We start from the raw sequence: 224,367 nt of genomic DNA, 5'->3' as shown, positions 1-224,367 counted from the left end.
TTACTCTGTGTTGGGCACTGGGCTCGGAGCTTTCAGAAATTGCACTTTATTCAAGGAATCCAGACCCCTGACTTCCAGTTCCAGCACCACTTCACACTCGGAGAGTTGGTTGGCTCAGAGTGATAACACCTTGCCCTGCCTACCTCATGGGATTGCTCTCTGAAGTAAACACATGTATGGTGCAAGTATAAAGCACTCGATAAAGGCAATGATTATATAAGGAAATCTCTGCAAGCCTGCCTCCTTTCCCAGGGTCTGTACTCCATGAATCCCCATTATTTCTATTCACTGCAGAATTCACTGTGGTTGCTGACTCCCACACCTCCTGGACTAAGTGGCTTCTGAACTGATGAAACTAGTTTTGCTACCTTTTCCAGTGTCCAATCTTGCAATTCCTTACACCAGTCAGGGGTCTTATTTAAGTCTTTAAAAAAAAAAAAAAACAACTATGTATGTATACACATACATACATACATACCTGTACACTGTACATATCATCATGAATTTTGCTAATGGTAAATTATAAATATTACAATTTCAAATAGTTAGAGCAAATGACAGTCTCAGCAGAGGTGTCCCTTGATATTGGTTTGGTATCTGGCCTTCCAGACTTTTAAATACATTAATATACATGTATTTTCTTATATAAGTGGATTATACTGTTCTGCCACCTCCTTTGACGTAATGGTACAGATACACGTCCGTCGCATTATATGAAGTTATAGCATACCCTTTTTAATAGCCCAGGGTATTCTATTGTGTGTATGTTTCATAATTTGCATAACTACTGCTGAATCTTTAGATTGTTTCCAATCTTTTTTCATTATAAATAACCCTGCGATAAATATTCTTATTCACACCTCTTGGTGTACATGTCAGATACTTCACTAAGTTTATTTGCTAAGGATGAATTCCTACATGTGAAATTCCTGGAACAAAGGGTTTTTGTATTTAACCCTTTATATCTATTAGTCTACTGCTTTTCAGAAAGGTTATAGCATTTACACTCCTACCTGTATCTCTTAAGACTTTCTCCTCATGGACGGTCACAATGGTGAAATAATAATGAGAATAATAGCTAACATCTATTGAGTGCTTATTGTCCCTGGGGCACTCTGCTAAATATTTTACATGGATTATCTCATGTAATCCTCAAAACTACTCCATGAACTAGGTACCATTATTGTCCCCATTTGCCGAGGAGGAAACAGAGGTTCAGAGAAGTGAATTGACTTGCCCAAATCGCAGAACCTCTGTGTATATTTCATATCTACTACCAAAACAACTTTCAAATCTTGTAAAGATATCCCCCCAAATCCCCCATAATTCCATCACCCTAACACAGTAACAGTTTTTATTTTTTGTATTCCTTCCTTTCCTCTTTTTCCCCTCCTCCTCCCTTCCTCTTCTCTCTTATCGTTGCTTGCTTGCTTTCTTATCAACTCTAATTATAACAGAGATATTAACAGCCATAATCAGCATGTAAATGCAATATTGCATCCTATTTTTCTACACCCAGCATTAGTTTGGGAACACAGTCACATGTCTCTATAAAGCTGTCATGTTTATTGCTAGAAATGGCTGCATAATAGTACACCAATGGGAACATTAACCATCTCTGCTGTTTGCTGTTGAAATTTTAGGTGGATCCCAGCTTCCCCCCTTAAGTATAATGCTACCACAAGATTCTTTGTATGTAGGGTAATTTTTAAAAGTATTTCCTTGTGCTAAAGCCTCAGGGCGAAATTACAAAACCAAGGGATCTGGGACATTCTTCTAGCTCTTAACATGTTTTGCCAAATTGGGACTGAATTGGTTTACACAGCTTGTTTGGATGCTGGATCTCTCAGGATTCAATGTTTACAAAGTCATTGTTACTTTCTCCAGGCATCCTGCCTACAGCATCACGAATTGTTCCAAAAAAAAAAAAAAAACCCAAACCTGTTGCCATCAAGTCAATTTTGACTCCTAACAACCCTATAGGACAGAGTAGAACTGCCCCATAGGGTTTCCAAGGAGTGGCCAGTAGATTTGAACTGCCAACTTTTTTGTTAACAGCTGAGCTCTTAACCACTATACCACCAAGGCTCCTCAAACTGTTCCACTTTAAGAAAATATTTATTTTTAACAATTTTTATAGCAGAAAGTTGCCAACCATTGCATTCTGCTTGGATCAACAATCAATGTCCTAGGAAGCAGCAGTCAAGAAATCGAACAACATATTGCCCTGGGCAAATCTGCTGCAAAGGATTTCTTTAATGTTTTAAATAGCAAAGATGTCACTTTCATGACTAAGATGCATCTGACCCAAGGCTTGGACTTTTCAGTTGCCTCCTATACATGCAAAAATTGGATGATGACAAAGGGAGGTAGAGGAAGAATTGATAAATTGAATTATGGTGCTGGTAAAGTATAGTAAATATACCATTGACTGCCGTAAGAATGAACAAATAAGTCAGAAAAAATACTACCAGAATGCTCCTTAGAAGTAAGGATGGCAAGCCTTTGGCTCGCTTACTTTGGACACATCATCAGGAAAGAACAATTGCTAGAAAAGAACATTATATTTGGTAAAGTAGAGGGTCAGCAAAAACAAGTGAAACCCTCAATGAAATGGATTGACACAATAGCCATAATAAAGGAGGTTCTGGTGGCACAAAGGAAACCCTGGTGGCATAGTGGTTAAGAGCTACAGCTGCTAACCAAAAGTCGGACAGTTCGAATCCACCGGGTACTCCTTGGAAACTCTATGGAGCAATTCTACTTTGTCCATCCAACTGCCTACTTCGCATAGGGTTGCTCTAAGTTGGAATGGACTCCATGGCAATGGGTTTAGGTTATTATTATTTTGGTGGCACAAATAGATAAGTACTTGGTTGCTAACTGAAAGGTAGGAGGTTTGAACCCACCCAGATGCTCAGCTGGAGAAAGACCTCAAGATCTTTAAAAATCACTTGCTTACATAAAGATTACAGCTAAGAAAACCCTACGGGGCAACTCTGTCACATGGGGTCTCTCTGAGTTGAAAATCAACTCGATGGCACCTAACAACAACAATGGTAAAGTTATTAACAATAACTGTAGTTATTAAAACAATAGCCACAATAGCGGACTCAAACATACCAACAATCATGAAGATGGTGCAGGACTGGGCAGTGTTTTACTCTGTTATACATCAGGTTACCATGAGTCTCCTTGATGGCGACTAACAACAACAACCTAGCAGGAAGTTTTTATTATTATTACAAAAGTAATAGACATTCATTGTAGAAAATTTGGAAGAAAAACAGCACAAATAAACTAAAAACCACTGGGAGCTCTTATTTTTCAATTGTAAAATTAAAACACTCATTATTTAAAAAGACAAAAGCCCAAAGCTATGTAAAGGTGAACAACCCACATCCCACCCCATCTCATTTTCCAGAGCCAGCTGCTGTTAAATTCAGTCTATAACCTTCTAGACATTTTCCAAGTGCATGCACACAAACTCCTTTTTTCTTTCCCTGTTCTTTATAACAAAGCTGTAATCCAGAGATACTGTTCTGTGTCTTGATTTTTTCCCTGAGCAATATATCATGAACACTAATGGATCTTATTTCTTCATAGAAACTGAAAAATACCTCATTCGTTATTAAAAGAGATTTTCCAAATGAACAAATCCATTAATCGAATACATTATGTCGCTTGGTCTAGGCATGAGAACCAGTGGAGCATTTGCCATCTCCCTGGAGATTTTGGAGGAAAATAATTTAGCAGCAATCATTGGAATGTGAGTCAGATATAAAGTGACAGCCAGTGGGCAAACTAGAAAGGCTTAGAGGGTGGGTGCAGTCTCCTGGAGTCCCCGGGGGCTTCTAGTCTTGGAGGAAGTGTGCACTTTGTGGAACCCCACCTTCACGCCCCACTCTGCCTGGGATGCCTGCCCACCTTTCAGCTGTCTTTCCAAATTCTAATTGTCCTTCTGACTTCGCCTCATCCAGGGAGCCTTCTCTGATCACTCCAACCTGGAGAGAATGTTCCTGGCAGTTATCTCTATAGTGTGTACCATCAGTTTAAAATGGCTCGGGGGCAGGGGGGAGGAACTTGACCTTTGAAGTCACGTAATCCCTTCACATATTAGTGCTGAGATTTCAGACACACAACCTTCATTTGACTCCGACTCATGGCAACCCCATGTATGATGGAATTGAATTGTGCTCCACAGGGTTTTCAGTGGCTGATTTTCAGAAGTAGATTGCTAGGCCTTTCTTCCAAGGCATCTCTAGGTGGATTCGAACAACCAACCTTTCAGGTAGCAGCCGAGCATGTTCATTGTTTGAATCATCCAGGGACTCCTGCTGTGTTCCGGGCTCTGGACATACTAAGTATCTGTCCTCAAGTTTTGTGGGGGTCCCAGACTAGTAGACAAGCAGTTACAACCCGGTGTGATAAATGTAATAAAGGCCATAAGATAAGGATATTTTAGGATCTCAGAGACACTACCCTGACCAGGCTCCTAGGGCTCAGGAAAGGCTGTTCTGAGAGGAACTGGCATCTAAGCCAAAGTCTTAACTTATTATTAAATAGGGATAAAAATACCTACCTTTTTTCAGAGCTACTATGACAATGAAATGAGATTATCTCCCAAAAGAATGAAAAGCAGGAACAGAAACAGATACTTGGACATCAATGTCCATTGCAGTATTATTCACAATAGCCCACAACAGCCCAAACAGTGGAAACAGCCTAAATGTCCACCAGCAGATGAATGGATTAACAAAACGTGGTGTGTGCATGCAATGGACTCTTCCTCCACCACGAAGAGAAATGTAGGACTGATTCATGCTACAACATGGATGGACCTCGAAAACATCATGCTGAGTGAAGTCAGTCAGTCCAAAAAAAGCACAAATACTCTATGAGCCCACTCATATGAAATAGCTGGAGCAAGCACGTGTGTAGATCAAAGTTGATTAGTGGTTACCAGGGGCAAGCGAGAGGGAGCGGGAAGAGGACTCGATGCTTACGGGAACTGAGTTCCTGAACAACGTGGTGAACATAATTAATGCCACTGAACTGCACGTATGAAGATTGTTGAAACGGCAAATGTTCTGTATGTATTTACCACAATTTTAAAAAATGAGAGTAGGTAATGAAAGTGCTTAGCACAGAATACAGTATTTGGTAGGTGCTCACTGAATGACATGTACTGCTATTCCCTCCCATTGGCAATTTGTCCAGATCATCACCCTATGGAAGCCCTGGTGCCATAGTGGTTTAGAGCTCGGCTGCTGACCAAAAGGTCAGCAGTTCAAATCTACCAGGCGCTCCTTGGAAACCCTATGCGGCAGTTCTACTCTGTCTTATAGGGTAGCTCTGAGTCAGAATCGACTTGATGGCAATGGGTTTTTTTTAGGGGGTATCTCCCTATTGTTTTGAATTACTATTTGCATATTGTAGCATTAATTTAACTCTTCACAAACTGTGTCTTTTATCCCCCAATTAGATTGCAATCCCTTCCAGGATAGAGGCTGCTTTGCATACTTCTTTATGTGTTTGTACCTGGTGAGCACTGAGATGCTGTTGGTTTCGTTTTATTTGATCAGGTCAGTCTGGAATAGGCTGTGAGGCTGTGGTCCTTACAGAGTGGTCTTCAGCCTGGTCTTCTGGGAGTATGGAGAGGGGAGGGCTGGTTAAAAAAGAATTTCTGACTTAGCAGGTCTACGATAGAGCCAGGGACCCTGTATTCTGACAAGCTCCCCAGTGACTGTGAATGACAGTAATGTTGAAAAGGTCTAGGCCAGTGGATGTGGGCAAGAATGGACCAGAAGGCCTCTCCAGGCCCCATTTAACTCCCTTTCCCGTTGATTTCCTTCTGCCCCAGTTTGAACTGTTTTCTCCTTAGTTGCTACTCATACAAGGTCAGTGTCAACAGCAGGATGAGGGTGGTAGGGTAGGGGAAGGATGGCGTTGGCACCAGGACTTCTGACTCAGGTGTGCTCCTTTCTCCTTCGCTGGAGTCTGGAGGGTCTGGTCCTTGTGAGCATCTGACCGGCAGCCTCTCCCACCCCAACCCTGCCTCTTTCATGGTTCACCCTGGAGTTCACCTATTTGTTCAAACATTTATTGAGCATCTTCCAGGAGAGGTAAATGAACTCCGGCTGCCTCTATATCACAGTGAGGTTTTATGGGGCCATTGAGCCAATAAAATAATTATGCCCCAGTGGAGATAAAGAAGGGTCCCAAGGCTAATCCCTCTGGTCCACCTAACTTTCCATGCTGGACTCTGGCTTCCACCTCAAATCAGTCATCATTATACTAAGAGTAACATCCAGGGTGGGGACACAGGTCCTTGACCCCAAGGTGTGAAGGGAAGCTCAGGTTGCCCTTCTGGCCTCCCCATTCCCAGGACCTGGCAGGATCTTGCACCAAGTGGATCCATCAGAGTTATTGATTCCTTGACCAAACCTCCTTCCTTCTTCTTTCCTCATCCAAAAATCTGCAATGCTAATCAGGATTGATCCTAGAATGTCAAGGCTAAATGAGACCCCTTAGGGCAATTTATTCCATGACGATTCCCCTAGCTCTGCTCTCAAGAGGCAGAGGCTAAGAAATTCAGCAATCCCACAGAACGTCCAGTCGGCACTTTTTTTTTATCCACAGTGAGAAATGGAAGAGATAGGGACTCTGGGCCAGACTGCTTGGGTTTGAAGCCCAGCTCTGCCACTCACTGGCTATGCGACCTTGGGCAAGTTATTTATCTTCCTGGAACTCAGTTTTTTCACTCGCAAAATGAGGATAGTAATAGTGCCTACCTTAAAGGATTATTATGAGTATTAAATGAGTTAATTTTTGGAAAGCACTTTTTACAGAGCCTGGCACACAATGTAGAAGAGTGTGTTAAGGAAGTGTGGGCAAGGCAGGTTAGCTGTGCAGCTCCAACACTGCTGTGTCTGATCTCCAGCTTTGTAGTCAGAATCACCTCCCTCATCTCTAAGTGACAAATGCCCTGGGGTTCAGTTGCTGTTCTCATCTTTTCTCTGAGCACTCGCTCCCTTGAAGATCTCATCCAGTCCATGGCTTTAAATATCATCTATATGGAGTCCTTGGGTGGTACAAATAGTTAACATGCTTGGCTGCTAACCAAAAGGCCAGAGGTTGGAGTCTACCCAGAGGTGCCTTGGAAGAAAGACCTGGCATTCTACTTCAGAAAAATCGGTCACTGAAAACCCTGTGGCTCACAGTTCTGCTTTGACACACATGGTATCATCATGACTCAAAATTGGTTCGATGACAACTGGTTTTAATTGCTGATGGCTCACAAATTTGTACCTCCATCCCAGGCTTCTTTTCTGGATTCCTACATCCAACTGCCTACTTCACAGCTCCACTTCATGTCTTCTACCATTTCAAACTTATCATGTCCAAGGCTTCTATTCTTCCAGCCTCAACAAAGCCTGCTCCTTCCATGGACTTCTCTGACTCAGTTGATGGGGAATACTAGCAGGAACATCTATTGAACACTGGCAATATGCCAGACTGTACTAAATGCTTTACTTGAATATCATCCAGTTCTCCCAACCAGCCTGTTAGGTAGGTCCTTGTATTACACCCGTTATGTAGATGAGGAAACTGAGGCTCAGCAATGTCACACTCGGTTGGTAAGTGGAAATGCAAGACTGACCACCCTGACGGTCTGTTCTAAGTCCTGCACTCATGTCCTAACTCAATACAGCAATTTGATTTGGATACAGCCTCCAGAACTGACCAGGCTCTAGGAGACCATTATTGCTCCTACAGTCATTACCGAGTGACCGCAAAGTGCTAGACACTATACTCAGTGCTCAACACATGGCATGGCATCATATTCAACCCACACAAAAACTTCCAAGAGAGCTGTTATTTCCCTATTTATGGAAAAGAAAGTCTAGGCTCAGGAAGGTTAGATGACTCGTTCAAGGTCACACAGCCAATCATTGACGAAGCTTTTGTTGAACTCAGGTCTATTTGACCTGAATTGGTGGTTACCACCACCATGGATCCTGCTGCCTCTCTGATGAAAAGTAGTCTGTTAATTTACAGTGAGAACAATCATTCATTCATTCAAGATACATTCACTGAGCACCAGCCTTTGTGCTGGGGAACAGAGATACATAGCAGAAGGTAAAAGCGTCCCTACTCTGCTGAATGGAGCTTCCAGCCTTTTCCCCAGTTCATTGCAATTAAATTCATCCCTTTTTCCCCAGTTCATTCCCCTATTTTTAGCCTCACTTCTCCTATCCAGCCCATGGGTGCATTACATCCTCTGCTGGGATCCTCCATGTCCTTCAGCTGGATTGGCTTCCCAGGCTCCATCCTTGGGCCATAAAAGCATTTGTCTTCCCACCTACCATCTCTGGGACTGCTGACTGCAGCCAGAAATGATGGCACCGTGGGGGGCTGACACCAACACAAATTCATGATCTTCCCTCAGCAGGACTTTGGGGCAGCTCAGCAGTCCTTCCTCTCATCGCTGGGTGGATCCCATTCCCTATAGCAACTGGTTTGAAATTATCGTCACCTTCTTTTCAAGTCTCCTATATCATTCCCACCATCCCAGCACCCACCCCAGCCCAGCCTTCACTTTTAATGGCCATATAGCAACTCACTGTATGGATATAGAATAATTTATCCAACCAGTCCCCTGCTGTTGGGCAGATAGATTTAGGAAGGGACAATTGCACAAATGAATAGGAAACACCGCAAGATAAGGAAAACAAACAAAGAGTTCATCAAGACTATGTATTAACATGAATAGTGTTTTCGAGCTGATGGGAGAGGAGGTAGAAAGTTCTGCACCCACTGTCTGCAGGGCTGCCTCCTCCCTGGGAACATCATTGCCAGATGGGGAAACCCTTGTTTTCAGCTTCTGTTTTATGTCCCTGTCTGTTTTCCATCACACTTTTGAGCTGATGCCATTTCTCTGACTGCTATAGACAAAATCCTTTGGGTTGTAAGTAAAGAAACCTGTTTAAGCTAGTTTAGGCCAAAAAGGAGATTAGCATACATAATTGATGATATTTGACATTTTTGACCTTTAAAAATTTTTTTCATATAGTTCAACCTGATGCTATAAGGATGCTACAGGGACATCTCAGGAAACCCAAGGCCAGGACATGGAGTCAGGCTTCATGAGGAAGTAGAATTAGGAACCGGAAAGTATCAAGAATTCTATCACTTACTCTCTCTTCTACTGTGTCACATGCTGTGTGCCTACGTCATTCTCTGCAGACTTCCTTTCTCTGCTAATCCATGTATACTCAGACAACACAGCTTCCAGAGTAACCAAGAGAAATTAAGTTAAATGTCCTAGAAGTCTAATCTGACTGGCCTATCATGAGCCACGTGTCCACCTTCTGGTCCAGTCAGCTGTGGGCGGGGAGGTGGAGCTCTGTCAATCAGGGCTTTTAATTGCAAGCAACAGCAATGATTTAAGCAGAAAATATATTTATTGAAAGGACATGGATGAGCTCACAGAATTTTCAGGTTTGGAAAACAGGCAGGACAAGCGGCTAGAACCACAGCCACAATCACGTTACAGAAATGGTCTTGTGAGGACACCACTGCCAGTACAACCAAAAACTACTTCCCAGACAGGAAGTTTGTACCCCCACCACCAGTGGCACTAGACATTGGCAGTACAGCCACCATTGCCACTGGGCACTAGATATGGTGACCACCACGAGAATGGATTCTCTTATCCCTGCTTCTTTGCCTCACAAGCACGCTCATTGCCCAGGAGTGACAGGGCCATGAGTATCTGGCCTTTTCAGTTTTGTCCTGGGAAGTGGACCCTGCCTTCCACCAGAACTCATGCAGCGGGAGTTCTCTAAACACAGAAAGGGGTGCAGATGCTCAACCCCACAAGGGGGTCATGAGCTACCAACTCGGCCCTCAGGACCAATTGCTGTAGGTGGAGAGAGGTGATTGAAGAGGGACTGTGGCCTGGGAAGACGACCAAAAAGTGTCCACTACACTGACCTCTTTCCTGCTCATGTGGCACCCACCACCACCCATGAAGCCTTTTTCTCTCACCAATCTAGCCCAGCCTTGGCTGGCTCTCTTCCTCTTAGAACTGAGCAGTAGGGCACAGAATTCAAGTGCCACCACTCTACTCCCAGACTCCCTGGGCAGTGCAAATTGTTGGCTGCTAACATACTTGGCTGCTAACCAAAAGGTTGGAGGTTCAAATATACCCAGAGTTGTCTGGCAATCTACTTCCAAAAAATCAGCTATTGAAAACCGTGTGGAGCACAGTTCTACTCTGACAAAAGTGAGGTCACCACGAGTTGGAATGTACTTGATGGCAACAGGTTGATTGTTTTGCCACCTAACTGAAAGGCAGGAAGCCTGCCTCACCCTTCTCTGTGACCTATGACCTGTACAGCAGGTAGGGGCGAGCCTCAGAGTAGAGGCTTTACTACAGGTACTTGCTGGTTGGCTTGGAGCCCTGGTGGCACAGTAGTTAAGCATTCAGCTGCTAACCAAAAGGTCAGCGGTTTGAATCCACCAGCTAGCTGCTCCTCAGAAACCCTACGGGGCAGTTCTACTCTGTCCTATGGTGTCACTATGAGTCGGAATCAATGGCAACAGGTTTGGTTTTTTTCTTTTTGCTGGTTGGCTGAGGCCTTACCCGCGCTCCCTCAGATGTAAAAGATACTGACTCTGGAAGGATATGGGATAGCTCATAGAAGCGATGGAAAAGCTGACCCACCAGGAGCGGGAAGGAAGAAACAGACGCCTTGGGGTACTACCACGCTAGGAATCACCTTCAACCATCCTCCATCCTTATATTGGACTCCACTCACAGCTCACATTCTCAGCTCAGCCGATTCCTGGCTGTATCGCCTTAGACAGTTCATTAAGTAACCTGTGCTTAGGATTCCTACTTGGGGCTAACAAACCCGACTCCTAGGGCCCTGAGACGATTCAATAACTTAATACGGTAAAACCTGTGAAAGGCGGAACCTGTGTAAGGTGGAAAACTGTCAGAGAAGGAAAATACAAATATTCTCCACTAACTGAAAAAGTGGTAAGACTGCACCCTGTCAGAGGAGGAAAACTTGTGAGACCTGGAAAAACAAGGCAGTCCCGTTTCTCACAGGTTTCACTGTACGTAGAAGGCACTTTGAAAGGGGACTGGTACAAAGAAAATGTGCAATAAATGCTAGTTATTAAAAAATATGGGAGCAGTGCTGGTTCAGTGGTAGAATTCTTGTCTTTTATGCAAGAGACCCAGGTTCGATTCCCAGCCAATCTGCTCCATGCGTAGCTACCGCATGTCTGTCAGTGGAGGCTTGCATGCAGCTACGATGCTGAACATTTCAGGGAAGCTTTCCAGACTAAGACTGAATAGGAGGGAAGGCCTGGTGATCTACTTCTGAAAATCAACCAATAAAAACCCTATGGAGCGCAACGGAACACTGTTTGATCTGCAACTGATCACGGGATGGTGCAGGACTGTCGACATTTTGTTCCATTGTGTATGGGATCACCATAAGTTGGGGACAACAGGTAACTACAACTGTAACAATTTTAGAATACCAGAAAGGGAAAAATACAGGAGAGAATTGTACCAGTGGAGAATGTTGAAATGCCAAATGAATTGTTACATATATATTCACCACACACACACAAATACCAAGAAGTCCAATCAGCCTATCTAGGGACACGTACCCACTCCCAGGGGTGGTGAGGTGGGTGGAGGTCTTGACTGACAGTCCCACAAATACCCACAGGCAGTTGGGGGAGGTAGCTCTTCAGGCAACTTGGAAGCACTCACTCTTACAGAAGAAGGGGAGATGGACGCTGGGCAGGCAAGAACTACAAGTGCCCGCTATGACCTCTCAGCATCCCAGGATTGTCCGCCCCCACGTTTATAACCCTAGTCCTAACTGGGGCCATAGCCAGAAAGGAGAGGAGAAGTGGGAGGCAAGCCCAACGACATCCAAGCAACCTCATCTCCAAACTTACAACCAAAGCAGCCCGTGACCCTCGAAAAATATTGCTTCAGGCCAAAGTCAGTGGCCAAAAGGTCTGCATCCAGCCTCCCATGCAATTACTCATTCATCCCCCTCCTGCCGCTGGCTAACCATGATTAATCCCTGTGGTGGCCACAGAAATCATTCCTAATGAATTTCTAATGAACTCATTTGGTGTTAATGCAGTGTGTAATTCTGAAGGACACTCATTATAATTTAGCCTTATTAAGTCTCTACTTATTGGGAACTACTATTGCTCTAAGCTCATAAGCAAGAGAAAAGTAATTATCCAGAGCAGGCAGTTAAATTATGGAAAGGACTAGACGTTCTGAGAAAGCCAAGGAGCCGCTACTTCTATTTTTCCCTCCTTAGGGTGCACTGCTCTAGAGAGGGAGCTGAATGGGTAGGTCTTGGAGCCGAAGCAAGAATGCGCTCCCTACACAACAGAGAATCCCTCATGGAGCAGAACAGTGGAATGCAGACCTCAAATTCTAGTAAAAAGGTCAGACTTAATGTCCTGAGACTGAAGGGACCCCAGGGGTCATGGCCCCCAGACATTCTGTCAGCCTAAAACTAAATCCATTCTTGAAGCCAACTCGTCAGACAAAGATTAAACTGGGCTACAAGACATAAAATGATGCTGGTGAGGAGTGTGCTTCTTAGCTCAAGTAGACACATGAGATGACTATGTGGGCATCTCCTGTCTGGAGGTGAGATGAGAAGGCTGGTTGAATGGATATGGGAAATACAGGATGGAGAGAAGAAGTGTGTTGTCACATTCTAGGAGGAGCAACTAGGGTCACATAACAATGTGTGTATAAGTTTTTGTATGAGAAACTAACTTGAATTGTAAACTTTCACCTAAAGCACACACACACACACAAAAGAATGCTCTCCCTGACCTCAACTTCTGGAATGTCAGAGTTGGGCAGGCTATAGCCTGCCTGGTGGGACTGTTAAGGACCAAAGGTGGCCCTACTCCCAGAGAGCCCACCCCATTTGCCCACTGCTTGGTTCTGAATTTCTATCATAGGGATGGATCCCTTTGAGCTTGAAAGTCTGTTCCAGACTGAAGGATGACCTCACCCCCCACCTTTCAGTTCACAAAGCCTTCACAGTTGTGTTTTCTCACCTGATCGTCACTGCATCCCAAGTATTGTAGTTAAACCTCTTTTTTTTTTATTGTGCTGTAGATGAAAGTTTACAGCTCAAGTTAATTTCTTGTACAAAAATTTATACACATATTGTTATGTGATACTAGTTGCAAGTAATTAAACATCTTTGACAGATAAGGAGATTGAGGTTCAGAGAGGTGAAGTGACTTGCCCAAGGCCCCTGGGTGCTAGAACTGGGCAGGAACCCATTTCTTCCAATCCCAGGGTGGTTCTCTTTCCCCATCACCTCTCATTATTGCCTGGTGTTCTTTTCATGTTGTGTGACTCATACCTCCACCTAGATCAGACACTCCTTGAGGTTGGAGCCCTTTCTATGATCCTTTTTTACCTCCTTGACTTGCCTTGGTCTAGAGGACAAGGCCACAGGTGCTTTCAGGTTCCCTGAAGACACCTGGAGGATTCTATGGGGCACGGGTAAATTTCATGTCTCATTTCCTGCTTTTCCTGAAATGTTCTCCTTATTCCCACTTTCTTACAACCAGCTTCATACTTTTGGTTAAAATGCCAGTGAAACATTTATTTGTTATTTGAAATTACTTTCTCTCAATGATAAATGTAACCTTTATGCTTTTTGCATAAAATTCAGAAAAATGCAGAAAAGCTAAAGAAGACAAAGATAATCTGTAATTTCATCACTCAACTATAACTATTGTTTACCAGTTGGTGTATAAATCCTCCCAGACCCCATGAGACTGGAAGGACTGGGTGGTACCTGGTTACCATTACTGCACATTTTGATCAGAGATTCTATAGAAGAAAGCTGATCAAAAGGGGGGAAATGCAGAACAGAATTTTCAGGGAGTCCAGAATTTCCAGAGCTTTGGAGGCTGGATGAACTGAAACTAGTGCCCTGAGTAATCTTTAAACCTTAAACCAAAAATAGCCCCTGTAGTGTTCTTAAAACCAAACAATAGTTTAGCTCAATTAGTGAAACATGACTGCCTTGAGCATTATGCTTTTTTAAGAACTATCTACATGGTATCAAGTTGACGATGGCAATCAAAAGATTAGACAGGAATCTGAGGGGATCAGTGAATGTATTTAGTGGGGAGGAACAGCTCAGAATATACAAGGGTGAGAATGATTGCACAACTCAAAAAACGTGATGTCACTGAATTGTACATATAGAAACTGTTGAATCAATGTATGTTTCGCTGTATATGTTGTCAACAGCAACAAAATAAATAAAATAAAAAAAAATCCTTCCAGACCTTATTACATGTGCATATATATACATGCAAGCATATTATAAAAAATGAGATCATACCATATATACTATTTTGCAAATTGCTTCTTTTTTCTCTTTTAACTTGGAAACATGAAACTTCTGAAAGATGAATTTACATGATCAAATAAGTGAAAACTAATTTAACAACAATATCCGTGGTAACTCCTTTGTGTTATGGGAAGATACAAAAGGGTAGTATTTAGAGAATAAAACCCAAGTGACTTCACACACAAGCCAGAAAGGAAATTTACTTCTTGCTTCCTTGTCTCCCAAAATGCCTTGCCTATCCATTTGATTTGGGAGTTTGCCTTGAGAAGGTCAGTGGCTGGAAGATAAATACCTATGTGCAGAGTGCCCTGGCGCTGGAGTCAGGCTAAGGGGACCATGCATGCTGTGGGAATTCAGGAGTAAACCTGGGGGTCTGATCTGGCCCTTGCCCACCTCTCTAGAGTCATAACCAGTTGTGCCCTCACTCTCTGCTCCAAACTAATCATCACTGGACTTCTCCAACCTCACTATACTGTTCTGCCCCTCCTTGCCTTTGCACACACTTTCTCTTCTACCTAGAATGCCCAATGGCATAAATGGTAAAAATTGACTTTTAGGCAATGCTTAATTCAGTGTTTACCTACAAGGTAACACTGTAGGTAAGCATTCCTTGTAAGGCAGTGTGTTTGGGATCAATATGGAAAAAGGTTCTGGGGCGGGAGAGGGAAAGTTTTCTTTCCCCTTTGAAGATGGAAGCAAGGGTATCACAGCCTACCCCAGTGCCTTGTTAGATACAGCATCTATGACCACGAGGCTTCCATGCATGTCCAAGGCAACCCTGGAATTGACTTCCTCTTGGGCTGTGTTTTGGTCTGCAAGTCTCTCTTTCCTAACTCCCTCCAGAACTTTCTGTCAGTCCTGATGGCTTCTCACCCTGTGCATGACCAAGCAGCCCTAGAGCTATGGCTGTTCAGAGGCTGTTCAGAGGTGAGTAGGAATGAATAAATTCCTGTAGGTATTGAGGTAACCATTATGTGTGTCCATGTGACTCTGTGTACAAATGCACAATGTCCGTGTGCATGCATGTCCATGGTATTGTACATAGGAATTGTGTGCATATATGGGAAATTATGTATGTGTGTCCTTATATCTGAAACCCTGGTGGTGCAATGGTTAAGAGCTCAGCTGCTAACCAAAAGGTTGGCAGTTCAAATCCACTGGCTGCTCTTTGGAAACCCTATGGGGCAGTTCTACTCTGTCCTATTAGATCACTATGCTTCAGAATCAACTCAACAGCAACGGATTTGGTATGGTTTGGTTTGGTCCCTATACCTGTACATACAAGCCAGCCAGTTGCCATCAAGTCGACTCTGTCTCATGGTGACCCCACAAATTCAGAGTAGAACTGTGATCCATAGGGTTTTCAATCTCTGATTTTTTTTTCAGAAGTAGATCACCAAGCCTTTCTTCATCTAAGATGGTGCCTCTAGGTGGACTCAAACCTCCAACCTTTTAGTTAACCAAGCTCATTAACCATTTGTACCACCCAGGGATTCCGTGTATGTAGGAGTATTATGGTTTTCTTTGTGTATAAGATGGGTATCACTGTGCATATATGGTGGGAGTATTATTATGTGCTTGCTCATACATGCAAAAGAGTGTGCGTGTGTACTCAGCTGTGACTTTCTCTGCATATCTCTGGGTCTGTGTAAAGTTTGTGGGTGTGTATATGTGGGAGTATTTGCGTAACTAAGGATGATATCAGTTGGATGCTTTAGGCTGCACGTAAAAAAAAAAAAAACTCAAACAAATAGTTACTATTATCTCACATAACTAGAATTCAGAGGTGGAGGGGCTCTCAAGATAACTGATGGAAATTTTCCAGAAACCCCAAACTGACTTCTCCCATGTCTCATGGGCTAGAACTTGGTCATGTGGCCAAGGCTAAAGCAATCTCTGTCAGAGGGACTGAGACTACCAAGTTTGACTTGCAATTACCAAGACCTGGAGCTGGGAATGAAATTAGTTTCTCAAAGCACAGGACTACTTGGGGTAACGGTGGTCACCTGACGGAGTTCTTTCAGGAAGGAAGATGGGTGGGAAGGAAGTGGTTAGATAGATAACACAGTATGTGCGCCTGTGCAAAAATCAGCCATGTCATGTTGACTCTGACTCATGGCCACCCATGTGTGTGAAACTGTGCTCCACAGGGTTTTCAGTGGCTGATTTTTCAGAGGTAGATTGCCAGGCCTTTCTTGTGAGGTGCCTCTGGGTGGACTTGAATCTCCAAACTTTCAGTTAGCAGCTTTGTTAACCATTTGTGTATGAGTTTATATATACATGAATATAAATGAGTATATAATATGTGTAGGTGTTTCAGCTAACGGTGCATAACAAACAATCCCAAAACAGAGTGACTTAAAACAACAAAGCTTTATTATGCCCCATGAGTCTGTGGATCAGGATTTTGGGGAGGGTGTGGTTGGGTGGTCTTCTGCTTCACGTAGATCAACTGGGGTCACTCGCTAGGCTACATTCAGCTGGCAGATAAGCTAGGCTGAAGAATTCAAGAAAGCTTCACTCATCTGCCTGGTATATCAGTGCTTCTCCACATCTCCCCTCTCTCTTTTCATGGCTAACTTGGGCTTCCTCACAGCATGGTGGCCTCAGGATGGTTGGACTTCTTACAGGGCAGCCAGCCAGCTTCCAAAAATGAGGAAACAAAAACTGCCAGTCCTCATAAAGCCTGGATTTAGAAATCACAGAATGCTACTTCTACCACAGAATTCAAGAGGAGAAATAGAATTCATCTTTTGATGGGTAAAGCAGCATGCAAATACAATAATGGAAGGAATCGAGGGCCATCATCTCTGGAAACTAGCTAGCACAGTGGCAGTATATACTGAACAATAAGGTAGGTGTATGAGTACAGTTGTGTCTGAGTGTATGTTTGTATGTGTGGATTAAGGAGTGTGAGTATGTGTCTGTGGGAATGTGTATGTGAGTGCACATATGTCAGCTTACACATGCATGTCTTTCTATGTGTGTTTATGTACATGAAGGTGGGTAGGTGTGCACAGAAGAATGTGTGTATACATACAAGGAGACGTGTGCATGCGTACAGGTGCATCTGTCCACCTGTATGCTTGTCTAGTGGGGAATCAGAGATGGAGCTGACCCCCCCTAGCTGGGACCTTCCTGGGAAGGCTTGCTGAGATAGCAAATCCTGGTTAAGGCAACAAGCTAATCATTCCTGGAATCTCGTCCCCTTGGCTGGGAGGCCTTGGGCCCCAAGCCAGGCAGAAGACTCAGCCCTTATCGTAACCCCACCAAAACCACTGTGTTGGCAGTAAGGGAGGAGTCTTTAGGTTTGTTTGTTTGTTTGTTTGTTTGTTTGATTCCCTGAGTCTTTGGGGCCTGGATTTTTTTTGATTCCTTGAGAGTCTTCGGGGCCTGGGGTTTTCTACTTGGGGCACCACTGGCCCCAGATAGCCAACGGGAATGCTGAGCTGTTACACCTATGCCCCTCTCCTCTTCTAAAAGGGATGTAAACCCCAGGACTGGGTTTCAGAGAGAGCAGGCAGCCTCAAGCTCAAGGCTGCTAGCGAGGTGAAGCTTCCCATGTCAGGCAGGCCCTGAGCCCTCAGCCTCTCTTTACTCTCTGTAGTGAGTTTCCCAGTAAGGGCAGGGAGTGGGGAAGGGAAAGACCGCTCTTGGCTGAGCTTCCACAGCCAGTGAGTGGGCTCATAGGTGAAATTTCCCTCAGTCTTCACAGTGAGCTTTGTAGTAAGAGCTCCACGATGCCTTTAACAGATGAGGAAAAGGATGTTCAGAGAGGGAGAGCAACTTGCCCACACTCATACCACTTGTAAGCAGCAGAGGCAGGATCCAGTCAGCCTGATTCCAGAGCCCATGCTCTGTCCACATCACCAGAGAGGACAGGCACACAGATGCTGAAACACTTGAAAGAGATAAGTAACTGCTCAGCCTGGCAAATGGTGACTTCTCCCAGACAAAAGCACAGCTCAGGATCAATGAGAGGCCCAGATATTATGCTGGGATTCTTTTCTTTTTTTTTTTTTTTTTACTGCTCTCAGATGGTCTCTCAGTATTGATTACAGCCATTCAGGGGCTACTCATCACTCTGAGAATAAAATTCAAATCCAAGTTCCTTCCTGTGGTTTGTAAGTAAATGGTCTGTCTGCGGCTCTGATCCCTTGTCCTCTTGGCTTCGGCCACGAGAGCCTCCCTTGCTCCTTAGATAGCCTGCACTCCCCCTTCCTCAGGCCATTGCACCTGCTGTTCCCTTTGCTTGGCCTGCTCTCAGCTCCAATGTATTTTCTCTGTTAAGGAAATATTCATTTTGTTTAGGTGGGATCATGGTATTGTGATTTTATTTTTCTTTTTAAAGAGTCCTTACCTTTAAGAGATACATACTGAAGTGTTTACAGATGGACTAATGTGATGTCCAGAATTTGCTTCAAAATAATTGGGTGGGGGTGAAGTGAGGAAGTGGTGGAGGCATACCTGAAACAAGATGGACCATGTGGATAATTGTGGGAGCTGGGTGATAGGTCCATGGGGTTCCTTGTAATGTCCTCTCTACTTTTGTATATGTTTGAATGTTTTTCATAAGAATTTTTTAAAAAGTTGTTCAACAACTAAATGGCAAAAAAAAAAAAAAAAAAGTCACTTCCACAGAAAAGCCTTTCCGACCCTTGAGGCTAGGTCAGGTCCCCGTTTTCTATGCTGCCATGTCACATCTCCTTCATAAATCTTGTACCAATATAATGACGTAAGTGTGTAATTGTGTGTTCAACATGGCTATCTCCCCCATAGATGGCAGAAAGTACAGACTATACTACCTAAATGTCTGTTTCTGTCCCAGAGTATGTTTGTTGAATGACTAAATGAAGAAATGAAGGCTGAGTTCACAGGAGAAAGCTCACTGTGGGCTGGAGAGGACAGCAAGAGAGGGAGGAGGGGAGGAAGGAGAGAGAGGAAAAGGGAGAGGAGAAGGGGGAAGGGAGAAGGAACCTCAGCTGGGTCCTCTCCCAAGACCAATATTATTTTATTCTATTCATTTACTTCATTTTATTTTCCTTTAGCTAACATTTCCTTTTTATTACAAAAAAGGTCTTAAAATTAATTTTTTAAATAGGTAATACTTCCACATGTTTCAATACTCAAGAGTAACAAAAGGGTATATAGAGAAAATCTCTCTCCCATCCCAGCCCTCCAGCCACATGATCCCCCACTGAAGGTAAACAGTTTCTTGTGTATTCTTTCAGAGGCTTTATGGATACACACACCAATGCGTATACATTTATATGTGCGTATAATATAGAAACCCTGGTGGCGTAGTGGTTAGGTGCTATGGCTGCTAACCAAAAGGTCTACAGTTCAAATCAACCAGGCGCTGGTTGGAAACTCTACAGGGCAGTTCTACTCTGTCCTATAGGGTTGCTATGAGTCAGAATTGACTCAATAGCAATGCGTTGGTTGGTTGGTATATAATATGTTTCCTCCCTTTTTCACACTCTGATTTTTTTTTTCTTTACTTAATAGAGCTTGGAAAACGTTCCATGTTGATTCCCAAGATGTCCTCTTTTTTTTTTTTTTTTTGCAACTGCCTAGTATTTCATTCTGTGACTGTACCATAATGTACTTAATCAGTCACCTACTGATGGGGCATTTATGTTATTTCTATCCTTTCGTTAGAACAATGCTGCAGTGGAAAACTTTGTGCTTTATTTTAATTTACATGTGTATGATTATATCTCTAGCATTAAGTCATCTGAAGTACAATGGCTGAGTCAAAGAGTATGTGTATTTGTAGATTGTCCCCCATGAAGGTCATTCCATTTATACTCCCCATAGCAGGAATACACAGGTAACCAGGGACAGTCCTGTGGCATCAGTTGGAAATACAGGCCTCTCCCCAAAATAAGGGCCTATTTTAGTCATCTAGTGCTGCTATAACAGAAATACCACAAGTGGATGGGTTTAACAAAGAGAAATGTATTTCTTCACAGTAAAGTAGGCTAAAAGTCTAAATTCAGGGCATCAGCTCCAGGGGAAGGCTTTCTGTCTCTGTCAGCCTACTCATCAATCTTCCCCCAGACTAGGAGCTTCTCCGCACAGGGACCCTAGGTCCAAAGGACCCACTGTACTCCTGGCAACTACTTTCTTTGTGATATGAGGTCCCCCTCTCTGCTAGCTTTTCCCTTTCCTATTTATCTCTTAAGAGATAAAAAGTGGTGTGGGCCACATGCCAGGGAAACTCCCTTTACATTGGATCAGGGATGTGACCTGACTAAGGGTGTTACAATCCCACCCTAATCCTCTTTAACATAAAATTACAATCACAAAATGGAGAACAACCACACAATACTGGGAATCATGGCCTAACCAAATTGCCAGGTATTTTGGGAGGATACAATTCAATCTACGACAGGGCCCAACTGGAGGTTACATGCTGTGTGCCCTGTGTCCTCTGCCCACCATCTCAGGAAGAGCTGGGGCCTGAGAGTTAGAAGATGGAGACTCTGAACCTAGGTCTACCACTTCTGCTTCACAGGTGGCTTTGGGCAGGCTGCTTTCATAAGCTTAACAGCTAACTCCAGGCTCCTTGCTGGGATAATCCGCCAGGAGCCATAAGAGGCTGGTGTCTGCAGCCTGAGCTCAGAGAGGCTAGGGAACCTGACCAAGATCATACAGCTAATAAGTGGCAGAGCCAGGACTTGAACCCTCACTTCAGGTTTGACTCCAGAGCAAAAGCTTCTATCACTGTTTCACTGCCTTTAAGCCTGAGCCTCAGCGTACCCCTCAGTGAGATAATGCAGTCAGATTCTGACTATACTGTCTCCACCTCAGGAAGCCTGTAATGTGGCCTGTGACTGCACAGTGAGTGGCCTGGTCACAGAGGAGGCTGTGGGTGGACAGGGAGTGGAGCTCATCTCATCTCCAGCTACACTTCTTGCAGGAAGTCCTGACTCCTCACGGTCCTCCAGTCCAGATTCCTCTTTATCACTTCCAGGTTGATTTGGGGTTTAGGGTTAGGCTGTGAGCTCCCTGGTGGACAACCCCGTCGGGATGTCTGTGTTCCTGCCTGAGCCTGACATTGGGACTTACCACAGGATGGGGCCAGTGTGGGTTTGCTAAAGGAGGTGAAGGAGAGAAGTAGGGGTGGGGAGGGGGAAAGACAGGAGAGGGAGAAGGCGGGTAGAGAGAGAGAGACTGAGGAACAGAAAGAGATGTGAGAGAGGAAGAGAGAGAGGCTCCTAGGCAGGGAGGAAAGACAAACAGCCCAGTCCTGCAGGCCTCTGACCACAGAGCTGGGATGCCATGACCTGCAGCGCCCTCTGGTGGACAGCTGGCCTGGTTCAGCAGGATAGGCTTGGGCCCAAGGGCTCTCCCCCTCTCCCCTCCACTGTTATCCCTTCTGGGAGTGTCCTTCCTCTGAGGGAAGCCAATTTAGTAATAGTAACAATGAGTCTCTCACAGATTCACAAAAGGACTGTTGAAAAGAGGAAAGGAACTCTTGAAGCTATAACTGGCAGGTTGTTAGAGTCACAGGGAAAAGTGTAAGAAGCATCTTCCCCACTGCACCGGGGACATCATTTCATTTGCTTCAAATGACTGATTTCTGGCTTCGTGGTGCTGCCTGGGTCAGCATCTGGTTCTTCACCATCCTCATCCTCTGGGCCCTATAGAGCAGACAAAACAAAGCCTCCAGTGAGACGTAGAACCACAGTGCAGAAGGGGCTCCTGAAACCACCTAGTCATTCATTCATTGATTCAATAAATATTTTATTGAGCCTTTACTACAGGCTGAGCCCTGGTGGTACAGTGGTTAAGAGCTTGGCTACTAACCATAAGGTTGGCAGTTCAAATCCACCAGCCACTCCTTGGAAACCCTATAGGGTAGTTCTACTCTGTCCTATGGGGTTGTTATGAGTCAGAATCGACTTGATGGCAATGAGTTTGGTTATTTTGTTTTTTTCTACCGTAGGCCAGACAGATGAGCCATGGGGACAGAGAAATTTAGACAGGCAAGGTCTTTGACCCTGAGGAATTTAGATTCCAGACAAGGGGAGGCAGATAATAAACAAAGAAACAAGATCATTCGTACAGTCCAAAGTGCTATGAAGGCTATGTACAACAGGATGTATTTGACGATGCCATTTTCAGATCAGGTGGGCAAGGAAGTTTTATCTGATATAAAGGAATATTTGGAATATTTGTGTCGATTTAAAGGAATATTTGTGTAGAGGATACAGGATTGAGAATTGTGTGGAGAGGAACTTCAGGCAAAGTTTACAGGGTGTAGAAAAGCTCTGGGTGTGGGGGACAAGCTGGACATATTAAAGGAATAGAAAGGACAAGGAGTGTGGTTGCAGCTTGGTGGTGAGAGAAAGAATGAGAAAAGCTGGGTCAGAGCAGAGGGCCAAGGGGTGACCATGTACGTTTGAAGGCCATGGCCAGGGCTTTGAATTTGCTTCTGAGGGTGGAGGAAGCCATCGGAGGGCTTTGAGCATGAGGATTTGAAGATGGCATGATGCAATTTGCGTGGTTAGTAGGTCATTGCATCTGCTTCCTAGAGACCAAACTCTAGGAAGAGCAAAAGCGTGTATGCAGGGAGACCAGAGAGAAGGTGATTCCACCCAGGTTTCCAGAATCAAAGAGATGGTGGCTTAACCAGGGTGGGGAGAAGGAGTCCCATTTCTGATTAACATTAGAGGCATGGTGAACAGGACTTGCTGATGGATTGTTTGGGGTGCTGGGGAGCAAAAACACGTGACCTGTGGACCAGTCCTTTTGGGTTTCCTTCCCACATCACCCCCTTCTAGCCTCTATACGGGGCCTGCTGTGTCATCTCCCTCAGGTAACTAAGAGGAGGGGGCAAAGGGCCCTAGACTCTGCAAGCAGAGGCCCCCAGGGGTTTTCAGAGACTAGGGATCTGGAGTCTGGCCAAGGCTAGAGGTGCTTTCAGCTTCCTATAGCCCTCCTCTCTCTCCCTCCATCTGCAATCTTTTTCCTTCTCTCTCCTCCCTTCCCTCTCCTGCTTTGCTTTTTACACACACACACACACACACACACACACACAGAGGCAGCTTACACCAGCCTATCAGAAAGAAGCCTCTAGCAGAGACAAGAGATCTCCAGGGACAGAGGAGGAGGCACTGACTGTGGAGTTTTCCCGAGGACAGGGAGGCAGCCACATTCCACTCTTGGCCTTTGGCTCTCTGCAGCATTTCCCGCTAGACCCACAGTTCTCAACTGGGGGCAACTTTGTAGCCTGGGGACACTGGGTAGTCTCTGGAAACATTTTTTGTTGTCATGACTGGAGGAGGGAGGACGCGCTACTGGCATCTTCTAGTGGGTCCAGAGATGCTGATAAACTTCTACAACACACAAGACAGTCACCCACAACAAAGAATGATCCAGCACCAAATGTCAGTAGTGTGAGACTGGGAAACCATGCCCTGGACTCTGCTATCAGAGCTGGAAGGGAATGTCTTCGTCCTCACTGTCCTACTATTATCACACCCCCAATGTCAGGAAGTAGCCGTGTGCTGCACTGTTCCTGCATTGCCTGGTTTAGTCCCTCAGCCACACTGAGGCAGGTATTATTATTTGCCCAAGGTCACACAGTCAATAAAGCCTAGGGTTAACTGCCCCTTCTCTAGTGAAGGGGTATTCATAGTGTGCGTCGTTGTTAGCAATGAAATACTTTGTTCCAAGTAAAGTCTTACTTTGAATGAAGATTGTTGTATAAAAGAGATGAAATAAGATTGCCTAAATTGAAGCAGTGCAAGAGGGTATCAAAATCCTCCCTTCCACCCAGGGAGGGCTGCACAGGTTGCCCACTGCGGAACTTCAGGGGGCGCCATTCCTATGGGCTACCATGTGAAGCTGTTAAGGGAAAAGCAGAGATGCCTTAAAGGTTAACCAAACCAAAAAAAAAAAAAAAAAAAATTCCTTGCCATTTAGTTGATTCTGACCCTGTAGGGTTTCCAAGGAGTGCCTGGTGGATTCGAACTGCCAACCTTTTGTTTGAAGCTGAGCTTTTAACCACTGTGCCGCCAGGGTAGAGTCCGACTCATGGCAGTTCCATGTGTTGTCCGAATAGAACTGTGCTCCATAGGGTTTTCAGTGGCTGATTTTTTGGAAGTAGATCATCAGACCTTTCTTCCCAGTTGCCTCTGGGTGGACACGAACTTCCAACCTTTTGATTAGCAGCTAAGTGCATTAACCATTTGTACTACCCAGGGCTCTGCCTTTAGAGAAGGGGTGGCAAATACATTTCATCTCCAGTCCCCATGTACTGCTTAGCAGACAAGGTACCATGATCAATCAATGAGATCTGAGTGGCAAGGGGAGATGAGAGTGGCTGAGAGTGCCAAGCATCTGTCTATCATCCCTAAGATATGGAAAACAGAAAATTGAATTTGACTAGGAGATAACACATACTCCTGCACTTTTCGTAATTCAGTGGTGAATCAAAAAAAGCAAGGCCTGAGGCTTATGTACCCTCCATTCCCCCAAGAAAAGCCCTTGACATAGGGAACCCCTGTGCCTCTCTTCCCACAGCCCCGTCAGGCTTCCCATTTTGGTCCTCTCGATGTACATTTTAACCTACTATTACTTGGATTCGTGTGTGGACAGAAAACCCAAAACCCATTGCCGTCACATAGTCAAGATAGCCTAGTACTGGTACAACAACAGACACATAAACCAATGGAACGGAATCAAGAACTCAGAAGTAAATCCATCCGTGTACGGACAGCTGATATTAGACAAAGGACTGAAATCCGTTAAATGGGGAAGTGATAATCTCTTTAACGAGTGATGCTGGCAAAACAGAATATCCGTATGCCAAAAAATGAAACAGGATCCATACCTCACACCATATACAAAAACTAACTCAAGATGCATCAAAGTCCTAAATGTAAAACTTAAAACTATAAAGATCATGGAAGAAAAAATAGGGGCAAACCTAGAGGCCCTAATTTATGGCATAAATGGACTATCAAACATAACTAAAACTGCGCAAACAGCAGAAGATAAGCTGGAGAACTGGGACCTTCTAAAAATTAAACACTTATATGCATCAAAAGACTTCTCCAGAAGAGTAAAAAGTTTTTGGCAATAACATACCTAACGAGGGACTGAACTCCAACAACAAGAAGACATGAACCTACACTTCACCAAAGAAAGCATTCAGGTGGCCAACAAATACATGAAGAGATGCTCAAGATCATTAGCCATTAGAGAGATGCAAATGAAAACAACGAGATACCATCTTACCCCAGCAAAAACGGCAATGATAAAACAAAACAGAAAACGACAAATGCTGGTGAGGGTGTGGTGAGATTGGAACTCTCATACCCTGCTGGTGGGACTGTAAAATAGTACAACCATTTTGGGAAAAGGTATGGCACTCCTTAAAAAGTTAGAAATAGAAATACCATATAATCCAGCAATCCCATTACTAGGTATATATCCTAGGGAAATAAGAGCCATGATCCAAGTAGATATATGAACACCCATGTTCACTGCAGCACTATTCACAATAGCAAAAAGATGGAAATAACCTAAGTGCCCACCAATGGATGAATGCATAAACCAACTCTGGTGCATACAGACAATGAAATACTATACAATATTAAAGAATAACAATGAATCCACATAACATTTCACAACATGGATGAACCTGGAGGGCGTTATGCTGAGTAAAATAAGTCAATCACAAAAGGACAAGGATTATATGAGACCACTATTTTAAAAAGTCAAGAAAAGGTTTACACACAGAAAGAAACATTCTTTGATGGTTGCCAGGGGGATGGGGAGGGGAGGGAAGGTAAATCGCTAACTAGATAGGAGACATATATGAACTTGGGTGAAGGGAAAGGCAATGCATGATAAGGGGGATGTCAGCACAACATGACCGAGTCAAAAGAAGGCAATGGAGGTACCAAAGAGTAAAAGGTAACAATGGTAAATACTATTATATACACAATCCTGCAGTAACAGTAAAAACAAACAATAATTTACGAGTGGATACATAGGCAGATATGCAAGCTGAACAGGTGTGGGATGGCGTATGGGAACACACCCATGAGCAAATACAGGTTTGGCAGAGGATATGTCTACATACCTATCTGTACGTGCTGCAAGATATCCATGTATATAGTAGAGCACACAGGGGGCAAAATTATGAAAACTCCTTAGCCATAACCACACATGCTGAGGGACTGAGTCACTGGGCCTGAGGGCTTAGGACCATAGTCTCAGGGGACATCTAGGTCAATTGACATAACACAGTCCACAAAGTCAATGTCCTACATCCTACTTTGCTGAATAGCGACAGGAGTCTTAAAAGCTTGTGAATAGCCATCTGAGATACAACTATTGGTCTCTTACCAGCAGGAGCAAAAAAGAGTAAAAAAAAATCAAAGACTCAAGGAAACAATTAATCCAAAGGACTAATGGACCGCACGAACCACAGCCTCCACTAACCTGAGACCTGAAGAATTAGATGGTGCCAGCTACCACTACTGAACTACTTTGATCTGAATCACAATAAAAGGTCCTGGACAGAGTGGGAGAAAAACGTAGAACAAAACCCAAGTTAATGAAAAGAACAGACTTATTGGTCTGATAGAACCTGATGGAACCCCCCAAGACTACGGCCGTTAGACACCTTTCAAACCTGGAATTGAACCCACTCCTGGAGATCACCTTTCAGCCAAACAATAGACGGGCCTATGAAGTGAAAAATAGTGCCTGTGAGGAATGTGCTCCTCAGATCAACCATACCAGACCAAAAGGGCAGCAATTGCCAAAAAAAGTTCAGAAGGCAGGAAGGGGCAGGGAAGATGGGCTAATGGAAATGGGCAACCCAGGGAGGAAATGGGTAGAGTGCTGTCACATCTATGGGATTGCAACTAATGCACGAAACAAAATGTGTATAAATTGTTGAATGGGAAACTAATTTGCTCTGTAAACTTTCACCCAAACCACAATAAAATGTTAAGGGAAAAAAAAGGCTTATTCTGGAACACTAGCTGTTTTCTCATAAAATAACTAATTGTTTTCTCATAAAAAGCCTAATTAATTTGAATTTCCTAAATTGCCTACACTAGTTTAACAGATTCAATGAGTTATTATTGTTTCAATAAAAGGTTTAAAATTATAAAAATGTAAAAAAAAAAAAAGAAAACGATTGCTGTTGAGTCAGTTCTGACTCATAGCAACCCTTTCGGTTAGCAGCCAAGCGCTTAACCACTTTGTCACCAGGGCTCCTGTTTGGACAGAGAGGTGCTGTAACTGAGATTTTTACCACCTTCCCAGCCCTCCAAAGGAAGATTTGGGGCTAGAACTGACAGAGTGGTCCCAGGTTGGGGATGTCCCTTCTCCAGGTCCCATGCTCTGGCGTAAGATCCTTCTGTGTGCCCTGGCCTCTTGCCATCCTTTGTCAAGCCACTTGGCACCTCTTGTAAAGCAGCCAGGAGGTACATCAGGGACCTTGCAGAGGGGGACAGAAGGCACTGTCTGTTCTCTCTGCAGGGGCTTCTCCAGCTGCCCTGGAACCTGGAATCTTCCACCCCAGGATGCATCATTCCAGCCCATGGACCCTTCTGCCTTTACCCCTCTGTGGCCTCTGCCTCAACCCAGCTACAGAGGAACACGGCTGCTCACCCAGAGCTGACTCTCTCCCCTTCCATCAGAGAGCGGTTCGCATGGCTCAAGAGGCCTGGAAATCCAGGCTGAAGCCTTCCTAGAGTGAATATGCTACAAAGTGGAAAGCAACATGGGGCAGAGGTCATTGTAGCCACCTCTGGGGAGGAGGAGGAAGGAGGAACATCGGTGTATACCTCATGGACCTACTTAAGAAAAAAGAAGACAAAGAATCAGTTTGGGGCTTGGCACTAGAGCTCCTAGATGAGGAGGGGCCAGACCACCTGCAAACCTACAAAGAATGTTCCATGGCTATGCAGACGGGCTGTTCTCATCTGCTTGTCCTGGCCTCAGGTGATTAAGCTGCCTTCCCAGGATATCCTCTGTCCATGTATTTGTCCATTCAGTCAGCAAATATTTCTTGAGCTCTTATGTGTGCTTTGCACTGCACTGGGTGCTGGTCAAGGTCCCTGCTTTCCTGTGACAAGTAGAACTGTGGGGTAGGTCAGGCCAGGAATGGGGAACAGACAGGGAAACAGGCTATAAATGCAGGGTGACAAGTGCTAGGGGAAACCCTGGTGGCATAGTGGTTAAATGCTATGGCTGTTAACCAAAGGGTCGGCAGTTCGAATCCGCCAGGTGCTCCTTGGAAACTCTATGGGGCAGTTCTACTCTGTACTATAGGGTCGCTATGAGTCGGAATCGACTCGACGGCAGTGGGTTTGGTCTTTGGTTTAAGAGCTAGGAGTGGAGTCTGCAAATGGAAGTGCATGAAGATGGGATGTTAGAGTCAAGGAAAGCCTCCAGGAGGAAGTGATATGGACATTGGAGACTGAAAAATGAATTAAAGCCGTGGAGTGAGATGGTTGGGGTGAAGGAGGGGATTCCAGCCAGAGAGGCCTAGCCCTGCACAGAGAGATCTTGGGGCATTCCTCCAGGATTCAGGAGCCATATTGGCTTTAGTCCCAGCTACCATGGGTGGTACAAACAGTTAAAATGCTTGGCTGCTAACCAAAAGGTTGGTAGTTCTAGTCCGGCCAGCAGCACCTTGGAAGAAAGGCCTGGCAATCTACTTCCAAAAAATCAGGCTTTGAAAACCTATGGAACACGGTTCTAGTCCAACACACATGGGGTTGCCATGAGTTGGGGTCAACTTGATGGCATCTGCTTTACCCTTCAAAACCCAGACTGTCTTTCCCCAGAACCTGGGCACACCTACTTTGTTGAGCCTCACTGTGTATGCATGTTGTCTCTGCACAGCTGGCCAGTGGTTCCTCAGCCCAGGACTAAGGCCTATTTTTGGGGGGCTGCCCTGCTACTGACACAGTGCTAGGCACATGGTAGGGCTCAATGTTTGTTGCAAGTTCACAGTAATCTCCCACAGAGGGGATAGAGATGAAAGCATTATGAGTCATTTGCTCATCAGATATGTGGGCCTGGAAACCCTGGTGGTGTAGTGGTTAAGAGCTGTGGGTGCCAACCAAAAGGCTGGCAGTTCAAATCCACCAGGAGTTCCTTGGAAACCCTATGGGGCAGTTCTACCCTGTCCTATAAGGTTGCTATGAGTCAGAATCAACTCGACAGCAATGGTTTGGTTTTATGTGGGCCAGACCCGTGCTAAGCACTGGAGATGGAAGGGAGAATCAGCAAGCAGAGTCCCTGCTGGTATGCAGTTTACATTCCATGGGGAGGACAGACAGTGTGTGAGGAAGAATATCAGATGGTGAAGACTGTTAGGAGACAATAAAACAGGATGTGTACTAAGAGGGCGGGGGTGAGGGTGGTCAGGAAGCCTGCCTAGGGAGGTGTCATTTGGGGCCATCATCCATATGAACACTTGCAGGAGCTGAGGGCTGGGCACCCTGGCAAGCTGTTACAGGAACAGAAACACCCTGAGACAGGAGCCAAGGAAAAGAGGGCCTGAGTTGGGGGACACAGCAGAGAGGTAGGCAGGGGCAAGATGATTCAGTGCTCTGTGGGCAAGGGTAAGACTTTGGGTTTCATTCCAAGTCAACTAGAAAACCTCCCAGGGTTCTACTCAGCCATGTGGCATTTTCTGATTTGCACTTTCAAAAGATCACGTAGCTCCCAAAGCAGAAACACTATGGCTCCCTCCCACCCCCAATAAATAGATTCCCAATATATATTTGAGGATGAATCGAAAGAACTTGCCAATATATTTGGACTTGGAATAAGGGAAGGGAGAAGTCCTAGAGGGCACCTAGGTTTGGGGCCTGTGCAACTGGTTACTCTGAAGCTGTTCTCAGTAGAAAAAGCTTAGGCTCGGGGCCAGATAGGCCAAGGTCTCAATCCTTATTTAACGTCTTCCAGCCTCAATTTTCTCTTCTATAAAATGGGGACAAAAACAAGGTTGATATGAAGGTGAAATAAATGCAAATGACAGCTGCACATGAAACCTGTTGCCGAAGAGTTGATTCCACCTCACAGCAATCCTGTAGGACAGAGTAGAACTGCCCCATAGGGTTTCCAAGGCTGTAAATCTTAAAAAGAAGCAAACTGCTACATCTTTCTCTGGTGAAGTGGCTGGTAGGTTTGAACCACCAACCTTTCAGTTAGCAGCAGAGCATTTAACCACCATGCCACGACGGCTCCTTGTCAGCTGCACATAAAGGTGCTAATTTTTTTCCCTTGACTGAAGATGTTACAGAGGTCCAGAAAAATAGTGTTCTATCCAAGGTCACACAGCTAGACTAAACAACCCCGAGTTTCTTCAAACAGAAGTCTAAGAGGAAGGCAAGGAGGGCCTGCAAGCAGATCTTGGTGCCAAGCCTGAATCTCCTCACAGGTGAAGTGGGAATATGTCATTTCTACCTCCTAGGCCTGAGATGGGAAACCCTGGTGGTGTAGTGGTTAAGTGCTACTATGGCTGCTAACCAAAAGTTCAGCAGTTTGAATCCACTACGTGCTCCTTGGAAACCCTGTGGGGCAGTTCTACTCTGTCCTGTAGGGTCGCTGTAAGTCAGAATTGACTGGACGGCAATGGTTTTATGGGTAGGCCTGAGATGAGGAAATGAGATATTGCACAGTGAGCTCTTAGCACAGTGCCTGTCATACAGTAAGCACTCAAGAAATGTGGGACCTGCAGGGCCCAACAAGATACCATCCTAACCTCTAAGTCCCCATCTTCTGCTGAGGAACACCTACCAGCAGCAACACAAAGAGTAATATCATTTATGTGTTAGTTTCATCCGCTGTCTCATTTCATCCCCACACCCACCCCTAGATATATGTCCCCATTTTACAGATGAGGAAATACCTTCAGAAAGGCAAAGGAACCACCCCGAAATCACACATTACAAACCCTGGGCTGTAAACCAGGGGTTGACAAAAACTACTACCTCTGGCCAATTCGCCTGTTTTTGTTCAGCCTGATAGCTAAGAATCTTTTTCACTTTTTTAAAATAAAACTAAAAACAAAACCAGTTGTCACTAAGTCCACTTTGACAAATAGTGACCACATATGCTTCAGAGTAGAACTGTGCTCCATAGGGTTTTCAATGACTGGAAGCAGATGGACAGACCTTTCTTCTGAGGTAAAAAAAAAAAAAAGTGGGTAAGTTCGAAACTTTCCGTTAGCGGTGGAGGGCGTTAATCATTTGCACTGCCCAGGGACACCTTTACTTTTTTAAACAGGGGGAAAAAAACAAAAGAATAATATTTTGTGGCACTTGAGAATTAGAAGAAATTTAAATTCTGGGGTTGGTAAACAAAGTGTTATTGGAACACAGCCACACTCATTCGTGTACATGTTGTCCAGGGCTGCTGTAACTACGATGGCGATGGCGGAGTGGAGGAGTTGGGACAGAGAAAGTATGGCCCCCAAAGCCTAAAGTATTTAATATCTGGCCTTTTACAGAAAAAGCCTGGCCACCCCTGCTCTAAACCACAGTCGTACAGCAACAGTTGTCCCTCCCCGAGGCCAGACACGCCATCGTTGATAACTCAGGGCCCACCCAACGGCTTTGGGGAGGGAAGAATTTCAAAATACACAGCGAAGGCAGGTCGTTGCAGGGACTCCTCCAACTGAGCGGGCCCTTGGAGAAATCGACTCCAGCTCCCTCTTTTCACAAATGAAGTCCAGAGACAGAAGGCAACTTGCCCGAGGCCACCCTGCCCTTTGCTAACAGTGCAAACAGGCCAGGTCTAGGCGCTGCCGCCTCGGGGTGGGGAGACGCGGGCGGGGGCCCAAGGTCCCAGGCGGGGCGTGCGCCCCGGGGGGCGGAGCCTCGGGCCTCGGGGGCTTCTTTTGTTCTGTGAGCTGAGCTGCCGGCCAGGAGCCCAGAGAGCAGAGCCGGACTGCAGCGGAGGTGGGCGGCGGCCTCGCCCCGGCAGGAAAGGGGCGGTGTCTGTGTTTTGGGTTCCCTCTTTCTCGCTCGCCCCCGGCCCTGCACCCAGAGCTGGCCTCTCCGTGGAGCAGAGCCCTCCTCTCCGCGGCTTATTTGTAAGATGGGTCCCCAGCTCACGCAGCCAGCTACCTGGGCCGGGGGATCTGCCAAAGGCCTTTTTCTTTCCTTCTGTTTTGTAAAGCACAGAAGACACACCCATCTCCCTAGGGCTCCGAAAGCAGCATTTGATCTTCCTGCGGTGGTGGAAACCCGAGCTCCAGGCTGATAAGGAATCGGGAGGGGCAGCTGCCGGGAGCGCTGCAGCCGCCCCACCTCCACCAGGGCTTCCCGCGGGGCTGCAATCCGAGCCCGGCCCCAGACCTGGGTGAACTGAGCCGGGCTGCCCCAGAGGAATTTAGAGGGCTCCCTTCTCTTGTAGCCTACAGAAATAATAATAGTAATATATATATATATCACACATTTATTAAGGGCGTGGCCCAGAATTGGTGCTCTGAGTCTAACTGTAGAACTGTTAAATCCTTCCCAGGTTTCTCACAGAATCCGTGAGGCCTTCGTTCCCACAAGTTTCCTTACAACTCAACCTGACCCAAATTCCCTGACCACCCTTCCATAGTGCCCTCAGGAGCCCACAGCCGATCATCAAAAAATTATGCTGCGTCCTCAGCCTCTTCCCTGGATGTCACCTTCCTGCCCTGAAACTGTTTTCCCCAGGAGCCCGATCTCTTCAGTTCTCTCAAGGGACGTTGTCTTTAATTTTCCTACACCCCCTGTAGTCAGGGCCTGGGGGGTACAGGTACAGGTAGGGGGCTCTCTAGCTTGCTACTCTGGCGTATTTCAACCCATTTCTCCTCCCCTCTGCCAAACACATCACTTCCTGTGGATTTGTTTACCGTCTGCCTTTCCCCACCACAACCCCTCTTGTTGCTGTCTCCTACCAGCTTTGTGGTCTGCGCCCTTGCTCTTCAGCTTGTGCCTCACCAATGTCTCCACCTTTAGTCCTGTCGCCAGCATTTCAGCCTCCACCTGGAGGAGCCCACTAACACCTCAGCCCTTGTGTCTTAACCCCTTTGTGATCTTGCCCTGTGCTCACCGCAGGGACTTCCTCCCAGGGTCATATTCCAGACTCTTATGCCTACATCAGAGCCCTGGTGGTGTAGTGGTTAAGAGCTCGGCTGCTAACCAAAAGGTCAGCAGTTTAAATCCACCAGCTGCTCCTTGGAAACCCTATGGGTCAGTTCTACTCTGACCTGCAGGGTTGCTATGAGTCAGAACCAACTTGACAGCATCTAACAACATGCCAGGGTCACAGCTCTTCCAAGATCCCTATTTCAAGGCTCTCTCTCTCACCCACCCCTCCTCTCCCTTCCAGTCACCATCTTCCCTCCAGCATATCTTCAACTTCAACTTCATCAAAACCTCTTGTCCCTACTAGTCACTTCTGCTTTCGTTCCAGCCCTGTCCCCAGACACCCAGTTCCCCTTCCCAGATGCACCTACTAGTACTAGTTTTGCTTGAAATACTTTCTTGAAAAGTTTTTGTTCTTCCACAAAAATATGCTTGTTTTCCTCCTGCCTCACTGGATGCTTCTTCTCAGACTCCTAAACTGGTTCTTCTTCTTTGTTAGGTGCCCTCGAGTCGATTTCAACTCATAGTGACCCTATGTGACAGAGCAGAGCCGCTCCACAGAGTTTTCTAGGCTTTAATCTTTGCAGAAGCAGATCACCAGGTCTTTTCCCCGTGGACCTGCTGGGTGGGTTCAAATTGCCAAAATTTGGTTAGCAGCCCAGAGCTTAACCAAGCACCATAAAAGTGTAATGCCCCTCCTGCCAGGTGGGATTCTGGAACCCTTTCTTTTGTATGTCAATAGTTCTAAGTGATCTTTTCCTAGGCTGTGGCTTTAAATAGTACATGTGTTGTAGGGGAAAAAGTATCACAAAGTTTAGTAAAGCAAAAAGAAAATTTTATTCGACATATATTCAAAAAGAGAAAAGCTGAGAAGTGGACAAGCATGCTGCCAGAGCTAACGTCTGCTGGAATCTAAGGAAATGTTACAGAATAAACAAGAATGGAAAAACAGACAAGCATACTGCCACAGCCATGTCTGCCTAAGTCCAAGGAAAGTTAGAGTCATCAGTATATAATAACATTACAAATGGGCAAAACCATTGAAAGCTTCATCTTTTTACAGACTGGCTAGAAACTGTGATTTTACATTTGAATTGTCATTCTTAATGATTATTGGTGCAGGTTTCAGTAACAACAGTCAGGAGGGTCTTCATTGGTCCAACAAATTTCTATTCACTGTATGTTAATAGAAAAACATGAGTGGAAAGTCTTTTGTATTCTGGCTTAGGTGAAAGGTTCTCTAAAAGATATTTCCAGGATTATCCTACCTATTGTCTTTATACCTCAGGGCCCAGTCGATGTGTCCTTGTGAGTCCTTGTGAGCCCAGCTCCAGCTGGGTCACATTCTCTATGCTTAAGGACAGGGAATAATGACTCCAATATTATTTCCTAAAGCACATGTAATCCAGTCACTCCCACATGTACACCTTCAGTTCTGACTTCTGTGAACCCCAGACTCCTCTGTGTAACTACTAACTTGACACGTCCACATGAATGTCTAATAATCATCACATGACTCTCTGATGTTTTCATGTTGATAAGATTCTCTCTCCATCTTCCCAATCCTGCTTCCTCACTCTTCCCCACTGCAGAAAATGGTACTCCAACCACAGTTGCTCAAGCCCAAACAAGGTGTCATCCTTGATTCCTCTCCTCCTTCCTCCGCCCACACGAGCCCCTCAAGAGCCCTTGTCAACTCCGAAACACACCCCTAAAGCATTCATTTCCCTTGGTCTCCCACACCTAAGTCTGAACCTCTAACACTGTCCCCTAGACTGTGGTAATACCATCTCCCCTGGTCTCCCTGCCTCTGCACCAGCCCCCTGCAGTCTTCATCTCACAGCAGTCAGAGTGACCCTGTCAGGTCAGGTCATGCCTCTGCGCAAAACTCTGCCATGGCTCCCATTTCCTTCAAAGTCCCTACAAGGGCCAGCAAGTTCCAGTGATCTGGGCCCCATTGTCTCTCTGACTTCATCTCCTGCTAGTCGCTTCAGCCACACTGCCTTCCCCCTGTTCCTCCTCCATGTGAGCTCCCATGATGGGCCATTGCACTGACTGCTCCCCCTGCCTGGCCCTCACCTCCCACATTTTGGCTCAAATGTCACCTTCTCACTGCCCAGATGAGTCACTTTATCTTTTTAACATAAAGGTTCTGTAGGAGCCAAAGGTGATGCTGACCACGATTATGTCGTGTCGTCCTCTGGAACAGTGTCTCTCACAGGAGGCACCTCACAGATATTTTCAGAATAAATGAAATCAAATTCCCTGCAGCCTTTCGGGCCTTTGCTTTAGCAGCTCTATTCCTCCAGCTCTTTGCAGTTTAAAAGTCCAAGCCCCTCCATGGGCAGCAGCCCCCCAGTGTCTGCCACATTTTCCTGATAACATTTATCATTCATCTGATATCCTCTGGTTCCCTGTCAGTTTCTCCTACCTGGTATGTAAAGTTTCATGATAACAGGCACCTGAGTGTTTTGCTTCCCTTGGGAAACAGAATTGGGACATATTGTGTATCTCCAATTAAAAAAAAAAAATTGTTGCCATCTCACAGCAACTCTCTAGACAGGGTAGAACTGCCCCATAGGGTTTCCAAGGAGCACCTGGTGGATTTGAACTGCTGACCTTTTGGTCAGCAGCTGTAGCTCTTAACCACTACACCACCAGGGTTTCTGTATTTCCAATAGGCACACAATATGCTCTCGGTAAATACTGTACTACGTCAGGGTTTTCCCACCTCCGCACAATTGACATTTTGGACTGGAAAAGTCTTTGTTGTAGGGGACTAGCCTGTGCATCCTGAGATGTTTAGCAACATCCCTAGCCTCTACGTGCTAGATGCTAATAGCACTCTCCAAGCCTTGACACCCAAAAATGTTGGACTCAATTCTGAGTCCTACCTTGAGCTCTTTTCTCTAATTCCTGGAATCAAAAGTGCTTTTGTGCAGAAAGATACCAGGACTGTTGAGAGAGAGAGAAGAGAGAGAGTGCACACCACCTTGGCCACCCCTTTCCTCCCAAAACAATGCCCCAAAGCCCCACACCCGAAATACCCAAAATTCCATTACGATCAAGTTGACTCTGACTCATAGGGACCCATAGGACCAAAGTCCTCCAAAACCTCCAAAAGCCCCCTCAGTTACGAAAGGTTTATAGTCATTGTAAGTTTTACCTCTTGGGCTTGTGTGTGTGTATTAGGGGTGGGGATGGAAAATGGCACCACCCCTCTCCAGCTCAATCCTTTCTATGTTTCACTCTTACCCCCAACCCAATCCTGAACAGCAAAGAGGGAGAAACAGACCTCAGGCTTTTAGATCAACTCTTTCTCCCCATATAATTCCTATCAGCAACAGCCTAGAGAACCATCCATTCATGTATTTACTCAACTAACCTTTACTTACGCATTCCCTGTGTGCTAGGTACTATGTTAAGCTCTTTATAGATTCATTATATATTTTATATCTATTTAATTTTCATGACAACTATATGAGGTTGTCTTAGTTGTCTAGTGCTGCTATACCAGAAATACCACAAGTATGTGGCTTTAACAAACAGAAATTTATTTTCTCACAGTCTAGGAAGCTAGAAGTCTGAATTCAGAGAGCTGGCTCCAGAGGAAGGCTTTCTTTCTCTGTCAGTTTTGGACAAAAGTCCTGGTCTCTTCAGTTCTGCTTCCTGGTTTCTTGGAGATCTCCATGTGTTTTGGCATCTATCTCTGCTTCCTTGTTTAATTTCTTTTATATCTTAAAAGAGATTGATTCAAGATACACCCTACACTAATCCTGCATCATTAACATAACAAAGACAGCATATTCCCAAACAGGACTATAACCACAGGTATAGGGGTTATGATTTACAACACTTATTTTGGGGGGACATGATTCAATCCATAACAGGGGTGGTTAATGTTATATGTCCCCCTCCCCATCATTTTACAGATAAAGAAACTGAGAGACACAGAAAAAAGGTCTGGAGTCAGTTTTCTGCAGAATTTTAAGACCACTCTCCTGAAATCCAGGCTAGTGAGTCCAATCCTAGTGTGCAAATGGTTAACACATTCAGCTGCTATCTGAAAGGTTGAAGGTTTGAGTTCACCAAAGGTGCCTCGGAAGAAAGGCCAGGTGATTTACTTCCAAAAAATCAGCCACTGAAAAACCTATGGAGCACAGTTCAACTTTGACACCTGGGTAGCCATGAATTTAGGTGGACCCAAGGCATCTGGTTTGCAGCTGTATCTTCTCATTTTGAGTCATACCACATCAGCAAATGAAGGTCCCCAAACCTTGCTCCATCCACATCATTAAGGTCAACTCTACTTTGAGGAGGCAGCTCTTCTCCAGTCATCTTTTGAGTGCCTTCCAACCTGGAGGGGCTCATCTTCCAGCATTATATCAGACAATGTTCCTCTGCTATTCATAAGGTTTTCACTGGCCAATTCTTTTCAGAAGTAGACTGCCAGGTCCTTCTTCCTAGTCTGTCTTAGTCTGGAAGCTCAGCTGAAACCTGTCTACCATGGGTGACCCTGCTGGTATTTGAATACCAGTGGCATAGCTTCCAGCATCACAGCGACATGCAAACCCACCCCCACAGTGTGACAAACTGACAGATGCAGGGAGGGGGCTTCATTTACTGATGTGGCGTGACTCAAAATGAGAAGAAACAGATGCAAATATCCATTAATATTTGAACTTGGAATGTACAAAGTACGAATCTAGGAAAATTGGAAATTGTCAAAAATGAAGTGGAACGCATAAACATTGATATCCTAGGCATTAGAGAGCTGAAATGGACTAGTATTTTGAACTGGACAGTCATATGGTCTGCTATGCTGGGAATGATGACTTGAAGACGAATGGTGTTGCATTCGTCAAAAAGAACATTTCAAGATCTATCCTGAAGTCCATACTGTTGGCGTATGGATATATACTATCACTGACAGTATGTGAGACAGTCTTGTCATACTGTTATTAAATTATGGTGACATGTGCAAAGACCTGGAGATAAAAAACCAAAAGGGAAGAACACGCTCGGTGTTTCTCAAGCTGAAAGAACTGAAGAAAAAATTCAAACCTCGAGTTGCAATATTGAAGAATTCTACAGGGAAAATATTAAATGACACAGGAAGCATCAAAAGAAGAAGGAAGGAATACAAAGAGTCACTATACCAAAAAGAGTTTGTCAAAGGCCAATCATTGCAGGAGGTAGCTTATGATCAGGAATCGATGGTACTGAAGGAAGAGGTCCAAGCTGCACTGAAGGCATTGGCAAAAACAAGGCTCCAGGAACTGACAAAATACCAATTCAGATGTTTAAACAAATGGATGCAGCACTGGACGTGCTCACTTTTTTATGCCAAGAAAATTTGAAAGACAGCTACCCGGACGACTGACTAGAAGAGATCCATAGTTATGCCTATTCCCAAAAAAGTTGATCCAACCAAATGTGGAAATTATTAAATAACATCAATAATATCACACACAAATAAAATTTTGCTGAAGATCATTCAAAAGTGGCTGCAACAGTACATCAACAGGGAACTGCCAGAAATTCAAGCCGGATTCAGAAGAGGACATGGAACAGGGGATATCACTGCTGATGTCAGATGGATCCTGGCTAAAAGCAGAGAAAACCAGAAAGATGTTTACCTGTGTTTTATTGACTATGCAAAGGCATTGGACTGTGTGGATCATAACAAATTATGGATAACACTGCAAAGAATGGGAATCCCAGAAGACTTCATTTGTACTCATGAGGAACCTGGACAGAGATTAAGAGGCAGTCATTCAAACAGAACAAGAAGATACTACATGGTTTAAAGTCAGGAAAGGTGTGCATCAGGGTTGTATCCTTTCACCATACTTCCCCAATCTGTATGCTGAGCAAAATAATTCTAGAAGCTGGACTGTATGAAGAAGAATGGGGCATCAAGATTGGAGGAAGATGCATTAACAACCTGAGTTATGTGGATGACACATCCTTGCTTGCCCAAGTGAAGAGGACTTGAAGAGCTTACTGATGAAGATCAAAGACCACAGCCTTCTTCGGTATGGATTACACCTCAACATAAAGAAAACAAAAACCCTCACAACTGGACCAGTAAGCAGCATCATGATAAATGGAGAAAATAGTGAAGTTGTAAAGAATTTCATTCTACTTGATTCCATAATCAACAGCCATGGAAGCAGCAGTCAAGAAATCAAAAGATGCACTGCGTTGGGCAAATCTGCTGAAAAAAGTCCTCTCTATAGTGTTAAAAAGCAAAGATGTCACCTTGAAGACTAAGGTGCGCCCGACACAAGCCATGGTGTTTTCAATTGCCTCATATACATGCAAAAGTTGGACAATGAATAAGGAAGATGGAAGAAGAATTGACACCTTTGAATTGTGGTGTTGGTAAAGAATATTGAATATACCCTAGACTGCCAAAAGAACGAACAAATCTCTTTTGGAAGAAATACAGCCAGAATGCTCCTTAGAAGCAAGGATGGCAAAACTATATCTCACATACTTTGGACGTGTTATCAGAAGGGATCAGTCCCTGGAGAAGGACATCATGCTTGGTAGAGGGTCAGCAAAAAAGAGGAAGATCCTCAAGGAGATGGATTGACACATCAGCTGCAACAATGGGCTCAAGCATAGCAACAATTGTGAGAATGGCACAGGACGGGGCAATGTTTCCTTCTGCTGTACACAGGGTCACTATGAGTTGGAACTGACTCGAGGGCACCTAACAAGAACAGCAACAACAAGGCACCTGGTTTAAGTCCAGCCAGGCCCTGAACAGAGCGCCCTGAAAGCCCTTCAGGCATCTCACACCTGTCGGGTCAGGAATGGAACTTGTCTCTCCTCCCCACACTTCTCTTCAGCGGTTCCTGTGGTGGGATGGACTGCTTTTGTGTGGCCTTTCTTGCCATTGACTTGTAACTCACTTGGGTGGGACTGTGCAAATAAAATAACCGTGGCCCACCAAAGGGGTTGGTCAGTTTTGCCATCTCACTAGGCTTAAAAGAGAGCCAATTTCAGAGTAGACAGAGGATCTCACCACCACCAAGGAAGAAGGGCCAAGAGCGGGGCACATCTTTGGACCCAGGATCCCTGAGCTGAGAAGCTCCTGGAACCAGGAGACCAAGAACAGAGAGAGAGAGAGTTGTAACACTGAAGGCAGTAAAAGGCAGTGGCAGAGAAACTGGCAGGAGAGGGTGCAGTGGGCTTCTCAGCCCACAGATCAAGAAAGCTGAGTGCCTTCTGGCAGGAGGCTTGCTGGCAGAGTGGGGTGCCTCAGGACACTTATCAGCAGAGCTAAAAGAGCTTTGTAACGCTTGCCTGAACACAGCAGAGGCCTGGCTGAGGGGCCAGAGAGAGACCGCCTGTGGGAAAGCTAAGAAGAGGCTGTCCTGATTGAAGACCTGTATCTTAGGCGTTCCTGAACCTGAATTATAACCTGTCACTTCCTTACTAAAACCCATAATTGTGAGTATGGTATGTGACTTCTGTGTAGCCATTGCAACGAATTATTGAACCCAGCAGGGGAAGTACAAAGTGCTGTGGGAGAGATGGTTGGTGTCAGAATTGGTAAGGGTGGCTGAGGGAGGAGGCATGCTTGACCTCCACCTTATAGGGATCACCCTTGGGCTCTTGATCTTGATTCTCCTTCCCCCTTGTGAAGTTAGAGGTCAGCCACACCATTTTTTACAGTTCCTCATGCCTCTGCCCCCGCCCTGCCATTTGCCTATCATTTTCAGTCAGAAAATAGGCCTGTCCCCTGTTCCTCACTCCCAAACCTAATCAATCCTTATCTCCTGAAAACTCCACCAAAACATATCCCACTGAATAATTCCTCCAGACCCCAGCTTTCTAAATGCAAATCAACAGGCCTGATACTCTGCCGTGGTTCCAGGATAAAGTCCAAACTCCGACTACTTGTTCCACCTCTCTCATCCAACCCTGCCCCACCAGAACTAAAGCTCTGGCCCCTGCTGTTATGGAATTGGAGCTGTCGCAGAGCTCTGAGCCTCTGCCTGCTGGGCCCTCCCTCTTTGCCTGGACAAGGCTTAAAAAACCCGTTACCTCTGAGTAGGTGCTGACTCATGGCAACCTCACGTGTGCCAGAGTGGAACTGCTCCACAGGGCTTTCAATGGCTGGTTTTTCAGAAGTCGATCACCAGGTCTTTCTTCTGAGGCCCCTCTGGGTAGGCTTGAACTGCCAAGCTTTTGGCTAGCAGCTGAGCATGTTAACTATTTACACTACCCAGGAACTTCCGACAGTGCTTACTTGGCCTTTAAGACTCAGTTTGGCCTTCTCTGGCTCCTAGGACTGGATCAGGCAACCTCTGCTGGCGTGCCATAACACCCAGTGCTCACCCCTACCATTCCTGTTTCGTACTGGAATTGATTGGCATCTGTCCTGTCCCTCAAGTGGAATGCAAACTGCAGGGGCACTGGGATCTCTTTGGTCTTGTAAGCAAGAGCCTGGCACACAGCAGGCACTCAATATTATATTTGTTGAATGAGTGGATCAGTTAATGAACCGGTAGCTGCATCAGTCCCCGGTGCCCAGCACTGAGCTAAGCACGTAGCGTATGTCGTCACAAGCATGTGAGGTCTTCACATTCGTACCCTGGAGTGGCAGAGAGCCTTGGCTTTGGAGCAAGATAAACAGGTTTGCGTTCTGTTTCTAACACGATTTCTGCTACATTAAGCAAGTTACATGGTCTCACTGTGCCTTAGATTTTCCAATTATAAAATAGGATAAAACTATCTTCTTCAAGTGGTTGTGATAGAAAGCATGGCCTGTGTGAAGGGCTCAGCAGACAGCACTTACTAAACGGTAGTTGTGTCTATTTCTGCTCCTCAGCAGGATGGCAAAGATGTGGCCTTGAGGGTCAGGTTGCCTGGATCCAAATCTTGGCTGTACCACGTATTAGCTGTGTGACTTTGAGCAAATTATTCAACCATTGTGCACCTGAGTTTCGCCACATGTAAACTGAGGTAATAGTACCCATCTCACAGAGTTGCTGTGAGAATGAGACAATGCATGTAAGAACTTAGCACCAAAACTCAAACCGAGCTCGTTGCTGTCAATTTGATTCCAACTCACAGCAGCCCTATAGGACAGAGTAGAATTGCCCCATAGAGTTTTCAGGAAGCAGCTGGTGGATTCAAACTGCAGACCTTTTTTGGTTAGCAGTGGAACCCTTAACCACCACACTACCAGGGTCCTGCAGTTAGCACCAAACCAAAACCAAACCCCTTGCCGTCGAGTCGATTCCCACTCCAAATGACCCTATAGGACAGAGTAGAACTGCCTCATAGGGTTTCCAAGGAGCACCTGGCAGATCTGAGCTGCCAGCCTTTTGGTTAGCAGTGGTAGCACTTAACCACTACACCACCAGGGTTTCCCACTAGGCCACTAGGGTTTCCACTAGAGCACAGTGCCCCAATAATGGTTGGTTGTATTTTTAGCTATAATTTCTATAGCATACTTAAGTCCTGTAACGTAGTGTGATGGGCAGGAACCCTGGTTCTCTGTGATTTCGGCTCTCTGCTGCTCAGTTTTCACATCTGGACAGTGGGTCAGCTCAGTGGGCTCCCTCCAACTCTAAAATGCCATGATTCTGAACCCTGCCTCCTCTTTGTCATCCCTGGCACCCTCTCACTGCTTCTGAGCCCACTTTCAGGACTCCTTCCAAGGAAACAAGAAAGACCCCTTCTCCCTCTCTCCAACCCAGCTCCCTTGGCCTCATCCAAGTAGACTTACTCTGTGCCTCATCCACTCTGGGGTCCCTGTGCTTCCTGTCTTTCCACCAGTCTACTTTCAGCGAGTGTTAATGGGTTAATCAGAGACGCTAATGGAACCAACAGGAACCCAGTGTTAGCTGCTAATGGGTTGCCCCATCTGCCCTCCCTGTAACACAATGCCTCCACCCTGGTAAAAGGCACTCAGGGATTTCCTGTTGTCTCCAATCTGCTGATTTCTGACATCTTGAAAGGCAGAGGGCTGGAGGGGCAGGAGGTGGATTGATTGACCTGGGGACAGGTTAGAGAGGCTTTGAGCCAGCAGTCAGGACATCTGGGGTCGCAACCAAGCTCAGTCACTGACTGCCTGTGTGAGTTTATACAAACCCACTCCCTGCTGTGCGCCTCAGTTTCCTCATTTGTCAAATCAGGTAGGTTGGGCTGTTAAGGCCTTGCTAGAGCTAATATTCTGGAATGATCAAATCCTGTCCTGTTTGTAGCTGCGAGGTAAATGTCTTTTCACTGCCATTTAATGTTCAGAAACTATTCGGTATCTGCTATGTGCCAGCCAATGCCAGGTGCCATGGAGCGGAGTGGATGAGGCCCAGTTCCTCCCCCAGAAGCCCCAGTCTCCATGCCATCCTGCTACCGTTTTCTCTGTTGTTGTTGTTAGTTGCCATCCAGTTCATTCCAACTCATGGAGACCCCATATGTGTAGGGTTTCAGATTGCCAGGCCTTTCTTCTGAGGTGCCTCTGGGAGGGTTTGAACCACCAACCTCTCAGATAGTAGTCAACTGCTTAACCATTTGTGCTACTCAGGGACTCCTCTGCTATTGTTTTCTCTTCACAAAATGAAGGTGGGAGAGAAGGGAAGCCTCCACACTTACTGAAGACCTTCTGTGTGCCAGGCCCAGGAATGATAAGGACAGTTTCAGATCATTCATTCCTTTCCATTCTTGGACAAGACAATGCTCTCTTGCTTCCTGGCCTTTCCACAAGCCAATCCCTATGCCCAGAATAGTCATTTCTCTCCCTTCTCTTTGCCTGGCTAACTTGATTTATTCTTCAGGCCTTGCCTTCATTAATTCATTGAACCTATACTTACTGAGCACTTACCATGAGCCACACTGTACCAGTGATCCAGGAATGAAAAGACACACTTGGTCTCTCTCTTCTCGGAGCTTCCAGATTCTTATGAGAGGAGACAGTCTATTAAACAATTTCACAAATGGATAAAATAATTTACTTTGGGATTAACATATGAAAGACTGATACAAGGGCTGAGACAGAAGGTGGGGTGGGGCACTCTTGGGAGAGGCAACAGCAGTGCACAGCTCACAGGCAGGAAGAGGAAAGAAAACGGCTTGTTAGAAGAATGGAAAGCCCAGTGTGGCCTGAGCAGCAAGGGAGGAAAAGAGAGGAGAGAGGCAGGAACAGATGAGCCTGGAGGCCCTTCCTAGGGAAGCCACATCTCCGTCCTCCCTCACTCAGGTTGGCATCCAGCCCCCTTCCCTTCCCTATCATAGCACCTGCCACACTGTATTGCCACAGCCTGCTCATTTCTCTGACTCCTTAACTAGCTCGTGAGTTCTTAAGGCTGCCTCCTGTGAGTGCTGTATCCTCTACTCTTAACTCACTGCAAAAAGCGAAGTACTTACTATTGGGAAGAGCTCCGAATACACTCCCTCCCTTCTGTGCCATCTGTCAACAGCAGCACCATTCATCTGGCAGGGACTCAATAAAAAACCCAGGACTCATCCTGGACATCAGCAAGACCTGTCCCCTCTACCTCTCAGACCATCCAGGTCCACCCTCTTCTCGTCTCACCAGCCCACCACCCTAGCCCAAACCACCATGATGGCTGCTCAGCTGCTCTGTCTTCTACCTCTGTCGTATCACTCCTGCTCAAAATGTTGGCAACCACGTCTTTCTTCTTTTTCTTTTAACTGTGCAGACTGGAAAACAAAACAAAACCAAAAGCACAGTCGCTTCTCATTGTGCTTAAAATAAAATCTTTATCCCAGCCTCCAAGTCCTTGCTCATCTGTCCTTCCTCCATATGTCTCCCATCTCATCTCCTACATGCTCCTCTTTGCTCTTCTAGCCACACCAAGAGCACTCCCTCTCTCTTGTTTTTCTTTTTCAGAACCTTACATATTTCAATGCTTATTCCTGCCTCGGTGTCTTTACAGGGACTGGTCCCTCCACCTAGAATGTTCCTTCTGCATATTTCCACACGGCTGCCCCCTGCTCACTCAAACTCAACTCAAATGTCACCTCCTTGAAGGGAGCTTTGAGACTACCCACCCCTCCCCATTATTGCTTGCCATCCTATGCTCTCTTAGCTCTACCAATATTTCCTCTCTTATTTATTTAGTTGTTTATGCTTTTTTTTTTTTTGCTCACTGTCAGCCTTCTGTCTCACAAAGGTAAACTGCAGGAGAGCAGGAAACACATCAGGCTTTTACACGGCTGTAGAACCTGGCATATCATAAGCCAAAAACCAGTTGCCATCAAGTCTACTCCAACTCATGGCGACCCTATGTGTGTCACAGTAGAACTGCGCGCGCCATAGGATTTTCAATGGCTGATATTTTGGAAGCAGATCGCCAGGCCTTTCTTCTGAGGTGCCTTTGGGAGGGCTTGAACCTCCAACCTTTTTGTTAGTGGCTGAGGGACTCCTGGCACGTCATCATAGACCCTCAGCTATTGTTTGTTGGATGCATGAAAGAATTTATTGATCTCTTTTATAATGACAGGCTCAGTTCTAAGCACCTCAAGTACATTATCTGGCTGAATCTTGAAGCAACCCTGAGAGAGATACTGCGGCTTAAAGAATTGAAGTGACTTGTCTAAGGTCACGTGATGCCGCCTGGGTTCAAACCAGCCTATCCCCCAAGACCACAGCAATCATAACCAGGAGCTCATCAAACGCTGAACATATACATGTTACATGAATGAATCAGTGAATGAGTGAGCAAACAAAGTGTAAACACCTGAATTGAGTGTTCAGTGCCTGTATGACAGGCATGCCCAGCTTTAAGAAGCTCACCATCTTCATCCTCTTTGGTCTCTGTTTCTAGTGGGGAGAGGTGGCAGTACTCTCATTAACTGAGGGACCATGGGGTGCCCAGCACTGTACCCCTGTACCCGACGAACCCTGTAGTTATCTGCTCTGCCCAGAGCAGCGGCTGCCAGCGCGGGAACCCCAGGGAGCCTCCCGGTAGCTGCGGGCTGTCCTCCGGGCGGGCGGGAGGCCCTGCTATCTCGTGAGAGCCGTCTTCCTGGCTAACTGCCCGCCCCCCCTGCCAGCCGGAGCGCCTTAGCTCATCAATCACGCCGCTGCACTCTGCCAGGCCTTATCTCCGAGGAAGACAAGTCGACTAAGATGGGAATGGGCCGCAGGCTCAGGAGAGAATCGAAGTCACCGCGAGGGGGGAGAAGAAGAGGCCCAGAAGACAGCCAAGGAGCTTGATCGATCCCCCTTGGCTAAGGAGGGTCGATTTGGGGGGAGGGCAGGGGCAGGGTTTTCACTGGTAAAGAAGTGGGGTGAGGAGGAGAGGTGGGGAAAACGCTGGGGTGGGCGGGGTGGTTTCCCACTGTAACGGAAATGCAGCCTCGCCTGGTGCCCTGCCAGCTGCCGCAGCCCCGCGGAGCAGCCTGACAGCTCTGGGAAGGTGGGCAGGTTATGGCGGATGACGTATTGCAGGCCGCAGCGGTGCTCCCGCCCTGCTTGGGATCCGTGTGGCCTTGATTCTCAGCACCCCTGCTTCTCCAACGCTGCGGAAGAGGGGTGGCAGGGAGAGGCTGGGGCCTTTCTGTCTTCACCACTGCCGCCTCCTTTCTCAGATCTGAGCCTCCTGGGACTGGAATTTACACTTGCTCCCCAGAGAGGTTTTTTTTTTTTTTCCCCCAGAGAGGTTCAGCGGCAAGTCAGAATGTCTGAGCCTAAAGGCCCCTTAGAGATCTAGTTCAGACAGGCAAATTGGCAACCCTTGGCTTTTGTTTCTTGTTTTGCTTTTCTTTCTGCACAGTTAAAAAAAAAAAGTTGCTAACATTTGAACCGGAAGAGAATGTGCGCATAAAAATGTGGATTCCTGGTTTCTCTGGAAAATCTGAAAGTGTGGCAACTCTGGGCTGCCTTCCCAGAGCTGAGTTGTGGCTGCTCCAGACAGAGCCCACCACGCCTACCGTTATGGACTGAATTGTCTCCCCCCAAAATGTGTTGTAAATCCTAACCCCTATCCCCCCAGCACCTAACCCCTATACATGTGGATATAATCCCATTTGGAAATCGGGTTTTCTTTGTTAGGTTAATGGGGCTATGATCAGGGTAGGGTGTGTCTTAAGTCAATCACTTTTGAGATACAAAAGGAGCAGTTTAGACACAGAAGCAAGCAAGGACAAACTAAGGAACACTGATGCCACCAAGGGACAGAAAAGCAGACGGTGAAAAGAGACAAGGACCTTCCCCCAGAGCTGACAGAGAGAAAGCCTTCCCCTAGAGCTGGTACCCTGAGTTTGGATTTCTAGCCCCCTGACTGTGAGAAGGGAAACCTTGGTGGCGTAGTGGTTAAGTGCTACAGCTGTTAACCAAAGGGTCGGCACTTCGAATCCCCCAGGTGCTCCTTGGAAACTCTATGGGGCAGTTCTACTCTGTCCTATAGGGTCGCTATGAGTCGGAATCGACTCGACGGCACTGGGGTTGGGTTAACTGTGAGAAAATAAATTTCTGTCTGTTAAAGCTGCCCATTGTGGTATTTCTGGTATACAAAAAACCAAACCCGTTGCCATTGAGTTGATTCTGACTCATAGCAACTTTATAGGACAAAGTAGGACTGCCCCATAGGGTTTCCAAGGAGCCCCTGGTGGGTTCGAACTGCTGACCTTTTGGTTAGCAGCCGTAGCTCTTCACCACTACATCACCAGGGTTTCCGTTTCTGGTATAGCAGCACTAAAGGAAAAAAAAAAAAAGAAAAGACCTACATCACCCCTTTGTTACTGACCAGGCCCCTGAGGGCTTTGAATTTTCCACCCTCACCCATTCCAACCCTCTCACTGGGGAAACTGAGGCTCACCATGGGAAACGGACGTGATCAGGGTCTCCCGAGTGGCAGTGAGCCCTGGAGCAGAAAAGTCTCCAGGTTTATATCTCAGAGCTGCCTCTTATGGGCTGTATGACCTTGGGCAAATAACTGAACACCTTTAAGCTTCGGTTTTTTCATCTATGAAATGGAGATAATGGCAGTACCTTGTGAGGAATAAATTAGAAACTGCATATTTAACATTTAGCCTGATGCCTTATATGTTTACACAGAAGGTATTCTTACTTTTGAGTAAATAATACATACAGTAATATGTGTTCCAGTTTCTATGGCTACAAAATGTACAAGTTAAAACAACAATTTATTATTGTCTCTCGTGGTTCTGTGGGTTGACTTGGTTCAGAGGGGTGGTTTTCACCTGGGTCTCATGTTCCTGTGGTCACATGGCTGCTGGGGTGCCATCATCTGAATCCTTGGCTGGAGCAGAGTTTCCAAGATGGCTTCCTCACATAGTCAGCTGGGAGCTCAGATGGGGCTATTGACCACAGTGCCTACCTTTGGCCACTCCACATAGCTTAGGCTTCTAGCATGCTGGCTGGAGTCAGAAAGTCCCAGGAGCCAGCAATCCAAGAGAACCAGGCAGAAGCTGCATGACTGATAATGATCCAGCCTTAGAAGTCACATGGTATAACTTCCACAATTTTCTACTGGTCTAAGCAGTAGCAAACCAACTTACATTCAACAGGAGGGGACCTAGTCCAATTCTCAAAGAATTTGGGGGCCATGTTTTAAAACTACTCCTTCTCCCCAGGGCTGAATTACCCTCCCTAGCTGCAACCACTTGTTGTTGACTGTAGTTGAGCCATTTTCGACTCCTAACAACCCCATGTTACAGAGTAGAACTGTCCCATAGGGTGTTCTGGGCTGTAATCTTTAGGAAGCAGATTGCCAAGTCTTTTCCTTTGCGCAGCCACTGGGTGGGTTCAAACCACCAACCTTTCAGTTAGCAGCGAGAGTATGTCTTCTCAGAGAGTCCACACGTACATAGGCATGAGAGTTAATCGTATACAGAAATCCCTTAGTATCCACTCTGGTTATCCAAGTACTCACTATTCCAACTCAGGAACCAAATGGATTCAGAAAACCTCATGGCATCAGAAGCAAGAGAGAATGAAGAAAACTAAAGACACAAGGGAAAGGTTAGTACAAAGGACTAATGGACCACAACTACCACAGCCTCCACCAGACTGAGTCCAGTACAACGAGATGGTGCCTGGCTACCACCACTGACTGCTCTGACAGGGATAACAATAGAAAAGGTTCTGGACAGAGCTGGAGAAAAATGTAGAACAAAATTCTAACTCACAAAAGAAGACCAGACTTACTGGCCTGACAGAGACTGGAGAAACCCTGAGAGTATGGCCCCAGACACCCTTCTGGCTGAGTAATGAAGTCATTCCTGAGGTTTACCCTTCAGCCAAAGGTTAGATGGGCCCATAAGAGAAGATGAGACTAAATGGGCACACCAGCCCAGGGGCAAGGACTAGAAGGCAGAAGGAGACAGGAAACTGGCAATAGGGATCCCAAGGTCGAGAAGGGAGAGTGTTGACATGCAGTGGGGTTGGTAACTGGTGTCACAAAGCAATATGTGTACTAACCATTTAATGAGAAGCTAGTTTGCTCTATAAACCTTCATATAAAGTATAATTCAAAAAAGAAAGAAAGAAAACCTCATGGATGAAGTACTTGCTGTCATGTTCTTGCTCTTTGCTATCAGAAAGGAAATGCAGGAGTCAAAGATTCCAGTAATGTGGCATCCCTTACTATTCAAACCCTCATTACATGAATTCAGAAACCAAATAGATTTGGATAGTAAGGGATGCTTGTATAGACACACCCAAAATCACCTCTTTTCCCCTTACAAATGTGACTATACTAGACAAACTGTTCTGTACCTTGTGTTTTTCATGTAATGATTTATCTCAGAGATCAGCCTGTTTCGGCACAAGTAGATAAACCTCCTTTTTTGTAAAAGCACAGAGCATTCCATTGTTCAAATGCACCATAATGTGTTTAATTAAATCACCTTCTCTCGGGCACTTGGTTTTTTTTCCTCCCATAAGCCATGCTGCAGTGAATAGCTTTGTCCAGGAGTCTTTGTGCATGTGTGCAAGATTATCTGTGCGATAAATTCCCAGAGGTAGAACGCTGGGTCAGAGAGGAGGGTTCCTGTAATCATCTCTATTTTATCCTGCAGGGTAGGCTCAGACCCCACATCTTCTCCTGGGTTCTGTTCCAGCCCTTTTGCTTGCACAGTGAGGATTCTCCGAAATCAGCTGCCGTTTCCCACGCTGTCACCTCTGGGATCCTGCCTTTTTTCAGGGCAGCAGGTGGCAGCTGTCTCTCAACCATCAATGAGGTCACACTGATGTCTGCAGAGGTGAGGGGAACGAGGGGACTCAGAAGGGAGAGAAATAATGGCCTTTGCAAAAGGAGGACGTGGGGAGCTGGGAGGTGCCTCACCCTTGGCTTGTTTGCCTCCCATTTTCGGCAACTGCTGTTTATCTCTTTCTCTCAAACCCCAGAGCAGTCGCTGAGGGTGATTCAGGCTGTTCTTACTCACTAAAGGGGGAAGCAAGAGCTTGCTTCTTGCCACAGGATGCAGATCCAGCTGAGCAGAGCTGTCTGTAGAAGCTTCCAGAAATGAAAAGGCCAAGGAAAGGAAGCACTGTTTGGGGGCCCAGTAGCCCCTTCCCTGCTTTTCAGGTATCACAGGATACACCATAACTGTCTGTGCTGGGCACGACATTGGACCAGGGGTCAGAGTCCTAAATTCATGTCCCACCCTCTGTGTCCCTAGCTCCCGTCTATTGCACACTCACCCTAACATGCCCTACATGTTGATAAGGCTGTATGGCATAGTGGGTGTGCTGGCCATTTATCGTTGGCCTTTAGATCCATTCCCCACCCTGCCCCTGCTGTGCACAGCATCATACCAGGCTGACATTTCCTGGCACCCCTGCTACCTGGCTACAGGGAGACACACAGCAGAGGGTGAAGAATTCTGGGTGTATGTCCTATTTCCCTCTTTCTCTGCTTCAGGTGGAGTCTCTGGCAGTGGCTGCGTCTCCTCTGTGGCTCCAGGGTGTGGCTTCTTCCTCCAGTGTCCTCACTCCCACCAAATGGCCATGGCTTCTGAGCTCCAGCAACGCTAATCCTCTCCATTTGACGCTCCAGCCCTGGGGTAATAGTGATCCCCTATAGTTGTTAATTGCTGGGTTGCCTCACTTTTCCTTAATTTTTTAGCTCTTGCCCTCATGACGCAGTGGTTAAGAGTTTGGCTGCTAAACAAAATGTCAGCTGTTTGAATCCACCAGCTGTTCTTTGGAAACTCTGCGAGACAGTTCTACTCTGTCCTGTAGGGTGGCTGTGAGTCGGAATTGACTCAACAGCAATGGGTTTTTTTTGTAGTTGTTCAGCTGCTCTCTGGAGTCCCTGTGGGTACAAAGGGTTAAGACACTTGGCTGCTAACCAAAAGATTGGAGGTTTGAGTCTACCTGGGAAGAAAGGCCTGATGAAGTATTTCCAAAAAAATCAGCCATGGAAAACCCTATGGAGCGCAGTCCTACTCTAGCACACATGGGGTAGCCAAGAGTTATCAACTCCACGGCAACTGGTTAACCCCTCTCTAACTAGTTGCCTGAGGAGCCCTGGTTGTACAGTGGTTAAAGTGTTTGGTTGCTCACCAAGGGGTTGGTGGCTTGAACCCACCAGCTGCTCCAGGGGAGAAAGATGTGGTGGTCTGTTTTCATAAAGATAACAGCCTTAGAAAGCCTCTGGGGCAGTTCTACTCTGTGCTATAGGGTCTCTGTGAGTCAGAATCAACTCAGCGGAAATGGGTTTGTTTTTGGTTTTATTTTGTTTTAACTAGTTGCCCATATTAAATTCCTTCTCTTCAACTCTCTGGCTTTGGTTTTGATTTCCTGCCTCAGTCACCACTGACACAGTGGGTGAGCTCACGGACTCAGATCGGAATGCCTGGATTCCAATCCCAGCTCTGCCATTCACGAGATGTGAGACGTAGAGTAAATTATTTTAGCTCTTTGGGCCTTAATTTCTTCATGTGTAAAGTGGGGATCATATCCATGTCTACCTCAGGGTTGTTGTGAAGGTTAATTGAATTAATAGTTTACAAAGTGCTTAGAACAATGCTTGGAATAAAAAAAAAAAGAAATTCATCGCCATCAAGTTGATTTTGACTCATAGAGACCCTATGCGACAGAATAGAACTGCCCCATAGGGTTTCCAAGAAGCCGCTGGTGGATTCGAATTGCCAGCCTTTTAGTTAGCAGCCATAGCTCTTAACCATTAAGCCACCACAAACATAATATTAATATTAGTTTTGGGTTTTTTTTTCTCATTTAATTCACACAACTTCTCTGAGAGATAGCAGCTATTATTGTCCTGATTTTATAGACGAGGAAACAGAAGCCTGGGAAGATAAAATAACCTTCCGAGGTCACATGGCTGTAGCTGGGATTCAAAGTAGGTCGGTGCGACTTGAGCTTATTTCCACTCTATTGTGCAGCCAACCCAGCTCATATTCTGGCAACTGCCTGGGGACCTCAGCAGGGTGCTGAAGCTCCCAGAGGTGTGGCCCTGCCTATCACCATATCCCTCACCTCTTCCCCATTCTTGCAAAGGGGAAGCCTTCGCAGTGTCAGCTCTTTCTGCAGGCCAGAAGGGAAAGAGATGGTGGTGAAGGGGCCTTACTTATCTAGTGCTGCCTTAGTTATCTAGTGCTGCTGTAATAAAAAATACAAGTGAGTGGCTTTACTGAACAGAAATTTATTTTCTCACAATGCGGAGAGCTAGAAGTCCAAATTCAGGGGAAGGCTCTAGGGGGAGGGTACTTCTTTGTCTATTTCTGCTTCTAGTAAACTGCCAGCAATCCTTGGCATTCCTCTGCTGTGTGTGTTTGTCTTCATATAGTGTCTTCCCCCACAGTGTGTGTGTGTCTCTGTGTCTATTCTGCTCTTTTTATAACTCAGAAGCGGTTAGGTTTAGGACCTATCCTACTTGGGCATGACTTCATTAACATAACAAAGAAACATCTCTTTCCAAACAGGGTCATATTTATGGGTAGAGGGATCAGGACTTTAATGCACATTTTGGGGAGACACAATTTAGTCCATAACAGGGCCTAAGATCTTTTTTCACCCTCCTCGTCATTGTAACCATTCATTGAGATTTTCTTACATGCCAGATACCGCGCTTGGGCTTTACATGCCAAACTATTTAGGATCCTTGTGACTGCAACTGAAGGAAACCCAACTAAATTGGCTTAAGGGAAATGCTGATGGATTGGCTCCTGGAACTGGAAAGTCCAGGAGTGGATTTGGCTTTGAGCAATGCACAAGGATGTCAACATCATCATCATCCTCTTGGTGCCGTTTCCTTCTACAAAGTGACTTCATCCAGAGATGGATTTTCTCCAGACTCACATTCTTTCAGCTCAGCAAGCCCAGGGAAGAGAGATTCTTTCCCAAGGCAGGCACCGCCTGGCCTGCTTGAGGTTTGAGGTCACCCCAGGGACTAATTGCTGTTGCCAAGAAGAGGGTACCATGATTGGTTGGACGTGGTCATTACCCTATCCCTGTGGCCAGGAAGCAGCCAAGGCTTTGTGACGAAATGCCTCAGGAATGGTGTGGGTCTCAAAGGAAGGCATTCTTTCATCTTTTTTTTTTTTTCATTGTACTTTGGATGAAGGTTTACAGAACAAACCAGCTTCTCATTAAACAGTTAGTACACATACTGTTTTCTGACAATGGTTAACAACCCCATGACATGACACTCTCCCTTTTCAGCTTTGGGTTTGCTGTTACCACCTTTCCTGTCCCCTCCTGCCTTTTAGTCCTTGCCTCAGGGCTAGTACACTCCTTTAGTCTCTTTTTTTTTTTTTTTATGAGCCTGTTCAATCCTTGGCTGAAGGGTGAACCTCAGGAGTGAATTCATTACTGAGCTGAAAGGGTGTTTGGGGACCATACTCTTGGGGTTTCTCCAGTCTCTGTCAGCCAGTAAGTCTGATCTTTCTTTTTTGAGTTAGAATTTTGTTCTACATTTTTCTCCAGCTCTGTCCGGAACCCTCTATTGTGATCCCTGTCAGAGCAATCAGTGGTGGTAGCCGGGCACCATCTACTTGTACTGGACTCAATCTGGTGGAGGCCCTGGTAGTTGTGTTCCATTAGTCCTGTGGCCTAATCTTTCCCTTATGTCTTTAGTGTTCTTCATTCTTCCCTGCTCCCGAAGGGGTAAGACCAGTGGAATATCCTAGATGGCTGCTCACAGGCTTTTAAGATCTCAGACGTTACTCACCATAGTAGAACATTTTCTTTATAAGCTATGTTATGTCAAAGAAAGGCATTCTACACAAACAATATAAAAATCTATTGAGCAAAATAATTCATAACTGCTTCACTATATAAGCATTACTCTATTTAATCTGTACTATTATTATCTTCTGAAGGCATTGTTGGTTCAGTGGTGAAATTCTTGTTTTCCATGCAGGAGACCCAGGTTCAATTCCAAACACTCAAGTGTAGCCACCACCAGTCTGTCATTGAAAGCTTGTGAATTGCTATGATGCTGAACAGGTTTCAGCAGAGCCTTCCAGACTAAGATGGACTCGAAAGAAAGGCCTGGAGATCTACTACTGAAAATCAGCCAATTTAAACTCTGTGGATCACAACGGTCCAATTCATTGAGAATGGGGTTGCCATGAGTCAGGGGCTGGTTCAACAGCAGCTAACAATAATCACATTGTTATCTTGTTTTACAGGGATAGACACAGAGAGGATGGGAAGGAGACCACACACTTAATAAATGGTCCATCCAGGGCTGTTGTTGTTGTTTTGTGCCTTCAGGTCAATTCCAACTCACAGTGACCCTATAGGACAGAAGTAGAATTATCCCATGGGGTTTCCAAGGCTGTAAGTCTTGGCGAGAGCAGACTGACACAGCCAATCATCTGGTGGGATCAAACCACAGACCTCTCAGCCTAGCCACTGTGCCAACAGGGAACCTAGGATGTTCTGAGTCCAAAAGCACCTGCTTTTACCCATGGTAGTTTACTTTAGGACAGCGTGGGGAAGAGGAGAATCTAGGAAGAATTGGGGAGTAGGAGAGAAGATTGAGATCTTTGCAAAGTACAACTGGGCCCTACTCTCATTGGCCTACATTAATATCCAATAGGGAAAGGTCCAGGCTTTCTGTGGGCAAGGAGCTCACCAATATTTGTGCTCAAGGACTCCGTTGTGCTGCCTTGGCCTGGGAATCTGACAGCTTGTTTTCTCTTCTCTAGGCATAAGTCAGGCTTTATTTTGGGCTGGGGTTTGGAACTGAGTTGTGTTGCTTGATAGCTGTATAAAATACGAATATTTCTCAAATAAACCCTAAGCGTTATCTACTATCTGTGTGTTCATACATGCAGGACGCAGTGCTCATCAAGGACGGCTTGTTAAACATCACCCCTTTGCCTCACGGGATCCCCTGCCCTGGTTGGGGCTGTGGTACTTGGTTTCTTTTCCAGAAATCTCACTACCTGGCCCTACCTTGGCCTAGAGTCCCACCTCTCTCCACTCTCCATTCAACCCTAGTCAGTTCCCACCCGCTGCAAATCCTGCTGCTGCTTCTGCCTGAAAAGCACCCTCTCTCCTTGTTGCCTCCTCCTCATCCCTTGGGAATCATCTCAGGGGCCACATCCTTCCGGATGTTTCTATGACACGTCTGCAGCCGTTTATCCCTAGCTCCCTCCATCTGTGCTTATTTCTAGCATAGCACTAATCACATTCTAATGAAAATCTTTTTACTGTTCTGCTTTCCTCACCAAATCCTAGCATCTCTGAGGATAAGAACTTCTTTTTTAAATAAATGCTTGTTAAATTAACAAATGAGTGAATAAAGGCACTACTAGGGCCTCTGAGGTGGCCTAGTGCTTAAGTGCTACAGCTGCTAACCAAAATGTCGGCAGTTGGAATCCACCAGGTGCTCCTTGGAAACTCTATGGGCCCTATAGGGCCTCTATGAGTCGGAATCCACTCGAGACAATGGGTTTGGTTTGGTTTTGTAGGGTCTGTGACATCTCCCTTATAGATCTAGGCAGAGACCAGGCTGCCTGTGGTGTATGTTGGAGTGGGGGCAGGGTAGGAATGCAGGGCTGGACTATTGAAGCTTCCTGGGCAAATCCCTGGGATTCCAGGCAACCAGGGCAGGTTTTGGGGGCCCAGATCACTGCTGGCTTTTTCCCCGCAAAAATAAAGTAGAATTCACTCCTTGGATAAATCATAGCATAAATCACAGATATGTGTGGAATGCTAGAGTCATGGAGGATTACAACAGAGTATGGGAATCACAGCATATAAGAATCAGAGTGCAAGAACTGAAGAATGTGAGGGTAAGAACTTCTGGTTACAAATGCCAGAAATCCAACTCAAACTGGTTTAAGAAAAAGAAGGGGAAGAGGGGAATTTTTTGCACATGCAAATCCAAAGTCCAGGGATTTGAAACTGCTTCAGTTAAAGCTTGATCCAGGGGCTTACACCACTTCATCAAGTCTCAGGTCTCCTCTCTCCTAGACACATCAATGAATCAATCACTCTGTTCCCCTCTCCCTTTTCCTCCAGCTCCTTCTCCCTCCATGCTGTCTTCCTCTGTGACTGCTTCATTCTCAGGCAAGCTCCTCCCAGATGTTTCCAGCACCTCAAGAGTACATCAAGCCAGTTACTGGCAAACTTACATTTCCCGGTAGTTTCAGCAAAATTCCTGGGGTTGGGTCTCATTGGACCCAGTCGAGGAGGAAATCTGCTGATTGGCCAGTACTGGCTCATGTGGCTACCTTGGATAGAAAAGCAAGATCGGCTTCACCCAAACCATACAGACTGAGAGTGGAGGAGGAATGGTTCCCAAAGGGTAACTAGGGTGCTGGTAACAGAAGCAGAATGGATGCTGGGCAAGGGAAAATCACAGATGTCTTCTATATAGAAAGTATCATACTATGTGAGAAAAGTTGAATCAGAGTCCAGGAATGACAGAGTTCCGGTAGTCTGGAGCTGAAAGACCCCTTAAAAGTGAGCTCATCCAATGCTTTATGTGACAGCTGCTTGCCTGATGCTCCAGGGAGCCTCATCCTGCCCTGGCTGATACGTGAGTCCTGGGCAGCCTGGGGGACCGGGCATAAGGATGGGGACTCCTGATGTTCCCCCTCCCTTCTCACCGCTGTTCCACTGGACAATTCTGGGTCACAGCTGCCCACCAGGGGCCTTGTTTACGTTCCTTCCCAGTGAGCTCTGGGCTCTGGCCATTTGCCAGCTTGGCGGTCAGGCAGCCAACCGGTCAGGCATGCCGACCATGGCTGCATGCTTGCTCCCTTTCTGACCCAGAGGCCCAGTCGGAAAGATAATCAGGGCTCCTTCAGAGCTAGAAGTAGGCCAGGGAGCAGGGTGTAGCCCCGCCTGAGGCCGAGGCCTAGGGCCACCTCTGGTCTGGGATGCTGTGTCTCCCCTCCCCACCCTCTGTCAGCCCTGGAAGCCACAGCCCCGCCTCTCTACCCACAAACTGGAGCGTCCTGTTCAGACCTGCTCAGACACTCTGAGGCCTAGGGCCATTACATTTCTCCCAAGAGAGAAAGAACAAAGGGCAAGAGCAAAGGAAGGGTTAACCTAAACAAAGCTTTATGGAATGAAAAAGTCTTCCTGCCCCTCTACAGCTGCTGAACTAGCCTTCAGGTACCAGAGAGATTCCCCAGTCCTTCCTTCCGTCTTCACTTCTTCCACAGAACATTCAAGCAGAGAGCTTTAAAAACACCTAATCCAGAGATGGCAGACTTGTGTCTCACAATCCAGGACATATTGTATTTGGCCCTCCCATTGTTTAAGAAAAATTTGAGCTAGTGTTTAAAAATTGGGAGAGTTCACGTGAAAAATGCATGTGCCCAGCTTCTCTAGAAAACCCCTGAGATCTGATAACCCTGGGTCCAATGAGCCGATGCTGAGTCAGCACCCCAGTAGACAGGATGTGGGCAACCAGCTGGCCATGGTCCCCGTCTCTCGCTGATGCCAGGACCAGGTGCCACTTTTCTTCATGTTTTCATTTTTATTACTTTAGATATTTTGTTTACTCTCATGACTGCAGCAGAAACGGGAAACGCAAGACTGAGAAATGAAATGCTCCAAGAAAACTGGAAGAGAACCTACCTCTTTGTTGAGGAAAGGAACATTCCTAGATGTTTCATTTGAAAACACCCAGCTCTTCCACTTGTTCCTAGCATATTCCTGGCCTCTGTATTTGGGTTTGCAATCCCATTTTAATTGTCATTGCTGTTGTTGGCTGCCATCAAGTCGATTCCAACTCATGGTGATCCCATGTGTTTAAACTCTTCTGATTTTGCAGAATCATAACAATCGGATCTATAACCAATCATGGGGGTGGTGAAGGATGGGGCAGCGATTTGTACCGTTGCACTTGGGGTCGCCATGAGTTGGGGGCTGACTCCACGGCAGCTAACAACAGTTAATGTTGCAGAAGAACTAATATGGGCCCAGAGAGCTGCAGTCTCTTGGCCAAGGTTGCACAGCGAGCCAGTGGAAAGGCTCACACCAGCGGCTAGGCATCTACACCTGCCCTTCCTGGATAGTCAGGGAGCTTTCAGTTCCCCTACATCCACCCCTGCTTTGAGCAGGAAAGGGGACATCTTTCCCGAAGCTGCATCGCCCTCATCTCTGCAGCTGTCACTTTGAGAGGAAGCCTTTGCAGAGGAGACAAACAGCAGAATGAGGGCTTGTGAGGGAGGAGAGGCGGGAGGGACCGAGAGTCACCATAAAAGGGCTCTCTGCGTGCCTGGGAGGGTAGCAGGGGAGCCGACTTGTGCTTGAACCAGGGCGTTGGTCTCAGGGAAGCAATCTCCTCTCATCAGAGAGACATTTCTACTGAATCTTGCTGTTGGAAGAATGAGCTGACCGGGGCATGAGTTCCCTCCTCTCGGAGATATTCGAGCCAAGGCTGAAAGCCACGGATGAGAGTGTTGTAGGGAGACATAGGTAGAGGGTTTGAGTTGAGATGAAGTTATTTTTTGTTTTTGGAGGCTCTCTGATAAATATCAGAGGCTTTGGCAATCCCCAAAAATGTGTCTGAGGAGAGGTTTTATGGCTTTTTTTCAGATTCATGAAGGGCCACCTAAGTCTAAAACAAGGTTATAGAATCACAGAGTAGATAGTCTGCCAAGAGGCAGGACAAAAAAGTTAGGAACACAATATTGCCTGTGGTCTGGGTTTAGCTCCCATCACTCCAGGGCCATTTACTTAACCTCTCTGTGCTTCTGTTTCTGCATCTGGAAGACAAGGATAATCAGAGGACCGATATAGTACCTACTTGTAGTTTTGGTTTTAAGGCTTAAATGAACTTACAGCAACACTTGGTCCAGTATTAGCTATTATTGTTGCTAATGTCCCTTTCAACTTTGAGATTCTACAATGAACAGATTCACGCATCTCGAATGTGTGCGTAACTGGCAAGGCTTAATATAAACTATTTGCTGTAGCGTCAACTCCAAGTCATGGAGACCCCATGTGTGTCAGAGTAGAGCTGTGCTCCATAGTTTTTTTTTTTTTTTCTCCATTAGACAAACAGCTTTATTTGAGAGATGAGGAGAGCCGACCCTCCCTCCCCCTGCAGGCAGGCTCGGGCATCAGTGTCCTTACCAGGGAGGTAGGGTCAGATGCTGAACCATGTGGAGGTGCACCGGAGCATAGGGTCAGCAGTGCCTGTTGGGGCCTGGGTTTCAGCTACCCATACAGAGGCAGTCGGCGGTGAGGTGAGGCCCCTGGTGGCGCTGGGTGCAGAATCTCACCCGCAGCCACAGGCGAAACTGCAGGTAATTTTCAACCAGTGCCAGGCTCCATAAGTATCTTAGTTATCAAGTGCTACTATAACGATAACAGAAATAGCATAAATAGGTGGCTTTAACAAGCAGAAATTTGTTGCTCTAGGGGAAGGCTTTCTCTCTCTCTCGGCTCTGGAGGAAGGGCCTAGTCTCTTTGAGCTTCTGCTCCTGGGTAATCTTCCTGTGGCTTAGCCTCTCTCTTCCCCCATCTTTGCTTCTCTCACTTGCTTGTTTAATTTCTTTTATACCTCAAAAAAGATTGATTTAAGACATGCCCTATACTAATCCTGTCTTATTAACATAGCAAAGACAACCATTCCCAAGTGGGATTATAACCACAGGCATAGAGGTTAGGATTTACAAGACATATTTTGGGGGTACACAAGTCAGTCCATAACAACAGGATTTTCAATGGCTGACTTTTTGGAAATAAATAGTGTGGCATTTCTCCCAAGCCACCTCTGGGTGGGCTTAATCTTCCAACCTTTCATTTAGCAGCCCAGCATGTTAAACGTTTGCACCACCTATGAACTCTTCGAGTTTTTGCAGGGGGCAGTGCTATGATCCAAAGGCAGAGCTCTCTTATGGTGGAGTTCAGGGCTCAGTTTAGAGCTTCCTTAGTTTTATGGCTTTCAATTTGTTACTTAACCTTCTTATAGCCTTATGTTTCCAAATGCATAAAATGGGAGTCATAATAGCTCCTACTTTCCAGTGTTGCTTTGAAGATTAAATAAGGTAATTTATCTAAAGCACTTAACCAGCGTCTTGCACATAATAAGTACTCAGTAAATTATATTCATCACCATCATTCTGGGCATGAGGAGGGTGTCTTACTTTCTGGAGATCCTAAAAATCACAAGGCCCAGGCCTATTCTACCACACACGCTGAGTCTCAATTTTATCCCTGTATGTTTCTGAGATTTACTTTTTACATAGCCAGACTCCCCTTTTAGACCCTTGGGAATAAGAAATGGCATCTGCTTCATACAGTGGAAAGAGAATGAACTCAGGAGCCCCGGATTTCAGCCTAGGCTCTGCAGCTAACTGGCAGCCATGTCTTCATGTTGGATCCCAGTGCGTCATTTGGACGAAAATATAATATATATGGACTTATTCAGTCACTCCCTTGTGCCAAGCACTGTGCTGACCTTTGCATGCCTGATCTCATTTAACCATGGCATAACTTTGTAAAGGAGATGTACTATTAGCCCATTTTACAGATGAAGAAATTGAGGCCCAGGGTGGGAATAAACCTGACTCCAGATGACACAGCAAGTAAGGGATGGAACTAGTTTTGGACTCAGAGCCCATTTACTTCATCACTAAGTTACCCTGGTTCAACACATGATTTTTAAGGACCCAACACACCAACATACTAGGCCAGGAGTCGAATCCTAGAAAAGCCAATCCAGCTATATTTTCCTCTACTCTGTCTCTCTGTCTTATCCACCTGACATCCATCTTCTTCTGACCCCTATTCCCAGGACCCAATATTTCTCCTGATTTAGTCAGGTACTGGCTTCCAGCAAAGGAGATACTAGTACAAAAAGCCTTCATTTTATTTGCTGTTCTTTTCCAGGGCCTGCATGTATGACCTGTTCCTTTGTCCATGTAGCTAAATATATCTCTTAAGCTGATAGCTTCTCAATGTTACTGAAATAATTTACCTAAACTGTCCAACATGAACAGTTGTGTGATTTGAATAAATAAGGCTTGATCTCATCCCTGAGAAGCCTTGAGTGATCCAGAAGTGCCATTTATTCCACATTTTTTGAATGCCAATAACTGTCTTAGGTGCTGGGTCTGAGTTTTACTTTCTAGTGGAGAAAGGCGTGAGAATGAAACCAACGAGTAACCACAAACAGTTTCAGATAGCAAAAAAAGTCAAGAAGACAGTAACACCAGGTCGAATGGTAGGAGGGCATAAAGAGGGCTGTTTGAGGAGGTGTTGAGCTTCCCTACTGCCAGCTGCCAGCGAGCTTAAGCTCTATGATGGTGTTCATTACTCAGAAGATCCCCAAGAGACAGAATGAAGAAAACTAAAGACACAAGGAAAGATTAGCCCAAAGAACTAATGGACCACTTCTACCAAGGCCTCCACCAAACTGAGTCCAGCCCGGCTACTATCACTGACTGCTCTGTCAGGGATCACAATAGAGGGTCTTGGACGGAGCTGGAGAAAAATGTAGAACAAAATTCTAACTCACAAAAAAAGACCAGACTTGCTGGCCTGACAGAGACTGGAGAAACCTTGAGAGTATGGGCCCTGGACACCCTTTTAGCTCAGTAATGAAGTCGCTCCTGAGATTCACCTTTCATCCAAAAATTAGACAGACCTATAAAACAAAATGAGACTAAATGGGCACACCAGCCCAGGGGCAAGGACTAGAAGGCAGAAGGGGACAGGAAAGCTGGTAATAAGGAACCCAAGGTCTAGAACAAAAGAGTGTTAACATGTCATAGGGTTGTTAATCAATGTCATAAAACTCTATGTGTACTAATTGTTTAATGAGAAGCTAGTTGGTTCTGTAAACCTTCACCTAAAGTCCAGTAAAAATAAATAAATAAATACATATAAAAAATATACAAAGGTGACCTGACGGCAGCTAAAACCCCTGAGAGCGGGTGTTCTATTTTCTCTCTACACAAGGAATCAAATACTAAATATGAGGGACAGTTTTCTTATTTTCTTTCTGCCCACTGGGTTTTAGAGAAAGCATATCAGTGGTTTAGCAGCTGCAAGAATACCTCAGTAGTCAAGATACCAAATGCAAATGTCTCAGACCCTGAAATTCCTGCCTTGTAAAAACAAAGGACTGGACCACAGGCAGTCTTGTCCAGGAAGGACTCACCCAGGTGAACCACCTGTAACTGGATGCTAAGGGTGTGGGAAGCTTCTAGATATTTACAGTCAGGGGGTTTCAGGCTCACTGGAGATGCAGCTTTTGCCTTCCAGAACTTCCCCCCAACAACTCTGCAGCAAAATCTCCCGCCAACAGCCCTGTGTCCCTGACCCAGACCCCAGGCAGAGTTAGTCAGGCCACTTGCTTCTGTCCGCTTAGCTCTTGGTTTTTTCCTTTATTAGAACACGTTCAGGAAAAAAGTGATAATAATCACTATTGGGTCCTGTCCTAAGGGGCCTTATATGGATTGTTTCATTTAACCTTATTATTTAGTTAAGAAGGAAGGTACTGGTATTATCTGCATACTGGTTTATTGTTGCCTAAAACCTCATGGGCAGGAAGTGGATTAAAAGGTATGTTGTGCACCTCGAGGATCCAAAGCTTTTCTGCAACCAGATGGATTTATTCCCTTTGTGGCTGCCTCTCCTCTCTGGTTTCCATCTCAGTGAATGGCAGCACTGCCCAAAGTCCAGGACCACTTATTCATTCAGTAAACACTGCTTTGTGCCAGGCACTGAGCAATGCTGGAGACATGGCCTTCTTAGAGCTTACAGTCTAGCATGGGAGAAGAAAGACATTAAGAGCTAATTATACAAAAAGCTGTTCAATCACCGTTAGGAGAAATGCTAGGTCTTCCCCGTCCTATCCCAGCTGATCGCCAAGCCCCATAGCTGCCCCGTAGCTCTCATCTACCTTCTTTGCTGCATCTCCGTGGCCACAACCACCAGCGGCCTCCCGAGTGGTCTCCCAGGCTCTGCACCCTCCATCCCATTTCTCACTCAGCAACCAGAGAGGTCTTTCCAAAATGCATATCCAATCCAGTCATTGAGTCCGTTTAAATTCTTCTTGTTTTATTATTGTGATTTAAGTGAAAGTTTACAGAGCAAATTACTTTCTCATTAAACAATGGATACACAAATTATTTTGCGACATTGATTGCCAACCCTTAGATGTGTCAATATGCTCCCCTTCTCAAACTTGGGTTCCCCATTTCCATTCGTCCAGCTTTCCTCTCCTCTCCTGCCTTCTCATTCTTGTCCCTGGGCTGATGTGCCCATTTAGTTTGGTATATATGACTAAGCTCGTGTATTATTGTTTGTTTTATGAGTCTATCTAATCTTTGGCTGAAGGGTGAACCTCAGGAGTGTCTTCAGTACTGAGTTAAAAGGGTGTCCGACGGCCATACTCTTGGGGTTTCTCCAGTCCATCAGACCAGTAAGTCTGGTCTTTTTTTGTGAGTTGGTCTTTTTCTGCATTTTTCTCCAGCTCTGTCCAAGACCCTCTATTGTGATCCCTGTCAGAGCAGCTGGTGGTGGTAGCCAGGACCCATCTACTTATGCTGAACTCAGTCTGGTAAAGGCTGTGTTAGTTGTGTTCTAGTAGTCCTTTGGACTAATCCTTCCCTTGTGTCTTTGGTTTTCTTCATTCTTCCTTGCTCCAGATGGGGTGGGACCAGTAGATGTATCTTGGATGGCTGGTTTCCATTTAAATTCTTCAATGTCTTCCTGAGGACCTCCAGGAAAAGTCTAAACTGACTTGTCAGTTCCTTTATGGTCCTTCTTACCTTTCCCTCCCTGTGACAGCTGGATGGGAGCCCATACTTACAGATTCCCAGTGCAGCCCCAGCCCGGGTTTTCCCAATCTCAGCACTATTGGCATTTTTTACCAGATAATTCTTTGTTGTGAGGGGACTGTCCTGTGCACTGTAGGATGTTTTGCAGCATCTCTGGCTTCTGCCCACTAGAACTTACTGGTAGTGCTCCCTTCTTGAGTTGTGAGAACTGAAAATGTCTCCAGGCATTGCCAAATGTCTCCTGGGTGGCAAAATCACTCTTCACCTATTCATTCCTGTCCTTTGTGGCTACAGGACCATTTAACCTGAGTGGCCTAGAAAAATCACACACATTCTTCAGGTTTCCCTTCTGGATGCTCCCATTGCTCTGTACCTTGTGTCTCCCCTACTAGACTGTGAACATCCTGAGGTCAAAGGAAATGTCTAGTTCATCTTAGTAGCCCCAGTGCCTTGCTCAGTGCCTGGCTCTAAACTAAACCTAACAAATATTTGTTGAGTGAATGAAATAGGAACTCTTTATCTCTCTTTGCAAATAGTGACTTCCTCTTGAGGAGAATACTCCTACTCATTTGCAAACCACTTCATATTCCTTATCATAATTCACATCATAATAATCCACCATGTGATGGTAGGGCAGGGCTATATTCTCCTGTCTGCTGAGGTGCAGGCCCAATGAGTGGTTGGGTCACACAGCCAGGAAAGGGCAGAGTCAGAGAACCCTTGTGGGTTTTCTGTCTCTAAGTCCCGAGTAATTGGCCCTCCATGTGCAGTCAGTGCCCCAGGATTCTGATGGTGAGGTTGACAGAGGGGTTGCTAAGGGAAACAAAGGTGTTTGGGAGGATGCCATAACTTTTGAAGCTGAGGACAAAGGAGCAGCATGGGGTAATGGGACCAGAGTAGCACTGTTCAGTAGGACTTTCTGAGATGATGGAAATGTTGTCTGACCTGCGTTGTTCAGTATAGTAACCACTAGCTACATGTGGCTATTGAGCACTTGAAATGTGGCAAGTGCAACTGAAGAATTAAAGTTTTCATTTTATTTACTCTTAATTAATTTAAATTTAAAACTGGATAGGTCTAGAGCATCAGGTTCAGAGTTAGGGGACTTGGATTCTAGTCCTGCCTCCACTTTTAATTCATCTGTGTGGCCTTGGGCAAATGTCTTTCCTTCTCTGAATCTCCATTTCTGACTCTATAAAATGAGGGGTTAAGATTAGAAGAGAGATGAAAAATATTTTTCCTACAGCATGCGCACCCTTGGGGGTTGTTTCCTGATGGCTGCCTAGAACAGTTTTGAGAAGAATTCTGAAGCCCAGTGTTGGCTGGGAGGAAGAATACTGCAATTGATTAATATTGTTTGCATGAGCATATGAAGTGCCACTGGCTTTTCACTCCAGGACTGAGGTGTTCATTCCCCCAGCTGAAAGTTCTGTTGGGAGCAACTCAGCTGAGACCTTCTCTAGTACTTGTCCTCGGCTAAAGAGAGCCACCCCACTGGTCAGTGTGGAGGGTTAAAGGCCCAGCCTCCCTGCCCTAGTGGGGACAACTAGGCACAGATTATCCCAGCTCCAGCACTCCCTGTAGGATGACCGAGGTCTTTGTTTTACCTATGTCATAATTAACCTCTTTCTGCCCCATCCTGCTTCCTTTCCTCTCCACAGCTATCGTTCCTGAAAGCATACACAGTAAAATTTTTGCATGCTAATCTCTGTCTCAGAGCCCACTTCCCCAGAAACCCTGCCTTGAGACAGCATGGGGGACAGGTAGCTACACTTGGGCCGCAAATTTGCCATCTTGGCCTAGAGACATTCTAAATCAAGTTTTCCCTGCAATGGCCCCTGGTATCTATACTGAGAGACAAAAAAAAAAAAAAAAAAAAAAAAACAGGACAGCTACAGCCTTAGTTTTTGAGAACTGTACTCCCAATTGCATCCAACATCCAGTGCCTGCTGTCATTAAGCAGAGGCCAAGCCTGAAAACCAGGGGGAAAGTCCACAGTTTTGGTAATCTCTGGTGGTTCTCTGGAGCTGCTGCCTTGCTCCAAAGACTGCCACGCTCCTCTGAGTTCCCTGATATGCCAGCAGGTTCCAGGGAGCTTTGGAAGGGCAGAGACCAATCTGACCTTGAAAGAAGAGACAGCCCAGGGAGCAGGGGACTCCAGGCAGCACAAGTCAAAAGCTTCTTTTCAGGGCTTCTCTGCTGTATGAAAGGGAGAGGTTGGCACCACTAGATAGAAGACAAGTCTCTTCGTGTATACTTTTGTTGATGTGTCTGTTTATGTTCCATTTATGTAAAAACAAGTGAAATTCTCAATGAAATGGATTGAGACACAATAGATGGAAAAATTGACTCAAACAGTTATGAAGGTGGCACAGGACCTGGAGACATTTCATTCTATTATAAATTGGGTTGCCATGAGTTGGAGTTGACTCAACAGCAACTAATAATAACAACTCTGTGCAAGCAAAAGATACATTACAAGCAACCATTTGATTTAATCCCTACAACTCCTTATGTGTTAGGATCTCTGATCCCATTTTATTGAGAACACTAAACTAAGGTTAGAAGAGAAGTAACTCACCCAAAATGGCACAACCAGTAAGTGGCACTATTAGAATTCAAACCCAGGACTTTTTGATCCGAACGCCCAAGTTTATACTCTCTCATGCCCCTCCTGCTATGGTCACAAACCTAGGAGCTTAATTCAAGATCAGTCATGAAGTACAACCTTGTCAGTGATAGGTTAATATCCATATGTCTCCAGGGAAGAACAGTTAATATGAATATTATTAAAATTTATGCACCAACCACTAACACCAAAGATGAAGAAATTGAATTTTTATTGAATTTTGAATATTTAGTTAGAGGAAGAACTGGGGGTAAACACTAAAACTTGAGAGGGGGTGGCTATGAAGTAAATGCTAGGAACAGCACCTGGTCTCCAATTCCTGGCTCAGAATTTACACTGGGTAAACTGAGTGACCACCACACCCCCACTTAGGCCTCCAGATCCTTGGGAGAGAGAAAAAGAATAGTCACTGGCTTGCATGCATTTAATGTCCCCTTCACAGAAACTATTTGAGATAAAGATGATTTTATTATCATTCCCACATTATAGACAAGAGGGAATTTTTCTGTGATAACTACTAATGCTAAAGATGAAGAAATTGAAGATTTTTACCAACTTCTGCAGTCTGAAATTGATCAAACATGCAACTGAGATGCATCAATAATTACTGGTGATTGGGATGTGAAAGTTGGAAACAAAGAAGAAGGATCAGTAGATGAAAAATATGGCCCCGGTGATAGAAATGACTCTGGGGATCACATGATAGAATGTTGCAAGATCAACCACTTATTCATTACAAATACCTTTTTTTCACACTATAAATGGCGACCATACACATGTACCTCGATGAATGGAATACAGAGGAACCAAATTGGCTACATCTTTTAGTGGAAAAAGATGATGGAAAAACTCAATATAATCAGTCAGAACAAGGCCAAGGGTCAACTGTGGAACACACCACCAAATTGCGCATATGCAAGTTCAAGTGGAATCTGAAGAAAATTAAAACAGGTCGACAATAGCCAAAGTACAGCCTTGAGTACATCCCACCTGAACTTAGAGACCATCTCAAGAACAGATTTGACAAGGTGAATACTAACGACCAAAGACCAGACAAGTTGTGGGATGACATCAAGGACATCATACACGAAGAAAGGAAAAGATGATTAAAAAGACAGGAAAGAAAGAAAAGACCAAAATGGATGTCAGAAGAGACTGAAACTTGCTCTTAAGTACTTAAGTAGTAAAGTGAATGGAAGAAATGATGAACAGCTGAACAGAAAATTTCAAAGGGTGGCTCAAGAAGACAAAGTAAAGTATTATTATGAAATGTGCAAAGACCTGGAGTTAGAACACCAAAAGGGAAGAACATGCTCTGCATTTCTCAAGTTGAAAGAACTGAAGAAAAGTTCAAGCCTCGAGATGTAATATTGAAGGATTCTAAGGGAAAAATGTTGAATGATACAGGAAGCATCAAAAGAAAGGAACGGTACCAAAAAGAATTGGTCAATGTTCAGCCATTTCAGGAGGTAGCATATGGTCAAAAATCAATGGTATTAAAGGAAGAAGTCCAAGCTGCACAGAAGGCACTGGCAAAAAATAAGGCTCCAGGAATTGATGGAATTCCAATTGAGATGTTTCAACAAATGGATGGAACCCTGGAAGCACTCACTTGTCTATAGCAAGAAATCTGGAAAACATCAACCTGGCCAATAGACTGGAAGAGATCCACGTTTGTACCCATTCCAAAGAAAGGTGATCCAACATAATGCGGAAATTATCCAAAAAATCATTAATATCGTAAGTAAAATTTTGCTGACGATATTCAAAGCGGTTACAGCAGCAGCATATGGACAGGAAAATTACCAGAAATTCAAGCCAGATTCAGATCAGAAGAGGACATGGAATGAAGGATATCATGGCTGTTGTCAGATGGATCTTGGCTAAAAGCAGAGAATATCAAAAACATGTTTACCTGTGTTTTATTGACTACGCAAAGTCATTCAACTGTGTGGATCATAACAAATTATGGATAACATTGTGAAGAATGGGAATTCCAGAACACATAATTGTGCTTCTGTGGAACCTGTACGTAGACGAAGAGGCAATTGTTTGAACACAGCAAGGGGATACTGCATAGTTTAAAATCAGGAAAGTTGTGCGTCAGTGTTGTATCCTTTTACCATACTTATTCAATCTGTATGCTGAGCAAATAATTTGAGAAACTGGACTATAGGAAGAAGAACGCGGCATCAGGATTGGAAGAAGACTTATTAACAGTGATATGCAGCTGACATAACCTTGCTTGCTGAAAGTGAAGAGGACTTGAAGCACCTACTGATGAAGATCAAGGACTACAGCCTTCAGTACGGATTATATCTCAACATAAAGAAGACAAAAATCCTCACAAATGGACCAATAAGCAACATCATGATAAATGGAGAAAATGTTGAGGTTGTCAAGGGTTTAGTTTTACTTGGATCCACTGTCAAAGCCCATGGAAGCAGCAGTCAAGAAATTGAATGATGTATTGCGTTGGGCAAATCTGCTGCAAAAGACCTTGTTGAAGTGTTAAAAAGCAAAGATGTCGCTTTGAGGACTAAGGTGCACCTGACCCAAGCCATGATGTTTTCAGTTGCCTCATATGCATGCAAAAGCTGGACAATGAATAAGGAAGACTGAAGAGGAATTGATGCCTTTCAATTACGGTGTTGGCAAAGAATATTGAATATACCATGGATGACCAGAAGAACAAAGAAATCTGTCTTGGAAGAAGTACAGCCAGAGTACTCCTTGGAAGTGAGGATGGCTTCATCTCATACACTTTGGACATGTTATCAGGAGGGACCAGTCCCTGAAGGACATCATGCTTAGTAAAGTAGAGGATCAGCGAAAAAGAGGAAGACCTTTAATGGATGAATTGACACAGTGGCTGCAACAATGGGCTCATACACAGCAAAGATGGTGAGGATGGTGCAGGATTGGGCAGTGTTTTGTCCTCTTTTACATAGGGTCACTGTGAATTGTAACTGGCTCGGCACCTAAAAACATGTCCTTCCTGCTTTGATCGCAAACATAGAAGCTAAAATTAAGCAGAGTAGCAAAGCTGAGTGGGACTTAGAAATGCCAGTTCTGATCCACTGTTGGTAGCTGATTAGAGCACTGTGTTGAGAAGGATTCTGAGGCTGAATACCATGGGTGCTGTATTAGTTTCCTAGTGCTGCCATAACAGAATACCACAAAGTTGGCTGCTTGTAAGAATAGAAATTTATTCTCTCACAGTTCTGGAGACTGAGAGTCTAAGACCAGGGTGTCCACCTGGTTGATTTCTCCTAAGGGCTCAGAGAAAGAAATTGTTCCATGCCTTTCTCCTAGCATATCATAGCTCCAGGCCTTCTTTGGTATACAACTGCAGTGTCACGTGACATCCTCTGTCTCCCTGTCTTTGTGTATCTTTTTTTTTTCTTTTTAATTTTTTAATTGTACTTTAGATAAAGGTTTACAGAGCAAACAAGTATCTCATTAAAAAATTAATATCCATATTGTTTTGTGACATAGGTTGCCAACCCCATTACATGTCAACACGGATGTCCCCTTCTAGACCTTGGGTTTCCCGTTATCAGCTTTCCTTTCCCCTTCTGCTTTCTTGTCCTTGCCCCTGGGCTGGTGTGCGCATTTAGTCTCCTTTCTTTTTATGGGCTTATCTAATCTTTGGCTGAAGGATGAACCTCAGGAGTGACTTCATTGCTCAGCTATAAGTGTGTCTGGGGGCCATACTCTTGGGTTTTCTTCAGTATCTGTCAGACCAGTAAGCCTGGTCTTTTTTTTTTGAGTTAGAATTTTGTTCTACATTTTTCTCCAGCTCTGTCCAGGACCCTCTATTGTGATCCCTGTCAGAGCAGTCAGTGGTGGTAGCCAGGCACCACCTAGTTATGCTGGACACAATCTGGTGGAGGCTATGGTAGTTGTGGTTGTTAGCCCTTTGGACTTAATCTTTCCCTTGTGTCTTTGGTTTTCTTCTTTCTCCTTTCCTCCAGACAAGGTGAAACCATTGAAATATCTTAAATGGCCATTCACCTGTCTGTGTATATCTTGTCCTCTTATAGTAACATAAGATTAGGATCCGACCTATTCCAGTATAACTTCATGTTAACCTAACGGATAACATCTTCAGAGACTCAATTTAATAAATATTTGCTGACCAACTGACTTAATGAAAGACTGAGTCCTGAGAAGCCATGTGGTAACACAGGATTTACTATTTTTTTATAGAACATTTATTGAGATATAATTCATATACCATGTAATTCACCAATTTAAGGTGTACAACCCAATGGTATTTAGTATATTTACAGAGTTGTGCAACCATCAGTGTTATGGATTGAATTGTGTCCCCCAAAAATGTCTGTCAACTTGGCTAGGCCATGATTCCCAATGGTGTGTGGTCGTCCACTTTATGATCTGATGTGACTTTCCCATGTGTTGTAAATCCTACCTCTGTGATGTTAATAAAGCAGAATTAGAAGCAGTTATGTTAATGGGGCAGGACAAAATCTACTGGATTAGGTTGTATCTTGATTAAGTCTCCTTTGAGATATGAAAGAGAGAAGAAAACAGAAAGGAAAGGATCTCATGCCACCAGGAAAGAAGTGTGCCTTTTGGACCCTGGGGTCCCTGTGCTAAGATGCTCCTAGACCAGTGGAAGGTTGATAACAAGGACTTTTCCTGGTGCTGACAGAGAGAGAAAGACTTCCCCTGGAGCTAGTGCCCTGAATTCAGCCTCCTAGACTGTCAGAGGATAAATTTATGTTTATTAAAGTCATCCACTTGTGGTATTTCTGTTATAGCAGCACTAGATAACTAAGATAATCACCAAAATCAATATTTGAACATTTTCATTACTCTGTTACTCCAAAAGAACACTTCATCCATTAGAAGTCACTACCCATTTCTCCCCTGGGATCCTTGGGTAGTACAAGCTGTTAAGTACTCAAATATTAGCTGAAAGGTTGGAGGTTTAAAGCCACCCAGAGGCACTGCAGGAGGTAGGCCTAGTGATCTGCTTCCAAAAGGTCACAGCCTTGAAAACTCTATGGAGCAGTTTGACTTTGCACACATGGGGTCGCCATGAGTCGGAATCAACTCCTCGGCAACTGACAACACCCATTTCCTCCCAGCTCTTCCAACCTTCCAACCTTAGACAACCACTAATCTACTTTCTCTATAGATTTCCCTGTTCTGGACATTTTTTATTAATGGAATCATATAATTTGTAGACTTCTATGACTGGTCTTTTATACTTGGCATGCTTTTAAAGTTCATCCAAGTTGCTGCATGTATCAGTAGGAGGTATTCCTTTTTTTGAGCAAATATTTCATTGTATGGACATATCATTTTATTTATCCTTTTGTCAGTTGATAGACATTTGGATTGTCTCCATCTTTTGGCTATTATGAATAATGCTGCTATAAACATTCACGTGCAAGTTTTCATATGGACATATGTTTTACGTTCTCTTATAGAAATACCTATGAGCAGAATTGTTGAGTCATGTAGTAACTTATATTTCACATTTTGAGGAACTCTCAGACTGTTTTCCATAGTAACTGCACCATTTTACATTTCCACCAGCAGTGTATAAGTGTTCTAGTCTCATCACATCATCACCACAACCTGTTATTATTTGTCTTTTTAATTGTAGTCAGTCACTTATTTATACCGGGTGTGAAGTAGTATCTCATTGTGGTTTTGGTTTGCATTTCCCTGATGACTAATGATGCTGATCATTTTTTCCTGTGCTTATTGGCCATTTATATATTCTCTGGAGAAATGTCTATTCAGATCCTTTTCCCACTTTTTAATTGGATAATTTTTTGTGATAAGATTAGTTCAGTGATGGTTCAGCAGTAGAATTCTCACCTTCAGTGAGGGAGACCTGGGCTTGATTTCCAGCCAATGTACCTCATGGGTTGTCACTATCCATCTGTCACTGAAGAATTACACATTACAGTGATGATGAACAGGTTTCAGTGGAGCTCCAGACTAAGATGGACTGGAAATAAAGACTGAAAATCAGACAGGGCAGCATTTTGCTTCATTGGGAATGGGATGACCATGTGTAGGGGGCCAACTGGAAGGCAGCTAGTAACAACATTTATCTTCTTCTTATTGAGTTGTAAGACTTCTTTATATATTCTAGATATAAGTCCTTTATCAGATATATGATTTGCAAGAAATTTCCCCTGGTCTGTGTGTTGTCTTTTCACTTTCAGCAAAGGCTTAAAATCATAAGTATTTGGTTCACTTACCTATTGGTGGTGAGGACACAAAATGGTACAGCCATTGTGGAAAACAGTATGGCAGTTCCTAAAAAAACTAAAAATAAAACTACCGTAAGACCCAGCAATTCCATTCGAAGGTGTATACCCAAAAGACTTGAAAGCAGAGACTTGTACACCAATGTTCATTGCAGCACTACTTACAATAGCCAAAAGGTAGAAACTACCTAAAAGTCCATGATCAACAGATGAATGGATAAACAAAATGTGGTACACACATACAATGGAATGGAATACTACTCAGCCAGTAGAAGAAATGAAATCTTGATACATGCTACAATATGGATGGGGCTGGAAGACATTATGCTGAGTGAAATAAGTCAATCACAGAAGGATAAATATTGTATGGTCTCACTTACATAAGAAGACACGAAAAGGCAAAGGTATAGAGAACAAAGTTTATTTTATTAGTAGTTACCAGGAGTGGGAAGGAGGGGGAAAAGGGGGTTATGGAAATATTGCATTGCTTAAGGGTGGGGTTGCACAGTCAATTATAATTACTGTCAATAAATTGTACACCTATAAAAAGTTGAATTGGCAAAAGTTGTATGATAGATAAATTTACAGTGACAAAAAAAAAAAAAGAGTAGCTACTAAGGCTGCTTATGTACAACCAAACACCTCACGGGATTTGGTTTCTTGGCTTGGAGGTTTAGGGTCATGATTTCGTGAGCCATCCCAGTTAATTAGCCTAATAATATGTTTAGTGTTTCTGTTCTACTTCCTCAGATCCTAAAACATTGCAAGTGATCATCCAAGGCACAATTGGTCTCTAGTCACCTGGAACAACAGAGGAATAGAAAGAGAGTCAGGAATAGAAAGAGGATATGGAATATGTGGTTAATTGCCTCCATGAACAACTGCCTTCTTTGCCATGAGACTGGAAGACCTAGATGGTGCCCTGCTACCATTATTGAACATTTTGATCAAAGATTGTACAGAAGAATCTTTGATAAAAATGGGGAAAATGCAGAACAGAATTTCAAATTCTCATGGACCCCAGCCTTCCCGGAGCCGTGAAGGTTGAATGAATCCCTGAAACTATTGCCCTGAGATGATCTTTAAACCTTAAACCAAAAAAATCCCCTAAAGTCATCTCAAAGCCAAATAGTTTAGCTTAACTAATAAAAAATATCTGCCTTGAGCATTATGCTCTTTTCAGATCTATCAATATGGGATCAAAGTGACAGGATCAACTCAAAAGATTAGATAGGAATCTTAGGGGGCAGTGAATTTATGTCAATGGGGAAGAAAAACTCCTAAAAGGAGGGCGAGAATGGTTGCACAACTCAAAGAGTGTGGTCAATGTCACTATAAGGTACATGTAGAAACCTGAACTGGTGTATGTTCTGCTGTGTATATTCTCAAAAAAAGGTGGGGGCCACTTTATTCTCAATAGAGACAGGCTGAAAACAATCCCCCTGAGAACAGAAACAACACAAGGATGCCCTTCATCACCATTCCTACTTAAATTGTGCTGCAAGTCCTAGCTAGAGCAATAGGGCAAGAAAAAAATAAAGGGCATCCAAATTGGAAAGGAAGGAGTAAAACTCCCCATTCCCAGATGATATGATACAATACATAGAGAACCCCACTGATTCCACAAGAAAACTACTGGAACTAGTAGAAAGATTCAGCAGAGTAACAGGATACAAGATCATCATACAAAAATCAGTTGGATTCCTATATACCAACAAAGAGAACTTCAAAAAGGAAATCAGGAAAACAATGCCATTTATAATAGCCCCTAAAAAGACAAAGTACTTATGAGTAAATCTAACCAGGGATGTAAAAGACCTATACAAACAAAACTACAAAACACTACTAAAAGAAACCAAAAGAGAACTACATAAATGAAAAAACATACCATGCTCATGGATAGGGAGACTCAACATTGTGAAAATGTCAATTCTACTCAATGGGACCTATAAATATAGTGCAATCCTGATTCAAATACCAACAGCATTCTTTAAAGAGATGGAAAAACTAATCACCAACTTTACATGGAAAGGAAAGAGGCCCCATTAAGTAAAGCATTATTGAAGAAAAAGAACAAAGTAGGAGGCCCCACACTACCTAATCTCAGAACCTACTGTACAGCTACAGTAGTCAAAACAGCCTGGTACTGGTAGCATGACAGACACATAGACCAATGGAACAGACTTGAAAACCCAGTTGTAAATCCATCCACCTATGGTCAGCTGATGTTTGACGAAGGACCAAAGTCCATTAAATCTGGGAAAAGGCCGTCTTTTTAACAAATGGTGCTGGCAAAACTGGATGTCCACTTGTAAAAAAATTAAACAGGGCTATTATGGATTGTATCCCTCAAAATGTGCGTCAACTTGGCTAGGCCATGATTTCCAGTATTGTATGATTGCCCACCACTTTGTGTTCTGATGTGATTTTCCTATGTATTGTAAATCCTACCTCTATGATGTTAATGAGACAGGATTAGAGGCTGTTATGTTAATGAGGCAGGACTCAATCTATAAGATTAGGTTGTGTTTTAAGTCACTCTCTTTTGAGATATAAAAGAGAGAAGTGAGCAGAGACAGGGAGACCTCACATCACCAAGAAACAAGAACCAGGAGAATTGTGCATCCTTTGGAGCAAGGATCCCTGTGCTGAGAAGCTGCTCACCTGGGGAAGATTAATGACAAGGACCTTCCACCAGAGCTGACAGAGAGAGAAAGCCTTCCTGTGGAGCTGGCACCCTGAATTCAGACTTCTAGCCTCCTAGATTGTGAGAGAATAAATTTCTCTTTATTAAAGCCAACCACTTACGGTATTTCTGCTATAGCAGCACTAGATAACTAAGACAGAAGGAAACAAAATACCCAGAGAAGAAAGTATTCTACAAGGCTAATAGTCAATAAGAACCATGGCCTCATCTAACCTGAGACCAGAAGAGCTAGATGGTGCCCAGCTACCATTACCTACAATTCTGATCAGGGCCACAGTAGATGGATCCTTGTAGAATGGGAGAGAAATATGAGACAGAATTAAAATTCTTAAAAAGGCCAGACTTTCTGGCCTGGTTGAGAATAGAGGGCTTCCTGAGACTGTCACCCTGAAATTATCCCTTGAGGTCATCTTTTAGCTAAATAACAATTGGTTTATAAAATAAAGAATATCATCTTCTTTTTTTTTTTGGTAATTTTTATTGTGCTTTAAGTGAAAGTTTACAAATCAAGTCAGTCTCTCATACAAAAATTTATATACACCTTGCTATGTACTCCTAGTTGCTCTCCCCCTAATGAGACAGCACGCTCCTTCTCTCCACCCTGATTTTTGTGTCCATTCAGCCAGCTTCTGACCCCCTCTGCCTTCTCATCTCCCCTCAGGACAGGAGTTGCCCACATAGTCTCATGTGTCTACTTGAGCCAAGAAGCTCACTCCTCACCAGTATCATTTTCTATCCTATAGTCCAGACCAATCCCTGTCTGAAGAGATGGTTTTGGGAATGGTTCTTGTCTCAGGCTAACAGAAGGTCTGGGGACCATGACCTACAGGGTCCTTCTAGTCTCAGTCAGACCATTAAGTCTGATCTTTTTACCAGAATTTGAGATCTGCATCCCACTGCTTTCCTGCTCCATCAGGGGTTCTCTGTTGTGTTCCCTGTCAGGGCAGTCATTGGTTGTAGCCAGACACCATCTAGTTCTTCTGGTCTCAGGCTGATGTAGTCTCTAGTTTATGTGTCCCTTTCTGTCTCTTGGGCTCATAATCACCTTGTGTCTTTGGTGTTCTTCATTCTCCTTTGCTCCAGGTGGGTTGAGAACAATTGAGGTATTTTTAATGGCTGTTTGCTAGTATTTAAGACCACAGATGCCACTCTCCAAAGTGGATGCAGAATGTTTTCTTAATAGATTTTATTATACCAATTGACCTAAAAAATATTATACCAATTGACCTAGATGTCCCCAAATCCCCACCCCTGCTACACTGGCCTTCAAAGCGTACAGTTTATTTAGGAAACTTCTTTGCTTTTGGTTTAGTCCAGTTGTGCTGACCTCTCCTGTATTGTGTGTTGCCTTTCCCTTCACCTAAAAGAGTTCTTATCTACTATCTAATTAGTGAATACCCCTCTCCTTCCCTTCCTCCTCACTCTCGTAACCAAGTAATGATCTTCTTTAAGAAAAATCATCTATAGAAGACCAAATAGTCAAAAATTACTCTAAAGTGAAGATGAGAAGGTAAAGGGACAGGGAAACTAGAGTACAGGCAGTCCCTGACTTAAGACAGGGTTCCTTTCTGATGACTCTGTCATAAGTCGGCTTTGATATAATTTGAATACCTCACTTTTTTTTTCTTTAGTTTTCATTATTATTGCCTTTTGTTATCAGTATCTTTATAAATCTGATCTCTATTTGTCTTTGAGGTTTGGAAACTTTACTTACAAACTTACATATGTATTTTAATGCATACATTAAAAATGCACAAATAATAATAAAAGGTCACTCAGAGGATGAAGAAGAGTCGAACTATGTTGGCATTTTGTCAGTTGCAGTAAAGCTCCACTTGTGGAAGGTTCTGGATCATCTGGCTTATCCCTGGGAATGGAGATGGCTTTTCCAGTCAGAAAATTGTGAGAGTTATCTGTATGGCCCTTTGCTTTTTTTCTTTATGTATTTCACAGCAACATCTCACTGCTTTCTGAATCTGCCTATGGACTTCAGCAAAGCAGTCAGTCTTTGGGTCCATGTTTTCAAGCAACTGAAGCCCCTGATTTAGTTTAGAAAAAACTCCAGCTAATCCTTTCACTGTGAAATTTTTTGACAACTTCTCTCCTTCCTCTTCCTCATCATTTCTTTTTTAGCATCTCTTTCCTCTTCAAAATCCATTAAGTCCTGATCTGTCAGTTTGCCTTCTTCATGATCTATGAGCTGTTCCACATCTGTGATACCAAGTTCTAAATTCAGCATTCTTGCCATATGGACAATTTTTCTACCAATCTTTTCCATCACATTAGCCTGATCAGATGCTTGGAGTGTGTTCATATAACTCAGAAGTTTTTTCCATATCCTTTGCATGCATTTTCCCATAATTTCATCCCAGGAAGATGCAATGCTCCAGGTACACTGATGGTCATTAACTGTGGTTCATCATAACTTGAGTACATCTTAAGTCAGGGACTACCTGTACTGGAAATGGTACAACCAGAATGGAATAAATGAGATTAATTACACGTTGTGAAAAATGTAACCAATATCTCAGGATAATTGGTATAGACATTGTTAAAAGGAAACTCAATTTGCTCTGTAAACTTTTACCTTAAACGTAATAAAATATTAAAAAAAAACCCAATGAGATATCACTACACATCTATCAGAATAGCTAAATAAAAAATAGCTGAAATGCCAAATGCTGCTGAAGACGTGGAGAAACGGAACCACTCATATGTTTCTGTCAGAAATATAAATTGGTACAGCCACTCTAGAAAACATTTGGGCAGTTTAAAAAAAAACCTAAATATCTACGGTGGTTAAAGTTGTGTGTCAACTTGGCTGGGCCATGATCCTTAGTGGTTTGGCAGTTATGATGTAGTCTGGCAGCTTTTTAACAATGTAAACACCTCCATAATGAGATCTGATGTAATGTGATCATTTCCATGATGAGATCTGTTGTGGGCAGCCAGTCAGTTGAAAGAGAGTCTCCTTAGGGGTGCGGTCTGCATCCAATACAGGTGGACTTTCTGGCAAGGCTTGCTAACTTTTGCTAGCTCTGGATCCTGCAGCTGGCTCCTATTCATCTGACTTCCGGTTCTTGGGATTGAGCTAGGAGCTTATCCATCATCTTACCTGTCGATCTTGGAATTGGTAGGCCTTCACAGCCTTTGAGCCAGAGGCCTCCTATCTGACCTTCCAATCTTGGATTCACCAGCACCACCAACTATGTGAGTCAGGAGAAACCTCCAGCCTAACCCACCAACTTGGGACTTTCCAGCCTCTACAACTGTGTGAGCCATTTTCTTTATATAAATCTCTCTCTCTCTCTCTCTCTATTTACACGCTGCACTGGTTTTACTTCTCTAGAGAACCCAGCCTAAGATAATATGCAACTACTATGTGACCCAGTTGCCCAGCAAATGCACCCCTGGGCATTTATGCCAGAGAAATGAAGACTTATGTTCATACAAAAACCTGTACGCGAATGCTTACAGCAGCTTTATTTGTTATAGCACAAACCCAGAGCCAACTCAGATGTCTTTCATCAGTGAATGGTTAAACAAACTGTACACCATGTCATGGAATACTACTCAGCAATGAAAAGGAGTGAACTATTGGTACATGCAACAACTTGGAAGAACCTTCAGGGAATTATGCTGAGTGAAAATGCCAATCCCAAAAGATTACATACTGTATGATTCCATTTATGTAACAATCTTAAAATAACAAAACATAGAAATGAAGAACCAATTAGTGGTTGCCAGGGGTGAAGAATGAAGGAGGGAGGGCAGGCAGGAAGGCGATATGTCATAAAAGGGAAACACGAGGGAATCTTTTGGTGATGGAAATGTTCTGTATCTTGACTGTGGTGGTGGACACAAAACTAAACAGGTGATAAAACTGTACAGAACTTAACACACACACATGCACAAATACATACAAGTAAAACTGGGGAAATGTAAATAAGATTACAGGATTATATCAATGCCTATGTCCTGGTTGCAATATTGAACTACAGTTTTGCAACATGTTACCACTGGGGGAATTTGGCAAAGCGTACAAAGAATCTTTTCATATTACCAACCATATTTTCCCCAAATAAGGTGCCCATGTGAATAAGGCGCTCACACATATAATGCATGACACAGCTTGCTTATGAAAATAGCAAGGGGGGTTGGACAGTTGGCAAAAAAACGTAACCAGTGCATTGTTTGCACAAAAAATATGGTGTTTCTTACAACTGCATGTGAGTTCTACAATTACCTCATTAAAAATTTCAGTTAAAAAAAATCTAGCATTCCTGGAGCCATGAAGGTAAGATGAATCCCTGGAACTATTGCCCTGAGATAATCTTTAAACATTAAACCAAAAATATCCTATGGAGCCCTCTTAAAACCAGTCAATAGCTTAACTAGTAAAAAATGTCTGCCCTGAGCATTATGGTGTTTTAAGAACTATCTATATGAGATCAAAGTGACAACAGCAACTTGAAAGGTTAGATAGGAACCTTAGAGGGCAGTGAATTTATATCAATGGGGAAGAACAACTCAGAGAAAGAGGGTGAGAATGGTTGCCCAACTTGAAGAATGTAGCCACCGTCACTAAATGGTACCTGTAGAAACTGTTGAATTGCTGTATGTTTTGCTATGTATATTCTCAACAACCACAAAATCAAGCAAACCTGTTCTGTTAGCCCCTCCTCTTCAAGGTTACAACATCTTTGCACTGCCTTGAGATTATGTATGAGGAACTTAAGCCTGGGAGAAGTAATCGGTTTTCTCAAGGACACACATTAACGTCTGATTGCAAAGCCCCACTCCTATTCCCAACCTGGTGAGGTCTTCTGTCCTGGCTCCTAAACTACCTAAGTGCTGTTCTGCTTATCTGGCTCTAATTCCATGATACACTTAGCTTTCACTTTATTTTTCTGTATTTTCTTTTTTCAAGTAACTTTTGGAAGGTCTTTGATTCCCCCAAAGCACTTGGCACAGGGCCTTGTTACAGAGAAGACTCTGGAAACATTTGGGCTCCCTGCTGGCATTTCCACATCCCTGCAGGAGCAGTCTCTGCTTGCCTTTGAACCTCACCTCAAGCTTCCCTCTCTGTCTATGGAGCTGCACCAGCCTTCTCTCAGCCCCTCTGGCCAAGTGCTTACCCTCCACGGTGTTATGTATGTGCTGCTCCCTCTAGCAGGAAAACTGTTTACCCCTCATTTTATTAAATCCTACTCATCTCTCAGAGCCCCGGGTGGTGCAAGCAGTTAATGTGCTCGGCTGCATAAACGTTGGAGATTCGAGTCCACTTAGATGCACCTCAGAAGAAAGGTCTCGCGATCTACTTCCAAACAATTAACTACTGAAAACTCTACAGAGCACAGTTCTACTCTGATACACTCGGCCCCTCTATGAGTTGGAGTCAATTTGATGGCAACTGGTGTGTGTGTATGTGTGTGTATAACTCATCCTGCAGGGAGAGGCTTAAAGATATTTCCTTGTCCAGGGATATCAGTATGCCTGTAAGACATTGTTACGGTCCCCTGTATTTTTCCTTTAAGGCACTTTTCACAATTATAGTTAAATTACTATGCATATGCAATTATTTATTGATTCTCTCCTTCACTGGATTGTAGGTTCCCTGAGGCCAGGGATTGTGTCTCTTTTATGTTTAACATTGTATCTCCGGTGTTTTGCCTACTGCCTGCTCCATAGAAGGGACTCAATAAATACTTAGTGATTGAAATAATTTATAGGCAGGAAAATCCTTGAATGAGGAGAGCTGAGGTTACGTGATGTGTTGGGGAAACAAAACGAGAGGACTAGGATGGGAAGAAAGCTTACTTTTCACTCTACCTTCTGAGTGGGCTGAGTCATATATTGTGTGCGAGTAGTAGTTCTTCAAAACATTTTGAACAGGAAAGAAGTTTTAATCATGATGAAAAAAAGGGAAAAAATTAGGAGGCCTGCCTAAGGAAGGGGACTGTGTGTTTAGATATTTGCCTAGGCTTTCTCCATGTGCCCATTTGTCCATTCTCACTGTGGCTGGGGAGACTGACTTCAGACATCAAGCAGTTCATTGGCCTAGGAGGTGAGAGAGAGTCTGCTGGTTGCTTGTATTGCCAAGCAGGAAGCTCGCGTGTTCCTAAAGACCCGTGGGAAAGTCCTTTATATTCTACTTTGTCCTTATGTTCAAATATGCTACCATAGACTGCCCCTACCAGACCCTGTCCTTCCTAGTTTGTCATGGGTGCTAGTCAATATTCAGGTCTCAGATCATTCAGTCCTTTAAAAAATACTGACCCTTACCTAGAAAGAGAGAAGAGAGAGAAAGCAGGAAAGGCTAATCCCTCGGCCCCCACTCCAGCTTTGCTCTTGGGGGCAGCGGAACTGCTAATTCCCTGTTGCTGTTTACCTGGCTCTCTCTCCTGGGATTTGGTTCCAGCTCTCCAGCCTGGCTGGCTCATCTTCTGCTGCTGAGCTACTTTCAGAGGGAGAAGGCTGTCCTTTTCAGCTTCCCCAGGCACCCATCTGCCCAAGGCCCCGCTTTGGCCACATCAAGGAATTCAGGGCCAAGCTTAATAAGCCCATATCCTAGCTACCTCAGAGAAGGGGTGACGTTTAGTGAAAGACGAGCTAGAAATAGACAGGGGAAGTGTTGGTGAGTGTTATGAATTGACTTGTGTCCCCCCAAAATATGTGTTGTAAATCCTAACCTCTACGCAAAAGGGGTTATAACCCCTTTTGGGAATGGGTTGTCTTTGCTATGTTTATGAGACAGGATTAGTGTAGCGTGTGTTTTAAATCAATCTCTTTTGAGATATTAGAGATTAAATAAGGAAGTTAAAGAAGAGATGGGGGAAGATCGATGCCAAGATCTCCAAAGAACCAGGAATTCATCTGAAGAGACAAGAACCTTCCTCCAGAGCCGACAGAGAAAAAAAGGCTTCCTCTAGAGGTGGCGCTCCGAACTTCAACGTCTAGCCTCCTAAATTGTAAGAAAATAAATTTCTATTTGTTAAGGCCACCCACTTGTGGTATTTTTGTTATAACAGCACTAGGTAACTTAGAGAGTGAGGGAGCAGGCAGATGTGAGCAGAGGCCACAGCTGCCTTTGTACCTGTGCTGGAGCATGTTTAGTGGAAAAAGTTACAAAGAGTCTTATTAGAACAGTCTTTAAAGTGAGGCAATATCGAGAGGGAGAGGGAGAAGGAGAGAGGGAGGGAGAGGGAAAGGGAGGGAGAGATATTAAAGAAACAAATGCTTTGAACATCTGCTGCCTGGTACAAAGCATGGTGAGAGGTTGTTTAGCATTCATTAGGTCGTCTATTCCTCATAGCAATTCCAAGGGTATGAATTATTAACCCACATAGTGGATGGAAAAACTAAGAAGCAGGGAGATATGATGGAGCCAGGATGCAATTTCAAGGCTGGCTCCAAAGCCCATCCTTTCCCAGGGTATCCTGCCGTCTTTCTGATAGGTGGTACTCTTCCGAGTTACCTAGATACTCCAATTGGCCTCGTCATGTCAAGCATTAGCTCTATTCTGTGACAGGTGAATTGGCTACTCCACAGGCCATCAATTAAACCACCAATCAACCACCCTAGTATGAATTAATCATGAGTTTCAACTTTGGAGTTGTACTGCCTGGGTTTGAACCTGGGCTGTCATTTTACTAACTTGGAGAATTTGAGCCTTTTAATCACTTAAGTGACCAGCCTTCCTATGCTTCAATTTTTTTTTTTTTTTTTTTAATCTATGAAATTGGGGTAAGGTTGTTGTAAGAAGTAAGTGAGATCAAATATTTGAAGTACTCAGCACAGCCCCTGGCACATAGTAGGAGGTCTAGAAAGGCTAACGACTATTTCTTGAATGGCTACTATGTGCTAGGCAAGGGGCAAGTGTTTGGAGATGAGGAAAACTAGTCACGGTCCTTGCTGTCTTTGGGTTAGTATAGGAGGAGTCAACAAGCAAATAATCACAGAAATTAAGAGAAAAAGCTATGAGGGGAGGTACATAGTTCATATGACTAGATTAAGGAAACTGTGATCTGAAAGATGGGCAGGAAGATACTAGGTCATTTCAGTTTTTGAGAGCCTTTCCCTTAGAAACATCTGTGCCTATGTGCTAGTTTCCATTACTCCAAAGTCTTGAAAGCTAATCATTGGACCAAATCCTTCACAAAGGCCATCAGTGGTTTTACCAAACAAAGAATCTTGTGGGGCAGTAAGAAAATAAGACTAGTACTGGTCCAAGGCAAATAAGTGGCTAAAGGGGTAAGTTTGGTGATAAGTCTGAACTAGGCCTAGGCCTTCAACCTTTGGTAGGCATCAAGTCAACTTTGGAGACTTTTCAACCATCTCAGGCCCACACCCTGGAGATCATGAGGTGGTGTCTTTAGATGGGGTCTGGTAATCCACATTTTTTCATGCTTAGTCAGGAAGAAAACTGCAGGGTTCTTATCTTGAATCCCAGTTCCACCACCTACCATGTGGGTGACCTTGGGCAGGTTATTTAACCTCTCTGAGTCAGTTTCTTCCTGCACAAGGTGAGAATATTAGTGTTACCCACAGGGCTACCATGAAGAAGAAATGATATTAATACACCAAAAATGCTATTAACACAGTCCCTGACATTCCCAACATCCAAAAACCCAGTGCCTATTTTTATTACCATTTTTGTCTAACAATGAAATGTTCTATTTAGGTGTGGTTAGCAATGGAAATGATTTATTCTGGGAATACTGACCTAATCATTGCAGGCTGCCAAATGGTTCTTATCCCAGGTGTCAGGTAGAAAAGAGATATTTTGAAATTAAATTCCTGTCCTGCCCTTCTCAGATTATCTCCTTTGAACTACTGACTTTAAGAGAACATAACAGCATTGTGCCCTTAGGAGAATGTCAGAGTAAGAGTGAGTTCATTCCTTTCTCCAATCTTTATTGAGCCTTACTGAGTGCCAGGGACTGCTCTAGATCCTGGGGGTACAGTGGAGAGCAAGACAGAAAGGGCTCTTGGCTCCCTAGAGCCGATATTCTAGAAGAGGGAGAGACAACAAATAAATAAGTTGTTAGCTGCCGTCAAGTAAGCCCCTTACTCATGGTGACCCCATGTGTTAGAGTAGAACTGCTCCATAGGGTTTTCTTGGCTGTAATCTTTATGGAAGGAGCCCTGGTGGTGCAGTGGCTAAGTGCTAGGCTGTTAACTGAAAGGTCAGCCACTCGAACGTGACAGCGGCTCCTCTGGAAGAAGATGTGGCAGTCTACTTCCATAAAGATTACAGCCTTGGCAACCCTATGGGGCAGTTCTGCTCTGTCCTATAGGGTCACTATGAGTTGGAACCGACTCACTGGTAATGAAGTTTTTAATCTTTATGAAAGCAGATCACTACGCCTTTCTTCCATGGAGCCACTGGATGTTTTCGAACTCCCAACCTTTAGGTTAGCTGTCAATTGCAAACCTCTTGTGCCACCCAGGCTCCTAAGTATGTAAGTAAATAAGATTAATCATTTCAAATAGTGATCAATAATGAGAATAAAACACATAATAGCCAAAAGGTGGAAACAAATGAAATGTTCATCAACAGTGCATTGATAAACAAAATGTGGTCTATTCATACAATGAAATATTATTTGAACAAGAAAAGGGATGAAATACTGATACATGCTACAACACGGATGAACCTTGAAGACATTATGCTCAGTGAAAGAGCCCAGTCACGAAAGTGTACATGTTATATGATTCCATTCATATGAAAGTCCAGAGTGGGAAAATCTTTAGAGACAGAAAGTAGGTTGTGGGCGGGGCAGGGGTGATAGTTAAAGGGTATGGGGTTTCTTTTTGAGGTGATGAAAATATTCTACAATTGGCTGCGGTGACAGTTGCACATATCTGTGAACATACTAAAAACCATTGAATTGTACACTTTAAATGAGTGAATTTGTGGTATGTGAATTTTACCTCAATAAAGCTGTTTTAAGAAAAGAGAAAAGAAAACAGCAACTAATGTCACAAAACAGTATGTGTATAAATTTCTGTATGAGAAACTAACTTGAACTGTAAATTTTCACCTAAAGCACGATAAAAAAAGAAAACAGATAAAGGGTTAGAAAGAAGTGGGGTGTGGTAGAGCTGTTATATTAGGTAAAAATGACTGAGTTGTTTTTTTTTAACCCAAAATATCTAAGTTTTGGTAAATTTTCATGTCGCCTTCAGGTTACTCACTTTGAGCTGCTTTTGCTTATTCCAAAAATGTTGGCATTATTCAATATGATTTTTCTTTTCTTGGGATAGCTTTCAGAGACTGAAACACATGTTTTTGGAGATTCTTAATGGTGATCAATATTTACCCACTAAGGGACAGACTGTGAACTAAAAAAGAAAATCTGTTGTCGAGTTGATTCCGACTTGCAGTGACCCTATAGGACAGAGTAGAACTGCCCCAGAGGGTTTCCAAGGAGCACTTGGTGAATTTGAACTGCTGACTTTTGGTTAGCAGCCGTAGTAGCACTTAACCACTACACCACCAGGGTTTCCAGAACTGTGAACTAGTGTAGATAAATATCATTATGGACATTTTTAATCATGCAGAAAAACAGAAGAAAAATTTAAATGACTCCCATTTCTGCTATTCAAACATGACCATATTTTAGAATATTTATTTCCATTTTTTTATGCATAGTTCTTTTTTCTTTTCTTTTTAAACATTTTTGTAAATCATACCTTTAGCCTTATACCACAAACATCTTTATACTAGTGCAAATACTCACAAATACAACTTTTAAAAGTTACATGGTATACCACTGAGTGGCTGTACTGGAACTTATTAACTGGGCCCTATTGGTGATGTTGTGTGATTGGTGAAATTTAGGCTGTTCCTTTTTTTTTTTCCTTATATAAAGTAGGTTGCAATAACACATAATCTCCCCTTTGGATTACTGCTGTAAAAGTAAAATTGATAAATTAAGGCCCTTGTAAACCAAAAAAACCAAACCCGGTGCCGTCGAGTTGATTCCAACTCAAAGGCTCTCGTATATATAATCAAATTGCTTTTCAAAAGGGAAATGTCAAATTGTAGAGGCCTGAGTACCTGAGAAAATGCTTATCCTACCTCACCTTGAACTGCATTGGGTATTATCATTTTTTATAATCTCTCCAAGTTTGCCAGGGAAGGCAGGATCTCTCAAATTTGTTTTAATTGGAATTTTGGTCCTATCACTTGCTAGATACACTGTGACCTTGAGCAAACTAGTTCTCAGTTCTAAGCTAGGTTTAGGGTCCTGGCTCAGTCATTACCAGCTGTGTGACCTTGGGCAAGTCCCTTCACTTTTCTTAACCTCAGTTTTCTCATTTGTGTGATAAATAAGACCAACCCTGCAGGTTAGCATAAGAACTGAATGAGACAGTGTCTGTAAAATACCTGACGAATAATAATTAGTATGACCACAAACCCACTGAATAAAAAAAAGGAAAAAACACAAACCCGTTGCCATTGAGTTGATTCCAACTCATAGTGACCCTACAGTGCCTGGTAGGTTTGAACTAGCCAAACCTTTTGGTTAGCAGCAGTAGCACATAACCACTACACCACCAGGGTTTCCAACTGACTGAAAGGCATTATTATCATGGTCTTCCCTGATAGTTGTAGTTGTAAAATACCAGCTCTCCTGTGCCCTGACCCTGCAAACAGGCAACATCAGGATTTTGGCCTAGAGAAGCGGCAATGCTGACCAAGTTTCCCTGAGCTTCAGAAGTCAGGTGGCAATCTCTCTGTGGGCTGGGCTTCAGGAAGCTGGGAGGTGTACAAGTCAAAAATCAATTGTAACTCGGGCATGTCGCCTGTCAGGTGGGAGCGGGGCTTAAGTAGAGTAGTAACCACCCTGGCACCCTCGTGTCACAGGGCCTCAGGCATCTCCTGGAAGGATGAGGAAGAGGCCTTGGGTGTGAGGAGCAGAGTATCCCAACTATAGCCCAGTCAGCCACTGAAGAGGGCAGGGGGGCATCTGGGCTTTCTCAGTGTGCTCAGTTTGGCGGCCAGAGATTCCAGAAATTTCCCATCAGAGGAAAAAGGAGAAGGGGCTGGTGAGATGGAAATCCCTCTTCCATATGTGTGCAGGATGAAGACAGATGTATTGATTTCCTTTTAAGTACACGTGTCACTTCAACTGTAATTACCTTTTCCCAAGTTCAAGTACGGGCCAAGGGGGGGTGACAAAAGGATATGAATCTATAATGGGATTCTTAAAAAGAGACAGGAAAAAAGGTTCATCAAATTTATAGCCAAATGCAAACTGCAATCACTTCCCAGGACGATTATGGGAATGCAGAACTGATGGAGGAAAATAGACTTCAGACTTCAACCTGTTGCTGTTGAGTCGATTCCAACCCGTGGGGTCCCATGTGTGTCAGAGTAGAGCTATGATACATAATGTTTTCAATGGCTGGTTTTGGGGGTGTTTTCAGGGAAAAAAATCACAAAGTTTAGTAAAGCAAAAAGAAAGTTCCATCTGGTATATATTCAAAAAGACAGAAGTTGAGAAGCAGACAAACCTGCTGCCAGAGCTCATGTCTACCGGAATCCGAGGAAGGTTACAGAATGGACAAGAATGGGAAAACGGACAAGAATGGGAAAACGGACAAGAATGGGAAAACGGACAAGAATGGGAAAACGGACAAGCATTCTACCACAGACTCGTCTGCCGGAGTCCAAGGACGGTTACAGAGTCATCAGTATATATTAACATTACAGATGGGCAAAACCACTGAAAGCCTCACTTTTCACAGATTGGCTAGAAACTGCGATCCTGCATTTTGAATTGTCCCTCTCAACGATCATTGGTACAGGTTTCAATAAGCACAGTCAGGAGGGTCTTCACTGGTCCAACAAATTTCTATTCACTATATGTTAATAAGAAAAAGATAAGAGTGGAAAATCTTTTGTGTTCTGGCTTAGGTGAAAGGTTCCCTAAAAAGATATTTTCCAAGATTATTCTACTTATTATCTTTATACCTCAGGGCCTAGTTGATGTGTCCTTGTGAGCCCTTGGAAACCCTGGTAGCATAGTGGTTAAGAGCTACGGCTGCTAACCAAAAGGTCGGCAATTCGAATCCAACAGGAGCTCCTTGGAAACCGAATGGGGCAGTTCTACTCTGTCCTGTGGCGCTGCTGTGAGTCGGAATCGCCTTGACGGCAATGGGTTTTTTGGTTTGTGAGCCCTTGTGAGCCCAGCTCCAGGTGGGTCACATTCTCTATGCTCAAGGACAGGGAATAATGACTCCAATATTATTTCCTAAATCAGGGGAGTAGATCACCAGGCCTTTCTTGTGAGGTGCCTCTGGATGGACTTGAGCCTCCAACCTTTTGGTTAGCAGCCAAGTATAAGCACATTAACTATTTGCACCACCAAGGGACTTCTCAGGAGCCCTGGTGGCACAGTGGTTAAGAGCTCAGCTGCTAACCAAAAGACCAGCAGTTCAAATCTACCAGCCGCTCTTTGGAAGCCCTATGGGACAGTTCTACTCTGTCCTGTAGGGGTGCTATGAGTTGGAACTGACTCGACAGCACCTAACAACAACAAGGGACTCTTCAAATTCTACAGCCCCCACTTATTAGCCAAGTGGCTTTGAATAACTCACTCAACCTCTCAGAGCCTTTGTTTCCTCATCTGTTAAATGGGGATAACAATATTACTGACCTCATGGGTTTTATGAGAACTGCATGAGATAAAGCATATATTAGCCCAGGGCCTGCAGTATAATATGCTCTTAAGAAATGCCAGCTGCTTTTTGCTGTGTATATTCTCAACAACAATAACAACAAAACAAAATAAATAAATAAAGAAATGCCAGCTGTTTTTATTATAGGAGACAGCTGTGGGAGGCAAGGTACTTCTTTTCATAGTTAAAATCTTCAATTTTGTTATCAAAAAGGTAATTTATTTTTCTATTTATTTTTATGAAATGATGATAGTACATTTCTGGTGATCTTACCTGGCCAAATGAGGGGCTGGCATCCCTAAGCTTCTCCTCCAGGTGTAAAATGTAGTTAACAATACCTTCCAGACAAAATTGTTTGAGAATTAAAGGAGAGAAATGTTGGGAGGTGCTCAACACAGGTCAGGTGAGCTGGAATCAGATTTTTCTAGACCAGCTCTGTCATGAAGAAATGTAATGTGAGCCACATATATAGCTGAAAGTTTCCTGGTAGTCACATTAAAAACATAAAAAGAAGTGTGTGAAATTAATTTTAATACTACATTTTATTTGAAATATCATTTTAACATATAATCGATACAAAAAAATTGTTGAGATGCTGTACAATAATTTTCTCCTACCCAGTCTTTAAAATCCATTGTGTAGAAAACAGCACATCTCAGTTTTGACCAGGTACATTTCATGTGCTCAATAACCACATGTGGCTGTTGGCCACCAAACTGGACAGCAGAGCTCTAGGGGGTATTGGCAGCAAAGCTATCTGAGAGATGCCACCAACTCAATGCTTCCTTACCCTTCCTTTGTCTGGGTCTTTTAAAAACAAAAAAACAAGTTATGAAAAACATCTTTCAAATTCCCCTTGCTGACTTCTGAATGTCTTTTTTCCAGAGCTCCATCCCTTAGCTGACATAAAGGAAGCCCTTGGGCTGGGGTGAGCCTGGAAGTGTGATGTAGATTTTCTCTTTTTGCCTTTGACCAGCAGTTCTAGCACTTTCCAACCTTGGAATAATAGAAACCACTTATTAAATGCCAGGCACTGTCTAAGTGATTTACACACATTTCCTTATTTAATCTTCACAACTATGGAGTAGGTTCTATTATGATGCTGTTTTCCCGCGGGGCGGGGGCGGGGGGAGCTCAAAGAAATTGGGTAACTTGCTCAAAGTCACAGAGCAGGGAAATGGCAGGATTTGATCTCACTGACTCTGAAGCCAGATTAGCATTTTTATTAGCTATTATGTCATTCTTTATAATTAGTAAATTGCAGAGTTAGCATTTAAATTCACTTCTGGCTCCAAATTGATCTAGGTAACCAGTCTCTGAATGAAGCTCCAGGTTTCTCACTGTAAAAGGGAATCAGAGTCACCTTGCAGCTTAATTTTGAGGATTAAACGAGCTAAATTACTTGCAAATCTGTACCGCATTTGGACGTGTGTTCCTTTTTTCCTTTACTACAAGTCTTTCTGGAAGGGCTCATGATCTGATTACCCTAAACTGTAATAACCTGTAGTGACAATCTTAGGAAGTGTGAGGGCAGCGCTTGGCACGAAAGGCCAACAAGTTAGAAAATGTGGAAGGAGACTATGGACCCTGCACCCCTGTGTGATGGCCTGGAATGAGCTGCAGGCATGGCTGTCCTTCTGAAAGACTGAGAAGCCTTGGGCAAGTCCCTTGTCTGTGAACAGAGGAGACAGGACTAGATGGGGTCCGAATTCCTCTCCCGCTGACTGTTCTGCCCTGCACGGCAAAGCACTCTCTCCCCCACTACACACACTTAAAGGCCTAGCGCATCAGCCACGTGACCGTGAGCTAACGCGGTGCTCGCCTCCCTCCCTCGCGGGTGGAAAGCTTAAGGGTGGGCTTATTATGAATGAATACGGAGCAAAAAACACAGGGTTGAGGCTTCAGAGGGAAGTCACTACGGTGACCAAAGCAGAGCGAACGAGTGGCTGACTCCAAGAGCCCTCCAAGGTCTCTTGTCTTTTATTCCAGAACTCTGCCCGGCTTCCAGCACCGCGAGCACTGCGAGTTAAGTGCCTCAAGGTCAAGGGAACAAAGGGAATATGACATCCAAATTGGCTTCGCCTGTTCCCTTCATCCTCAGCATCCACAGACCTAGATGGAGTGGGTTGAGTCCGGAAGGAATTCAGATTTGGATAGAGGCGTCAACTTACACCACGGGGAGCAGCCTCAGAGGGCTCTGGGGTGGGCTGGCAGAGGCCCTGGTGGCGCGACCTCTAATGCAGGGCCACAAAGACAGCCGAGACCCGGCCCGCCTCTGTAGAAGGAGGAAAGCTCCTTATGAATCATTTAGAGTCCTTGAAAAGCTCTTCTGAGACTTGCTTCTATTCTTCACCCAGCACACATACTAGAGCAGAAATCCACGTCTAGGTACCCAAAGGAGAGCAGAAACGGCAGGCTGGAGCCTCTGGGTTCTGGGATGGGGCCTCGCTGTCAGATCCCGCTTGCAGGTCTGTCCATACATCCCCACCTTCCCCCCTCCCCTCCACCCCCCTCCTCACCCCAGTCTGAGATCCTTTTACCCAGGCTCTATTTATTAACTTATTTATGTATTTCTTTGTTGAGGAACTTAAACATTTCTCCTAGGAAATAAATGTTCATTGTGGAAAATTGGGAACTTGGAAAACATACATGGGTAAAAAGGGAAGAAAACCCACTGTGAATTTACCACCTAGACATGACCGTTCATTCCTTCCTTCATTCAGGACTTCTACAAATATTTTTTGAAGGCCTACTATGTTGCCAGGCACATGTGGGAGGTGCAAGGATGAACAATACAGACATCGAAAAGGGCTTTTTTCTATCTGTACCTATGCGCACAGATCTTCCCAAGAAAACTGTTGTTTTGAAAACAAACACAAGATAGAGTAGGAGTTTGGTATAAAAATGAGTTAAAACACCTTTAACTCAATATTCAGGCGATTTTTGTGTTTGCACATGGATAGGCAACTATTCAGTCAGAGGAACAACTTGGGGGTGAACACTAAAACTTGGGAGGGGGTTGCTCTGAAGTAAATGCTAAGGACAGTGCCTGGCCCCCAGATCCTGGCTCAGAATTTACACTCTGTGAACTGAGCAACCTCCACGCTCTCACCCAGGCCTCCACACCCTTGGAAGGGATAATAAGAATAGTTACTGCTTTGCACACCTGGTCTCATTTAATGTCCCTGTCACAGAAACTATTTGAGATAAAGACAATTATTATCATTCCCATTTTATAGACGAGAGAATTTTTCTGTGACAACCCCTAACGCCAAAGATGAAGAAATTGAAGATTTTTACCAACGTCTGCAGTCTGAAATTGATTAAACATGCAATTGAGATGCAGCGATAATTATTGGTGATTGGAATGCAAGAGTTAGAAACAAAGAAGGATCAGCAGTTGAAAAATATGGCCTTGATGATAGAAATGACTCTGGGGATCGCATGATAGAATTTTGCAAGACCAGCGACTTATTCATTGCAAATAGCTTTTTTTCAATAATATAAACGGCAGCTGGATCTTACCAGATGGAATACACAGGAATCAAGTTGACTATATTTATGGAAACAGATGATGGGGAAGCTCAATATAATCAGTCAGAAAAAGGTCAGGGGCCAGCTTTGAAACAGGCCATTAAGTGCTCATTCATATGCAAGTTAAACTGGAATCTGAAGAAAATTAAGACAAGTCCACAATAGCCAAAGTACAACTTTGAGTATATCCCATCTGAATTTAGAGACCATTTCAAGAATAGATTTGATGCATAGAACACTAATGACTGAAGACCAGACAAGTTGTAGGATGACATCAAGGATATCATACAAGAAGAAGGCAAAAGGTTATTAAGAAGACAGAAAGAAAAGACCAAAATGGATGTCAGAAGAGACTCTGAAACTTGCCCTTTAAAAAAAAAAAAAATTTTTTTTTTTTAGTTAAAGTGAATGGAAGAAATAATGAAGTAAAAGAGCTGAACTGAATATTTCAAAGGGTGGCTCGAGAAGACAAAGTAAAGTATTATAATGAAATTTGTGAAGACTTGGATTTAGAACACCAAAAGGGAAGATCAGGTTTGGCATTTCTCAAGCTGAGAGGACTGAAGAAAAAATTCAAGTCTTGAGTTGCAATGTTGAAGGTTTCTATGGGCAAAAAAATGAACAATGCAGGAAGCATCAAAAGAAGATGAAAGGAAGGACAAAGTCACTGTACCAAAAAGAATTGGTCGATGTTCAACCATTTCAGGAGAAAGCGTGTGATCGAGAACCTATGGTACTGAAGGAAGAAGTAGAAGCTGCGCTGAAGGCAACGGTGAAAAACAAGCCTCCAGGAATCGACAGAATGCCAATTCATATATTTCAACAAACAGATGCAACGCTGGAAGCGCTCACTTGTCTATGCCAAGAAATTTGGAAGAGAACTACCTGGTCACCTGACTGGAAGAGATCCATATTTATGCCCATTCCAAAGAAAAGAGATCCAACAGAATTCAGAAATTATCAAACGATATCATTAATATCAGACACAAGTAAAATTTTGCTGAAGATAATTCAAAATCAGTTGTAGCAGTACGTGGATGGGAAACTGCAAGAGATTCAAGCTGGATTCAGAAGAGGACATGGCCAAAGTTAGATGGATCACGGCTGAAAGCAGGGAATACCAGAAAGATGTTTACCTGTATTTTATTGACTATGCAAAGGCATTAGACTGTGTGGATGATAAATTATGGATAACATTGAGAAGAATGGGGATTCCAGAACACTTAAATGTGTTCGTATGGAATGTGTACATAGATCAAGAGGTAGTGGTTGGAACAGAACAATGGGATACTGTGTGGTTTAAAATCAGAAAAGTTATGTGTCAAAGTTGTATCCTTTCACCATACTTATTCAATCTGTATGCTGAGCAAATAATTTGAGAAACTGGACTATAGGAAGAAGAACGGCATCAGGATTGGAAGAAGACTCATTAACAAGCTGTGATATGCAGATGACACAACCCTGCTTGCTGAAAGGAAAGGGGACTTGAAGCATTTACTGATAAGCATTAAAGACTACAGCCTTCAGTATGGATTACACCTCAACAAAAAGAAAACAAAAATCCTCACAACTGGACCAATAAGCAACTTCATGATAAATGGAAAAAATATCGAAGTTGTCAAGGATTTCATTTTACTTGGATCCACAATCAACACTCATGGAAATAGAAGTCAAGAAATCAAAGGACGTATTGCATTGGGCAAATCTGCTGCAAAGACCTCTTTATTTATTTTTGTTTATACTTTATTTTTTATTGTACTTTAGATGAAGGTTTACAGAGCAGATTAGTTTCTCATTAAACAATTAATACACATACTGTTTTGTGACAATGGTTGCCAATCCCATGACATGTCAACACTCTCCTCTTCTTGACCTTGGGTTCCCCATTACCAGCTTTCCTGTCCCCTCCTGCCTTCTCATCCTTGTGCCTGGGCTGGTGTGCCCATTTAGGCTCATTTTGTTTCATGGGCCTGTCCAATCTTTGGCTGAAGGGTGAACTTCAGGAGTAACTTCAGTTCTGAGTTAAAAGAGTGTCCAGGCCATACTCTCAGGGTTCTCCAGTCTCTCAGGCCAGTAAGCCTGGTCTTTTTTGTGTGCATGTGAGTTAGAATTTTGTTCTACATTTTGCTCCAGCTCTATCTGGGACCTCTGTTGTGATCCCTGTCAGAGCAGTCGGTGGTGGTAGCCGGGAACCATGTAGTTGTGCTGGACTCAGTCTGGTGGAGGCTGTCGTAGTTGTAGTCCATTAGTCCTTTGGACTAATCTTCCCCTTGCGTCTTTGGTTTTCTTCATTCTCCTTTGCTCTAGTTGGGGTGGGACCAGTGGAGTATTTTAGACGGTGGATCACAAACTTTTGAGACCCCAGACTCTACTCACCAAAATAGGATGTAGAACATTTTCTTTATAAATTATGTTATGCCAGTTTAGCTAGATGTCCCCCAAGACCATGGTTTCCAGCTCTCAGCCCAATGATTCAGTTCCTCAGGGAGTTCGAATGTGTCTATGAAGCTTCCATGACCTTGCCTTGGTCAAGTTGCGCTGACTTCCCCAGTATTGTATACTATCTTATCCTTCACCAAAGTTACCATTTATCTGTTGTTAGTGTTTTTCCTTCACCACACCCTAGTAACCATCAAAGGTTGTTTCTTTCTGTATGTAAATCTTTTCATGAGTTTTTATAATAGTGGCAAAAACAAAAACCAAACCTGTTGCCTTCAAGTCAATTCCTACTCATAGCGACCAATAGAACAGAGCAGAACTGCCCTATAGGATTTCCAAGGAGTTCCTGGTTGATTCCAATTGCCAACCTTTGGGTTAGCAGCTGTAGCTCTTAACTACTATGCCACCAGGGTTTCCCAATATTGGCAAAAGACCTCTTTAAAGTGTTAGAAAGCAAAGATGTCACTTTGAGGACTAAGGTGTGCCTGCCCTAGGCTATGGTATTTTCAATCACCTCATATGCATGTGAAAGCTGGACAAAGACTGAAGAAGAATTGATGCTTCTGAAATATGGTATTGGTGAAGAATATTGAATATACCATGGACTGCCAGAAGAAACTTGTGGGAAATTATACAATGTGGGAACTCAGTGTGGGTCTAGGAGTTTCATAGAATTATATGCCATGTTTAATTCATCAATTATGGTGAATTGTAGACACAGTGAACATGGTGAAAACCCTGGAAGATAGGATTCATGTCTGTTTACTGGAGTAGATAAATATTTGTTGAATGAATGAGTAAAACAATCCTGTACTCGGAAAGATCTGGGTCAGATAGGACCTGCTGCTAGCAACTTGTGTGACTTTTTAGGTTTTTAGTCTGTCTAAGGCTCAGTTTCCCTGTTCCTTAAATGAGGAAGAGGATTTAACTCTCAGGATTGTTAAATGAGTTTATGGGAAAATTTCTGGCATAGACTGAATATTCAGTAAATTCATTTCCTTTTGTTACTGTGAAGTAAGATTCTGAACCTGCTCTGACAGGGACCTCCTACTGGCCTTTTCCCAAGACCCAATGCCTTGAAATAGGCAGAACATATGGTGATATTTGCTTATTGTCATTTTCACTCCTTTCTACTTGTAACTGGAATTCTGGCTTTGCAACTTACCAGGAGTGACCTAGGGCATCCTCTTTGTGCCTTAGTTTCTTTATCTACAAAAAAAAAAGATATAGTACCTACTTTCTAGCAGAATCGTAAAGAAAAGTGTTTAGATTAGGGCCTACGTAGAAAAAAAAAATCGTAGAAGGTGCTGAGAAAATGTTAGCTGTAACTTCTCCTTAGAATTTTTTTTTTTTTAAACTCCATTTAAGGCTGTCAACTTCTGCTGTCTCCTATACATTCTCAGTGGCTATGGTCTCTTCTGGGAAAAAAAGGCTGACTCAGATGCAATTTGAGAGAACGTTCAGTAGCTTCTTCCCAACATAACAAACCAAGACACTTAAGTGCTGGTAGAGAAGTATGGGCACCAGGACACTGAAGTGGGAGATCTTTTTACCTGGAGCATAGGAGAGGCAGGGAAAGGAAAAGGCTTAACCAGGGAACCAGGTGCGACCACTTTCCACTGGATTTGGAGAGAACAAGCAGGCTAGCAATGCCTCAGGACTGCTCTCTAGAACATTCATCAGCTTAATCCAGTGTGCATGTTCTCCTTCCTTTTCATTAGCATTTTTCTTTTTTGAAATAAGTAGGTGCTTTGTTCCTAGAAAGTGGAGAGAAGTCAAGGAAAACTCTCCTAATGTGGGGCCAGGAGGTTATGAGGAATGTCTTGTCCATCTTTCTACCTTCAGGACTTGGCACAGTGTCTGGCATTGCAGACGCTCAAAAGTGTTTGTAGAATTATTTTTCAAACTTAGTTGTCCTTTCCAAAGAAGCCTGTCGTGCCCACACGCGGGCGCAAGCAGGTCCGCGCCTAGAAATAACATTTATTCTAAGGACCTCCGCGCAGGGCTTCTTGGGAAGCGGTCCCCCTCCCATACTCTCTTGCTACTCCTCCCCTCCGCTGCCTTTGAAAGAACAAGCTCGCTACGTGATTCCCTCCTTTCTCCCACCTCAGAAAACCGGTTGATAATGGGCAGTAGCATAGGCCAACCGTAAGACCTTAGTTCTTCCTCCAGCCATTGGAAAGAGGCGATAAGTATACGGCTCAGCTTTTGTGAGTTGCCCCGCCCCCTTTTGAGCCCGCCTCCCCACTCCTCCTCCGGGATTCGACATTTGACAACTCAAGGGGCCAATGAGAAGTTCCTACTCTGTATGGGGGGGCTGGATTGACTAGATGATAGACGTCCCCTACTGGCCATTGCGATGTCACAGGGGCGGGAGCGGTGTAGGATGGAACCAATGGCGCGGTGCCAATAACGAGCATCAGGGAAAGGGCGGGACGAAACTGTTCACGGGAGGGCGGGGAAGGCTTAGGGAACCAAGCAGCGCTGCCGCCGCCGCTGCTGCTGCCTGAGTTGGAGGAGGGAGAAGCCAGAGAGAAAATGGCGGCTGTAGCTGCAGAGGCGGCAGCGACTGCAGCGACTGCAGCGTCCCCCGGGGAGGGGGGCGCCGGCGAGGCCGAGCCGGAGATGGAGCCCATCCCCGGCAGCGAAGCCGGTACTGACCCCCTACCGGTCACCGCCACTGAAGCATCTGTGCCGGATGGCGAGGCCGACGGGCAGCAGTCCGCTCCTCAGGCCGACGAGCCGCCGCTCCCGCCGCCACCGCCGCCGCCAGGGGAGCTCGCCCGCAGCCCGGAGGCGGCGGGGCCAGAGCTGGAGGCTGAGGAGAAGCTGCCAGTCCGGCTTGCGGAGCCGGCGGCTGCCGCGCCTCGGGAAGAGCCCGACCGTCCACCTTCTCCTGCACCGCCGCCGGAGCAGCTCCTGGCTCCGGAGGAGCGCGAGGAGCCGCCGCTGCCCCAGCCCGCAGTCCCGGTGCTCGTGCCGCCGGCGGGCGGAAACTCTGCGGTGTCGCAACTGATTCCCGGCTCGGAGGTGCGGGTCACGCTGGACCACATCATTGAGGACGCGCTCGTCGTGTCGTTCCGCCTCGGGGAGAAGCTCTTCTCTGGTGTCCTTATGGATCTGTCCAAAAGGTACCGCGCCCGTCCCCCCTCACGCCCCGGGGCGCCCCGGCCGGCGCGGTCCCAAGGGAGGGAGCGAGCCGTAGCGGCCCCTTGGTTCCCGGCTCCCGCCTCCTGAGCGCACGGGCCCAGCCGCCTGCACCGCCCTCTGGTCTTGCGCGTGGCGCGCTCTCCGAGTGGGGCAGGAGAGCGAGGCCACGAGAGGGCGATCCCTGCCCCAGGTGGGCTCCTGCGGGGGGCAGGTGTGCCACGGATGGGGTGGGGGGTCGGGTGCTTCACGGGCTGCAGATCTCATCCCCTAGCCCCCCGGCCGACTTTTGCGTCCAGACTCCGGCTCACCCGCACTGCGAAGGGTGGGTTAATGCAAAATGCCAGATAGGTTTTTGCAGTGATCAAGGTGCTGGGCGGGGGCGATTACTTGTGAGGCGCTTTTTTGTTTGCCTTCAAATTAACCTTTAACTTTAGGGGGGATTGGAGAAAAGGGTGTGTGCACTGGGGTTCCCAAAAGGTTACCTGTCACTGCATGTAGGGGGAAGATCATTTATTACAATGAGCCTTGTAATTGTTATTTTTAAAGTTAGAAGTAATTCCTCTTAGGTAACTTTGTTAAATAGGGAAGCACATTTGGCTAATTTTAGTTTTAAGAAAAGTCTAAGGAAGAGATCGATTTTTTTTTTTTTTTACCTTTAATGAGAAGATGATGAGTGGCATAAAGTGTTCAAATGACTTCTAGTGCTACAGATAGATTATAGCTTAAATTTATTAAGAACAAGAAGTTTAAATTTATTAAGAACATCTACAAACCTCTGCCTTGACCAGCCCATTTTCATCATGTTGATTTAAATGTTTATGGACACTCCTTTAAACAAGTAAGGATCATCTGTCTTTAAGTCTGGAGTTAACCTTTTTATTCTCTTCTTTTGCAGATATGAAGTGCAGAGACTCCCATTCACGGCTCTCCATTCTGTTTCCTGCAACAGCACACACTCTGATGGTATCTTACCTGCTTGGGAAATGGCTTGTTAGTATGTTTCACTTTCAACTCCTTGCACTCCCATCAAGACACAAGAATCCTTCTCTCCCTTTTGGGGGAAAAAGCCATTTCAAATTTATAGCTAAATATGGTGTGTGAGGGGAAGATGGGAAGCTTTACAGTTACTCTGGACACTGTTTAATATCGTTTTGGTTTTTGTGTTTTTTTAAGAATTCTGGCTCAGGACTTTTATACTTTTGTTTTCATAATTAGAAAGCAGAATAAGATCAGTGTGCTTTCTACTGAGGCATTTAATAGTGAGAGACACTCAGTAGTGTGTTTGCTGTTGAATCAAACAGAAGAGAAGGCCAGTGATTGTGTGAGAATCTGGATTTCAAATCTGCAAAAGGAAGGTGCAAAAAGGTAAGTAGTCTTTGCAAATACAATGGATAGCACTTTCTTGTTTTGAGGCTCTCATTGTGTTGGTGTTTGATTTTTTAAAAAATATTTGATAGAGAATTGCAGTTTTTGAGTTTTGGTCTATTTTGCTAACAGTGTTTCTCATAAACAGCAATTTCTTTTATGGGAAGAGCTTTTCTTACAATGAGCCCTTCATATTTGAATGTTTTGAGTGAAAGAATCCTATCAAAGTATTTTTTTTAAAAGCCATTAAGGGAACTGTATCAACTTTTCATTCAGCAAATGTTCATCGAGCATATCTGTGCGAAAGGCGCCCCCCTAGGTATTCTGAGTATGACATGATGAGTGAGACAAAGCCCCCTGTCATCTAGGAGCTTACTTGGGAGGACAGCAGCTGTGGACCTGGTGAGGTTCCAAAGTGAGGAAATAAAACACGGTGTCTTTAAAATTTCCTAATTTAAAGAATTACTAGTTGGGTCGTACTTTTTCATAATTTGATTTGAAAAAAAGACCTGCCAATAGATTTTGTAATCTGCGGTTGCCTTGATCACACACTTACATGTGGAATTCTGGGGTTAACTTATGACCCAGGAGGTACTCTTGTATAGGCTCTACCAAGATCATGACTCTGTACTCATCAGTTGCTTTAAACATAATTTTATTCTATTTGAATTGACCATGAATTAAATCTTTAGATAAAAATAAAAGCTTTTTGATGAGTGCCTATTATGTGCCAGGTGTTGTACCACATGCTTTAGTGTGTATAACTCTGGTGATAATTTTCATTTATGTCATAGGAAGAAATTGAGGTTCATGTAGCTTGGCAAGTCATTTAGCTTGTTAATAATGGTAAAGCAAAGAGTCAAACACAGGTTGATCTAAACCTGTCCGTTTTTCTACTGTTGTATTAGAAAGTTAGTTGGACTGGTCATTTTTTTTTTTTTTTTTCCTTTTTAAGCAGTAAGTAAAGAAATGGGTATTTCCTAAATTTAGTGCTTACTTTGATTTCAGTGGCTGTGGGATAATACAGAGTCTCTGGGTGGTGCAAATAGTTAACATGCTTGGCTGCTAACGGAAAGGTTGAAGGTTCAGATTCACCCAGGGACACCCTGGGAGAAAGGCTTATCAGCTATTGCAAACCCTATGCAGCACAGTTCTCTTCTTGATACAGGTGGGGTCACTGTGAATCGGAATTGACAGCAACTGGTTTTTATGGGATGATACAAAAGATACGTATGTTTGAGCCAAGCAGATTCTTTACTCAGTTAACAGCCATAGAACCTTCTGCTCCCCATTTCCTTAGCTGTATATTTGGAAAACATAATAGGCTGTAAAATCTTCGTTCTTGCCTGTTCAGAGAGATAGGTAATAAACAATTAACATTTGAGAGACTACTAAGTTCATCAGTGTATGTGTACTTTGAATTCTTCAGTCTTCAAGAGGAAATAAAATTTTAATAATTTCTTCTTTATTTTTTTCTGACATTATACATGGCACAGAAGTGTCTTTTAAAGTGGAAGATAGTTCACTGTGTGGACAAAGTGTTTGATCCTAGAGAACAGGATTTAATATATATGTAGATTGACCAATAATTTGCTTTTATAAGCATTTGATTTTTTTGCTTTATTTGCCTTATTTTCAGAGTTACTTGAAAAACAGGAGCAGGACACATATAACTCAAAACAGCAACAACATACAGAGAAAGAAAAAAGGAAAGAAAAGAAAGTAGTACTAAGTGATTATTAGACCTGGGCGGATTGTCAGGGTACTTGGATATTTGGTTCTAGTTCCAGCCTCTCCAATTAACACTGATTTTGGGCAAATCATTGTGACTCTTTGGGCTCCAGCCTGTCTAATTCTCATATAAGCCTAGTTTATTTTGGCTTTCGGCAGTTGACTGAAACACATACAAACAAAATTTAGGCCTCACTCTATGTGTAAAGTTAATGGTCTATACCATTCTGATTTGATTGTTAATATCTCCTCGTCTCTTTGTTAAAGGTAGCTTGCTTTGGCAGATAAATGACATGGTTGCCCTAAAAATAAGGGTATTTGAGTATCAAGTTAAAAACTTTATTAAGCATAGTTATTTGAAACTGATTGCCTTGAGATGGGACATTCCTTAGTTTTGTCTAGACTCTATCATTATTGTTTTATACCCAACCCTCTTAGCTAAGTTAAATTACCTGCCACCCATTTGTGCTTATGAGCAATCCTTACACGATTGTCTTTTTATGATCGTTACTATACAGACAGTCTAATACTAGCAGATGAAAATAATGAACCCTACAAGTTCGGTTTGGATTTTCCTATTTCCTTTTCTTTCTTTGGCACAGTGGTTAAGACCTTGGCTGCTAACCAAAAGGTCAGCAGTTCGAATCCACCAGCTGCTCCTTGGAAAACCTATGGGGCAGCTATACTCTATCCTATAGTGTCTCTATGAGTTGGAAATCTGCAAGACTGCAACAGGTTTTGTTCTTTCTTTCTTAACCTTATGCTTTTGTAATTTTGTCGCGGGTATGCTTTTCTTGATTTAACATTATATAATAAGCATTTCTTCAAGCTGCTAAACTGCCTTCATGATTATTTTAGGCAGAATAATAAATCAGTGGCTGTGCCATAAATTTTGTTTAGGTTTTTATTATGGGAATTCAATCTCCATGTATGTATCAGCCAGGGCTTCAGCATTTCTGAGCTTTAAGCCAAACCTATTTCCTCATGTACCCGCCTCCGCTGGATTATTTTGAAGCAAATCCCAGACATATCACTTTATCTATAAATATTTAGTATAACTCTCTAAGAGATGAGGACTTAAAACACACAAGCATACTAATATTATCAGGCCTAAGATAATAGCAAAAATGCCTTTATGTCATCATTCAGTCAGTTTAAAAATGTTACACATTATTTCAGATCTCTCAAAAACATCAACACTGTTTTAAATTTTGTTCAAATCAATTCCAAATAAAGTTCATACATTGCAGTTGGTTGATTTTCTTAAACCTCTTTTCATCTATAGTTCTTCTGCCATTACTTTAATTCTCGTGCAATTTATTTTTAAAGAAACCATGAATTTTGTTTTGTAGAATTTTCAACATTCTTGATTTTTTTCTAATTGCATCCCCTTTGATACATTTCCATGACATTTCAAAATAGTTCTTTTCCTGTAGGAGCTAACTGATGGGGCAACAACACAGTCTTCTCAAGGCCTCTTTTGAAAGCCTCTCTTCCCTTGTTTTGGGTCAGTAGAAATAATTACAGATATCTCTTACGTCCCAGCAAACTCTTAGACCTATCCTTTACCAACATAAAAAAGTGTAACCAGTCAAGATTATCTATGAAGGAAAAAAGCCTTCAGCCCAAACTTCTGTAAAGGTAGTTCCTCAGCCATCTCAGCTTATACCTGAAGGGGCACTATTTACTGGGACCAACTGTTTTCACCTACATAGAGGGTTTATTTAAATCGTCTGTTTATTGCTAGTCTACGCAATCGATCCTACCTGTGGAAAGGTATTATGTACATCTTACAAAAATGGTGAAAAAAACAGTTTGAAATCCTGAAAAATCTTTTAAAATTCCAGTTCTCTTGACCTGACTTTAAGAAATCATGAAGTAAATGCTTGTGTTTGAAAATGCTTGTGCATTTTAATTTTGTAGTATACTTATTAAAGATTGTAGCTAGATGTATTTTGGGTTCGATCTTATACAAATATTGACATTTTTATGTTTACGTGGGGTACTATTGCATTAACAAGAATTCAAGTGACTTCTTTAGAAAACCTCAGATTTCAGTAAGTTTTTAAAACAATTTATAGCAAATTTACTTGTTTTTTAAAGAAATATAAACCAAGACAATGATTTCTTTTCTTTACAGAGACCATGAAACGTATGGTGCAATAATCCTACTTTTGGTGGGAAAAATATACAGCCATTCTGGTGAAGCAGTGAGTAGTAGTATCAGTAGCTTATACTAAAGTGTCCAGGTTGAGAATTTAGGCCTTCAAGTAGTATGCTTGTTTGTGTTGGGTTGTACTTACTTAAAACTCTTAAATTTTTTTTTTTTTTTGTCGGGGGGTGGTCATTCTGATTATATCCCAAGGTGTAGATAAAGGGTTCCCGCTGTGAAATAGCCAAGAGGCAAGTGCCAGTCACTTTCTGCCCCAGACAGTTGTAGGACGCCCACTATTTTATGGCTCTGCTGAATTGAGAGGGAGCGCTTCTACTGCATGTTACACTGACCTGATCTGATTTTTTTTTCTAAATGGAAGTGATGAGTTGTTGGCCATTAAAAACCTAGTTTGAATCTAAGTGTAAAAAATCCGGGAATGTTATGGTATCAAAAATTTATAACTAGATTTTATAAACTAAATTTTTATAAACTAGATGTATTATACACAAACTATGCCAGGCATGTTTTATTGGACTTGGGGTTTCTAATGAAGTTAATTTTCAACCTTTTAGATGTAAAATGAGATCGCACTTGACTGACTACTGTTCGAAAGCAAAGCTCTTGATGAAACCAGGTTTGATCTTCCTAAAATCAGCTTTTCTGTGGGGGATATTAAAGAGTTTGTGTATTATGTGTTCATCTTTCCTGTTGTGATTGAGTAAATTTCATATTGATAAAAAATGAAAGACGTTCTTAGTGGTTAGTTGGTGCCTCTTATGTGCATCGTCATTTCTTGATATTTATCGGACTTGTTCTCCCTAAATTCTTCAATTAGTTCAAGGGCACATGACCAGCAGAACAGAAGCTTGCTCTAGTGGCAGCTCTTGCAAGAATAAGTAGGTGGAGGTGAAGTTATATTCGGGTGGGTTTAACATAGAATATTTTTGCTAAACTCTTTTGGGTAGTGGTCCTCAGAACAAATGTGCATAAAAATTACTTTGGGTGCTTGTTATTGACGTACATTTCTGAGGTCCACTCCACCAGTCTACGTTTAGACAAGGTGGTTCTGATGCAGGTGCTTCTTGGACTGTATATTGGAGATATACTGATTTTTAGGGGGTAATTTTGTCCAAATAGTAGATACATTTGGCAATCTTGTTTTAAAAGTTACTGGTTAATTAAGAAAGAGATATAATTATAAAGTCAGCAGTTCATGTGGGGATGGGCAACTTGGGTGACAGGTCCAGATTCTTGCAGCACGGTTTCTTAAATTTGGTTGCCCGCTAAAAGTTGAAGTGCTCTATAATTTTTCATCTTTTTTCCTCTTGAACAAGTTTACATAGTCACTTTACTATAGAATAGTGGCTTTTAGCCTTTTAAAACTTATTCCTCATGTAATACCTAACTTCACTTTTCTGCATACTCTCACCATTTAAGATTGGCAAACTTTACTTTCTGTAATCAGTAATAGCTACTATGTATTTCCCACTTATATGCCCCACACCGTGTCAAGCACCTTGTATACATTGTATCATTTAATTCTCTGTAAAATCCAATGAAGTAAATTCTGTTAATCTCATTTCACAGATAAAGACACTGAGGTTCAGAGGGATTATAAATAAACAAATTATAAGTGGCAGATACTAGCAGGTATATTGAAGATGCCTTTTTGAACTACATACAGTCTCTAGGATTTGAAAGCAGCTTTGCTTAAATTGTCATACTAATATACTTTGTTACACTTTACCGTTATCACTTAGCTCAGGATTTTGATGGGAGTTAACTTTCTGCTAGTTAGAAATGATATAGCTCTCTGTTCTTCACTCACCCAGTGCTGTTTGCTTTTAAAATATTAATAGCTCTTCAGTTCAATTTAGGGAATTCTTTGGGCATTGTGGAAAGGGGATCGCTTGTTTATATGTGACCATTGGTCTTAAATTAGATATAATTTCGTTTTAGCTTTGTTAGCCTGGCCCTGGCCACAGTGAACTACACTTGTTTGGTAAGGAAGCAAGAATTGTCATATTTGAAGCTCACAGAGCACAAAATCAGCATTCAGTAAGTACTGGATCATGGAATTTGAAACGAACCTAGAAAGGATTTAAAAAGACTAAAATACAGTAGGTTATTGGACCACGTATTTTTGGTAAAATAGAAATAGTGAAATGATAATAGGCTTAAATAAATTACCTTAAAAAAAAAGGTCCTTCTGTTCTAGACCTTTGTGTGGCACCGCTGGACATAACTCAACCCAAACCCATTGCCATTGAGTCGATTCTGACTCATAGTGACCCTATCTGACAGAGTAGAAGTGCCTCATAGGGTTTCCAAGTCTGTGAGTCTTCATGGAAGCAGACTGCCACATCTTTCTTCTGCAGATCAGCTGGTGGGTTCAAGCCACTGACTTTTCGGTTAGCAGCTGAGTGCTTTAACCACTGCTCCACCAGGGCTCCTTACTGGACATAATACAGATGAAATATTTAAAGTATGTAGAAACCAAAAGGGAAAACTTCAACTCCTTGTTGGTATCTAAGAGCCAGGACTAGGGAAATTCTGCTCAAGAGTTTGAAAACCGATGACCATTTACATTAATAATTAAAAAGAAGATGCTTCTATACCAGTGTTCATTTTCTTGGGAAAATGTCAAGTTATGTTGCTATAATAAGTGATACCATACAAAAGTGAAGTCAAGATATGCCTGATCTTAAAAATATTTTGCCACTACCTGGCTATTATTTTCTTGGTTGATTATTTTAAAAGAAAAAAATCACTATTTGGGAGTTAAATAATTTGAATAATATTCAGATGTTATTACTGTCTTGCTTTTGAAAAGCCTGAAGCATATGTGTTTTTTGCAAGGTGCTTCCATTTTTATTTCCAAGCCTTGTTATCTAGGTAAGATTCTTCAGAGGGTTGTTTGAAGGTACATGCCTGGAAGCTTAAAATCTAAATTATTAAAGGAGTGTTGATAAACTTTTTTTTTTTTTTAAATAAAGATTGAGTAAATTCTTAGGCCTAGAGAGATGTTCCCTAAGAAATTTTTTATATATAGGTCTTCTCAGTTAATTTTTAAATGTATTTCATGATATCCTTGTTTCATAATTTATGCATGTTATTAATGTTGCAAAAGTCATTTTCCCTCCCCCTCACACGTTTGGTAACTCATAGTCTCTGCACATTGCCCTTGTAATACTTGGGACTTCTAATTAAAAACATTATTCAATCATTTACAGTTAATAAAATTAAACACAATTTTAATGTAATAATAGCTACTATATGTTGTGCCTACTTACTGTGTGCCAGGCCCTGTGGTTAGCGCTTATGTATGTTCTTTAATCTTGATAACAACTACATCACATTTCTTAACTGCAATGCCAAAATTCAAAAAGCTCTGAAAACTGAAGTTTTTGTTACTTTTTTGGTAGCAAAACCTAGTCTATCCTGAGATGATGTGAGGCTATTTATATCTATTTATACCATTTCTTATGAATATTTTCTCATTTCACTGCTGAAATATTAATGTGCTTGATTATGGGGTACTCATCTTTTCAAAACCAAAAAAATTCTGAATTCTGAAGCCTATCTACCTCCATGGGGAGCCCTGGTGGCACAGTAGTTAAAGTGTTCGGCACCTAGCCATAAAGGCAGGCAGTTCCAACCCACCAGCCACTCCAAGGGAGGACGATGTGGCGGTCTGTTTCAGTAAGGATTTATGGCCTTGGAAACCCTATGAGGGTAGTTCTTCTGTGGCCTATAAGTTCGCTGTGAGTTGGAGTCGACTAGATGACAGTGGGTTTGGGTTTTTGGTTTTAAGCTTTCTGAATCCTTATCTCCTATGGAGGAGAAAATTAGGTTGTTCTGTTGCACCTGGTTGTCTGGTGGTTTTTGTTGAACCTAGTCTGTTTTGCTTTGTTTTAAAACCAATTTAATTGGTTACCAGCATTCAAAACTGGGTAACCACAGTCATCACCACTGTCCTCACTTATTCTGCTTGGCGCTTCTAGGTATAGTCCCATTCCCCACAAAGTGTGTTTCTGGATCACTAATCACAGTGATTTCTCTACTGTCAGACTAAGTAGCATACTGGCTTTTTAATACATATTTTGTGTTTAGCAGTACTTGAAGTGAGTTTGCTGGCATTTACACTTCAGTGTAGGATATGTTTTCTTTTTTATATAATTTCTTAAATGTTTTGGTGGAACTGAGGTAAACTGAATTTAAGACTATTCTAAAAACTATTTTTTAACTTCTTATTTTGAATAATTTCAGACTTAAAAAAACTTTTAATAGTATAGAAAACTAAGCTTTTTATTTAGAGTCATTTATTTTTTAACATTTTGCCACATGTGCTTTATCATTCTGTATGTAAATATATACTTTTTTTTTTTCCTGAATTATTTAGGAGTAGGTTGCATACATCATTCTCTTTTACCCATTAATATTTGGGTATGTATTTTCCAGGGCTTCAGAATGATTTGAGCTGGTTCAGGCATGGCCAACAATGTGAAATTGGAACAGACCTGAAGTTTTAAAATACGGATGAAGCGGTCGATAAGCGGAACGGGAAAAATAACAGGTCGAAGCCCTAGAATGGGAGACTTGGAAGAGGAGTAGTGAGCCCTTTCAGGAGCCTGATATGGGAGATTCACTTATTGCCAGGACCATTGAGAGAAACACACATTTAAAGAGGTGTACTCAGCTGCCATCTTTGAGCAGGGCACTGCTGTTTCCAACTCTGCTGATCAAGAGATTTTGTTGCTAAGCCACACACCCACTGCACTTGTTTTCTAAGAGGGAGATTAAGTTTGCAGCAGGGCTTCGACCCATGATTTTTCCCATTCTGCTTATCGTTCTACTTCACCCACATTTAAAATACTTGGGTCCATTTGGGTTTCGCTTCGTCGGCCATGGTTGAGCTGGGCAGAAGTGGTTTAAAGGCCTGGTCTTTTCTAAGAGCAAACATGTTGTCGTACATAACTGTAGTTTGTAAATTCAGGAAACATTGATAGAATACTTCTATCTAATTTGCAGCCCCTATTTCATAACCTTGTTAGTTTTCTCAAAAATGTCATTTGTAGCTTTTTTTTATCCCTCCAGCACGTTATCATGTATTGTACTTAGTTGCAGTATAATAAAGAATATATGCAATAAGGAATATCTCTCATTTTGAGTTTGTCTGGTCTTTGCTCATGAGTAGGTTAGGTATATAAGCCATGTTGTCCTCAGGGTGTCAGATCTGCAGGCACATGATATCCATTTGCTCTCCTTGGTGATGTTCACTTTGATTCTCCAGTCAGGTCAGGGTGTCGTCCTGTTTTTCGTCCCTGGAGTTAAGTGTTACTTCCCTCGCAACTAATAATCTCTTTACGGTCTTGCCAGTACATGACTTCTCATCAAGCTTTCCTCTTCAGCTTTAACTAGATGTACATTTTTATTTTGTAAAATTTTCTATTGCAATTAGCTGCCTATTGAATTAATCTCATTTGTCCTGAGATTAAGTTTTGACATAGTAACATTCTCGCAAAGATATGAAATGTGAACCAAAGTAAGTTCCCTCTTTTATGATTTAACTTGTTGCTAATTTATAAACTGGACAGTGTTTTGTTCTGTTGTACATAGGGTCGCTATGAGTCCAAACCGACTTGACGGCACCTAACAACAACAATTTATAAACATCTTTTAGCATTGTAAGGAGAGGTAGTTTCTAAAGACATCTGCTTGGAATCAAATAAATCTGGATATTATTTTTCAATTGGTTAAATTACATATAATTTTTTTCTACTGTAGATTTTTTTTATTTTTTTCAAGAGAAAGGAGTTGTGGGAGGGAAAGGTTTCTTTTGTCTTCTGTTGATATTTCTGTTGTTTGCTGGGAGGGAAGTTTGGCCTAGCCTGAAATGGGACCCGTCTCAACTGACTCTCCGTAACTTTTTTCTGAACAGTGAATTCTTTAAGACCTCTGTTCCACTTGCATAAAATTTGTAATTCCTTTGCTTTTTGCTTCTTTATTTTTAGTGTATCATATTTTAAAAAGAATTCTCTCCACCAGTTGCAGCTTGGTAACCAGAATTGGAGGGAAGAAAATGAGAATCAGTTGTGCAACATTAAATTGTAAACAGGAAGGAAAACAATATAATCCTAGGTCAGGGATGAGTTAATTGAGTTGCTGTGAAGTTAATGCTGATGAAACTTTGTCAGCATTAAAAAAACAAACAAAACCTTTCAGAGAAAAAGGTAAGAGTCATAAATATATCTGATGTTTGAAAAAAATTGGGTTTTTGTTGATAATAGTTTTTTTTGAGATTTTCCTTTGGGAAGGGAATTTGGATGATGCTTGTGAGCTTTACCACAAGAAGTGATGCATATTTAGGTATAGAATTGATGAGTAATGCTAGAAATCATTAACAAATACCATCATTTTGTAAAGTTTGTCATTAAGCGAATAAAGGTTTTATTCATTTAGTCAGAACTAGAACCATCAATAAAACTCAGATATCTTTAAATGGAATCTAAATACCACATAATGTTTTCATTCTTGCTATAATAGTCACATTTTGAATTTTGACGAAAATACCCCACACTGAAACATTTGTTTCTCCTTTGCATTAGGCTGAGAAGGATTTATTTTCATAGTAGTTACCTCTTGTCTTGACACAAAATAACTATTAAGGCCCTCCTACTAAGATACCTGTCTTTAAAATCTTTTAATTTTGAAATAATTATAGATTCACTGGATTTTGCAAAGGTAATTTTTAAGAGATGGTAATTTGGTTGCTGCTTTATATTCTTATTTAGGATACAGTTTCGTAGATTGGTGGCTTTCAAACTTTTGAGCATAGTTACACAGATACTTTACAACTGGATCCAAGTATACACATACGCATGAAACAGATTCATCATAGTTAGGATTTACCCTTACCATCCTTGTACACTCTGATTTTATTTTAGTGATAGTCGTCACCCTTGAAATTGATTTCACGACCAGTGCCTCTACCCTCAGTTTGAAAGTACTGCCATGCATAGTAAGTGTTTTCCATGTAAGGGTGACAGCATGATGATTGAAATGAAGTAAGGACAGATAATTTCCCCTCTTCCTCTTAAAGTGATCTTTGTGGTTTCTTTTAGGAAAATTTTTTTTTTTTTTTAATACCTAAAACATTTACCATTTCCACAGTTGTCACATGTATGGTTCAGTGACAGCGTGTGTATTATGTTCAACCATCATCATTGACCGTTCCCACATTTTTCTGTCATCCCTAACAGAAACTCAGTGTTCCCTAAGCACTGTGAGAAAGATTTATTATTTAAAAATACTTTCCTGACACATTGAGGGAGTTGGCAGCCAATGTCATAAAACAATATGTGTATTAATTGTTTAATGAGAAACTAATTTGCTCTGTAAACTTCCACCTAAAGCACAATTAAAACAAAAACAGACTTTTCTGCTATTTCCAAGCATCTACCACCCACAATTAATACTTTTTTTTTTCCTTTCCCTTTTTCTTTTGGTCAGTTTCTATTTCTCAGTATACAATTGTTTCCTTATGTTACTGAGAACATGTAATGCTTGAGTATTTTATATGCTTAAGAGAGACAGGCAAGGGAAAAAACAAGTCAGATATGAAGTTAATATTTTTATTAAATGCCATGAAGATAAACATAACAGATTGCACAATTGATATAAATAGCTTTAAAATAGTCAACTAGGTTATTCTCGCATTGAGATAATAAACTAAGGGTATGGATAGGATTCCAAATTCTAGTAAATTATTGGTTTGAAAATAAAGTGAATTAAGAGTGTACTTTTAGCCAAGAAAAATGCTAACATTTATTGACCAATAATCCTCACCTGAATCTTTTAAGGTAGAAATATTATTACTAATTTTGTACATATAAAAACTGAAGTTTAGAGGGGCTAAGTAACTGGCCCGAGGATATAAAGACTTGGTAAGAGATTGCTGTGAAACTTCAGCTCAAACATTAGGATAACTATGGTTTGGTTATTCTTTACTCCAAACTCACTGCCGTCGAGTTAATGCCGACTCACAGGGACCCTGTGGGGCAGAGTAGATCTCCCCGAATGGATTTCCAAGGAGTGGCCCAACACTTAACCACTGCGTCAACAGGGCTATCACATGAAAATGAGGGGGGCAAAATGATGGCTTCTTATGACTTACAAAATTTTATTGGTAACAATACAAATAGTGGTCTTACCTCAGAAAAGTCATACTGTTTTACATAGCTCTACACTAAAAAACAAATTACCTCTCTATTTTTTAAAAAAAGTGGTTATTGAGCACCTATAGGGTCGCTGTGAGTTAGAATCGACTTGATGGCACTGAGTTACATATAAGAAAAGACTTGATGCTCAAGTACCATGCCAGTACTCCCGTTAAGTAGTCGGGCAGCAAACATTTAGATACCAGATGCTCTGCTACGGTAGAAAGCAGCTTTTTGTAAAGTTTGATCCAGTGAGGAGGGTGCCCTTTGTGGATTAGCCCAGACCCAAGTTTGTCTTACCCTAGGTAAAAAGGCTTTCTTCTTCGTGGTTTGCATGTATTTGCTACAAGTTGATGGTTTATGGTAGCCAGGCTGATAAAAGACTTCAGGAGGGAAACTAGGTGTTAGAACCAGATATCCAGATATCCTGGTATCTGTCAGTGATTTCATTTTTATGTGAAGGAAATTGACCATAGCAAGCTTAGTTTAAACATTAGATTCTTGATGTTTAGCCCAGGCAGATTAAGCCACAGTTATGTTTAAGCCTACATGAGAAACAAGGTTATTGACCTCTATCTTATTAGAAACTGAGAATTGTTAAGGTTTATGTCCTATACTACCCGTTGTCGTCAAGTTGATTCCAACTAGTGCTTTTACAAACTGAGTCTGGACCTATAAGGGAGTTGTGAAATCAATTCGTAAGAGCTTGGCTGCTAACCAAAAGGTCTGTAGTTTCAGTCCACCACCCGCTCCTTGGAAACCCTGTGGGGCAGTTCTGCTCTGTCCTATAGGGTTGCTATGAGTCGGAATTGACTCCATAGCAATGGAATTTGGTTTTGGACTATCATAAAAACCAATGAAAGAGACCACGGTGGGAAAAAAATACCTTTATGTGCCACGTTGGTAAGCTTAAATATTCGGTTATTTCGCTGTAGTCTACATGTGTACGCATACATGCATGTATACGTGTATGTTTTTATTGGATTATAATGTGAAAATGTTTGTTAATGTGGGATGTGGTTTAAAAAGTTTGCAATACGAACTATACCTTCCGGCTTTTGAGGTCATTTACTGAGTTCCTGGCGTTTTTGTTTTTATTTGGGGGGACGGGGCGAAGGAGCATAAGAATTAGGATGATAAAAGAGCACCTTTTTTTTTTTGAATTTTTACCAATTAGCCAATAAAGCTGAAATGGGATTTTAGTGATTCAGCTTTTTTTGGGTAGTTAAGGCTAAATTTGCCTTGTGAACCCTCTGAAAGGTATTATAACCCAAGAAAGATACGTATGTTACAGATGTCTTGTCGTATTTACTGGCCGTGTTGTAGTACTATCACATATGTTAGCATTAAACGACCTGATAGAACATCCCTTTATTCAAGACTGAAAAGGTCACCTATTTTGCTTAGGGCAACCTGTGAAGTGTTTGTTTTTACCTAAAATTTAGGACTAAAAAACAAAAGGACTTTGAGATTTTGAGGGAAAGTGGTCAGTAGTTTATTTTCTTGACTATGGAATGGTTTTCAGGAATAGTCATATAGATAAACATTAGACATTAACTTAATGGCTTCTTTTTTCTTTCATTTCTTTCAAAGGTTTGGGCCCCATGGGATCCCTGTGACAATATTTCCCAAAAGGGAATATAAGGATAAACCTGAAGCCATGCAGCTCCAAAGTAGTACATTCCAAGAAGGGACAGAAGTCAAGCGAGAAGTGAATGGTGCTGTTCCCCACGACCCTTCTCCTGCCCCACCTCCCGAGCCAACCCTGGCCGAAAGCCTGTGGACTTCCAAACCACCACCTCTCTTCCATGAAGGAGCACCTTATCCTCCCCCCTTGTTTATCAGGGACACATATAACCAATCAATACCTCAGCCACCTCCCCGGAAAATTAAGCGGCCCAAACGAAAAATGTACAGGGAAGAACCCACTTCTATAATGAATGCTATTAAGCTACGACCCAGACAAGTCCTGTGTGACAAATGTAAAAACAGTGTCGTTGCCGAAAAAAAGGAAATCAGAAAAGGTAGTAGTGCAAGTGACTCTTCTAAATACGAAGATAAAAAACGGAGAAATGAAAGTATAACTGCTGTGAACAAAAAACTTAAAACTGACCATAAAGTAGATGGGAAAAACCAAAACGAAAGCCAGAAAAGAAATGCTGTGGTTAAGGTTTCAAATATTGCTCACAGCAGAGGCAGAGTAGTTAAAGTTGCTGCTCAGGCAAATACATCAAGAGCCCAGTTAAGTACTAAAAAAGTGCTCCAGAGTAAAAACATGGATCACGCAAAAGCTCGGGAAGTGTTGAAAATTGCCAAAGAAAAGGCACAAAAGAAGCAAAGTGAAACCTCTACTTCCAAAAACGCACGTTCGAAAGTCCATTTCACACGTCGATATCAGAATCCTAGCTCAGGTTCTCTTCCACCCCGGGTTCGGTTAAAACCACAAAGGTACAGGAATGAAGAAAATGACTCTTCTCTGAAGACAGGACTTGAGAAAATGCGGAGCGGCAAGATGGCACCCAAGCCCCAGTCTCGCTGCACCTCCACCCGCTCAGCAGGTGAGGCCCCTTCAGAAAATCACAGTCCCTCAGAAGGCCCGCAAGAGGCCAGCAGTGAGGTTCAGGACACAAATGAAGTGCATGTACCTGGTGAGCGGGATGAACCACAGACATTGGGCAAAAAGGGCAGCAAAAGCAATCTCTCTGTTTACATGACCCTAAATCAAAAGAAATCTGACTCTTCCAGTGCGTCAGTGTGTAGCATTGATAGCACAGATGATTTGAAATCTTCCAACTCTGAGTGTAGTTCTTCAGAAAGCTTTGATTTTCCTCCAGGCAGTATGCACGCACCTTCCACCTCCTCCACTTCCTCCTCTTCAAGGGAAGAGAAAAAGCTCAGTAATTCCTTGAAAATGAAAATCTTTTCCAAAAACGTCTCTAAATGCGTCACACCAGATGGCAGGACCATATGTGTAGGGGACATTGTTTGGGCCAAGATTTATGGCTTCCCTTGGTGGCCAGCCCGTATTCTTACTATAACTGTGAGCCGGAAAGATAATGGCCTTCTAGTCCGACAGGAGGCCCGCATTTCATGGTTCGGGTCTCCGACAACATCTTTCCTTGCTCTTTCGCAGCTCTCCCCCTTTTTAGAAAACTTCCAGTCACGCTTTAATAAGAAGAGAAAGGGCTTGTATCGAAAGGCTATCACAGAGGCAGCTAAAGCTGCTAAGCAGCTGACCCCCGAAGTGCGGGCTCTGTTGACACAGTTCGAAACTTGAATATGGACAGTAAGGTAGACAAGAACGACTGGAAGGCGCCACAGATTTTCTAGTACAGTTAGGAAAAACTTCCTTGAAATACCCTGGCCAAATGGGAGAGAGAAATTGCACTCAATTGGCTGGTTTTTTATGCTTATAGTCATTTTTTGACTGAGAGGCTTAAACTGAACGTGCGATCAAATTTTGTCTTAAGGAAGTGAGGTTTTAGCAGTATTTTTCAGTTTTGAAGTCTAAAACTATCCCAAGGCATAGGAGCCATAGCCTCAACTGAAAGTGAATTTTTGCAGGGACTGTTAATAGCCGTTTGTACCTAGCACTGTATATATATATATGTATACATATATATAAAATATATAACCTGTCACTATGTGACAAGGGTTGCAGACCTGGGATTGCAGTAAGGGCTGGTGAGCTGGGGGAATAGTGTAGATATTTAATGACTACTTGTTTTGTTTTTTGATTAATGAACACTTAGTCTATCTATGCACATAATGGCATAAGGGTTTGATACTTAGGCGTTTGCCAGGCTGAGACACTTGCTGTACACTTGTGGACCGGGGAGAGAGCCCAGTGCTTGGGATTGAGGCTGTTAAGGCTGGGTAGGTTTGAGTCATCACTATCTATCTTCCAGTGGGGATTTAACAAAAACTTTCGAACTTCAGGTTGGGGAGTTTTGATAGGTTTGTTTTTGGATATGTAAATAGCTGATTGCTATACTTGGTCAGATTTCTCCTGACTGGCTGTTCCTAAATTCTTAGGATACGTCCTAGTAAATTACACTTTGTGAATTAATTGTCATATGTGTAATTGTTGAATTTTGGATGTACCTAATTTGATGAGTTTTAAAAAATTATTCCATTTAAGGTATCTGTTTGCAGGTCAGAAAATGAGAAAATGTAATTGTGTAATGCTCTGAAATGTAAAAAAAACAAAAAACAAAAAACAAAAAAGCTGTAAATAAAATTGACTAAATCCGAATTATTTGTGTGTGTTTCTCAAAAAGCTTGAAAAATTTTAAGATGGTAGAAAACAATTCTTTGTAATAGTGCTTAGAGGAGGGAAAAGAGCAAACTTTCATTTTCCTATTTGCCCTATTGAAATATGAGTATAGGTAAAATTCAAATGAGAAGTGATTAATCAGTATATTCTTAAAATGGATTTTTGTAGTATAGGGGTCTCGTATGCTTCTAGATTTGATACCCCTCTCCTGCCAATTTCTGATAAATGTGGGTTTTGATTTTTCGTTTTTAGCCTTAATATTTTATCACATGCTTTATTTTTTTACACTCGGGTAATTACAACCAGTCTCTCTTCCATGGTGTTCGGTCCTCTGCCTCAAGTATCATTGCTTTTGGGGGCTGGTAACGTAGCTCACTTTTCTACATGGTCTGTTTTATCCCTAAGATTTGATTTCTTGTTCTTCATTTTTAGCTTTGTATGATTAGTGAAAAATATATCTGATAGTCTGTGGAGGCAAATTTATCCCAAGATTTTTAAAGTTGCTTTCTACTTTTTGTGTCTGACATAGCTAACTTCACTTTTAAATTTGATAAATTTCATACAAATAGAAACACGAAACTTTTGAGAGCAACTTTGTGGATTTTTAAATCCAACTTTAAAGATCTAGGTTACTATGGAATTTATAATAAAATAATGGAGGTTGAAAATCAGTAGTCTTCTGTCAGCTTCCTTAAGGTTATGGATGTCTATGATTTATGTACCAATTTCTGCAAAAGCAAGTATAGAATTCCTGGGGAGCACTGTCAATGCTTTTTGATTATAATAAACACACAATAAAAAATAAAAAATAAAAACAAGATGTTTCACTTGAATAGAACATATTCTTTCCTGCAAACAGAAACAACTATACAATTTCAAAAATCTTTGATTATAACAGCTTGAAAAAAGTTCAGTATTCCTGAAGGGTTATAAGGAAGTTTCTTAAAAGTATTTGCTTCGGACTAATGAATTTCATTCAGATACTTTTGAAAGTTTGAAATCAAAAGTCCAGAAAGATTTAAACTAGTAGATAAAAAAGTCACCCAAAATATATAATTCAAGGCTCTGTGTAATGATCCAGTGGACTTCTAACAGTGATTCTGAAAGTAGGTACTGCTAATACAGCCAGGTGCTTTGGCAAATGTGCTCTGTGGCAGAAACCATGGGGAAAAAGAAGAAAGAAAATCATGATTGTGAAGCAGAAAAATAACATTCAATTTTATGTTGTCCATACCTTGAAAAAAGGTTGAGCCGTGAACACAAATTTGCTTGGTTTCTAATTATGCCAAATGATCCCTCCATTTTAAACTGACAGTTTGGCATGTTTCATCCGAAGTTTCAATAGGGAAACAAGGAATTTCTCTAATAAGTGTTAAAAAGTATATTGTAAACACTCAAGTACAATAGGTACATACTCATGTTTTATACAAGTAGATTTCTTAAGCAGCTGGATAAATTTGTCCAGTATCTATTGCAGATGGAGATAATTTGAATTAGGTAATTGTAGCCATTTACCTTTTGAAATGATGAAAGGAGGTATTAGTCACTTATTCTGTATTGAGAGAACCAAGTAGGTATTTTTTTTCCCCTTGCGGAGAGAGGAAACTAGACTTAGGCCAAATCTCCAGTGGTCTAAGAAGTGGCTAAAACAAAGGATTACCACACCAACCAAGTAGACAAATAACTCTGAAAGCTTAGGATGTCTTTATTTTTAGGAATTCTTCAAATTTAAAGTATCAGGAAGATATTTTTTCTTTTTGGTATTCTAGAATTTGTAGACTAGAAAACTGCTCCTTTGGAAGGGACATCTATTCAGCTCATTTACAGATGTGAAACCAGAGACCTAGTGAGATGGGAAAAGTAGGATTCCTTAGTGTGAAGCTCCTACGCTTGACCAGGTGGTATATCTTCACATAGTTTTGATGGGAAAATCTATAAATGGGCAGTAGTTACAGATTAAAAAACCCAAACCCAGTGCCGTCAAGTCGATTCTGACTCATAGCGACCCTGTAGGACAGGGTAGAACTGCCCCACAGAGCTTCCAAGGAGCACCTGGTGGATTGGAACTGCCGACCCTTTGGTTAACAGCCATAGCACTTAACCACTACGCCACCAGGGTTTCCAAGTTATGGATTAGTCCTAAGTAAAATACACAGAAATTTAGATATCTAGAAGACTTCAGGCAAAGAATGTGGAACTGATAGTAGAATCAATTAAAGGAGTATATACGCACCTTAAAGTACTTGGAAACCCTGGTGGTGTGGTGGTTAAGAGCTACGGCTGCTAACCAAAAGTTCGGCAGTTCAAATGCAGGTACTTCTTGGAAACCCTATGGGGCAGTTCTCTTTCCTAGAGGGTTGCTATGAGTTAGAATAGACTCGAAAAGTGGGTTTGGTTTTAAAGTACTTGGTTTTCGTTTTGGCTAGTTAGCTGCCTCATTTTATTAAACCTCGATGAGATTTTCATTTTAAAAATGAAAGTATTGTTAAAAGGTATTTGAATGTTTGGGTTACTCTTCTATGTTTCCCAGTTACAAAACATTAAATTGAGTTGCACCCCTATTTGAGCAGGTAACATCTTTCTAAAAATTGGAGAGTGAATTGGGAGTTAGAAATGGCTTAAGAAATATGTAATTTGGGTATAAAACTAGACTTTCCCTTCTAAACTGTGCACGTTCCTGTGGTTTTTGCAGCATTGGTTCACTTTGTTAGTATTGCATAGCAAAGCAGAAAAGAGCCATGGGCAGATGTCTAGAAAAGTTGATAATATGGTTTAATTCAGGGACTTGTACCCTGAATTATGGCCCAGTGGTGGCCTCCCATAGGGAATTTGCCAGATAGAATAGATTCTGTTTTCTAAGTTTGAGCAAATTTAGTGTTCACTTTGGGATTATACTAATATGATAAAAATAGCTGTTAAAAACAATTTTTAATTGAGCTGCCTGATACAGGGAGTTAGGAATAGAACAGGAGGCCGTTGCCATGCCAGTTGTCAGTTTAGGGGAAATAAAACAGCTAAGCTGGAATGTTATTTTTTCATTTTCAGTATTTAGTTTGTGGACACTCAGTGTATTCCTTCATCTGCCAAAGAGTGAATAGAATTTTAAAAATGAAAGCATCAGCCCATTAATATGCTCCATCTTACAATTCTGAATAAAGGTATAAAAAGGTTAAAGTCACAGTGATAATAGCTCAGGTGTATGTTTTTGGTTTTCTAGGATGTGTTGGTGTTTTTACCATAGAAAACTGACACTAAGAAGAGAACTCAACTTTTTTTTTTCCTGATAATATTTACTCAGGAGATCCAAAGAGGGTTTTTTCCCTTTTACTTTCCTTGTGTTGTGGCATCAGGTAGAAATCATTTTCTCGTGGCCATCCTGATAGAGCACAGTAATTTGTTTTTGATAGAAACTTTAAATTTGTGGTGGTGTCTTTCGAGAGGGTGTTTGGAAATAAGTCACGGGGGTGTGTCTCTTGGTCAGCATGGTGTTTGGGACGTGCCGTGAGCAGTGCCTGGCTTCCGGAATTCCTTCCTACTCATCTTGCACAAGGAAATATTGTTGCCCGCGATGCTGTAATGGCGCTCCCACTTCTAGGCACTGTAACTGCCTCTTGGCAAAGTTTTTAGGTGAATTAGCATAACTGCATTTATCTGTTAAGATTAGGTTTTCCGTTAAAGCCCATCCCCTTCCAGTGACAGTTTTTTTTTGTTTTGTTTTGACAGTTTTTTGAATATGGAAGCCATTTAATTGTTTTAATAATAGAGTTAATTAAGATATTTTCTAAAACTTAAAACATCACACTTGTGGCAATATTTTCATAATATGTGTACTATTGAATTACTTTTTCACTTTTTATGTTAGTACAGTTAATGGAAAACAAATATGCCCAGCCATGCATTATTAAATAATCATTAGAATAAAGTAAATAATTATTAATATTCTAAGATCATCTTGCATCCCACACTTTGGCAGGAAATACTGAATTATATTAATTTTTATATCACACCTTTGAATCCATTTTGGGATAGATTGAGTCAAATGTTAAGGCATCTAATTTCTCAGACCCTGGGTAGTACAAACTGTTAACAGGCGCGGCTGCTAACAGAAAGGTTAGAGGTTTGAGTCCACCCAGAGGTACCTCAGAAGAAAGGCCTGGATATCTGCTTCTTAAAAATCAACCACCGAAAACCCTATAGAGCACAGTTCTGCCCTGACATACATGGGGTCTGCATGAGTTGGAATCGACTTGACAGCACTGGTTTGATTTCTGAAAAAATGAATCGCTGAACTTCAGTTCTTATAGATTCCCATGTACTGACACAAATTATAGATTGGTTGGGGGGAGGTGTGATGGAAGAAAATAAATGGTAGGATTAAAGTTATCAGAATTTTTTAGAATACTGTTTCTGAATGAAATTACCGTATTTTAGTTGAATAACACATGGCTGTAGTGCATGTTGTCTAATATATGGGCCTTCTATTGTATACAATTTTTGTTTGTAAAGCAATTTCATAAAATTATGATACTGAAAACAGGCTGGTTTTTTAAAAAGCTTGTTTTTAAAAATTGGTTTAAACATGGATTTAATATTGTTTCTTCAAATTCCTGATTATTTTTGTAAGGTTTCTTTAAAAATCTTGAAAACATAGCCACCAATTAAATACGGAATTTTCCCTGTATCATAAGAATGTGACAGTACCTCCTTTTATTGCCTTAGAAGTCTGAGTCTTAATTGGATATCACTATTTAAAACTCCTTATTAAAATTTTTCCTGTCTGGGTGTCAGTATCTAGAAGGAAAACCAAATACTCCATAGCTAAAGTGTTAGGCTGTTAGTGTGACCACACTTTCTTCCCTTTTCGCATAAACTACTTGTACTTAGAATGTATATCACATTTTAGCAAGGGATTGGTGTTATTTATTTTAAGTATTAAAAATAATTTGTAGCCCTCAGTATTCCTCAATTAGTTCTCTTTGGCACAGAGATTCACCTAAAAGCCAGGTCAGTTGTTTAATCAATATTCCTGTCTTGTAAACCAGATTTCTTTAGGGCAGAGAATCAGAAGTTGTTACCTGATCTTGTTGGTTTTTGCAGTAATTTTTAAAGTTTCCCTGTTTCAATTATGTATACACTAAGAGGTTATTGTATAAGTTGATGAGACAGATTTATGGCAAAAGTTTCTTTATAATTCTTTAATTCTAAAAAAAAAAAAAAAAGGCTGGAGAAAAAGCCTAGAATGAATATAATTTTTTCTCCTAAGTAAAAATTTGTAAAAATGTGAGAGGGTCATCTGGTCGAGTGTAAAAGGTAGAAATGGATACCTGTGCATGTACCACTTGTAAGTCATGCGTATAGGCCGGAGCATTCACTAACATTTGGTACCATATTGCCAGATGAGGGGACGGTGATCATTCTCTTTCACTTCCCAGGCACACGGTTGAAAGCACACGCTCTTGAACCAGATTTGGGAGGTGCAGATATTGACTTGGATCTGCCCCTTACAAGCTCTGTAATCCTCGGCAAGTTACCTGCCATCATCTGTATGATGGGGATAAAAATAGTACCCCATACAGGGTCATTGCCACCACTCGTCTACCAGTTTGTTGTACTGTGGTGGCTTGCGTGTTGCTGTGATGCTGGAACCTATGCCACCGGTAACTAGCAGGGTCACCCTTGGGGGACAGGTTTCAGTGGAGCTTCCAGACTAAGGAAGAAAGACCTGGTGGTCTACTTCTGAAAGAAACTGGCCTGTGAAAGCCTTAGAATAGCAGTGGGACACTGTCTGATACCGTGCTAGCAGGTGAGCCCCTTGGGTTGGAAGGCACGCTTAATACACCTGAGGAAGGGCTGTCTCCTCAAAGTGGAGTCGACCCTAATGACGTGGCTGGAATAAAGCTTTCAGGACCTTCATTTGCTAATGTGGCTGACTCGGAATGAGAATAAACAGCTGCAAACATCCATTAATCAGAATGTGGGATGTATCAAGTATGAATTTAGGAAAATTGGGAATTGTCAAAAAATGAGATGGAATGCCTAATATCCTAGGCATTAGTGAGCTGAGATGGACTGTATTGGCCATTTTGAATTAGACAATCATATGGTCTGCTATTCCGGGAATGACAGAGAATTGGTGTCGCATTCATCATCAAAAATATTTCAAGATCTGTCCTGAAGTACAATGCTGTCAGTGATAGGATAATATGCATACACCTACAAGAAAGACCAGTTAATATGACCTGTTCAGATTTATGCACTAATCACTAATGCCAAAGATGAGGAAGTTGAAGAGTTTTACCAACTTTTGCCATCTGAAATTGAACAAACGTGCGGTCAAGATTATTGATAATTACTGGTGATTGGAATGTGAAAGTTGAAAAGAAAGGATTAGTAGTTGGAATATATGGACCTGGTGATAAAAATGATGCTGGAGATAGCATGATAGTATTTTGTAAGACCAACAACCTCATTGCAAATACCTTTTTTCAACAACACAAAATGGCAGCTAGTTACAGGAATCGAATTGATTACATCTGTGGAAAGATGATGGAGAAGCTCAGTATCATCAGTCAGAACAAGGCCAGGGACCGACTGGAGAACAGACCATCAATTGCTCATATGCAAGTTCAAGTTGAAGCTGAAGAAAATTAAAACAAGTCCACAGAAGCCCAAGTAGGATCTTGAATGTATTCTACCTGAATTTAGAGATCATCTCAAGAACAGATTTGACGCATTGAACTCTTAACAAATGAAGACCAAATGAGTTGTGGGATGACATCAAGGACATCATACATAAAGAAAGCAAAGCTCATTAAAAAGACGAGAAAGAAAGAAAAGACCAAAATGGATGTCAGAAGAGACTTTGAAACTTGCTCGTGAACATAGAGCAACTAAAGCGAATGGAAGAAATGATGTCAAAGAGCTGAACAGGAGATTTCAAAGGGCAGCTCAAGAAGACAGAGTAAAGTATTATAATGAAATGTGCAAAGACCCACAGTTAGAGGACCCAAAAGGAAGAACGCGTTTGGCATTTCTCAAAATGAAAGAACTGAAGAAAAAAATTCAAGCCTCGAGTTGCCGTATTGAAGGATTCCATGGGCAAATATTGAAAGACGCAAGAAGCATCAAAAGAAGATGAAATACACATCGATTTCAGGAGGTAACATGATCAAGAACAAATGGTATTGAAAGAAGTCCAAGCTGCACTGAAGGCATTGGCAAAAAACCAGGCTCTAGGAATTGATGGAATACCAGTTGAGCTGTTTCAACAAATGCTCACTCATCTAGAAATTTGGAAGACAGCTACCTGGTCAACCAACTGGAAGAGTTCTATATTTGTGTCCATTCCAAAGAAAGGTGATCTGACAGAATGTGGAAATTATCAAACTATCAATATCATAAGCAAGTAAAATTTTGCTGAGGATAATTCAAAAGTGGTTGCAGCAGTACATTGACAGAGTACTGACAGAAATTCCAGTCAGATTCAGAAGAGGATGTGGAATAAGGGATATCATTGCTGGTGTCAGATGGATCTTGGCTGAAAGCAGAGAATGCCAGAAGGGTGTTTACCTGTGTTTTATTGACTATGCAGAGGCATTCGACTGTGTGGATCATAACAAATTATGGGTAACATTGCAAAGAATAGGAATTCCAGAACACTTAATTGTGCTCATGAGTAACCTGTATATAGACCAAGAAGAGGCAGTTGTTTGAACAGAACAAGGGGATACGAGTGGTTTAAAATCAGGAAAGGTGTGTGTCAGTTGTATCCTTTCACTCTGTATGCTGAGCAAAAAATTTGAGAAACTGGACTATATTAAGAAGAACATGGCATCAAGATGGGTGGAAACTAACAACCTGCGATATGCAGATGACACAGCCTTGCTTGCTGAAAGTGAAGCAGACTTGAAGCACTTACTAATGAAGATCAAAGACTACAGCTTCAGTATGGATTACACCTCAACATAAAGAAAACAAAAATCCTCACAGCTGGACCAGTAAACAACATCACGATAAATGGAGAAAAGATCGAAGTTGTAAAGGATTTCATTTTACTTGGATCCACAATCAACACCCAAGGAAGCAGCAAGAAATCAAAGAATGTATTTCCTTGGACAAATCTGCTGCAGAAGATCTCTTTATAGTGTTAGAAAGCAATGATGGCACTTTGAGGGCTAAGGTGCGCCTGACCCACCCATGGTATTTTCAGTTGTCTCATATGCATATGAAAGCTGGACAATGAATAAGGAAGATGGAAGAAGAATTGATGCTTTTGAATTATGGTGTTGGCTAAGAATATTGAATATGCCATGGACTGCCAGAAGAACGAACCAACTTGGAAGAAGTACAGCCGAAATGCTCCCTAGACGCGAGGATGGGGAGACTTCATCTCACATACTTTGGACATATTAGGAGGGATCAGTCCCTGGAGAAGGACATCATGCTTGGTAAAGTAGAGGGTCAGTGAAAGAGAGGAGGACCCTCAATGAGATGAGCTGACACAGTGGCAGCAATGATGGGTTCAAGCATAACAACGATTATGAGAATGACATAAGACTGGGCAGTGTTTTGTTCTGTTGTTCATAGAGTAGCTACGGGTCAGAACTGACTCGACACCTAAAAACAACATAGGGTCACTGTGAGAATTTAAATGACTATTTGTAGCAGTAAGGAAAGTGCCTGGTCAAAACCTGTGTAAGTACTTGCTATCGTTGTCACCACCATCAGCTTGTGTGTGTGGTATACAGATTTCATTCTGGTATCTTTTGATACTATTTTTCTGTAACATATATTCACTATAAATGAAAAAGATGTCTGCAGCAATGTTTTTCTTACCTGAAAATTCCAATGTCATGATTTTCCACAAGCATCTGGATGTAGGCATGTACTCACTAGTTCACCAGGCATTTATTGCGGGCAGCTGGGTTGGAGGTCATGGGGGGTATGGCGAAGGGAGAACTACCTGTGTTAACATGGTATTTCAACTCTTGCCCCATTCTGTTATGTAAAGCATGCTCTAAAGATTGTTTTCTAGGAGTCCCTAGGTGGCACAAACAGTTAAGTGCTTGACTGCTAGCTAAAAGCTTGGTGGTTCGAGCCCACCTAGAGGGGCTTTGGGAGAAAGCTCTGGTGATAGGCTTCTGAAAATTCACGGCCTTGAAAACCCTGTGGAGCACAGGTCTGGTCTGCACATGTCGGGTTGCTGTGGGTCAGAGTCAACTGACAGCAACTAACAAGGTCTACAGACTGCTTCCCTGTTTCTATCCTGCCTGTCCTAAGCAAGGAAACCCTGGTGGCTTAGTGGTTAAGAGCTATGTCTGCTAACCAAAAGTTCAGCAGTTCGAATCCACCAGGTGCTCCTTGGAAACTATGGAACAGTTCTACTCTTCCCTCCAGGGTTGCTATAGGTTGGTATTGACTGGATGGCAGTGGGTTTGGGTTTTGGGTTGTCCAACAAAGAGCCGTGGTGGTACAGTGGTTAAGCACTGGGCTGCAAACCGAAAGGTCAGTGGTTTGAACCCACCCAGCCGCTCTATAGGAGAAAGATGTGGCAGGCTGCTTCCATAAAGATTACAGACTTAGAAACCTGATGGAGCAATTCTGCTCTGTCCTGTAGGGTCACTGTGAGTTGGAATTGACTAGACGGCTGTGGGTTTGTGCTAAGCGTGGTGCCTGACGTAAGTGGATCCAAAAACCAGAATCATTGCTGTCAAGTCACTTCCGATTCATAATCGAATTCGTAACGACCTTATAGAAAAGAGTAGAACTGCCCCGTAGAGTTTCTAAGGAGCGCCTGGTGGATTCGAACTGTGGACCTTTTGGTTAGCAGCCATAGCTCTTAACCACTACACCACCAGGGTTTCCACATACGTGGACAGCCTACTTGTAAATGAACGGAGAGTAGTTTTGGTTCAGGACCTTATGTACTAATGTCCAATCACTAGCTCAGAATCCCGTTACATCCCAAATCTTTTCAAAGGGCATGAGAAGTGTGAGCTGTGGGGCTCAGCATAGTGGTGTTCCGTGTAAGGGGAGCTTTACAAAGCTGTTGGAACCACAAACCTATAGTTGTCAGCTGTTAAGTAGTGTGAATTAGCTAATTTACACCAATGCAGTGTTCCCCCCGGACCCTGGCATTTTTTAAATGTTTTTAATGGCCAAATGGGAGTGAAAAAGTGGACATTAACCTGAACATTCTTTTTTATACTTTACTGGTATTGCTATGATTAAGTAGAAGATTGCGTCCCCTTACTCAGGAGGGAAATATCGCACGTTCAAAGGCCTTGATTGTGTGCGTTGTGGCCTATTTTCCAGAGGATAGTCATTTTTACTCATGGCTCATTTTCAAGATGCTGTTGATTACAAACCTGTGATTTCTCTCCACAGTTTAGTATTAGCAGGGACTCTGGCTGGCTGGGAGTGGCACATCTTGGTGCGAGCCCTGGTATGCTGGGAGGAACCATGTGTTATTTGTTTAAAACTCTAGAAAAATGACTAGTTAGAAAAATAGCATTAAGTTTAGAAAACCAGAATGTCTGATACTATTTATGCTTTTAATGTTTGTTCATGTTGCATCATACTGTATTGTATTAAAAGAAATTTTATATTTGGTGTTCAGCAAGATAATGTCATATATATAATCTTCAAATTGTAGTCTTTAATTCTGGCCTTTGCTCTAGGTGTATGACCTCTTCCTCCTTTCACACACTCTAAAAGGGATATGCTTGATAAAGGAGAGGGTCAGTGAAAAAAGGAAGACCCCCCCAATGAGATGGATTGACACAGTGGCTGCAACAGTGGGCTCAAACATAGCAGTTGATGGTACAGGACCGGGCAGGGTTTCGTTCTGTTGTACACAGGGTCACTATGAGCCAGAACCGACTCGTTGCATCTAACCACCACCACAACAAAAGGGAGGTGAAATGTGTACTTACTCTGTTCTTATTTGCCCCTTTATATTTCTGCCGCCTCCCAGGAGTAGTTGCCATTGTTACACTTAGCTTTCTCTTAAAGGACAAAATAAGTCATTTTCTACGAAATTGGTGTCTTTTCATGGGGTTTCCTTCCATTTATTGGGTCAGCCAGGGCTCCCAGAGCCCTGTGGCTTCTAACCAAAAGGTTGGCGGTTCAAATCCACCAGGTGTTCCTTGGAGACCCTATGGGGGCAGTTGTATTCTGTCCTATAGGGTTGTTATGAGTGGGAATAGACCTGATGGCAGTGATTTTTTTTTGAGCCATGCCTCCCTGTACTATATCCTGTACAACTGGTAAATTTCCCAAGAAAATGCAGAGACCCTAAATGCATCGAGGGGAAACACATCTTATTAGTCCCAAAGACTCAGTTCAGGCCCTGGGGACCTGGGAGTGGCATGTTAATAATTTTCATTGCATTTGTGGGTATAAATGGGGCATGGGGTTATTCTTTGATGCATCTTCTTGACTCCTCTTGCCTAGAATTGGAAAGGAAGTTCTCTAGAATGATTGTTGAAACCTAACAATTTTTACTTTGAGAGGGAGAGGCTCAAAAGACAAATTCTTTAGTGCATCCAGATTCCCTTTTTCTTGTCTGATTATTTGTTGGGTTATAGTTAATAGTGTATTGAAGTTTTCCTGTCAACAAAAAGATAAATAACCTCATTTAAGAAAATTGGTTTCCTCTGAGTTAAAATTTAGAAGTAATTATGTTTATAGTCTGGTATATAAAACTTCTCCTTTTCTATACCTGAAAAGCCCTTTTTAAAAAATATTAATATATTGCTTTTGATTTAATTTATTAGCATTTAAAATCATTATTTTAATATAAGAACTGAATATGATCTAAATCAGTGATCCCCGAATTGACTGATGTCATGGATGAGTGATTTCTTATTTATACTTAAACTAGGGAAGTAAGCGTACAAGCAAATATGTTTAAAAATAAGGCTTAATTATAATCACTTGAATGATGCTTAGTATTTGAAGTCTCTGTCCTGAAAGCCTAAGTGAGAAAGCTTGTCTTGTCATAACTGTTATTTCAAGCAGGTCTTACCTCACACAGTGAGAAGTTGAGGTTCTGAAGAATATACATAGGTAGGTGGTCATTGGGATTAAAGGAGAGAAGCTTCAGGCAGTTTTCTTCGTTCTCAAAACAGGCCGTCTGAGCTCCTTAATGCAATATGGCTAGGGAGGAGCACTTCAGCCCTTGCTGAGGACTGAGAAGATGAAGACTACTCACCACACTTCCCCTCACCTGTAGTTAGTTGTGTTAGGCTAGTAAAAAAAAAAGTTTTTTTTAAGGAACATTAAATGTAGCATTTCTCTTTCTTTTGTCAGTTTGCTTGGAGGGCAGCATATTGGTGTGCCAGATGGCATTCTGCTGCTGAGCCGACTTGGGCCGGAGAGTGCCCTCTCCTGGCCAAGGCTGGTGTGTGTCCATGCCTCTCAAGTCTGTTTTCCTTTAGTACCAAAGCTTCACGTTCTGTGAAGCCAGCAAGTTTTCCAGTATAAATAAATTGTGAAAATTTCAATAGAATTTTGGTCTTCTTTTAAATTATTTTTTGGTAAAATGGATTAAAAAGAACTCGAATGCCTGCTCTATTTTTGTTAACTTGGTTTTTTCTACCATAGGTCTCAACAAATGGCAGCTATTACATCAGACAGTGACGAGTCCTGCTGCTCCCTTACAGTGTCTGACAGACCACTGTGGATTCAGATTGGGAGCATTGAAGTTAACAGTGAAACGGGCAGGTCTGTCTGTTTTGAGCCCTGCCACAAAGTGAAGAGGGCGTCATGTCATCACTTGATCATTCCTAAAGTAGATTAGGCTAGAATTAAAAACTTCATTAGTTCCTTTCCTTATTTTTCATTGACCTCGGGAGCTGGATGTACCTCATGTAGGTGATACTTTTAATGAGTCAAAATAAATGTCATGCTAAAAATGTAGAGTCTCGTGGGTTTCCATGAATTGAGACTTGCTTCCCCTAGGTTGGTATAAGTTGAGTATTCCACAGTGTCATTATGTCAGATAGCAACTAAGTCTCAGTTTAAAGGCAAATACTGGATTTCTTTATCTTTTCACTATCTCAGCCTTTCTTTGTCACTCTTATTATTTTTAGATACAGTCATTACATCTTACTGTATATATAGGAATATATGTATGTGTATATATACACATACATATATATATATGTGTGTGTGTATATATATATATATGAATATATACAGTAAAACCTGTGAAAGCCAGAACCTGTGTAAGGCAGAAACCTGTCAGAAGGAAAACTCAAAATATTTTCCACTAAAATAACCAATAGAAAAATGGTAAGACTGCACCCTGTCAAAGATGGAAGACTTGTGAGACCTGGAAAAACAAGGCAGTCCCATCGAGCTCTGGCTCTCACAGGTTTCCCTGTATATTTTTAGTGACCATTGTCATTTACATAAAACTAGTCAGAACTCAGTGGGTGGCAAAAGATAACGCGGAAGCGCAGTTATGAACTATTTCTTTAAGCACATTTATTAAGGAGGCCTTGATAAAACCTAAAAGGCTTATTTTGGGCTCGTACGGTAGAAAAGGGTTAGGGATATTTATGTTGTTCTGCCTTTGAGCTTATATATGTTCTTTTATTACTTCCTTGGGTTAAGGCTAGTTAATCTTCTGGTGTTTGCACAGCTAGTAAAGAGCTGTAATGGGGCTGTATGGTTGCATATGAGCTACAGTATGCAAGCTGGGTCAGAATGGCACATTTTTGGTTCAGAGGTTGAGGCTGGGCTATTTTATGTGTGTGTGATAAAAGTGATCTCTTGAGGGAATAACATAGATTTCTGTGACTGTCATAGGAATAGTAAGATCTGCTTCAGTCCTTGCCTCTTCTGCTTCCATGTCTTCAGCTGAACATGACTAGGCCTCACTAAGGCTGAAGGCAAATATTGAGTCATAAGTAGGAGGAAATGGAATTGTACATGGGATTGGCTGTTTACCTTTTTTTTTTTCTTTCCGTTTATAAAATGGGAATATTTGCTTCTACAGCTTGGCAGATACCAAGTTCTGTGCGAGTCAAAATCTGTTAGCATTAAAATCATATTTGCACAATATCTTAGTTTTAGAGAGTTAAAATTTGTTTTAGTTCAATGTCGGTTGATGAATTTTAAAACAAAGTTAGTACTAATCGTTCTCTTTCTTCAGAAGCAAGGACTGTATTTACCTCCCATTCTGATGTGATCAGTATTTATGGCCAGAAGTAATTTTTTATTGCTTGAGTAAAAACATGATAGAATGCCCTGTGATTTCATTTTATGGGCCTTGGTTCAGTAAACCAGTGAAGCATGGCAGCGCCGGGGCAAGCTAACATGAAAGCAAGGGTTTTAGCAAATGACGGGAAAGATGCCTGTTTTAAAACATTTGGACATCAAATGTTGGCTAGAACGGGGCTGGTTTTCCGTTTTGTATTCTGTGTGTGTTTGTGATTTTTTTCACTGAAAATACTGTATCTTTGGTTTAAAAATACTTTTGACCCCCCACCCCCCCCCCCAAAAAAAATCAGCTTTCTTTCCATGGATCACCTCTTTTGGAATTCAAACTCTTATTGGTACTCAGGCTCCCAGGTTGGAGAAGGCACAGCCAGGGACTGCAGGTTTTCTGTGGGTATTCTTACTACTTTGTGGTATTAAAGGGGGTCAGTAGCATTGGGCATTCGGTCTTGTTACTTTGCAGTACTTTTTATAAGCCTTGCCCTTGATAAATGGTTTGCTCCTCGTTTTGTTGGAGGTCTGGTGCAGGGTGCTTTTGCTGGTGATCAACTGTGCTGTTGTAACAAGGGACACTGTGCTCAGGCTAAGCAGTGTACGTATGTTGTATTCTAGTAGCAAAATGGTGTCTTGGTGCCTACTGGTGTGCTGGGTCTAGTGAAGAACCTTCTACAATCCTCTTTTTTGCTCTTCGCACATATGTAGACAGTGTGATCTGCAGGTGATTTTTACATAGCCTGGTTCTGTATATAAACTGGCTTCTTAAGGCTGCTAGCCTAGCCTGTGCTAGAGGAAGGCTGCTGGTGCCTCACAGCCATCTACAGTAGCTCAGCTGACTCTGCAAGTTTCGTATTTTACCTGTGAAATGGCAACATAAAATTAAAATCCCCTTTTTATTAGATACTCACACACAAGTATTTTTCAATGTATACTCAAGTGCAGGTTGACTGTGCGAAGGTGACAGTCATCTTACTTGCGTTGGAATTTGGCCAGATATCCTTCAGCAGTAACCCAGATGCTTTTGTTGGTACACAGTGGCAGTAAGTTTTCTGCACAAACAGGGGTCAAGTGTAGCTGATTTTAATAAAAAAAACTAGGTGTGATCCCACAGTCTATTAAGGCTGAACTGAAGTGATGAGAACTTCATTTTTCTCATACAGTGACTTGTGCTTAACTCTATTTTCTTCCTTTTCTTTGCTATATTTCAGCACAAAGACATTAGCAGGCTGCTGGTTTCACGGACCTGTACCACAGTGACACAGAGAACAGCAGAGCATCAGGACTGAATGAAATTGGAGAGTCACACTTTTAAAGCTGCACTCAGAAGTAAACGTTAAGGGCAGTGGTTAAAACCGACACGGTCCGTAAAGGGGCACTTGTAGATTGTGCTGCGTGAAACCGAAGAAAATGTATTAGGGGGATATTTTATTTAAAAAAAAAAAAAAACCCAACAACAAAACTATTGCAATAAATTATGCATGAGATAAGGTGAAAAGTGACATGAAATACACGAACAGAAACTCACTTGAATTTTATGTATGAAGAATCACTGACAGAAACTTCTTTTGAATGTGAAGTTCTTATCAGTACAGTTTGGACAGGCCTAAAAGGCATGGGATGGTGGCTGAAATGTTGAATTATTTTTCATACTTAAACTTTGTACTTCCTCCAAGTTGTCTGTTAGTTCAGATATGAACAAAGGTTATTTCTAAAATGGCTCTTCTATGAAATAGCAATAGTCACATACGCTGAGGCCAATGTTTCCTTCAGGGTGCCGGTAGAAACAACGGACTAGGTTAACGTCCTCCTAAGAGGATGGCGAAGTGCCCCCAACCCAAACCCCCCGAGAAAATTTGGATCTTTTCTTTCTTTAATCAAGCAGGGCTGTATTATGTTGAATATACATTGCTTGTCAGGACATATTAAAATGTATTTATTTGCCACCAGTATTTAACATTTTGTGCACATTTTCGTAACTACATACTTGTCTTTCAGCTTCTGACTCAAAATGGATAGGCCTGTGTTGTCCTTGGAGTGAAAACGCATACTCCAAGAGCTAGTTCTTAACTTCTACTGAGCTGGGCAGGCTTTTATTATTCTCCTCCTTACCTATTGGACCTAGTTCAGAAAAGATGGCGACACCTGAGTTTTGACATGGACCTCTCTCCACGGAGAACCCCTCCCTCTGGCTAAGTGCAAGAAATTAGCCCAGGTGTCAGGTCAGACTTGACCCTGGGGACAAGCGGCAGGAACAGACCCATAAAGATAGTGTCCCGCTTTTCATGCAGGGAGCATGAATTCTTATCAATAGAGACCATAATTTTTTTTTTCTTATCTTTGGTAAATACATATTACAAAAACCTTTAATTTTTCTCCTCAATGAATGGAGAAAACATTAATGAGAAAACCAGACCCGTTCGTACTACATTTCTAAGGCATTTTTATATTTGATGGTGCCATCCTTTTAATAATAATAAAACTGAAGTTTTTTAGTGGCAATACTGATTTATTTTTTAAAACCAGAAAGATAGTCCATATTGATCACTTACTACAAAAAAAGGAAAAAATACCAAAAAATACAAAAAAAACCCACAAGTTCATTTGAAGCAACATAACAGATACTGAGCATTTGGCTGAAGTTTTTCAAGCTTTCCATAATCCTGTATAGGTTTGGAATTACCTAAGAATCCCACGCTCAGGATTAACAAAAGGTTCTGGCTGAGAGTTTGAGAACATTTAATATACCTGATGAAGATTTGTTTTACAACTCAAGGAGAAGGGTGTAGGCAGTCTTCTTTCTGTTGAGCTTAATGCAAATCCTAAATATACTGCAAGTAAGTACATTGTTTTGACTGCATTCTAAAATTGTCTATTGGTTAAATTCCTTATCATGAAGTTACTATACATTTTAGCAAACCTGAAGAAGCCAGCTCAGGAACCGTCGCAGCAGGGAGTTGTAAAGATTGCAGGCACTACAGTGGTGCGGTGGCTCTGTGGCCTGATGGCTGTGGCTGGGTACAGTCTTCCTCCTTCAGCTCTAACACCAGCAGTCCTGTCAGGATTGCTTCAGAGCCAGATAACTCCCAAGCCGTGATGGGATTTCATTTGGATTGTATAATCAGGATTTTTAATTAAGCTTTAGAATTCTTTATTTGTGTAGAGCGATGGAAAATGACCAAGAAATAATAACATAGAGGCAAAAGAATTGGGAGATCAGGTGATAGTATCTAAATATTTTTTTCTCCTGACAAATTCTCAAGGGTGTTTTGTTACAAACCAGATTTTTCATTTTTTAAAAAATGAAACCTGCATTTAAAATGTAGACATACCGTGTTGCTATTTCACTTCATTGCTTTAGTTGCTTAATATTTAAGCTTTGCTTCGTGCTACCTTTTGTCTGTTTCAAATCTTCACAAGCCTATTTCATTTTGTAGTCTTGAATGACAAAAATTGTTCTCATCTTAAGTATGCTCAGAGTAAAATGTTAAAGAATGTTGTGTAACATTTATCCAATAAAATTTTGATTTTTTAAAAATTTAGTTATTTAAAAACTTCATTTACTTTTTAGAAGTTAATTTTTAAAGATTATTATTTCTTTAACTTAAAATTCAACTACTAGTTGTACTTCAGGGAGTTATTTTGACTTGGTGCTTTCTAGGGAGAACAGCTTGTAAGGCTTAGTCACTAGATTTCATGGTACCTCTTTATAACCAAGGAGTGAGTAAGGGTGAAGGGTAAAAAAAAAACCAACCAAACCCGTTGCCACTGAGTCAATTCCGACTCATAGTGACCCTATAGGACAGGGTAGAACCGCCCCATAGAGTTTCCAAGGAGCACCTGCTGGATTCAAACTGCTGACCTTTTGGCTAGCAGCCATAGTGCTTAACCAGTACACCACCAGGGTTTCCAGGTAAAGGCTAGAGGAAGTTTGATCAGGACCCTGAGCACAAACATTCACTGTTCTCTGATGAAGTTACTTGTTTCCTGATGGAAGCAAAAGATCTAATTTTCAGAGTTGAATGTAATTAAACAAATATTTATTTTTCTGAGTTTTTGTTTTTTTGTGTGTGTGAAGGCAGTGCCGCCTTGTGGATAAATGGTTGCGTCTCTAAAAGTTGAGCCATGTCCAACGTGAGGTCAGGTGTTAGACCTGAGAACCAGAACCACTCAGCTGTCAAGCAAAACCAGTCTCCCAAACCTACCGGAATGCGGAGATTTTTCAGGAGTGACCTAGAAATTTAGGTCAGTGTATTTTTTGATTTCCGTTTCAGTAAAGCAGTACTTTAGAAGGCTGCCTTTTATTCCAGAACGTACGTGGAGTCTTTACTCTCATTCTTCCATGAGTGTAAAAAGGAGGCCATTGGAATCTAGCCGTGTCAGTATCTTCTCAAGTTTTCCATTAAACGAAATGGAACCAGAGAGAATCAGGGAAGGTAAAAGCCATGTGACAAGCCTCCATGTGCCCATTCCTGATCATGCTGCATGCCTGTGGTGGTGTATTTGTAGACACAACTACAGAATACCGGAAGCGGGTGGCGAGTCACATGGGTGCAACGTAAGAGCTTTTTGATGCTGGTCCTTAGCTAAGTGTAAATTCAGATTCCTGCCTCGGAGTTATGTGTGGACTGGGCAGATTAGCCAGTCGGCAAGGTAAGCATGGTACTTATCTGTAGTAACCAATTTCATATCAAATCATCTGTAGTAACCAATTTCATATCAAAGATGTGGTGAAACCCTCGTGAAATTGTTCACTACAGATTAGTAAGCAAGCACAAGTGAGCCTGTGCTTACCTTGCTTACTGGGTCATCTGTCCCTGTCAGGTACTGTAAACTTGAAAAAAGGCTTTGATTCTGTAGGAAGGAGCTGTGGGGTTGGGGGAGAGACAGATGCCAGCCATACCTAGAAGCAGAAGCTTCGATGTGGTGAAAAAATGTAAAATTGTTCACTACAGATGATCTGGTAAGCAAGGTAAGCACTGTGCTTACCTTGCCTATTGGATACTCTGCCCCTGTATGGACTGTACCAGTTAGTTCCTCCCTGGGTCTATCACTGCAAATACTCCCTTTAAGTAAGTTAAGCTGTTCTCCTGCTTTTTACTTGACATCTCATTTTCCAATAATTATTCTTCCCTCAGTGCTTTGAATAAAGCATGTTCTAAGTGTTTTTGAGGCACACTTTTCTCCAGAAATGAGAGTGTCCTACTAAATCTTTGCTTGTTCAGAATGAAAGTTCACGGCCTTAAATTCTCCTTTGCTCTGGTATCAGGAAGGTAATGAACCTGGGGTGAAGAATAGGACTCAGGAATTCTGTGCCAGAGACAAAAATAAGAGATGACTCAGTTATTGTCCTGAAGAGTTAAGAATACTGTACTTCAAGGTTTAACCCTTTCATAGTTCCCTTGTGAGGCAAGTGTGTAGAAGCAGCCTTCTAACAGGACAGAGTTGAGTTGGTGACAGTAAAAGGAAGCTGTTTTCATATCAGGGCTTTGAACCAGTTTGTTCCGTTTCAAGCCACTGCTGAGAATTTGCATTTCTGTCAGGTTCCCAGGTGATGCTAATGCTGCTGGTTAGGGACCAGTTATGAGAACTACTAGTAGAGCAGTGGTTCTCAACATTTATTATACATAAGAATCACCTGGGGATCTTGTTAAACTGTAGACTCTGATTCAGTGTGGGTATCTGGGGTGGAAATACAAATTATCAGCAGGGGTTCAAACCGGAATGAACCAGTTTGAAGCCTTGTTTTATACAAATACAGGAGACCTGGATTTCCTGACAGAAAAATCACCCCAAGCCAAATTGGGGTGTGGAAAATCAGTGTATTCTCAATCAACAAGCTGTTCACTTCCTTCCCAGCCAACGCCAAAAACACTGGGGAGACATCAGGAGTCTCGTTTTTTCTGAATTGAGTGAAATATTCCCTAACCTTATGTTTCTGAATTCTGTCTAAGCTCAGTGCCTCACTTCAGCAAATGGAGTCCCTGAATGGTGCAAATGGAAAACGCGCCTGGTAGCTCACTGAAAGGTTAGTGGTTTGAGTCCACTCGGGCTCCTCGGAAGAAAGGCCTGGCCATTACAGAAAAATCAGCCATTGAAAAACCCTCTGGGAGCACAGTTCTACTCTGACACACATGGGGTCGCCATGACAGCAACTGCTTTTTTTAATATCAGCAATGTGAAGTATCTTGAGGTAAAAAGGGAGCCTGGCATATCACTGTCCTAGAAAAACCATGGCTAAGGGCTTCAGCTGCACATAGGCAGCCTTACAGAGGACGGTGATGGTGCGGTCCTTCACGTGTTTAAATGCGGCGTCGGTAACACCGGTAGAAAGTCGGCTAGGCTGGAAAAGCTTTTGCAGCACAAGCATAAACCATAACCCCCGGCCCCCGATGCCACCTTCACCAGTGCTAGAATCCAGTCAGAGTCACGAAGCCCTAGGGAACTGTTAGACCTTTTCTCCCAGTTAACTTCATGAGGCAAAGCTGCAAACAACATAGTCTGTTTTGGGACAGTCAAACTAGCCGTACACAACAAGCAAGTACCAGATAGGGCCCATTAAACCCTACATTCTTTGAAGCTTAACTGCTCTTCTCCCCACCTTGCTCCATCCCCTTACTTCCCACCCCTAGCCTTTGTGAGGACTTCTTGTCTTCAGTTGGCTTGATGAGCTGCAGGTTTGTGGTTTCTGCCTTTGTGTTTTGGGAGTGGGAGGGCACCTGGACGCTGTGTGCTCAGAGGCAGCATGTGGTGGCCACCTGCTGTGATGCCAGGTGGGATGTCTGATGTGGACATCCGTCTGGCCCAGCACCCCACAGAGGGACAGTGAGACTCCAGTATCTTCAGATCCAGCTCTTCCCATGTGGAACTAACACTTTTCTGAATAGCTTCTGGTGGGTTTCTTTCACGTCAGTGACGGATGGCTTGATCCCCCATGCCTGAGCAGAGTTCCCATCGTTGTTGGCTATTTTCAGCAAGCCAGAAGGAGCAGCTGGAAGTGACAGGCCTGAAGACTAGCTGACATGGGATCACTGCCACAAACAGCTGCAGGCTAACCTTGGTGGACAGCAGTTACTACTGTGCTTTAGCTAAGGGGGAAATGGGAACTTCCAGTTTCTCCTTTAATGAAAGGAAAAACAAGGTAGGGAGTCATATTTCTAGTTCTGCTGATACAACTTCTGTATGATGCAGACCTCAAAACCAAAAACCAAACCCTCTGTCGTTGGGTCAATTCCTGCTCATAGCAACCCTGTAGGATAGAGTAGAACTGCCCCATAAGGTTTCCAAGGCTGCGAATCTTTACAGAAGCAGACTGCCACATCTTTCTCCAGAGGAGTGGCTGGTGGGTTCGAACAGCTGATCTTGCCGTTAGCAGCAGAGTGCTTAACCATTGTGCCAGCAGGGCTCCCATGCAAACCTCAGATGGTTGAAAAATTAGAAGAAAATTTAAAATTTTTTTAGCATAGACTATGTCAAACATTTATAGAAATAAACCAATTAACTCATGGCCAGGAAGATAAATATTTTGATGTTTTGAACATAAAAATAGAGGGCATCATCACTAGCTTTCATAAAATAATTCTATCATTAGTTCCTTTGCCCCTTGTAGAGCTTAAAGCAGTCCTTGTGGTGGGCTCCGGTTGTGGCAGTCCTGCCTTTCGGGGGTGCTGGTAGTAGGGAACCCATTTCTCGTTTCTAGCAGCATCAGTGCTCTGAGCGTGGGCTCAGGGCAGCTCACACACAACAGATGTGTTGGAAATCACCTTTCTCTGTACAGCTCTTAACTGTGAAGTTCTCTGGAGAGATTTTCTAGCCACTTCTGGTGGAATGTGCACATAATTTTTAAAAAGAAATCCAGATGATGGTGTGTTTAAGCTCGTTGTTATACAAGTGCAGAGGTGACAGGCTGAAAAGGATCACAAACACCTAACTAATTACTGCAAAGAGTCTGGCCCTTTCTACACATTTTACTAGGGTTCTGTGGGTGTGTCTGAAGTATACAATACACACAGATAAGAATATTACAGGAAGAGTTCCATGCCTTAAGAAACGAAGAAGGGATGAGGGTTGAGATGGAAAAGGCAGGAGAGGGGAAGTGGGGAACTGGTCAGAGAAAGCAACACGAAAGATCGTGGAGCTGGAGCTGGCAGGGATCGCAGACCGAAGGCTCACACGGCCGGCCAGGTCTGCACAGGGGCGCCAGACTATACTCCGGCAGCTCTCTATGCCGATGGCGAGCTTAAGGGAAAGCACATACAGAGGAAATTGGGGTGGGTTTCCATCACGGATTTTCCCTGTCCTATGTGGTCTCAGATTTGTACTCTAGCCTTGGAGGGCTATTGTACTCTTCCCTTTGAACATCTTTTTCAAGGAGATTAAAGCAGCCATTAGCTTACACAGCGGCCTCAGTAGCCCTTGGTCTCCTATCATAGCCTTCTCCTTGGACATTCCGAGCTTTGGTAAGCTGGTTGTAAAAGGATTTGCAGGTTTGTTTACTGACGATCTTTGTAAATACACCTTCCAAACAGGTTTGCACTTAACACCTGCAGCCAGCTCTCCATCACACTACATTCTGACAATAAGAAAACCCAAACCGAATCCATTGCTGTTGAGTTGATTCTGAGTCATGGCGACCTCCTATGTGACAGGGTAGAACTGCTCCAGAAGGTTTTCAAGACTGTGACGTTTCAGAAGCAGATCCATCAGGTCTTTCTTCTGAGGCTCCTCTGGGTGGGTTTGAACTGCCAACCTCAGGTCTTCTCATTTTATGAAGCTCAAGGGCAGACCCAGTGCTGCGGTGTTTGCTAAGGTTATCAGCTATTAGGCTCAGCCACTCCCCACCTTCCACACAGCAACATGGCATTATGTTCTCTATGCCTTCAGAGCTCAGTAAGTGAGAAAACATGGCATTCTCTGGGGAGTGGGTCAAGGAGTAAAAGGCAAAAACCAAAAACAGCTGTACTGTTTGTGGTGGAAGGGAAACACACCTAGAAAGTCCGAGTTCTTAGAAAGGAGGTTGGAGTTTTAGAAGGTGAATTTAACCTTAGCTCAGATCTATGCTGTGAATGAACTGACAATCCAGGGTGTACTCTACGCAGAAAATTTGTTACAATAGTCCTAATTTCCTGGGTTAGCCTTTTGCTGCAGAGGTTAGTTCCAGCCCATGCGAAAGTGCTCAAGCGAAAGTTGGAAAGGTGGTTGAGGTACAGTGTGAGAACACAGACCGAAAATACAAGATCCAGTGGAAACACCATTTGGGAGAAGGCAGGGGGACTAAAACTGGAAGACATTCTGGAGATTTTCCTAAGTCAAAACACAAATCCTTGCAAATATCAAAGATGCAGAAATGAAAACTTGAAAACCAGATGACGGATGTGTAGATTGAATGCCCAACATCTGAGATGTTCTGCATGGCTGCACAAGATGGCCTGATTGGCTTCAATGGACCCTCTTACAAAATGCTGTTTTAGTTTCATGAGTGTTAATTGCCAGATTCACTGTTGCGAAACCTTCGCTGAGCCCTCCAAGTCTGCCAGAGCTGCAGGCTTCTCTGAGTCAGGCTACTTCCAGGAAGGCTTCTGCAGAGAGCTACCTGGAACCATAACGTGTTGAGGCCACTCTGAGCAATACACAGGAAGTCATAAATCAATTAGTGGCCTTGATTAGGTGACCAAGCTGATGTCTGTCACTGCCTCTTATCATATTCTTTGTCACTTATACCTTCTAAGCTGACACTTGAATCACCTGCTGGGTGTTAAAACTTTTATGGGAAAGATGCTTAATTTCTACTTATCTTGAAATAATAGGTATCAGTAAATAAACATCAGAGAAAAGAAGACTTTTGGGTAGTGAGGGTTGTTCACGTTGAGACCACCTCTTGGGGAATGCCTTTTAATAACAACTAAATTTCTAGTAGACTGGTAGGTGTTGGGGCTACTAAGAATATACCTCCTAGTACCTCTTGGTCTACTCACATAGGCAGACGGGGAAACAAAAGAGATCATACTATTTTAAGAATATGTCCCAGAGTCTTCAAGGCAATTTTGGAAGGAAATTCAAAATTGTTTTGATCCATTGCAATATTGTTGGAATAAGAATATATACAATGTCACAGTGTGATTAACTTTGAAAGTAAATTCTGGTCTTTTTTGGGTGGGGAGAAGGCATCACAGAATTTTAAAATCATACATCTTCGCAGCACTCGGCAAATTCAGGCTGCTTTCCTCCCTAGCACTTATCACACTTTCTACTTTTGAACCTTTTTAGGATTTTTCTACTGTCAGACATTTTCAAAAGGTCTGAATCTATCTTCCAGATTTTGTAAGCAGGGAAGGAGCAGTGCTAGGTAAAAGCCCCTTGGCTTAAGCGACCCCACACCCACTGAGACTCCCGACTCTCTTTCCCAGGGACCCTACCTGGCCCACTCACTCACTAGAAGCATTCAGTGTTGGCACTGTGTGACGTCCTGTGAGATGTCTGTGAAGATGGGGGAAAGCGGGAAGGAGAGGGAGAAGGGCGAGGCCTAAGAAGCAAAACCTCTACACCTGTCAGCAGTGGGGGTCTCAGACCCCTTGATGAAGCCTGTTTCTAGGGGAACAAGTCTATTTCTGTTATTTCTTAGAGGCACAGTCCCTCAGGCAACTCAGGCCTACTAGCCTCGGCCACCGAACTCGAAAGTCATAACCTGACAAAGCAGCTCTCAAAATGTAGTTTGCACCGTGTACTCTTAAAGGTACCTGAGGCCCTTTCACATGTCCATGAGATCAAAACTATTTTCATAGTAACACTAAGAGGTTATCTGCCTTTTTCACTCACTCTGCCATGAGTGTGCAGTGTTTCCCAGAGGCTATGCGACACGTGATAATGTGACAGACTGAGTGCAGAAGCCTGTATGAGAATCCTGTCTTCTATCAAGGCGCACGTTAAAGAGATTTACAGAAAAGTAATACCATTCTTCTCACAAATGGCTTTTTTCGTGGGGAGGGATGGGGTGGGAGAAGGTAGTTATTTTTTCATGAAACTGTTATTTGTAACATGTTATTTTTAAATGAATTAACTCAATGTTTTAAGTTTGAATATGATTAAGTATCAAGGCACGACCCACCTAAAAACTCTTACAATTTTTTTTTAAGACTGTAAAGGGGTCCTGAGACCAAAATGTTTGAGAAGTGCGATTCCAGCTGAATGCTGGCTGCAGCAGACGACGGCCGGACCACATAGCTTTGAGCTAAGGCTTCGTGATTTTTCACATACACCTTTTGGGGAAATGTAGTTGCCAGATTTATCAGAGATACAGCAAACCAAAATAACCACACTCGTTCTCCCTCTCCTTTTCCCCTTGTGAATTCCACGAAGAATTACTTTTCAGTTTGGGAGGCAGGCTTGTCAAATCACAGAGTTCAGACCGCGTATCATTCCCTGATCTACTAACATACTGGAAGGGGCTTTTAGGAACAGATCAGCAGAACCAGCACAGCCCTTAGCACTGGGGGTATGAGTACTGCATGTCACGTAGAGAATTATATAAGCAATTCATCTCTAAGATGAAATTTACATGTCAATGCATCTGACACTCAAACCAGAACAACCGAAAGCTTTTCATCAGCATCAACTCATCACTAGGGGGTGGAAAAAAAAAAAAAAAAACCTACCTTAGAAACCTCTGGGTTCATGCAGTCTAAAGAATACAGCATTGTTCCGGGGTTCACATATCACCATTCGTTTGAAGGAAGCTACTTTAAGTTGAAACTATTCAGGCGGATAATTGGTGAGGAACACTGATTTCTCAATTATCTGCACAAACCTGGAGAGGTGCAAGGCAGCGCATGAAGTAGTTTTGGAATTCCAGTACATAGCAGAATGGTCAGCTCTTCAGGGTAACTTTTCCAGGCGTCAATTATGATATCAGGCAGATTTGTGGAACTCTTATGTTCAATAACATAACTTAAAAACCAACAGTACTCCAAAAGCCTGAGACGCCTTCCGCTTTAGCTGTCTTTACGGAGACAAAATTCACACCCCAGACCGTTACAGAAAGCTTTATTACCACAAGAGGAAATGAGCGAATGCCAGAGGCCACTCATGCAGCCATGGCAGCATGTGACATGTATTCAGGGAGAGGGGACAGCAGGTGGGAACGCCATCAATCACACCTGGGCAGTCTCCCACCAACAGGTGTGCTTGGCTCGGGAGAAGCTCACTAGGCTTGAACCAGTGACCTGCTTTGCGTGTGCGTGTGTGTGCGGCTCAGGGAGGTTACTCTTGCTGAGCAGGCTTCCTCCTGGACAAAACAAAGGACATGAAGCCAGAACCAGGGGCAATAGTAGCTGCACAGACACGGCCTTAAATGGAAATAAAATTAGGCCCATTACATCTTTAAGTGCATTTCACCCTGACCATAAAACAAGGGGAAGGAGGGAGCACTGGGCTCTACTGGGCAGCTTTTCTTTTAGATAAGATGCTTTTAAGAGTTAAACATTGGCAGGGCCTTTCCCCTTGCTAACAACAAGAGGCACACAACTTCCAAGCCAGCTTTCTGAAGCTCTTATAATCTCTTATTATCTGTTGTTATTTGGATTTTGAACAAAATTGATGGAGTAGGAGCCAGTAGAGGAATCCTGTTTGATCTGGAAATTTTCTGTGGAGAGTCCAAAAGGTCGGAGAACCAAGTTCCCAAGATCTTTTAGTTTACCTGCAATACAAAAGAAAAAAAAAAAAAAAACTCAAGCGACTACAGGGAAAGAACAGAAGCAGGAAAACCCCAAGTGATCTTGCCTTGTTGCCTGATTACAAAATACAGAAGTATCTCTCTGTGGTTAAATAAATGCCGCTTTTAAACACATGAAGCCTTCTAGGGGAGTTCCCAGCCCCTCTTTCCCTCTCAGTGGTGCAGTCACTCAGCGCCATACATCCGAAGCCTGTGCGTGCAGAGGTCAGAAGCGAGGGAGCCCTGCTGCTCCCTCTACGAGATCAAAGCTTCCTGTCCAGACGGACCAGAACTACTAAAGAACACAGGCTTCTGGGATGAGTGATGGGAAACCAACCGCTGCTCCCACTGGGGGCAGAGGCACTCTGCCAAGCCTCGTCTGCCTGGCAGTGAGGGCAGAGGTTTCCCCAACAAGTCTGTTCTCTGCAAAACAGTGGCAGCCGCTTGCTGAATTTAATTCAGCAAATTTTGACTCAGCCTGGATTAAAACTCAGAACCTCCTGCTTTTCTAAGCACAGCTTTTGCGTCCACACCAAACTCATCATTTCTTGGGAAAGTGGGAGATCTTGTTCTTTTGCATGGTGCCATCAACCTTAATGGTGGCACAGTGTTTAAGAGCTCGGCCGCAGAGCTAACCAAAAGGGCAGCAGTTTGAAATCACCAGCTGCTCCCTGGAAACCCTATGGAGTCTACTCTGTTCTATAGGGTCGCTATGAGTCAGAATCGACTCGATGGCAATGGGTTTGGTTTTGGTTTTTATCAACCTTAACAGTCCAATCTCCTCTTACCAAGTTTCAGATTTTACTTTTTAATCACTTGAGTCATCTCATTCCTAAAGCCAAAATTGAGACACCATGGTATATAACCAAGGGTATTCATGCTGTTTGTAGGTACAAGAGGGCACATGGTTTGTATGTCAAGAGTTGGAATTTCCAGGACATTTCAGTGGTTTATAGAGGTTTAAGAGGCAATAAGATAGAAAAGCTGCAACTAGGGCTGTTCTAAAAAACAACTCTTTCTAAACTGTTTTAATCTTTCTTGCAGGTCTGCCTCCAATGGAGATGAGAATGGGGGTGGAAGGGAAGAGAAATCCCTCATCATCAGAGGTACAGGTTCCTTCCCACTGCACTCACTGGTTAGCAGCTTCTGTCATTCTGAGCCCTCCCAGCTTAAAGTAAAACCCAGGTAAAGAATTTAAAGATGCATGGCCTTTAAGGCCTGTCCTAATAACACAGGTGATAACTTTTGATATCAGTCTAAGATTTAGCCCTGCAGGAGCTCGCATGTTCAGAGGGAAGGGCAATCCATCCCAGGAGACAGCAATAACAGGGAAAGCTTCCAGAACCCAAAGGCTGGGTACCCCCTGCGCACTCAGTAAGTGGGCATGATCTGCAGCGAGCGGACCGACCCTAGTCTTCCAGTAGCAACTTGTCCAAATAAGCACCACTTCTTTTTTACACTTATTTTCAATTTAGCCAAAAGGAGGGCTGGAATGGCTTGCCAGAGAGCTGTCTGAGATCTGAAGTTGATCGAGCTGCAGGAGCACACACTCTGAAATCTCTGCTTTCTAGTTTTTCTCTAGCACAAGGAGGGGAGAGGAAGCTTAGTGACACACCTGCTTCTACTCAGGAGATTTCTGTCAGAGCAGAGCTGTTGAACCCCATTCCAGCTCACCACTGCTGGCCTGGGCCCTCCTCTGCCCTTTAATTACCCATCTGAGCTGCCTCCACACTCCTTACCTCCCACTCATAAGCCACACCCCTCAACAGTGGGTGTTAAGCTTGAGTGTGCATCATAAACACCTGGCAGGCTTGTTAAAGCTCAACTGCTGGCTCCCTTCCAGAATTTCTGATTGGTAGGTGTGGGTACCAATACTTTGAGAGCCAAAAAGATAACCTGCTTTTTGCAGCTGATGGCTGGAATCTTGAACAGAAGCCTGATACTAAAAAGTCAATTATAAAAGGGGGAAGATGCAGAACAGAATTTAAAATTCTCATGGAATTCAGACTTTCTGGAGCCATGGAGGTTGGATGAACCCCTGAAACTACTACCCTAAGATAATCTTTAAACCTTAAACCAAAACTATATTCTCTGAAGTCTTGTTTATCTGTCTATATGGGATCAAGTTGACAACAGCAACTCGACAGATCAGATAGGAACCTGAGGGGGCAGTAAGTTTACATTAATGGAGAAGAATAATTCAGAAAAGGAAGGTGAGAATGGCTGCACAACTCAAAGAATGTAACCTATGTCACCAATGGTACATGTAGAAACTTGAACTGGTGCTTGTTTTTGCTGTGTATATTTTCAACAACAAATAAAATATATATACATATACCTATATATCCACACATACATACATACATATATATATATATAAAATTTCACTGTAAACACCTCTCAGACAAAGTAAAAAGGGAGCCCAAGTAGTCTATGCTGCCTTTTGGAGAAAGATGCAGATGACCAGCTGAGATGACAGGAGACCCAGGAAGTACCACAAACAGATACACGTACAGATTCTTATCAATTCCACTTGCTTGAAAGATTTCTTGGCTGGGCCAAGCGTACAGGATGAAATAACTTAAAATGAGGACAACTGGCTTTATTCCACATTCTTCTCTATTTGTAATCCAAGCTGATTCTCTTGTGCAGAGACCTATGTTAGCATCGTCATCTGGCTGCCACGTTCACACCTCTTACCCTCCCGGTGTAGCTGCCGAGAATGAGTGGCTCTTCTCACCACCCTCTGTGTCTAAACCGAAGTGGAGGAAGGCACTCCTCCCCACAAGGTTCAACAGCCACGTGTCTGGAGGTGCTCTCGAATGCAGAGGATACACCAAGGATTTGCCCTTGGTACCCGACAGTTGAGTGGAGCAGCCTTAGGGATTCTAAAATCATCTGATCAGTTTTAACTTTAGATTTTTTTTTTTAACTGTTTAGATAAATGTTCTATGTGGACAAAAAATTTGACGTTGTAAAATCAAAACAAAGTGGGACTACCAATCACAAATTCAGATTTTCATGTTCTTCAAACCTGCCTATTATAAATGCTAGACATTTGAATTTATAAAAGAAATTTATACACATACCACTTCTTTTTTTTCTATAATGTGGTTCCACGTAAGATTTTTTTTTTTTTTTAACAAAGGGGTTCTAATGCTTTGAAGAAAAAGGCAAAGTCACTAGATTAGAACAGAGACAAATAATGAGGCATCGATCACCATTAGTTGCTCAAAAAAGCTCTAAGCCTTTTGTGCGGCTATGTCCAGGGCATCTGCGCCCTTCTCACCACACCACTGACCAGATCCTTAAGTCCTTTAATGCTTTTTTACCTGGCTGTGATGGCTACGGAAACCCTGGTGGCGTAGTGGTTAAGTGCTACAGCTGCTATCCAAGAGGTTGGCAGTTCAAATCCGCCAGGCGCTCCTTGGAAACTCTATCGGGCAGTTCTACTCTGTCCTATAGGGTCACTATGAATTGGAATCGACTTGGTATCAGTGGGTTTTGGTGGGATGATGGCTACGAGGCTCATCATCCTACAGAAAGGGACAAAACACTCTAGTGGCTGACCCTTCTTCTGAAATCTGAAGCTATCACGATTGTCTTCTCTGGTTAACAAGGACTGTGGCCACCTTGGTCTCCTCTCCTGTTCTAATGGTGGTATTTGTAAGTGACAGGTGAGGAAGGAAGAGCAGAAATGGTACTCCCCATTAATAATTCCAATTAGGATTTTCTTTCTGAGGAGGGAGGTACACAGCTCTTCTTTCTAACAAAAAGGAAATCAAGTCAGAGAGAGGAAAGAAAAAGCTAGTCAAGGAATAATGAACAATGTGAGTAAGACCCCATTTTGTTAGATACCTACAAAACTTCCTAAGTGCCGATGATAGTGCTGCGCGGATTTTTACCTTTACCTGCTAGTCCTTCAGCAGAAGCTACCATTCCTACAGGAGCCAGTGCTAAAAGTTGTGCAGTTCACTACAAAAACCTTGCTCAGAAATTTTAAGGAAGTGGTATTAATTTGTGCTCAGTGTGTCTAGCCTCCAAGGATCTCAAAGCACATTAATCACGGTCACCTCACCTGGAACAGAGAGGTAAAAACACCAAAAAGCTTTAGTGGGGCTGAACATTCCACGTAGGGAGTGATTTCTCCCTCGTAGGCTAGTTGGGCCTGGGCACACTGGAAGAGTTAATATTTTATTGATGATCCTTGTAGTCATTAAGAAATAAGAGTCTAGACATCCACACTATTGACATGTAACAACAACCTGACATATTACTTACCAAGCAACTGAAGCTGCTTAAGTCTGATGGGAGTTTACTTCAGACAGAAGCAACTGAGGGAATGAATTCTGCTTGAATGTTTCAAATAAAGGGAATGATACAGGTAAAACTCAAAGCCTCGGAGACAGGAAACTTCCACTTATCGAATTTTCAAAGACAGATGGGAGTTGTGAAACTGTCCGTGGCCAGTAAGATTCAATTTGCACCAGAATCGTGAAACCCAGCTCAGCAGTGCCTCGTTACTAAATGCAAGTACTTTTTTGCCTAAGTACAACATCATTATTATTAGTAGAATAAGTGCCAAAATGCTTTTCTCTCTTCTTTGAAGAGAGAGTACCTCTAAAATATTCTGCTCAAACGTGGTGTCAAGTTTAATTAAATATGTAAATTGAGGAAAGAGTTTTTTTTTTTTTTTTTTAAAAAGTGGGGAAGGCTCCAGAAATACCCTGAGTTTGAAGCTGCTTTCTTTGGAGTCTAAGTCTATCCATCGAGGACCAGAAGGTTCTGGACAGTCTAGGTTAATGGTCTCCTCTCAGTCAGCTCTGATATCACAGTGAGCCTTAGGAAATCTGTTCTCATTCTCTGGGTATTGATGTCAGAAGGTAAGATATGCCCAGGCTCATCTTTCAAGCCTAGGTGATTGCAATACATTAGATATAATTTACATAATAAATTTAGATCTTAAGCAGAGAAATATCAGACAGGTTATACACAATATGCTAGGCAGGTCTGTCTAGAAACCTTTACTCCCTTTAGTCAAGCAGGCTATTCATAAGAATCTCTGATTCCAACTAGAAAACGCTTTAGCAACTAACTAAAACATGGATCAAATGAAGCCAGCCTCTGCCCCATTCACATCTCCAGTCCCTTCTCTTACTATCTACTCCTAATTCCTGCCCTTTCAGGTCTTCTCGAACACCAAACGGATTTCTCAATGCCATTTTCAAAACAAAAATTCTCTTGATTCTGCTCACGTGGTACTGGCTATAGTGACAACATCCTAATGAACTTAAAGCTGAAAAGTCAACTGTTTTTATAAAATTTGTTATCTGAAATAGAGGTTGGTGGTATCCTAGGCTGGGAGTTAACTATGGCCTTCTTGTGTGTGTGTGTGTGTGTGAATATATGTTTTATTTCTTTAGGGCAGGGATTAGTAAACCACAGCCCTTAGGCCAAGTCTGATCCACCACCCTTTTGATAAATAATGTTTTACTGGAGCACAGGCTTGCCCATTCATTTAGATACTGCTTATGGTTGCTTGTGAGCAATAACAACAGAATTGAGTAATTATGATAGAAACTGATGACCTACAAAGCCTAAAATATTAACCTATGAACAGAAAAATATGCCAACTCCTGCTCTGGGGTAAATACCCAGAAATAGGACTGCTGGGTCATATAAAAAGTATATGTTTATGTTTTTAAGAAATTGTCAAACCATTTTCCAGAGCAGCTGTTCCGTTCTCCATTCCCACCAGAAATGAACAAGAGTTCCGGTCGCTCTGCACGTGGGCTTCAGGGGGACTCTGTCAGCACTGCATGTTGTCAGGATTTTTAATGTTGGCCACTCTTAATAGTTGTGGTGTGATAGCTGTGTAGTGGTATCTCACTGTGGTTTTAGTTTGCATTTCCCTAATGACTGATGATATTGTACATCTTTTCATGTGCTTATCTGTCATCCTTACATTCTCTTTGGTAAAGTGTCCATTTTTTAAAATTGGGTTACTTTGTCACTTCCATTCTGTTATTGAATATATCCAGTGAGTTTTTTTTTTTTTTGATTTCAGGTATTTTATTTTTCACTTCTAAAATTTCCATTTTTTTCTTAATTACTTATATTGTTATTGAGAATATACACGTCAAAACATACAATTCAGTTTCTACTTGTACAATTCAGTGAAAGAACTATGGCGTTCTTAAAGGTAGGAAAATTTTGCAATAAAAACAAAATGGAAGCTTGGTTTCTGAAAAGCTGGTACTTTCTCTAAACCACAGCATTCCTACTGGAGTCAAAAAGGCTAAGGAAAAAAAAAATGGCTAAGAAGTCACTAGTCCCAGAGTTTTGCTACCCCCAACAAAATGAAGAGCCAGAATCTATTTCTGACTGCCGTCTTTTTTTCCAGTGAACAAAAATACTGACAGCCTCAAGCCCTGGTTCCCTAGATATTTATGGGCTAGAAAAAGTAAGAGAAGCAAACTCACCTAACATCTCTTCCTTTAGTCTTTCGTTACGTTCTTCAATTTGCTTAGGCAATCTCTGAGGGAAAAAGAAGAGAAAGAAAGGTTGGTGAAAACCCCTTCTGGTTTTATTTTGAGAAAAACTACAAACATAATGTGAAAGTGACATCATTAATAAAAGTGTGACGTATTCCCATTTAAGTAAAGAAGAAGGCAGGTATTTATGTTGGTGGTTGAGCCACTGGAGGTAGGAAGTTTGTTGGTTTGCTGACATATTCCCAGCTCTTAGGACAGCACCTAGCTCAAAGGAGGCCCTCAAGGAAAAAAAAACTGATGAACAACGAAATAAATAAAATTCTATATATATGTATATATAAATTGGACGAAAAAATATAGATACAAAAAAACGTTGGAAAGGCTACATGCTTGATGTTTACACTGCTGTCTTTAGGTGGTGGGATTATGGGTGGTACATATATTTTTAATATATTTTGCTTCTTTTCATCTTCTAACTTGAATTCTCTCCTTATAGAATCTGATTTGTTGAGAAAGGGCTGGATCAATCTTGAATGTTTCTCAACAATCATCTAGCTCAGGACTTCTTACCCTCAGCTCTATTAACATTTCAGGCTGGACAATTCCATGTTGTGGGGGTTGTCCTACGCCTGGCAGGATGTTCAGCAGCACCCCACTTTGCCAACTAGATGTCAGAAGTACCCTCCCAGTCATGATCATCAAAATGTGTCCAGATGTTGTTAGATATCCCCGGGGACCAAAATCGGGATTGAGAACCACTAATCCAGATTAGAGTCTCTTACGGCCCCTCTTAGCTCTGTAATTGGCCCCCAAAACTCTGGGATTACAGAAATAACTCGTTTATAAAAATTCTAAACAAATTATTTCTGCATATAGGTATAAAAAAAGATTAAAAGAGTATCAGTTACAAGGTATCACTGGCAAGAGCTATGTTTAAAGGATACTCTAAGGGTATTTTTGAGAAATTTCCAAAGTTACAATCCACTGAAAAATCAGATAAATCATGCATTTTTCTGCCAAGAATCACAAAACTTTATACACTGACAAACCCAAACTAGTTAGAAAATAGCTAGCACTATTTAATGCTGTCATATGAAATTATCTGAGTAACTGTTATGAAACTAAAATGGCTGAACTGCCTCTGGATTATAATGCTAGATACTCTCACTTTTAACTGTAAGAGGAAAAATGATTCCAAGGTGGGGGGAGGATACTAAGTTACTAAGTTGGCTAAAAAACCAAAAACATCGGTTTCGATGACTTCTTTCTACCTGGTGTCTGCTCCTTTATTTTTGTCTTTTCAATAAGAAGGCTGGCAAGCTAGCAAAAACCCCAGAAATGCTGCTCTTTTCCAATAGCTGCATTTGTTTTTTTTTGCCCCAAGGAATCCTGAACACAAAAGTTAGGGTTGGCATTGCTGCCATTCCATGAAGCCTCAAGGAGGAATACAAATAAATCCGTTTCAAGAGCAGCGAGGGTCATCCACGAATGAGCCCTGACTCAGACACAGAGAAGCAGGTGCGGAGCTGTGGTGAACTGGCGTATGAGCACTAAGCTGCTCCATACCATACCTAATGGATACCATTAAGAACTGTGTGACAGGAAAGTCTATTTATGGTCCATCTTCCAAGAATATAGTCTGTTAATCTATCCGGGCATGAAAGGAGTGACTTTAGTGATGGAGGAGGGTTCCTGTGGCATAATCTGCCATTGGGGGGAAAAAACAATTTAGAGTTAGCCTAGGGCAGAATTTTAAGCTCTCTCTCTCCTTTTTTTTTGACGGGGTGGCGAGGGGAGGAGGTGGGGAATGAAAGGCAGGGATGGTCAAGAATCTTAGAGTTGTTAGTGACTATTAACACTGGGATACTAGACAACTCAAATAACTTCTTAGGGCTTTCCAATTTCCAACTTATGGTCTGAGCACCTTCCAATTCTGTTTGGCCCCAGAGACAACCCTGATGGGAAATGCTGACAATGGGGTGGGTATCAAGATCAAAAGTAAGAAAGGTAGTAAAACAGAAAAGGGGCAAATATGATGCAAAGAGGTAATGAAATAGGCTCTGCATTTAGTCAAGATGAGGATTCTACCAGGCTGATTCCCCTGCAGAAAGCAACTATAAAATCTGGACATTAAAAAAAAAGCTACCTGAAGGCACTGGAGAATGAACAGAAGTAAGCAGAGTCTGAAGGGAGTACACTCTTAAAGGGGGGAAGTTGTATGAAGTGAGTTTCCATTTTTGAGGCTCTGGGCCATGCACAGTGAATACAGTGCACAGGGCATGGTCCCTGGTGGAAAAAAATACAGACTTTCTAGCCTGAGGAGCCAAAAAACTGAATCTGTGGAAACCAGGGCTGCTGGAACGCATGGGGAGAATACTGGAAGGGAAACAATCAGAGAGGAGATCCCTAAATTCTGTCTCTCCACATCTCTGACTGACGTAGAACAGACTCAAAGCAGATCAGCTAAAGAGAAAAGATTAGAGGTCAAATCCAACAAAGGTAACTGCCTGCTAAGAACTAATACTCAATGGAGAAAAATTACGGAATCCAGAGTCTTCATGATTTAACATTCATAATGTCCAGAATACAGTCCAAAATTACCCAAAATACAAAGACCCATGAAAATGAAACCCGTTCTCAAAAGAAAATCAACTGATACCAATCCCAAGATGACTAACATATTAAAGTTAGCCAAGATTTTAAAGTGGTTATTAAGTTATCCACAATGAAGTAAAACAAAACACGTGCACAATAAATGAAGAAAGAAATTGCACCAGAGAAATAAAAACAATAAAAAGAACCAAACAGACATTCTGGAGATGAAAAAGGCAATATCAGAAATAAAAAAATTCACTGGATGGACTTAGAAATTGAGTGGAGATATGAGCAAAAAGTAAGCAAACTTTAGAGTTACAGAAATAACCTAATGTGAAGAAATGAGGAATGAAATTGGGAAAAACAACGACGGTGATGACAAAAACCCCAAGAGAGCCTCAGGAGCCTATTAGATAATATCAAATGGCCTAGCATATGTATAAATGGAGTTCCAGGAGGAAAGAGAGAAAGAAAAAAGGGGCAGAAAAATTTTTGAAAAAGTAATGGCCAAAATTTCCCAAATTTGATGACATAAATTTATAGATATAACATGTTCAACATGAACACTAAGTAGGACAAACATGCCAAGGCACATCATAGTCAAATTGATGAAATCCAAAAATAAAGAGCAAATCTGGACAGCAAGAAGAGAAAACTGCACATTACACAAGGGAACAGTGACTCAATTAATGGTTGACGTCTCATCAGAAACAATGGACGGCCAAAAGAAAATAGAACAACATTTTTAAAGTACTGAAAGAAAAAAAAAAAAAGTCAGAATTCTTTATCAAGTGAAAATACTCGTTAAGAACGAAGACATCTGGAATGATTAATTTTTTTTTTTTTTAAATGGACAGTGGTGACAGCACAGTGAATATCACTGAACTGTACACTTAAAACTGGTTGAAAAAACAAAAATTTTTTGTGGAATATATTTTATAACCCCCCCCCCAAAAAAAAATTAAAGTCATTTTCAAACAGAAGGAAACCGAGAGAATTCATCACTAGCACACCCACACTTTAAGGAATGCCAAAAGGAGTTGTTTAGGTTGAAGGGAAATGGTGCCAGATGGAACCTCAGGTCCTCAAAAAGGAATGAAGAGCTTTAGAAATAGTAAATATCTGGGTAAATAAAAAAGACTTTTTTGGGTGGCTTTTTCCTCCTTCTTAAGTTCTTTTATAATACACATGACTGTTAAAAAAAAATTACGCTGTCTTGTGGGTTTATAATGTATATATAAGTATGATACATATTATAACAAGGTATCATAAATGACCTCCTTTCACAGAAGGCTTAGAACTAGTTTGAAAAGGCTAACGGCTACCAAGAATATAGTCAAGACTTTAAGAACTCTGCTCTCTTTTCCCGTGCCAAATTTAAGTTAATCCTGCCATTCAGGGATATGCTAAAAACTCTGATAAAAGTTTAAAACTGGTTTCAAACTGCTTATATAATTATTCAAACCAGCCTGTCTCTCATTACTCTATTTCTAGATAAATAAAAGATGTTATTACTGAAGGTATTCATTCACCTGAAGTGTGGTTAGAAAAGAAGAATCATGTATTAATGCAGAGAGGTCAATCAGCATTTTCCAGATTTGCTCCATGGCATAAAGGTCCTATGAAGTAAGTAGGAAACTTTGTACAGCAAGGGCTCCAAAGCCCTCAGGAGCCAGACAGGAAATGTAAATGAGTAGAGGAGTTGGTGTAAGACGACAGGAAGTGGTGAGGTCAGTGTTGGAACTGAAGAGTTCTAGCTGAATGCCAGTGTACAGGAATTCTAGAAGGATCCAGGGTGTCCAAATCTTCCAATTTCAAGGAGTCAGACTGAGAGTCTTATATAGTGAAATTTTCTTATTTTAAAATGTTGAACCCTTGCTTCATTTAAAAAAGTTGGGTGGAAATAAAAAATGTTTCTGTAGCCTTCTCTTGTTTAGCTTTTAGTTGGCACTCTCCTTTATATATTGGAGATTCATGATGGACCTCTCCATCCTAATGGCTCTCTGAAAAGTCTGGCAGTCAAAAAAACCTGTTTAACTTGTTAAAGCAAGTGTTTCTCAAACTTGTTTGAACATCTATTACTTTCGGGCACTAACGCATACACATCCAATTCTGTAGCAGACACATTAGTACTATCTCACTCTGCATTAGAGATGATCAAGAGTGGTGACAAATGTAAAAGGGCATCTGGAATTATTCTTAAAGGGGGAAAAAATCAATAGTGTTTAGCTCATTTACAACTCAGAAAAAAATGGTTACAAGGTTTAGAAGCAAAAGGGCTGGGAGTGCCAATGATAAGAATAAGAGTCATTCTAGGAAGATAAGAAGGTTAGTCTGGGAGATATTCAACTGGAATGGAAAAAACTGAGGGTATGGACTAGGCATATGACAACAGAATAGAAACCTGGAGACTGAATAATGAAAAGAAAAACAGAAAACCTTAAGTTTATTACATATAATACCAAGAATCACTTTGGACTAAACTATTTAACTCCAGTGGAGATTTCCCTAGTACAAAAATGAAATAAAGGTTTTGTAAACGTACAATCACTTTTAGAATGGATATTAAGGATACTGTGTCCCAAAGGATTATTTAAAATTAACTGAGTAGCAAGACATGGAATAGAAGAAAAGGAAAAAACAAAAAAAATACGTGTATATATATTTAGGTTTTACCATACAAGCTTCTCTTGCTTGATGTACTGACGGATCTTTTTCTAATATAGATTTATAGTCTTCCAAAGCTTCATCCAGCTTGTCTGTCTTCTCGTACAACTCTGCCCTCCTCAATATTGCCCTGATATAGCTGGGGTTTAACTGAATTGCTGTAAAAGGAAAAGAAATAATTGTTACCATGAAGAAAAAGGGCCCATATACCTTTGGCTATGTAAAATTTCTTTATCAACCATTCCCCAATGGTATGAAAGGAAGAGTCATCTGTCAAAGTTGACTGCAACAGGTTTGGTTTTGGTTTGGCATACCTGGGGTTGGCAAACTTATTCTGTAAAAGGCAAGACAGTAAATATTTTACGCTTTGCAGGCCGTATTATCTCTGTCACAGCTACCGAACTCTACTATAGCACAACGGCAGCCACAATCGTAAATAAGTTCAGCTGTGTTCCAATAAATTTTTTTTTAATGGACACTGAAATTTGAATTTCACCTAATTTCCACATCACGAAATATAATATTTTTTTTCTCCCTTTAAAAACGTCAAAATCTTTCTTAACCTGTGGGCTGTACAAAGACATGCGGTAGCTGGATTTCACCTGTGGGCCAGTTTGCTGACAGCTGGTCTAGACCCCAAGTCCTGACCTTTGCCTACTTGTCCTTGGCCTAGAGTAGGCCAGAATGCACAAGTGCACAGTGAAAGAGTGAGAGAATGTCAAGGTGGCAAACTCTGCTCCCATTTTTTTCCTAGGCCCTGACTACTGCAGTTACATTTCTAGCTAAACTCTCATTATTTCCTCAAACTACTGCTCCAGCACCATTAGGTCACTGAAGCACAGTATGTTTTCCTTTATCCAGCAACAATCACTCTTCTAAAACTCCTTTGAACATTTTTTATTAAAGTACATCACATTCCCTCCAATCCACCCTGAGTTGTTCTTTTCTGTTAGAATGCAACACCATGGCTCTAGAACTTTCTTTCTTTTTACATCATATACCCTTAATTTTTATTTGTTCCTTTTTTCAGTGAATATTTATTTAGTATCTAATATGTATATCTAATGTAGTGTATCTTTGGGGATATAGCGGTAAACAAGATAGACCTGGTCCTTGTAGTCATGAAGCTTTGTGCTATTTCAGTAGGCAAGAGCAGACAGCACACAGGTAAATAATTTTGGATAGTAATAGTGCTGTGAAGAAAAACAAAACAAGGAAATGTGATTGTGAGCGAAGGGAGAGTGAAGTAACTTCAGAGTGATCAGAGAATATGAAGAGGGAATATTTGAGGGAGGCCAGCGATTTGAAAGGACGAGGAGGAGGAGTGTATGGGGACTAACGTGTAAAAGTTCTAAAGCAAGAACAACCCTGCATGTGGGTGTCTAGGCTGGGGGCGGGGAACAGATGAGGGTAAAAATATAGGTAAGGACCTGATCATGCAGGGCCTTGCCGGCCAGGGAAAGGAGTTTGGATTTTTCCCTAAGTGTGATGAGAGCCCACTGAAGGGGTTTCAAGCAGGTTAAAGACGTAGTCTGGTTTATATTTTTAAAGGATCACTTTGAGTCCAATGTGAGGGGTAAGAGTGGAAGCAGTGAGACCAGTTAGAAGGCTACTGAAATGGTCCAGATAAGAGATGATGTCGGTTTGCTCTAAGCTAGTAATAGTGGAGATGGAGAAAAGAGGTCAGATTAAGTATATGTTTTTGAATTATAGTCCATAAAAAATCAAAAACCAAACCCGTTGCTGTCAAGTTGATTCAGACTCATATAGGGCAGGATAGAACTGTCCCACAGGGTTTCCAAGGAGCGGCTGCTGATCTTTTGGTTAGCAGCCAAGCTTTTAACCATTGCGCCACCAGGGCCCCAATTAATTAGCCACATGGCATGAAAGAAAGAGAGCAAACAGGGATGACCCCAAGGGTTTTAGCTTCAGCAAGTGAATGGACAGTGATGCCATTTAATAGAATGGAAAAAAACTGAGGGGGAAAGCAAGTTGTGTGTGTATCTGCGTGTGTGTATGGGGCGGGGGAAAGGGAGCAGCACCACAGTTCTGTTCTAGCCATCTGAAATTTGAGGTGCCTTTCAGACATCCTAGAAGAGATGCCAAGTTTGCCACAGGATACAGGACTCCAGCAGAAGGGAGAAGTCAGAGCTTCAGATATAAACTTCAACATGTATATGGTATGGTATTTAAAGCTCCAGAACTGGATGAGATCATTTAGGGAAAAAATAGAAAAAAAGAAGAGGGCCCAATGCAGGGTTAAGGTCTGGGGGCTTCTAACATGTTGAGGTTGGAAAGAGAAAAAGCCAGCAAAGGAGAATAAGAAGAAATAGCCAATGAAACAGGACAAAAACAAAACATACACAAAAACTAGTAAGAGTGTGGTATAACCAAATTCGAGAGAAAACATTTCCAAGGAGGAAGGAATGATAAAATGTATTAAATGTTTCTGAGAGATCAAGCGAGACGAGGATAGAGAAGCAACTAGAGAACTGGGCGACGTCAAGTGGCTGATGGCCATTACAAGGCCAGTTTCACTGGCATGGATGAAACTGAAGCCTAATGGAAGTGCAGTGAGAAGAGGATGGGAGAAGACAGTAGAGAAGATTCTTTCAGTAAGCTTTACTGTGGAAGACATCAGAGAAATCGTACTGTAATTTGCAGGGAATACTGGGTCAGGAGACGCTTTTTTGAAGAACCCAAACCTTTTGACAATTCAACTTTATGGGCTCTGTCTGCCAATGCCTCTTTGACCAGTACATCATATCCTCTTATAATATTCCCAGTTAGGGTATCACAATATCCATAGGAAAAACAATCCGAGGATCGCTACTGAATCTTTTTAAAAACTGAATCCCCTAATTTACATTTTAACCCAGATACCCCCACCTCCCCAACTAGTGGATAGCTTCTAAATGTACAAATATTTGTTGAAGAGCAGGAATTTTTCCAATTAGTTTATAACATAGCAATCTAACATGTTATTTTATTTCCCAATCTATACAAAGAGAATGAATTTAAACTTCATACCAAGGTTGAAAACCGTAAGGTGACCGGGGTATTAAATACTGTTCCATGACTATTAGTAATGGACTCCACCATGACCCCAGATATAAGCTGTCCAAGTTCTTTCCTAAGAAGATGTATGAACTGAGTGTGGGCGTGATGTGTGTGTGTGTGTGCATACGTTCCTGAATGCAAACAAACTGTACTAATGTCAATATACTTTGCCCATGGGTATAATGCATGCTGCCTGTCGCAAGTATGTCTAAGCAAATAAATATTGGTTTAACCAGATCCAGTAACAAATTTGGAAAATGCTTTGGTTGCAAGTCTTCCCCTCATTTTCTTGGCAGGCTCCATACACTCACGGCTATAGCTAGAAATGAACTGTTTCCTCATCTGTGCTAATCAAGCTTATAAGGTATTTTCTCACTATTTGGTTACCGGGAAAGAAGCTCTGAAAATCAGCAGCTTGTTCCTAATTTAAACTCTTCAAATCCATACACCTCACATAGAAAAGGTAGGTTAAACCTTCTCCTGAAACAAAACAGTACATTCAGGACCAGTTTCAGCCCAAGATGATAATAGGTCAGAAGCAGTTTGCTAGACTCTGATAAAGTAATAGTTTCATTCAGATACTATAAAGAAATTCTAAGTATTTAAAAAAGAAGGAAAGTCGGTAAGAAGGTGCTAAATTAATGTAGAGAAAAAAACTGAAGAAGTTGGAAGCTGGCAAAATTGTCACGAAAGGAGAGACTGGAAGGGCTGACTCATTAGGGGGAGAGCAAGTGGGAGAACGGAGTAAGGTGTATATAAACTTATATGTGACAGTCTGACTTGATTTGTAAACGTTCACTTGAAGCTCAATAAAAGTTAATTAAAAGAAAAAAAAAAACTGAAGAGGGGGTTCACGCTTAGGGTGAGAGGAGGACTAGATAACATATAAGGTTCTTTCTAACTCTAGGATTCTCTCAGAGACTATCCAAAGAAGGAAAGTAGAAAAAATACAAAACCCAGTAATTAGCTAGAAAAACTAATAACAGTAGTAACAGAGTAAGGAAAAGTGATCACGTGTCTTCTCCATACCAAGGTGGTTAGAAAGGCAAGGTAACTATCTGGCCTATCGGGAAATTTTGAAACAAACAAACCAACAAACAAACCCAATAGGGATCCTGAGTGTCGGGGTGACTCCTTATAAATTGGCAGGATGGAAAGACCTTAATGAAACTCAAGTATCAGACAGCAAAGGCTTAATTCAGTGCGTAGAACCTGAAAGAATAATTAAAATGATGGGAAGCAGTACATCTGAAGACACCACCACTTCACTAACAGAAGTGTCCCTCAGGATGGCTGCCCCGATCCCCACACAGGTCCAGGTGACTTAACAGCAGCTAAGATCTTCCATTTGAATCTCAAAGGGAAGTAATTTGGAAACTACAGGAAGGAAATTCAATTTCATGAGTGTCTGCTACCCAAGTGGCTTTGAATTCTTCCTCACATATTTACTAATACAGGAGAACTATCCATTGAAAAACGTATTACACTAAGATGACTACTACACAGGATCTCTGAAAATACTGAAATATAAACCTCTTATTTACAAGCCCCAGAGGAAGGGTATACAGTATGAGTGCACACCTGATGAAAAGTCTCTATTGGTTTGCCTAGCACAAGTAATGCTCTTGTATGTCAACATGTAACAAGACAAAGAAGGTTGTACCTTTGCTGCAGTCACTGATAGCCATCTCTTTCTTGTCCTAAAAGGAAACACAACATTAATATGTGTCACCCTAGTTCTATCTTTAGTGGCTCAAAGGCTCAATGACATGAGCTGATCATTAGTAACTACTAATAGAGATGCAGAACGCTCTTCAAATCACAAGGAAACATGCATGTTACTTCTAAGCTAGAACTCAAAATTCCATGGGGGCAGCTCTGACTTGAAAGCCTTCTGGTAACAAATTATTTAAGTGGCTTCTTTCCTAGAGTGTCTCTAAAAATTGTTGTAGTTAACCTATTCCATTGGTGAGACACATTAGAATGTTGAGATTTAGAAACTCTGTGATTTAACCAGGGCAAATGACTGATCTATGAATAACTGAATTAATTATCCTCGTCCTTGGTTGGGTTAGTTCTTATACTATCAAAGTGGTATCTTCCAAAAGTATACAGATGGTCCACCTACTGATACACAGAGCGTAGCCTGTCATGTAGTCTTCGTTATAAACCTTAATTTGCAACAACTGATGAAACAAAAATACAAAATAATTTACCAAGTAAAATACTCGCTAACTAATCTAATTTGCTGAGCCTATTTTTATAGCATAACAAACACTGGATGTTAAAGAACGGGAGTCTAGTTCCAGCTTGGAGCCTGACCTGCTGTTTAACTTGGCCATGCCACTTTGCTTCTCTGGGGTTCAATTTCTCATCTAAAATACAAGCAGCCTGGGCTGGATGCTATACAAGATGTCTTCCAGCTCTAAAATGTCTACTTTCCCCCAAATTAGAGGTTTTCTACAAAATTACAGAAACAATTTAGTTCAAATAAGTGTTCAATACTCCCGTAATTTCTACTGTAGCAAATACTAAATATTGTGCAGAATGTTTCAGAGCAATGTCTACCCAATTGTGCTTCAAAACCAGTTCCAGGATCAAGTCTGGGAACCAGTAATTCTGCGATATTTCTTCCAGTGCTCATCATACTCATTCATACGTTAAGAAGTCCTGCAATAATGAAATCTGTGTAACTTTATGTAAATAGGTATTTTTCAACTTAACCAGATTTCCATAAATCTAAGACACGTTTTCATATTTTAAAGTTTCTGAAGTAGGAATACATCTTTACAATTCACATGTACAAATGTGCTGGTATTTTTTTCTGCCCCTAGAAGCTATTATTGAGCTGCAGTGCATCTTACCATCAATTGGCCTCTTTAGATCAAGAAATTGTAGTATTTTACTGCAGAATGCTTTGACACTCACCTATTAACACCTTACGGGACCCAGGTATTATCTGTCACTTAGACTAACAGTCTCCAAAGTGGAACGTATAAAAAAAAATTAGAACTTATTTACCATCTTTTTATAACATATATATACAAAATAACATATAGTGTATACATGTCTGTGTATATTGCATGGAAGTATCTAATGTGTGTGTGTGTGTATAGCTATGCCAAATGTGTTGGCTGTTGAGTTCACGAACACACATGTGCATAATGGCATAATGTGTAAGGATGGTGTAATGTATATATAGTAAAACCTGCAAAAGCTGAACCTGTATAAGCAGAAACTTGTCAGAGCAGGAAAATTCAAATATTTTCCACTAAAACAAGCAATAGAAAAGTGGTAAGACTGCATTCTGTTAAAGGTGGAAAACTTGAGAGATCCAGAAAAACCAGGTGGTCCTGTTGAGTTCCATGCACAGGTTTCACTGTAGTTTAAAAACATGTGAAGCCTACTCTTTTAGGGGTATCTGCACTTCTGTGGCTAGCCCCAGAGGTTAACACTCCCTTCTCAGTCCAGTCTGCCTTCTCTCTCTCTAGATATGAAACGTAAGGCTTAGCCAGGGATGCTCAGTCACGAATGCCAAGCCTGCAGACCTGCCTTTCAGAAATTCTACCCCTTAACCCATCACATTCTTGAAAAACTCAGAATATGCTCCTTAACTTGCTCCAGGGCATTAATACTGGAAGTTTTCAAGTGTCTAATTTTATAGTCCTCTTACAGCACTGGAAACCCTGGTGGTGTAGTGGTTAAGAGCTACAGCTGCTAACCAAAAGACTGGCAGTTCAAATCCACCAGGTGCTCCTTGAAAACTCTATGGGGCGGTTCTACTCTGTCCCATAGGGTCACTATGAGTCGGAATTGACTCAATGGCAATGGGTTTGTTTGTTTTCTTAAAGTATTAAGAGTGTAACTTGGAAGAACAAAACAAACAAAATCCCACTAACAAACTATCCTTGTACAGGAACTAGAGCCCGTTGTATACCCTATGACGCATGCCAGAGAGGCCGCATGTGCTTTCCCCGACACTCATGCCTCCGCCTGACACCCTCAAAAAAGAGAACAAAGTAAGCAGCCTCGCACTACCAGACTTCAGAACCTACTATACAGCTACTGTAGTCAAAACAGCCTGGTACTGGTACAACGATAGACACACTGACCAATGGAACAGAATCGAGAACCCAGATGTAAATCCATCTACCTACAGCTACCTGACCTTTGACAAAAACCCAAAGTCCATTAAATGGGGGAAAAGACAGTCTTTAACAAATGGATAAAACTGGATATCCATCTGTTAAAAAAAAAAAAAAAAGAAAGAAACAGGACCCATACCTCACACCATACACAAAAACTAATACAAAATGGACCAAAGACCTAAATATAAAACCCAAAACTATAAAGTTCATGGAAGAAAAAATAAGGTCAACACCACAGGCCCTAATATATGGCATAAACAGCATACAAACCATAATTAACAATATACAAGCACCTGAAGATAAGCTAGATAAAATGGGATCTCCTAAAAATTAAACACTTATGCTCATCAAAAGACTTCACCAAAAGAGTAAAAAGAGAACGTATACATTGGAAAAAAAATTTTGGCTATGACGTATCTGATGAAAGTCTAATATCTAAAATCTACAGGAAAATCCAACACCCCTAGAGGGGAAAAAAAAAAAAAAAAGATCTGAAGTTTCCATCAGAAATGGCTTTCGACTTCAGTTAGGGAGATTATTTCCCTAACAATAAAAAAATCAGGTCTTGGGAACTGAGATTTTGGGATGGTAAAAGTTTCATACAACTTCTTCCCAAAAGTACAACGGAAGAACAAACCCAAGTCCTAAGCATGGCGGAGCTATAGGAAGAGTGTGGCTCCCTCCCAACTAGTCTATCTTCCAGTCAGCAGTTTTCAACTGTCCCCAGCAGTGGTAAGTTGGCCTGTTGTCTGCCACAGCACCTTGTTTCCTAATTGCTAAAGGAGAGTATTAACAGTATTATGGTAATCACTATAAGAATAACATGCTTTCTCATGAGAGAATTAAGTTACAGTTAGCTTTGGGAATTTCCTATAACTCACAGCCTTTCCTTTCTATGCCAGAGTCTGGCCTGTGGAAGAGTACTGCCCACGAGAAAGTCATGAATGTGTAAGGAAAAAAGGATCCTACAGGAAAACTGTCATGAATTTAAAAGCAAGGTGACCAATTAGAAAGCACTGTCATTACCCAAGCCTAGATATTGTGAGGACAGGGAACAGAGAACAAGAGGCCATTTTAAAGAAGGGCTTTATAAATATAACAGTTTTCCAAAAACCTAATGTTAGCTGACAATTAGATGGTCTTCAAGAAGGCCACCTTCAAAAGGTTTACAAATAGGGGATTATGAGTTTCCTTGTTGGAACTTTATTCTATTAGCCCAACTATATTTTTGAACATTCACATCCTCTTCTCACTACGAAAGAAAAGGAAAAAAAATAGCTGGGGCAGGAATTCTTCTTTTCCATTAAGATCTTGAGGTTTAAAGTGGTATTTCCTGAGTTCAGAAAGTTATTTATAAGGATTCCTCCAGAATAAGAAACTTGAAACACAGTCACAAACTAAATAATCATACCAGGCTCCAGATTTCTACAAAGGAGTTCCTAGAATATTAGGTATCAGCTAAAGAGGATCTCCAGGGATGCACAAGCTCTGATAGCCAGAGATACTTCACAAGAAAATTTTTATGTGTATGTGTATTTTTTTGTGGCTGAGGGTTTCCATAAAAAAGAAAAAAAATTTCCTTTTTTTTTTTCTCTTTAGCTTTTATCAAATTCGTAAGGGGGTCTCTATGTCCAAGAGTGAGCACCACTGCTTTAACTGTAGTATCCAGTCATAGCACAATTCCCTTTAGAGTTTACTCCTCAGATATGGTAGACAAAATATTAGAACTCAAGACACGTATGCTAGTGCAACACTACCAATGGTAATAACTTGGCAACTGTGGAAACAAAGAATCCCAAGTCCTAGGAGCCAAATAGATATGGTGTATTTTCTCTGACACTGAAGGTATCCCTTAATCCCATTTTCACAACAACAAAGAATGTCGCAAGATGGAGAAGCAAACGTGAAAGACCAGAATTTTCCAGCTAAGTGTAAAAACTGTTAGGTCCAAATTCTGTTGGTAGACTACCTCAGTGCATATTGTTTTAAATAAACTAAAAAAAAAAAAAAAAAGTTTTATTTTCTCTGATGCAAAATATCTTTTTGTATAAACCCAGAACCCAGTGCCGTCGAGTCGATTCCAACTCACAGCGACCCTATAGGGCAGAGTAGAACTGCCCCATAGGGTTTCCAAGGAGCGCCTGGCAGATTTGAACTGCCGACCCTTTGGTTAGCAGCTGTAGCACTTAACCACTACGCCACCAGGGTTTCCCATCTCTTTGTATATACTCTCTAAAATTATTTCTTCTCTCATGCCACGTGAACCCTTCCAAAAATACCTCATCTTGAAGAGGGAATCTAATAATAAAATACACAAGTCCAGGTTAAAAAAAAAAACCCAAAACTTATGTGTGTCCAAGAATTCAAGCACCCCCTCCTCCCCTTCCCCTTTTTAAAAAAACTTGGCCATCCAAAGTGATTTTGATAGAGGCACTAAAGATTTCCAGGCAACATTCAAGTGATAATAGATAACTGATCTAAACAAGCAAACAAACAAACAACTACTTCATCCAAATCTTGAGCCTGCTTCATGGTTGCTTAAAGGTACATGAAATAACCTCCCCTTTACACTTTGAAAACCCTGGAGGCGTAGTGGTTAAAAACCACGGCTGCTAACCAAAAGGTCGGCAGTTTGAATCCATTAGGTACTCCGTGGAAACCCTATGGGGCAGTTCTACTCTGTCCTTTAGGGTTGCTATGAATTGGAATAGACTGAACGGCAATGGGTTTTTTTTTTTTTTTTGACACTTTGGATGTAAGTAACCACAGGTAAATAAGGGTTATTATTGTTTTTTAACTCATCATTCCAACTCAGTAAGACTATCAGACAAATAAGCATGAAATTTAATCTTAATACTAACACAGTCTAAAACAAATATATTTGTACTCTCACTTATTCTAAACTCAACCTGTTATACCAGGCTGTCAATCCTTTGGAAACAGAAAATGCTTTTGAATTTTTCATGACACTTATTTTGCATTATATAAGGCACTTCTCATCCTAGCTGTTGGGCATTTCTCCCAGTGCCCATTCTTTCAAAATAAAAAATCACAATCTTAGAAATATAAATCTTTAAGTTCAGAGTTTTAATCAGTGTTTCCCTCTGTCTGAGTCTTTACCTAGAATTTCAAAGGCCTAAAATAAGCAGCTGTAGCTATTCTAGGACATGCACCACTTGGGTCTTTGTTTCATTAACCTGCCCTAGTTTAGTGGAAAATTTGTCAGTCTTCCTTCCATGAAAGTATTCACTCAGCTATTTTAATGGGGAATGTTAACAGTAATCTGGCTCAAGTTCTTCAAAACATTCTTCTGTTGTCCCCACGCTCTTCACACCAACAGAATGTATAGGCAGGAAAACGGAGGCGGTGGCTTTGAGTCCCTAAGCTTGTTTCTGAAGAGAAGTTACCCTATGAAAACACTGTAAGTCCATTCTCTCTCTTACAAGGTCAAAAGTACATACCTGTTTCATCCTTGCGGCAGCTCTATTTGAAAACAGAATAGACCTATCTTTTTGGAAGGAGGATGGGCACGTTTGAAGGGCTCGACTATAAGAACTTTCAGCTTCTATATAATCTGAGGATTACAAGGAAAAAAAAGAGGTCATTACAATTTTATCCCTGATAACCTATAGGATCTGAAAATGCATAGCTTTCCAGTTACAGGACAAAGGTTTCAAATAAAAAGACAGTCATAGTGTATCGCATCTTGGGCAGTAAAAATCATTTTTCCTTTCCCTCTCTCTTCAAAGAAACAGTCCTTGCTTGTGACAATCTAATGAGGCTTCCTTCGTGAACTGTATTTAGAACACATTGTAAGTGAAGAACCCTCGATGTTCAAGATTCCTATATAATGCCCTGTATGTTCAGCTTTCATTTGGCTTACCAATTCAGTAAGGAGATCTGATAGGGGTTAGGGAACTGGACAGAAGAAGGATTAAAGTATTAGAGTCATCGTCTTGGATAAAGAAAAAAATTGACATACATGTTTTCATTAAAGATGCTGTGCTGCCATACAGTCAATCTGGTTAAAAACTAAACCGTATCCATAAAATGTTTGCAGAGACATTTCATGGACAACAATATAAAAATCAGTATTTGATAAAAGACTCTAAAAGAAAAAAAAAGGTAATAAATTCATATATTCTTTGCTACACACAGAATTATGGTCAGAGTACTAAGAGAGAATTGCCTATCTACTCCTTTTCAGGTTTAGAATACTTAATACTAAAATTCAAAGGGATATACTTTAAAAATTAGAATCAATTCTATTATGAAAAAAAGAAGTGATGATTACTAAATGAGATAAGCAAAATACTTAAATACATAGAAATAACTAGGGGAAAATGTTAACATTTCTAAAGCATATACACTTTGAAAGGTGACAGAAAGCTTTTTTATGATCAAATAGTTTCCCCAAATTATCAGAGTGAAACCAACTTATTCCTAAGCAAATATATGACATGCAGAGGGACACGAAAATCATCTGTTAATTGAATGCATCCAAAGAAAAAAGCACATGAGAAAGGAACCTAAGTACAAGCAAAATACTTCTCTAGGCCATGCTGGAAGGGTTAGGCCTGTTTTTAGAGCACTGGAAAAAGTGAGGATAGGAATCCTGTTGTATAGCAACACAGCGAATAGCCTTTTAACATTAAAGGTAAGAGTTTTCCAAAGCAACAGCTGAAGTGTCTCACTGCAAAGCCCCCCCACTCCCAATTTCTGGATTAACGGATTATGAGGGGTCCCAAAAGCTTTACTCCATCCAGCCCATTAAGGTCAGCCCTACTTTTATGGAGCCCTGGTGGTACACTGGTTAAGAGCAGTGGCTGCTAACCAACAGGTCAGCAGTTCAAATCCACCAGCTGCTCCTTGGAAACCTTATGGGGCAGTTCCACTCTGTCCTATAGGGTCGCTGTAAGTCAGAATTAACTCGACGGCAACAGGTTCTATTTTGTGGAGGCAGCTCTTCCCCAGTCATATCCTGAGTGCCTTCGAACCTGAGGGACTCTATTCCGGCACTGTATTAGACAATATTCTGCTGCTGTTCACAGGCCAGTTTTTTTAAGTAAATGGTCAGGTCCTTCTTCCTAGTCTACCTTAGTCTAGAAGCTTTGCTGAAACCTGTTCACAATGGGTGACTCTGCTGGTATTTGAAATACCAGTGGCATAGCTTTCAGCATCACATCAACACACAAGCCACCACAATAGGACAAACTGGCAGACGAATGGTGGTATCCTTTCACCATCCTTATTCAATCCAAGAAGCCGGACCATATGAAGAACGTGACATCAGGATTGGAGGAAGACTCATTAACAGCCTATGATACGCAGATGTCAAAGCCTTGTTTTCTGAAAGCAAAGGGGACTTAAAGCACTTACTGATGAAGATCAAAGGCTACAGCCTTCAGTACAGATTACACCTCAACATAAGGAAAACAAAAATCCTCACATTGGACCAATAAACAACTTCGTGATAAACGGAGAAAAGACTGAAGTTGTCAAGGATTTCATTTTACTTGGATCCATAATAAATACCTATGGAAGCAGCAGTCAAGAAATCAAGAAACATATTGCATTGGGCAAACCTACCGCAAACATTTGTTGTTAGGTGCTGTCAAGTCAGTTCTGACTCATAGCGACCCTAGGTGCAACAGAATGAAACAGTACCTGGTCCTGTGCCATCCTTACAATTGTTGTTGTGTTTGAGACCATTTATGCAGCCACTGTGTCAATCCATCTCGTTGAGGTTTTCCTCTTTTTCGATGACCCTCTATTTTACTAAGCATGATGTCCTTCTCCAGGAAGTCGTCCCTCCTGATCACATGTCTGAAGTAAGGGAGACGAAGTCTCATCATTCTCAATTCCAAGGAGCACTCTGACTATACTTCTTCCAAGACAGACTTGTTTGTTCTTCTGACAGCACCATAATTCAAAGGCATCAATTCTTCTTCAATCTTCCTTATTCACTGTCCAGTTCTCACATGCATATGAGGCAACTGAAAATATCATGGCTTGGGTCAGGCGCACTTTAGTCCTCAAAGTGACACCTCTGCTTTTCAACACTCTAAAGAGGTTTTATACAGCAGATTTGCCCAATGAAATATGTTGTTTGACTTCTTGACTGTGGCTTCTGCAGGTGTTGACTGTGGATCCAAGTAAAATGGAATCCTTGACAACTTCGGTATTGCTCATCATGATGCTGCTTACTGATTCAGTTGTGAGAATTTCTGTTTTCTGTTAAGGTGTAATCCATACTGAAGGCTGTGGTCTTTGATCATCAGTAAGTGCTCCAAATCCTCTTCAATTTCAGCAAAAAAGGTTGTGTCATCTGCATATCACAGGTTGTTAATGAGTCTTCCACCAATCCCGGTGCCACATTCTTCTTCATATAGTCCAGCTTCTCAGACTAATTTGCTCAGCATACAGAGAGAATAACTATGCTAAAAGGATGCAATCCTGTGCACATCTTTCTTGATTTTAAATCATGCAGTATTCCCTTGCTCTGTTTGAGCAACTGCCTCTTGGGTCTATGCACAGGTTTCGTGTGAGCTCAATTAAGTGTTCTGAAATTTCCATTCTTCACAATGTTATCCACAATTTGTTATGATCCACACAGTCAAATGGCTTTGCACAGTCAATAAAACACAGGTAAACATCTCCCTGGCACTCTCTGCTTAGAGCCACGATCCATCTGACATCAGCAATGATATCCTCTGTTTCACGTCGTCTTCTAAATCCGGCTCGAATTTCTGGCAGTTCCCTGTTGATGTACTGCTGCAACAATGGCTTCTGAATGAGCTTCAGCAAAATTTACTTGTGTGTAATATTAATGATATTGTCCGATAATCTGCATTATGTTGGATCACCTTTCTTTGGAATGGGTGCAAATACAGATCTCTTCCAGTCGGTTGGCCAGGTAGCTGTATTCTAAATTTCTTGGCATAGAGACATGTGAGCACCTCCAGTGCTGCATCCATTTGGTGAAACACCCAAATAGGTATTCTGTCAATTCCTGAAGCCTTGTTTTTCGCCAATGCCTTCAGTGCAGCTTGGATTTCTTCCTTCAGTACCATCAGTTCTTGATCATATGCTACCTCCTGAAACAGGTGAACACGGACCAATTCTTTTTGGTGCAGTGACTCTGTATTCCATCTTCTTTTGATGCTTCCTGCGTCATTCAATATTTTGCCCATAGCATCCTTCAGTATTGCAACTCAAGGCTTGAATGTTTTCTTCAGTTCTTTCAGCTTTAGAAATGACAAGGATGTTCTTCTCTTTTTGTTTTCTAACTCCAGGTCTTTGCACATACCATTATACTTTGTCTTCTCGATCTGTCCTTTGAAATCTTCTGTTCAGCTCTTTTATGTCATCATTTCTTCCATTCAAGAGAAGTTTCAGTCTCTTCTGACATCCATTTCAGTCTTTTCTTTCTTTTTAATGGTCTCTTGCTTTCTTCATGTATGATGACCTTGATGTCTCCCATAACTTGTCTGGTTTTCAGTCATTAGTGTTCAATACACCAAATCTATTCTTGAGATGGTCTCTAAATTCAGGTGGGATATACTGAAGGTAGTATTTTGGCGTTTATGGTCTTGTTCTAATTTTCTTCAGCTTCAACTTGAACATGCATATGAGCAATTGATGGTCTGTTCCGTAGTCAACCCCTGGGCTTGTTCTGACTGCTGATATTAAGCTTTTCCATTGTCTCTTTCTGCAGATATAGTCAATCTGATTCCCGTGTTTTCTATCTGCTGAGGTTGATGTGAATAGCTGCTGTTTATGTTGTTGAAAAAAGGTATTTGCAAGGAAGAAGTCATTGGTCTTGCCAAATTCTATCATGCCATCTCTGGAGTTTTTATCACCAATGCCATATTTTCCAACTACTGATCCTTCTTCTTCATTTCCAACTTTTGCATTCCAATCACCAGTAATTATCAATGCATCTTGATTGCATGTTTGATCAATTTCAGACTGCAGAAGTTGGTAAAAATCTCCAATTTCCTCATTTTCGGCATTAGTGGTTGGTGTGTAAATTTGAATAATAGTCATATTAACTCGTCTTCCTTGTAGGCTTATGAAGATTATCCTATTGCTGACAGCACAGTACTTCAGAATACATCTTGAAATGTTCTTTTTGATGATGAATGTGACACCATTCCTCCTCAATTTGTCATTCCTGGCAAAGTAGACCATACGAACATCGGATTCAAAATGGCCAATATCAGCTCATCTCAGCTCACTAATGCCTAGGATATAGATCTTTATGTGTTCTAGTTCATTTGTGACGACTCACAATTTTTCTAGATTCATACTTCATATGTTCCACATTCCAATTATTAATGGATGTCTGCAGCTGTTCCTTCGCATTTTGAGTTGTGCCAGATCAGCAAATGAAGGTTCTAAAAGCTTTATTCCATCCACGTCATTAAGGTCAACTCTACCTTGAGGGGAGCCCTGGTGGCGCAGTGATTAAGTGTTCGGCTGCTAAACAAAAGGTCAGCAGTCTGAATCCACCAGCCACTCCCTGGAAACTCTATGGGGCAGTTCCACTGTGTCCTGTGGGGATGCTATGAGTCAGAATCAACTGGATAGCAATGCATTTTTTTTTCCACTTTTAGGAGGCAGCTCTTCCTCAGTCATATTTTAAGTGTCCTCCAATCTGGTGGGCTCATCTTCCAGCACTGCATCAGACAATGTTCCGCTGCTATTCATAAGGGTTTCACTGGCCAATTTTTTCAGAGGTAGACTGCCAGGTTCTTCTTTCTGGCAGTCGTAGTCTGGAAGCTCCATTGAAACCTGTCCACTAAGGGTGACCCTGCTAGTATTTGAAATACTAGTGGCAAAGCTTCCAGTATCACAGTAACATGTAAGCCACCACAGTATGATAAAGCAACAGATATGTGGTGAGACGTGGTAAAAAGCAAAGATATCACCTTAAGGACTAAGGTGCACCTGACCATGGTATTTTCAATCGCCTCATATGTATGGCAAAGTCGGATAATGAATAAGAAGTGATGCCTTTGAATTACAGTGTTGGTGAAGAATGAGGAATATACCACAGACTGCCAGAAGAATAAACAAATCTGTCTTGGAAGATGTATAACCAGAATGCTCCTCAGAAGCAAGGATGGAGAGACGTTGTGTCCTGTACCTGGGATACGTTATCAGCAGGGACCAGTCCCTGGAGAAGGGCATCATGCTTGCTAAAGTAGAGAGTCAGTGAAAAAGAGGAAGACCCTCAATGAGACAGGCTGACACAGTGGCTGCAACAATGGGCTCAAACACAGCAATGATTGTGAGAATGGTACAGGATTGGACAGTGTTTCGTTCTATTCTGCACAGGATTACTATGAGTTGGAATCAACTTAATGGTACCTAACAATAACAACAATAGTGTACAGTGAAGAAAAACGATGCCTGTAGTAAGAGATACCTGGTAACTGATTAATGTCAGCTGAAATCATTTTGGACCTAGTAAAAATCAAATTCCAAGGTTCTGGGAAGCAACAATGAGTTGTGAGCAGTTTAAGTTTGCTGGCTGTTGCCAAATGTTCTTTGGTGCCTCTTTACAGAATCTAAAAAAGAATGAGAAGTCAAGATGATCAGCCATCAGTGCTCAAACAATGATCTCACCTCCTTTCTTAAACTGTTCATTTCCCTCTTCCTTTAGCTGAGTGCTCTCTTCTCTTCTTTTCTGAAAGAGATCAGAGAATTACATAATTTCTCATAATATAAGTGAACAACAACAACAAAATGGGTCAGTTTTCATTATATATAAGACTATTAAATAGGCAGTAGCTTGACTTCTAAGAACTAGGTCAGTTTTACCTATATCTCAAACAGATATACTGAAAAACACACGACCACCTGGCTAATCATCCATCAGTTGTATCTTTTTTTTTTAATTGTGTTTTAAGTGTACAGCACAAATTAGTTTCTCATTCAAAAATTTATACACAGGGGCGGAGCCAAGATGGCGGACTAGGCAGATGCTACCTCGGATCCCTCTTACAACAAAGACACGGAAAAACAAGTGAATCGATCACATACATAACAATCTACGAACCCTGAACAACAAACACAGATTTAGAGACGGAGAACGAACTAATACGGGGAAGCAGCGATTGTTTCCAGAGCCTGGAGCCAGCGTACCAGTCAGGTACGGCACAAGCACAGAGAGCGGCTCCACCCCCCGAACTAACCCCGGGAGGGGGACCAGCCGGTTCCACGGGCGGCGTGGGAGATGCAGCCGGTAGGAGAAGTCCCCGGGAGGCAGTGACTGGTCTTGGAGCAGAAAGAGCAGCGTCCGAGCCGGGGAACCGTCCCGCAGGGATTTGGACTGGACGCAGCGGATTTTCTGGAAAAACTAGTTTCCCAGTGATGGCTCGGAGACAACAATCCATATCAAACCACTTAAAGAAGCAGACCATGACAGCTTCTCCAACCCCCCAAACAAAAGAATCAAAATCTTTCCCAAATGAAGATACAATCTTGGAATTATCAGATACAGAATATAAAAAACTAATTTACAGAATGCTTAATGATATCACAAATGAAATTAGGCTAACTGCAGAAAAAGCCAAGGAACACACTGATAAAACTGTTGAAGAACTCAAAAAGATTATTCAAGAACATACTGGAAAAATTAATAAGTTGCAAGAATCCATAGAGAGACAACATGTAGAAATCCAAAAGATTAACAATAAAATAACAGAATTAGACAACGCACTAGGAAGTCAGAGGAGCAGACTCGAGCAATTAGAATGCAGACTGGGACATCTGGAGGACCAGGGAATCAACACCAACATAGCTGAAAAAAAATCAGATAAAAGAATTAAAAAAAATGAAGAAACCCTAAGAATTATGTGGGACTCTATCAAGAAGGATAACCTGCGGGTGACTGGAGTCCCAGAACAGGGAGGGGGGACAGAAAACACAGAGAAAATAGTTGAAGAACTCCTGACAGAAAACTTCCCTGACATCATGAAAGACGAAAGGATATCTATCCAAGATGCTCATCGAACCCCATTTAAGATTGATACAAAAAGAAAAACACCAAGACATATTATCATCAAACTCACCAAAACCAAAGATAAACAGAAAATTTTAAAAGCAGCCAGGGAGAAAAGAAAGGTTTCCTTCAAGGGAGAATCAGTAAGAATATGTTCTGACTACTCAGCAGAAACCATGCAGGCAAGAAGGGAATGGGACGACATATACAGAACACTGAAGGAGAAAAACTGCCAGCCAAGGATCATATATCCAGCAAAACTCTCTCTGAAATATGAAGGCGAAATTAAGATATTTACAGACAAACACAAGTTTAGAGAATTTGCAAAAACCAAACCAAAGCTACAAGAAATACTAAAGGATATTGTTTGGTCAGAGAACCAATAATATCAGATATCAGCACAGCACAAGGTCACAAAACAGAATGTCCTGATATCAACTCAAATAGGGAAATCACAAAAACAAATTAAGATTAATTAAAAAAAAAAAATACACATAACAGGGAATCATGGAGGTCAATAGGTAAAAGATCACAATAATCAAAAAGAGGGACTAAATACAGGAGGCATTGAACTGTTATATGGAGAGTGATACAAGGCGATATAGAACAATACAAGTTAGGTTTTTACTTAGAAAAATAGGGGTAAATAATAAGGTAACCACAAAAAGGTATAACAACTCTATAACTCAAGATAAAAACCAAGAAAAACGTTAACGACTCAACTAACATAAAGTCAAGCACTATGAAAATGAGGATCTCACAATTTACTAAGAAAAACACCTCAGCACAAAAAAGTATGTGGAAAAATGAAATTGTCAACAACACACATAAAAAGGCATCAAAATGACAGCACTAAAAACTTATTTATCTATAATTACCCTGAATGTAAATGGACTAAATGCACCAATAAAGAGACAGAGAGTCACAGACTGGATAAAGAAACACGATCCATCTATATGCTGCCTACAAGAGACACACCTTAGACTTAGAGACACAAACAAACTAAAACTCAAAGGATGGAAAAAAGTATATCAAGCAAACAATAAGCAAAAAAGAAGAGGAGTAACAATATTAATTTCTGACAAAATAGACTTTAGACTTAAATCCACCACAAAGGATGAAGAAGGACACTATATAATGATAAAAGGGACAATTGATCAGGAAGACATAACCATATTAAATATTTATGCACCGAATGACAGGGCTGCAAGATACATAAATCAAATTTTAACAGAATTGAAAAGCGAGATAGATACCTCCACAATTATAGTAAGAGACTTCAACACACCACTTTCGGAGAAGGACAGGACATCCAGTAAGAAGCTCAACAGAGACACGGAAGATCTAATTACAACAATCAACCAACTTGACCTCATTGACGTATACAGAACTCTCCACCCAACTGCTGCAAAATATACTTTTTTTTCTAGCGCACATGGAACATTCTCTAGAATAGACCACATATTAGGTCATAAAACAAACCTTTGCAGAGTCCAAAACATCGAAATATTACAAAGCATCTTCTCAGACCACAAGGCAATAAAACTAGAGATCAATAACAGAAAAACTAGGGAAAAGAAATCAAATACTTGGAAAATGAACAACACCCTTCTGAAAAAAGACTGGGTTATAGAAGACATTAAGGAGGGAATAAGGAAATTCATAGAAAGCAACGAGAATGAAAATACTTCCTATCAAAACCTCTGGGACACAGCAAAAGCAGTGCTCAGAGGCCAATTTATATCAATAAATGCACACATACAAAAAGAAGAAAGAGCCAAAATCAGAGAACTGTCCCTACAACTTGAACAAATAGAAACTGAGCAACAAAAGAATCCATCAGGCACCAGAAGAAAACAAATAATAAAAATTAGAGCTGAACTAAATGAATTAGAGAACAGAAAAACAATTGAAAGAATTAACAAAGCCAAAAGCTGGTTCTTTGAAAAAATTAACAAAATTGATAAACCATTGGCTAGACTGACTAAAGAAATACAGGAAAGGAAACAAATAACCCGAATAAGAAATGAGAAGGACCACATCACAACAGAACCAAATGAAATTAAAAGAATCATTTCAGATTATTATGAAAAATTGTACTCTAACAAATTTGAAAACCTAGAAGAAATGGATGAATTCCTGGAAAAACACTACCTACCTAAACTAACACATTCAGAAGTAGAACAACTAAATAGACCCATAACAAAAAAAGAGATTGAAACGGTAATCAAAAAACTCCCAACAAAAAAAAGCCCTGGCCCGGATGGCTTCACTGCAGAGTTCTACCAAACTTTCAGAGAAGAGTTAACACCACTACTACTAAAGGTATTCCAAAGCATAGAAAATGACAGAATACTACCCAACTCATTCTACGAAGCCACCATCTCCCTGATACCAAAACCAGGTAAAGACATTACAAAAAAAGAAAATTATAGACCTATATCCCTCATGAACATTGATGCAAAAATCCTCAACAAAATTCTAGCCAATAGAATCCAACAACACATCAAAAAAATAATTCACCCTGATCAAGTGGGATTTATACCAGGTATGCAAGGCTGGTTTAATATCAGAAAAACCATTAATGTAATCCATCACATAAATAAAACAAAAGACAAAAACCACATGATCTTATCAATTGATGCAGAAAAGGCATTTGACAAAGTCCAACACCCATTTATGATAAAAACTCTTACCAAAATAGGAATTGAAGGAAAATTCCTCAACATAATAAAGGGCATCTATGCAAAGCCAACAGCCAATATCACTCTAAATGGACAGAACCTGAAAGCATTTCCCTTGAGAACGGGAACCAGACAAGGATGCCCTTTATCACCGCTCTTATTCAACATCGTGTTGGAAATCTTAGCCAGGGCAATTAGGCTAGACAAAGAAATAAAAGGTATCTGGATTGGCAAGGAAGAAGTAAAGTTATCACTATTTGCAGATGACATGATTATATACTCAGAAAACCCTAAGGAATCCTCCAGAAAACTACTGAAACTAATACAAGAGTTTGGCAGAGTCTCAGGTTATAAAATAAACATACAAAAATCACTTGGATTCCTCTACATCAACAAAAAGAACACCGAAGAGGAAATAACCAAATCAATACCATTCACAGTAGCCCCCAAGAAGATAAGATACTTAGGAATAAATCTTAACAAGGATGTAAAAGACCTATACAAAGAAAACTACAAAGCTCTACTACAAGAAATTCAAAAGGACATACTTAAGTGGAAAAACATACCCTGCTCATGGATAGGAAGACTTAACATAGTAAAAATGTCTATTCTACCAAAAGCCATCTATACATTTAACGCACTTCCGATCCAAATTCCAATGTCATATTTTAAGGGGATAGAGAAACAAATCACCAATTTCATATGGAAGGGAAAGAAGCCCCGGATAAGCAAAGCACTACTGAAAAAGAAGAAGAAAGTGGGAGGCCTCACCTTACCTGACTTCAGAACCTATTATACTGCCACAGTAGTCAAAACAGCCTGGTATTGGTACAACAACAGACACATAGACCAATGGAACAGAATTGAGAACCCAGACATAGATCCATCCACGTATGAGCAGCTGATATTTCACAAAGGACCAGTGTCAATTAACTGGGGAAAAGATAGCCTTTTTAACAAATGGTGCTGGCATAACTGGATATCCCTTTGCAAAAAAATGAAACAGGACCCATACCTCACACCATGCACAAAAACTAACTCCAAGTGGGTCAAAGACCTAAACATAAAGACTAAAACGATAAAGATCATGGAAGAAAAAATAGGGACAACCCTAGGAGCCCTAATACAAGGCATAAACAGAATACAAAACATTACCAAAAATGATGAAGAGAAACCCGATAACTGGGAGCTCCTAAAAATCAAACACCTATGCTCATCTAAAGACTTCTCCAAAAGAGTAAATAGACCACCTACAGACTGGGAAAGAATTTTCAGCTATGACATCTCCGACCAGCGCCTGATCTCTAAAATCTACATGATTCTGTCAAAACTCAACCACAAAAAGACAAACAACCCAATCAAGAAGTGGGCAAAGGATATGAACACACATTTCACTAAAGAAGATATTCAGGCAGCCAACAGATACATGAGAAAATGCTCTCGATCATTAGCCATTAGAGAAATGCAAATTAAAACAACGATGAGATTCCATCTCACACCAGCAAGGCTGGCATTAATCCAAAAAACACAAAATAATAAAGGTTGGAGAGGCTGCGGAGAGATTGGAACTCTCATACACTGCTGGTGGGAATGTAAAATGGTACAACCACTTTGGAAATCTATCTGGCGTTATCTTAAACAGTTAGAAATAGAACTACCATACAACCCAGAAATCCCACTCCTAGGAATATACCCTAGAGATACAAGAGCCTTCATACAAACAGATACATGCACACCCATGTTTATTGCAGCTCTGTTTACAATAGCAAAAAGTTGGAAGCAACCAAGGTGTCCATCAACGGATGAATGGGTAAATAAATTGTGGTATATTCACACAATGGAATATTACGCATCGATAAAGAACAGTGACGAATCTCTGAAACATTTCATAACATGGAGGAACCTGGAAGGCATTATGCTGAGCGAAATGAGTCAGAGGCAAAAGGACAAATATTGTATAAGACCACCATTATAAGATCTTGAGAAATAGTAAACCTGAGAACAACACATACTTTTGTGGTTACGAGGTGGGGAGGGAGGGAGGGTGGGAGAGGGTTTTTTATTGATTAATCAGTAGATAAGAACTGCTTTAGGTGAAAGGAAAGACAACACTCAATACATGGAAGGTCAGCTCAATTGGACTGGACCAAAAGCAAAGAAGTTTCCGGGATAAAATGAATGCTTCAAAGGTCAGCGGAGCAAGTGCGGGGGTCTGGGGAACATGGTTTGCGAGGACTTCTAAGTCAATTGGCAAAATAATTCTATTATGAAATCATTCTGCATCCCACTTTGAAATGTGGCGTCTGGAGTCTTAAATGCTAACAAGCGGCCATCTAAGATGCAGCAATTGGTCTCAACCCACCTGGAGCAAAGGAGAATGAAGAACACCAAGGCCACACGACAACTAAGAGCCCAAGAGACAGAAAGGGCCACATGAACCAGAGACCTACATCATCCTGAGACCAGAAGAACTAGTTGGTGCCTGGCCACAATCGATGACTGCCCTGACAGGGAGCACAGCAGAGGACCCCTGAGGGAGCAGGAGATCAGTGGGATACAGACCCCAAATTCTCATAAAAAGACCAAACTTAATGGTCTGACTGAGACTGGAGGAATCCCGGCGGCCATGCTCCCCAGACCTTCAGTTGACACAGGACAGGAACCATCCCCGAAGACAACTCATCAGAAATGAAAGGGACTGGTCAGCGGGTGGGAGAGAGACGCTGATGAAGAGTGAGCTAATTATATCAGGTGGACACTTGAGATTGTGTTGGCAACTCTTGTCTGGAGGGGGGATGGGAGGATAGAGAGAGAGGGAAGCCGGCAAAATTGTCAAGAAAGGAGAGACTGAAAGGGCTGACTCAAGAGGGGGAGAGCAAGTGGGAGTAGGGAGTGAGATGTATGTAAACTTATGTGACAGACTGATTGGATTTGTAAACGTTCACTTGAAGCTTAATAAAAGTAGTAAAAAAAAAAACAAACAAAAAAAAATTTATACACAAACTGTTTTGTGACACTGATTGCAATACCTGCGACATGTCAGCACCCCCCTACTTTCCCTTTATACCACCGGTTCCCTGCATCCATTCATCCAGGTTTCATGTCCCTTCCTGTCTTCGCCTCTTTGCTTTTGGGCAGGTGTTGCCCATTTGGTCTTGTATACTTGACTGAACTAAGAAGCTACTTTCCTCACATGTGTTGTTCTTTGTTTTACAGGTCTAATCTTTGGCTGAAAGATGGACTTCGGGAGAGGCTTCAGTTCTGAGTTAGCAGGGTGTCTGGGAGCCAGAGTCACAAAGGTTCCTCCACTCTCTGCCAGACCAGTAAATCTGGTCTTTTTGTGTGTGTGTGAATTTGAATTTTGTACTACATTTTTCTCCCACTCTGTCTGGAACCCTCTATTGTAATCCCTGTCAGAGTGGTTGGTGGTGGTAGCTGGGCACCATTTAGTTCTTCTGGGCTCAGGCTGGTGGAGGCTATGGTTCATGGGGTCCATTGGTCCTTTGGACTGATATTTTCCTTTCATCTTTGATTTTTTTCATTCTCCTTTGCTCCGAACGTGATGGGACCAGTAGATGTATTTTAGATGGCCGCTTGCAAGCTTTTAAGACCCTAGACACTACTCACCAAAGGATGTAGAATATTTTCTTTATGAACTATGTTATTGCCAGTTGATCTAGAGGTCCCCCAAGACCTTGGTCGCTAGCCCTCAGTCCCAGCAGTTCAGTCCCTCAAGGTGTTTGGATGTGTCTAGGAAGCTTCTACGACTTTGCCTTGGTCAAATTGTGCTGGCTTCCCCTATATCATGTGTACTTTCCATTCACTAAAGCTGTAACACTTGTCTACTATCTAGTTAGTGATTTCCACTCCCCATCTTTCCCTCCCTTGTAACCATCAAAGATTGCTTTTTTCTGTGTATAAACCTGCAGTATGGTTAATTATTCCTGTGTCTGGGCTGTCTAGCCATGGTCTTGTAACTCCCACCCAGGGTAACTGTGGCTTGCCAAAGGGACTGGTCAGTTTTGCTTTAAGAGAGCCAATTCCAGAGCAGAGAGAAGGAGCCCACCACCAAGGAAGCAAAGTCCAGCACGAGATGGCATGGTGGGCTTCTCAGCCATGGAGAGAGAAAGCTGAGTGCCTTTGGGCAGAGACTTAGTGCAAGGGAGAGGCGTGCCTGTGGCACAGCTAGGAAGAGGCTATCCTGAAGGAAGAGCTGTATCTTGAGTGTTCCTGAGCCTGAATTGTAACTGTTAGTTCCCTAACAAACCCCATAATTGTGAATACGGTCTATGAGTTCTGTGTGGCCACTGTAATGAACTATCGAACCCAGTAGAGAGTGCTATGGGAGGGACAGTTGGTGTCAGAATTGGTGAAGATTACGGAAGAGAGGAGGCCTGACCCCTGCCTCACAGAAATTAGCCTTGGGCTGTTGATCTTGACTCTCCTTCCCCCCTGTGAAGTTAGAGGCGGTCTGACAGTGCCCCCATGCTGTTTTTTTTTTTTTTTCCATGCTATTTTCACAAAACCTTTTTTTGAGTTTTTATAATACTGGTCTCATACAATATTTTTCCTTTTTGTGATTGACTTATTTCGCTCACTGTAATACCCTCCAGATTCATCCATGTTGTGAGATGCTTCTCGGATTTATCATTGCTCTTTACTGTGGTGCAGTATTCCATTGTGTGTATGTACCAAAATCTGTTTATCCGTTCATCTATTGATGAGCACTTAGGTTGTTTCCACCTTTCTGCTATTTTGAATAATGCTGCAGTGAACATGGGTGTGCATGTGTCTATCTGTGCGATGGCTCTTATTTCTTTAGGACATATTCCTAGAGTGGGATTGCTGGGTTGTATGGTATTTCTATTTCTAGCTTTTTAAGGAGGTGCCATATGGTTTTCCTTAATGGTTGTACCATTTTACATTCCCACTAACAGTGCGTAAGAGTTCCAATCTCCCCACAACCTCTCCAACATTTGTTATTTTCTGTTTTTTTGATTCATGCCAGTAATGTTGGGGTGGGATGGTATTTCATAGTAGTTTTGATTTGCATTTCTCTACAGGTTCACTATGAGTTGGAATCGACTCGATAGCAAAGGGTTTGGTTTTTGTTTTAATGGGCTAATATCGCAAGCATTTCCTCACATGTCTATTAGCTGCCTGAATGTCTTCTTTGGTGAAGTATCTGTTCATATCCTTTCCCATTTTTTTAACTGGATTATTTATCTTTTTGTTATTGAGATGTTAAGTATTCTATTGATTTTAAAGATTAGACCCTTGTCAGATACGTCAGGAAACCCTGATGGCGTAGTGTTAAGAGTTCAGCTGCTAACCAAAAGGTGGGCAGTTCAAATCTACCAGGCGTTCCTTGGAAACTCTATGGGACAGTTCTACTCTGTCCTATAGGGTCACTATGAGTCAGAATCGACTCATTGGCAATGGGTTCAGATATGCTGTAGCCAAAAAATTTTCCCAGTCTGTAGGTTCTCTTTTTATTCTTTTGGTGAAGTCTTTTGATGAACATACGTGTTTAATTTTCAGGAGCTCCCAGTTATCTAGTTTACTTCTGGTGTTTGTGCATTGTTATGACTTGTATCAAATTTATGCCATGTATTAGGGCCCTAGCATTGTCCCTATTTTTTCTTCCGTGATTTTTTTTAGGTTTTATATTTAGATCATTGATCCATTTTGAGTTTTTGTGTATGCTGTGAAGTATGGGTCCTGCATCTTTTTTTTAATAGATGGACATCAGTTTTGCCAGCACCATTTGCTAAAAAGACTGTCTTTCCTCCATTTAATGGACTTTCATCCTTTCATCAATTGTATTCTCAATGTTTAATACCTAAATCCTAGGTTTTCTTTGCATGTACTTTACTTCCTATGTTTCTAGTTTTTACAAGGAAGGGTAAATGCAGGTTTCATTCAATTTCTACTCTCTCAATGTGAAACTAAAGAACATTCCCACTGGTGTGCATACCCTTGTAAATTCAAATTTCGGCTCTACTACTTACTAGTTGCATGACCTTGGACAAGATCCAGAATCTTTCTAAGCCTTAGTCTCTTCTAAAAAATTAAGCTTTAATAGTACCACTTGTTGTTGCTGTTGGGTGCTGTTGAGTCGACTTAGACCCACAGTGCCCCCACATTACAGAGCAGACCTGTCCCATAAAGCTTTCTATTTTATAGGCTATTGTCCTTATGGAAGCAGACTGCCAGGTCTTTTTGCCACAGAGCCAGTGGGTTGGTTCGAACCATCAACCTTTTGGTTAGCAGGCAAGTGCCACCACGGCTCTTTCTTAGGGTTGTTTTATGGATTAATATGATAATGTATGTAAAGCTTCCAATACAGTGTCCATCAAGTAAGGGCTTGATAAATGTCAGCTATTATTAAAATAAGTAACTTAATACTGTTTTACATACAACTGTGGTTTGTCATGAAGAAGACACGCCATGTCGTGAGAGTGCATTATAGAGGATTATCCTAGTCTGCAGAGTCAGGGCACTATGCTGTTAGCACACTAGTACAGGAATATTTGAGGAAAGCTAGATACACAAATTTCTTTTCTTAGATTCTTCAGAAACTCACACAGATGGTCAACTCAAAGGCAGAGTGAATGTTATCCTGCAAAGCAAAGCTGACACGTGCTGAGTTCCTGTGTGTTTTCAGCCATGAACATCTTATCAACATGGCTGGCACAAGCAGAACTGGCAGAAGTGCCTGCCTGCCTGCCACCTTTTGACAGTGCTTTTTTACAGATAACTCCCCCAAATCTTTCTTTATTCTTGAAACTTCTGACTAAATAAAAACTTCAGAGGGAGAACACATAGTTAGCAAGGTATTTCACACACGGGAGGAACTTGGAACCTAAACAATTTATACTCTTAAAATTGGGGACCAAAATAAAATTACATCTCTGGAGAATATTGTAAATATGCTACTGATGAAACCAGAGTGCTTTCCAAGTGTCTTATTATTCTACTATGGATAAAACAGAGCACTTGACAAATCTCAATAAAAAAATCAAAAGGAAGTTGCACGTTGAATCTCATTTTTTGCAGCTTCTGCTATGTGCCAGACACATAGCAGATGTAATAATTTGTTTTAAGATATAACATATTTGAGGAAGGACTATTCTTAAAGTATACAGAAAAAATAAAATGGGGGAGGGATACAAATATAAAAATGTGGCTGTATTTCCCTAGCACTACCTAGGAGGAAAGGGGCCCTGGTGGTGCAGTGGTTCAGTGCTGCTAAATGAAAAGTTTGGCGGTTTGAACCCACCAGTCACTCCTTGGGAGAAAGATACAGCAGTCTGTTTCTGTGAAGATTTACAGCCTTGGAAGCCCTATGGGGCAGGTCTACTCTGTCCTATAGAGTCCTATATGAGTTGGAATTAACTTGATGGAAATGGGTTTGGGGGTTTGGTTTTTGGTTTACCTGGGAGGAAGGTGCTTGGATTATAATACTGTCTATTGCATTGGCAGGGATTCTGGATGTAAGCAAAAGGGTCTGTCCAAAAAAAAAAAAAAAGGAGAAGTGAGACGTATTGGAAAGACATTGGGGTTCACAGAATCAACATAGGCTTAAAGAACAGCCTTAGAATATAGGTAGACTTCAAGTGAGCTCTGTTAAGTCAAGAAGAAAAAGCTAAATATCTTTTGGTGAAAGAGTCTGGCCAGGACAGGGCTGCAATGGTGGCAAATAAATTCTAAGCAGTCCTTTTTCTTTGCTTCACTCAATCCAGATTCAAAGCCTTGGTTGGACATATGCAATGAGCCAGCCCAGGTCACATGCCTTGGCTGACAGGGAATGGAGTGAGGGATGTGGGGCACTGCCACTCAACAAGATGAAAACATGGTAGAGAACTTCCCCAAATAGCCAAGAAAACTCTGTAACAAATCTAGTTAACAGTTATTTAAAAATCAGAAATGCCGGAAGGGCAGTTCATCAAGTTATTAGCACTTAATGTCCATTCTTCAAGGATGTTCCATTTCCTCTGTTTTAACTCTAATCTCAAGCTACTTTTTCATCTATAATCCGTTCTGTGGCGCGAACTCATCAGGAATGTTCTATGAACATCGATAAATTACACAGACTGTTAGATCAGGCTCTTCTGAATTTCGTGTTTTTTTTTTTTAAGAGTCAAATCATTCTTAGGTAAATTTATAACATCAAGTTCCCAATGGGCAAAGCCTAGACCTGGCAAGAAATTACTGCTAAGACCCAGCCTGAGCAGCCAGTCAGATAAAAACTCAGTGGGTTCATAATTGGGGGCAGGGACTACAAGTTGAACTAGCAAAGAGAAGGGCTCTAAAACATATTTCCAAGGCCAATTATTCTCAGAAACACATTTTATTTTTTTGGCTGATAAATCACAATCCAGTGACCCATTAACCAGTAAACACTGGAAAAGATCTGCTCCTTCCAGCTCCAAAGACTGTATAAATCGAGGATTAATGCAATTATCAATATCATGCTGAACATCTCCTTGGAAACAGCTAAAAATAGCACTTTGAGGAGAGAGCTGCACTCTCTCTCAGCTGTGCCAAGAGACTGACTCGATCCCAGAACAAAGACAGGGGTCTATTCTCCTGCCTGAATATATTCTTTCTCCAAGGGATGGCACACATACTGTGTTTGTTCCTGGAACCCAAGGACAGATTTCATAGACAGCACGCAGGTCCTGCTTCAGCACGCTAAGTGCCGGAAATGTTCATGCATAAATGAGCTGGTAGTGCTGACATTCTGTAGCGGTATCAGGGGCCAATCTTCCCAGGCTCGTTCCATGAAGAGAAGCTTCTAATGTGGTTAGGAGCCCCCTCACACGCCTCCACAGTGCCTTTTAACACATTTCAGAGAGGCCTCACAGGGAAACATCTGTTCTTGAATTACATTTCCATAGGAATGGAAACCAAAGAAATTTTACAGGACTTGTTACTCAGTACTCCAAGAAAGCTGCTTCCTCCCCGTCACTGAAAACTCAGGGGAGAAATACTGACATTATTCTGCATCATAAATCATCAAAGGAACTTGCCAAAGACAACCCCAGACAAGACCCTTGATGAGTGGAGTTTATTTCAACTGCATATTACCGAACTGCAAACTTCTTGGTTTGGTATTCAAAGTTCAGCACAACCTACACAAGTACAGCACTTCACAGCTTAAATATTACTGTCACAACATTAGCTCATTTGCTTTTCAAGACAATTCTGAGACGTTGGTGTGGAAGTATTTAAACACCCATTTTACAGGTGAGAAATCAAGATTCAAAAGTCTGTTGTTCTTTACATCAAACTTCTATTCCAATCTGCTCAATCTTACCTCCCATTATTACCTGACACAAATTGTCTGTGCTAGGCAGTCTGATCTCTTTACTGACCTTCAAAACTCACCATGCCTGTTCTTCATTCCATTCTTGTGCTTACGCATCCCCATCTCAGTACCCTTCCACTAAAGGTTTATAACAAAGTAAGGAACACTGATTCACGAAACACTACTGAACTTCATGAAAGAATTGTGAGAATCTGCGACTCTGTCACCCCCCCGCCCCCCCAATCATTCTACATGGTAGTTGTTCTAACAGAGCTGGGGAGGCTGTGAACAACCAGCACTTTCACTGCTGGAGGAGGCTGGCTTGATTTGGAGCAGTAGGTGGAAAACTCATGTCCGGTGATGCTGTTGATGAAAAAGCACCAATCTTTGGGTGGCAAGCAAACGGGAAGGTCATTCTGAGGATGCAGTCCTGATGAAGGTAAGCAACAAACCCATGGACTACCCGGAAATGTAACAGGATATACGGTAAAGAGACTGCCACAGAGGTGCTTGATAAGCTCTCCAAATATACCTGGCTAACTGGAGATGGTGCATGTGATTGCAGAGATGGGAGGGGACCGAAATTATTCACACATCCTTGTCCTATCAGGGGCCTGTGCACATATACAAAGAAGACATGCCTCTGCTGGGACAGTGAAAGTAAAAGCTGGGGCAGTCTTGAAAACTACCACATTCATCAGCAGAGGATGGAAGCCTTATTGCTTTGCGGTGTTTGAACTTGACCTCTGACCAATTAATTACTGGCTTCCCACTAATCTAAGCAGAAACAGGAACAACCCCAAGAAAGCCAGGTTTAAAATTAAAAACAAGGGAAAAAATAACCAAAAAAAAACCAAAAAACAAAAAAACTGAGCAGAGTTACCAGTGGCCACACACTGCAGGGGAAATGGATTTCATAGCTGTCGTCTAAGTAAATTGCCAAGCAACAATTATGCAAACAAAGCAGCAACAACAAAAATAATCAGGGGGGAAAGTCAAAACCCAGAGTTACTACAATATAATACTTAAATGTCCAGTTTCAACAAAATTACAGAACACCACTTCCTGCCAAAAGCGAGGGCATTTCAAAGAGGATGATACTGTCCCAGATCATGTTATAGAGTCCCAGGGTAATATGGAAGCATTTTGAGATCTATGTTAAAAATAAACCTCTTTCTCACTGAGTCAGGGCCTTGGACCATAGGTCTTAGGTTGTTCTACTGTAAACCCAAAACCATTTTTCACTGATCTAGCACAACAGATTCCCTTTCTACATCTTTGTGCGTGAACCAATTCAACTTGCAAGTGCCCTCACAAATCCAGTGATGCTCAGAATCTTTTAGAGAACTTAAGGTTTCATTCTCATTCTCCAGGGAATAATTTTTTGTATCATAGTTAAAAGAGAGCTTCACATGTATCTTCTTCAAGACAAAGAAAGAACTTTGATGTGTTACATTGAAAACAGACATCTTAACAAGCACTTCTCTATTACTTAATCTAGTCAATTCTCCAGTTATTTTAAAATTCCTACACCATTCAGATTTCTGAATGATGATCCAATCTAAGTTTAAATGAGGTTGTTTTGGTAAGCAATGTCACTATAAAGTGATATTGTTTATAATTAGGTTTTAAATGATACTCTGACGAACAGGTAGATGGTGAGTGTGTTAGTCACTGAGTGCTGCTATAACAGAAATACCACAAGTGGATGGCTTTAACAAAGAGAAATTTATTTTCTCACGGTAAAGTAGGCTAAAAGTCCAAATTCAAGGCATCAGCTCCAGGAGAAGGTTTTCTCTTTCTGTTGGCCTTCTCATCATTGTTCCCCTGGACTAGGAGCTTCTTCGCGCAGGCACCCCAGGTCTAAAGGATGCGCTCTGCTCCCAGCACTACTTTCTTGGTGGTATGAGGTCCCTAACTCTCTACTTGCTTCTCTTTTATCTCTTGAGAGAGAAAAGGTGGTGCAGGCCATACCCTAGGGAAACTCCCTTTACCTTGGAGCAGGGAGGTGACCTGTATTATAATCCCACCCTAATCCTTTTAACATAAAATTACAATCACAAAATGGAGGACAACCACACAATACTGGAAATCATGGCCTAACCAAGCTGACACATATTTTGGGGGATACAACTCAATCCACGACATTAAGCATTTGGAAAAGGATATAAATGCTGTATTCGTTGCTATTAAAATTTAGCTAGATTATTGAGGCAAAAATGAACTTTTTAAAGGGGTGCTGGGACAACTTGGTAGTTATTTAGAAAAAGATTCTTTTTAAAGGGGTGCTGGGACAACTTGGTAGTTATTTAGAAAAAGATAAAATTAGAGCAACACCTCACATCATACACGAGAATAAACTCCAAGTGGGCTGGGAATCTAAATGTAAAAAATGAAACCACACAAGTGCTGGAGGAAAACTAGCTGAATTCCTCTTTAACCTCACTGTAGGGAAAGGGTACCTAACTATGACTCAAACTTCAATGATAATACAAGAAAAGATTAATCAAAAGAGAAAAAAAATTATATGGCCAAAAAAAAAAAAAAAAAGCCAAACCAAACTAAATGAAAATACCCCACTATAAACCAAGTCAAAAGACATCTGACAAATGGAGAAGATATTTGCAACATACACCACAAAGGACTAAATCCTTAACAAAAAACAAAACAAGTCTTAAAATCGAGGGCAAAGGGCCAAAAACCTCAGAGAAAAATGGAGAAAAGAAAAGAAAAATTTACCAAAAAAATGACATAAAAGAGGCCCTCAAATATGTGAAAAAATATTCAAACTTACTTACAGAGAAATGCAAACTAAAACAACACTGAAACACCATTTCTCTATGATACTGACAAAAAATTAAAAAGTATAACAGCACATTCTATTGGTGAGACTCTGGGGAAACAGGCTCTTACACATTACTAGTAGTGGTGATGCAAACCGGCACACGCCTTCTGAAAGGAAGCGTTTGGCTGCTAACCAAAAGGTCGGCAGTTCGAGTCCACAAGTTGCTCTTTGGAAACCCTACGGGGCAGTCCTACTCTGTCGTATAGGGTCGCTAGGAGTCAGAGTCAACTAGATGGCAATGGGTTTTTTTAAAATAGAACTACATATGCACTTACCTTTTGACCCAGCAATCCCATTTCTAGGAATCTTCCCTCAAAATACATCTCCAAAAATATGAAAATATATGTGCACAAAGTTATCTGCTGGAGCAATGTCTGTAACTGCAAAACACTGGACATAACCTAAATGATTGTCCATAGGAGTGGCTGAATAAATGAGGGCACCTCCACACAATGGAGACCTATGCTGCTGGAAAAAAGAATGAGGAAGCTCTGTATATACTGATACAGAATGACTTCCAGGATATACTGTTAACTCAACCGGGCAAAGTACAAAAAAGTATCTGTATCTTCATATAAGAAAGAAGGGAATATAAAACAATATACACGTATCTGCTCTTTGTGCAAAAGAAATGCAGGAAGGATAAGCCAGAAACTGCAGAGATTGGCTACCTACAGGAGGTGGGTGGGTAAGGAGTGGAAGAATGGGAATGCGGCAGCAGGGCTGAAGGAGTGACATTTCTTTGTGTGTAGTTCTGGCTAGTACACAGTTGTGTTTCATATGTAACCCTGAAGATGGCAAAAAGTGGTTGCGGAGAAGTGGTGGCGGGAGAGTCCATGCAGTGGGCTTCCTAGCACACGGGGTGAGAAAGTTGAGTGCCTCTGGGCAGAGGCAGAAGACCAGGGAGAGGCGTGCCTGCAACCACAGTTGAAAAGAGGTGTCCTGATGGAAGAACTGTATCCTGAGTGTTCCTGAGCCTGAACTGTAACCTGTTACTTCCCTAATAAACCCCATCATCATGAGTATTGTCTTTAAGTTCTGTGCAGTCATTGCAGTGAATTACAGAACCCAACAAAGAAGTAGAGAGTGCTGCAGGGACGACAGTTGGTGTCAGAATTGGTAAAGACGGCGGAGAGAGGAGGCATGTCTGATCTCCACCTCGTAAGAATCAGCCTTAGGCTGCTGATCTTGATTCTCCTTTCCCCTTCAGAAGTTAGAGGAGGCTAGACACTGCCCCCCATGCTGCTTTTACAAATATGCCCCCAAACAAAATAAACCATGATACAAAAAAAAAAAAAAAATTTTTTTTTTTTTTTTTTTTACTATAAGGGGAACTCAAAATGGAATACAAAATATAACAATGAACCTAATCGTATTGCAAATGAATAACGCAGCCACACTGAAGGGGGTGGGAAGAAAAAAGCTAACCTAAGTAACTCTCGAAGTATCTCCCCCAAGATTTTTAATTATAATGTGACTTTATTTTAATTATAGTGGAGAAAGAGGGCAAATACCACCATAATCAAGCTATCAAGGTTAACATCACCAGTAGTAAGATATAACAAGGTCACACACCCTAACAGGATGCACACATCACTTCTGTGGAATTCTTACCCAAAATGCCTAACTTCAACCAAATCACACAAAAAATAAATTAAAAAATCAAATAAACCCAAGTGAAAGCCATTCTACGAAATAACTAGTCGTCAGTACTCTTAAATGAAAAGTTAAAATGGATCATTCCACTTGAGAAATCATCTTTCATCCTTTAAGGAGATCTCCAGTGAAGACTTTAAACTCCTTCCTCAGCAATGATGTGGCCGTTCAACATATTCACTGAGCACCTCCAACGTGTCATTGCTGTGCTAACTGCTGGGGAATATACCAGCACACAGGACAGAGAGGGCTCCTGTCTACCCCATCCCACAACACTTATGTGCTAATGAAAACAACCTACAATGAAAATACAAGCACCGTTACCTGTCTCCTACTCAGGCTGAGTTTCTTGAGGAGGGAAACCATATTCCTTAAGAAAACTAATCTTGTCTCTATTTCTTATGGGTACAAATAAATGTTTGCTGAACAAAATACCTGACCAACTTCCAGAATTAGCTTGAATGTGTGGTTTATGTGGGTTAATTTTCATTTGTCTGAGATTAAATAACATTGAAAAGGAGGATGGGGTAGTAACTATAAAAAGTGTCCTTTTTGAAGAATAAATCTGAGAAACAACGAAATGGACACGAAAATACAGAGTGGAGGGAGGGAGAAGGCTGTCTCATTAGGGGGAGAGCAACTGGGAGTATGTAGCAAGGCGTACATTAATTTTTGTGTGACTGTCTCGATTTGTAAACTTTCACTTAAAGCACAATAAAAATTAAAAAAAATCTGAGAAACAAGGATTTAAAAATGATGTAATAATATTGCTAAGTGAAGACTCTTCCTGTAATAATGACTTGGCTATAATCTTGTCAATTCTTATTTTTCTAACACAGTGATCCTATTTGCTAAGATCACCAACATTGGATTAGAAATCTGGTTCTGTGACTGTACAAATCGTATCATTCAATGAGCTAAAACACATAAAAATACATATCATAGTATCCACCCAGAAGTAGAGACTTAATAAATATTAGATAAATGTGAAGTTTCCACGGCAGTACCTTATAAAAATAGCTAAATCATACAGAGTATTTATTATGTGCCAGGCATTGTGCTAAAAGTTTTGTGTGGATTAACTCACTTGTTTGAAATATTATAGAAAAACTCTGAATTTTATTTACTTATTTTTTAATGGAAAGAAAACAAAGAAGCTAGAGAATTTCAGCCAATGCAATTTTCAGTTCTGGTATAACCTGGGAAAAATGTTCCTCTGTTCCCTTATTAATGATAAAACAGCCACTCTCCAGCAGAGACCCTCTGCAATCATTGGCTGGCCAGCAACAGTCACTGAATACAGCACAAACACACTTGACTTGGGAGTTTACAAATGCATACCCCTTCTACCACTATTAAATAATAAAAAATTGCATTAAATACATTTAAAAAATATTTTCTTAAATAATCCTGTGGTGTGCATGTTTTTTTAACAGGCAAGTAACACAAAAAACCAAGAGGTTCACATCAGCAAGTTATTTTCTATATTGTGAATCTATCAACAGCTATCTGCTTCCCCCTGCAGCTTTGTGAAGCAACTGCTACAAAATAAAGCTAGGCATAAGCTTTAGTTAAACGCTGCACCCAGAGATCAATCACATCTGGGTAAAAGGGAGGGTAAAAAAAACCTGACATCCTCGCTGGAGTACTGGAAAATGAAGGCACTCGCCACAAAACTTTCTACTTTGGTCTTATCTAGTAGGGACCAAGAAACCACACTTGGATTGCAAATACTAAAAGGGCTACCAGTCTACAAATTATTTCTAAAAGGAATTCTTTATCATAATAAAGGAAACAAAAGCTTTCAGTTTTGTCTTCTTTGAAAACAGACATCATTTGCTTTACACACAGGGACACATTTGTCCTTGTCCACAAGTCACTTTTAGAGATGTTCTCTAGGGAATCCCAAGGGAAGATATCTGGATCTAAGCTATAGTTAGAGCCTGACTCTAATTAAGTCTTATTCTTTTGAGGAAAGAGGACAGATTTGTGAGGAATTAACCTTGAAATTAGTTCTTTGTTTCTTAACTCAGAAAATTCTATTTTCCAAAATCCAGTTTAACAAAAACAGATTTCCTACGTAGGTACTGCTTAATTCTGTCTTTCTTTTAGGATAGTAAAAGAAAACATCCTATTAGTAAACCATTCTTCTTTGAAGTTGGATGCAGTCAGTAAATTGGTTAGGTCAATACTTTCCTTTTTGGAAGCTTAGCCATCTGTGTCTATATGGCTCTATGTCTCCCACAGTGTGGCCATATCAAAATTACCTGGGGATGCTTGCTAACAGAGCAGGTTCCTGGTTACCATTTCACAGTTCTGTGGAATCAAAGACACTTCTCAGGGGTCTGCATAGTTAATTAATAAGTCTGCGATTCTGGGGCAATGAAGTCTGAGGACCACTGAATGACATGACCAAAGTGATCGTCCTTAATAAACACAGGAAATAATGAATGCCATTTTAACTGTTCCACCAGGAAAGCATCTAAACGTATACCACTAGCTCCCCAATGTTTTGGAGTGAACATTTCTTATGTCCCTGGCTTAAACTCAGGGTCAGAAATCTAAGGTTCCTTCCAGTTCTTAAGTCCTAGGATTTGCTTTAATCTTACGCTATTTGCCAATAGCATTCATTCAATGCAAAGCTGGTAACCCTAAGAAATCAACCGAATTGGCCACCTTAGTTCAAAAGAACAGCCGTTAGAAATTAAAGGGAAAAAAAAAATGGAAACGGTCTTCTCATGAACTTAACAGGAATATTCAGGCCACTGTGGATGAAGTTAGCTATCTGGAAATAATCAAGAGGGCACCTTGCAAATATGCCCACCGTTAGAATATTGAGAAGATTATAAAATGATACAATGAGGAGACAGAAACATGGAAATCAAAAGGAATAAGTAATGTGGAGTTTAGAAAAAAATGACAGGGACAGGAAACAGACAGAAAAATAACTTTGGTTCTCAGCGAGAGGGTACTAAGATAATTATTCCTGGTTAAAGAGATAACAGCCTTAAAGAAAACCCTTCGTGTTCCCAGAGCCTAATGAAAATGGATGTGCTCTGAATCCAGGTTCACTAAGCAACAGACTTTTGGATCTATTCACTTAAATGGATCAGTTGCTCTATCTAGCAGTAAACGAATACTATGTACAATTGGTGACAAGGAGCAAATCCATTAAAATGACTAAATCTGCATTCTGACTCACTAATAAAAATTTTTTCGTTTAAAGACAAAAATTAAATCACCAAAGCTTTGATGAAATCAAAGTCCCTCAATCTTCTCCATATTAATAAAGGACGCCACCATCCACTCAGCAGTTAAAGCCAAGCAATCATCCTAACTTCTCACTCCCAACCCTCCCAGTAATAAACCCACCAGTAGGTCTTGTCGACTTTACCTCCAAAATCTATGCTGATATCATTCACTTCTCTTCAGATCCACAGTTCAAACTACCATCATCTTTGCCTGGCTACTGCATTAGGCGCTAATTGGTCTCAGTGTTCCACTGGTGACTCTCCTCTCCCTCACAGCCTCTTTTACCTGCACAGCTAGAATTAAAAAAAAAAAAAAACCAAACCAAACCACTGCCATCAAGTTGATTCCGACTCATAGCAACCGTTTAGGACAGAGCAGAACTGCCCCATAGGGTTTCAAGGAGCACCTGGGGTGATTCGAACTTCGACCTTTTGGTTAGCAGCCATAGCGCTTAACTACTACACCACCACGGTTTCTGTACAACTGGAATAGTCTCACTAAAATGTGAATAGCTTCAGTCTCTTTCCTGGCTTGAAATTATCCATGTTTCCTATTGCAGTTCATATTCTTTACCATCGCTTACAAAGCGTTCCATAATCAGATCCTTGCTCACTTCATCTCAACCACTCTCTCTTCCTTGCTCACTGTGCTCCAGCCATTGGTCCTGCCATTCCCTTTCACACACCAAGCTTGCTGCCGTTGTTAAAGCCTTTATACTAGCTGTTCCCTTTGTCAGGAACTTTTCTCCTCAGATCTTACATGTCTGGTTCCTTCTCAGCCCCCACCCTCCACACCACTCCTCCCCGCCTCTGCTGAAATGCCACCTCCCCAGAGATGATTTTCTTGACCAGCCAATCTAAAATAATCCTCCCCATCCTCTGAACCCCCATCCTGCATCACATCATTTTATTTTTCATAACTCCCAAATAGAATATACCTACGAGAGAACAGAAACCCTGTCTTATTCACCACTGTACCCTCAGGGCCTCAAACAATGCCTGGCATGTGAAAGAAATACAAATATTTTCTGAATAAATGAATGAGATAAAACCTCTATAATTTGTAAGGCCAATTACTGGGCCTTATAGGAGAGATGTCCACACTATTCATTCAATGGCTAATGAAGGAAGACTATGTGCACGGTCCTGTGACAGAGGTCCCCAAGCTTCAGTGTGCCGAACAATTATCCAGTGAATTTGTTATACTGGGCCTGCATGAGACCTAGGAAACTGCACTGTGCCAAGCAGCCCAAAGGAACTATACCACCACGCTGCAGTATATTCTGCAGAATACCATAAGCATCTTTGTATCATACTATTGTAGAAGCAATAAATCTCTTCTGCGGCCAGATCTGTCCTTCACCAAAGCCTAGCCTTTGAGAACCACTTATTTGCCTCACGTATCTCAGACATTAGCTAAAATCCCATTGCTGTGGGTAGTCATGTCTACATTTAAGTTTTCATAAATAGTTAAGATTTGCTGCTAAAATAAACATACACGTACACAGAGTTTTCCTTAAGAGATTTTGCCTTTTCTTACCAAACCTTAACTGCCTTCCCCCTCCTTTACTCTTGATCTGTGAGTTCCTCTGAGAACTGGACCTTCACTTGAGCCTGAGTTATCTTCTCAGCCAAAGGACACGTTAAGTCAGCGTGAAAAACAGACTTTGACTACTGATACTTGATTCTGCCCAAAGAGAAACGTTTAATAATACATAGCTCCTATGACAGCACTTCCTTCCTAAATACTCAAAGATCAGTTTTATGTGCTGTTTTGGTAGAATGTCCACCTTAGTTGTAAAGAATCAAATTTTACTTATTTATATTCTCAGAACGGAGTAACTTTTTGTTGTTATTGCTGTTGTTGATTATGAATTTAATACATACTTACAGTAAAAAGTACATTATAGAATTGTATTAAATATAAAAATTTCTCAGTAATCATACCCCTCAAAGATAATCACTGTTTATAATTTGGTGTATATCCTATCAAACTTTTATGTACAAACATTGTTTTTATATAGGTTTTTAACTTAAAAAGAATTTTTAACTTACGGGCATTCTTCTAGGTCAATACCTAAGATCTATCTCTTTCTTTTCAATGAATGAATTGTACACTACTGCATTGTTGTTGTTGTTGTTAGGTGATAAGTACATCAAAATTTTTAGAGTAGTTTCCTTCTGATCAACAGTAATATTTTTTCTAGTTTTCCAAAATTACAAATGGTGTTGCAACACATATCTTTGCATATACACTTCCATGTGTCTCTTATAATTTCCTTAAAATAAATGGCTACAAGAAAATTGGGGGTTTAAAGCATCACTGTCCAATATGGTACCCACTAGCCTCATGTGGCTACTTAAATTTAAGTAAATTAAAATAAAATAAAATTCGGTCAGTTCCTCAGCAGTACTAGTCACAATTCAAGTGCTCAACAGCCAGATGTGGCTAGGGGCCACAGTACTAGACAGTGTAGACATAGAACGTTCTCATCACTGAGAAAGGTTCTACTGACAGACCTGTTCTAAAGAAATTTTCACATAAAGATGTGATCCTTGTATCCCACAGAAATGTTGTAACTATTTAAACTAAGACTATTAGTACGTAAATTCCTATGTCCTCCTGTTGATCTGATAAGACATAATTTTTATTCTGAGGCATAATACTTTAATTTGCATTAAAAAAATTAAGAGACTGAATGTTTTGTTACATTCTTTTGGACATGTGTGTTTCTTTTCTTGATTGAACTATCAGGACTTTATTTTAAAAGAATCAGGTTTAAAGCTATCCTGTTTATGAACTATAAGCCAATATAGAAACCAAACCATTTATGTAGTGAAGAGGTATTTCTCCATCTTTGTGGCTGGCTTCTTGATAATAATTTCACAAAGATATTTACTAAACAGTATAAGAAGAAGCTAGTAGAGTGATACCAAAATTAAAGGCAGCCTATACTCTCTTAAGGTGGTGAAGTTAACGGCTTACATTTACACAAAATTAGAGGGCAATCATCACAATATGTTATTGCTAGGAGATATTCTTATAAGATTTCAAATTGAATTATAAAATCATTGAGATGGACACAGAAAGTATAGAACAGTAGAGAATGTTTATATTTTAAAAGTGAGTACTACTGTGTGATTATATCTAGCTGAAATTCTGGAACAGGAAAAACCTATCTATGGCATAAACAATCACAACAGTGGTTTCCTGCATTGGTGGGGGAGGGGGAAGGAGTGAGTGGTAAAGGGTACCAGGGGAGTTTCTGGCATGATGGAAATGTTCCTTATCATTATGGTGTGTGGGCTACTCAGGTATAAGTATTTGTCAAAAGTCATTGTGCTGGACACATTAGAATTCACACTGTTTCACTATATGTAACCTATGTCTTAATTTTAAAAAGGAGAAAAAAGTGAATAAGGTATTGTGTTATTTAGGTTACACTAAATTTACAGACAAAAATAATAATTATCTTAAAATATGTATAGAACTTACAATGTGATTTCCTGCCCTTGGAGACAAAGTTTTACTAAATTGGGGGTGGGTAATACGGGATATTTTGAGCAAAACCACTCAACTGTCAAACCCAGATGTCACTAGAAAATTCATTGATATCAGGGCAAAATACATGATGGCATCAGAAAAGCACTGCTGACTTTTTAACACAGACATTTAATCAATGTTTGTAAAAAGTCTACACCATTATGATAACTGAACCAAAGAAATCACTTTCTGGAAAATCACTTCTCTGTTATTGAATAGTACTTAATTTAATTTTCTGAGCTATTTCTGTTGAGGTAGTTTATGAACTTGGCTCATTTTTGCCCTTTCTCTTCCATCTCTTGTGGCACACTCTAGCATAAAACTAGCACATCCAGGCTAAAACCAGTATATCTCGTAATGGAAATTGTCTGAGGAGTGATAAAGAAAAGACGTTCCTCCCACGTTACCTCCTCACCCTGGCTGTTACACTGGACATTTGTTATCTCAGTCCATTACCAATCTATCTAACCTGTTCAGTGACTGAGCTCTTCAGAGGCTTAAGCTACAAACTTCATTAAGTCATTCTACAGACAGGTTCAGATATTAGTGTGAACAACCTTGCTTATGAGATCAGAAGGAAGGACATGTAGAGGACACCAACATGGTCTTGTCTCCAAAACTGGAGGCCTGCCCAGTTAAAGATGTGGCTCAGAGGCAAAAAAAGTAGGAGCATATACCTTCTATTACTGTGTCTGCTTTGTAAGAAGACAGTTGTTTTTGTTATTAAATTTTGCATTATACTTTGGCTTTGGAATCAAAAAAGATTTGGGTTTGAGAATCAGTTCTGCCATTTGTTAGATGTGTAATTTGGGGCAAGTTACTTTACCACTCTTCACTCTGTTCCTTTATAGAGAATGATAGCAATATCTGTCTCATGGGAATGTTGTGAGGTTTAAAGGAAGACACACAAAGTTTTAAGTTCAGTGGCTGGCACACTGTCGGTAATCAACAAATGACAGTTACTATCACATACAATTCTGTTCCTAGAGAATGTTATATGCTATAATTGATACAAGGCTCAGTCACTTCCTTCTGTAACCAAATCACAAGTCATTTTTTGCTAATAAGGGATTATCAGATATAGGCAGCACACGCAATCCTAAAGTCTTACAGAAAATGTTCATTACAGGCATTTCAGCAGCCAAACATTGATAACAGCATAAAGAAAAGCTAAATGATATATATTTAAATTTTTTAAGCAAAAGGACTGTAATGTTTCAGACTCCTGAAGCACAAGGTGCACATAAGAACTCCAAGGTCACAGACACATTCAATGTTTCTCTGCCATGCTACTGGTTTATCTCAGATCCATCACTATTAAAGCAGTAAGCACAAAAAGGGGCAAGATATTCTTCACCATAGATTAAGGGCTCTACGATACATTAACCACATTCACTCACTTTAAAAAGCAGCTTAAGTAACAGACCACGAACAATAAATAAAATATTTACCTGTTTCTCTTCATCTGACATATCTTTTTCCAGTTCTATTAGGTATTCTTCATCTAGTTCAGAGGAATTCACATCATCAGCAGGTTTGTCCTCAACCTTATCTACTCCTGGCTCTTCCTTCTCAAATGAGTCGCTGCAATCATGAAAGCACTCTTCTTCTCCCTGGTCATCCTGGGGATGGGCCTGAACATCCTTGAGCAGTTTGCTGTGCAAATGCTCATCTCTGGCATTAGGAACTGGAAGGCTGACACTCTCTGATTCCTGGGGATCTGTAACCTTCAAGCCATTGACCAGATCTTCTGGAACCCTATAGTTTTCTGATTTCTCCCCCATGCTGGATTCAGTGGGGGAGGTGAAGCTGAAGCTCTGAAAAGAGGAGAAAATATGTTATCTGCTGGTGCTTACACAAAAAAAAATTTTTTTCCCCCTGCAGATCACATCTAAACAAACCTCCTTTTGGGATTACCATCTGTACAAAAGCCTCAAACACAAGTTTCCCTTCATTGGAATTCATTACTTGAAAAAAAAAAAAAAAAGAAAAAACGCTTATCATAAGCCCATAAATAATGTTTTAACTGATGCTCATTTCCTGGACAAATTCGGCAACTGAGCTTACAAGCAACAGAAGAGACTGATGTCAACATGACTCTTCCACCTTTCACTGCTCAAGTTTTGTCGGGGTAGGAAAAACAGGCACAAGTTAAAACACTGGCAAGACAAATTAAACAGCATTAGCCCTTATTCAGTATGAATAACTTGGTCGTGAATAAAAAGCTAAGAACTGTCTTTCCAGCACCACTACGCTAAGTTCAAGAGTAAGTTTCCGGTGGAGATCAAAATAGAGTCCTTGCCAAAATCATCAACTTAATCTAAATGCGTGCGATAGAGCTCACGTAGGTTACAGTGGAAGAAAAGCTCTGGCATAGGTGGTCTTAACAAGGGCCTCCGTGGAGATCAGAATCATGCTCTACGAGTGATCCTCAACTCTGGCTGCACAACAGAACATTTGGGACGGTTTAGGAAATACACAGCCCAGGCTCTATTCGCCACGGATTCTGAATTAATTGATGTAGTGTCGGGCCAGGGCATCTGTATTTTTTTTATTATTATTATTTTAAAAAGCTTCCCAAGGGATTCTAGTGTGCAACCAACTGACAATCACTGCTGAGTCAGACTACCAGCAGTCCCACCCTCACCGCCCGGTCGCAACAAAATCGCTCCAACGATCCTGTGTTGCGACAAGAGCCGAAATTAGCCCTAGGTCATCCCAAGAAAAATTACAGCACCAAGATCACCGTGCAGACTTCGCCTCCACAGCGATACCTTGTTCCTCCCTGCTCCCAACTCTACTGGAAAGACGAAAGAGCTCGGGTCCCTACGGTTAGGGAGTTGCCACCCCGCGCTTCCCCTCAGACTGTCTCCTAGCCGCGTCTCTCATGGTCAAGCTTCCAGACCCAAGCAGCTACTCACAGGTTCTCACGTCTTCACCTTCCCAGACTCTGAAACCCCCTACTTCCGCCCAGTCAAGTGCATTTCCGTCGGCGCGGACCAATTGCGTACTGTTGGCAAAGCATTCTGGGAAGTGTAGTGGAAGCCCCAGGGGGAACAGCGTCCCCGGCGCAGTGTGACGTCATTGTACGGACTGAATTATGAGTAGCGGTTGCCATCTTGGGTTACGGTAGGACTCAGTGTTTCTATTAGCCTAAGAAGAATTAAAAAAAAAAAGGGAAATGAGGAAAGTTGTTCTATGGTGTTCTTTTTACTTTTTTCACTCCGACCTCTCTCAGACTAGCAATGTATGGAGGGATCCTGAAGCAGAAACATTGTCCAAAAATAAAGTTTTCCCTCCAGTTGTTCTCACCGTGTGCCTCTCAAGGGGTCCACCGCCAGGTTAAAACCATTTTCATAATAATATTAAGATATTTTTACCTTTTTCACATTCACTCTCTCATGAATGTACAGTGGAGTTTTCCAGAGGCGATGTGTAGCGTGATAGCGCAATAATTGAATGCATAAGGAAATATGAGAACCCAACTCCTTATATAAAGACAGATTTGCAAAAACATAAAACGACACTCTTTTCAATATACATATATTTGTTTCTTTTTTTTTTACAATAGTCTTCGAGAGAGAGAGATACAGTGTATATACACAGTGTGTATATATCTATATCTATTTAGTTTGTTTCCTTTTTTAGTGTGTGATGAAAATACGCACAACAAAACCTTTACCAATTCAACAATTTCCACATATACAATTCAGTGACATTGATTGCTATCCTTTTCCACATTATTCCATCATCGTTAACATAAACTGAGTACCCTCTAAGCAAAACTCCCTCTTTCCCTCTCCCTAATATTTGCTTATTTCATATAAGTGAAATCATAAAGTATTTATCCTTTTTTGACTGATTTATTTTGCTCAGGATAACGTTTTCAAGCTTCATCCACGTGGTGGCATACTGCTGAGTAATTTTCCATTATATGTGTATGCCACATTTTGTTTATCCGTTCCTTTGTTGATGGATATTTCAGTTGTTTCCAGCTTTTGGCTATTGTGAAAACTGCTGCAATGAACATTGTGTATAACTGTATATTTTGTGATTTGGAAAATAGTTATTATTCACAAAAATGTTATTTATCTTAGCATATAATAGACTTACTGATATTTTAAATGAATTAATTAATAAATATTATTTTTCTAGTTCTGATTTCTAATATGGTAAATATTAATAGGTATAACCCACATAAGGAGCCCTGGTGGTGCAACGGTTAAACACTCAGTTGCTAACCCAAAGGTTGGTGATTTGAACCCATCCAGTGGCTCTGTGGGAGAAAAGACTTGGTGATCTGCTTCCCTAAAGATTAAAAAAGCAAACCTACTGCCATTGAGTCAATTCCAACTCATAGCGACCCCATAGGTCAGAGTAGGACTGCCCCACAGGATTTCGAGGTGGATTTGAACTGCCAACCTTTTGCTTAGCAGCCAGCTCTTAACCACTGTGCCACGAGGACTCCATCCTGAATATTAAAACCAAAACCAAACCCACTGTGGTTCAGTTGATTCCAACTCATAGCACCCCTATAGGACAGAGTAGAACTACCTCATAGGATTTCTAAAGAGAGGGTGGCTGTGCTGCCAGGGCTCCCCTTAAAGATTATGGAGAAGAAAATTCTATGGGCACAGTTCTGCTCAGTCACATGTGGTCACTATGAGTTGGAATTGACTTAATGGCACCCACTGAAAACAACCCACATAAACAAAAGCTCTTTGGGGTCCTCAATAATTTTTAAGAATGTAAAGGGGTCTTGAGAAAGAGATGGAGCTGTTGTCCTATACATTCATTCGGTAAATGTTTATTGAACATTTATTAGACCCTGGACACTCTGCTGGGGATACAGAATTCAAATACAGTGTCCACCCTCAAGGAAGTCAGACAGGTAACTAGCAGTGACAACAAAACATTAAATAAACCCGTAAAACAAATCTGTTGCCATTGAGTCAATTCCTACTCATAGCGACCCTATAGGACGGAGTAGAACTGCCCCACAGGGTTTCCAAGGAGCAGCTGATGGATTCGAACTGCTGACCTTTTGGTTAGCAGCCGAGTTCTTAATCACTGTGCCACCAGAGGCCCTTCAATAGAACAGGAACCTCAAAAATGGCAGTATCTAGGTCTCTTATGACCGGTAAGAGGCCCTGTTAATTAAATTCAGGTGTAATGCAAAAACTGAATTTTGGAGCTAAATGAATAAATACTTGAGTTACAATGTCAGCTTTCCTAGTTTACTAGCCTTCCAACTTTGGACAGTAATTCCACTAGCTAAAATTTATTGACTATGTGCTTACTATATGCTAGACACTGGGAAAAATGCCTTAGGTGGATTATTTTGATTATTTGAGTTCTAATTCTGACTCTGCCAGTTGACTAGCTGTGTGACATTGGGGCAAGTTACTTAACGTTTTTAAACTTTAATATAGAAATTTACGTCATATGTAAAAATTGAAATGGATGAAAATAGTACCTACCACATAACATTGTTGGGAGAGTGAAAAGGCCAAAGAGTACAAATTTTGGCATATAGTGTGTCATGGATTGAATTATGTCCCCCCCAAAAATGTGTGTATTAACTTGATTAGGCCATGATTCCCAGTATTCTGTGATTGTCCTCTACTTTGTGATTGTAATTTTATGTTAAAGAGGATTAGGGTGGGATTGTAACACCCTTACCAGGTCACATCACCGATCCAATATAAAAGGAGTTTCCCTGGGGTGTGGCCTGTACCACCTTTTATCTTTCAAGAGATAAAAGGAAAAGGAAGTAAGCAGAGAGTTGGGGACCTCATACCACCAAGAAAGGAGCACCGGGAGAAGAGCGTATACTTAGACCTGGGGTTCCTGCACGGAGAAGCTTCTAGTCCAGGGGAAGACTGACACGAAAGACCTTCTTCCAGAGCCCACAGAGAGAAAAAGCCTTCCCCTGGAGCTGATGTCCTGAATTTGGACTTCTAGCTAACTTTACTGTGAGAAAATAAACTTCTCTTTGTTAAAGCCATCCACTTGTGATGTTTCTGTTATAGCAGCACTAGATGACTAAGACATAGGTTTAATATTAGCAATAATATGTTACAGGCCTTGTGCCAATATTTGGGAACCAAACCAAAAACCAAACCTGTTGCCGTCAAGTCAATTCAGACTCATAGTGGCCCTATAGGACAGAACAGAACTGCTCCATAGAGTTTCCAAGGAGCACCTGGTGGATTTGAACTGCTGACCTTTTGCTTAGCAACCATAGCACTTAATTGCTATGCCACCAGGGTTTCCGTAGTTGGGAACAGGAAGCCTAATAAACATAATCTCTGCCCTCCCCTACCCCCCAGGAGTTTACAGTCTGGTGGGAAAGGAAGGGAAGGGAAGAACAAAGGTGCTCCTGAGCCCAAAGGAAGATGAAATCCACTCTGCTTTTTATACCAAAGGGAACGAAAATTCAATTTGCCCAGCTTGGTAGGTCTTCACTAAATAGTCTGTTTGAGCTAGGGTGTTGAAAGATGAAACAAAACAAACAAATAAAAAACCCAATCCAGTTGCTGTGTAGTCGATTTCACTTCACAATAACCCCATGCGTTGCAGAGTAGAACTGTGTTCCATAGGCTTTTCAAGGCTGTGACCTTTCTAAAGTAGATTGCCAGGCCTTCTAAGGTACCTCTGGGTGGGTTTGAACGGCCAGCCTTTACAGTTAGTAGGCACCGTTTGCACTACCATAGCTCTACCTTGAAAGATGAATAAGAGTTCATTAAAAGAAAATAAAGAAGAGGCGGAAGGATATCATGCAATCAGGGACATGAAAAGGGGCGTTTTGGGAATAAGGGGGGTGTTGCTGAAGAACCCTGGTGGCATAGTGGTTAAGTGCTATGGCTGCTAACCAAGAGTTTGGCAGTTCAAATCTGCCAGGCGCTCCTTGGAAACTCTATGGGACAGCTCTGCTCTGTCCTATGGGGCCACTGTGAGTTGGAATTGACATGATGGCAGTGGGTTTTTGTTTTGTTTTTTTTGCTGAAGTGTAGAGCACAGAAACACAGAAGCAAGAAAGACATTTTTACTAATGGGAGCCCACCAGTCAGTTCCTGGAACCATAGAGGTTTTATCTCTTACTACACTCTTCAAAAGGAAAACAAATGTTTTTCATCTAGAGGGCAGTTCTGTTGTTATTTTCAGAAGGCAGAGACCATGTTCTTCTTGTTTACAATTGTAAGGGCTTGACAAACATTCTGTTATCACATGGATGAATGATCCTCTTCCAGGAATTTATGATCAACACACAGAGTGTAATGGATTGAATTGTGTTCCCCCAAAATATGTGTGACTTGGTTAGGCTATGATTCCCCATATTGTGTGGTTGTCCTCCATTTTGTGACTTATGTAATTTTCCTATGTGTTGTAAATCCTAATCTCTGCCTGTGGTTAGTGAGGCAAGATTATATTATGTTAAAGAGGATTAGGGTGGGATGTAACACCCTTACTCAGGTCACATCCCTGATCCAATGTAAAGGGAGTTTCCCTGGGATGTGGCCTGCATCACCTTTTACCTTACAAGAGAAAAGGAAAGGGAAACAGCAGAGAGTGGGGGACCTTAAACCACCAAGAAACCAGGGCAGGGAGCAGAGTACATTCTTTGGACCTGGGGTTCCTGCGTGAGAAGCTCCTAGTCCAGAGAAAGATTGAAAACAAGGACCTTCCTCCAGAACCAACAGAGAAAGCCTTCCCCTGGAGCTGACACCCTGAATTTGGACTTCTAGCCTACTAGACTGTGAGAGAATAAACTGTTGAAGCCATCTACTTGTGGTATTTCTGTTATAGCAGCACTAGATAACTAAGACACAGGGTAACTCAGCTCTCTGATGAGTTGAGAAGATAGATTTTGAGACTTCTGGAATTACCTCATAGGGTTGTTGTAAGAATTAAATGATGTCATGTCTTAGGACAGAATCCAAAACACAGAGAGTGAAGTGCTCAAGACAGAAAAAAAACCTTAATGTTAAATAGCACTGAGCATAGTAAGGATTCAATAAATGTTTGCTGTTATTGTTATCATTATTGTTATTAATGAAGATCTCACAAATATTACCACTCTTATGATAAATTATTTATAGTGATAGTAATTTTATTAATTATTACTAACGATTATTAATAGTGGTGGTATTTGTGAAGCCTTCATTGAGCCCCAGACAGGGAACTAAGCATCTAAGTTTGCTGAAAAAATCAATGTTGAACAGGAATGAATAAATAATGAATGAATGAAACGTTCATGCTAGGCCCTGTGACAGTTAAAGCAATAAATCAGGAGAGTAGCTTCTCTTTGTTTTCCTTTCTGAAGGAGCAGCTGGGTGGTTTCATAATGGCACATGCCCATCTCTCAGTCAGCAAGGAGTTGCCCAATTAGTCTGTGACCAGCTCTGTGCTGGAAGGGGAGGAGGGAGGTGAGTGCATCTCAGCTGTGGCTGGGACTCATGGAGGATGCAATAGGAGTCTCATCCTCAAAGAGGGGCGTTGGGGATTCGGTGGTGGAATTTCCAACTTCTATGTGTGAGACCCAGGTTGGATTTCTGGCCAATACATCTCATGCACAGCCACCACCTGTCTGTCAGTGGAGGCTTACACGTTGCTAGGATTCTGAATAAGTTTCAGGGAAGCTTCAAGACTCAGACAGACTAAGAAGAAAGGCCTGGAGATCTACTTCCGAAAATCAGCCTATGAAAACCCTATGGATCACAAAGGTCTGATCCGCAACTGATCTTGGGGATGACACAGGAGCAGGCAATGTCTTGTGCATGGGGTTGCCAGACAGCAGCTGACAACAACATTCTCAAGGAAGGGGGTCACCTTAGTCCTTTGGATTACTGCTATGCCCACTGGATTGCTATCCAGTATGCTGGTTAAGGAAGGAGCGCTTGTGGTACAGTGGTTAAGCACTCAGTTGTTAACTGAAAGGCTGGCTGTTTGAATCCACCAGTAGCTCCGCAGGAGAAAGATGAGGCAGTCTGTTTCCTAAAGATTATAGCCTTGGTAACCCTTTGGGGCAGTACTACACTGTCCTATAGGGCTGCTATGAGTCAGAATCAACTTGATGGCAATGAGCTTGGTTTAGATGGTGGTTAAGAGTGTAGGTCCTGGTTTGAATCCCCACTGCTCCTCTTAGCAGCTTTGTGATCTTGGACAAAACACTGAACCTTGATAACATACGTAAAGATGTAATAGCAATATCTACCTCTAAGGTTTCATGAGGATTAAATGAGATAACAAACCTAGAGTACTTAGTACAGACCCTGGCACATAGTAAATACTCAAAACTTTAACTTAAAATAAATTTCTTTGAAGAGAATCTGCAGGTGCCGAGAGAAATCTTTCCTCTTTCTTCCAGTGATTTATGCACACACTCCAGTAGACCTGGAGGAAGCTCTGTGCATCTATACTCCCTAGAGCTAGAGATTTAAATCTATACTAGACTGTTTCAGTCTTTTCTGTGCCCAAAGTGGATCTATCAATGCCATGAGGCTTACTGGGCCTAGCTTTGGGGAGAAAGTCTTATATTTTGGGATCTTCTGAGTCCTAGGCTCCATTCCCTGTCTTTCCTCAGAGTTGGGGTTCCTGAGCTTGCTACCAACCAACCAACACTTTGTTGTCAAGTCCATTCCAAATCATAGTAATGGTATAGGAGAGAATAGAACTGCCCCACAGGGTTTCCAAGGGGTGGCTGGTGGATTCAAACTGCCAACATTTTGGTTAGCAGCTGAGCTCTTAACCACTGCACCATCAGGGCTCTGAGCTTGCCGCAATAGGGTTCAATATTCAGAAATAGTGAGGAATGCCAAAAAAAATTCCTTGAAAATGAAATGTATATAAAACCACAATAAGTTGTGGCTCTTGCAGCAGAGGAAGAAGGAGACCCAGGAATTGCAGAAGGAAATGGAATGCAGATCTAATCACCTCCATGGGCTACTACTTCCTTTGGCATGAGACCAGAAAAAATGGATGGTGCCCAGCTACCATTGCTGAATGTTTTAATCAAGGACTCAATAGATAGATCCTGATCAAAAGGAGGAAAATTGTGGAACAGAACTTCAAATTAGTATGGAAGCCAGACTTCCTGGATCCATTGAGGCTGGGGGAACCCCCAAATCTATTGCCTGGAAATAATCTTTAAACCCTGAACTGAAACTGTCCCATGAAGCCATTGTTAAATTAAACATCAGCTTAGCTCAATTAATAATGTTTGCCTTGAGCATTGCACTCTTACAAAGAATTATCTATATTGAGTTCAAACTGACAACAGTAACTCTAAAGTACAGCTAAGAACTTTAGGGGGGCAAAGAGTCTAGATTAATGGTGGTGAAACAATATGGGTAGCAATAGTGAGAATGGTGATACAATGTGAAGTACATAACCCATGTCATGTAGAAATTGTCAAATGGATGTATGTTTGGTTGTATATATTGATGCCAAAATTAAAAAAAGGAAAAAAAAAGAGAGAGAGATGTGTCTCTTATATTCGTGCAGTATATCCAGAAGATGTTTTCACTTTCTATTTTTTCCTAGTTCTAACCTTTAAATTCAGATTTCTCAAAAGGGACTCTAATCAAGATTTAATATTTAGTGCATTTAAATTTCTGGATTTCTGTTTTCCCTTAGATCATTATAGCCAATAGAAATAGCATGAAGGCCACATAGATAATTTAAAATTTTCTAGTAATGACGTTAAAACAGTAAAAGAAATGAAATTAGTTTAAATAATGCTTGTATTTAACCCAAAATATTATCCTTTTAACATGTCATCAGTATATAAGTTATGAATGAGACATTTACATTATCTTTTTCACATGAAGACTTTGAAATTGTGTGTATTTTACTTTATAGCACATCTCAACTGGAACATTAAATTAAAAAATACTTGAATCTGTATTTAGATTTCATAAAATTAATAGTTAAAAAGTAGATTCATATATTTAAGTTTTTCCAAACATACTTCCCCCCCAAAAGAATTGAGTATAAGTTTTAAAATTTAAATTAATTCAAGTTAAATAAAATAAAAAATTTAGGTCCTTGGTTGCATTAGCCACGTTTCAAATGCTTACTAGCCACATGTGGCTAGTGGCTACTGTACTGAACAGGGCAGTCTTAGACTTTCCAGAACAACAAACATTCACAGAGAATTTATACATATGGGGCTGTGCTCATCATTTGATGTGTGTAATTGTAGGTAATCCTTACAGTAATTCTGACCCGCCTACTTTTACCCTTGTTACCTACAATTCTTTTAACACAGAGTGATGTTTTGAAAACATGAATCTCGTACAAGCTTAACCATTTTCATTGGCTTCTACTGCAATTAGAATAAAATATGAACCCATCTAAACCCATAAGGCCTGTGTGATCTGGCCTCCTACCTATCTCTCTGGCCTTGTATCCTTTCCCTCTTGGACACTATTCTACCCTTTGCTCCTAAAACACAGCAATCCCTTTCCCATATCCAGATCTTTGCACTCAACGTTCCCTTTGTTTTGAACAGCTCTTCACATGGTTTGCCTATTCTCATTATTCAGTTTACCTCAATATCACTTAAGTAGCTCCCTCTATTCTGCACCCCATGTATCTCCTTCATTCTATTTACTGCCATCTGTAACAATCTTAACTTTTTTTGTTTTAATTGAAAGTGTTTTTTTTTTTTAATTTGGTTAATTTTGTTGTTGAGAATATACACAGCAAAACACACACCAGCCCAACAATTTCTACATGTACAATTCTGTGACATTGATTACATTCTTCGAGTTGTTGAACCACTCTCACCCTCTTTTCTGAGTTGTTCCTCCTCCATTAACCTAAAATCACTGCTCCCTAAGGTCTTAAGTATTTATTTATTCACTTGATTATTATAACTCCCTCACAAAACTGTAAGATCCATAAGGATGGGGTGGATCTTATCTATCTAGTTTGCTATGAAATCCCTAGTGCCTAGCATAGTGCCTGGCACATAATGAGCTCTCGAATATTGGTGAATAAATGAATAAAATAGGTAGGTACTATTATTACAAAGGAGTCCCTGGGTGGTGCAAATGGTTAAGTGCTTAGCTATTAACTGAAAGGTCGGTGGGTCAGGTCCACCCAGAGGTACCTTGGAAGAAAGGACTGGTGATCTACTTCTAAAAAAATCAGTCATTGAAAACACTTTGCATTAGAACCAACTCCATGATAACTGGTTTTTTTTTTTTTTTTTTTTTTTTGGTTCCTTACATCCTTGCTAAAACCTAAGTAATTCGTGCAACAAACCTAAAAATGTATTTGTAGATTTTTTTCAGGAGTTCCTGGGTGGTGCAAACGGTGAAGCAGCTACTAACCGAAAGGTTGGTGGTTCGAATTCACTCAGAGCACCTTGGAAGAAAGGCCTGATGCTCTACTTCCTGAAGCTCACAGCCATGAAAACTTTACAGAGCATAATTCTACTCTGCAACACATGGGGTTGCCATAAGTTGGAATTGACTGGCAGCAGCTTTTTTTTATTACAAATGATAAGACTGAAGCTCAGATAGGTTAAAAGTTTTCCCCAAGGCACACAGCTGGTAGAACAGAGCAGGGCTGTAAAGCCTAGTATAACGACTAAGCCCATGTTCTTGTAATGGACCAAAAAAATAATTCTAACTACAAAAAGAAGCAGCTTTGAAGGTGATTCATATCTATAAAAGTATACATAGATACGTACTTGGCAGAAAAACTCAGCAGTTTTTCAGTGTCAAGCAAATGGCTCAGAGCCTGCTTTGGATGGCTAAAACAAGACAAAGAAAAACCCAGACCCACTGCCATCGAGTCGATTCCGACTCAAAGCAACTCTGTAGGACAGAGTAGAACTGCCTCCTAGGGTTTCCAAAACTGTAAATCTTTATGGAAGCAAACTGCCACATCTTTCTCCCACTGAGCAACTGGTGGGTTCCAACTGCCAAACTTTTGGTTAGCATCTGAGTGTGTGATGGATGACTGACGGTACCTTATAAAATGGAGACTGACAGTTTTGGAGGGAGTTGTCCAGGAGGTTGCCAAGTCTGGCATCCTGTTCCCCTTCGCCTGGCTGCCCAGCCTGTTTGCCTTCAACCTTGGTCATTTGGTTCAAGAAAGGGAACGTAGTGCCTAACCACAATTGGAATGACTGAGCTAGCACATTTTTCGCCCTGGGGCTCATCAGCTGGACCAAGTAATTTATCCTGAGTTATAAGACACACTTCCAAGTCTTACTTTATTATATTAAATGTTGATGCGTCTTTTAAAGCATAAAGTGCTATGTTCATGAGGTCCAAACTTTTGTAAGTTCAGGCAGGAGGCCAATTCTGGTCCAGCTGGTGACAAGGACAGGGGTCATCAGAAGAAGCAGGGGACATTTGCTGAGTGCTGAGCACTGTGCTGGCATTTTCGGTTGTCATTCCCCTCACTGAATTCTCCCTGTCTCCCTTTGAAGAGAAACTAAATCTTTTCACTTCAGAAAGGGAACTGGTTTTTCACCCTCTGTTATGGATTCAATTGTGTCATCCCAAAATATATGTTGGAGTCCTGACCCCTATACCTGTGGATGTAATCCTGTTTAGAAATAGGCTTTTCTTTGTTATGTTAATAAGCCATTTCAGTATAAAGTGTCCTAAACCTAATTACCTCTCAGTTATATAAAGAGCAGTGTAGACAGAGAGTAAACAAGCAAGCACCAAAGGGGGAAGGTAGATGCCGTGTGAAGACTGCCAAGGAACTGAAGAATGGGGCTGTAGATGCTAAAAGAGACAAGGATCTTTCCTCAGAGTCAACAGAAAGAGCCTTCCCCTTGAGCTGATATTCTGAATTCAAACTTCTAGCCTCCTGAACTGTGAGACAATAAATTTCTCTTCTTTAAAGCCACCCATTTGCGGTATTTCTGTTACCGTAACACTAGGAACTTAAGGCACCCTCCATGCAGGTCATAGCAGAGGTAAGGTACATTTGGGGACCTGAGTAATCTACAAATTCCGTCTGGGAATTCAGATCTCAGGTTAGGAGTCTCCTGCCTGGGGGGCTCACACCACTTCAGTTATTCTTTCTTCATACCATGTTTCAGGATTCATGGCACTTTTTATTACTTTCAATTACATATTTGTTTACTTATTTTTTGTCTGTCTTTTCTGCTAGAGAGACAGTATAGCAGCGTTTTAGAGTAGAGGTTGGCAAACTTTTTTGGTAAAGGCCCAGATAATTAATTATTTTAGCCTTTGCGGTACAGAACGTCTCTGTCACAACTGCTCAGTTTTGTTGTTGTGGCCCAAAAAGCAGCCATAGACAGCATGTAAGCAAATGAGAATGGCTGTGTTCCAATAAAAGCTTACTTACAAAAGCCGGAATCAGGCTAGATTTGGCCTCTTGCATATAGCTTGCCAACCCCTGTTTTAGCACATGGATTGTGGCATCATTTTGGCCAGTATTGAATCCTAGCTCAGCTCCTCACTAGTCTTATGACCTCAGATAAGCTCCTTAACCTCAATAAGCCTCAGTTTTCTCATCTGTAACATGGGGATAATAACCGTATTTTTCTCATAGGGTTATTGGGAAGAGTAAATATATTAACATATGTGAAATACTGAGAACACAGCCTGGCTTGTAAATTTTTTAATATTTTCAGCATTAGTCTTTAAGTTTCATGAGGTCAGGGGCCACATCAGCTGTATCCTTGGAGCCTGACAGAGTGCCTTACAAAAAGAAGGGAGTCAAGAAATATTTGTCAACAAATGACTGAGTAAATGGATAAATAAATGAATGAATGATCTCTTCTTAGCTCCAAATAAGAAAGCCAGAATTTTCTGCTGACTTTTTAAAAATACTAAAGCATGCTTTTCTTTTTTTCTTTTTCAATAGTATAGCAATTTTCCCAAGCCTAACTTTTACCTGGGTTCTCTACATAATGTAGCTCACAGCATCAAACTGAAATTCTCTGGAAGCTGGAAAAAAGGGGCAGCTTCCAAGGTTCAAACCAAATATCCTCCCCAACATAAACATTCCAGAGTATTTCCATAAATCATTGGAGAAACAGATCAAAATACCAGCTTGTTTCGGAAGCGTCTTGCTTGGTGAAGCAGACAACCTCACAGTACCCTGTGTTTTGGAATTCAGGACTGTGAAATATTCAACAGCATCCCAAACGTACTTTGAGGTCCTTTCTTAAATATAACCAAACAGATAAGATATTTGTAGATCTTTGTTTTGTTATTTAAAACATTAGGGATGGCAGTCTCAGCAGAACTTCTTGACTGAATAAATACTAAGTACTTAAAAAAGAAAAAAAGAAAGAAAATTTTCTTTTTTTAACTATTCACAGATAAGTTGAAGACACAGATTGGGAAGGAGACAAACCAATTTTCCTGACTCTCCTGTACTTTATTCAATTACCCCTGTGTTTAGAGATTGCAGAGCAAATGACTGTGGTTGGGCTATGGCATTTATTTTTTTCTTTAAGTCATAGTATATTGGCTCACGTTTTCAAACAGCCTAAGAAAATTGGAGCTACGTGACCCACTGGTGAAATCTCTTTTTATCTTCTTGTATTCTTGTATAGTATCCAAGTTCATTTAAGATGCATTTTCCCCTTTATTGTAAAATTTTACTCGAGTTCAACACCCACCTGGCACCAGAAAATACATGGCTGCAGCAGGACACTTATCTGGAAGTGATAGACAAGCATCATCATCTCTGGGAAATAGGAGAAAAGTGAATAATTTAATAATACTTAGCATTTACTGAATGCTTCTAGTTTTTTTTTTCAGAAGTTGACCCTGTGTAATTTAATATGCATAAGCTCTATATTTTTGTGTGCTTACAAGTAGGTTACTTGGGTTCTCCTAACAGCGCTGAGCTAGACAAGGCAAGTATTATTCCTATCTTATGGATGAGAAAACTGAGGAAATTGAGAGTCGTGGGGACTTGTTCAGGATGACCATGAGAGCTAACAGCAGAGTTTCATTTACAGCCAGAGTAGCAGAGATCTCCTGGTCTAGGAGTTCTTCAGATCATTTGTTCTGTGGACTTCTTTAGCAGTTTGGTGAAGGATATGCCCTTCTGCTTAGGAAAATAACACAAAATGCACACAGGCTTATGACAGAAATGAATTATTGTAGAACGTGCAAAAGCCAAAACCTGTGTAAGGCAGATACCTGTCAGAGAAGGAAAACTCAGCTATTTTGCACTAATAGAAAGCCATAGAAAAGTAGTAAGACTGCACGTTGTCAAAGGCGGAAACCTTGTGAGAGCTGGGAAAACAAGGTAGTCCCGTCAAGTTTTGGCTGTCACAGGTTTCACTGTATATTGAAATACAGTTACTAAAATATTAAAAAGCAAATTTGTAATATAGTAAAAAAAAAATATACGTTAAATAACAAGATCTAGTGGCAGGTCTAATAACTACCATGATTTTGAAGTAGTGATGAGCTTAAATGATAAATATATATATTTTTTATTGAACTTTAGATGAAGGTTTACAGAACACACTAGCTTCTCATTAAACAGTACACTATTGTTTTATGACATTGGTTAACAACCCCACACATGTCAACACTCTCCCTTCTCCATCTTGGGTTCCCTATTACCAGCTTTCCTGCCCCCTCCTGCCGTCTAGTCCTTGCCTCTGAGCTGGCGTGCCCCTTTAGTCTCATTTTGTTTTATGGGTCTGTCTATTTTTTGCATAAATGATGCTTTAGGATACCTGAAACGACTGCAATATGCTATAAAACACGTGTGATTTCTTTTGGTGAAAATGTCACAGATTCTGCTAATATTACTGTGGTCTGTTGTCTACAGTTATACCAGAAGGAAATGCTAAATTTCAATTAGAGGTTAGCAAAAATAAAACAAAAAACCCCAAACCCATTGCCGTTGAATTGATTCCAACTCTTAGCAACCCTGTAGGACAGAATAGAACTGCCCCACAGGGTTTCCAGGGAGTGCCTGGTGGGTTCAAACTGCCAACCTCTTGGCTAGCAGCCAAATACTCAACCACTTCCGCAACCAGGGCCCCCCTTCTATGCCACCAGGGCCCCCCTTCTATGCCACCAGGGCCCCCCTTCTACGCCACTAGGGTTTCCAAAAGTAAGAATGTAACTTTTTCCCATCTAAATTCTTGAGCCCCCAGAATTTTATCTTTAGATTCCTTGTAGGGCTGCAGACCCCAAGTTAAGAACTCTTTTTCTAGTTCAATTCCTCCTAATACAGATCAGGAAACTGAGGGCCAGAAAGAGAAAGTGATTTACCTAAGAATACTCAGCTATATAATAATAACTAAAAAAAACAAAAACTAGCTGCTGTTGAGTCGATTCTGATTTATGGTGACTCCATGTGCTTCAGAGTAGAACTGTGTTTCATAGGGTTTTCAATGGCTATCATCTTTTAAGTAGATCGCTAGGCCTTTCTTCCAGGGCACCTCTGGGTGGATTTGAACTGCCAAACTTTGAGTTAGCAGCTGAGCACTTAACCATTGTTATGGACTGAATTATGTTACCCCAAAATATGTGTAAATCCAAGCCTCTATGCTTGTGGTTATAATCCCATTTGGGAATGGGTTGTCTTTGTTGTGTTAATGAGGCAAAATTAGTGTAGGGTGTATCTTTAGTCAATGTTTTTGAGATATAAAGGAGATTAAACAAGCAAGTGAAAGGAGGATAGATGGGGTAAGATATATGTCAAGACACATGGAGATCTCCAAGGAACCAGGAAGCAGAAGCTTAAAGAGAGAAGGAACCTTAACTCCAGAGCCGACAGAGAAAGAAAGCCTCTCCCTTGAGCTGGCGCTCTGAATTTGGACTTCTAGCCTCCTAAACTGTGAGAAAACAAATTTCTGTTTGTCAAAGCCACTCATTTGTGGTTATTTCTGTTATAGCAGCACTAGATAACTAAGACAATTGTTTTTACCACCTAGGTAACCTAGCTATATGATAAAAAAACTCATTGTCCTTGAGTCTTTTCTGACTCATAGTGACTCTATATGACATAGTAGAAGGCCCCATAGGGTTTCCAAGGTTGTAATCTTTACAGAAGCAGACTGCCACATCTTTCTTTCATGGAGCAGCTGGTGGGTTTTAACTGCCAGCCTCTAGGTTAGCAGCCAAGCTCTTTAACCACTGTGCCACCAGGGCTTCTTAGCTATATAATTATCAACTCCTGAGTTCTAGTTTAATATAATAGCAGGTATTAAACTAGAACTCAGGAGTTGATAATATAGTCCTTCCTTATAGGGCCGTTATGAAAAATAAATGTAATAATATATGTAGATGCTTAGTACAGTACCTGGCATACAGTGGCTATCTTCAGGAAAGAGTGGCCATGTGATACCATACAAGCAGATAGATGGGACTTTCTAGAAAGTTCCTTAAAGAGGGGGCAGACTCAGCAGTATGTGCCTTTTGCCCTTTGTCTCTTTTCCTGCCTGGAGGAGGGATATTACAGCCACATCTTCAGGGCGATGCAGACAAACATTAGAAGGAACATGGACCTCTCATGATGGTTTGGAGCTGCTGTACCATCCCAGAAGGTGCTGCAGTGGTTAAGTGGTTCAAACCCACTAGTTGCTCTGCAGGAGACGGACGTGGCAGTCTACTTCTGTGAAGATTACAGCCTTGGAAATGTGATGGGGCAGTTCTACTCTGTCTTACGGGTCACTGTGAGTCAGAATTGACTTGATGGCAACGGGCTTTTTTTTTTTTTTTTGGTTTGGTGCCATCCATTTGGTATGTATGTAAGAGAAAAAAATCTAACTTGTTCAAGCCACTTTTTTTTTTTTTTTTTTTTTGTGTGTGTGTTTTATTACATGCAGCCAAACTCACCCCCTAGCTGACATACACCTCTTCCTGGCCAGGTGACCTACTGTCTCTGAGCCTTGGGTTCCTCATCTATAATAGAACCATTCAAGGGTTTTTCTGGTGAGGATTAGAGGATACAGAGAGTTTAATGCAGTGCCAGGTACAATACAAAGTGCCCCTATTATCACTATTACTGTTTCTGTAGTTTAGTGCTCTTTCTACTCCATTGGCTCACAGCTTAAAAACTGCACACGCAGACACACAATCCCATCAACTACCCCTCTTGCCTCTAGCTCTGGTACATATGCCTCAGATTCAGCCTTGATTAAATGTTTATCTTGTCCCACAGAAAGGAACAGTTCATGGAAATGCTGACAGAGAAAAAACAAAACAAAAAAAAACACCTAATAATTAGTGGCTAAAAACCACAGACATGGAGGCAATTAGGAGGTTTATATAAATCCGGGGGATGAAAGAAACTTCTCATTTATTCCTCAGATTTCCAGCATAAGCCCCTGAGATGTTATTTTTACCAGTAGTGCTGACTTCAGAGGAAGAATGTGGGATGAGGAGTGGAGAAGAGATTGTGAGGGCTGCCCCCTCTACTCCAGTGGCAGCTGTGCGGGATCTTCTCCCACCAGAGATGGACTACTGTGAGTCATACAGGGAGTGTACAAGCCCACAGACTTGGAACGGGTTCTTATGGACGGAATTGTGACCACCTAAAATATGTGTTCCCCCACATGTCTGTCAGTTTGTTGTACTATGGGAGCTAGTGTGTCGTTGTGATGCTGGAAGCTATGCCACTGGTATTCAAATACCAGCAGGGTCACCCATGGCAGATTTCAGGTTTCACTCAGATTTCTGCTGGGCTTCCAGACTAAGACAGACTAGGAAGAAGGACCTGGCGGTCTACTTCTGAAAATAATTAGCCAGTGAAAACCTTATAAATAGCTGCAAAACATTGATATAGTGCCGGAAGATGAGCCCCTCAGGTTGGAAGGCACACAAAAGTGACACAGCGGCTCCAACAATGGGCTCAGGCATAACAGTGGTTGTGAAGATGGTGTGGGACTGGGCAGTATTTTGTCCTGTTGTACATAAGGTTGCTATCAGCACCTAACAACAACAGCAACAAAAAATGTGCAGGAATCCTAATCCCTACACCTGTGGATATAATCCCATTCAGAAATAGGTTTTTCCTTGTTATGTTAATGAGGCCATATCAGTGCATAATGTGGGATATAAAAAAAGCAGACTAGGCACAGAGCAAGGAAGCAAAATGCCATGTGGAGATCTCCAAGGAGCCAAGGAATGAGGAATGGCCGGGCTGGCTAGAAAGGCTGAGGCAAGTATCTTCCTCCAGAGCTGACACAGAGAGAACCTTCCCTAGAGCTAGCGCCCTGAATTCAGACTTTCTAGCCACATGAACTGTCAGAAAACAAATTTCTGTGCTTTAAAACCACCCACTTGTGGTATTTCTGCTATAGCAGCACTAGATAACTAAGATAGGGTCAAAGGATAAATATGGTATGGGGGTTCCCAATGACATGCTTGGCCTATAATCTTCCAAAAACCCCCTGAAAGCCAAACCAGTTGCCATTGAGTTGATTCTGACTAATGGCAAGCCAATGTGTTTTAGAGTAGAACTGTGCTCCATAGAGTTTTCAAGGTTGTGACTTTTTGGAAGGAGTTTGCTAGGCCTTTCTTCCAAGGCTCCTCTGGGTTGGTTCAAGCTGCCAACCTTTTGGTCAGTAGTAGGGCACTGAAGCATTTGTACCACCCAGGGGCACCCATCTTGTCAAAACCAACAACAACAAAAAAAAACAAACTTGTTGCTGTCGAGTCGATTCCGACTCATAGCGACGCTATAGGACAGAGTAGAACTGCCCCATAGGGTTTCCAAAAAGTTTCTGGTGGATTAGAACTGCCAACATCTTGGCTAGCAGCTGAACTGTTAACCACTACGCCACAAGCGTTTCCATCTTGTCAAAGGATGGTGCTATTTCCCCACCTGGCCCTTCTCCTTCCTTTGACATCACTTCCTTAGCACTGACAAAGGGGGACCACTTAGGATGCTAATGTCTGCTACACTTGGCTGTCTACTCTCAGGGCTGTTTGGGTCTGTGGGCACACTGGGCAGGCTAAAAGTTGGCATCGCTTCTAATTAATATCCTTTTATCACCATCATCTTTATTAAAATAACAAAAATTAAAACAAATTCAAGCAGAAGAATAGGACTATCTTGGAGCTCCAGTACCACTTCCCTGAAATATTAACAAGGGTTTCCTGTGTATCCTTCCAGAAGTTTTCCATAATCGACCTAATTATATATGTACAAAAGCAGGATGATTTATCAAGCTATCACATTGTGCTTAACCTCTCTATATTTCCCTTCCTTCTCTTACCAAGTAGGCAGGCAGCTTTTGCAATTCCTTGGCTGAGGGGCTACTTAAGTGCTCCCTCTCCTAACGGGTTTTATTTACTTCCATTTCCATGAGTAGTACCTGAAAATGTTTGTTTGTCTACATTCTCCCCAAAAGTAGATTGTCAAACTTTACTCTTTAGATTTCATTTAGGATAAGGATAAGAATCACTTTTTTTTTTTTAGTAAATAAAAATTCATAGAAACGAATTAATCACCAATTATAGCCACAGCAATTCCAGTTCCTGGCGACGCCATGTGTGTCAGAGTAGAGCTGTGCTCCCTGGGGTTTTCAGTGGCTGATTTTTTCAGGTGGTTGATTGCCAGGCCTTTCTTCATAGATACCTCTGGATATACTCAAATTTCCAACCTTTTGGTTAGCACCCCAGTGTGTTAACTGTTTGCACCTCCCAGGGATTCCAAATTACCAGTTGGGACCCACTTCCACTGACCAAAGTAGAACTAATGTTCAAAAAAAAAGTTCCAGAGTGCATCTTTTATCGTCCCATGTTCTCATTCTCTCTCTAGCTCTCTTTTGTGATTTTCTGAGCCAGACAGCTTTTGGGGAGGCAGATTAAAGGGTACGAAATTAAGATAATTAAACGAATCACCCATTCCCCGCTAATAGTCCCACACTGTGTATTATTTGGTCTTGGAATTTCATAGACCTTGGGCGTCTGACTTCAATAATTTTAGCTCCAGCTCACCCACATGGTTCAAATGAATTAATCACTGTTTGCAACCAGGCACTTAAGGAGAAAAAGGAATTTATTACACTCTTGGGTGGGCAAAAAGAAAAGCAAGAGCAGCGTCAATTATCTGTGTTCCACTCCTCTTTCTCCTGACTTCAGGTTGGAAGGCCCTCATGGACTGGGACCTATTTTCCAGGCGGAGGTTTCTTATCCACAGTTAATGGCTCTTCTCGGATTAAGGTTCAGAGCTTGGGTCTCCCCTCTCCTGTGTACGTATGGACAGGTGACTTTGATAGTAGTAGCGGTGTGCAGTGAGAACACTGACTGTGCCTGGTGTAACCCTCACACCTTGAACCCCCAGCTTTGTCCCTCAGATGTAACCAGTTCCCATTGTGTTGATTCTGAATTTTTAGAAATAGGTGGCCAGACCTTTTTTCCAAGCTGCATCTGGGTGTACTTGAACCTCTAACCTTTCAGTTAGCAGCTGAGCATGTTAACTAACCATTTGTACCACCCAGGGACTCCTGTCCCTCAGGCTAGGATCAGCTTCTCACTGTTCATTTCTATTTTATTCAAGGAGTCGAGTTTAGAAAACAAGGATTTTCTTTTGGCTGGGTTCTCCTGGGGAGCTGTACCAAGTTAATTTTGATTCATGACACATTTTGGGCCAAAACATAAACACTATTTGAATGCCTACTTTTCTTTTTAAGGGGAGAAGAAGCATTTCTATGAGAATGTTTCCAAGCACAGGCAGAACTGAGGCTTTAAGAAATTGACTCTCTTCTGTGATTATCAACTTCACATTGGCTGGGACCAAACATGTATCTTGCCCAGAGCTAGGTCTGTGTTAGGAAAGAGTGGATTTAAAAAAATCTCCTCATGAAGAGCTGTCCTCCATAACAGGGGTAAGACCAGTAAACTCTCCCACGAATTTATCTCAGTGACATCTTAGCATTTCTTATAGATTCTCTGCTCCCCACTTCCAGGTAGCAACACAGCTAGTTCACTATTTAATGTAACTCTGTCTACGTTACAGTCTGGGGCTCTCAAGGCATCTATTTCAAGGACATTGGGAACCCTGCAAGATGATTTCTATTCTCTTCCCCAGGGAAATTCTTCTAAAGGGTAAAGCACAGAGAGTCGCTTTTGTTGTATTTTATAATGAGCAGCCCTTTGGATCTTGAGATCTTGGATTTAGAAATGGTGTTCATTTCGGGCTCCTGGAATTGGGTGAATGGTGAGAAGGCATTTGAGCCCATGGTGGGAGCTCTGAGTGTCATCGTGGCCTCGTTTACTTCTCACAGCAATTGACTCTGCTAGTCGCATCCACTTGGGAGGATAAACAGGGCCAGCGGAGTGAGCATAGCTCCTGAAAACCTATTTCTAGAAGATTCTTCTTCTCCTGGTGGGTGGGGTGTGATTCGGGAGACAGTGGGATTGACTGAGCATTCTTTTTGCTGCTCCTTACCCTGCTGAGGCCTTCTGTGATGGAGTCACAACAGAGTCCTCAGTCACCCTCAGGGTCAGCATTAAAGATCTGGGATTGGAAACCAGCTCCTCTCCCTCCAACTGGCAAACCAAAGGCCTCCCCGGCCCATTCCCCTTGCTCCATTACGGTGACAGTGTTGGAATGGGTGGGAAATGGTATGACCTTAGCCTTAGCCAAAACTTTGTCCACTGCCTCCAATTTCTAAAGGTTTGATGGGCTGTAGTTCCTGAGAAATGACATCAGCAGTTGAACAGTGTACTCTTTTCCCAACTTCAGTAATTAGCTTATCCACACCAAGATTTTTGCTGTTCCTGCAATTTTCTCTATTATTTACATAAAAATTTCAGAAATTTCATGATTTCATTCACTTAATAAAATATATTTTAAAAGGAAAATTTTAGAGTTTTCAGTAAAAGTAAATTACTGTACAATGAAAACAAAATGGTGTCATTAAATTTATGTTTTCATGTTGCCTGCTGAAAGCTCTGAGCCTGAGGTCTATTATCTTTCTACTTAGAGAGAAATCAGCAAGTGTTAAAGAGGGGCTGGAATCCCTGGGTGGTGCGAATGGTTAAGTGGTTGGCTACTAACTGAAAGGTTGGCGGTTTGAATCTACCAAGAAGCTCCTGGGAAGAAAGACCTGGCAATCTACCTCTCAAAGGTCACAGCCACTGAAAATACTATGGAGCTCAGTTCTACTCTGACACACTTGGTTCAGTTCAGAGAAGTGTTAGGAATCTACCGGTGCCAAAGCGAGATTTTCAGCTTGATATAATCAGAAAGATCAAAAACGATCGAAAAGAGAATAACTTTCTCATTTTGCGGTTCAATATTATTGCCTAGCTAGTGTTCTTTTAGGGACCCCTGGTTGTGCAGTGGTCAAGCACTTGGCTGCGAACTAAAAGGTTAGCAGTTCAACTGCTCTAGGGGAGAAACATGTGGCATTCCTGCTTCCGTAAAGATTGCAACCTTGGAAACACTATGAGGCAGTTCTATTCTGTCCTACAGGGTTGCTACAAATCAGAATTGACTTGATGGCAACAGGTTTGATTTTTTTTTTAATAGTATCCCACAACGTGGATGTGCATAATTTATATAACCATTTTCCCATGAGGGACAGTTACATCATTTCCACTTTCCCCTGTGGCAGACAATGCCGCACAACTATGTGTACTTGTAGGAATGTCTCTGCCCTTCAGAGGCCTAGAAGTGCTGGGCTGAGCGACTACTCACTTATTGTTTTAGATATGCCAAGTGGCCCTCTGAAATGTCTACACCAACTCATTTCACCCCCTAGCAGTGTATGAGTTTGCCCTTGTCTCTATATTCTCGGTAGGTCATCAATTAAAAAAAAAATTCCTGCTGAGCTTTAGAGGCTTCTAGAACCAAGGCCATCCTGCCCACCTGTATCCTCTAAGATCTGTGTGTCACAGTGGCCAACCGGCTATGCTGTGTTCTTGTAGTCTCTCCCTCCAGAGTTACCCTCCGTGCCCCTCTGCTTTGCCTTGGCAAATCCTTTAGGGCCAGCTGCAGTTCCACCTCCTCAGCAGTCTTCACGGAGGCTCCTGGCTCACCCTCGGCCTGGAGGTCCCCTGTGTACTCAGACTTACCTAACTGCACTTTCCAATGCTTGTCTAATGTTTCCTGTTTCTGAATCTGGAGCTTCTCAGATTTTTCTACCAAAATATCCCTAATGGCATAAAAGTGTGAGTGCCTAACTGGAAAGCATGACTGCGAGTGGTTATAGAAAGAAGAAGCAGGGGACATGGCTGGTTTAGTGGTAGAATTCTCACCTTTCACGCAAGAGACCTGGATTTGATTCCAGGCCAGTGTACCTCCTTTAGCATTTACTACCATCTGTCAGTGGTGGCTTGCATGTTGCTATGATGCTGAACGTGTTTCAGTGGCACTTCCAGACTAAGACGGACTAGGAAGAAAGGCCTGGCAATGTACTTCTGAAAACCAGCCAGTGAAAACCCTGTGGATCGCAACAGTTCGATCTACAATTGACCATGACCCAGGACAGGACAGTGTTTCAGTCTCTAGGAGTTGGGGGCCAACTCGATGGCCGCTAACAACAGCATAGGAAGAGGAAACTTTCTTGCTTTATCTGAAAAAATTCTTGTTTTATATAGAAACAATGTCTAAATCCTGTCTTAGCAAATAAAATTTTCTACAGCTTTGTGTAGTCCCTGGCATACCTCTGTATAGTCCAGGTTGAAAATAAGGCAGTCTGAATTTTATCTTCTTACTTAACCCTGAAGCTCCTCAGGAAAGGGACCCCGATGTAAACTTAACTCTCTTGCACAGAAGAAAAGTTGGAGAAATCCACTTCCCTAGTGTTAGCTGCATTTTCTATCTCTTTGGCTTGTTTCTTTTTTAGAGGAGCAGGGCCAGTGATCAAGGGAGTCTCAAAGGACTTGAGTATGGGGTCTCTTACCACTTTCAGGGCCTGATGCTTGGTAAGATTAAGTATTAGTTTTCTATTGCAACTGTAACAAATTACCATAAACCTAGTGGCAGAAAAAAAAAATTTTAAAGGCCACACAAATTTATTCTCTTAGTGTTCTGGAAGTCAGAAGTCTAAAATCAGTTTCATCGGGCTAAAGTTGAGGTGTCAGCCGGCCTGGTTCCCTCTAGAGGCTCCAGGGGAGAATGTTTCCTTGCCCTTTCCAGCTTCTGAAGGCTGTCTATACTCCTTGGTTCATGGTTTCCCTCCTCCGTCTTCAAAGCCAGCTAAGTAGCGTCTTCAAATCTCTTCCTCTCTGTCCCTCTGTGCCCATTGTCACATTGCCTTCTGTCTGGCTGTGCCTCCTGTATCCCTCCCATAAGGGCCCTTGTGATTTCATCATGCCGGCTCAGATAATCCAGGATAATCTTTCCATCGCAAGATCTTTAACTTGCTCACATCTGCAAAGTCCCTTTTGCCATATAAGATAACTTTCACAGGTTCTGGGATTAGATATATGTACTAGATATATTAAGGGGCCATTATTCAGCCTTCCACAGACTGTACCATCCACGGAAAAAAAAAAAAAAAAAAAAAAACCACGAGGAGAAGGGAAATATATATGCTTGGATACCACTACCACAAATGGTTTGCACATTGCTTGGCCCATGGTCCACAGAGCATAAAAATATTAGTTATGCGCCTCTTTTCCAGAAAAACATTTATAGGCACGAAATTCTGCATAACTTTTTCGGGGATTCCCACATCCCCTGAAGCCAAAACACCCACTCCAGGTTAAGGGTCTTTGACCCTGAATTTTAGTATGCCTGGCTGTAGCCGCAAGCCCAGTTGGGGCGGGGGCGGGGGGCGGTGACTGCGAGAGAAGACGGATAGAGCAAAAACAAAGAAAAAACCAAACCTGTTGCGGTTGAGTCGATTACGACTCATAGCGAGAGACTCTACAGCAGCAAAGCTGAATTCCGGAACAGCCGGTTCTCAGCTCTCCCATCGCTTATGATCTTTGGACGGCAGGTGGCGCCCGGGTCCGCGGCATCGCAGAGTCGACACCACGCCAAGCAAGCACCTACGGATAGGAGAGCGAAGGGAGCGTGGAGCGGTCTTGTCACCGCGGTGTCTAAAGAACGGTTTCCCAGTCTCTGCACGTACGGTAGAAGGATGCCCCGCTCAAGGGGGCGAGGGGCGCGAGGCTTTGCCTTCTTTGCTGCGCGCAGCTGGAGACCTCGCGGCGCCTGCTCCCTGTGCCCACCGGAGAGACTCGCGCACCCGGGCGCGCACTGCGCCCCCTCCCGGGGAGGGTCGATCTGAGCCCCTTGCGGTGGCAGAAAACATAGAAACCGAAGGGTAAATATTTATGAGCCTGCAAAGGAGGAAATTGAAACCTCTCCGGGTGATTTAA

The 224,367-nt window shown here is 41.8% G+C and overlaps 2 protein-coding genes and 1 non-coding gene across 7 annotated transcripts; 1 reads left to right on the top strand and 2 right to left on the bottom strand.

Moving 5' to 3' along the window:
• Nucleotides 1-60,156: 60,156 nt before the first annotated feature.
• On the bottom strand, nucleotides 60,157-60,284 carry LOC126070756 (small nucleolar RNA ACA64). The gene has a single exon (XR_007516279.1). It is a non-coding gene; the product is annotated as a small nucleolar RNA ACA64 (small nucleolar RNA).
• A 38,209-nt stretch (nucleotides 60,285-98,493) lies between these two features.
• Nucleotides 98,494-143,344, top strand: PWWP2A (PWWP domain containing 2A). 4 transcript variants are annotated; one of them, XM_049874240.1, is made up of 4 exons: nucleotides 98,495-99,142; nucleotides 114,225-115,189; nucleotides 129,514-129,633; nucleotides 132,339-143,344. In XM_049874240.1, the coding sequence occupies exons 1-4, from the start codon at nucleotides 98,550-98,552 to the stop codon at nucleotides 132,350-132,352; spliced, it is 1,692 nt and encodes a 563-aa protein (XP_049730197.1). In that variant the 5' UTR covers nucleotides 98,495-98,549; the 3' UTR covers nucleotides 132,353-143,344. The 4 variants fall into 4 exon arrangements, with proteins under 4 accessions (XP_049730195.1, XP_049730197.1, XP_049730196.1 ...); XM_049874239.1 differs by having other exon boundaries at nucleotides 129,514-129,637; XM_049874241.1 differs by lacking the exon at nucleotides 129,514-129,633 and having other exon boundaries at nucleotides 98,496-99,142.
• A 96-nt stretch (nucleotides 143,345-143,440) lies between these two features.
• Nucleotides 143,441-200,093, bottom strand: TTC1 (tetratricopeptide repeat domain 1). Of its 2 annotated transcripts, none has more exons than XM_049874243.1 (8): nucleotides 200,023-200,093; nucleotides 198,553-198,918; nucleotides 172,431-172,491; nucleotides 166,259-166,371; nucleotides 160,313-160,349; nucleotides 155,599-155,747; nucleotides 150,316-150,370; nucleotides 143,441-143,818 (listed from the first exon to the last, which is right to left on the bottom strand). In XM_049874243.1, the coding sequence occupies exons 2-8, from the start codon at nucleotides 198,883-198,885 to the stop codon at nucleotides 143,685-143,687; spliced, it is 882 nt and encodes a 293-aa protein (XP_049730200.1). In that variant the 5' UTR covers nucleotides 198,886-198,918; nucleotides 200,023-200,093; the 3' UTR covers nucleotides 143,441-143,684. The 2 variants fall into 2 exon arrangements, with proteins under 2 accessions (XP_049730200.1, XP_049730199.1); XM_049874242.1 differs by lacking the exon at nucleotides 200,023-200,093 and adding an exon at nucleotides 199,876-200,016.
• Between the last annotated feature and the right edge of the window lie 24,274 nt (nucleotides 200,094-224,367).

This window comes from Elephas maximus, chromosome 2, assembly GCF_024166365.1.
Source record: "Elephas maximus indicus isolate mEleMax1 chromosome 2, mEleMax1 primary haplotype, whole genome shotgun sequence".
In the NCBI taxonomy this organism is placed as follows: Eukaryota; Metazoa; Chordata; class Mammalia; order Proboscidea; family Elephantidae; genus Elephas; species Elephas maximus.
This window is presented reverse-complemented; position numbering and strand designations above follow the sequence as displayed.

Bases quoted from the DNA above. Each gene is read 5' to 3' on its own strand.
- PWWP2A (XM_049874238.1), top strand. From the start codon at position 98,550: ATGGCGGCTGTAGCTGCAGAGGCGGCAGCGACTGCAGCGACTGCAGCG. The intron at 99,143-114,224 runs GTACCGCGCCCG...TTTCTTTCAAAG, and splicing joins CTTATGGATCTGTCCAAAAG to GTTTGGGCCCCATGGGATCC.
- TTC1 (XM_049874243.1), bottom strand. From the start codon at position 198,885: ATGGGGGAGAAATCAGAAAACTATAGGGTTCCAGAAGATCTGGTCAAT. The intron at 150,371-155,598 runs GTAAAACCTAAA...TTTTTCCCTCAG, and splicing joins AAGCAAGAGAAGCTTGTATG to AGATTGCCTAAGCAAATTGA. The intron at 143,819-150,315 runs GTGAGTTTGCTT...TTTGTATTGCAG, and splicing joins ACTAAAGGAAGAGATGTTAG to GTAAACTAAAAGATCTTGGG.